Raw genomic sequence first — 255,251 nt, forward strand, 5'->3', positions numbered from 1 at the left:
TTTCCCACAATCTTTTATGTATTTAAATCCCATCCGGCTTCCACAAGGCGCTCAGATTCTTTAGGAGTCTAGCCTATGGCAGGGCTGCTGGAGGATCTGGCCAGTGTAGCTGGTCCCTAATAAACTTTGTCTTTTTCTTTGGCTAAGAAGGCTTGAGTCGAATTCTTTCGGCAGGACCCGGTGCGTCAATATTTTGGGGTGTCGAGCACCTCTCAACCTTTCACCTCTTCAGGAGTACTGGGGTGTTGAAAAGGACGTTGTTCCTGGAGCAAGCTGAAGACCTGAGTGTGAATCCTACTTCAGATATATACTTACTGTGTGACATTAGGCAAGTTACTTAACCTTGGTAAGCCTCAGTTTTTGTTTTTTTTTTATATAATCAAAATAGGGAGGATGACCCTAATAAACACACACACACATACACACCCGCTCCTCGAAGGGCTGTGAAACTCAAATGAGAACATATACAAAAGCACTTTGCGAAACCATGAAGTGCATTTCTTAGATCCATGAGAAATGTTTATACATACATATTCTTGGAGCACGGACAAAATTTAGACGTGAAGAACAGGAACTCACTGAGTAAGAAATTTCTGAGAATGAAGGAGACCAAGTAGTCCTCGCCTTCAGGCAGCTCAGCCACCTTGGGAAGCTATCCAACTAAAACCCCCCAACCTAGCATCCACATTCTGGGAAAGAATCTTTTTCTCCCCTTCTTCCAGTTTTTGTTGCATTGGACAACTCGGGTACGATTTTCAGGTTCAATGCCTTCCTCTTCCACAGCACTGGAAAGTCAAACTGGAAGGATCTTTCCGTGCTTCAGTTAGCCAATAGATCAAGTGTCTTGAATTCTTCTTCTTCTTACTATATTAATAATAAGGATCGTGATGATAATGCAGGAAGATCCTTCTATATACTGTACCAAGGTCTGGTCTGAACCTCTGGGCCTGTGCCTGGCTGAGCTTTCAGGGTTGTGGTGTTTTTGTTCCCGTAGCTAACTTCTGAAAGCTAGTTATATACCGCGCAAGCTTGCTAACAACACAAAACACATACTTCTACATTTGGGAAAAGACAAACATGATTTTTTTTAAAGACCCTGGTTCCTTCAGCAGCTGTCCGGTCCTTTCATGCCTCGCTCCAAGCTCTCAGCAGAATTTGAGGGGAGTTGGGGGAGGGGGGTGCCTAGAGAACTGAGGGCGGGATCTAAATCTCGCTAGTTCCCAGCCTAGGGATCAAGTGCTCCTGGCGCAGGTGGGAGGGGGGGAGCAGGATGGAGCCTGGCGGAAGCCGGGGAGCAGGAGGAGGGTCTTGGGCAAGAAGGAGCCCCGGGCTGTCCATAGGCGCCGCAGCCAGGCAGCTGACATCAGCAGCGCTCCTCCCCTCCGCCTCCCAGTACCCTCAGCTCCCGGCCGGACCCTCCCTCCTTTCCACCACGTGTCCCTCCCTCCCTCTCTCCCGGAGGGGACGTGAGGACGGGTAAGAGGGAGAGGATCGGAAGGACCGACGGAAAGAGAGGAGGATGGTACCCTGACCCAGCCGACTTCGCCCTCACCTCTCCAGACACCCACCCTCACTCACGCCACCCCCTCCCAGTGCCCGCCCCCGCCCCGTGCGTGCTGTCCCGTCCTGCGCCCAGACCCCTGCGCCCTGCGTCCCGCGCCCTGCGTCCTGCGTCTTGCGGTGAGTGTGAGCGGGCTGTGCGCGGCCCCTCGGGCGGCACGGACAGCTCCGGGCAGGGAGGGGCGTACACCGAGGGCTCCTCCTCCTCCTCCCCCCACCCGGGTCTGGCCCCGGCCCCCCTCCCCACCCCTGGCTACTTGGAGGGGAGGGCGGATAGGGGCGGGGGCTGGGCTGGGGGGGAGGGGAGAGGAGAGGAGAGGGAGGGGGAAAGGAGGGGGGGCCACCGATGTTGCAGCTGCTCAGGGCCGCAGCCAAAGCCACCGCCTTTGTTGCGGCCCTGCCTGCCCGCAGCCGCAGCCGCAGCCGCCGCCCCTGGGTCGCAGGTGCATTGAAGGTGGAGGTCGGGGCATGAGCGCAGGGAGGAGGCCGGCGGGGAAGCGGGACCATGGGGGAGCCCAGCCCGGGGCCTCGGCCCGAGGAGTGGGGAGGAAAGGGACAAGATGGCTGGAGAGCTCCGAGCGGGCAGCCGCGGCAGCCGAGGCGCGGTAAGAGAGGTCGGGTGGGCCCCGGGAGCCGGGAGAGGCCCCCTGTGCCTCTCCGACCACTCCCACCATCACCCATCCATCTATCCATCCATCCATCCGTCCATCCATTTATCCATCTATCCAGCCATCCCCTAGCCCTGCTTCACTGGTGGGTTTCCTTCCATTTCTCTTAAACAGTCCCAAGAGTAAGTTGCTTTCTTCTTACCCCCTCCTGAACACCCCCTTTGCCTAGGCAATAATAGCCGCTCACCTTTATGTAGTGCTTTGAGGCTTGCAAAAGCTGTACCTATGTTAATCTTATTTGATCCTCGCCACCACCCTGGTGCTGTTATCCTCATCTTATAGATGAGGAAACTGAGGCCGAGAGAGGTCAAGGGACTTGGCCAGAATGTCTGAGGTAGGATTTGAACTCGGGCCTTCTCCACTTTGAGTCCAATGCTAATTACGGGTCACCTTCCCTAAAGGAATCCAGGAATCCAACCACTTACACTTGGGTTGCAGCTTTTAAGAGTACGTGCCCCTTCCCCTTTAGGTGCAGATACAGGGTGTCTCCAAAGTCTTTGTGCACAATTGCCTTGAGACTTTTCGGGGGCCCCCATGGCTGGCCAGTGAAAGTGGAAAGACATAGAGCATATTCCCACAAAATTGCACTAAGACTTTTGGGATACAACCCTATATGTCCTTCCATTGCACAGTTATGAGGTCTGGCTTAGAGAGAGCAGATTTCCCAGCCCCCTCCAAATAAACCGAGTTAATTGCAGGACAGCCCATGGTATGGTACACAGGGGGCAAGATTTGATGGCAGGGTACCTGGGTTGGAATCCCTTGTTCTGCCCCTTACTAACTTGTGTGACCTTGGGTAAGGTATTTCTGAGCTGCAGAGTCCTCATCTGTAAAATGAGGGTTGGACTAAATGAGATTTAAGGTGATTTCCCACCCGAATCTATGAGCTATACCCCCTCTCCGTTCCCCCCTTGAGTTGAGTATAACACCTGGCATTCAGAATGCCAGCTTCCTGGTATATCCTAAGCTCCTCCCCTTCCAGAGCTTGGTTCCTCTTAAAAGCAGGTGATCTGGAGTCAGAGACATGGGTTTGAATCTCAAACTTAATTGTATAACCAGTGACAAGCCACTGAATTTGTCTGAGCCATCAGTAAAATCATGGGGCTTGGATTAGGATGGTCTCTTAAGGGCCCTTCAGACTCAGTCCCTTGATCTTGTCCCCTCTTGCTTGAGGCTACAGTATGTAGTGTAGAGGAGTTGGTGTACTATTGAATCACCCCTCCTGTCCCAGGCCACAGAGTGGAACTCCCTTTGGTGGACAGCTCACACTGAAATTGAGCACAGCCCTGGATCTTTCTGAAATGAATCTTCTTCCTAGACATGGAGTCCACCACCTTCCCCCTCCCCTTTCCCCTGAAAGAAGAGGAAGAAGAGGAAGAAATTCAGACCAAGGAAATAGAGGATGGACCCATGGATATGCAGAGAGTGAGGATCTGTGCAGAAGGTGGTTGGGTGAGTAATAAGATCATGGGGGCCGTTCACTATGGCGATTAGATTTGGTTTGAAAATCAGGCTTATTTTGACTGTTAACCATATTTAGCGAGTAAACAGTAGTCTGGCATACATATATCTCCTCAACCCACCTCGTCCCCCAAAAATATAATTATTGAGCTTTTCCCATCATATTTGCTTCCCGTGTCATTCTGAAAGCAACAATGTTACAGCTTTTATAGCTCTGTAGTTGTGGAGATCTCTCCTTCAACAAAATGTTTGCTGTGCTTGTGACTGGGACTTCAGCAGTTCTTTGGGATTTCTGTGTGTGGTACAGTATGTATTCTGTTTATATGACATTCAAGCATACTTTGGGAGAGTCTTCTGGATCTGTCCCCATGGCAGTTATATTTTCTTTATGTTGAGCAGGCAACAAACATACATCTGTGACAAAGTAGTTTCCACAGTTCTCTTGACCTTTGTCTGTTTTCCTGTGTTATAGCTGTCACATCACCAGCACATTTGTTGAATGGTAATTTTTGTGAACAGGTCTTTGTGAGTTGACATGAGGTAATCATTCATTCATTCATTTTAAACTCTTCCTATGTCCTAAGCCCTCTCAGTGATATGGAGAAATACCGATAATCCAGTAAAAAATATCAGTGTACCTTAGTCTGTTATAAGCTATGCAAATAGATAGCTAGGTCACCAGGTTATTGTTTTAAATTGGAATGCCCTCCTCCAAAAGTTCATTTCTTCCTCAACTCCCTCTAAGTGGGCCAAAAGGAGACCAAGTGCACAAATACTATAAATAGATAGGACAGGCCTGATGAGTAATAGGTATGAATGAGATGATTTAAAGGGTACCAGCTGGTATCCCCCTCACACCTGCCTGAAGCAATATTTCCTAATGAGTGACTGGAATTATCATTCATTAGTTGGGCAAAAGCACCAAAGGTCTCTGTCAAAATGCAGATAGATGATTTGGAGACCTGACATATTTAAATCATAAAACCCCATTAACATCTTCATACGGGTTCATTTGCTAGTTCCCTGTCAAAGATGGAGGAGGAGGAGGAGGATAGAGAAGATAAAGGTATAGAATGTTTGAGTGGTGTGGAGAGACTTGAGCAGTGGAGCAGAGAAACTGGCCAGCCTCAGTTTCCTCAAGTATAAAATGAGAGGGTTGGATTAGGTGACTTTTGAGCTCCCTTCCTTCACTCAAATCTATGATTCCGTATTACTCTAGGCAGCCAGAGAACAACATGAATGGGCTTGGGCAAAGTGGGGGTGGGGAGAGGCAAACCTGATAGGTGAGAGGAGAATCACCCTTCGTGATTCTCGGTTTATTAAATTTCCCCTTAGTAGACATTAAGGCCCTAATATGTGGTTTCTTTTCTCCGAAGCCCAATATTTGGCTGGGTAAGGAGATGAGAGAGGCATCCCTTCTAGTTCCTATTATTGCTGGCTCTTTGGAACACCTGTTTTCATTGACAAAAGAGCTACATTTCAAATTGACCCAGATTCAGAGACAGACGTAGTGGGGCAGCTCTAGTATGCACCAAACAACTTCTCTGCTATATACCATGTGGCACTGTTCAGTTCTCAGTAAATTTTAAAAATTGTGAGTAGATAACTATTCCATCTGAACAAGAGACTATGAAGACTTAGCCTAGGGTGTTGGAGTCAAATAAAACTTAGAACAAAGTTCATGTTGCATGTCGTGAGTGATTTAATGTCTTCATTATTTTGTGCCTTGAAAATCCAGGCATAAATGGTGAACAGTTCATGTAATTGATATTACTGTTTATATAGTTAAAATTTTTACAGGTTTCTCACATTCCTTGGTATCTAGAATGCCATTTTCCCCCCCTGGTTCCACGTGCATTTCATTTAGCCCACCCACACACACACATACAAACATACACCCACAGGGTGAGTGTACATGCTCACATACTCATGCTCTTTCTGACCCTCTAAAACTTAGATTTAAAAGCAAAAATCCAATATTCATGTCCCCAGCTGTAAATCTTTGCCCTTTCTCTTCCTTCCTGTACCCAACGGTGGTCTGAAGTGTCCTTTACCTGCCTTGATCTTTCTGCCCTAACCTTTCTATCCGTCCTTCTAGTGTAGGGATCCCTAAGCAGGAGATTTATCTATTCCCTGCTTTCAGACCTCCTCTGGGAAAGACTGATCCCAAAAGGCCTGAAAACAGATCTTCTCTGCTTGGTCCTGTGCTGTTCAACATTTTTTTAAATCAATGATTTGAATACAGAGGTAGCTTTCATGCTTAACAGTTTTGCAGGTGACACAAAGCTGAAGGATAGTTAACATGTTGGGTAACAGAGTCAGGGTGCGAAAGGAGAGCTTGACAGTGTAGAGTAAATATTGATCCAAATCTAACAGGAAGAACTCTAATAGAGATAAATTTAAAGTCTTACATGCGAGTTCCAAAAAATCAGCTACAGAAATACAGAGTGTTCCAAAAGTCTTAGTGTGGTTTTAAGCCATTAAAACAAATTATTATTCATTAGTTGGGTAAAAGCACTAAAGGCCCCTGTCAAAATACAAATAGATGCTTTGGAAGGCCTGACACATTTAAATAATAAAACCTCATTAAAGTTTAAAATTGCACTAAGACTTTTGGGATACCCTCTCAAAGAGAAGACTTGACTGTAGGTAGTAGGTCATCTGAAAAAAGATATGGGCATTTTTGGGAACTAAAAGGTTAGTGTGAGTCTAATGTGAGTTAGTAGGAGCACCCAAAAAGCTAAGGTGGAAGGAGTTGGTGATCCTACTGCATGAATCATGTATGCCCTGGTCCAGTCACATCTGCAATATTGTATTAAGTTCAGGGCATCCCATTTAAGAAGGAGCATCAAAAAGGTTGAGAGTGTCCAAAGGAGGATATCCAAGATGGTGCCGCAAGTGAGTTCATGCCATAGGACAACAGCCAAAGGTCCTGGGGAAGTTCAGTCTGGAAGAAGGAAGGCTTAGGGCAGAGAAGGACACTGTCTTCAAGTATCTAAAGGGCTATCATGTAGAAGATTGGTTCAGTTTGACTCAAGAGGACAGAATGGTGGAAGATGCCTCAGGCAGAACCACCTAGCAATAAGAGTTTGCCCTAAATTGATCCACATTAGAGGTCTTTAGAAACAAAGGATGAAAGACTAATTTTGTCAGCTATGTTGTGAAATAGGTTCATTTTTTTCAGGTATAATTGGTTTAAATGGCTGCTGAGTTCCCTTCTAACTAGAAGTCTGTGGTTCTGTAAACTTGGGTTGAATAGGGAAGAGAGAAGAGGTACAAGTGAACAGTGAGAATATACTTTAGGTTTCCAGCATCTGGAAGTCTTGGAATGATGGAAAAGAGACAAGATAGAGGGTCTGGACCCAGAAGGAAAAAGAGGGGAGTCGGTGGAAGGCAACCAGCCAGACAGACCAGCAGCAGACCCTTAGGATGGCCCCAGAGAAGAGATGAGAAGGGACCTGCCTTACCCTTCTTGGCAGAGATGGACTGTGGGTGGACTGTGGGTGTGTAAAAGTGCATATAAGATTTTTCCATTCATCAGTCAGTTTAGCCGAACCATTTTCTTTTCTTATTCTTTGTTATAAGGATTGGGCCTCTGTGTGAGAGATGGAATAGGGAAAGATAGGTTGTCAGGGATATAAAAAGGAAAGATTAATTTTTTTTGAAAATTAGAAACAATTATACAGATTTATGGTATTATTATTAGAGAAAAGGCTTAAAATGCTAAGAGGTAATTCATTGATTTGAAATCAGACGGTTAATTTACAAGTGATTACATAAGTTTTTTGGGAGGGGAGGCCAGGGAGAAAGACCGATACCATCTGTATACTGTATATCTGAAATAAGCCAAAAAAGGAGTGGGGAGGAGACCTAGGAGCTAAAGAAACTAATGTGACTTCAAAATTGGTATGGCACTGGCCCTTTTTTACCTTTAGCTACACAGATAAAGGTCGTTGGAGGTCATGTCTAGCCAGTGGACTTATGCAATTTAAAGGAAATACTGCTTTAGAATTAGTTTCTGAGCTGCTGAACTATCTTCCTTTTGAACATCATGTGAATTGTTTTAAGATCCTCAGATCTGTTGACAAAAGAAAGGGAACAGATGACAGCTGTACCAGCCTCCAGCCTTTATCACATCTTTAGTACATTCAGTTTCATTCAGTCCAGCAATTATTAAGCACCTGCTCCTTGTATAAAATACTGTGCTCTGACACTGTTTGTATGATCTTGGATAAATCAGTTAACTTCTTTGGGTCTCAGCTTCTGAATCTCCATTAGATTGTAAGCTCCTTGAGGGCAGAGACTGTCTTTTGACCCTTTTCATATAAAAATATTTATTAATTGATTGATTTGGGGGATGGAGTGGAGGGTTGCACTGGATAGCTCCTGAGATCCCTCAAAGCTCTGGATCTGTGGTCCCCTGACCCTACACTAGGTCTAGTTTTAAATCTTTCCATCACTATGGGTGTGGTGTAGCTGCTTGCAGCAGCCCATTTACTTAAGACCCTGGGCTAAGGACCACAGATGGGCCAGGTAGCGGCCAGTTAGAACTACCTGTGTGGGGTAGACTCAAGCAATAGGGTGACTCCAGAAGGAAAAGGAGAAAGCACCAAATGGCACTGTATGAAGGGAGTTAGAGAGGAAGAGAAGGGAGGTCTTGTTAATAGAGCCAAATGCCTACCCAGAGAGCAATTTGGTTTTTTTTTTCCACATTGAATTCCATTTATTCTTACTGCTGCCCAGTCACTAAGAGTACTTGGGTATCTCTTAGCTCCCAAGCCACATAGGTTCAGTTTCACCATAGGCAGAAATGTCTATTAGAACTCAATTACAGAAAAGAAAGGAGCTACAGTAAAGAAGACCATTATTAGATATTGATAGGAGAATCCGAGAAGTTAATTAAAGAGAAGTCAGGGAGGCAGAAGAGTTCTTTTGGTGGGGGGGGAGTAGTACCGGTCAGTTTTCACTGGCTAGGTCATTACAGGAGTCATTGAGAGTATTGGTTCAGTCTTTGGGAATATCTATATCTATATAGATATAGATATTTAAGTAATGCAAAAATATTTCTTTAAGTAGAAATGTAATTTAAAAGTAAAGCTTTTATTTCTGAATATCTAGAAATTTAGAGCATTTACATTAAAAAATCACATTTCTTTTTTTTCTTAAAGCATGATTTTAATGAAATTTATAATTTAAAGGCAGTGCAAGTATATAATAGAGAGCCAGCCTCTAAGTCATGGATCTCAGGGTTTAAGTCCTGCCTGTGACACATCCAGTGTGCTTCTCAGTGCCTCAGGCAAGTCTCTAAGATTATAAATTGCTGAGAAAGGTATAAAGCTGAAATTCTCTAGACCATTAAAATCACAAGTTCAGAGAGATAAAATAATAAACATGCAAACAGTAACACAGTAAAAGGGTCACCTTATCTAATCTTTATGTTTGTACTTGAATATTTTTTGGAGGCAGTCAGGATTAAGTGACTTGTCCAGGGTCATACAGACCCTTAGTAATGGGTCTGAGGTCAAATTTGAACTCAGGTCCTTCTGATTCCATGGCTGGTGTTATGTCCACTGAGCCGCCCGATGTACTTAAATATTTTAAGAATCTGTGGTTTCGTTATCATCGGAGGTACACTTTCCAACATAGGATAATAGGTTGAGAGGGAGAGAGAGAGAAGGGATCCATCTTAAAGCAAAATGTAAGTGCCTTACTTCATAGCAAGGATTGTTTTTCATTTTATTTCTGTTTCTCCCCCCAATACCTAGCATAATGCCATCTGGGAACACAGTAGGTTCTTAATAAATGCTTTACTTTTAAATTTTTTTTTCAATTAACAAACATTTATTTTTTTTCTCTCCCACTCCTCCCCCCCCCGCCCCCCCCCACCAAAAGGTGTGGGTAACCATTATAACACGTGTGGATAGACAAGCAAAACAAATTCTCCTATTGGCCATATCCAAAAATGTATGTCTAATTCTTCTGCCAGGAGGTGGGTAGGATTCTTCATAGGCCATCCTCTGGAATCACAGTGGTTCATCACATTGATCAGAGTTCTTGAGTTTTTCAAAGTTGACTATTGTCTTTACCATGTTATTGTAGTATAAATTATTTTCCTGGTTTGGTTCACTTCTCCATTAGTTCATATATGTCTTCCCAGGTTCTCTGAAACTATGCTCTTCTTTGTTTCTTACGTTAATGGGCAGCCAGGTAGCATAGGTGGGCCTTGGATCAGGAAGAGCTGAGTTCAGACTTGGCCTCAGACACTTCTTTTTGCATATGTGACCTTGGGCAAGTCCCTTAACATCTATTTGTTTTGTCTGTAAAATAGGGATGATAATAGCACCTGTGTCCCAGGGTCATTATGAGAATCAGTTGAGATAATATTTATAAAGTATTTAGCATAGTGCCTGGCACATAGCTTTGGAGGTCAGGCCTACTAGCGATATCTCTGGCTTAAAGAGATATCCCCATTTTGTTCCCATTTTCAGTTTAGTAACTTGTGGAGCATAGTTCCAAATTGCTTTACAGAATATATGGGCTAATTCACAGCTCCCCCAACAGCACATCAACATGCCTGTTTTCCCACAGCCCCTCCAATGTTTGTCATTTTGGTGGGTGTGAGGTAGAATGACATAGTTTGTCTAATCTGCATTTGTCTAATTATTTGTGCTTTGGAGCATTTTTTTCCCACATGGCTATAAATAGCTTGAGTTTCTTCCCTAGAAGACTGCTTGTTCATATCCTTTAAATATTTATCAGTTGGGGAATAATAAATGCTTTATTTATTAAGCACCTGCTTACTAGATAGGATTGGATTGAACTGGATGAGTTGCTGTGGAAGGAAAAAGTAATATCTTCAAGTGGTCAGCCACCTGGTAATGAACGTCAGCCCCTAGCTGGGCTGTTTGTCTTAACAACAGACACAATGCTATTCAGGCCTATACTTGAATTCTTTCAAGTTTAGTATCATGCCAGAGCTTGTACTCCACTTGAATAACCCAAGGTCACCTCCACACCATGATGAGGCATCAAAGGAGGACTTGACTGTACCAGCATAACATTTTAAATCACTCTGGCTGGTGTATACATATCATTTGGAGTTTTATTTTGTTTTCATTGTGCATTATTAATTCATATAGGCCTTTCCATATTTTTGCCTGGGCCTCACATTTGCCATTCATAGTGGCTGTGTGGGACAACAGACCACTGGCTCAAAATAAAAAAACAGAGGTGTCTCGGTTTTCCAAAGGTAGAAACAAAACAGAAGCTTTATTTGATCAAGTCTCGAGAGAGTTGGGCATCTCCCACTAGCAGGGTGGAGATGGTAGTGAAGAGAGGCAAGGGGGAGAAGGCAGGCAAGGGGATATATAACCTTGTACAAACAATTCTAAGAAGTCCCACCCCCAGAGGCTGGACCCCTGTCCCTATTTGCTGGGACAGGTGGCCTCACAATCTAACCCAGAATACGTTTACCCAATACTAGCACAGAAATTACAGAATTACCTTATAGGGAAATTTTAATGTTAAGATGACGGTTTGTGAGTAGGCTAGGGGAGGGGGAGAGGGGGAGACCACCTGATTTCCCTGAAATCATATGATTTACAGGAAAACGAAACTTAGGCCTAGTGAGGTCTACATCCTAACTAAATTTGTACTATTTGAGTATTACCTTGTCTGATTTATTCATAGGGAAGCTTTCACAATCTTGTATCTCACACAGTGGCCATATAATATTTTACCACCTTAACTTATGCCTTGGCATGTGATGAGCTTTTCAACATGGCATAGTTAGTATGCATTTGTTAAGCATATAGAGTGTATGTGCCAGGCTCTGTGCTAAGCACTGGGTATACAAAGAAAAGCAGAAGACGGCCCCTGCTCTCAAGGAGCTCACAATCTAATGGGAGAGACAACTTTTAAATGACTGTATATAAATACGGTATATACAGGATAAATTGGAGATAATCAACAGAGGAAAGACAATAGATTTAAAGTCTTCCTGTAAAAGGTGGAATTTTTGGTGAGACTTGAAGCCAGGAGGTAGAGATGATGCTGAGGGAGAGCATTCCATGCATGCGGGAGAGGAGAAAGAGACAGTTAATGAAAAAGCCTGGAGTCAGGATATTAAATGTCTTGTGTAAGAAACAGCCCAGAAGACAATGTCACTGGATCACAGTGTATGTGAGGGGGAGTTAGAAGACTAGGAAGGTGGGAGGGGGCCTTTGAAAGTCAAATAGGATTTTATATTTGATCCTAGAGGTGATAGGGAACCACTGGAGTTTATTAGGGAGGAAGTAGACATGATCAGACTTGTGCTTTAGGAAAATCACTTTAGTAGCTTAACTGGTTGGAGTGGGGAGAGGCTTGAGATAGGCAGACCCACCAGCAGGCTATCACAATAGTCCAGGTGTGAGGTAATGAAAGCTGGCAGCAGTGAGGTGGCAGTCAGAGGAGAAAAGGGGGAGTATTCAAGAGATTTAGCAAAGGTGAAAGTGACAAGAGATAGTGAAAGATTTGAAATTGACAAAAGATGGTAAGGATGTGACATTGACAAGAGATGGTAAAAGGGTGAAATTGATAAAAGATGATGAGGATGTGAAATGTTGACAAGAGCTGGTGAGGATGGGACATTGAAAAGAGCTGCTAGAAAGATGAGGTTGACAACAGATGGCGAAAGTGACAGAGATGGTACAGAGGTCAAATCAAAAGGTCTTGGCAACAGCTTGGATATTGGGGGGGAGGGGCAGTTAGAGCTACTGAGGAGTCCAGGATAATGCCTAGCCTATGAGCCTGAGGGTCTTGGAGGATGGTGGTGCCCTCAACAGCAGTAGGGAAGTTAGGAAGAGGGGTACATTTTGGAAACAAAGATGAGTATAGTAGGAGCACCAGTGATGAAGCCTGAAGACCTAGAATTCAAGGTCTGAATCCACTACCTAACAAATGTTTTTCCTGTTACCGGCTTCTGTTTTGTCAGCTATAAATTGAAGCAATTGGACTAGATAATCAATCAACAAGTGTGTACTATGGACAAAGTAGTGTGCTAATTGCTGGGAATATAAATATAAAAGTTAATTAGTCTCAGCCCTCTAGGAGTTTACATACTGCTTCTGGGTGGGGATGAGGGAAATGTTCACTAATAACAAAAGGATATACAGATACACACACTCTAAATACATAGTGATGGGTGAGGGGCATCAGAAGAAGGCTCCTGAAAGTGGTGACATTTGAGCTAAGTATTGAAGGATGCTAGGGATTCCGAGAGGTTAAAAGTGAGGAGGGAGAGAATTCCAGGCATGAAGAGACAGCCTCTACAAAGACAGCAAAGTCATCACATGGAATGTCACGTATAGGAAGCAGGGAACAGACTCAGTCGTTTTGGCTGGGATGTAGAGAAGTGAGGGGGAGCAGTCTGATGACTCGAGGCTGTGCTTTAAATGCCTAAGGGGAGGAGTTTTATACTTTATCCTAGGGGGCAATGGGGAGTCTTTGAAGCTTCTTGAGCTGGGGAGAGATACGGCCTGTTCTGTGCTTTAGGACATTCAGTTTGGCAGCTATATGGAAATAGGATGGGGGTTGGGGGAGGGGCGGTGATGTTAGTTCAGAGACTGGAAGTTCAATTAAGACACTTTCAGGCTAGAGATGAAGGCTGTTACTAAGGTGATTGTGATATTAGAAAAGAGAAAGGGATAAATCATCTCTGAGTTCTTTAATTGTTCCAACATTCTATGATCCAGTAGGAGCCCAGGAGGAAAAAAAAATCAGTACAAGAAAGTACATATTTTAGCTATGAGGTGATTCATAACCAAGAATGGGGTGGAGTTGTGAGCCAGAACATTGGCTGCTGTGGACTGCTGTTTTAAAAATGACTTTCCATTCTAGTGCCCTGAAAAGGTGGAGAAGTTAAAAAGTGTAGAGAGAAGCCGGAAGACTGCCACCTTTGTCTGTGTTAAAGAGAATTTCCTTGGGGCTTTCTCCCATGCAAATGGAAGGAAGCTAGTTTGCCTCTTTTATATAAATCCACAAATTTGACTTGGGTGTTAAACACATACCTTTCATATGCAAAAACTTCTTCCTCTTTCCCGTCCTCTGATTTTTTGCCCCCCTTGAAAAGTAGAAAAAAACTCTGTTTAAAACTTGGGGGAGGGGAGATTTCAGGGTTCCCACTTATACTTTTCTAGGTTGGCTTTATGGCTTCTGCATTAAAAACAAGTGCTAATGCTGTTGGAAAAAAAGAGAAACTCTGTCCTGAAAAGCACCGGCCTCTCCAGTCCTGAAATGGAGCCAGCCTGTCCTATTTGCAAACCAAATCTGCCCTCAGGGGGAGTGGCTGTCTTCCTTTGAAGTCTGTGGGAAGGAAGGCCCGTGTTGATTTGGGCCATCTTGTCAGAAGTTTTCTCATAAAACCTATCTTCAGTTGCATTTTATGACTTTCCATTTCCAGAGCGGGGGAGGGTGACATGCTGAGGGATTGGCTCCCTAGGAAAGAGCCGGGGCTAGGCATCTGTGGGCCCTAGGCAAGGTTTAAAAATCGAACCCTGAGTGCAATTTGAGCTTTCCCTGTAACACATGACTTGGCTTATCACAAAATAAATACCTAGGAGCCATGGAGAAGGGATTTTTCTGGCATTCATGAACAGCATTAAGAAGTGCCTCTTTGCTTTGCCCATACACAGCTGCCTACTTTGTCTGCTCTTCTTAGTCTCAGCCCTGCCCTAGACCCAGTGTTACCCTTTGTGTTCCACTGATCAGTCAGTCAATTGTGGGGGGCGTGGGGGGAATTGTCTCCACCTCTTCACTCCCCACTTTCCCTTTGACCCCTTAAGATAAGATTCTTCCACCACTCCCTCCATTGAAATGTCTCTCTCAAGTCACTAGTCAACTTTACCAAGTTGCTTAATCTCCCTGGGCCTCAGTTTCTCCATCTATAAAAATGTGGGATTGAATTTAATTCCTCTGGGATCCCTTCCAGGTATAAACCCTATGATCCAAAGACCCTCAAATAAGTTTGGTTTTTTTTTTAACAGTTAACAGCTTCTACTTCCTCACTACCTAATTTCTACTGAAACTGCTCATATCCAAGTCCTTACCTTTCTTGACCTCTCTGCAACATTTCATACCATTGACCACCTACTTCTCTCTTTTCTTGAAGGAGATTCCATGACAGTGCTCAGTTCTAGTATCTTTCCCACCTTTTAGACCTCTCCTGACAGTATCTATACCGATACTTCTATCCCCTAGGTCCAAGTGCTTGAGGTCCTTTTCAATCAAGAAGCATTTACTAGGTGCCTGCTATGTGCCAGGTACTGTGCTAAGTGCTGGGGATACAAAAAGAGTCAAAAGAGAGTTCCTGCCCTCAAGGAGCTTACAGTCTAATGGTGTGTGTGTGTGTGTGTGTGTGTGTGTGTGTGTGTGTGTATGTATGTATGTGTGTGTGTGTGTGTGTGTGTGTGTGTGTGAGAGAGAGAGAGAGAGAGAGGAGGAACAACATGTAAAGAAATATATACAAAGCAAGTTACGTGCAGGATAAATAGGAAATAATTAACCGAGAGAAAGCACAGAAATTATGAGGGGTTGGGGAAGGCTTCCTGTAAAAGGTGGGGTTTTAGTTGGCATTTAAAGGTAGCTAAGGAAGGTACTCTATATTCTCTTCCTTGGTGATACATGTTTTTGTGGGTCCAATTATCACCTCTGTGAAGATGACTGACTTATACATCTGTATTTACTACCTGTGATCTTAGTCAAGTCGTATAACCTCTCAGGCCTTTTTCTCATCTATAAATGAGGAGATTCAACTAGATGGTTTTGTAAGTCCTTTCCAGCTTTTAGCCTGTGATTCTTTTATCCTGTGTATATCTATCCCGGCTCCATCTCTTACCCTTATCTTTTACTGCCTGGTTGACATCTCTACCTGGCTGCTTCCCTAACATGTCAAACTCAATTTATTCAAAAGCAAACTCATCATCTTCCTCCTAAACTTGTCCCTCCGCTCACCTCTCCTATTTCAGTTCATGACCCTCAGTAACCTGACCCCTTTCTACTTTTTATTCTTTTTATTCCTTAATCCCCTCCACATACTCTCAGGGACAGTGGCCACCTCCAAGCTCTGGGCATTTTCACTGGCTGCCCCCCAGGTCTGGAACTCTCTCCTTCCTCATACCCACCTCCTGGCTTCCTTCGCATCTCAGCCAAAGCCCTTTCCCAGCCCTCCTTAATCTTTGTACCTTCCCTCTGAGATTATCTCTAGTTTATTCTCTTCTTTGTATACTGTTGTTTTTCATGTTGTTTCCCCCATTAGACAATGAGCTCTTTGAGGGCAGAGACTGGTTTTCATTTTGTTTTGCCCTTCTGTGTGTCTCCAGCAATTAGCACAGTGCCTGACACATAGTAGGCACTTAATAAATGTTTGTGGACTTGAACTCTCACCTCTGAGTCAGCCAGGTTTGAAACGTTGGACTCTTTCTTCAGCTCTTCCTTCCTTGGCACATGTGACATCTAATCAAAACCAAGTCTTGTTGGTTCTGTCTCCACAGCATCTCTTTTGGCTCCCCTCTGCTAACCCACCCCCCAGGAGACTGAGGGTTCTTGACGTCTCTTTCCCTCCATCCAGTCTCTTCTCTCTCCAGTCTATCCTTCACAAACTGCCCTCATGCATGGGTTTGATAAAACAATGGTAAATGGATTTTGTTACATATATTGTATTTGCTGATACATACATACATACATACATACATACATATATATATACATATATACATATATACATATACATACATACATACATACATACATATATATATATATATATATATATATATATATATGTCGTCTCCCCCAATAGAATGGAAGCTCCTTGAGGGCAGGGGTTATTTCTTTGTCACCCTTGTATTCACTGCACCTAACACAGTTCTTGGCTCAGAGTTGATGCAAAATAAATAACTTAATTGGTTGATCACATCACTCCCTTGCCTTCAAACCTTCAGTAGCTCCCAGTTGCCTGTAGAATAAAATAAAAATACCTTACCTTAGAATTTCAGGTCCTTCACAATCAGATTTCAACCACACTGGACTACTCCCTATTCTTCAATTCAGCCATCTTGTCTCCTGCCTCCAGAAGCCATTTCCCATGCCTGTCTTCTCATTGCAACCTCTTCGTTTCTTTCCCAGTGCTTTTCACACAGAAGATGCTAAATACATGTTTCTATTACATTGTACGGTTGGAAAATGGAGAGTGAGGGGGAGGGGGTTGGACAATAAGGTGTGGTTAATAACAGGACTGGGATGGAGGTGACCTGGGTTTTAGTCCTGGCCCTGCCCCCTGACTAGCTCTATGATTTTGGGTAATTTATCTTGTAAAATCAGGGGTTTGGAGCTTCTAGCTCCAACATTTCATGATTCAGTGACATCTAAGATCCATTCCAATTCAGTGATCTTACTTCATTGTCTTTTAGGTGTTGAGTGAGGGATATTCATTTTTTTCAGGTACCAGCCCTGTTTGATGAGGTGGCCATATATTTCTCTGATGAGGAATGGGAAGTTTTAACTGAGCAACAAAAGGCACTCTACCGGGAGGTCATGAGAATGAATTATGAAACCGTATTGTCTCTGGGTAAAGATTTGCTTTCTTATGTCTCCTAGAATCTCTGTGTCTTGAGGATTGTATCTGTGTCTCAAGATAGCTCTAGCCAAAACTTGGAATCTTTCCCCTCAACACTTCATATTTAATTTCTTGTTTAAAATATCCGTGCTTAGAAAGTGCCACATAACTCTTAGTCTCACCTCAGAACTTTGGTGTTTGAACTCTGGGCATCCTCCTTGCAGAGCAAATAAGAAGTGTGACATTGCATCATTACTTCTGGTCCCATAGTTTATCTCTCAGTGACATCAGCAGTTGGCAATGCATAATGTGTGATGTCAACTTCAAGGCCTGGGTTGTACCCCCGAGTATCCTTGGCTTCCATTATTAATGTCTTTTGGATCTACCATCCATGAATTTATCTGGATTGATTTATAACTTGCCCATTAAACATATCAAATTAAAAATTTACTTTGTTTACTAAAAGCACCCCCCCATGTAACAGGATTGTTGTGAGAATCAAATGAGACAAAGAAGCACTTTATAGACGATAGCTGATGTTACCAGCAGAGGTAAGATATCAGCACACTGTGGAGTAGATAGAGCATAAGAAGAGTCTTCAAGTCCTTCCTCTGACCAGACTACCTCCTGGACCACTCAGTGCCCCCAGTTGTGGAGCTTCATTACTGGTAAAAGGAGTTTTCTCACTTGAATTTCACTATACCAGTAAAGCCCCATATTCAGACCAAAAATGAAATAAACAATCAAAAAAAATTATCTCTTTAAAGAGGCGTCTTAGTGTATTTGGATCTTGTGTCCGAAGATCTGGATTAAGTTCTGATACTTTTTAGTCATGTGACCTTGGGCAAATTATTTATATTCTGAGGCTCAGTTTCCTCTCCGTAATATCTGAATAATGTTCTCTCCACTTACCTCACAAGATTACCATGAGGAAAATTGTTTTTTTTAGACAAACATGGTAAACATGAACTATTATCAGTGGTATTCAGTTGCTGTCTTGCCCTTTCCTAGTAATATCACCAACTCTTGCCCTTGGTGGCAGAGATCCTTCAGTTCCTGACTGGGAAGTCCATACATTTCCCAGTGAACATTTCCTTCAAGGAAACCCTGAACTTTCCTCCCCCTTACTTTGTTAAGCTGTGTGTTTCCCATTTCACTTCTGCATGGGCTAGCAATGAAAGGGAGGAGATTTGTATTGCTGGGATAGTAGACTTTAATTAAATCATAAAAGTTACTTTGACAGTGTTTCATAATTGTGACCCATCTTTCCTGTTTTATTCCCTGTAAACAGAATTCCCATTTCCTAAACCAGATGTGATCTCTCAGTTGGAAGTTGAGGAAAGCCCTTGGGTTCCTTACCCTCAGAACTCTGAGGATTGGAAACTCCAGGGAGGCTCCTTCACAGGTGAGAGAATAAATCAATTCAGAATGACCTTGGAGGAATGTATGCAGCTGCAACCATTGTAGTTCAGACACACAAGGATTGGATTGGTGATGGTAATATGATATTCATCAGTGTATGGTACCAGATCGCAGGGAAAGGTTTGTTTTCTGTTTTGTTTGGAGCAAACCAGGAAGGATGAAAACAAGCCTCCAAGGACTCTGGAACACCGATTTCCTTTTTAGTTACATTCAAACAGTAAACTCAACAGACAGATATACTCCACATTGGTATACACATGTCCAAAACACAATAGGATTATGCACTAAGATTGTCGGGGCAAGGTTATTTGAATAAAATATCATGGCTACTATCATCAAGACAGACAGAATAAAATAGGAAACAGGTCTTAAAATAATGTCTAACCAACTCAGCCATTGTAGCCAGAATTTAGATACAACCAGGTCCTGATTACTGCGAATAATCAATCCCCTGAAGTGGTCATACTATTCACAGCTATAATTCTGTTAAATATGATCATTGGTTCCAGTCCAATGGAAATTTGTAGCGTAAATTTGATTCAAGCAGTTCAGGGGAATTCCAAAGAGACTTGTCTGTAACTGAGTGCAGTGGAATTGGGCAGTACAAGGAATAGAGTACTTGACTTGGAGTCAGGAGGACCTGGGTTCAAATCCCACTTTCGTCACCTATACGCTATGTGACCTGAGGCAAATCACATCTCATCTTTCTGCCTCAGTTTCCTCATCCGTAAAACGGGGACAATAATATTATCATTTTCCAAGGATTGTTGTGAGGATCAAATGAGATAAAGTATGTAAAAAGCTTAGCAAACCTTAAAGTGCTGTGTGAATGTTAACTGTTATGATTGGCATGTTCTACCTGGTTTTTTGGGTTTTTTTTAGTGAATCACTATGATTTAGGGGGATGCTTGAGCTTAGAACCTGTGTCGCCTTCCTGGGGTTTTGCAGCATATTCAGTATTTGGATGGACTGATAACTGGGAAGAAGAAGGGAACAAGCATTTTTAAAATGCCTTCTGTGTGCCAGGCACTCTGCTAAGCACTTTACAAAGATTATCTCATTTTTGAGACTGGAGCCTAAATTTCCTGAATTCCCACCCTAAGCTCCTTCTGTTAGGTCACACTGGTTGCTGTCCCCCGGAATAGAACTTCTGCCCGTTAGAATACATAACTGATAACTCACAGAGTCTTGACATTGCTATGAGAATAGATACGCCGAACCAAATAGACTGCCTTTTGGAGTACTGGAGATCCGAAAAGGGAAAGAAAGAAAGGGAAAGGCTTGAGCAGATTTTTATGGCCACTTCATGCATAATTCTTTCTGTATACCTAATTTTTCATTAAATGTAGGAATTTTGGAATTTTAGAATACTCAGGTATTGTTGAGAAACTGTGCCTTAAGGGTCAGAGGATTTGGCAGGGAGAATGTGGTCTTGTGGAACACATATCTGAGCTCTGTCTAGGGGTAAAATAAGGGGAAAGTTGATACAAAACACTTTTAATAAATGTTATTTCCCCCTTTTCCCTTGTATTTAATGAAGAAATATTTAGAGCAAAAGGCATCAAGTTATTTATGCAGCTTCTCCTTACTTCCTGAGTTTTGAGAGTGATTAATTCATAGCAAGAGACTTAATTCCTGGGACAGAGTAGTGATGATAAGAGATGCCTGCTTGTTGTCCCCAGAGGACCAGATGGGTTGGGCTTGCTGGAATTTTTTAGCTGATAGACCTAAGCAAAAAAAAAAAAAAAACCTAAGCAAAAGACCTAAGCAAAACAAAACCTCATGGCAAAATATGTTTAAATTTTTATTTTTATTTTAAAGGTGGGGAGAAGGAAGGGAGTGAATGGTTGGCAAATCCCTCAAAATGAAAGTGACCCAATAGTTTAGTCATCTGATGAAAACATTGGATCGGGGATTCTGTTGCCCATGGGCTGAGCTACTCCACCTTTCTGAGCCTCAGTTTCTTCATCTGTCTATAGGAAGATGGGTTTAGATGAAAGGCGCCTCAAGGTTTTGTGACTGATTCTGTGACATGATCTAAGCAACAGCAATACCCTAATATGTGTAAAAGCCCATTTTATAAGGAGATTCTACTATTTGTGGAAATATAACTGTAAGATTCCATGTATCTCATTAGAACTATGAGACATTGATGAGATGTATCTCAGTTCACGTTTGCTCTGTGGGTTATGCTCACAAGAATTCCACAGTACTGGTCATTTTTCAGTGTGCTTAAGGGAATATCAAGAAATCAAGCAAAAGATTAGGATATATTTTCTCTTTCATTCAAAGAGAAATTAGTAACAGCTTGACCCATTTGGCACAAAAATTAACATTTCTGACTGAACTTATGATTGTGGCACTTTTTAGAAAACTGGGGTACAAAACAAATTTACAGGTAGACTAATAGTTTTTAATTCCCCTGTCATCTCCTAGGCAATGAAGAATCTGATCTAAAGCATCCAGAGTGGACCCCGCCATTGAGCATCACTCCTCATTTCCCCCAGCCTCAGCATCTTGAAAATTTCGCTTTCCATCTGCCCCAGGACATCCCAGAAATGTCCGAGTGGACTGAAGGGTACCCATTCTTCATGGCCATGGGTTTCCCAGGGTATGATCTGGGAATAGATGACATAGCAAGTAAGTTTCAGCTAAGTAGGGGGATCCGCCGGAGCTATGATGCAGGCTTCAAGTTAATGGTTGTGGATTATGCAGAAAGTACTAACAACTGCCAAGCTGCCAAGCAGTTCGGTGTGTTGGAGAAAAATGTCCGTGACTGGCGGAAAGTGAAGATGCAACTCCAGAACGCTCACGCAATGCGACGTGCTTTTCGAGGCCCTAAGAATGGAAGGTTTGCTCTGGTGGACCAGCGGGTGGCCGAGTACGTGAGGCAGAGGCAGGCCAAAGGAGACCCGATCACGAGAGAGGCAATGCAGCTCAAAGCCTTGGAAATTGCCCAGGAAATGAATATTCCCGAAAAGGGATTCAAAGCAAGCTTGGGATGGTGTCGTAGGATGATGAGGAGGTATGACCTCTCCTTGAGACATAAGGTACCTGTGCCCCAGCATTTGCCTGAGGACCTGACAGAGAAACTCATCACTTATCAGCGTAGCATCCTGGCCCTGCGAAAGACACATGATTACATGGTGGGGCAGATGGGCAACGCTGATGAGACTCCAATTTGTTTGGAGGTACCGTCTCGAGTGACTGTTGACAACCAAGGGGAAAAGCCTGTTTTGGTGAAGACCCCAGGCAGGGAAAAACTGAAAATCACAGCAATGCTTGGTGTCTTGGCTGATGGAAGAAAATTGCCTCCATATATCATTTTAAGGGGAACATATATCCCACCTGGAAAGTTCCCCAGTGGGATGGAAATTCGCTGCCATCGGTATGGATGGATGACGGAAGACTTGATGCAGGACTGGTTGGAGGTGGTGTGGAAACGTAGGACTGGAGCGGTGCCGAGGCAGCGGGGGATGCTGATCCTAAATGGTTATAGAGGCCATGCTACTGATTCTGTTAAAAACTCCATGGAAACTATGGATACAGACATGGTCATCATCCCAGGAGGCTTGACTTCTCAGCTACAAGTGCTAGATGTGGTAGTCTATAAACCTCTGAATGACAGTGTGCGTTCCCAGTATTCAGAGTGGCTCCTCGCTGGCAATCTTGCCCTCAGCCCAACTGGGAATGCCAAGAAGCCTCCCCTTGGCCTGTTTCTAGAGTGGGTCATGGTTGCGTGGAACAGCATCTCCAGTGATTCCATTGTCCAGGGATTCAAAAAGTGCCATGTCTCCAGCAGCATGGATGATGCGGATGTCCTGTGGGAACTAGAGGGTGACTTGTCGGGAGGAGGTGATCCCCCAAGAGAAGGTGAAGCTAACAGCATGACAGAGAGCAACTGAAGCAGAAGTTAAGGTGATACATAAATGAACAGTGCCTTTCTTAGCTGACATGTTCATGTTTTAAAAATTTCCATTCCCCTTGTGATCTGCAGTGGGCTGGTGGTAGGCTAAGGACATTTTCTGCTTTATGGGGGATTGATTGCTTGATACATATTTTATTTCATGACCTAGGAGGACTTTTATAACCAAAATGAGCAATGAGTAAGCCACCAAAACAGAAGTTACATTGAAACAAAATATACTGGCTGAAAACAACAGAGAATGTTAGTTAAAACAAGTCTTAATAATAGAATCTTATGTCTGAAAGCCAATTTTTTTCTCTCCATTATAATAGAACCAGAGAAGCTGTGATAAGTTTTATGTTCTTTGATGTATCTGTTAAAAGTACCACCACCTTTCATTAGCTTGGGCAATATGTTGGCAGATAACCAAAATTCAGTCTGACCTCAATGAACATGAAATCTATGCTTCAGCGACTGAATTGACTCGGGTTTTTTTTTTTTTCACCAATACTAGAGGTCTTTTACCTATGAACTACTGAAGCCCCACTTGGGAATCCAGTGCAGGAATCTAGGATTATGCATTTTCTGTGTACATGGCACTATGCAAGTCCCTCAGGGATACAGAAAATTTAACTAAAACAGGGTCCCTGCTTCTTGAGAGCTTACTGAATAACTGTAATCCACTTGCTGTTCTCCAAGGTGTTTTTAAAAATCATTTTGTTACAATGATGTACATGAGGAGCAGGCAGTGAATGACACGGATCTCCTATGGTTCATAGATATATCTGAACAGCAAGAACAAAACAAGTTATGGGCCAAAGGCTATGTGAAAAAACTTTTTAAAGTTGTTTTTTTTTTTTTAATGTAAGGTATTTTTCTTCTTAACTAGGGCAATTGTGAGTACAGGTTGAAAATACAAGATTGCAGGTCCTCAAGGATTATTTGAATGAGGAAGAGCAGAGCTTCTGATAGACATTGACTAACTTTACAGGAAATGGGAAGCAGGATGCAGTGGAAAGGTGCCCCCTGGAAGGGAAGATGATTCCTTTTACCTCCTGAAATAGGAGCAGAGAATTATACCGACAGAAATATAATCTCATTATATATTATTGTGTACTTGTCGCACCTTAGAAACAATCTGAATAGTTCTCTCTCCTAAAAGCATTTTTTGAAGTCAGGGACAATCCCACTTTTCAGTGGGATGCAACAATATTGATACTTGAAATAATATTGATACTTGTTAAACCTCTTCAAACATTAGGAGTACCTATCCTTGGTACTTCCAAATTAAATACACACCCACCCACCCTTTTTCCCCCCTCACTTTAAACTGTGTGGAACAGTAACCCATTTACCCAAATTAGTTCAGATTTTATTTCAGTGAACCAATAAAACGCTGATTAGAGTTTAGGTTAGGGTAAGTGATCCCTACAGCCTTAATGGTTCCAGGGAAGAAAAATATCTGGCTCATCTTAAACTATTCAAAACTCTGTTCTTATATTGTATGTCTGAGTATGTACCACTGGTCCTCTAACTTCAGTCTGTCTTGCTGTCATCCTTGCCCCCTCTTCCTGGGAGAACACATTCCTAAGATTGTCAGACTCAGAACTTAACAAGCAGGTCTTGTTCCTTCCTTTTCCTTTTTGTCTTCTTTTAGTTGCATTGGTCATAATTAATTTTCCAAGATAGGTACAGAACATGGCTGTGACCATCTTTGCTTGCTAGACTTGGTCTCTGTCTGGCAGATGGATAGGATCCATCCTTTTCCAAGGGTGATATGTAGTTGGACATAGCGGAGAATCAGGGTGCATAGCATCTTTGTCAGGTGTGATTCATTAGTTTTCATCTATCTAGACTTCTGTCACTTCTCGTCACATCTCCCATTCTTTTCTTTTGAGTTTAAGAAAACAGTGGAGGGGGAAGGGGGCAAAAAGAGAGAAGATGTTAAGATGTGGAAGAATTTTACTTTTTCCTACAGCACCATTTTGAAGGTCTGACCATGATTTTTTAAGAAAAAAAATCATGAAGAACTTTGATCAGCAGTTTCTTTTCTTCTAAAACCAAGGACTGATTTATGCTTGGATTCTCTCTTTATTCCAGCAAGTGGAACTGTGAATGGAAACAACTGAGGAAGAAAATCCTCAGGAAGGTTCCAGGGATGCAGATGCACAGGAAACATCAGGAAAATGCCAAGTTGGTCAGAGAAGAAGCCTGGGTAAGATGAGCCACGGGTGCATCCCCTCCCAAGAACGCAGAGCCCTTCCCCCCAGAAGAGACATTTTCATGAGAGATTGGATGTGGAAAAGAAAAACTGAGCTTCTGTTCTGCCCGTGGCACTGTCCTGAAGATTATTCTGTGTGCCCACCAGAAGCAGTCTGTAAATATCATGGGTGACAGAGGCATTTCATGGAGAAAAGCCCATTTGTACATCACCAGAAGCATCACATAGGAGACAAGCCCTACCACTGTCCTTTCTGTGGGGAAAACGTCAATATTATTTGTTTCATTCCGCCTTTGAGAATGTTTCCCAAATGCCATCCCACGTAAGTCAGAAGTGGGGAGGCAGTTCTGTAGCTGCATGTAGTTATCACTTAGGATTTCTTCTTTATATGTTTTCCTCTCTTACTGGAAAAACCAGATACTGTTAATGGCAAAATAAGGAAAGACATCCTGAACAGGTGCCGGCAGATAAAATGCTTCTATAGGCGGTAAACTACATTAGGATGGAAGATATAGGATAAAATAGAGTATTCTGTACTTACTTACCCTCTCAAATTAGCAGGCAGCTAGACTTCTTCTAGTCTCAAACATTGACTCCGGGGTATTTTCCCCATTATATTTAAAGCTAAGGTGGCAATCAATACAAAGGCTATTCAGGCTGCCCACAGTAGTTCCCATAAATTATCTACTGTATATGGTACAAAGTCCATGTACTTCTCTGTTACTCATTTTGCTAGTTTCTTTAATTAGTTTTATCTTCACAAAGGCAGTGAGGGGACTTAGACCTTTGGCCACGCCATTTGGGAACTTTGGTGTCTCCACCTCTGCAAAAGGAGGTGGGATCATTTTGTCTACGATTTGGAGAGATTTTCATTCCCACTTAGTCAAGGAGGGGTAGGAAAGCTTTTGTTTAAAGCTGCCTACACCTCCTAAGTGTAACAGAAGCTCATGGACAAAGCTAAAATTAGAAATGCTCATTTAATACCAAATTGGCGTATCTAAATACCAGTTACCTTTTTCTTGCTGTTTTCTCAGCTCACTTTTCCACTGCTAGTAAACCGCTCTTGCCTTCCTAAAAATCCCTATTTCTGACCAGGGACTCAGGTTCTCTACAGGGACATAACCTTTCGAATGCCTTTTTCGCTTATTTTTCCACCAGGGAAACGGTGGATCCAATTCAGTCTAACTTCTTTCTGCAGGATAAATGACATTTGACTAAATTTCATTATCTTCCTTTGAACTGCATTTTTGCAGAAGGCTTCTCTCCCCTAGGATATTTCTACATTCCCTCTCTTAACTCTGTTACTGGAACTGGATTCCAGTTCCAATCTCTTCCACATGTCCCCTCCAATCTTAGCTAGTCTTGTCCCCTACCCCCTTTATGTTACCCTAAATCATCTGTAACTGAGAGGTTATCTTGTACTGGGAGGTTCAAGAATTTTGTGACCTAAACTTCAGGATCATGGGTTAGAGGTTAGGTAATTTTTTTTTCAACTGGGAAAGCTGGGCAGTGAATTAATCAGCACTTGTTTCATTCTATGAACAATCCCTTCCATTTCTTCATCAGCATCTTTTGGTGGTGGTTGTTCCAAACCCGTGATTTCCCTGGTGCAGGGAACTGCCCCCAGGGCAGCTCCCTCTGCCAGTGCAGATCTCAGAGAGCTGCCTAGAGCACTGAGAAGTGACTTGCCCAGGGTCACACAGCTAGCATCAGCCAGCTCTCTACACCACACTGCCTCTCATCAGCATCTGACAGGGTGCATCATACCATAGAATTCTCCTAGAGTAACAGTTCTAATGTCAGGGTTTTCCGGGGCTCACATGTTCTTCCACTGATTTCATTATGATCTATGCCTCAAAGCCCCAACACTTTTACAGAACTATTACTTATGATGACTGTAGCATCTATTTGTTTTCCTGGACTCAGAATCAGAGATAGCTGAAATAGAAGGTAGGTAGAAATTAACCCCAACAATAAAATTTGATAATAAAAATAAAGACTGTGGTGGTTTTATTTCACTTTTTAAGTTTTGTTGTCCTGTCTTCAAGATACTGCATATCCTATTTCATTTTACATTTTATTCAGTCCTCAGGTTGGTGGTTCTGGTGCAGCCATAAATAACACTGTTCAGTTATTTTCTATGCTAGGAGTGACACTATTACCATCTGGCTTGAATGGGATTTTTAGATGTAAGGAGAAGAAAGAAAATACAAAGGCCTTATGACAATAGCTATGTACCTCAAGTCAAACATGAAACACAGCCCCTTAAAAAGAATATCTCTCAGGATGACAACTGGATCAATTACTAGCAGAATCATGTTTACTATGATGTCAGTAAAGGAAATATCAAAATTTGGTTCTTATAAATGTTGATGGAAAAAACTGAGAAAGTGAACCAGTGTAATGACCTATAAAACCCATCTGTGTATGGTCCTCCCATTGAAAGAACAGAGACCTACAATTAGGCTTCTTCTCATTATCCTTCAAGTGTCCAGCCCTAACACAAGCCATACACTACCCTCAGACTTAATTAGAAGCCTCTTAGACAAGGTTTTTAAGTCTGCTAACCATCAACAGCAGTACCAAAACACTGAAAAAAATTGTTAACTCTGGTTCCCTCTTAGCTATTCAACTACAGTCATTAAAGGAAGAAAAGGTTTGGATAGGTGGATGTTTAAAAAAAAAATTCTAAAGCCCCAGAAATGGAGTGTTCTCCCATCTCAACTAAAAGGGGCTTTTCAAACTTGTACTAAAAAGTTCATTTTGAATACAGATTGTCCTAAAACACAGTATTTGCTTTGAAAATCACAAAACCTTCTCTTATGTGACTTAAAGTTCTGCTGAAAACACATAAAGCAGTGTTTCGTGTAACATTCAGCCCTATGAAAGGCAGTATTTGCCATGTAATTTTTTTTAAAGAATTCATTTTCTTCAAGTCCCAATTTGTAACATCAAAGGATGAAACTACTTCATCATAAGAACATTTATGGGTAATATATGTACACGTATACATACATGTGTATATTTATGCATACAGCTGTATTTTAACTGGTTTGTCTACATCACTTCAGTTGTTAGCAATATCAGTTTCCAGGTGGCATCAAACACAACCAGATGTTATTCTAACTAAAGCCCACAACTTTAATAACTATTAAGTACAGATAATTTTGTGTGTGTGTGACAAAATGGTGGTCCTAAGGACTTGGCAAGAAGACTACCTCTATGGAGAAATGTTAACTATGGAAGTAATTTTGTGTTTATTACTGCATTCCTGAATAGTAGAATTTTTTTGATGCAAAGAACAGGCATGTAGCCATCTGCAGCAATACTAAGTTATGGTTCTATGGGCTGAAAATAACTAGGTTATTAAGAGACCATTTATAACATTGAAGTGGTTTTTTTGATTTCTGAAAAGTGCCTACATTGTCTTTGCTGGAATGTGGATCAACAGTCCTTCACTCAACACCTGGATCTTTCTTCTGATCATAGAAAAGGGAGTACATAAAAGCTCTTCAAAGAATATTACTCACACAAACCAGGCAAAATAGCTGCAAGGCCCAAAGGCTACATTCCAGCTAATCCTTGGTACTAAATTTCTCACAAATGAATCGGCTTTGAATCCCAATAGCAGAAACAGCACCTGCTTTGGGCAAGAGGGTTAAAAGTGGGGGATGGTATCAGAAGAGATGGATCATTAACAAAGGTCAGGTTTATAATATGGCTTCATAGTAGCACATAAATACATTAACACAAGTCATTTCCATAGGAAGTGGTTATGCATTGCACATTTCAGCCTTGAAATGTAGACAAAAAATCCAGTTCTTAGACATCAATTTGGTAAGAGTTCAACACCCTCAGATCTCAACTGCTACATCAGCAGAGCAGCAGCCCCTCCCTAGTGGCCAAACGTTGCCGATGAATTTTGTCCTGTTGAAGCTCTTCATGATTTGGATGCCAGAGTTTCATGATGATCCTTTCAATGTTCAGGGCATATACCGTATGTGTAGGAATCATTTCTCTGTGCACCTAAAATTGAAGTGTAAAATATTCCTAAATATTTGTTGGCATAGTTTTCTCTACATTAAAGATACAATGAGGGACTCATAAATATTATGCAAATTAACAGACTCAAACCAGAACCAGAAATAAATGGGCCATTAGTATTATCATTAGTCATTTTTAAAGTCTGAAAACTTGATGAACATAACTCATTTCTTTAGTTGTATCAAAGAATCTTGGCACTGGCAACAGCTTCTGAGCAGGACTTCTACAACACATCTGACACCTAGTCAATGTGGAAGAGGTTGCTAAAAAGGCTTTTTTCAAGCTTACAAAATTCTTAAATCTATACACAGCTTAGTATTAAGCAGGCACTGATTTACCTGTAAAGCTTCAAAAAGGTCATACATGTTTACAGGAGGCAATGAAGCTGGCAAAGTATCCCCTGAGCAAGCTAACAGGAGAGCTGCCTGCTGCTCAGCATCATCAGGAGGTGGGTGGGAAGCTGGATTCTGACCAGTAGAAGGAACTGAATATGCTGGAGGGCTGAAAGCAAAAACAAAGATTCCTCAACAAAGACACAGTCACTTGAGCAGATAGGATACAAGTTTGCTTTTTAAACATTATTTTTCATTTTACAAGCAGAACCAACCTCCTTCCTATTTAATTTGTGTGAACCCGAATAGGCTCAACTGCTAGATGTTTTTAAGCAACTGCCTGTCAGGCCAGGAAAGCTCTTCAGTGCAGCTGTTTTTAGGTCAATGCAAGAGTGTCTTTTTCTGATCCAAGTGAGTTTTCTCTTTTTCCATCTGTTACCTTGTCAGTAATAACACAAAAATATTTTGTGCAGCTCTATTAAATTCCTGACACCTGACATGTAAGAGCCTTACCTATCATAAAGACTCTATTTAGTACAGTCACTTAAGCAAATGGGATCTGTGTTTGCTTTCCATTATTCTTCATTTTAAAAGCATCTTTAACATTCTCTGGAGAACCAACCTCTCTATTTAATTTGTGTGCACCTGAACAGGCCATAGATAGAAAGACCTAGATATTTATATTTTGAAGCAGCTGCCTGCCAGACTCAGGATCCTCTCCCATGCACTGTTTTTAGGCCACTGCAATAGTTCTTATGCTCCCTCAAACCAGATTTTTCTACCAGGCTCTATGTTCTTTAGCGTGAACACTAACATGTTTTATGCAGCTCTCTATTAGATAACAGATGCGTGAAAAGTATGAACCCTACCTATTCCATTTAACCTCATTAGGTCCAGAACTCTGAATATAACTGTACCTTTAACTTGAACTTCAAATCAGTATTCACTATGTTCCTAGTAAGGACTTAAAAAGCAATATAAAAGTTGGTCCTCACGCCCATCCAGATTAAATAAATGAAACAAAGATGAGTTGAAAATAAGATGTATTGAAGATACAAAAGATGGTTGGCCATATGACTAGAGAAAACAAACACTTCAGGATTTTCTGTGATTAGAAATAAAGGCCAAGAAAAACAGATTTATGATGGTCCTTTGGTACTGTGAAAAAGAGAGACTAAGGGACTATAAGTACTCATTATACTTAACACAGGCACAATTTTGCATCCTGCATATTAGTAGAGATCATTGTAATTATAATCTGAGGAGCAAACAAGAAATATACTTGAGACTGGGAAGTCTGAGTCCCTTTTCAGATGACTGAGTAAATAGGCCAAACTAAGATAGATACCATTTGGTGCCAGAAGAGGATCAAAACAGTAATCTAAGAACTGAGATTCGGAAGAAACTACAATATTTAAAAGAATCTAAATACTTTGCTGTTTCCAAGATGGTGCCTATAAACGGGTACTGGCTGGACACATCCTTTCAACTTTATCATCTCTATCACACTTTCCTGCACTCATCCCTTTCACTACCTTATTCCCTGCTTTGTCTTATTATTTCAGTTCCACTGCCAGCATCACCTGCCAAACCTCCCTATTAGCATCTTGTTCTTTTCATCCACCCCTTTTCTCCTCCCCTTAATTTGAACACTACAGAGAAAAAGATCAGTGCTCAGGTAGAAACCTAGCTTCTTCTAAAACTGATTTAAAAAAAAGAAAATATAAGTTTCTTATTTCAAAAATCTGAGAAAAGTATATCATTTAGGGGGTAGGGGGGTGCAGAGACAGTAGTTGGACTGCCATATAAGCAAGAAACTCTCAATGGGTCCCAGAAAAAAATGTATCTAAAGGAACAGATGCATAAGTACAATTAATTTGATAAAGCAGTTTGATGGCAGTAGACCCAAGCCAGCAAAGGACAGGAAATATGAGGTGAAAAGTGGGGATTTCCCTATCACTCTAGTCCCGGACCAGAAACGAAATCAATCTTACAGGTTCAGATCCTGAAATTTCTGCCAGCTTGGAGGTAACTGCCCTGGACATCCAACAGGGTATGAATTCTAAGAAAGACCCTCCATTCCACTCCAGATACTCTGGAGGGGAAAGAGATAAAGGGGATACACGTAGCCAAACTCCAGAACATCACACCAAATATGAGAATTCTGAATTACGCTACTCGATTCAACATAAGGATGAAAAAGAAAGAAAGAAAAATAGATAGATAGATGAAGTGACAGTTGTCCAAAGCACTCTGGCTGGACATAATTAAAATAATCATTTATCTTTTAAGAGCTAGTCATTTATCTCTTAGTCACTGAATAATGAGAGACCTTAAAAATGAGCAATCATTATTCAAAATTCCACTTACCATTCAATTAAGTTATTGTACGCTACTACACTATTCTTTAAGTAAGGCTGCGGATTCACATTGCTACCAAATGCATATTTAAAATGACCATCTCGTAAACGGTAAGCTTTTCTTCTTGATACCACTGATGTCAGAATATCTTTAAGGTGATTCTATAAAGAAAAAGAATAAATACACATAACTTCTAAGTCTCTTCAAGAGGAAATCATAAAACTTTCGCTGACCTCTTAACTACTATTAGAATTTAATAGGTGGGAAGTATATGACAGACTAATTCATATTGGGAGTGATGTGAAAATTCATGGGACTGGTCACAGAGGCGACAATGAAAGCAGCTGGAGAGTGTAAGGGAAAGGGAAGAATGAAAATCTTTTTTTTCTCCTTCAGCCTTATTCTAAGGTTGGCTTGCTCTACACAAAAATCTGATTTTCAAAGCTAAAATAAAATAGTAACAACCTTAAAAATTCAATTTTATCCTTTCTCTCAAATCTAAGTCCATATGGGGTGAGCCAACCTTATTATAGGGCTAAATACACTAAAAACCCAGAAATGAATCTGGCCTAAAACTTTTCTTCTTATAATTTTTTTTCTTTTCCTGTATAAGTATGGTTAGTTCAAATAACAAGACTTCTTAATCATGACTAAGTAGGCCAATTCTACAGAGTGGAAAGAAAACCTATGTAGCAAAATACCACTGAACTTTATCTATATTTTAACACAAATGAGAAGCAACAGGAAATGAGCAAAAGATAAAGTCCCAATGAAAATTAAGTCCCATTTCCCCACTAGCAATAAGGAAACATTTTCAAAGCAAAACTTTATTCCAGAACCTGGGCAGTCATAACCCTCAAATGGTGATTCAATCATACTATGACACCTATGAAACCAAACACCATCTAAAACCTTAAATGTTTGTTTTTTTTTAACAAATGTGGCCTACTATTGTTGGAAGATGGCAACTAAAAGAGAGATTAATGAAATCCTCAAAGTCTATTTGAGGTTTACAATTATAGCCATGTCCACTATGTAATTTCTATTAAAGAATGAAAGGTCTACCAAAAAGATCTAGAGAGAAACATAGGGAAAAACTAACTAACGAAATTAGGACATTCAATAAATGTGCAGCACATTTACTGTGTGCAAGGCACGCAATAATGCAACCAGGCCAAAAAAGATGGGCTAAGTACCTCTCCTCTTTAGGCCTCAAGATCACCACCTACAGATCTGTACAGTCCTGGAATCACTTGCATTTTCACATAATTCTCGCATTTGATCTCCCACAACCTTGCCAGTCTTCTTATCTCCATATCAAAGGCAAGAAAATGGAGGTTCAGGAAGATTAAGGGGTCCTGCCCAAAGGCAAAAAGCTCAAAAAGTAGAGGAGCTGAGACCAGAATAGGAATTTTCTAATTCCTAATTTTGTATTTTTCCACTGGTGGACATAAATGCTAAGATTCCTGATTCCAAATTAAGAATTAATAAAGAATAGATGCTTCTCTTGCAATCTACCCTTCTAAAAATGTATAGGGTTCTTTTAACATTATCATTAGGAATAAGATAATATGTTCCTTGACCCATGATATGTTAATAACAAAGATTTTAATTCTTAGAAATCAGAGAGGTAGTTTTATGTCTTGTTCTGTAATATCATCTTATCCTACATTCTTCATAGTAAAATATGGGATACATCATCTTATGGCAACCACCTAACCTCCACTGCATATACAACAGCAGTCACCGCCTCCTCAGTGACATTGTCCAGCCCATGCTCATACGCAGTTACTATCATTCTCCCTTCCAGTTGGCCTCGAGTAGGAAGCATCATAGTATGAGAACAAAGTTTCAAATCATCATCATCTTGTGGATCCTTTGCCACAAACTGCTGGGCTCCTGACAGAGGATTCTGAGGCTGGAATCTATGCTGTGGAGTAAGAACAGATGTTATTATTCATAACGGTGGTTATCATAACAGTGATTAGAACAAAACTCAAACAGAAATGACCAACATAAATTCCATGTACGTTTTAAATGGATTCAAGTGTCCCAATGTACCAATTATAGCTTTATATGTCCAAAGAAAAACTAAAAGAGTAACAGGCAGAATCCATCACTTCATAGCAATACTGAAAGCATTAGAAATAAACATAGCACTTTACGAAACATAAATGAAATGTAAGAAAACTAACAGACATGTATTGTAGGAGGTTCTACCTTAATAAGATGGCTATCAATTCAATTTTAATTTGATGCCAATAGCAGGCATCCCTCCACTAGAAAATAATTATAAGTAGCGAGAAGCTAAGAGAAGTACATAGAAGGGTTCTGAACTGAAATGACAAGAATATTTTTCCTACATTAAGCCTATATGTGTGTAACTTAAGTTTCAAGAAGATATATGTATTATCAATGCTTTTATTAAATACCAAAAATGCTTGGATAACCAATGAAACAGACTTGGTCAAATGCTGAAGAAATGGGAAGCCACTATTCAAAACTAGGGTTCTTAATCCTTTACATCTGTCATGATCCCTGTGGCATTATGGTGAAGCTTTCTCAAGATAATGTTTTTAAATGCATAAAAAATGCATACGAATACAAAGGAAATAAATTCTATTTAATTTCAATGTGTATTTCAATATATGCCAATATATTCAAATAAAGTTCAGGAGACCCCCATAACCGCTGATTTAAAAAGAAGAGTAGGTATATAAATATTTGTTGATGATGACAACCTATGAGGCTATCAAGAAACAATCAAATCAATTCAACCAACATTTACTAAGTACATAATAAAAGCAAAGCATTGGGGACACAGATAAAAATCAGAGAGTCCTCAAGTTTACATTCTACTGGAGGGGCACAACACAACATGTATATAAATAAGTAAAGTACAAAGAAAATTTAGGAAGAGAATGCCAACATCCAGGTGGAGGGGAGAGGGCAGATGGAGTAGGAACACTTTAGTTTAGTCCTGATGAGGTTTCTGAAATGTGGACATAAGGGATATTATTCAAGGCATGAAAAATGGCTTGTGTGAAAGCATGAAAATGGAAAGTCAAATTCAGGGAACAAAATTAGTCCAGTGTGGCTGAAACACAAAATACATGAAGAAGGGTAATATTTACATCTAGACAGCTAAGAGATGAAGCCAGATTAGAGGAAACATCAAATAGCAGACTAGGGAGTTTGTGTTTATCCTAGGGGCATGAGAAAATACTTAAGACTGAAATCTATGAAAGAAACAATTAAATAGTTATAGAACACTTTTTACCCTAAATAAGTTAATTACAAGTGCATATTACTCCTAAGATATTCACAATGATCCTTGGGACACAAGACATCCTCAAAACATATGTTAAATAGATACAGAATGTACTTAAGTACTAAAACAAAATACAGACATGAAGACCATTTGAGTGCTAAGATTGACTCTAAAACACTAAAGCAAAGTGCAGGGGAAAGAGCAAAAATTTGAGTCTAGAAATATGGTTCTCATCCCATGTCACTCACTAACGCTGTGCAAGACTTAGCCAAGTGAAGGCTTATTTCCTCGCTGAAAGTAGAGGGACTGTTGGACTAGGTCTTCATGGTCCCTTTGCCTATAATGATGTATGATTTGGCATGTGCAGAAGTTAATGTTTAAGAGGAAGCAGAGAAAATAGGCTTTGCTTTTGTTGACTAAATACTCGCAAACATAATGACTATAATAAACTGGGATGCAAATAATAAGGAAAAAGAATTACAAACACATCAATGTAGGACAACCAAGGATTTATAAAACCAATGACCATTCTGAAGCAAAGCAGCATGTCTTTTTTCCTAAAAGTCAGTATTTTATACATCTCATTTCTTTGGAAAGACACTCCACTATTGAAAAAAAAATTAATTAAATCACAGTGTTAGCAATTATAACCAACCTCATTCAGAAAATAACTTACATCAAATTTCTGTCGAACTGAAGAAAGTTTTTTCTTTCCTTTGGGCTTTCCAGGTTTAGCTGCAGAACCTCCTGTCCAGGGTAAAGATCCAGCACCCTCTAAAAGGCAAGAAAACAACATGGATTCATAAACAACAATAAAGATACTAACAGCAATCAAATACGTTTTTCTTAGAAAATATAAAACATATAAGAAAAAGTATTCTATATGCTTGGATTCTAATTTTCTCTCCAAATCACTTAATTTCCAGGACCTCAGTTTCTGGACCTATAATTTCAATGGTACAAGGAACTAATTCCCTGGTAAGGAAAATGTCCTCTACCAATCCAGACTGGCATCTACTCTAGAAACCTACCTAAACCCAGGGTTGGCAAATTCAAGCCAAGTCTGGCCCATAAAACTGTCTGCCACCTGTTTTTGTCCAATCAAGAAATAAAGAATTATTTTTAACCTTAAAATTTTTTTTTTTACCTTTTTAAATTTTTATTTTAAAATATAAAAACCAATCTTAATTTGGGCTGTACAAAAATAGACAGAAGACTGGATTTGGTCCCCTGGCCTAGAGCACTGAGGGTTAAATGACTTGCCAATGGTCACAGAGTCAGGATGCATTAGAGGTATAACCTGAACTCAAGTATTCCGGGCTTTGAGGACAGTTCTCTATCCAGTACGCTTTATGTAAGATGGTTTTAACAGAAATTAACCACTTGAAAAAAGGTTAAAAAAAAAAAAAACAAATCCAGAAACAAAGCTCTACATAATTTTGGAAGAGCTACTGCCTCAGAACTTTATAGACTGCAAAGACAGAGTTCCAGATAGCTACCTCTATCCTCCTTTTGTGAGGAGGTACAAGGGAAAAAATGGTTAAAAAATGAAAATGTCAATGGAGAAAAGTGGGATGAAACATCAGTCCACAGAGGATGAAGCACTGGGCTTTGATGTTCCAGTTCTCAAATATTTGATTGACTGATAAAAAGACAAAAGGATACAAAAACCTAACAATGTGGACAAAAGAAGAATCTGCCACCTTAATCTAAAGTAATCTGGAACCACTGCTCACTATTTCTCCACCTAGATTTCTTTAGGTTCAAAAGGGAAAATTAACCTGTCATGTCTCTCTCTCCATTGGTTTGTCTCCTGCATGATCTTTTCATCTCCACCAACATCCCATGAACAGTTGTTGACTGTAAGCTCCTTGAGAGGCAGAGGACTGCTTTTTTGTCTTTGTATCTTCAGTGCCAAACAAGGTGCCTAACACATAGCAGTCACTCACTAAGTGTTCCCTGAACGACTCAATGCAGTCTATACCAAACCTGACAGCTCTGAACAACACTCCAGATGAAGACACTTTTATTAAAGGAAGATATCAAGTAAAAACCCAACCTCCTGGAAGGTCTTGGGTTCTCCTAGACCACTAACTACCACTTGATTTTCCACTTTACCTGTGCCTGCCTTGGAGCTGCTCCAAACTTCTCCTTCACTCATTCTTCACCTTTTTGAAACCCTTGCACCTGAGCTTCATGTCACCCCTAGGCTAACTCTCCTTATACTACCTTTACCACTAACTGCTTCACTTTCAAACCATCTAACTAAACAAATTAATGTCCAGGAAATAAACGAGTAAGAAACGAAATAGAAAGAAAAAGGGGGTGGGGGTAACAGGGGAAAGTACTCTAACAGAATTTGAACTTAACATTTTTCTTCTTGGTGTCAAAGGATACAAGGGCATTAAACAAGAAACAGCTAGGTCTATGAAAGGATGACAAGGGAGTAACTTTCCTGGATTGTATGTGCTTAATGACTGCCACTCACCATTCCCCACTTCTCCCTTCAAAAAAAAAAAAGTCCAGCTTACCTGGTGCAGAAACCAAAATCTGACAACGAGTGAGAATAGCCAAGAGGAAATCATTGTGGGAATGTACTGGAAAAGTAAAGTTTGCCACAAATTAAATACAACACTACTACAAACGCAGAAGCATTTATAACAATGTAAGACAAAAACTAGGTAAATCTAGACTGTAAGAAAATTTTGGATTCTCTATGTATTACAATTCTAGTTTCTTTGCTCAATGCACATTTTGAGATGATAGCCTTATATACACTTGAACTAAAATTTTATGCAGTGACATTAAACAAATTGGCCTATTGTACTTCTTTTGTCTGGGGACGGGAACGGGAACAAAAACAACTCCCCAATAATTACGAGACTTTTTTAAATTACCATTTTCCTGTGTGAGGAGCCGATGAGCTTCCAAGTCAAATTCTTCTTTGCTGATCTTCTGCTTGAACCACAATTTCAGGTTAGCCCAATATCTACATGGAGGGGATGGAAACAAGAAGAACCACAGGTTTTGATTCTTGTCAAGATTTAACTTTTTGCCTGCCTTGGAAATATTATCTTATGAACACAAGGAAAAGAACTTAAGAAGACTTAACTCAAAACAACAGGAAGGAGACTTTTATCAAATGTTAGGCCTTGACATATTATAGAAACAAGTGAAAAACAAAAGCAAAAGTGAAGACAGAATTTAGTTCTCAAAAAACCAGAGCCATCATATTACATCTTTCTAATGCTTTATATTCCACATTTAATATTTATATCTAAATGTGATGCTTAAGCTAAATGCAATAAGTCAGACGTTTAGCTGAATAGCTCAAATGCTGGATTTCAATACACCACAAAGGAATCAGTTCTGAATTCCTGAGGAGCTGCAGGTAAAAGTTATTTTAAATATTGAAAAAAGTCAGTTCCTAGAAGTGAAAAGCAGAAGTAAATTTATATAGACTTTTATTCCCTAAGTCATTATTAGAAATAGTAACATGTGTTTAAGTTAGTGACAGGAAATAATTTCTATATTAATGCCCACCTAGCTGTAAATTTAAGTAGTTGTTACTCCTTATGTTCAGGCTAAGATTCATCCAAAAAGCAATTTATGACTAAGCTTAAATGGATCCTTACTCAACTTTTGTTTTTATGTTTTTCTAAGTCAATATATAGTTTATTGGCTCCATTTCTAGCCTTAGAGATCACCATTCTCTAGTATCTCATTGAAAAGACTTTCCCAGGGTCATACAATTAATAAGCAGCATATTCAAAATTTGAATCAAGCTCTTCCGGTTCCAAATCCAGGGTTCTTTCACCCTCTCTGAGAGATGATTACTATTGTTCTTCTTCTTCTTACTGTTATTTTCCACCTTCTCCTGTCTCCAATCATTTTCTTTTTTTTAAATTATTACTTATTTATTTAATATTTTTAGTTTTCAGCATTGATTTTCACAAGAATTTGAATTACAAATTTTCTCCCCATTTCTACCCTCCCCCACTCCAAGATGGCATATATTCTGATTGCCCTGTTTCCCAGTCAGCCCTCCCTTCTGTCACCCCACTCCCCTCCTTCCCCTTTTCCCTTACTTTCTTGTAGGACATGACAGATTTCTATGCCCCACTGCCTGTATATCTTATTTCCTAGTTGCATGCAAAAACTTTTTTTTTTAACATCTGCTTTTAAAACTTTGAGTTCCAAATTCTCTCCCCTCTTTCCTCCCCACTCACCCTCCCTAAGAAGGCAAGCAATTCAACATAAGCCACATATGTATCATTATGTAAAACCCTTCCACAATATTCATGTTATGAAAGGCTAACTATATTTTGCTCCTTCCTATCCTATCCCCCTTTATTTAATTTTCTCCCTTGACCCTGTCCCTTTTTGAAAGTGTTTGCTTTTGATTACCTCCTCCCCCTATCTGCCCTCCCTTCTATCGTCCCCCCTTTTTTATCTCCTTACTCCTTCTTTCCTGTGGGGTAAGATACACAATTGAGTGTGTATGTTTGACCCTCCTCAGGTCAAATCTGATGAGAGCAACATTCACTCATTGCCCCTCTTCCCTTCCTACAGAACTGCTTTTTCTTGCCACTTTTATGCAAGATAATTTACCCCATTCTCTCTCTCTCTTTCTCCCTCTCTCAATATATTCCTCTCTCATCCCTTAATTTGATTTTATTTTTTTAGATATCATCCCTTCATATTCAACTCACCCTGTGCCTTCTGTCTATACACACACACACACACACACACACACACACACACACACACACACACACATTCCCTTCAGCTACCCTAACACTGAGGTCTCATGAATTATACACATCATCTTTCCATTTAGAAATGTAAACAAAACAGTTCAACTTTAGCAACTCCCTTATGATTTCTCTTTCTTGTTTACCTTTTCATGCTTCTCTTGATTCTTGTGTTTGAAAGTCAAATTTTCTATTCAGCTCTGGCCTTTTCACTGAGAAAGCTTGAAAGTCCGTATTTTGCCTTGGAGCATGATACTCAGCTTTGCTGGGCTGGTGATTCTTGGGTTTAATCCTAGCTCCACAGACCTCCAGAATAGCCTATCCAAGCCCTTCGATCCCTTAATGTAGAAGCTGCTAGATCTTCTGTTATCCTGACTGTGTTTCCATAATACTCAAATTGTTTCTTTCTGGCTGCTTGCAGTATATTCTCCTTGATCTGGGAGCCCCGGAATTTGGCAACAATATTCCTAGGAGTTTTCTTTTGGGGATCTTTTTCAGGAGGCAATTGGTGGATTCTTTTAATTTCTATTTTGCCCTCTGGCTCTAGAATATCAGTGCAGTTCTCCTTCATAATTTCTTGAAAGAAATATCTAGGCTCTTTGTTTGATCTTGGCTTTCAGGTAGTCCAATAATTTTTAAATTATCTCTCCTGGATCTATTTTCCAGGTCAGTGGTTTTTCCAATGAGATATTTCACACTGTCTTCCACTTTTTCATTCCTTTGGTTCTGTTTTATAATATCTTGATTTCTCATAAAGTCAGTAGCTTCCACTTGCTCCAATCTAACTTTTAAGGTAGTATTTTCTTCAGTGGTCTTTTGGACCTTCTTTTCCATTTGGCTAATTCTGCCTTTTAAGGCATTCTTCTCCTAATTGGCTTTTTGGAGCTCATTTGCCATTTGAGTTAGTATTTTTTGGGTCTCCTTTAGCAAGTCATTGACTTGTTTTTTATGGTTTTCTCATATCACTCTCATTCCTCTTCCCCAATTTTTCCTCTACTTCTCTAACTTGCTTTTCCAAATCCTTTTTGAGCTCTTCCATGGCCTGAGACCAGTTCATGTTTTTCTTGGAGGCTTTTGATGTAGGCTCTTTGACTTTGTTGACTTCTTCTGGCTGTATGTTTTGGTCTTCTTTGTCACCAAAGAAAGATTCCAAAGTCTGAGACTGAATCTGAGTCCGTTTTCGCTGCCTGGCCATGTTCCCAGCCAACTACTTGACCCTTGAGTTTTTCGTCAGGGTACGACTGCTTGTACAGTAGAGAGTACTTTGTCCTAAGCTTGAGGGGCTATACTGTTGTTTTCAGAGCTATTTCTATACAGCCAGCTCTGCCACACCAGCACTCCTCCTCCCCCCAAAACCGCCAACCCAGACCACAATTCAGATCTAAGCAGGCTCTGCACTCCTGCTCTGATCTGCCACTTAATTCCTCCAACCAGGTGGTCCTGGGGCCCGGAATCAACTGCAGCTGTAGTTCTGTAGCTGCTCCACCCCTCACTGAACCGAGAACTCCTTTCACTCTGTCCCTGCAGTTTTTTCCCACTAACCTTTTCTGTTGTCTTTAGTGTTTGTGGGTTGAGAAGTCTGGTGACTGCCACACCTCACTGATTCAGGGTGCTAAGGCTTGTTCCACCTGGCTCCAGGGTCTGGTTGGTCCAGGCGGGGCCTACGCTGGGCTCTGCTCCCCTCTGCTCCCAGCTCCGTGCGATAGACCTTACCCAGAGACCATCCAGGCTGTCCTGGGCTGCAGCCCTGCTTCCCTCTGCTATTTTATGGGTTCTGTAGTTCTAGAATTTGTTCAGAGCCATTTTTATAGGTGTTAGGAGGGTCCTGGGGGAGAGCTTTAGGCAAGTCCCTGCCTTCCAGATGCCATCTTGGCTCTGCCCTTACTCAACTTTTTCAATATCTATACCAACTCCTGAAAGATCTGTGTGAAAATTTGTAATAAGATGATTTAGTGAACTCAGGATGTCTTGTAGCCTGAGGAAAGAATCACTCAAACTTAGTTTCCAACCAGAATGAACTACCCCACTGCTGTGACCCCAACTGGAATGTGTCTCTTTCTCTTTATTCTTCAACGATCAGTTCCATGAGGCCTTCTCTGATTCCTTCAGTTGTTATTGCTTTTTCTCGTCTCAACTTACACTGTGACTTAGTAGAAAAACACCACATTTGGAAATAGGAGCTAGTCTTGCTAACATTTACTACCTGTGAACTTGGGCAAATTACTCTTTGGACCAAAGTTTCTTAATCTGTAAAATGACAGAGTTAGACTAGATCAAGAATCTTAACTTGAAATCCATGGATAGATTTTGGGGGTCCATGAATTTGGATGGGGAAAAAATATCTTTAGTATAATTTAGTAATCCTAGGTATTTCATTTTATGTACTGAAAAATAACATTCACTAGCTTCACTAGACTGCCGATCTACCTGTAAAAGTATGACTTCTCTACATTAGTGATGTCAAATTCAAATAAAAGTGGGGCCATACATAAAGAGCTCTGTAGGCACATATTGACTTAGAAAACCATAGGTTAACATTTTCTATGTTTTATTGTATTTTAATTTAATTTGTTAAACATTTCCCAATTTCATTTTAATCTGGGTCACTATAAGTGTTTTCAACACCTCTCATCTACATGCTGAACCTCAAATCTACCATCTTACTCTGGATACATACTATGTAAGTTCCTTAAAGGCAGAAATAGCTAAATTTTTTATCTTTCTCTCCAGTGCCTTGAATACAGGGGTACTTTTAATAAATGTGTGTTGATTTGCATTTTAGGACCACTTACCAATTTTTACCTGCTATTCATTAACTGATGGAAATATCAACAATAGAAGCTTATATACATTTTTAAAAGATGGGAAAATTATGAAATAACTGGCTTCATTAAAAAAAGGTATAGTATGACAATTATCCCCATTCCCATTCTTACCAATAACAAAACATTTCAAACAGCCTGAAACGGTAGCTTCAATTTTATAAGAAAGGTGGGGTCATACACCACTGCCATATAGCTCTGACAACAGACTACTTATTCATTTTACCTGTTCATTATTCGTACCTAAAAATTGCCAAACTTGACTAGCTGTTTGGTTGGTTTATTTTGTTTTTGGTTTTCAGCTATGCTGGGTTACAAACTATCCACAATGGATCCAGAACAACATTTTTAGGCACTAGAGATCACACAATTTTAGAGTGAAAAAAGACCATAGAGATGGTCTAGCCCCCACACCCTCTTCATACAGATGAGAAAACCAAGGCTCAGACAAAGTCAGATGAGTTGCTCAAAGCTGCAGGGATAGTGAGTGAATTGGGACTAGTCTCAACTCCCAGTCTAGTGTTCCTTCTGATACAAAACATGGCCACATTTGTAACGAAAATGTGAAAGACTAATGCAATAAGGCTATAGATAATAAGAATAACACAAAGTGGGTAGGACAGATTACACCTCTAATTAGGAGTCATAGTTAATTCTGAGGAAAATAATCAGAAGAACTTTAAAACAGCCTGCCTCAAAAGCTTAGATTAGACAAGGTCAGAATAGGACTAAGCAAGAGGAAAAGAACTCTAGCAAGAGAAATGGGTTCCACCATAAAGGGTCCAGGTATTTTTTCATTCCTCCCAGATCACAGATAACATCAAGAGCCTTAAATATACTGTGATCTAAGATGTTTGAAGGTTTTTAAACCAATAAGAACATCTGGAGAAATTAGGTATAATCTATCATCAATCCCAACCTGGAATATTCCAACTTGGGGAAGGAGGTGGGGAGGGTGGAGAAGGAAACACTAGAAATATTTAACTAATTATAATATCCTACTGAAATCAATCTCTTTATTTTGCTTCTTATGTGCATATGAATGATGATCTCTAGAATTTGTTTTTCATACTGAAGACAGGTTTAGGTAAGATTTTTAAGTGTATATGCATGGAAAACTCTAGAATTTATTTCTTTTAATATGGAATATAGGGTATGAAAATCAAGAGATACAGGGACTAGAAAAGGTTCAGAGCACCTTACTTGTCATTTCAGTTCTTGCTATTAAGAAAAGGAAGGGCTTCTGAATTTAGAACTACTAATAAAGTTATAGGCTTTCTGGAAAACCAAGACCTCTATGGGGTAAAAAAGTCTCAGTTCTTTAACATATGACAACTGCCAAACATTTAATGACTGAACTTTGTACTCTACTAGTCTGCATTACAGGTAAATGCTCCCCCCCTCCACCCAAGCTTTATCATATGCATTACTATAGTTATGCCTTTGATTACGTTAACATGTGTACTTTGAAAATCCATTTTCATTACAAATGTGGCCATGTTTTGTACTTTCACATGTCTATTGTTGTTGTGTCCAAATCTTCATGACCTCATGGACTATATTGTCCACAGGCTTTTCTTGGCAAAGAAACTAGAGTGCCATTTCCTTCTCCAGGGGATTAAGGCAAACAGGTTAGGTGACTTGTCCAGGGTCACACAGCTAGTAAGTGTCTGAGGCCACATTTGAACTCAGGTCTTCGTGACTCCAGGCCCAAAGCTCTATCCACTGAGCCATCTAGCTGCTCCTTGACATGTATATAGATAAGTATAATACAAGGTGAATAGGCACAAAGAAGGCACTGAAAGAATTTTGGAAAAATCTGAGGGGGAAAGAGGAGTATAAGAGAAAAGAGACAGATGACTTGAGAAGGGAGAGAAAGATTTTAAAAAGACCAAGATGAGGAGGGAACATATTCCCTCATGACATGAAGAAATGTTTATGCAAATGCACCATACAAAAGGTCAAGGAGATTTTATCAGCACTCTCCTCAGAGATCTCACTCACACTTTCAAGTAATAACTGTATGTAGATGACTCCTACATCTATATCACTGAATCACAGACTTAGCTGAAAATTGCTTTAGAAGTCACCTCTTTAAACCCCCTCATTTCACAGCTGCCCAGAGAGTGTAAACAATATGCCCAAGATCAAACTGGTAATTAAGTGGCAGAGCTTGCAGAGTGGCAGGACTTAAAGCCAGATCTTCTGACATTTAAAGTCTTTCCATTACACTCTACTGCCTAAAAATCTAGGGACTCATGAGTTACAAACAAATTTCTTATTGTATTTCTGTGTCTACTTGGATCACTCACTGGTGCCTCAAACTCAGTGTCCACAACCAAACCCATCATCTTTGGTGCTCCTGAATTCCCTTTCTTCTGAATTCCCACCATTTTCCCCAGTCACCCATAAAATGCTGACTCCTCTTTCTTTCTCATTCCACCCCCATGTAATCCTGCATATTCTCCTTGGGATCTCTCCCAAATGTGCATGCTCCCTTCCATTCCCCGTGCCACAGTCCTAGTTTCAGGCCTCATCACCTATCGAATGAGCTACTTACTGCAAATGCCTCCTAACTAGTCTTTCCCCACTGAAATCCATTCTCCTCACAGCGGCCAGAATTCTAAAATACACTTATAATCACATCAGTCCTCTGCACAATTCTTCCCCTCTCCTCACAGAATACAAACTACTAAGAGCTTGGTATTCAAGGTTATCTTAACTACTTTCTTGCATGTAATCTATACTCTTCTCCAACTGGATTACACCAGAGATGGCCCTGAGCTAGGGAAATCAAGGCTATCCTGCATTAGTGAGTTTGTTCACCTCATTCCCTACTCTTAGACTGCCCTCTCCCAATCTGTGCTTGCAGAATCCCACATATTTTTCAAGAAACAATCCAAACGCCACCTTCATGAAGCTCTCTCCTTGATCCATCCAACCCTCAGAGAGTGCGCTCAGCTAGAAGTGATCCTTCCCCTTACTCTCAACGGGAATGGGTTAAAGAGAGAACAACATATATATCTAGAAGGGCATAAAAGTCTTCTAAATTCAGAAAGAAATTAAGAGGGCAAGTGGATAGGGTGGGAGGAGAAGGAAGGGACTCTTACAGGGGTGGGTATGTTAAGGAATAGGAGAGCAAGGTAGTCGGTAGAAGTAAAGCAGAGGAGTGAGGAGGAATAAGGTAAATAGGATGAGAAGAACAGTAAGGAAAAATAGGAAGGAGAAAAATACACAAATATTGTAGCTTAGAATGTTAATGGGATGAATTAACCTATAAAACAGAAACAAACAGGAGATTAAAAATCTGAATTCAACAATATGTTGTTTTCAGGAAACATAAAAATGAGAGATATATACAAAGCAAAAATAAAGGGGAGGAGTAGAATTTAGTATGTAAAAAAAAAGAAGGGATAGTAATCATGATCTCAAAGTTAAAGTTAAAATAGATTTAATCAAAAGTGAAAAACAGAAACTATACTATGTATCAGCAATATTATTCAATATTATTTTAGACCATTTAAAATACCTGAGTGCACACCTGCCCAAACAGACACAGGAACTACATGAACAAATAAACTTAGATCTAAATAATTGAAGTAACATTTATTGTTCATGGGTAGGTAAAGCCAAAATAATTTTTTTCCCTTTTTCTTTTTTCTTTTTATTTTTAGTTTGCAACACACGGTTCTACATAATTTTGAGTTCCAGATTTGCTTCCCTCCCTCCCTCCCCAAGATGGCATGGAATCCCATATAACTTCCATGTATAACTTCTCATTGAATTAATTTACATACTAGTCAAGTTGTGGAGAAGAATTATGACCAATGGAATGAATCATAAGAAGAAACAGAACCAAAAAAAAAAAAAAAACCACAACCCAACAACAAATACAAAAGAGAGGAAAAAAAAGGGGGGGAGAAAAAGGTGAGCATGAAGTGTGCCTCTAACTGCATTCATACTTCATAGTTCTTTCTCTGGATGTAGATAGCACTCTCTATCATGAGTCCTTTAGAGCTGTCTCTGCATATTGTGCTGCCGAGAAGAGCACAGTCTGTCAGGGTTGGTCCTCACAGAATCCATATATCTGTGGTTGTGTATAATGTTCTCCTGACTCTGCTCCGCTCACTCAGCATTATGTCATGTAGGTTTTTCCAGGTTGTTATAAAGTCCGTATCATCCCCATTTCTTATAGCACAATAGTATTCCATTACCTTCATATACCACAGCTTGATCAGCCATTCCCCAATTGATGGGCATCCCTTTGATTTCCAATTCTTAGCTACCACAAAAAGAGCCGCTATAAATATTTTTGTACATACGGGTCCTTTTCCCACTTGTGTGATCTCTCTGGGATACCACCCTCGAAGTGGTATTGCTGGGTCAAAGGGTATGAACATTTTTATAGCCCTTTGGGCATAGTTCCAAATTACTCTCCAAAATAAGCCAAAATAATTTTTAATTTTATTCAATGTCATCTCAATTAAATTAGTAAAAAATTATTTTACTTAGTTAGAAAAAATAATAATAAAGTTCATTTGGAAGAACAAAAGGTAAGAACTTCAAAGAAACCAGGGAAAAGATGAAAAGGAAGGAGATTCAGCAGTATGAGACTTTAAACTATATTATACCGGTAGAGCATTGTTGAAGTGTAAAAAGGATAATTTCAATTATTTTAAATTAATATTTTCTTGTATAAATAAAACCTATGTAGCCAAGAATAGAAAGAATGCAGTAAATCGGGAAAAAAAATTTCATAGGCAACCTCTCAAATAGGATGTGACTGGGCTGGAGTAGTTCAAGGAAATAATGAGATGGCTGATTTAGAAAAATGTGGGAAGACTTGAACTTATGAAGGAAGATGCTACCTACCTTTGGAGAAACGGACGACAGGAAGAAATAAGCATATGGTCTTACGTATATGTGTAAGAGTGCATATGTGTATATATGTAGGTTAATAGATATCTATGTAGATGTGTATGTGTGTATATACACATATATACACATACATGTGCATACACACACATATACACATACATGTGCATATACACACATATACACATACTTGTGTATATACACACATACATGTGTATGTGTGTTTATCTCCATGCTTAATTGCAGCCTTCTTTAGGATGCTTGGGGAGGGGAATAGGGAAGGAGAAAAATAAAGTAAAAAGTGCACAGCAGAGAACAAAACAAAACCAATAAAGAAGCAAAGAAAAAGCTGGGCAGCTTTGAAAACAATGTGTAGCATTTATTATATAGGTTTTCTTGAAATGGAAATTTATTATTTTATATCGAATCTCCTCTTATAATCTGCTGTGAACATGGCAATATTTTCTTTTCTCATTTTGTATTTAGGTTTAAAACAAAAAAACTTATGAAAAAAAAGTGATCCCTCCCAATTCTGATTCCAGTCTATCTTTCCAAGAATAATTATGTTATCCCCCTCTACACTCAAACTAAACTACTCTACACTACCCATAAACACATTCCACCTTCTAACTTCATGCCTTTGCACAGGTGATTCTCCTTCTCCTCACCTATGGTCATGAAGCACCTAATCCCATTCAATGTTCAAGTCAAACACCATCTCCTTCAAGAAGCCTTTTTTGATATTCCCAATTGTTAGTATCCCACAACACACCCCCAAATCAATGAGTGCTTATCTTGTACATGTTTCCTATCTATCTGTGTATACACTGCACAGAGCTAGGTGGCAAAGTGGATAGAATGCCAGGTGGAATCAGGAAGACTAATTGACTCATCTTCCTGAGTTCAAATCTTCTCTCAGACACTAGTTGTGTGACCCTGGAAAAGCCATTTATCCCTATTTGCCTCAGTTTCTTCATCTGAAAAATGAGCTGGAGAAGGAAATGACAAACCACTCCTGTATCTTTGCCAAGAAAACCCTAAATGGGGTCATAAAGAGTAGGACACAACTGAAAACAACAAAAATGCACCCATCTTGTTCTACTCTGTATTGTGTTTGTCTATGTTTTAAACTGATATTCCCTACTTGAATGTTATCTCCAAGAGGGCAGAAATCACTATTACTCACGTTTGCACCACTGTCAGCAACTGCACAGGGCTTTGCCAACAATAACTCACAATTATAGGGAACTAAGTTTTATAAGGCACTTTCCTCACTAAAAAGAACAAAAACCCCAGTGAAGCAGATACTTAACTAATTTACAAATGAAGGAAACTTTGGCTCAAAGTTTGAATGAAGAGACCTGCCGATGGACAAAAGTCTTATTACGTGTTAAACACCTAAACTATGTCAGACAGTAGGCCAGGCCCTAGGATATAAAGACAAAAATCAGAAAGTCTCTATCCTCAAGGAGTTTCTTAACATGTTTTTCTTCCACCATGCCACTGCTGCCCATCCTCCAAACCAGACTCCCAGAGACCCTGTTAGGAGACCTTAAACCACTCAGCTCCCAGCCACCTGCATCCTGCTCCCAACTTTCCAATTCCTGCTCAGAGAACTGTAATAAAATAACACTACCACTGCCATTGAAAGAGCCAGTTAACTGACTGGCCTATTGTCTCACTTACCATCTTTGGGACTTCTTAGAACAAAACCACCTTACTTGATCTGCCCCTATTTGAATGTAAGCTCCTCAAAGGCAAGGACTGTCTCACTTTTAGATTTGTATCCTCAGTACAAGGAGTCACTTTGACCTGGATTCTGCTGCAAGAGATCTCGTCTACCTGTTTTGTGTAGTTTTGTCAAATATATATCTTCCTGCTCCCTTAATATTTATTATCAGTTACTTAATATGTTAATTTCTATTACTATATCTTCCAAGGAATTGTGAATGATTTTGATATATGGATGAGAGATATACTGTATTTCCCCTTGTATAAGATGCAGCCTTTTCCAAAAAAATTTGGGGGTCTAAAAACTGGATGCATCTTATACAGTGGTTGTAGATTTTTTTTACTTGCATTTCCCACTTTTTCACACTTGTCTTTGCGCTCATTGTTTCACATTTGTTAGCAGTATATTAGGTTACATTTTGCCACATTCTGCCCAGAAATGGCTCAGAAAAGATTTTCCTACAGTGCTGAATTCAAGCTAAAAGTGATCCAGTTTGCAAAAGTGAATGGAAATCATGCTGCTTAACATAAGTTTGATCCTCCTCCAACTGAGAAAACAATCCAAGACTGGCTACAGGAAGAAGAAACCCTACTGAAAACGCCACGGCAGAAGAAGGCCATGAAAGGCCAAAGTGAAGAAACCAACTATAGGAGAAGTTTGTACCTGGGTAAAAAGATCCTGGGATAACATCAAGATTGAGATCATTGTCAAGTCATTTAAGAAGTGTGGCACTTCAAATGCCATAGATGAAGCTGAGGACGAGGCAATATATGAAGACAGTGATTCGTCATCAAACGTAGATGAGGACAAGCTAATGGATGGGAGTTTTGACAGTGATGAGGAGTTGTAGTATGAATTTTATGATGAATAAAACTTGAGTTCAATAACTTTATGTAATACATTTTTTTTTCAAATTTTGGGCCCCCTAATTAAGGTGCATCTTATACATGGGACTGTCTCATACATGGGGAAATATGGTATGTTTATATAGGCATTCACACACATATATGTATCATGTATTATGTTGGGCTCAAGGGCCCAGGGTTGAAGGGGAGAATGAAAGCAGGCTAGATTGCTTTCAAAAAAAAGGATCTAAGCTTTTCAAACTTTCTGGTGAAAACAAAAGCTCATCTTGTCACTACTGTTTTGCCCAGCAGCATGGCAATCAGCTATGAAACATTACTGCTTCCTCCACCCTTCAAACAGCTAGGTGGCTCAGTGGAGAGAGTGACCAGCCTGGAGGCAGGAAGACTCATCCTGAGTTCAAATCTTGCCTCAAATACTCACTAGCTGTTTGATTCTGGGAAAGTCACTTAACCCTGTTCACTTCAGTTTCCTTGTCTGTAAAATAAACTAGAGAAGGAAATGGGAAATCACTGTAGTATCTTTGCCAAGAAAACCCCAAATGTGGTCACAAGAGCCAGACACAAGTGAAATGAATAAACCACAAAAATCCCATCAGACTAAGAATTCCCCAAGTGCAAGGACTAATTTTTAAAATTGCCTATGTTTGCATCCTCAGCACATTGCTGGGCACACAGTAGGCACTTAATAAACGCTTGTTACTAGACAGCAATGGAGAAAAGTGCACGGTGAGTGTCAGCACACTGCAACACCTAACTCCACTGAAACACCGTGGAAGAAAAGAAGAGAGGACGTGTTGGTCACACAGCTAGGCTGAAGTGAAGGTTAAGAGATGAAGAGCCAGTGTTCCACTAGCATCTTCCTTGCTATGTCTGGAGAATGAAGGAAAGCCTTCAGAACAACTGGGACAGATGCCTTTTGGCAAACTTTGGAAGAATAGGTACAAGAATCACAAACGCCTTCCAAATCTGCATCAAGGAGGGATTTCCTGAATCAATGACGTGACAATTCTATTTGAATATCCTCAGCACTGTGCTTATTTGAACTATAATAAGCACTGAATAAATGCTTTTTAAAAATCCATTCATTTACTCATTCAAATGAACAAAGGAACAACACTTTCAACAAAACAATACTTTACGATTCCTTGTACCATGAGGTCACCATTTAAAAAGTTGTATTTTATTTATTTTTTGGAGAGGGGAAGGCAGGGCAATTGGGATTAAGTGACTTGCCCAAGGTCACACAGCTAGTAAGCCTCTCAAGTGTCTGAGGCCATATTTGAACTCAGGTCCTCCTGACTTCAGGGCTGGTGCTCTACTCACTGCACCACCCAGCTGCCCCTAAAACATTGTGTTTTAAAAGTCTTGATGGGCAGACTGTCTCAAAAGTCTTTAGTGCAGTTATAAAACTTAAACACAGTTTATAAAACTTAAAGTACTAAGACTTTTGGAACCAGCTGTTTAGTCCTAGTCATGGATAGGCATACTGCATTTGGAACAGAAAAGAAGGGCTTGATTCTAAACTCCCAGGGGGGAAGGAAGTGACAGCTCAGATGGAAGGAAGGGTGGTGAAGAAGGGAATAAACATTCATACTGCACCTACTATGTGCCAGGCAATGTACTAAGTGCTGTTACAAATATCATCTCATTTGAAATATATGTGAAAGTGTATTTATAATATATCCAGCTATTATTAAAGCACTCTGTAAACCTTAAAGTGTTATATAAGGGGGAATGAAATAAACATTTACATAATGCCTACTACGTGCCAGGCTCTTTACTAAACGTTCTATACAAATATTATTTCATTCAATATATATAAAAGTCTATTTATAATGTTACCTATTATCAAAGCACTTTGCAAACCTTAAGGAGCTACATAAGGGTGAAGGAAATACGCATTTATGTAGCGCCTACGGTGTGCCAAGCACGGTACTAAACTTTTTTTTTTTTTTACAAATATCTCATTTGACTTTTGTGTAAAAGTGTACTTACATACAAATGCAAGCTATTATTAAATCACTCTGCAAATCTTAAAGCGCCATATAAATGCCAGCTGCTGGTATTGTTATATTTTATACGACAATATGTTAACAATAATTATTAATTCTCTAGTCCCATAACGGTTTCCTCATCGCAGGCCTCACTGTTGCCTAAGTTTCGGGGTCCGGCCCCACCATCTTCTCTAGGGAAGGCTACTTACTGAACACCTCAGGGCCTCCAGCAGGAGGGTGGGGACTGAAGGGAGGGGGATGCATGCCAATCGTTGCCATGGAGACGCTGCCGACCCCCCGCGGGGCACAGGGATCTGGCAGTCAGGCTTCGGCGGGGAGCGGAGACGATGCCCTCCTACCTCCTCTCTTCCCAGCCGCCCAAGTAGCCCCGGGAGGGGTCGGCAGCGCCCGCGGTGGGGGGGGGTGGGGCTGAGAGGGGGGGAAGGGGTCCCTGGCCAGGCCTCCGCGGTCCGAGAGCGGCAGGAATGGCCGTACTCACTGCTTCACGTTGTCGCCCAGCGCCTCGCTCAGGTTCTTCTTGGCCGCCTCCAGCTCGCTCACAAAGGTCGCCATCGCTGCCCTGACTCCCGACCGGCAGAGCAACAGCGCGTGTGCAGCCGCAAAAACCAATCGGAGCAGACTGGGGCTCGGGAGGCAGAAGCCGCTTCCGTCTCCAGTCTGCAGCGGAGCAAGAAAGCCCTCGTTTATTTAGTTCTCGTAGCTTGCTCCCTTTCTCGCGAGAAGCACGAAGGTATACGCGTACGTACGTGCGTAACCACACCCCGCTGAGATTTCCCCGCTCTCCCCGCCCCTCCGCCTCACGTGACCGATTTCACGCTACTAGTCAGTTCTGACACTGCCTCCTCCTCCATCTGCAAACTTGTCTCACGTACTGCAGCGCCACCTGCGGGGCCGGAGCCGCCGATCGTTGCTATTGCGCTCTGCGCTGCCGAATTGGAGCATCTCTTTCCCTGTTCTTTGAGAGTGGCTTCTGCTTAGCTCATTCAGGCCTTCACCCCGGACTTACGATAAGCTCTTAGAGCTTCCAAATGACGCTTTTCGTCGTAAGCTCTTCCAGCGACTTTGGGGACGCCCTGCAGCAGGTCTACACAAAACACGCACAAAAGCGATACAAAGTAACCCCGGGTAACTGTAGATGCCCCGGAGCAGGACCAGCCTAGGCACGAGACGGCGTCCCCGCAGCTGGGGCTGCGAGGACGCCCCAGAGGCGCGAGGCAGAGGGGAGTGAGTGCAGCACCCCAGGAGCTGGCGTCGTGCTCAGAGGGGACCCCAGGCTGGAGGCTGCTGGCATGGGCTGAGCCAGAGGGGATGAAATCTGAGTCTGGTGGGTGGCTGTGGGAGTGGAGAGGAGGGGATGCTGGACAACCAGGCTTTTCCTTTCGATGGTGAGCCCCGCCAGGGTAGGGAGTGCTTTTTTGCCTTTCTTTGGATCCCCAGCGCTTACTTAGCACGGTGCCTGGCACATAGGAGGAAGGAAGGGAATAGGCATTTATTAAGCAAGCACCTACAATGTGCCAGATATTGTGCCAAGAGCTTTACAAATACTTATTTGATCCTCAGAACAACCCTGTGTTGTTGTTGCTGTTAATATCCCCATTTTCCAGTAGAGGAAACCGAGGCAGACAGGCGAAACGACTTGGGGAGCTTGCACAGCTAGGGAATGTCTGAGGCTGGATGGGACTGCATTCTCTCATTCGGGTGGATACATACACCAGGCTTGGAGGAGGAGTGGGCATACTTGTTAACTGCCAGACCCTTTACTCAGTTCACTCCAGTTCACTCTGGATAGACACATCACAGAATCCAGATCTTAGAGGACAGTTATCCGGCAGGCCCTGGGTCATGAAAGTAGTTACCTAGTTCATAGTGAAGAAGTTAGGGGTAGAGATTAGGGGTGCTTGGGCCGGGAGAACGCCAAGGCAGAGTTGCCTGGAATAAATTCAAACACTCAAGCGGTCTTTCAGTCAAGAGAACAGAAGCCTGCAAAGTCCCTTTTGGGAACTTGCACCCTAATGGGGGGGGGGGCAATGAATCTAGAGCTCATACAGAAAAGGGGCATGGGAAAGGAATGCCAGGAATACTAATTAGATAATCTAAGGGTCCAGGTGTTTTGGGGAGTTATGGATGGGAAAGTGTAGGGAGTATATTATTAAGGGAGATGTCAGAGGCATGGACCTTGGGGAATCTGGCAGGAGGAAGGGTCTGCCAGCCACCCAGGGACAAAAATCCCTGGATCAGGTATCCCTCTGTCTGTTCTGATAAGGAAATTACAGAGTCAGGCTTGCAACAAGGAAAAATTTTTTCCACAAGGGGGTGGGAGGCTGGGTTACTTACAGAGACATGGTCTTAGGGTTTTTTGGGGTCCAGTTTCCACCACCCCACAGCATTCCTTTATTCCAACTCCTGTCCCTATAATAGTGGACTTCAGTATACAAGCTGATGTCCTTTCAAACACCCTGGTCCCCCAAATTCCTCAATATTCTTGGCTCCTGTGACCTATTCCTATCAATAAAATTAAGCACCAAATGTGTGCCTGGCACTGGAGGGTACAAAGACAAAAATGGAACAGTTTCTGACATCAAGAAGCTTACATTCTACTAGGGTAAACAACATCTCTGAGAGAGCCACAACTTCCTTGGCTGCTTTGGTGCCAAGTCTAGCTGAATCTCCTTCCACAAAGACTATTATAACCATTCCCTTCTCTGTCCTCACATGCTTATCAGTCCAATCTTCCCGAATTGATTTCATGACTTGGGAGATGCTGGCAAAGGACCACCTAGCATGATGTGCCAGCATCAAAGAAGTCATTGTGCTCTGTGAGCAAAGCAGAATTGAAATAGCTCAAGAGAAACACAAGATGCGCAAAGTTAGAGAATCCACCCTAAATGTTCATATGGACTATTTGTGCCCAATCTGTGATAGAGCGTTCCAAATTTGTATTGGTCTGATCAGCCAGTCAGACATACTGTATCTTCACCCTGACATAATGATGTCATTTTGGTCCTCTTTGAGAATGATGGACAATAACCAACCATCATCCCAGTTCAGGCCCTCGTCCACTTTTACCTGGACTGGCGATAGTCTCCTTGAGGGCAGGGATTATTTTGTAGGCTGCTTATTGATTGGTTAATTTTAAACTCAATTATAATAATGACTTGGGAGGGGGGGTACATTGCTTCAGATTAGCCATATGTCATGTGGATAATTGACAGTGGAGTATTTGTAATATATTTACTGTCAGAGCTTCAATTTGTCAAAACCCTCTAAAACTAAGCTAATACACATAACTGAAATAAGTGAACAATAATAAACACACACACATATTTGTGTGTACGTATATACATATATACACACAAATACAAGTTGCCAGAAAATAATGAGGCAAAGAATTGTGAACTACTCAAAAGCCTCATATCTATCTGTTATACTTTTCCCCCAAAGAAAGTAGGAAAGCATTGAATGGACATAGTAAGCAAGCAAAGAGAGTAGGAGGAAAGAAGGGAAGAGAGGAAGGAAAGAAAGACATGGAGAGAGAGAAAGAAAGGAGGGAGGGGAGGAAGGAATGAAAGGAAGGAAGGAGAAAGAGAAGAAAGAACTATTCTAACAGTTAGTGAATGACTGCTTATTGACATGGCTACCATAGAATTAGCAGTATGTGTAAAGTCAAACCATTGACTAGTTAGAGCAAAGATCAAAACCAACATCAAATTAGAAAAAAAAAAGCTGAAGTTGAGAAGAAATTGTAAACAATTATAACTGCTTCAAAGTGACCTGTCTACATGAGACATCGACAGCCTAAAAACAGAAAGTGAAAAAAAAAGGCAAAGATATTTATTATCATGATTTCCTGCAAAAGTTTGACCAAGGTAAAGTGAGCCACAAGAAAGCCTAACTGACCCCCCCCAACCCCTCACCCCCTCAAAAGCCTCTTATACTGCTTCTAGAGAACAGGAACTACTTGTAATTTTTTTCTTTGCCTCCCTAACATCAGGCATGGTGCCCTGCACCCAGTAGGTACTTAATAAATGCTTATGGAATTGAATTAGCCAGTAACATTTGACCTCCTTGCAAACTGAGGGAGGAAATAGCCAAGGACAACTCACACTCAGAATACAAACTCATTTATAAAACACTACAGAGGGAAAAGGCAGCAGCTCATGAGCAGAATCACCTTATAAAGCAAGAAAATACAGGGGGAGAGAAAACAAGCCTACAGAAAGCTTGGCGTGAGACCCAAGTGAGCTGCATCATCATCCCTGGAACATTTATAGACAAAACTGGCAAAAGTACAATAAATAGACGTAAAATGGAACAAATTTGTCCACGTTTCTATAACAATCTACTTTCATCATAAGAGACAGAAAAATTTCCTCTTTTGGAACCTAACACCTCAGTCTTCAAAGTGCTATTTAAAGATATAGACTGCCATTTGGGAAGATAAAGTTTGTAAGGGAAACAGAACCAGGAAATCCACACAGAAGAAATCCGTGTTGGATGTGAGAGTCTTGGATTATGTTACTTAATAGCTCAAAAGAGGAGGGGCAGGGAAAGGAGATAGCAAAAATAATGGAGAAAAAACTCACATACAATATTAATGGCCCCAAAAGGCAGTTAGGAGATAGTGAACACCTACAAAAGAAAATCATGAATACTATTGTGCCATGAGAAATGATGAGCAAGCACACTTCAGAAAAACCTAGAAAGACTTATGTGAACTGATGCTGAGTGAAGTGAGCAGAACCAGCAGAACATTGTTCACAGTGACAACCACACTGTGCAATGACTGACTTTGATAGACTTAGCTTTTCTCAGCCATGCAAGAACCTAAAACAACTCGAAAAGACTCATGATGGAAAATGCTATTCACATACAGAAAGACAACTGTGGCGTCTAAATGCTGATGGAAGCATTCTATTTACTCTCTTTTTGTTGTTGTTTTGTTTTGTCTATTCTTTCTCGTGGTTCCTCCCATTGGTTCTAATTCTTGTTTCCAACATGACTAATGTGAAAATATATTTAATATGAATGTATATGTAGAGCCTATATCAAATTGTACGTCATCTTGGGGAGGGGGGAGGAGAAGGAGGGGGAGGAAATTTAAATTTCAAAATCTTGTTAAAGTGAATGTTGAAAACTAAAAATTAATTAATTAATTAAAAAAAGAAAAAGAAAGCCATGATCCCCAAGAATGAACATGGCTTTGTTTAGAAAACATCATGCCTGACTAACTTTGTTTCTTTTTTAGTTATGGTTACTAAACCGGTACCTAACAAAGTCCCATTCTAGTCCTCATCATGGCATTGAGGTTGCCCTGAGCTCTCGAAGCTTATGCCCAAAACGCTAATTCTACAGATGGGGAAACTGAGGCCAGTAGAAGTTAAATGAATTGCCAAAGCTCACATAGGTATTAATTGGACAACTGGTATTTGAACTCAGGTCCTCTGACTCCATACCATGGTTCCTCCCTTAGCAATCTTGGTATTCTCACCATAGATAAAATTTTTTTAAAAAAATTGGAAGTCCAAAGGAAGTTGCAGTTAAATGGCATTGATAGGTATATAGAAAATATATGGGGGATGGGGAAGGGAACAAACATGTATTAAGTGCCTACTATGTATCAGGCACTGTGCTTAGTATTTTATAAATATTGTCTCACTTGATCCCCAAAACAACCATGGGAGCTAGGTGATAGTACGATCACCATTTTACAGATGAGGAAACTGAGTCAGAGTGACTTGCCTTACAGTCATACAGCTAGTGAGTGTCTGAGGCCAGATTTGAACTCAGGTCTTCCTGACTTTAGGCCCAGCACTCTGTCCAGTAGAATAGACATACAAAGAGATTTTGAAAGGAGGACACTAGGAGGTGATTTATTGCTGATGCAGGAGTCATTCCTGAATCATCAGCTCATTAAAGCAAAAGTAAAAATGAATACAAAGCTAAAAGAAAGAACAAAAATGAGAAGAAAAAAGACATGTTGTACAATTTAAAATGTCAACCTGACATTTACATGAATTAGTGATACTGAAAAATGGCAAATGGATGGAGGAAAGGACATGAACATTATTTATAAAGATTTCGTGTGAGAGTTTAACCGACATCAATCAAATGCCATAATAAAGAGACCAATGAGGAGACTTTCTCCCTTCTCCCAGAAGGAAGAATGTGTTGATGGGAAACACTAGACTAACTGATGAATCTGTGAGTATGAGCACTGACACCAAAGGAATTATCCTAATCCCTGTGGTTGCCTAGTCCATTCATGACTGATGTATTCATGAATGCCTGTGATCCTCACACCCTAGGGCTACTATTTCCTTTGTTTATCTCAGTATACAAACACATAGACCCTTCCCAGCTCAGACCATTCCAATAAGTCTTCAGTTCTGAGCAGGGTTGACCTGGATTGTGATTATGTAAATGGGGTCATTTCCCAGAGTCAGAACAATACTAGGAACCAAGACTGGAAATGAGACAAAAGCATATGTCTTCTTGTATCCTTTTCTTAAGTGTTCTATCAGTGATTTTTAGTGCCATTCATAAAATTTGTCATTAGATTGAAAGTGGTGAGGTGACATCTCTGTTCCTTGAAATCTCAACCTGGTCTAGCACATGTGGTGATGAGGATGTGATCTCAGAATACCAACTCACTGACCTCATTTATAATGTGGACTTCTTGGCACATCAAACAGAGGTACAAATCCAAGGTTGAAAGAACCCAAAACTATTGTTTTCTGTGGTCTGTTATTATCAAGAAGCTTTTTAAACTGCTGCTTATGATTAGATTGGACATAGAAGAGTATTTCATGGGTGGAAATGAATTTGAAAGGGCTAAAGAGATATTCTGAATATAGAACTGGCACCAGCAAATTTAAGTACACTGAAGAGGGATTCCCTATAGAAGATGAGATCCTCCACAGTCAGGTGAATGTGGACGAGGTTGCATGGATTGCATCCAGCTCAAGAGTCCTGCAGGGTCTCCTCAGTGAAATCGGTAATTATTCAAAAGAACCTGGCATAATTATACACACAGGAAGAACCAAGTCAATAAGAATAATCAATCAACAAACCAACAAATGAGTTAACATTTGTAAAGCACATTGCAAACATTATAATGCTGTATAAATTCTTATTATTGTTATAAACCTACTATGTACCAGGGACCACTGCGCTAGGCTCTAGGAATACAAGTACAAAGAATGCAATAACCCCTACTCAGAAGGAGCCTATAGTCTAATGGAGGAGGCTACAAGTACATGCAAAAATCTGTATAGCATAAATGTAAAGTTAATAAATACAAATGTATACAAAGTAATTAAATACAAGACTTTTCCTCTGTACCATGAAATGACCCAATATCACCAGTTTCCCACTACCTTGATCCAAGAAGAGGAAAAAAGCTGGTACTGGGTCTGGTAATGATGATCACCCTGTGTATTAAACAAGATTCTAGGCCCTCCCCAGAAGCCATTGGGGAAGGAAATATGCTAAAATTATTCCTATGTTGAAGGCAGGAATAGTGATGGACAGTTATACTTGTTCAAAATTCAGAGAGATACAATGACAAAATGGCAAGATGGGATGCAGGTCACAATATTCATAATGCCATGATGCCCACAGTAGGTACACACCCCCAAAGGCTTATAACTAGAAATAAACAGTAGCCCCTGGTACAAAGAGAGATGAAGGACATGATTGAAGTCTCTTGACCAGGGAGATACCCATCTTTGGCCTGGTTCCCATTCATTTTTGCAATCCAGAGTGAGGAAGGCAGGGAAGGGCTGAAATGATTGAATATCCACTGGCCTCCTCCAATGGAGTGGCCTTTTGGATTAACGTATTTTCTCCCTGGGTCACATCTAATCTAGTCAGTTGCTGGGACTTGAAGGGGGCTTCACTGAACTCAGGTCCTCAGACTCCAACGACAATATCTTGCTGCTTCTCCGTTTATATATGAATGTTCCATGGGTGGGTGGTTTGTATGTTACTAATGAACCTTGTGGTTAAATTTGAGATGAGTGTGACTGAATGAGCCATAGCCACTTGTAATTTACCTGTGTATTTTTTCAATTAAGTACCTCCTAAGTTCAGAGTGCTGGAGTTGGAATCAGGAAGACCTACGTTCAAATCCAACTTCTGACACTTCCTTGCTAAATGATCATGGGGAAGCCTCTGAGCTTCAGGCAATTCTATAAGACTTCTCTGTAAGTTATATATTTAGAGTTTGCATGACAACAAAATTATAGGTCCTTGACAAATTGTTGTACATTCAAGGCACTATGCTACTGCGGTAGCATTCTTCCTATTTCAATACTTAACACCAGGCAGCCATCTGGTCATAATTCCAAGTATAGTGTGTGTGTCTCCATAGTTACTCTTCAAGCTGCTGTTGCCATAGTGATAGTTCCATGTCTTTCACAGAATTTAGCATCAAAGGACTTCCATCCAGTCTCAAATAAATGGCAACAAGATTTTCCAAACCCAGTTATCAAGAAATCTGAGTTTAAGAGTCCTTGCGTTTATCTACTCTCAATGAACAGCATACAGAAGAAAAGGAAGAAAGGTGATAAGAGCATTATATTCAATGAGGATCCCTATATGTCCATCTTCTTTCTTTTTTCTCCCTTGTAGAAAAAGTATAAATGTTTTCAGGTTCAGGTTCTAAGGCTTCAGGCAATATCCTCTAATTCCCAGTCCATTACTCTTTCCCCTGTACAGTAATTCCATTCTGTTGATAGGTGTTGAGAGACCTATAAAGACAATTAACATTCAGGCCCTAATCTCATAGAATCAGATCGGGGAAACATAATGAACATATAAATATCTCATAATTATAAAATTATTATACTTATATTAGAATGCATTCAATTCAATAAACATTTATCATACCAGGTACTGTGCAATTTCAGGGGATACAAATAAGAATCACAGTCCCTGACCTCAAGGAGCTTACAATCTACTGGGGGAAGACAACACACAAAGGGGGTGGGGATGGAGAATACATGAGGGGGCATCTTGTTCTGTGGAGTTCAAGACAGAAAGAGCTGCAATTTAATACTCCACTCTCTAGTCAGAGAGGAGAGGAGGCTGAGGAGTTGGTATCCAAGGCAGTTAGCATCGTGGTAATGAGATTAGAAGTGATGAGATTGGAAGCATTCTAAAATAAACAGAATTATTAATATAATAATTATAAAAAGTTATTTCTCCCAAAGCAGCAAAGCATGAGGGAGTTTTTTTAAAAAGAGTTTTAAAAAAAGACAAAAATTAATTAGAGTAATTTAATTAAAATTTAATTTTTATGTAATAGATTGTCTATAAATTCCAAAGCTAATCAAATTCTGTCTAAAAGACTCTTTGTGAAATTCTCATTGCTTATATGCACAAGTAACACAGAATGTTTCTTTAAAATCTTAACATATATAATAATGTTAAAATAACATCTACTTATTTTACTGAACATACTGAGAATCCAGAATGAATGCCCTTAACTAATAATTCTGAGTTCATTTGCTTCAGTTGGAGTAATAGAGATTTCTCCAATTATTGAGCTAGATTAGTCTGCAGGAATAGGATATTTCTTTAAATTGCTTTACCAGGCAGTTAAATATTGCTTCTTCACTCCCTACAAAGCCCTTTGGTATTTTCATGAATACTGTCATCAATACACCTACAAAAGGATTAATTTGCATCCAGTAACAAAAGCATAAAAGCAACTAGATTTCTCAACACAGCTCTCCAAGCCTCATAGCAAACTGACAAAGAAGTTCCAATTATATCTAGCAGCACAAACCACTGAGTGGGGCACAAGAGATATTCTCCACTGCAAAACGACCCTTGCCAACTTGACCAAAGCAACCTCCACCTTTGTTACCATTGGTAGGTACAGAAGAGAGAAACATTTCAGCTCTTTCATTCAGTTCACTGTTGTATGGGATGAAAGACCCTCGCCAATTAATAGTTAATAAGGAGCTATCTCAGGATGGGAACAGAAATAAATTTTGGTCAATTCTCGAGAATTGGGCATCCCCCACTAGAACAAATCCAACAAGGAAGGCACTTTACAAGGGGCAAGGCACCCATAATTATACCTAACACAAGAGAATTCCCACCCACCTCTGACCCTTCTCACCATTGGCTGGGAGGTAGGCTTACAATCTGAGCATGAAAGCTAGACAAAGAACCGGGAAATTGAGGCACAGAAACTCCAATTCCCATTCCCTTAGGTAATGATTACAACTGAGGTGACATCTATAAATCTAAAGAAGCAGAATAGGCTAAGGGGAGGGGGAGACCCTTTCCATTCTTTTACAGTACTTTTACAGTAAAGGAAAGCAGGTCACAGTGACCCTATTCTTACTGAGCAAATCTTTAAACCAGAACCAGAAGGAAGAACAAAAAGTTTCAGGGTGAACTTTCCCAGAGGCTGAGCCATCAGACCCTCAAGGCCTCAGAATCTTCCCCTTCCCTATATCTTGATTTTTAAACACTCCTGTATATACATATGAATAGATATGAATATTATACACATCCTCCCCTGTGAAGTCTTCACATTTCATTTATTTACCTCACACACTATGTTCTTCACAAAATGACAGCATTAGGAGGTATCTTAAGGCCCACTTGATCCAAGGGATAGCAAAAAACTGCACACAAAGTAGATACCCCTTGAATAGGAAAGTAAAATGGAATATTATTTCCTCTAAGAAATGATGAAAATGAAGAACTCGGGGAAGTCTAGAAAAACTTACATGAACTGATGCAAAGTGAAGCAAACAGAACAGAGAAAACAGTATAAGCAATGAAAGCAACAATGTAAATTGCAGGGCAGGGGGGAGGATTGAAATACCAAATGCTGTGTCATTATGATGACCAAGTTTGCTTTGGGAGAGGAGGTAAGAGAATGTATCTCCCTTGTTTGCAGAGGTGTGGAACTATGGATGTGGAACATTTAACATGTTGTCAGACTCATTTGATACATTGTATAGTTTTAGCTGAAATGTCCCCCCCCCTTTTTTTTTTACTCTTTCTTATAAGCAATGGTACTCTAGTGGTAGAAACAGAGGCATATGTTTACTATATAGTTTAATTCACATATTCTATCTCACACTTTCCAGGTTTTACCAGGAGTCATGTGGCATTAATATATCAACCAAATTAGAGGTGTTTAGACCCAGCCAAATACATGCATAGTTTTCAAATAGCCATGATGAGTTTGAATCATATATATGGGATTAGCAAGTGGGCTGTCTCTCATAATTTTGTATAACAAGCAAATGTTTTTGATCAAATAGAAATGGGGACATTAGACTATACATAAGGATCCCTGCAGGCCACACATTGGCTTAGTTTTAAAACATAATATTATCTGCGTTTTATGATATTTTTTTGTTCTGTTAAATATTTCCTAATTACATTTTAATCTGGTTCTGACTGTACTCAGGGGTGTTATGGGCCACATGCTGCCCATTTCACACCTTTGTCTTAGAGAAAGAAAGGAGCAAAGGGACAGTCACCACACCTTTGGTCTTCAAATCTTCAACTGGCATAGAGAATGGAACAGCTTCTAGGACCTTCTATACTGGGCTGGTCACCCTCCAAGAAACAGGAGGGAAAAATCCTTTGTCAAACTAAAATACATATACATGCACATATGTATGTGACAATTTCAAACTGCTCACTGCTTTTATAGACATCTTTTCATAATAAGAGCAAGACAATCCTGATAGGTACATATTTCTAAAAGGGGCTGCTACTGTTGTCTTAGAGGGAGCAAAGCACATGCCACCACCCTTTCCTACACTATCTCAGGTTGGCACAGACTGTGGCTGGGCCCAGGCGCTATGTTCAGATTGGCACACACAAGAAGGCTGGCAAAAACAACTAGGAAAGGGAATGGAAATGCATAGGTTTACTACTTGGCAGCAGTGGCTAAATTCTGTAGTGGTGGTGGCTAGATTATATACAATAATCTCCCCATTTGGTGCTAAGCATACTTACAGTTGTTAAAAATGCCCATAAACAAAATTTTACACAGGAGTGAGAGAAGGAAAGATTTATCGCAATTCTTGAGAAGAGGGCCACCCAGGCTAGAATGCACCAGGGTGGATGATACAGAAGCAGAGCCAGCTTATATAGATTAGTTGATTAAGGTCCTTCCCTTCTAGATAGGGATTGGTCCCAATCCTTCTGGGTTACACTCTTCCTTCCACTCTCACTACATACTACTCCTTATCATATTACCTCACCCACTTCATGGGTCGCATATACATAAAATAGAGGGATAATTTTATGCAGGGTGTGTCACTTAGTATTCACAAGGCGATTAAGCATGCATATTTCAGGTCTAACTTACCCTTTGCCCTACTTTTTTTTTTCTTTCTTTTTTTTTTAAAATTTTTTTAATGCAATTTATTTATTTAACATATTTGGTTTTCAGCATTGATTTTCACAACATTTTGAATTACAAATTTTCTCCCCATTTCTACCCTCCCCCCCACTCCAAGATGGCTTATATTCTGGTTGCCCTGTTCCCCAGTCAGCCCTCCCCTCTATCACCCCCCTCCCCTCTCATCCCCTTTTCCCTTCCTTTCTTGTAGGGCAAGATAAATTTCTATGCCCCATTGCCTGTGTATCTTATTTTTTAGTTGCATACAAAAACTTTTTTTGTTTTTGTGTTGTACCAGAAGCGAGCGAGACACACCACAGAGTATAAGTTTTAAGTGGAGAATTTATTAGCCGGCGGCCATCGGGGTACGGCACCACAAATCAATGGCAAATGTGTTGGGGTGATGGCTTGGCTTATATAGGATATGGGGGTACAGAGTAGGGGGGAAGAGGAACAAAGGTCCTGGCTGATCAAAAGATTCAGTCAGGTTATCGTACTAGTGGGATAATCTCATTTACATTCCTTGGTGGAGTCACAGAGTCCCAGGGATATCTCCCAGGAAGGGTCTATCAAGTTATCTCTCAGTGGGATGGTCCTATCTATTGACATTCCAGGAAGGAACCAAGGAGTCTCAGGGATATCTGCTAGACAGGATCTGCCAGGTTATCTCTCAGTGGGATGGTCCTATCTATTGACATTCCAGGAAGGAGTCACCGGATCCTAGGGGGCTCGTCAGTAGCAAGGGGTTACTCAGGGGTTCCTAATTTTCCTTGTATTACATTTAAACATCTGATTTTAAAACTTTGAGTTCCAAATTCCCTTCCCTCTTCCCTTCCCACCCACCCTCCCTAAGAAGTTGAGCAATTCAACCTAGGCCACACATGTATTATTATGTATAACCCTTCCACAATACTCATGTTGTGAAAGGCTAACTACATTTTGCTCCTTCCCAACCCATCCCGCTTTATTGAATTTTCTCCCTTGACCCTGTCCCCTTTCCAAAGTGTTTGTTTTGATTACCTCCACCCCCATCTGCCCTCCCGTCCACCATACCCCCCTTTTATTTTTTTTTATCTTCCTCCCTCTTCTTTCCTGTGGGGTAAGATACCCAACTGAGTATGTATGGTATTCCCCCTCAGGCCAAATCTGATGAGAGCAAGGTTCACTCGTTCCCCCCTCACCTGCCCTCTCCCCTCCTCCCATAGAACTGCTTCCTCTTGCCACCTTTATGCGAGATAATCCACCCCATTCTATCTCTCCCTATCTCCCTCTCTCAGTATGTTACTCTCTCATCCCTTAATTTCATTTTATTTCTTTTAGCTATCTTCCCTTCATCCTCAACTCACCCTGTGTCTGCTCTCTCTCCTTTACATATATATATATATAAACACATATATACATATACACATACATACACATACATACATATACACATAGATATATACATACATACCCATTCACTTATATATATACATAAACATATATATACATACATATATATATATATATATATATATATATATGCATATTCCCTTCAACTACCCTAATACTGAGGTCTCATGAATCATACTCATCATCTTTCCATGTAGGAATGTAAACAAAACAGTTCAACTTTAGTAAGTCCCTTGCAATTTCCGTTTCTTGATTACCTTTTCATGCTTCTCTTGATTCTTGTGTTTGAAAGTCAAATTTTCTATTCAGTTCTGGTCTTTTCACTGAGAAAGCTTGAAAGTCCTCTATTTTATTGAAACTCCATATTTTGCCTTGGATTTGCCCTACTTTTGATTATAGACCCAGTTGAAATTGGTTTTCCCCCCTTCTGAGAATTGTTTCTTCTTTTCACTGTGCTGCTCCTTTCTAATCAAGTGACTCCTAGACGTTTCTTTCTGTGGAGGACAAACTTTATCTCTTTCTAACATGGTGCAGTACCACAATTGCACTTATATGGCTCCTCTATTCTCAATCTCATCATCCTCATCTCTGCTGCTTGTCATTTGGGAATTGGCTTGGGAATCAATCCCTTACACCAAGGGAGTCACTGTAAACACAATCAGCAACAACCCCTATGAAGACACAACAGAAATTCCACAAACATATTTTTTTTTAAATTTATTTATTTATTTTTAGTTTGCCACACATGGTTCTACATAGTTTTGAGTTCCAGATTTTCTCCCTTCCCTACCCCCTCCCTCCCCAAGACGGCATGGAATCTCATATAACTATTATGTATAGCTTCGCATTGAATTAATTTATGCACTAGTCAAGTTGTGGAGAAGAATTATGACCAATGGAATGAATCATGAGAAAGAAGAAACAGAACCAAAAAAAAAAAAAAACCCAAAAACAAAAACAAAAGAGAAGCAAAAAAGGCAAGCATGTAGTGCGCCTCGATCTGTATTCAAACTTCACAGTTCTTTCTCTGGATGAAGATAGCATTCTCCATCGTGAGTCCCCTGGAGTTGTCCTTGCACCTTAGGTTGCTGAGAAGAACGCAGTATGTCAGGGTTGGTCCTCACGGAATCCATATATCTGTGGCTGTGCACAACGTTCTCCTGGCTCTGCTCCGCTCACTCAGCATTATGTCGTGTAGGTTTTTCCAGGTTGTTACAAAGTCTGCATCATCCCCGTTTCTTATGGCACAATAGTATTCCATCACATTCACATACCACAGCTTGTTCAGCCATTCCCCAATTGATGGGCATCCCTTTGACTTCCAATTCTTGGCTACCACAAAAAGAGCTGCTATAAATATCCTTGTACATATGGGTCCTTTTCCCGCTTGTGTGATTTCTTTGGGATACAACCCTAGAAGCGGTATTGCTGGGTCAAAGGGTATGAACATATCTATAGCCCTTTGCCACAAACATATTTGAGCTGTGAAAGACTTGGTAACCAAGTACTTAGCCATTCCCATAGGGACCAGGGTTTCACCACCTCTTGAAATTCATTCCAGGCATTCAGAACCGATTCCATGTGGTTATGGATGTGGTTGAAGTTATCAGGAACCCAGGTGTAGCACTCCTGACCTACAAGAGTGCATACCCCTCCTCTCTCTGCCAGGAAGAAGTCCGGAGTTAACCTGTTTTGTAAGGCTACAGCCTCAAGTACATGGACTTCAGTATTTAGGTCTTCCACAGTGCCTATGATTTCATTAACAAATACTTACAAAAACTCATTCGTTTTACTTAGGACCGCCAGACGGCATCTGGTCTCACACACGGACAGTATGATAGAAAAGTCATGTTTAATCTCACTCACTGAAGGGTAGCAGAAACTTGGATAGCTGCAAGCTTACTTTGCAAGTGCATACTAGGAGGCAGGGTAGGGGTGGGCTGAGGGCAAGAGGCACCTAACCCAACTCATACCCACTTATCCAATTTGAGGGGAGTCAGTAATATGCTCCCCAGTAATATAATATCTTGTTGCACAGGAAATAAAACCCCTGTGGGGCTATACTAAAAAATCCATTCATGTATGTTTGGCCCCCTGGCTTAAGCACAATTCTCAAGAGGGCCCTTTCCTTCCTGAATAGTCACATTCTGTCTCAGGGATATGGGTCTGAGTTCGTGTCTCATTTTGCTCGTAACACAGAACCGGTGGCCTGACAACATGTTGGAAGGTTAAGGGAGGCAAGAATTGTGAAAGGTTGGTGCTCTTATCCCAATTAAAAGAGAATGAGTAGGTAACAGGTCCATAATGCTGGCCAGGAGTAACATAACAAGCAAATTTATAATAGGGGAATAAAGAAACCCAATACAGCAGTAGCTTTAGGGCTGTCGAGTCTTTCAGCAGGGTCCGTGACCATCAGGGGTTTGGCAAGCACTTCTTGTGCATCACTCAGACAGCTACATATGGATCAGGGAAGACCTGTGGAGGCATTCCCTTGACTATAACCAGGAACCAGGTCACTTGCAGAGATTCTCTAGATAATGCTGCCAAGTCCTGCTGGTGATACAATTTTGCATAATTTAGTAGTCAGACCTTATGGATCTAATCCTATTCTTGAAAAGGATTCACAGGGTCTTGACTTGGAAAATGGACATTTCTATCTCAATATTATTATACAGGTACTTCAAAATAGGGGAGAAAAGACATGAATTTAAGAGTTCTTTACAATTACTAATGCAGTTTTACATATAAAACCCTTAATCCAAATATTTTGAGAGTTTATGTCTAAACAAACTCAAAACCAGTATGTTCCATTTTGAAATGTTTTGAAAGCAGTTGATCCATCTTAGTCCTTAGATTTCTAGTGGCTTAATCTTACTGTTTTCTCTCAAAGTTTACTACTCCAGTACTTTTTAAAAATTTTTACATCTTTATCCTATTCCTCTTTCGAGGACGGGTGTGTGTGTGTGTGTGTGTGTGTGTGTGTGTGTGTAATCCTTATATCATCCTGAAAGAATGAAGTACTTCAAGTATACATGAATAACACAACTATCAGCAAGATGATGGCAAGCCTAAGAATTCATTTACTTAGTTGCTCAGGATATGGAGTTGATCACAAATGCAGATTAAAGTAGTTAAGATCTTTCATAATTGCATCCCATTATAGTAATTCAGACTAAAGAGAGAGTTGGTGAATGAGTTTTTGTTCGCTGAAGATTGTGTATCCAGTGTAGCCTCTGAGACTGAGTTGCAACAAAGAATGGACCAATTGATTCTCTGCTGATTGTGCTAATTTTGGCCTAAGGATTAATACCAAGAAAACAGGTTTTCTACCAACCAGCACAACACCATCCATACATGGAACCATCGGGTACAGCAAATGGAGAAATTTTGAATGCTGTGGATAAGATGACGAAGTGGACACATTCACAGCCAGAGCTAGCTCAGGGATTGGGAGGCTCCAAAGAAAAGTATGGGAGAGAAGAGGTATTCAACTGCCTACCAAACTGAAGGTCTACAGAGCTGTGGTGCTGACCTCATTGATGTATGCCTGCGAAACCTGTACAGCATACCAGCATCATGCCAGGAAATTGAATCGCTTTCATTTGAATTGTCTTAGGAAGATTCTAAAGATTACCTAGCAACATAAGGTACCAGACACTGAGGTCCTTTCTCGAACTGAATTACCAAGCATTCAAACTCTATCACAGAAAATGCAATTTCAATGGGCTGGCCATGTTGTTCAAATGCCAAAAGGATGTTTGCCTAAAAGACTATTTTACAGACAATTCAGACAAGGCAAGTGTTCACTTGGAAGTTGGAAGAAGTGGTACAAGGACACTCTTAAGGTCTCTCTGAAAAACTTTGATTCAATTGTGAGACACTGGAGACACTGGTGCAAGACCACCCAGCATATGGCATGCCCACATCAAAGAAAGTGCTGTGCTCTAAGAGCAAAGCAGAATTGTGGTAGCTTAAAAGAAATATGAGATGCACAAATTTAGAGACATCGCCCTCTCACGTGGTAGTATAGATTATTTGTGATCAAACTGTGGTAGAGCCTTTCAAGCTCATATTGGTCTGATCAGCCACAGCAGGACACACTGTACATTGACTGCAGCATCATGATGTTATTTTAGCCTTCTTCAAGCACAAAGGACAAACAAGAAACTCAATGTTTTGGTATTAATCTGTTAATAGATTTAGTATTGCAACAAGAAAACTTCCATTGTTCACCTGCCTTGGTTGTAGAAATTTGCTATGCAAGGAAAATGGAGGGACATGGTTATGATGATATCAAGATTGTCCTTTCAAGGGCCCAGACTGATCTGATATAAGCCACAACAAAGGAAAACTCACTTAGTTCTATTTGATTCCAGGCACAAGTCATGTTTAACAGCCAATCATGTAGCAAAGTCCCACAGTTATCACAGAGTATCAAAAGCCAGGCTTGGAATTAACCAGGTGAGAAAATTTCCTATTCAGAAAGGAAATGGCACAATGGGAAATTAAGTTGAAAGGGTCTTACCTTTGCCCCACAAAGTCATCCCTCAACATTTCCCAACACACATCCACTTGTAACAGTTCTCAGGTCGCATTCCCTTTAGGCAGCACGTGGCATTTCTCATGAATGGTGGACTGTTGGCTTAAGAGCAATTCAGACAATTATACTTGAACTCAAACTCAGAACAATGTCAAACAACAATCCCTCAAGAGGTTGCTTCAAACGGCAATTACAATAATTGCAGTGTAGGGTCGGGGTATTAGCATTTTTCTCATGTTGTAAGAATGATTAACAGTGAGCACATATCAGGACATCTCATTTACCTTTCATTTATAACACAAGAATAATTACATTTTGGAGTTTCACATATACAGTGAATACACACACTATTTTTGTTGTTTACTCGTTTTCAGTTGTGTCTAACTCTTCATGACCCTATTTCGAGTTTTCTTGGCAAAGATACTGGAGTGATTTGCCTTTCCCTTCTCCAGCTCATTTTACAGGGGTAAGTGACTTGCCCAGGGTCACATAGCTAGTAAGTGTCTGAAGCTGATTTTGAACTGAAGTCTTCCTTAATCCAGGCCTGGAACTCAACCCACTGGGCCACCTGGCTGCCCTTATGTAATAATTGACTCTAAACTCCAGAAAGATATTGACTACAAGCAAGCCTCTAATTTTGAACTCCAGTTAACCCCTGAGGCAAAATGAAGTCTTTGAATCTAAGGTCTATTGTTTAAAAAAAAGTTGGCTTTTTCAGTACTTAGAATTTTATAACAGAAACCACTGTTATAGGGCTAATAAGATCTTATGACCTTTCCCAAGCAGAAAGTCCCAAGGAACTTCACAGATAAATAGCCTTTGCTACTTTTTATCCCAACAGTCAGTTATCAATATTATCCATTTTTAAAGCAAAATATTTCCAGCTAAATACTTAATAGTTTTCAACAATTTGACCACATTTCTTTTAAACAGCTCAATTTATAATCTAACAGCATCTAGGGGAAAAATACTTTTCTAATGGCATTTCTGAGATGACAGCTTCCCAAATTTAAGAATATAAGAAAAAATTTAAAAACACAATAATAACATATACAAAATCATGTATTTAAAACATGAAACAAAACTTATTACCAGTCAGATGACATCAATTCCAATTTCCAAATTGTCTTACGTAGAAAATCACTCATCTTATCACTTCTGGCATTCTGTACTAACCATATCTAAAACCCAGTATAGAGTAACCCAGTATGGAGTAATTACAATCAATCAAAAAAATAGTAATAATAGTTAACATTTATATAGTGCTTACCATGTACCAGGCACTTTTTAAAGCACTTCACAATTATTAGATCATTTGGTCCTCACAATAACCCTGGGAGGTAGGTGCCATTGTGAAGTGATTTGCTAAAGATCATACAGCCAATATATTTCTGAAACCATATTTCAACTCAGGTTTTCTGATACATGTCATTTCTGAGCATGTTTCCTTACCACCAAATATCAAATATATTTTGCTTTAAATTCTAATTCACCACAATTTTCCTAGTACCAGGACACATCTCACTGTAAATGAGGCCACATAATTTAGCTTCACGATAAAACTTCACTCACATCAAATCCAGCTTTACAATATCAAACAGTAATATTCAGAACTTCAATTTTCCTCCAAGGGCTATAAACTTCCTGGACCTCAAATTTTAGAGCCTACAGCTTTTAATCCATAAAAATTATAACTTGATAGGATACTGCCGACCTGAAATTGCTACCAGGAATTTCTTTATGTTTCCTCAAATCTTTCTGACCTTAGTGGAATCAAAACCATTCCTAACCTCTCTCCAAACTCCAAATCCTACCCCCACCCCAAACCTCCAGCCGCACAGTCAGTGAACAAAACCGACTTCAACTTTCTTTAGCTTTCTACTTATTTCTTTTTATCCCTACTTGCTTAAACTTTCTCTCCTCCTTTCTTTTTTAACCCTTCAATGGACTTAGATTAAAACTAACTAATTTACATAAACAATTAATTCTGCTGGACTCTTTCCAATTGGTTTCTACAAACCAGGAGAAAAGAAAGAAAAAAGGGCAAAAAAAGTTCCTTCTTTTTCTTATCTGTCTTTATCTCTGCAGTCTCCAGCCTAGCCACAGTTGTGAATAGGTAGTGAGGTGTACTACTTCAGCCTTCCCTAAAGACACCCCCAGTTCCCACTCACCTCCATCCTCCAATCGTTGTGAATTTTTACCCCCATCAACCACAAAAGGGGCCAGGAGAGGTTGGGGTTGGCAGTTCCATTTGGCTGGGAAACCCCAAATGGGGTCATGAAGAGTCAGACATGACTGAAAAACCACTGAACAGTGGCTAAATTCTCTACAATATTATGTTCATTAATTCATTCAGCATTCATTAACTGCTTAAGTGCTTATTCTATACAAGATAGGACTATTCAGCCAAAAGAGTGGCAAAAAGGAGCACAGGCTAGATGCATGCTTCCTCTCCAAACTGCCTCATGGAAAAGAGGGAAAAAACCCAAAAGACAAAAGTGGTGTGAAGTGTAATTCTTAGCCCAAGATTTAAGCCTTTCCTATTGGGCCCTCCTAACAGTCTAAGTAAGAGCCTGAAGCTTTGGGACACCAACTCTCTCACTTCCATCTTGAGGTTTCAGAATCCAGCATATGATGGCTCCCTGCAAGCCCTACTAATGGACAAATGGGGGCCCTTGTGTTCAAAGAAAATCCCTTTGCCTAGGCCTTGGGGGCATCCCTGGGCTCCCTGCCTTCTCGCATTTTCTCACAGCAAGTGCTTGTGAATAGCAAGACAGTGGTCATTCCAAGTTTCCCCAACGTATGCTCAAATTCGGTGGCCCCAGCATTCCCAGGCAATTACCAAAGCGAAGCTTGGGTTCTCTTGACTTGACTTGACTTGAAAAGGTAGATGACATCACTTGCATGCTATTAAAAAATCTTTGTTGGCATTCAGATTTGAAAGGTTTTGAATTATGGGTTGTGTCATTTTCATATTTGTATTTACATTGAGATACTTGTTCAGGGAGGAAAAAAATAACACATTTTGTTCACATCCTTTCCCTAAGGACCCTTTACAGGAATCCTCAGTAGCATGAAAGAAAGCAAACAGATTGCAGGTATGGTATTGGTAGATTGAGTGGGGAGGGGGAAGGAAGGGGGGGAAAGGGTGGGTTTAGTAGAAAGCACTGGCTTTGGAGTCAGAGAACTTGGGCCCCCTGGGACTCAGTTTCCTCACTTGCAAAATGAAGGGGTTAGTCTATCAATGCTCTAGGCTATGTACTCCCAAGAGAGGGGGAGTATCTAGTGCCTATGGAAATAAATAGGGGGAACCTGAGGGAATGTATTACATGGTGCCAAAGGGGAAAAATAAGTCAAATAATTACTCTGTGATTTGGGCTCAAGTCTGCCAGAAACAATTTTATTGAATTTAACGTTAATCTATTTACAAGTCATTACCAGGTTAGAGAGAGAGGTGTCCAAACTGGCATACTCCTCCATGGCCTCTGACATGACTCTTCACTCCAAGAAGACTTCAGGTGACATTTATAGGAATCTTGAACAAGGAAAATATAATATATCAAACTCCAGTTTGGGCTTAATATTCCAGAACTACTCAGTTCCTTCCCCCTGACCACTCCCCTCAATGATTGAAAAGAGTTCCTTCCTGTGATCAATATCTTAACCTTGAATTTCAAAGAGAAGCTGGGATCTCCAGGTAGGTCTTGGCACCAGTCATTTCATGGGTGAGGAAGCAATGATGTTATCTAGACAGGAGTTAAATTTGGTTACCACCTTCACACCATTTGAAAGGAAGATGTTCTTCCCACTCTCTCAAAGAGAAAAGTCTAGAAAAAGTTTTGAGGCTGGAGAAGTATTATTTTTTAATATCTCTAGAGAAACCAAAAAAGAGGTTGATTGTTTTAATATGCTTACACAATAGGAAAACCCTCATGTAACTTAAAATTCACATTTGATCTGGGAAGCAGACTCTCAATCTTCCCTAGAAGATACCAACAGTTTCATCAAAGCATTCCAAATCAAAACTGAACTACAAGAGGAATCAAAGTTTGAACCCACTCCCAACGCTTCCGGGCTCTTGGCTAGGTGACCATAATCTCTATGAACCTAGGGGTACATGAATAGAGTAATGCCTCTTGTACCTGTCTCACAGGGTTGGGAGGAGAATCAAACAAGATAATAGTAAGTGTAAAGAACTTTGTAACTTTTAGAAGCCCCATAAAAGTGTCAGCAATTAGAATGTATTTTCCTCACCTACCCCTGTCACTACTGAGCTACCAGGCTACTAGGCCTATGCACCCATTTTTGTGTTTGTCACCCAGCATCAAAACATATGTTCACTTAACTTGGCAGCTACATGGCATAGAGTGTGAGGTGTGGAATCAAGACCTGAGTTCAAATCTAGAATCAGATACTACTTACCACCTGTGTGACCCTGGGCAAGTCACTTAACTCTTGTTTGCCTCAATTTCCTCAGCTGTAAAATGAGAGTAATCATGGCTCCTACCTCCCAGGGTTGTTCAGGATCGAATGAGATATTTATAAAGTGCTTAGCTCAGTGTCTGGTACATCGTAGGTGCTATATAAATGCTAACTCTAGTCAATGTTACCCTGCCAGGATCTTTCTGAGAATTCCCCATCTGCCTTCAGTTCTATGTCTGATGGTTACCAAGTTCTCTATTGTGGAAGCAATTTTTTCAAAGGGAAGCCAGCCAAACTAGAGGGGGCAGTCGCACGAATCTGTCCATTGATTCTCCTGATCCAGAGATAAAAGTTTAAAAAGAGCAATTTAAAAAAAAGAAATAAAAACAGTAGCAAAGGGAGATTTTCCCTGGCTACTTTGCTCCATAAATGATAAAATAAGCCAACCTAGGACCAAAATAGGGACAAGCGAAGCCTTCCTTTTGGAGAAAAGGTACGGACACTTTTTTCTCTTATTATTGTTACAATATTCCTCATTGTGGCATAGAGATGATCCTGGGTTCTTGATCTGGCCATTTCTGTCCATTTCTTCCAAGGTTATCTGTAGGGGCCAGAAGAAAAACTTTGTGCAGAAGGATCTATCCCATCTCCCTCACTAAGTTCGGAGGCTTATCAGACAAAGAGTAATTAGCCTTTTATTTTTCCCCCACTTTAACTCTGAAAGACTGTCTACCCAGACATGGAGAAATTGTAAGCTGTTGATAGAAGGAATAGTTGAGCCGATCAAACTATAGATCCCTAAAGTATTGAAATGCTATAATTAGAGGCACCAAGGTGGGTGGATAGAGTCCTAGAGTTAGGAAGACCTGAGTTCAATTCTAACCCAAACACTTACTATCTTTGTGACTTAACCTTTCTCAGCCTCAGTTTCCTTACCTGTAAAATGGCCATAATAATGGCACCTACCTCATAGGTAAAGATCAAATAAAAACACATAATGTGCTTTGCAAACCTTCAAGCGCTGCATATATGAACTCTAGCTATTACTGCTAGTCATAAAAACAATAGCTCTCATTTAAATAGTTCCTTCCAAAAGTGCCTTCTTCACAATGGTCCTGGAAGGTAGAGTTAGAGTGAGTATTTCTATCCCCATTTTTGTAGATTAGGAAACTGAAGTTCAGAGAGGGTTAATGATTTAACCATGAGCAAGGCACTGGATAGGCAGCAACCAACATTCAACTCAGTACAGGGGGATGGACTAGATTAAGCCTCAAGCCATCCCTTAGGACTGCCTGAGGTTTCTGAACAGTCCTCCAAGAGATTATGGTATCCTCTTGCCCAGAAGTATAATATGATGGGATTAATATGTTTCTTGGAAAGAAAGACTTGTGGATAAACTTGAAATTAACTCTTAATTTGAGTTTGAGACCATTGGAGTAAAGAATTCCCCAGGTTACTTCCAGGTATACAACTTGACAGAAATAAAAGACTTTAGAAAGATAGGCTTTTTTTTTTCCTTTTCCTTTTTCTTTTCTTTTCTTTTTTTTCAGTTCCAGAAGGTGACAAACTTGAACATGCTCCAAAGTCTTCTGCAAGATGATCCACCGGAAGTCTCTTCTATTCTAATTCAGCTACCCCTACCCAAGAAATTGAGAAGGCTCCTCTCCATGAAGATCTAGAAAAGAGCCCACCCAGCTGTCAGTAAAAACTGGAGACAAGAGTGCCCTACTTTACCTCAGGCTCCACCAGCATGGGAGATTAGTGGGAGAGGAAGGTATCTCTACCACACAATTAGGAAGCCCTGAGTCATTGTCAATCATCAGAGGATAATGCCATATGCTTGTCTTTACTGTGGAAGGGTTTTAAGGCCACACTCATGATTCTTGACAAGGATGATGTCCCATTTACAGATCTTGGAGAAGAAGCTTAGATACCATGTTCTTCAACACTATTTGAACAGAAACTTCCAGAGCCATTCTGGTGTCAGTAATCAAAGAAGAAGGGGTACTTTGGCTGGAAACCAAGCTCAGATGAAATCCTCCTGTTTGACTAAGCCCCTAGAATGGAGAACAAGTTTAAACAGGCATTACTGGAATACCAGCAATGAGGAACAAAAAGGCTTTACTTTAATGTATGAATCTAATGGCTTAAAGGGCCCTTTCCACTGTCCCTGTTGTTCGGAAACCTACAGTCAGGCAGCAGACTTCGTTGCCCACCTGAAAACACATTACGGTATCAAACTTGTGGTCATGGTTGATGAGCCCACTTTTTATCTGTGCCCTTATTGTAAGTGAACCTTCAATACTTCAGAAGCTATACTGGCATATTGGTGCTCCAGCCAGTGAGCTGTGGAGGGGTGCTGTACCTGTTATTTATAGACTTAATTTCCATGAAACTACCATTTGCTTATAGAGTGGTAGGGGTCTGAGAGAGGAGGCATGTTCTCAGTGTTTAGTTCTGGTCAGAGTAACACAATGATAAAAGGACTTTTGTTTATAATGTAGTAACCTAGATACATAAGGGAGGCTGGGGGTGAGACGTGAAAGGCTAGTAGGAATAAGGAAAGGAGGTGTAACATACAATGGGAAGCATTAGGAGGAAGGACACAAACTTGCTGATGGGAAAAATAGATTCCCGTCTCAGTCCCAGTATCTAGCTTGTCTCTCTAAAACTTAGTAATACATAAAAGTCAGTCGGTTAATCTACACAAGGCAAGCTACATGAAAGACCACCTTTAAGTTGGCTTTTGCCAGCCTAAGAAGGTTCCTAATGTTTGTAAACATCAGTTCACAGAGGTGTAGTTCTCAGGCATGTGAAAGAGAGTGATATTTGGCCTGACCACTCTGTGTAACGGTTAGGATGGATGGATAGAGCTTTCTCTCAGTTATCTGCCGTACAATCTGAAATGTTTTTATCTAAATAAATTACTTTTCTAAAATTATGTTTGAAGACTACCATCCAAATGACTTCTTTCCTGAAAAATAGTGTGTTTACAAATTATTTGAAATAATCATCTATTAATACTGGATGACCTTAACTTGCAACAATATGGCCCCCTTGGACATCAGTGAGGGAAGCTTATGATTTTGTTGTGCTCTTATAAGCCTTTGATTACTGGTGTCAAACACTATCCAAACGAGTGCAAAAGCTTATGGGCTTTGGGGTACTGAAGGGGAGTGGGATGGATATTTCCATAATCCAGGATAGAAAAGCATAACCTATAGTAAGTGATCTTCATAGGACACTTAATTTGTCGCACTGCTTCCCAACAGGACTTTTTGCTATTCCTTGGATCACCTAAGTCCATCTCCCATCTTCATTCAAACCTTCTCATAGGCCATTGCCTATGGAATACCTGTAATATACTCTCTCCTCCTCTCTGCCTCATGGAATCCTTTCTTATTTCTGTCTTAGTTTTCCAGATGAAACTAAGACCCAGAGGTCTTAAATAGCTTAAGTAAATCTGTCTGGTATTAAATAATAGAGCTAGAATTTGATAATTAAGGAGTCAGCCCAGTTGAGCTGCAGATGGATGCGTCCATCACCAACACGCCCTTCATGAAGGGGTTGAACCAGATGACCTTTAAGTTCCCTTCTAGCTCTAAATTTATTATCCTTTGATATCACAGATGATTGTGGTCACCACCTTTGGTGAGCACATTTTCTCCCTGTGTTTTTAATGCCTCATGACAAAACATCCTCAATAATAACAATGATAGCTAACATTTACATAGCTCTTTAAGGTTTGCAAAGTACTTTACAAATATTATTTGTTTCTCACAAAAACCCTGGGAGATAGGTGCTATGATTATCCCCATTTTACAGACGAAGAAACTGGGCCAGAGAGAGGTTATATGACTTGTCTAAGCTCACACAGCCGAGTAAGTGTCTGAGGCTGGATCTGAACATAGATGTTCCTGACTCTAGGTCCAGTGCTCTATCTGCTGTACTACCTAGGGGATCAGAGGATCATTGAACAAAGTTGTCTTTGTTACATCTATCAAAGAATCTTATACAATTTGGTCATAGGATATATTTTACAGGAGGAGAGCCTGTTGGTCTGAGTTTTGCTTTGCTGAGGCAAATGCTTTATTGGAAACAACAAATAGGGTAGGAGTTTGTATTTTTTATGTCATCCAGTTGGGCATAGGATTGTGAAAATGTGGTCTGCTGTAGGTAGCTCAGTAAGTGATCATCCATCCCCTCCATAGCCTTTTTGGGGGGCAGTAGTATCCTTAATGTTCCCCCACCCCCAGTCATTTGTTATTTTTCTATCTTTGAGAGGTCTTAGAAAAAGCAGTCCTTCATTGCTTTAACACTATGCCACCTTCAGCAAGGACTTCATTTAGTCCACGTATTTTTCTTGATGACATCTCCCTGAGTGCCAGCTTCACTTTCTCTGATGCCATATTTGGTACTGAGGTGTTAAATCCCAATTCGTGGGGGTCCGATGTTACTGAAATATTGATGTGGCCCTGGAAAAGTCATTTAGCCTTTTTGTGTCTGTTTCATCATAAGCTAGAGGAAAAGACCTTATAATCCTTAAAGTGTCATATAAATGTGAGCTGTTATCTGTCTCCAGGAGCCCTAGAGAAGTCAGATAGATGTGCTACCAAGCCTGAAGATTAAATAGCTGGATTACATAAGATGAAGTCAGTAAGACAATGAACTTGCATCCAGTGAAGGGACTACTACCGTCAAACCTTTGTCCCTAGCCACTTATCTGCATAAGATCTCCCTAAAAATATAAAAGGTAGAAATTAAACAAATCACCCTAAGGCAGGGACTTTTAACCCAGAGTCCGTAGACCTTCCGGGGATCCATAAACTTGGATGAGAAACAAAAAGATAATTACATCATATGACATTACTGTCATATTTTGAGATTCTGGTAGCTTCAGTACCAGAACACAGACCTAGCACATTTTAGGAAAAACTAAGGCCATAACTGAATAATTAAAGTAGAATCTGTGAGTTGTGATGATGTGTTTGAATGTAGTTAGGGCATTTTATTCCTTGTTCCATTCTCCCATTCCCCTCTCCCCCCTTTTCCACTTACCCTTTCTTTGTGTTCCTATCCCTTGAGAGGAAAAAATTGGGTAGGTAGATTGGGCACGGTGGTTAGTATGGGAAAGTGCTTTGGAAAGTTAGAGATATTACACAGAGGTGAGCTGTTAACATCCTGGCCAGTTTAGAGCTCTGGGACCTCAGACTTCACCTTCATGGTCTTCGTTGCCTTCCTCTCTAAAAGGAGGATTTGAACTAAAGTCCCCTTTAGCTCCGAGATCCTATGATTCTAGAAGATCATACTTTCCCAAATCTATAATTTCATCAGTGTTTATTCCTTTCACTTACACAGATAGCAACCTTTCTGTTACATGAGGTCCCAAGATGGGAAACTGATCAGTTGGCAGCCCACCTTCTTCTGATGACTCTCCACCATCTCAGGTAGGCTGGCAGTCATCAGGTGGCAGATACATCATTCCCCCCGTCCAGAGATCCTATCAGAGCTTCACTGCCATAGCTGTGGAGAACCCTGGGCCTCCACAGACCTCCAAACCATCAATCGACATTTATTAAGTGCTAGGCATGTCCCTTGATTCACTCCTTAAAGAGGCCTATTCACCAAATGGGCCTTACCTTACTCAAAGAGAGAATCTGAAAAGACTTTAGCCTAAAAGGGCCAGGGTCACCCAATGCATCCTGGGCCATCTCCAATTATCCTGGCGAATATCAGGCCACTGGACCCAGATGGCTCTGGAGGAGAAAGTGAGACTGGTGACCTTGCACAGCCCTCCCTCACTCAAATCAAAGTCAATTGCAAGTCACATCATCATTTCCCTGATGTCATGGTCCTCTTCAAGAATGAAGGACAAACACCACAACAACTCTGTTAAGTGCTAGAGACACACAAAGAGGTAAACAAAACATCACACTATCGAATGAAGTGGAGACTTTAGTGGAGGCTTGTTATTAATTTACTTTATTTCCATCCCTTATAGATATAGGATGTTCATATATGTTATCACCTTTGATCCTCACAACAATTCTACAGAGCATGTGGGGAAAGTAGAAAGTAGTATTCTCATTTTACACAGGGGGAAAGAGAGAGAGAGAGAGAGGGAGGGAGGGAGAGAGAGACAGAGACAGAGACAGAGACAGAGAGACAGAGAGACAGACAGAGAAAGAGAGAGACAGAGAGACAGAGAGGGAGAGAGAGAGCCTTGCCAAAATGCACACAAGTCAGTGACAGAGTCAAGGCTAGAACCCAGGTCTCCTGATTCTTTGTTCATAATTCTTTCCCACCACATAATGGTGACTTTACTTTGTGACTATAAAAAAGGCCTATGATTTCAGCAATGGAGGGAGCTTTCAGTGTGAGAACTTCCTTCACTAAGATAGGTCATACAACCCATTTATGACTTAGTAGATAAGAGGTTGCTTAAGGCAATGTAGAGTAAGTGATTTGCCCAGGATGACAAAAGTCATTAAGTGTCAGAGGAAAGATTTCATTCCAGCTCTTCCAAACTCTAAGTGTCTATGATGTTTCTAGTCCAGGGATTCTTTAACCTGGGGTCCACAGACCTTCAAGGGATTCAGGGATAGATTTTTGAGGAGGCAGGGGTGGGGGAGGGGAGTATGTAAATTTCAACAGGTAAAAAAATAACATATTTATATAATACATAATTTATATTATACAATATGTGTACATACATGTATTTATATATTATATACATGTCTACAATATATAATTTATATAATTGGTTTCCTTTGTAATCATATATACTTTATTCTATATGCTTAAAAACATTATTCTGAGAAGCATCGCCTTCACCAGGATGCCCATTAGGTCTTTGACACAGCAAAGGTTAAGGACCTTTAAGAGTCCACGTCTTTGTCAAATAATCCTTTCCATGTGTGAATCCTTTCCTTTGCTTTTTTTTCCTTAAGGGTGGTGTGGAGGCAGGAGAAAATAATTTTTCTTTTATAGGTTCCTTCCTATAGAGAAATGATTTTAAAATCACCCTCTATTTGTGAGTCTAGGCTATGATGGCGTCAGAAACCAAGCATGTTGGTAAAACTAAAATTGCAGGTGAAGAATCTTAGACACTACATATTTAAGAGACACAAAAGAGTGCCACCTTTAAGAGGAAGGAAAAAAAACACTGTCAATATCAGCCCTCAACACATCTGCCCTTTGGGGAGAAGATACTTCTCTGAGATGGTATTTATCTTACTTGACATTCTGTAAATAAGAAAGCTATTCTGAAGCAACTCATTAAGTGGAAAATTCAGGTAGTGTGCAGAGGAATAATGGGCTTTTACTCATCCCTTTATGGAAACTGTGGCCTGCCTGTTGACAAAAGTCCGAGCCATCCGTCTTCTCCCCTAGGGAAGGAGAATTGATACGCATCCTATCCACTTGATGCTCTGGCTCAGAACCATAGAGGGCAAGGAGGACACATGTGCTGCCAGGAAGGCCCGCTTAGGTACACAAGGTTTGAACAGGGCTGCATCTCTGGGCAACCAGCTCTGATTGCTGAGGTTGGAAGGCAGCCAGATGGAACAAAGTAATGCCGTCACTTGCAAATGCCCAATTCTTCTTTCTGTACTCATTCTGGGCACATGCATCTCCCTTTCCCACTAATCATTCCTTTTTTCTTCTGGCATTGATTGCTTGGCCAGAATTCTCAACATCGCCAGTGATAGTGACCGGGTTTGGAAGGAAAGAGAGGTGGGAGTATAGAGCTGACTGAGATTACGGAAAACCTAGAAGAAAGTCTTCTGTTTTAATATAGGAAATGGCCAAAAAAAGGGAGAAAGGAAGGGGCAAGGAAGTGGTGGAAGGGGGCAGGGATAGGGCTGCATGGGGTGTACCTGTAGCCTTCATTATACTGAGAAACAGTATGATATAGGGGAAAAAACACTGGCTTTGAAGTTAGAAGACCTGGATTCATACTGCTACTTACCAGTTTGGGGACTCTGAACAAGCTATCCCATCTTTCTTGGCCTCAGCTTCCCTATCTAGAATTTGGAGGCTGTTAGAGATAATGCTCTATTTTACACCAAGACTACAGGTGGCTGACCTCATCACCACCCAGTTACCTTTGACATAGAACTGAGATGTTCCCACTCTCAGACTTAATGAGAAATGAGTTTTTTATGAGGTATAATAATAATAATAATAGCTAACATTTAAATAGAAGTCTGCAAAGTGCTTTTTGTAAATATTTCATTCTATGCTCACAACAACCTTGGGAGGTAGGTCACCATTTTACAGGTGAGGAAAATGAAGTTGAGAGATCCAGGATCACAGGTGCCCAGGATCACATAGCTAGTTAATTATCTGAGGCAGCATTTGCATTCAGACCTTCCTGACACCAGGCGTAACACTCTCTCCACTGTGCCACCTTAGGTGGCATCTTAGCTGAATGAAAAAATTAAAAGATAGGTAAAGAAAGGTCATGAAATAAAGACAGAGAATATTGATTCAGGACTTTTCATAGGGCTGGCCCTGGTCTTAATCTAATATTAGATTATAAGCTGCTTGAGGGCAGGAACTTTCGGTTTCCTTCTCTTTGTATTCCCTCCCTCCCACCCTAGCACTCACCCTATAAATGTTTAATAAATGCTTCCTGTGTCAATAAGTAAAGTTTGTCGTCAACAACCCCATCTCATAAGACCCTCCTTTCGTTTGCTTTTTTATTCGTCTGTGCCCCACTTTCTTTTTTCTTCTGGCAGTGATTGGCCAGAGTTCTCAACATCACCAGTGATAGGTTTGGAAGGAAAGGGAGGTGGGAGTATAAAGCTGGCTGAGATTACGGAAAACCTAGAAGAAAGCCTTCTGTTTTAATATAGGAAATGGCCAAAAAAAGGGAGAAAGGAAGGGGCAAGGAAGTGGTGGAAGGGGGCAGGGATAGGGCTGCATGGGATCTATTTGTAGCCTTCATTATACTGAGAAACAGTATGATACAGTGGGAAAAACACTGGCTTTGAAGTCAGAAGACCTGGGGGCAGGTGGACTTTTGTCTTCCATCCCCTCACCTCCATCTCTGAGTTCCAATGGCTTCCTTCAAGATCCAACCCAAAGCCCACCTTCTGACAGACGCATTTCCCAGTTCACCCAGCTGTTAATGCCCTCCACTTTCAGACAGCTTTGCAGGCTTCTTGTATGTACCTAGTCATTTCTATGTTGTCAGCCTCATTAGAATGTGAACTCTGAAAGCAGGAACTATTTTTTTGGTCTGTCTTTGTATTCTTAGCATACTACCTGGCAGGAAACTATGCACTTGCCTTAGAGCCTACTCCCTAAATCTGCCTCCTCATCACTGCCACCCACTGACCCTAGTTCTTTCTGTGGCAGTCTTTCAAATACTTGAAGAAGTCATACCGTAGCAATATTTTTGAGTTGCAAAAGGCCTCAGGGGTAATGAAGTCCAATCTCTTCATTTTACAGATGAGTAAACCAAGGCCCAGAGAAGTAAGGAATGTTCTGAAAAAAAAAATGCCAGTAGCAGGTGACACCATTGGCCTTCAAACCAAGATCTTTAAACTCTAAATCCAGGACTTTTCCTGTCTCCCTTACCTCCTGTCTTCTCTTCTCTAGACAAAAAGGTTCCCTGTTCTTTATATAACATTCTTTTCCATCGTCTTGCCTTTGGTCAACCTCTTTTGGACATCCTCTCCTTCCTTATGCCCTTCTTCAAATATGGAGGCTCTAGGACACCAGGATATAAAACATGTGAGTGTACTGAAGGAGGCTGAAAATTGATTCATGTTTAAAAGGGTTCCTCAATAATATGCAAGATCAGTCTATTTTTAAGCATTTCACAGAGTGTCTCCACAGGGTGCCCTTTTCCCTTCTGCAGTAAATTCTAGGCTTTAAATACATACATAGCTGTTCTATCTGTAACCATACTTTGCGCAAACAGCTTACCGCTTTGTGTGGAAAAGGCACAAAACAGAGAGTTTGTAAGTAGTACAAGGGGGGTTGTTGATCATGGGAATCCTTGATCAATCTGATGAGTTCCGCGGTTAACTTTGAGGTGATTATAGTGCGCGGGCCTTTGTCTGGAACCTTTGAGAGGCAACTCCCCTCTTAGTATTGGCACATCCACAGGGTAAAGAGAACATGGTTTCTTTTGTCCAGATAGTTGGCAGGCTAAGAATCAGGAGGATGGATTCTTGTTGGAAGAAACATCTCCTGTCTTCGATCTAGCTGTTGCTCATTTTGATAAGAATACAACGGCTTAGGTTATATCATGAGAGTTCCAAATTAAACACAAAGGAAAGCCTCCTGATCTCCTCTACCTTTGTAGTCTTTAGAAGTAGGTGTGATTCTTGTATAATTGCTGGGTAGTGTAATAGAATGATTATCTCTCAAATCTCCTTGAACACCAGGATTTTGTGAATGGTGTTCAACATGCCTATTGATGAGGTTCACTTTTATATAGGCAAATTTTGACTTGATGTAAGGAAAAACTCTAATAATTAGTTATCTAAAGGCAGAATGAGCTACCTGGCCAGGTAATAGATTCACCCTCACTAGATATCACTAGGTAAAGTTAGTCAATCAACAAGCATTTTTTTAAATGCCTGCTATGTGCCAGGTAGTGTGCTAAGAATACAAAGACAGACCAAAAAATAGTTCCTGCTTTCAGAGTTCACATTCTAAAGAGACTGACGACATAGAAATGACTAGGTACATACAAGAAGCCTACAAAGCTGTCTGAAAGTGGAGGGCATTAACATCTGGGTGAACTGGGAAATGCGTCTGTCAGAAGGTGGGCTTTGGGTTGGATCTTGAAGGAAGCCATTGGAACTCAGAGATGGAGGTGAGGGGACAGAGCTTTCTAGGGATGGAAGACAAAAGATGGAGTAATTCTCTTTGAGGAATGGCAAGTACGTCAGTGTCGTGGAATTGTAGAGTTCGTGGAGTAAAGTGTGAAAAGACTAGAAAGATTGGGAAATTTCTAAAGACCTGTAAATGGCAAACATAAGAATTTCTATTTGATCACAGAATTAATTGATAGCCACTAAACTCATCGAGCAGGAGGTGATATGGTCATGCTGACACTTGAAAAAATCACTTTAGCAGCATTGAGGACTTGAGTTCCGTGAGTGGAAAGAAGGGGACATTTAGGGGAGGTAGTAATGAAGGTAGTAATGATAAGATTTGGTCACAGATTGGATATGAGTATTTTTAGGCTATATTATCAAGAGTATTCCTGTTCAGGCATAGGATGGACTAGAATCTTTATTTTCAAACTGTAAAAACCATTCTTCACTTGTGGGCCTTTCAGAAGCAGACATTTGGCCAGATTTGCCCGGTGTGCTACAGTTGACTAACGCTTATGCTAGATGGCGATGATGCAAATGACTATAATGGCTATTTCTATAGCATGTTTGATGTTTGCAAAGTGCTCTATTATCTCTCTTGAGCCTCACAACAACTCTGTGAGGTAGGAACTACAGTCATTAGTCAGGTGGGGAAACTTCAGGGGCCCTGCAGGGTCTCTGAGATCACTCTCAACTCTAAAATTCTATAAAAAGCAGTTTCTTCACAATGACCTGGCAAAATGAATATTGTTCCTCCTTTCATTCTACAAAGAAAGAAATGGAGACTTAGAGAGGTTAACTTACTTTCCAAAGGTTATAGGTCTTCTGAAGGCTGTCCAACACTCTTCTGTACTACACTGGACTCACTGGTGTTTTAGCAGAATAATACTCCTCATTTAACTTCAGAAAGTTCTTAAAGCATGGCATTATTCAAAATACACACTGGTCTTTTAATAATTTCAAATCAAAGGGCATGTTCAATTCATACCCATACAGAAAATATGAAATTTACCCTATCTGGTACCTTACAGATTTGTCCTAAAAACCTTTTTATGTGAAAATCTGAATTTATAAAACACAAATATTACTGGATACTTCTTTTTATAAATGGGTTTTTTTCCAATTTAAAAATCAGGAGCTCATTTATTACACTTAAAATCTGATGTGATTCACCAAAATAAATGGAATTCATGTACTTTTTAGGCATGCTGTGACTGCACAAAATGAGGAACATCAGCAACTACATTTTTTTTAAACACCAATATTTCTAACCACAAGAGATTTCACAAGGTCCACTAGATGGCACCTCAGGCAAACACATCTTTCCCATGTGGTTCTGGTAGATCTCCATATTCCATGACTTTTCTCAATCTGAAGGAATTCAGACAAGACTTTCTATAAAATTCTCAGTTTGGGAGAAAAAAAAAATAAAGGCACATTTTCTTCTAAACATCGCCCAAATGGTAGTTGAAGCTTTCCACATTATATATTTACAATTGTGTGTTATAGCTATCTGTGTGGGTGTCATTCTTTTATTACACTATAAGCTACTTGAAAGCAGTATCATCTACACTTGGTATTTCCCCCAGCTGTCATCGTTTTACATATAGTAAGCTGAACAATGTTTTTTTGTTTGTTTTGTGGTTTTTTTTATCATTAACTATAGAATTAAGGTCATGGTAAAGAACTATGTTTTCGCTCTTCCTTCTCACCTACATCCAAACAATTGTCAAATGCTAACTGTTGCTGTTATATCTGTTCTGATTGACTCCTCCTTTCTACTGTTACTACCACCACTCTAGTTCATGGTCTCATTATTATAATAGTTTTTTAGCTGGCTGTAGTCAGAGGACTTAGGTTCGAATTCCTACTATAATACTGAGAGAGTGAGCATAATGTACAGCAGTGGTGTCAAATTAAAATAGAAACAGAGCCACTAAGCCCTACATAAGGATCCCTGAGGGTCATTAGATATTAATTAGATAATTAATATTATCTATGTTCTATTGAATTTTTATTGATTTTGTTAAATGTTTCCCAATTACATCTTAATCAGTAATATGGTGGCCCCCAGACAGCATGTTTGACACCTCTGGGATATGTGGTGCTAGACTTGGAGATAGGAAGACCTAGTTTGGAATAATCACTCATTTACTTCAGTGTAATCCTAGTTACACAATCTCTCTGAGTCACATAACCTCTCTGAGCCTCAGTTTTCCTATCTGTAAAATAGGGGTCATAAGAGCACCCATCTCACAAGGTTATTGTGAAGCTCAAATGGGAAGAGATATGTATGATGGTGTGGTTTATCTACTCCAATCAATCAATCATTCAATCAACAAGCAAGATGATGTTTTAAATATATGAGGGCATTTTGAAAATCTCAAATCACTACACAAATGAAATATCTTCTTGTTCCTTCTCCTCCTCTTCCTCCTCTTCCTCCTCCTCCTCTCCCCCCCCCTCCTCCTCCCGTTATTTTGTATTTCTCCTTAGCATTTAATTATATTAAATTTTTGTTATAGCTCTTTGTGTACATCTTAAAGCTACCTGAAAGTAGGGATTGCCATTTTTTTTTCATTTTTCTGTCCTCAATGCCTAGAACGTCTAGTTCCTTTAACAAAATAGCCACTTAATAATGAGAAATAGTATGCTGGAGGAGAAAATATTCTGGAGCTGGATCGTAAGAGTCCTGAGTTTGAATTCCAACTCTGACGCTGACCATGGTCTCTAAGCCTTGGTTCCTTCATTTGTCAAATGGGCATAGTTGAAAATCTTTTAACAGGGAAAAAGACTTTCATTTCACAGTTAAAGGAAAAAAAGCTTAACAACCAAACACCCTGGGAGGTGATCACTGACTTAAACACCTTACCGATGTATTTCATTTCACCTTTTACAAATCTCATTTCTTCACAAGATTGCTGGGAGGAGCAAATTTACATAATTCATAGGAAGTGCTTTGCAAACCTTAAAGGGCGATGTAAAATGTCCATTAATAGCATTGAATTGAACTATTAGAAATATGAGGTACCACAATTGAAAAAGAGAGCTAAAATTCCCATTGGCTGAAGAACCAGAGAGACTTCTCTGGGGCAGGGCTTTTCCCTGGTACTTTCAGTATTTTCTGGCCTTGGTGAAGTGGAAGATTCCATAAGGAGTCCTTACTTGGGGTGCCTAAGGGTGTTTTTTGCCTTCAGTCCTAGCAAACCAGAAAGAGCAGCATCAGCAGGGAAAAGGCAGATTTGGCAGGGAGCCAGAAGGATGTCTGGAACTCTGGAAGAGTCTGGTTTTATGCTTCAGTTTGGTCACTGTTCTCAGAATGAGTATCGTTTCCATCAGAGAGACAAGAGAATAGGCACCCACCCAATAAGGACCAGACTTCCTAGCTCTGTGTGCTGCCATTACAAGGGGATGGTCTTGGGGTCCTCTTCTGCTCTGCTCCAAAATGTATGTCTGTTTGGACCCATCTCGATAAAATAAGGCTGAAAATCTCCGTGTCTGGGCATTTAAAACTGCCCTTTCCGATGTTAATTTTCTGATGAACCCAAGAGCTTCTTTTGACATGCGTGTTTGTTTTCTAACAATCTTCAGGTTTCGTAATCCATCAGAGAGAAGGGTCTACCCCCAATATCTTAGTCTACAACTCCATATATACTGTAGGTCTCGACGGACAAATCTTGGAAACACAGATCATATTTCTTTTTACTCTTTTTCAGATCTCCTTGACATTCGGGCTTGGTCCCTTGTTTATAAAGGATGTTCCCAAAGTCTTAGGGCAGTTTTAAGTATTAATACCTGGCATACAGCCATAACAATAACAATAATAGCCAGCATTCGCATAGCACTTCAAGGTTTGCAAATATTATTTCATTTGATCTTCAGGACAGACCCAGGTGGTTGTAATATTAAGTTGGGACTTTTTTTTTTTACTTTTAGGATGCTAAATTAATTAAGTGTCTTTGATTGAGTCTTACTAGGCGCTAAACCCCAGGTCCACGCCTTTTTACTACTAGGTGCAAAGTCCCAGGCTGGTTAGCAAACTAGTTGGCTAGTTTGAGAGAGGCGGGAAGCCCCCAGGACCCTAAGGGGAATTGCTAAGACCAGAGCCAATAGTAGGTGCCTAAGTTCCGGTCTCTCAGATGACGTTTGATGATGGCTAAAGAATGTATAAAAAGAGAGAACAGAGCTGTTTTGCTTGAGGCTCTCACTCCTGGAGGAGTGCTGGCCAGGGACTCTGGGCAGCTGCTCTAAGAGCCTCCCAGCTTGTCAACCCAGATGTGGATGCTTTTTGGTAACTATGAATTGTGATTTGGTCTGCTTACATTGTGTATGTTTGTAATATGTTTGTATTTGCTCTGAAGTTCAGGTTGCTGGCTTTTCCTCCTGAAATAAGTGAGTTTATATGTATATGTTGGATTAAAGTAAGATTCTTAACCCCTTAACGTTGCTGTGCTGGCAGCTCTTCTTGTTGGGCTTATACTGGTCTTTCAATCCCACAACAGCTGCTAGTCAAATTGTTGCAACAGTGGTAAGTCCTATTATGACCTCCATTTTACAACTGAGGAATCTAAGGCAGACAGGAGTTAAGTGACTTGCCCAGGGTAACACAGCTACTAAGTGTCTGAGGCAGGATCTGAATCAATCAATGTTTTTGATTGAATGTGATACCTCTCAGTTAATGGATACAGATGAAATTATACTTTATTTAGAGATTTTAAGACAATACAACCAAATTCACTGTAAATGTCTCATAACAATTATCACATTGTTTCATGAGCAACATTGATATAACATTTTGGTTTTTTTCTATCAAGGACAGAGCAAAAAGAGCAAGCCAAATGGTTAGGTGCATTATTGGAACAGTCAGGCACCTGAACCTCCCCTCCCCCCAGCTTTGTTCCATTTCCCCCCAGACTCCATTTTCCGTAGAATTCAACCATTTGGAAAATTCCAAAGATCTGGGGTCTGGAACCTTTGTTATTGTTGAAGTCACTTCTTAAAGCTAAGGTGAAGTATCTGGGAAAAAAGCTATTACATTCCCACCAAGAACAGATTCCCCCACATAGAGTTTAGATGCCTAGTCTTTATTCCCAAACTCCCAGAATACATTTTGTTTTTGTTGTTTTTGAGCTAAGATTCTAAAAGCATTTAAGTCTCTTTTCTCTCTCTCCTTTCATTTCCATATCCTTTACCTCCTTCCCAAAATCCTTAAATGTAGCCAGTGAAATGAGGTGCCAGAAATTTCACCCAAGAGCCCTTTCCCAGATTTCCTGACTTGTTGAAATCTGAGGTTTGCACAGAATGTTTTTCAAGATAGAATTCTAAAGTTTGTGGAGTGAGCTGCTTCCGAACCTCTGCCAAATGTGCCCTGGAACAGCTCATGAAAATACATTTTTTCGGGTTAAAATTATTTCTCATTTCTTACACCAGAACATTTCATGAGTGTGTTTGACTTAACGAATGACAAGGTAACAGTCTGGCTCACAGCCACAGAATGGACATAAGAGATAACTTATCTAGTCATTTCAATAACAGTATTAATAATAATGATAGCAGCTAGCATTTATATTGTGCTTTATAAATATCATCTCGTTTGATCCTCACAATAACCCTGGGAGGTAGGTGCTATTATATCCTTATTTTACAGGTGAAGAAACTGAGGCAGGCAGAGGTTAAGTTACTTACCCTGGGTCACACAGCTAGTGTCAGAGGCTGAATTTGAACTCAGATCTGCCTGACTCCAAGCCCAGAGCTCTCTCTATTCACTATCCTACCTGGAACTAAAGTCCTAAGAGGGTTAACCACCTGAAGTACTCTATTTTCATATCTGCTGTGGAAGAGTGGGTGCCAAGATGTATGACTGATCTTGGAACATTGGCAAGGGTTTGGTTCTTGGGAAAGTACACTGAATATTCAGTCTTATTGGCTCCTTCCAGAAGTTGCACCTACCTGTGGCCAATGCATGTGGTAACTTCTTTACTCAGCAAAGTCTGGCCTGTTGTTGGGGATTGCTATACAGCCCCTGCCTAACTAAACTATAATTCATCTAGCTTGAGATGTGGTGCTCGGAAGACTGATGGATCATCAGACTTCAATCGACCTGTGTGAACTAAGGCCTTGACAGCAGAAAAACAAACCCCTGTGTTAGGGGATCATTATCTTTCTCTCAGCCCATACGTGCTCTGAGTGTCAGCTCTTTATGAGTTTGAGTTTTATATTGACTTCCAGAGCTTATTAAAATGTCACCAGCTTCTCAAGATTTCTTGCAATTTTAATTTTTGATAGGGTGTATAATATAAGCTTCTCCTGACCACTTCTACTTTGGGCTTTAAAGAGTTGATTAGGCAATGATTTTCTTGAGTGCTTGGGTGAAGAAAAGTCTTTTTTTGCCAGCCCCTTAGCCCATGGCCCATTCTCTATCTGTCCCTGGTGTGACTAAGTTCTGCCCAGAATAGCATGAAGAGGATGAGAAAATTACCTGTAATTTTTGTTCTTTGATTTGACATAGTCACAACAGATCACTGGTCTGTGAACTGAAGAATATAGGTTCCTGGGGATTGATGCTCACTTGCCCTCCCCTCTTCTTCAGAAAATCCTCCAGCTAAGGATGAGACAGACAGCAGCGTCGTGACCAGATTGTCTTGAAGTTTTCACTGGCAGGTAACCAGAACGTCCCCTCCCCAGATGACAAAGAATCGACCTCTTTGGCATTCAATACCGCTCATTTGGAAACAAAATTCTGAAGCCTGATAAATGCACTATTTTAACTCTTCCTGACACAACCTAGAGGAAGTAACATGTAGAGTGTTTCAGACCCTTTGTCTTCGCCAGAGTTTAGCCAAGTCATCTAGTTTCTTTATTCCATTTATAAAATGACTGTAAGATTACCAATTATTCCTACCTACTTTATATGTTAGCAAAAGGCCAACAAATCAGATTGCTCCAAAATATTTGGAAGGTAACAGAGGTAGTGTGATATGTAACGTCAAGAGCACTGGACTTGAAGGCAGACCTGCATCCAAATCCTGGCCGCCATATTTACTAGTTATGTGAGCCTGGGCGATTCATCACTCTAAGCCTCTGTTTTAGCATCTGCAAAATGTGAGAAATAATATTTGAGCTACCTCCCTCGGGCTTCTTCAGAGGAAAGTTCTTTGTATAGAAAAGTACAATACAAATGCGAGTTATTATTATTAGATAAGAGGAGGACAGAGGTGGTATCATCTATTTTAAACTCTGCCTGAGGTTGTCTTATCTGCTTTGGGCAAGTTGTCCTGCCTTAGCACACCCTCTTCTCCATGTGTGACTAAATAATCTAATGATGGCTAGCATTTATCGAGCACTTTAAGGTTGATAGAGCACTTTATAAATACATAATTTTATCCTCACAAGAATCCTGGGAAAGAAGTGATACTCCTATTCCCATTTTGCAGAGAAGGAAACTGAGGCAGACAAGTTAAGTGACTTCTCGAGGTCACACAGCTAGTCAGTATCTGAGGCTGGATTTCTATCATCTAGCTGGCTCTAATCCAATTTACAGATGAAGAAACTGAGGCAGATAGAGGTTAAGTGACTTACCTGGGGTCACACATCTAGGGTGAGAGGGTATATATTCAGCACAGCTTAACTATGAGCCAGAGGACTGCAGAACCAGAGAACGATCTTCATCCACAATATGCAGATCCCCCTACCAGGTTCAGCCCTAGTCTCAGAAGGCAAAACATCACCCCCAAGGAGTCAAGAATAAATCACGCATTCTCCCACTAGAATGTAAGCTACTTGAGGGTAGGGATTGATTTGCTTGATTAGTTATATCCCCAGCCCATAGTACAGTATCTATCTATCCACCTATGCAGGTATGTATGTATGTATGTATGTATCTATCTATCTATCTCACTTTCTCTGTTAGTGAAGTTTAGCACCTGGCCTATAGGTTGGCTAGAACATCAGAGCAGGACCATTACAGGGCCATTTCAGAGAGGTAGAATTCAGATTTCTACCCTGAGCTGGAACAATACAACTGATTGGTACCACTAAGTCCATGGAAGATGTCCCTGCCTCTCTAAAAAGCCTCTAACATTTGGTCCTGGGATGTGTGGGTACCTCTTGAGGCACAGACCCAGTCCTCCCCCCACCCTTCACTGACTCAGCCATGATTCACTAGAGGACCCAGAGCCTCATGAATCATACACCTGTCTCACTAAGCCTTTGTCTATCCTCTAAACTCTGACAAGCTAAGCCCTCCTTAGGCTATGTAACGATCAAAGTAAGCCTTTTAGGTGAGACAGTCAGTGGCTATTTGGTGACCAACACTTGTCACAATTCCCTACTGACCCAGTCTTACAATGGACCCAAAATTGAACCCTGGACAGTCTGAACCTGACTTACTAAAGGCCTTGGAATAACCTGTAGTATGGCAGCATAGATAGGGACTCAGGGGCCACCCACAAGCAGTATAATATAATTTCAGGGATCCTGGGAAGTCTCTGTTCAACCTTCCCCATTTAAATCTGAAACTCCTTTAACAGAGGAAAAAGTGAGAAAAAAAGACATAAAAATAAAAAATATTGGCAGGTGACCATTGATTTAAATACCTTGCTGTGGTGCAGCTTTTTACCATTTTTAAAGCTCATTCTCTCATTTGATCCTCACAAAAACCCATGAAAAAAGCAGGGCAAGTGTTGTCCTCCATGTTTTATAGATGATGAAGCTAGCCAGCGATTCAGAGAAGTTAGCAGATTACCCAAGGTCATAAGCTAGTTAGTGGCTCTGTGTCCAGCCTTCTTTACCAGACTCAAACTCTCTCAAATTCACACCAGTGCATCAGTGAGTGACTTCAGATACTTTCATGTGGGTTTTGACAGATATGGAAAGAGATGTTTTGGGGGTATGAGAGTTGTAGGGGATAGAGAGAAAGGGGTGGCATTAAGCAGAGAAAAGAAGTTGGAAATTCCACAATTTTCTCCTGGGCCAGTTCTGAAGCCCCTTCCCAATAAAGGCCATGCCTTACTCTGAGCTGATAAGACCCTCAACCTATTTTACACTGGCTTACATGTCAGGTTATGGGCCAAATGGATATAGATCAAATACATTCTGTTAGGGAACATATGGGATGACTCTCTGTAGTCCGTAAAGTCCCTAGCACAAAGAGATAAAAGGTCTAAAGAAATGTCATAAGATTCCCAGACAATGTACCAAGGAAAAGAATGATAACACATCTTGTTCCTGCTGTGTGGGTGTATTTCACTTTGTACGATAGCTGCATTCATAGAACCCTAGAAGGTAAGAAATGGAAAAATTTTAATGATCCCATAATTTAACCTCATCATTTTATGCATGAGGAAATTCAAGCTCAGAGATGTTCAGTGACTTTCACAAGGTCACAGAGTTAGTGGCAAAGACTAAAAGGTGTCTACGTTCTCCCAAGTTAGCGTCCTTTTTACATCATACAAAATAAACCCTATTTGATATGTCATATATCAGAAGGTGGCATCGCATTAAACAAAACTTTAATTTATTCTTTTGTAAAGTGAAAATCCTTATGGGTTATAATCGCCCCCTATTTACCTATTTTCTAAATTCAGATTTTGTTCAACAGATGCTATTGTTTTGTTTTTAAGGAGGACATATCTTGGCAAAGGAAGCACACACCTAAGATGATTAAAAAAAAACTATTTTAGCTTAAAACATTTTAAGTTCTTTGACACCATATAAACTTACTTGGAAACTTTCGTCCATAGCTGATCTTACTTATGTTATTTCATATATCTTAGAATTGAACATTTCATATGTGTGTACCTTGTCAACCCAGCTGGACTGTTAGCTGCTGATGAGCAGAGGCAGACATACTACTTCTTTATGAGACATTGCTAGACAGCCAGAAGGCACTCGATGAAAACCCAATTGATTGACCAGGCCACACTGTAAATACCTAGGTGTTTTTGAGATCATCAGGAACTCTGTACAAAAAAGGCTCCATAACTAATGGATGGAATTTTATAATTAGCAATTAATTTGAGCTATTTATCTTCAAATTATCTTTTTAAGTGGAAAGATTCCTGGACAGGAACATACATTCATTTTCTAATACCTTGGTTGGCTTTCCTCTGAGTTAGGGGAGACCAGGGCTGCATTAGGGCACTGGGTACTTGAAAACGAAGGCATGGGAAGTGGTAGGAAGGATCAAAGGAGTCAGGTGTATTTAATGTTGACTGGCCAACCTTGGCTTTAGTTCATCTCATTATTCAGCAAAACCCTACTCGAGGAAGAACATTTTCTATCATGGTTGCTAGTGGAAAAGTTTAGATGGTTATTGTGCCCCTATAAATAAGGTTCTAGTCTTTCTTCCCCGGGTTATTTCATAAACCTGAGGTTATCTTGTCATTAGAAAGTAATTTTTTTCCCTTAGAGTTAGGATTGTTTCATTCATTGTATTTTTGACTCTAGGAGTAACAAAATACTGGACCCATGCTCAAAAATGCTTGTTTGAGTTAACAGTTTATCTTTTTATTGTCTATACGTAGTTTACAGTCTTTTGAAATAGAGGTTTCCAATTATCATAGTTCTCATCCCCTTGCTCCTTGCCACCTTTATAAGAATCATACATACCATCTTCTAATTAAAAACATTATTTTTTTTTGGTCTCTGTAGCTGGTGCTATGTTTCTCTTGGATTTGTGTGAAGCCTGACATAGTGCTCAGTTTAAAGAGCTAATAGCCACTGCAACTCCCAAACTTCATCTGTATCAGGGCTCAAGCAAGCTAGAATATGAAGCTGTGGTTGTCTAGGAATAGTAAACTACAGAGAAGACAACAGAGAAATGGTATTTCATCTTTTTCATCTAAATAGGGGTCAAAGGTCAATGATGAGAACAAGTCAGACTACGAGGAAGAGGAGTAGGCGAGCACCAGCATTATGATTTGATCTTGTTATTGAAGAAGTCCATTCAGGAATGGCAGTAACCAGAGCTGTTGCAAACACCCCGCCCTGTTCAACTGTGAGGGTCAGAGCTACTCTGTGGTCCTTTGGGAAGCCAACCCTGCTAATGGACACAGTCCAAATCTGGGTGAAATAAATCCTCATTTCACCAATAGTATGTGGCATGCAGGGTGTATTTTCCCATCTCTCCAAAATGGACCTGGTTGTGTTTCAATGCCTGCAACACCCAATTTTGAGAACTGTTATGAAATACATTGGAAACCAATGGAACATTATCCTCAGTCTTTCTTGTACATGGCCTTGGGGCAGATGCCCAAGGAGATTCTGAAGAAGGGACCCAGCAGAAGCAGGACCCATAGCTCCTGAGATTAGAAATGAGATTCCTTCTGGGAATAGAGGGATTTCAAGGTCAAGTATGATTGTCCCTTCCAAGACATTCCAACCCAAACATGGGCCAACCTGCCAATGTGGCAGGATTGACAGGTGATCTGAACAATCATTCAAATACTGTTTGACTGACTGGTGGTTATATGATGCCCGATGCTAAAATGAGGCATGAGGTGTATGGTTATAGGGCTAAGCAACCAGACAAGATAATCTCCTGCATGGAAAAGGAAATTTTAGGAGTTAGCTGCCTTCCCATGCCTCAAATGAAAATCCCTCTCAAAAATCACATGGTTCAGGTGGGGCCATATAGAGGCCAGCCCATCCTATACGACTGAAGGATGGAGAAGTGAGCATGAAGGTGGCCGGTAGAACCTCAAACCGATATGCTAGGATCAGTTTCCATAGTGAGCAACCAATAGCCTTTACCATTGCCACCCTACTGTAAACTCCACAGGTAGGATCCTGGTCAGAGAAATAAGAAAAGAACTCTTGTATCTGAAGATATACAAGATTGAGACTTATGCAAACTTGATCGTTCAGGCACAGGAGGAAGAGATCCTCTCTTGCTAGGAAAGCAGTATTCATTCATTTATTCAATATTTACTGAGTGCCTACTAATCTCAGAACACTAAAAGTTTCTTATTCAGAGTAGTAGCTTGCTTAGCCCACAAGGGACTATTCTTCACCATCCCATACTGACTTAGAGTTAGCAGAAATGGGATGGCAAAAAAATTCATGGCCAAGAAGGTACAAAAATCATCAATGATTCTGTTATTTTCGTGGGGAAATGGTAAGCATGCTGAACTGTCACCTGTTTTCCCCGTTTCTTTATCATTCTCTCTTTTACATTATTTTCTCTCTCTCTCTCTCTCTCTCTCTCTCTCTCTCTCTCTCTCTCTCTCTCTCCCCCCCCCTCCCTCCCCCCCACCCTCACCCCCTCTTCTTTCATTTATGTATTTCAAAAAGTTATCTCAGGGGTTCCAAGGACACCGAAATCCTCTCACTGCTACAGGCACAGTTCTCTTAGGTCATGCCACCCACCTAAGGGAAGTGGGGGTGAAAGCCCTTTATTAGTCCAAGTCAGGCCGACTTGCACGTTCAAGTGAGCAGCATAAAGAAAAAAAACACAGTTTGTGTTGTTAAATGTTACATGGGTCCCAAAGGGATAGATCCTGGACCTGTTATTTCACTGGTACGGGGGTAAAGAAACTCCCCCTACCAATGCAGGCCATCCTCATCTCTGTAACATAGGCTTAGAGAGCTGCCTGGAATGCTGAGAAGCTAGGGGACTTGCCCAGAGTTACAAAGTCAGTATGCATAGGAGGCAGGGCTTGAACCCGGGTCTTCTTGGCTTTTGAAGCCAGCCCTTTGACCACTACACCATACTGCCTGCCCCATGTCTCATAAATTCATATAGCTTTTCAGGAAGGTGTGTTACCCTCATATTTTTTGCTCAAGTCACTAAAGAATCATCCCTCAGAACAGCAAACCAAAGTCCCATTGCCCAGTATGGCACCATTAACTAAGACTTGTAGCAAATACATCAAGTGACCCCCAACGGCCTTCAGATTTTGTCATCACATTAGATGGATAGTACAGACCTGAGATGGTCACGAGAGCGGGGGTATTTTTTTTTGCTTTAGGGCTATGTTCAAATGCTAGCAGAAGACCTCCCCTTAGAGTTAGGAAAGAATCACCTTTTTTTTTGTCCTTGTCCAAATGAGTCCAAAGGAATTCTAAGGAGGGTGTCAGAGATGTGGAAAGTGTACCACAGACAGAGGCAATATCAGGTGATTAGAGGACAAGAGCTAGCTTTGTTTCATAGTAAAAAATGGTGTTCTGGTTTTGGTTCTGGTTCTGCAAAGCAGAGCAACAAGGCTGATGAAACACTTAAGGTGAAAACCATTGGAACAATCCCAATTCTAGCTGTTTTTCTGATCAGTTTCTTGAAGAGCTAATTCAGTGGACACTATGGTTGGGGATGAGTTTCCTAAAGACAAAGTTGGTAAGTGGCAAGTCTTCCATATCTGATGGCCTGCTGGGTCATGGGTCAGATTCTTGTCTCTGTAGTCACCTCCTGGTTTCTAGTCATCCAAAGAGATGCCTTGAAAACAAGTATCAGACCACAAGGGACATCCTGGTTGGAAAGTCATTCTAGGGAGAGAAGGAAGAGAGGGCAAAGTTAAGATCACAGATGGATTAAAGAAGTTAATGAATCCTTAAATAAAACTTTCAAAACAGGTTATCTGGGCAAGGCCTGTTCTTCAAACAAGACACTCCATCTCTGCACTCTAGGTATTTTCTCTGGCTGCCCCTCATGCCTGGAATACTCTATCTCCTCATCTCCACCTTCTGGTTTCCCTGGGTTCCTTCAAGTCTCAGCTAAAATCCCACGTTCTACAAGGTGCTTTTCCAATTCTCCCTAATTTTAGTCTCTTCCTTCTATTAATTCTTTCAATTTATTATGCTGCATATAGTTTGTTTGTACATAGTTGTTTACATGTTGTCACCCCCATTACAGCATGAGCATCTTGAGAACAGAGACTGTTTTTGACTTAGTAGTCCCAGCTCTTAGCACATAGTAGGTGCTTAATAAATGTTTAAGGCAGCTAGGTGGAGCAGTGGATAGAGTGCTGGGCCTGAAGTCAGGAGGACTCATCTCCCTGAATTCAAATCTGGCCTCAGACAAGTCACTTAACCCTGTTTGCCTAAGTTCCCTCATCTGTAAAATGAACCGGAGAAGAAAATGGCAAACCACTCCAATATCTTTTCCAAGAAAACCCCAAATGGAGTCATGAAGTATTGGACATGACTGAAATGCCTGAACAACAACATAGTATTTACTGACTGACTTATCCAAGAACTAGGGTTTTTTTTTCCTATATGCTAAAAGCGCCCAGAACACAGCTAACAATGCAGTTCTTCTTCATAAGAAGACTGTTAATCATATCCTAGGACAGTTAGCTCAGTTGCTGGATACAGGGCCATTCTTCTTAGAGAAGCCTCTTAGTTTCCTAAAGAGAACAGCTTTGTTCCTTGGCTACAGACTAACCTATGCAGCTCCTGCCTCCATTTCTGCCCTATCTTGCCACTGGTTATTAGAAGTACCAGGTAAAAAAGAGAGTGTGGATGGCTCACCACAAACCAATTCCTACTACTGGAAAATTAACCCAAAGCACCTACAGTAGTTGAAGAGGAACATAATTCCTTTAGAGAAGGATTTTTTAATTTGAGATCCATAAACTTTAAAAAATATTTTTAGTTGACTATATTTTAATATAATCATTTTCCTTTGTAATCTTGTGTGTTTTATTTTGTGCCTTTAAAGATATTATTCTGGGAAGTTCATAACTTTCACCAGACTCTCAAAAGGCTCCAGGATACAACAAAGATTAAGAACTCTGCTCTAGATGAAAAAACCAGAAACATAACCACTACATTTTTTATTTGTTGATGATGGTAGCAGCTTTTCCATTTATCTGCTCATTGCCTACACTAATCTCGTTGGGAAGGTTGCAAAGAAGCAATGGCCCCTAAATCCAGGGGTCATTTTCACTATCAAATCCTGGAATGCCACATCCTGTGATATTCATTACCATTTTTCTAGGGTATCTGATGAAGTAGTGTTTTATTCTTCCTAATTTGCAATTTCAAAATTTGCTTTTGAATTCACTTATACCCTCTATCATAACCACCCAAATTTGCTTCTCATCACCCTCTGCTTTCCTTTAACTTTTCTACCCATCACCAAGAACCCCAATTCATACTTTATCCTATCCTTGCATGATATCCCTCCACCAATTCCCCCAAACTCAGATGACTTGTACCCTTTAATCCTGGAATCCACCCCCTAAAAAGCTCTTCCCATTCCCCTATGAGCTTTGTGCCAGGCCTCTGCTCTTCAGACATAATGTCCCCTGCCTGATGGTTCCCTTCTCATCCCACTTGGATCAGGACCACCAGACACGGCCTCACAGTTTTCTTGGGTAGCTCCTTTTTCCTCTTCTTTTCTGAGTTGCTGTGGTACAAGGACTCCCGGCCCCTGTAGGAGGGGCCCCGGGTCAGCTCCAGTTCACTGTAGGGTGGTAAGGTATCTTCCATCTCATCCTCTTCGTCTGGCTGGGATGATGGTTGCTGTCCACTCCCGGCTTTGTAGGTTGTTGGTGGTGACCATGCATAATAGCTCCCACTCCGTTGGAGTGGCTGGGAACTCAGCTTTGATGGGGTCTCCAGGCTCCCACCACCACTGCTGCCCTCACCCCGGGACTTCCTCTCTAGTACACTGCTCAAATAGGTATGGTCATACTTCTGTCCAACACCTGGGGTCCGGCTCACCAGCCGAGGCAGGTGTTTATCTTCATTAGCCCGTCTTCGGGGTGGGCTATAGGACCAGCCCCGATCTGAGTCTGTCAGAGGCTCCCGGCTCCGGCTTCTTTTGCTATAATATTCCTCTAGGGAACTATCATTATAAAGCCCGCCATGTGCCCGTGACTCTGATCTCTCAAAGCGGCTCCCCCCACGAGGCTCTTGGCTGTTGCCCTCGCCTCGGTGGGATCGCTGATTGTAGGAGTCTGCAAAGGCTGCCAACTCATCCATGGAGACAGCTGGCATCCCCATGGCAAAATTCTTCCGTGACAACATCTCTGACTTTGACCGCTGCTGGCTGCAAGCAAAAAAGCCATCAGTCAAACTTAACCAATGAAGAAACATTTACTGAGCACCTACTATGTACTATGTATTATAGCTGGCCTGGAAGATGAGCAAGGCCTGATACTTAACTAGTTTTTCCCCTCCAATCCCATGATCTACACTCTTGGCTGGGATATATGATAGAGAGCAACACCTTGAATCAGTAATGACAGCAGTAACAATACTAGATTAGATTCATATGGAGTTTTGAGGTTCCTGTTTAATCATATACCTAGCTACTGCTCCAGCAGGCACTGCATAATATTTCTTCCCTTTCTTCCCCAGGGTATGGAGAAAAGGGGGGCTTTGGAAACAGTGGGCTGAACAGTTTCTTTGCAAAGTCTAATTAGCCAAGGATGGAGATATATACTGCTCTTCTTACACAGTAAGAAGGCAGGTATGGAGAAAGTGTTACTAGGCAGTATGGTTGGGACCCTTTTAGAGGCTATGTGATAAAACAAATGAGACAGATGAGAAAATGTGTGCCTGGAAGTTCATAAGGACTTGGTACAGTTCACAGAAAAAAGGGAACTGATTAATGTTTTGATTACCGTCTAACAAAGTCATTCTTGCATATGGCATTTAAAAAATGTTTCCTTGCTTAAAATTATCTATGGAATGGAGAAGCCCAAGTATTATTTGTTATATTCATCAAAGAAGGACAGAATACCAAGAATTCAACAAGTATTTATTCAATTCTGACTGCGTACGTGACACTAAGCTAGGTGCTGAGGCTAGAAAGATGAAAATAAAACAAAGTGTTTGTCCTCAAGGAGGTTATAACGGAGTGGGAGATGAGGCACACACATAAATAACTATACCCAAAGAAAATAATGAGGGCAGTTGGGGAGATCAGAGGAGCTTGAGAAGTCCAAAGGTGGAGGAATCATTTCTCTATGAGATCTTGAAGTGTCATGGGTTTCAAGACAGAAATTTGCCCACATTTATAGACAGAATGTAGGAGACCCGAACTCTGTTCTCCTGACTTTCCATTATGCCAATGGAAATTGAATGGTTTATCAAGACACTGATGCAAAAAAGATAACGGGGGTTGGGCGGGGGGGGGGGACGGCAGCAGCAGGGAAGCTCAGCCATACTAAAATAGCCTGGGAAACCCATGAAGGGCAGCCATCAGGTCCACCTTTCCTTACATTTTGCACTATGCCTATTCATCCCTTTCCTTTACCTAAACTCCATTTTCCTTTTGAACAAAATATTTTCTATACCTGTGCCTGAAGCTGTCTCGATCCTCTTTGTTATAATTGGAGGATGAGGGCCCATGTCCTGACCCACCACTGTTTCCCATTACACCTGTCCAATAGTCTGTATCACTCTCCACGTTCCCCAAAGAAGGGAGAGGCTTCCTCCGCATCTGGCGGTAAGACTGACAGAAATTTCCATTCTCTTCATGCAAGGAGCTGAGTTCAGAAATGGTGTTATTATCTGCAAGGAAAAAAAAATAACCAACAAAACATCATTGCATGATCTCTCAAAGCCAAAGGCATTGGGCGAACAACTAAGCTGAGGGCCCTGACCATTCTCTAATCCAGGCTGGGTTACTGACCAAAGCTACTTCTGGTTATGCTGCCATAGCAGGAGTTGGGTGCAGCTTAAGACAGACCAGCTCACAGAAAACAATGCTTGCTCTCTGTGCCTTGCTTGGATGGGAGAATACTCAGTATTTTTCAACATTGATGAACAAAACTAACAAAAAACAAAGGATTCTGTGTAAGAGGCAGGCATACAGGGAAAAAGAAGCCAAGGGCCCTGACATCTATCTTGTTTCTTATCCAGTGTCAGTAACTGGAGGTTAGAACTACTCTGTCTCATGAGACATGTCCATGAGAGATAGTGTGGCCTAGTGGATAGAAAGCTGGCTTCCCAGTCACCTGAACCAGGTGGACGCAAGTCCTGCTTCTGACATAAAGTGACTGTGTGACCCTGGGTAAGTTAATTATCCTCTCAGTGCTCTAAGTAACTCTCTAAGACTATAAATTGCAGAGAAGGTGCTAGTCTGCATTAGGAGAAGGAATTTCTTCACTTGGGAGATCTCCTTTAGTACTAAAATGACAGCTTCCCCAGTGTAGACCTAGCAACACTTCTCCCTATAGGATGTGAAAGACCAAAACTGCCTGATGAATCTGGCAGCCAGAGGCCCACATCATCCTAAGCAGCCAAGTACTAAGGGATTCAGGCCCTTTCCCTCCAGTCCTAAAGCAGACCAAGGGGCTGCCTGTAGAAGGACCTCTGAGCAGGTCTGCACCTGGAGACTAGAATGAGTCATCTTAGTTTGCTTAAACCTGAACTTCACTCAACCAAACCTGAACATTCATTTAAAAATATTCATTCTGATATAAGCCATCTGCTAGACCTGCAAAAACTAGAACTAATCCTAAATATTTCCAATTTCTGATAAGAATCAGGATGGATATTGAGAGCCTTTGGCTTCTCTCTCTCCTCCCTTTTTTGTCCACCTCTCATCCAGCATCCTTTGGTTCATCAGTGTCAAACATGGAAAAGGAAAACATTTTTAAAAAGGATGATGATATATGAGGAGGGTGGGCCTAGAGCACCCTGGGAAGGCAGCCCTAAGTTGTAAAATATCTAGCTCTTTGTTGCTGGTGTGCCATTCATCCTTCATTCTTCCAGACGACTAACAGCATCGTAAGCATGATGTCTTGACTTGTGTGTGAGTTGGGTTTGAGTGAAGCAGAGCTGTACAAAGTAGTCAGCCTCACTCTCTCCTCCAGGGTCATTGCAAGCTCTTTACTTACTTAAAGGAACCATCATTTTCTTGGTGTAGCTATACTACCCAGGACGACTGTAAAAATAAATAACTGTAAATATAATATAAATACAATAAATTTATATGTTACATATAAATATATAATACAATATGAACAATTGTAAAAAAATAATAATCTGCTGGTGACTCTGGTCCTCTGGTAACAAATCTCTTCAGATTTATCCAGAGTCCATTTCTGAGTCTGTGCCCCTAGCACTCCCCATAGTGCCTAGAACAAAGGCACTTAATAAACAAATTAATAAATTTCTGTTGACTGACTAAAAGCATTTTGTCAGCATCTGAAATTCTTTCTTCTTCAGCAGTACCTGTGCTATATCACCTGTCTCCTTTCCCAGCCCTCCTCCTTCACCCAGGCCTTTCTGTGTGCCCTAATGCAGACCCATCATCACAGCATATACATTAAGCCCATCAGATGCAGTGACATCTGCATTTCTGACATTACAATCTGGAGATGGTCTTTTTATAGTAGGTGCGGTGGGAGGATACAGCAGTGAGTGCTCCTCAGACAGGATAGTTTTAGAATGGAGAGCTATGTGCAATGTGTTGGCTCCTCCTAATCTGAACAGAACCCCCTAATTATGACAGATTCCCCACCAAGCCTGCTATCAATGTGGGGAAGGGAGAAGGAGGAATAAGAGCATCATAGCCAAACTCTAACAGGCCTTCGGTTACTAGCCCTCACACGTCAGACCTGCTACATGCAGGCACTAATGATATATGGTTACTAAGGACCCATCCCAAAGAATCATCACTGTCAGCTAGACAGGCTACAGGTCTGTGAATGAGCTCAGAGCTGGGGCCCTGACACCAAGAGACTCTTTAATTAAAAAGTCCTTCCAACAAGAGTGGCAGCCCTCTGTCTTTCTCCCTGCCCCTCCCTCAGTCCCTTGAACCTCCCAGTACTTGGCTGCTTAGGATGACGTAGGCCTGTGGCTGCCAGATTCATCAGGTACTTTTGGTGTTCCTCTCAATTACCTCCTATAGGGAGAGCAGCTGTTTGGTCTACAGAGTTGAAGGTCAAGGTCTTTTGAGTCAGTGAATGGCAGGATTCAGTCTCTATATCTCTATATCTTCAAGTATCCTTTTAAAAACATTTTAAAGGGTGGGGTGTTTTTGACAAATTATCTTTTTTTTCTGTCTTTCAAGTGTTTTGATAGCCCCAGTGAGTCTCAGGATCCTGATACACAGATGTGGCATCACGCAGTAACAAAAGATTCCTTTACCCACCAAATCAGAAGCCTCCTGCTCCTGCTCTCTCCCTGTGCCTACTCAAGGTGAAGTTTTTTCCAAGGCTGTGGCACCAGCTGCTGCCACCCCAGACAGTTCTTACCTTGGCAAAGCCTTGTGCAGCCAGGAGCTAGTAGGCTACCTCTCAGCGCTCCCAGCATAGAACAAATCACAGAAGACTTATTACTCACATCTTTCTCTCATCCTTCTGGCCGGATCAAACTGAGCCAGTTCCTTCTCAACATAATAAAGGACTTTCATGGAGTCTCGTTCTTTGTCAGCTTGGATCCGGTAACCTTTGCGAACTGCCAAGAGAAGAACAGGAAGGAATAGTACGATTGGATTCCACTTAACAAGTATTATTAAGCACCTACTCTGCTTCAAGACACAGTGCTGCCTGCTGGCAGTACAAAGATAGAAATGAAGAACAGTCCCTGTCCTCAAGGAGCTTATATTCTATTTCAAGGGGAGAGAGGAAGGGGGATACACCAAATACAACTAAATAAATAGGAAGCAGCCTCAGAGGCCATCCATTCCAAACAGTAGTACCTTGACTAAGACTCTCTTCTACCAATCAAGCAATCAATAAACATTTATTAAGCACCTGCTACATACTAGGCCATATGCTAAGCAACAAGGACACGAGGAAAGGTAAAAGCCAGTTCCTGCTCTCAAGGACCTTACAGTCTAATGGATGAGACAACATACAAACAACTATAATTAAAGCAAGCAATAAACGGGAAATAATTTACAGAGAGAAGGCACCAGAATTAAGAGGGACACAACCTCCCTGTCCAAGTGGTCACCTAGCCTCTGCTTAAAAATCTCCAGGTAAGAGTCCACTACCTCTCTATGGTCTTGAACAGATGATCTTATGATTCCCCTTTTACGAAAAGAAGCAAGAAAGATTAAGTAACTTACCCAGGTCAGAAAGAGTGTCAGGGATCAAGAAGTCAGGACTAATCTTTCTCTGCTCGTTAGAGGACCCACTAGCATAGAGGGCAATCACCTCTGGTCACTAGTGGGGCTAAGCAATGCTCCCCAGAAAGCCTGAAGCATAAGCAATGGGCAAAAGGAGAGGCAAAGTAGGGGAGGCAAAGAATGTAAAAAGAGTGAGGGTGAGAAAAAGAGAAAAAAGAGAGAAAGTCAAGAATTCTTCATAGTTGGCAGTGACTGAACACTGACAAGGCCAGTGCCATGGGTTGTCTACTGGAGCATGTTACAGAATCCAGGATTTAACACTGAAAAGGGACCCTTGAGGCGATTTAGAACAGCCCATCCCTGAAACAGAATCCCCGTTACAACACAGGTGACCGGTGAATGTCCAGCCTTTACTCAAAGACCTCCAGGGATGACAAATTATCCATTTCTCAAGACAGCCTATGCCACTTCTGGAGGCCTCGTTGTGAGGGAAGGTTTTCCCTACCTCAAACCTAAATCTTCCTTTTGGCAACCTCCATCCATATTGCGCCACGGCCCCCTGGGCCAAACAGGATAAGCCTACCCGTCTTGCACACAGATGCCCTTCAAATACTTAAAGACGGCGCTGATATTCATGGGATCAAAGGCTCAGTGCACCAGTCTCACAGTCCCCCTAATCCATTCTCTGTCTCCCCTCCATTTGATGAACAAACTAAGGCCCAGGGAGGTAAAATTATATGCCAAAGGCAAAGCAGGTGGAAAACATCAGAGGAGAGATCTGAACTGTGAATGGAGAGGTAGTACAGTGGATAGAGCGTTGGCTCTGGAGTCAGGAAGACCTGAGTTCAAATCTGGCCTCAGATACTTACTAGCTCTGGGCAAGTTACTCAACCATAGTTTGCCTCAGTTTCCTCAACTGTTACAGGAGGATAACGATGGCACCTATTTCTCAGGGTTGTTGTAAGGATCAAATGAGATAATAATCATAAAGCGATTAGCACAGTGCTTGGCACATAGTGAGTACTATAGAAATGTTATCAAAGTCCTTTCCACTGCCTGGGTGAAGGTTGCCACCCCATCCTTTTAAGACTGGAGGGGAAGTTAAGATCTGACTCTTAATGGAACTGATTCACAAATAATAATGAAGGGCACCGTACGTGCTTCTAGAGAAAAGCCTACTTTCTATTTTCTGGTATAATTTTCTAAAATCCATGAGGAGGCAGGTCACAGTGCCCTGAATGTGGGCAACTCCCCCTCTCCACACACACACACACGCGCGCACACACACACACACACACACACAAGCTCTATTTACATCCCAGATGAGAACTTTACATTTTGCGGTACTCTAATCACAGAACAGGCACCAAAGACAGTGAAAGACACCCACACACACATTTGCAGGTGCACTGATTATATGAGAACATGCTGGGCATCTCTTGCACATTTATTTCAAATTGTAGGATTGATTTAAAAAAAAATTAATGATTCTCGGCACACATTTTTTAGCGATACCTTCTTTTGGAGGTTAACTCTAAAATCCTTACATGGAGCAAATTATTAGCAATAATGATTTTATTTATCAAGCACTCACTCTCCCATCTCTGCAGAGGCGTTAGCAGAGTAGTACAGACAGTTCAATTAAAATGCAATTATCCTACGAAAATGCTGTGTCTCTTCTGAGGCAGCTTGGTCTACTGGATAAAGCATAGGGCTGGGTGGGGATCAGGAGAACAGTCATCCATTTTCCATTCTACCAATGAGTCATTGGGTGACTGTGGGAAGATAATGACTTCTCTGAACCCCAATTTCTAAATCTACAAAATGGGAAGAATTCTACCCTATCTTTAATGTGGCTTATGTAAATGCTGAGAAGAGGATTGAGACCATCAGATTTCAGTTCTTTGTAACCCAAAATGTGCAAGAAATAACTAATATATATATTAGGGTGAGTTCCCGTGCTACCTCTTCTATGAAGACCTTTTCTGATTCCTCCAGCTGGCAACAATTTTCCTCCCCTGTGAATTCCAGTGGAACGTTGTTCATACTTATTTTATGGAACTTAATCACGTTCTATTTTGCATTACAGTTTGTATGGCTTACTCTCTCTCCCTCCTAAATTGTCAATCCCTGAGGACTGAGAATGTGCTAAAATCATCTCTGTTATAACACAATGCCCTGAACATAGCAGATGCTCAACAAATGTTTAGTGAATGAATTAATATTATCCTAATAATGGCTATTGGCTAAAGCGGTTAGTTTTTATAAGATCTTATAGAAGAAGTGAAAATGGACCCCCAGATATCATGTAATCCAGGAGGAATCCTTTTTTCAAGATCTCTGACGTATAGTTTTCCAATCTTTACTTGGAAACCTCCAGCGAAGACCCCACTCCCTTCTACAGTTGGCCATTCCAGTTTGGGTAACCTCTTATTGTTTACAGAATCACAAAATCTCCAGAGCCGGAACTTCGGAGGCCATCACTATAACCAACACCTGACACCCCTAACAGGTGCTCACACAGTCTCTGCTTGGAGACCTCCAGTGAGGGTGGAATTCAATAACTCTCCAAGTAGCTCATTCTCCTTTTAGATCGAGCTAATTGTTGGGAATAATACTACTAATAAGTAGCACTTACACGGTGCCAGGCACTGTGCCGAGAGCTTTATAAATATTATCTCATCTGATCCTCATAACAATCTTGGGAGGCAGGTGCTCTTATTATCCCCATTTTTACAGTTGAGGAAACTGAGGCAAACAGAGGTTAAGTGACTTGATGTCCAGGGTTGCACGGCTAGTAAGAGTCTGAGGCTGAATTTGAACTCAGGTCTTCCTGACTCCGGGCCCAGCGCTCCACCCGCTGTGAAATCTGCCTCTTTCCTGTTTTAACCTCTTGTCCTTAGTTCTGCCCTCTGGACCCAAACAGAACGAGACTAATGATGGCTCCGTGTCTACTTGAAGATAGCTATCATGTTCACCCCTCAGGCTTCTCATCTATGAAATGAGGCGGTTAGACTTGACTTCTGCTAACCTTTCTTGACCTCCTTTAATGCTGCCTGGATTGATTATCTACAATTTACCCTTGTAAATTATCTTCTTTGTACACAGCTGTTTGCATGTTCTATTGGACTGTGAGCTCCTTGAGAGCAAGGACTCTCTTTCTCCTTTTTTTTTCAGTATCCCCAGCATATAGTACAGTGCCTAGCATGTAGTGGGGCAGCAGAGGGGGGGGGGCACTATGGTGCACAGAGTGCCAGGTCTGGAGTCAGAAGACTCATCTTCCTGAGCTCATATCTGGCCTCAGACACTTACTAGCTGTGTGACCCTGGGCGAGTCACTTCACCCTTTTTTGCCTGTTTTCCCATCTGTAAAATGAGCTGGAGAAAGAAGTGGCAAACCACTCTAATATCTTTGCCAAGAAAACCCCAAATGGGGTCACGAAGAGTTGGGTATGACTGAAAACAGCAACATAATATGTACTAAACACTAAATAAACATTTATTGACACTCTGACTAGACAGCCTCTGAAGTTCTTACAGCTCCGGGTCTATGATCCTCTGATTCTTTTCGCTAGTCCTTTTGTAATGTAATGTAATACCATATTCTAGACATGCTCCAGTTTGTCAGTATCTTTCCTTAAATGTGGGGCCCTAAACCGTCCGCAGTATTTCAGTTGTGGCCTGCCCGAGGTGAATCCAGGAGGATTATCAATCTCTCTTGTTCTGGACACTATTTCTCTCTTAATACAGTCTAAAATTGCTTTATAAGTGAGGTCCCAACCAGATGGAGCTTCCAGTCTGGTAAGGGAGATAAAATATAATGAAATGAAATGAAAGTATAATGAAAGATAGGCTGCAAGACGGCCACAGGAGAGATACAGAGCGCTGTGGGAGTCCAGAGAAAGGCCTGTTTTCTGCTGGGAAGAGAGCAGAAGATGTTATGGAAGAGATGGCATTTTAGGTGGGTCCTAAAAGATGGGTAGGAAATGAGCTTGTGGGGAGGGTCATTCTAGGTAGAGGGAACCATGTAAGCAAAGCTAAATAATAGCAGTGGCTGATATCTTTATACATTAATATAGATAAGTGGACATATCTATTATCTATATGGCACTTTAAGATTTATAAAGGGTTCAGAGAAACCTGAGAAAACTTGTATCAACTAAGGCAGAGTTCAATAAGCAGAACCAAGGGAACAGTCTATACAGTAACAACCACCTTGTAAAGACAAACAACTTTGACAGACTCAAGGAGTTAGATGAATTCAATGACCAGCCATATTTGAGAGGTGATGGATTCAAGATGTAGAATTAAAATATATATTTTTGGTCACGGGTAATGAAGGGATGTGTTTTGCTTAACTATGCAAGGGTTTCATTTGTCTTTTTTTTCTATAGGAGGGGAGAAGGGGAGAGAGGGAGGAGGGGAGGGAGGGGGAGGGAGAGGGGGAGGGAGAGAGAGAGAGAATGAGAAGGAATTCTTATTGATTAAAAATAAAACAAAAAGATCTATAAAGTGTTCTACACCTATTATTTCATTTGATCCACATCTGACATTTACTCCCTATGTCATCTTGGGCTTGTCACTTAACTTGGGTCTCAGTTTCCTTACCTGTAAAATGAGGACACTGAACTAGATGGCCTCTGAGATCCCTTCCAGCTCTCGGTTTGTGCCCTATACTCCTAAGGTATGCATATTCAGAGAAGGAAAGTAACTTGATCAAGGTCAAAGAGGTGGTGATCAGTAGAGCTGTGTCATATCCAAGTGCAGTCCTCCTGCTACTGATGTTTATATCATGGTTTCTGTCCAAACAAAATCTGGCCTGCCTTTCTTTTGGCAAGCAGGTCAATGTCATCAGTCAGAATGCAGAGTAATCAAAATCTGGGCTTAGGACAGCCAGATGGCAACAGGCTAAGTAAGGATCCTCTGGCCAGGACACAAAGTGGTCCAGTCCTCTCCCTATGCTTCTCTTTTGATTCCAGGGTTGCTGAATGTCCTACCCTTTTCTCCTTGCCTTTATCTTACTGTTCCTGATATTCTAGTGTAACAGATCTTTAAGAATAGTAAGAGCAGGGTAGAAGGAGGAAGCAGCGGTATGAGGGCCATGACTTCCTACCAGTAAGGCAGTGAAACTAGAATCAGGGAATCTTAGAGTTTCAAGGGACTTGGGAAGTCCTTTAAGCCCCCTTTCACCCTACAATAGCTGATATCTTTATACATTAAAATGGATATGTAGACGTATCTATATCTATATGGCACTTTAAGATTTATAAAGGGTTCAGAGAAACTTTCTATGACAACTGTGACAAACGTTCAATCGGCATTCCCTTTAGCCATCTCTAGTGATGAGGCAGGCACAAGACAGTCTATTCCATTTTTCAGACAGCCTTAATTGTTAAGGAAGCTAATGATAACAAGCTGAAATTTGTTTTCCTGTATTTTCCATCTCCTAGGCCTTGCTGTCCTTCAGGAACTAACCCAAACCAAGCCAATTCCTCTTTCCTTCTTTTTTTTTTCCCTGCTCTTTAGATATAAGTCTAGACATCCTGAATTCCTTAAACTTATCCCAGTTTGACTTACTTATAATCTGGACCACATACACAGTTTAGATATGTCTCTCTTATTCCCACAAAATTCATGACTGTACATATTATATCATATAGGTCAAGTCACATGCTCTGAAGTCTAATGACAATCTGTGCACTTCATGGCCTACAAGGAGGGCATTAGACCTGTCCCCCAGCATTACATGATATCCTGGGTCCACTGTTCTTCAAAACAACTCCAAAGTTGATTTCCTTGTCACAGCAGCTGGGACTTAAGGGATTTCTACTGCTTTTCAAATGAACCTTGGTAGCCATTGAGGGTAGATGGTGCCTAGCTCTCTTTATGCCTGAGGGATGTTGTGAGTTTGGGTTTCAGCAGCTAAAAAGCTTGGCTTTTATACCTCCTTAAGATGTCTGAAGTTACAAATTCTGTTATTGGTCAGCCACATTGACTTGGTTATTTTTACTACAGACTTAACAGTTTTACTGTTGACTACATTAGAATTTTACAAGTTTTAGTGGTTTAGACAGTTCTGTTTTTAAAGTAACTCACAAAAACATCCAGATGTTTGCACATGATACATTCCAAGAGAGGCCTGCTTATGGAGAGAGAGGAAGGTTGTCACTGGGATGCTAAGTCTTTATCTGATTGAGAAGGTAGAGTTTTGCTTTGATCCAAAAATAATAATTCGTTGGTCTTTTGCACACTCTTTCTCACGTAATTCACATGAATGTACAGAGATAACACATTTCGGAATTTTATTCCTTTCAAAATTCACAAGATCAAAATTCAAATTCAGCACATTAGCAGATCTAAAATGTGTTATCTGCACCTCACCTCCGAACTTTCCTCCTCTTCCCTGCTTTTGCTCTAGGAACAGTAATCAAATCAGCACTATCTGTGCTTTTGAAAAGGCTGTCCCAATCAACTCTCCTATCACTCCATTCACCTAGGCGACCCTTAGACCAAAACCTTCTCAGCCAGACTTTCCCTGGCCCAAATAAGGAGTCTTCTCTCTCTTTTAAATGTAAATTCCTTGAAGGCAAAGAAGTTCCTTATTTTCTTTATTCTTGTCCTCAGTAATTAGCACAGTACTTGGCACATAGTAAGCACTTAAATACTATCCATCCATCCATCCATTCATTTATTCATTCCTATCAGGTAATTTCACTGATCAGGCTCATTAATGATGAAATAGTTATTTCATCCCAGTCTGATCTGTGTCATGGTTCACTGACACTGCAAAAGCCAAAAGTAGCTGGAGTACTTTTACGTTATTATGTTTGTTTGCATAAGAGAGAATGATCCAAAGTCTAGGGAATTCTAAGATGGTAGTGATATTTTTAATGAGAAATATGCAACACTCCTGGGTAGAGTCATCTTTGGAGAATATTTTTTTAAAAATATGTTTCAGTTTAGGGTCAATGAATGATTTATGTAATTTTTCTCCATAGTCCAGGCAACAACTATAATAAAAAATCAGCTCTTTATGGTTTCGTAAAGTGCTTTACAAATATTATCAGGGTATATTCACATCTCAGGCTCTCCAGTTCCTGAGCTTAGCCAGTTTTTATTTTAGGGGAAATGAGACACCAGCAAATTCAATTCGATGCCATACTTTAGTTTCATGTAGTGTATTTTTAAAGAGATTTCATCTTAATCTTTCACCTTAATTAAAATTCATGTTATTTACATAGCGACTAACTCTCTATAACCAAATTTCAACTTATAGAATTGCTATCTTGCTAAAGAAGAGCCCAGGACACCTCAAAGGGAATAAAGCTTAGCCCTTTGTATTCTGTCCTAACATGCTGAGCAATGTTCTTTATGGGTGGTGGAATAGGTGCCATGTTCCATCCTCAAGGGAACATCAGCTCAGGAGGGGGTAGAGTGATGCTTTCATTTTGCATGTTCTATGTGTATGTCTACTACAATTAAGTACATTATGTATATTCAGACACATACACACATTATCAGTCTTGTAAACACGATTTCAGAAACCTACCCATAGCTACATTAGCCCACTCATCTCTCCCAGAAGAAAGGCAAGCAGGGGCCATGTTGAAAGGAGTGAGGAACAGTCAATCTAGTGAACGATCAGTCAGTCAAGAAATAAACATTTATTACAAGCCCACTATGTGCCGAGTATCGTAACAACAAGGAGGCCAGTGACACTAGGCCACAAAGTACATGGAGGAGAAGACTGGGAAGAAAGGGAGGAGGGGGCCAGGTTATGAAATGCTTTAAAAGCCAAACAGAGGATTAGTACTAATAGAGAGACGTACACACATCTGGGGACCGCAGGGGAATCAGAGCAATGCCAAAGTGCTTCTATTTCCCATGCCAAGCTCTCAATGTTGCAATAATCAACGAGATAGGCAGGCAGGTGTCCTTAGGCTACAGAAGCCATTCATCGTTGGGGACTTCAACACAAGCTCGTTCAACTTGGATGAGGAGGCTGGTTTTGTTTTCTTTGATCTCATAAGGCTGGTATGTTCTTTTAAGTGCTTCTGGAGCCTTTTGGTTTTAAGGCTCTAAACAAACAAACATCAACAGAGGCTGCGATTGTCTCAAAATTATTGCAGAGATGCCTGGAATTCTTAATAAAAGTCCAGGAAATTTCTAGGCTTCTGGGCAGCCTAAGAAGCTAAGGAAGAGAGAGGCTCTACTTTCTGGTGAAGCGCCCTGAGCACTTGTCTTATTCAGAAACTGGGGCCTGGAAAGTCCTTGCTTTGGACAGCAAGCTACATGTGCTCCCACAAGCTGGCACTGGTCTTAATGTGCTTCAGGAAGAAGCTGGGTTAAAGATGTGAATGTGAATGATAATAATAATAGTTACCATTTATATAGCATTTGCAAAGTACAACAACCCTATACATAGGTAGGTACTATTACTACCCCTAATTTACAGGTGAGGAAACTGAGGTAGACAGGTAAAGTGACCTGCCTAGGGTCACAGAGCTAGTATCTGAGGCCACACTTGAACTCAAGTCTTCCTGACTCCAAGTCTAAAATTCTATCTTTTGGACCAACTACTTGTCTCTCTTAAAGGTTTATTTATAGTCCAGATTCTAACTCTCAGCCCTCTCAAATTCCAATTTCACTCAAGTATTTGTAGTCCCCTATCCATGGCTATTTAAGGTCTAAAAATTATTTTCCTTAGTTCCAACAAGATATAGCTCTTTCTTTGTCAATAGCAAAAGCAATCCTTTATTCAGCCTGCCTGACTCCAGAGAGCATTTTTATCTAGGCAGGTGGAATATAAATCCTAACCAGCATGCCCAAAGGATCCTCTCTGCTTCCTTCTTCAAGAGCAGGCTGCTTAACCACTTGAAACTGTACCCATGCTGAAGCAATCCAATGTGCCAACTTACACAGCGTGTATCTCTCACTCCTTGCTAGAGTCAGTTGGGGATTTTTGAATATCTGGACCATGTCTGGATTTTTTTCTGTGGTGTAGTTAAAGTTTCTGCAGAATTCTCTCTGGCTTAATCAGAGGTGCCATTCACAATCTAGTGGCTGGAATGACACTACAGACTTACGTAAGTAGCGTCGTTCTTGGCAAAATCTCCAACGATTCTGCAAAAATTAGGCCTTTCATCTCCTCAATGGTAAATGACAAGGATTATCTTTTGTGCTGTTACAGAAGGATAGGATATGAGGCACAGAGGAGAAGGATTAAGCGGATACTAGTTTCAGGGTCCCAGATAAAGTGTTAGCACAGGAAGTGCCTATTGATTGGGGAGTGACTACACAAACTGCGTATGTACATGGATGTGATGGAATATTTTTAGTTGTTTTGCTGATTAGTCATGTCCAGTTCTTTGTGACTCTTTTTGAGGTTTTCTTGGCAAAGATACTGGAGTGGTTTGTGATTTCCTTCTCCAGATCATTTTGTAGATGAGGAAACTGAAGTGAACAGGGTTAAGTGACTTGCCCAGGGTCACACAGCTAGTGTTTAAGGCCAGATTTGAATTCAGGGACTACTGACTCCAGGGGCAATGCTATATTCACTATGCTACCTAGATGCCCCTGAGAGTATATTACCATACCTTAAAAAAAGGAAAAATATGAAGAATTACATGAACTGGTCCATAGTGAAAAGTAAACAGCGCCAGGAAAACAATATGTAACAATGACTGTGACAATGCAAATGAAAGGAACAAAAAACTGAAAATGAATGTTGTGTAATTATGACTAAACTTGGACCACGAGAAGAATTAAGAAAATATACTTCCTTCCCTTCTTCACTCTAGAGGAGAGGTCTAGGCATGTGGAATATTTTGCTGAATCTCTTATTCTTTCTCTTTTGAAATTTTTGTTACAAGGTATAGCTCCCTAGGTTGGGAAGAAGGGAGGACTATATTCAGAAATGCATATGATAGGGCATTAATAAAAATAAGATTAAAAAACATACAAACTATTTTGCTAATATTTGCATTCAAATACCCAAGTCAGGTTTGTTTAAAGATGCTAAAGTTAGGGAATCAGCTGCTTGACTAGGTATGACTGTAAATATGTCATATCATCTACATATGGATTTCATAGGTTTTTCAGGTAAGAAATCGAATACCTAGCCATTCTACAGATGAGGAAAATGGAGCCCAGGGAGGTTTAGGGTCTTGCCCAGGGTTATACAAGTGGTAAGTGCTGGGTCATGACTTAAAGCCAGATCTTCTGGCCACAGAAATCTGGTATCCTTTCTACTATCCAATCCAGACTCCAGCTATACCACCTACATGAGTTTAATAGATAGTTTGGGATGATGACAATCTTCCTAACATTAGAACAGCATAAAAATTATAAAACAAGCTGAATTTTCATTTTTTAAAAGTTCACTTCTCTGCAAGAAAAAAAATCCCTTGATGAATATTTCACCTAAGCCAACTTTTCTGAGCTAGCAGTAGCCAAAGAACACCTACAAGATGGCACAAACACCACCACTGACAGGATGTGGGGTTTGAAGGGACCACTTTGTTGTAGAGGTGAGGACATGAGACCCAGAAAGTTTGAGAGATCTGCTCAAGGTAACATTGGTAGCAAATATCTCACCCACTGCTAGTGGCCTCCCTCCCAAACTACATTGTCTTTAACCATTTTGCATCTATTTGCATTCACTGTCTTTATGTTTATTCTATATGTGCATATATGTATGTACATACACACATATGTACATATATGTACACACATATACAGTCTCCCCATTAGAATGGAAGATCTTTATTTTTATATCCCCAGCAACTATAGCACAGTGTCTGTAGGTATGTAATAAACGCTTATTGATCAGCTGACCAAAGTAGCAGAGCTGGGTATTGAGCCCAACCCAATGCTCTTTCCACTACGCCACATGGCTCACCCCCTTAGGTTGCCTCCACTTAATACCATTAATGTTAAGAAGTCACTAGGAATTCAGTGGGGAGCTCCATCATGAACAGTCAATAAGGTTAACAGTGTCCAAATGCCTAAGCAAGGTTCAACAAAATGGCAGGCTGTACTCAACACAACTGGGCTGAAAGAAACATGAAAGAAGAGGAGTTCTCACCAATAAAAGAAAATCAGAATAGTAGGCTACATCCAGAAGCAGTGGGGGGAGGGGGGGAGAGGGAAGTGATACAGAGATGGAAGAATGGAGAAAAGACTCGTGGAAGATCAGAGAATTTCCATCAGTGGCTTTTATCTACTCCATCTTTCAGGAGACTAGAACCTGGTATTACTCCCCTTTACTCACTCTGTGATCTAGCTACACTGGCCTCCTTGCTATTCCTCACATTTCATCTCTTGCCTCCATGTTTCTTCATTGGATGCCCCCCCCCCAGGCCTGAAATGTTCTCCCTCCTCACTTCTGTCTGTTGGCTGTTGGCTTCCCTGGTTTCCTTCAAGACTCAACTTAGATCCCACGTTCTGCAGGAAACCTAAAGTTTTTTGCATGATTGTCTCCCAAATTAGAATATGAGCCCCTTGAGGGCAGGGACTACATTTTTGCCTTTCTTCATATCCCCAGCACTTGGCACCATGCCTAGTTAGTACGTATTAAGTGTTTAATAAATGCTTGTTGATTAACCATGTAGTGGTCACTCTATTTCGTTCTCAGGAATGGGAATTTCTACTAATAGTTACAAAAATAGTCAAGCTCTCTCTCATAGGCTACTTTCATCTCACCTAAACTAATGCAGTAGATGCCTAACTGGCCTCTCTGCCACACACAAGTCTCTTCCTTCTCCGGGTCATCTGCCAAAATGATCCTTCTAAAATGATGGTCTGACCATGCCACTCTCTTATTCAATAAATTCTGATAGTTCCCTGTTGCCTCTAGGATAAAAGGCAAACCAAACATTTTGGCTTTTCTTCTCTCACAAAAAACTCATGATAAAACAACCCAAATGAAGCCTTCTGCTCGGTTGCATCACAAACCCTTCACAACCTGGTGCCAAACCCCTTTAACAGATAAACTAGAAAAAGCTATTTATGCCCATTCCTTCCACGTACATCCTCTCCTCTCACTCACTTCTCAAGCCTTTGCAATCTCTCAATCCTTTGCTGGTTCATCATCAATATCATACCTCCTAACTATGATGTTTCCCCAGGCTCTGTCCCAGGTCCTCTTCCCTTCTCTTCCTATCGTCTCTCATTTGGTGGTTTAATCAGTCCCCTGGGTTTAATTCTATTCTCTGTGCAGCTGACTCTCAAATGTATATATTCAGTCTTAACGTAGCTCCTCACCTCCACTCACGAATCTCCAACTGCCTATTAGGTATTTTAGATCCAATATTCTATAGGTTCAAACTCAACATGTCCAAAGGAGAACTTACAATCTTCTCCCCAAAACCCACCCTCTTCTGCACTTTCCTATTACTGTTGAGGGCACCACGGTCCTTCCGTTCACAATAGAGGTGCACGGCCTCTGCTCGATCACTGACTCTGATTCGCCCCTCATATCTAGTCATCAAATCTTGTCATTTCTACCACCGACATCTCTCCTTTCTGTCACTTTCACTCACATAGCCACCATCTTGCTTCAATACCTCAATGCCTCTTGCCTGGATTATTGCAGAACCCTTAACTACTCCCTACCTCAAGTCCCTCCTTTCTCCCAGCCATCAGCTGCCAAAATGATTTTCCTAAAGCATAGGTCTAACCATGTCACTCCCTTACTCAATAAACTCTGCTGGCTCCCTGTTGTTCTGAGGATCAAACATAAATTCCTGTTGGGTTTTTAAAGCCCATTGTAATCTGAACGTAACCTATCTAACTTACACGTTATTCCCCTTCCCATATCTTACGGTCCAGCCAAACAGGACTGTTTGCTGTTCCTTGAATGTGACATTCAGTCTTCGGTCTCTTCATTTTTGCACTGGCTGTCATCCATGCCTGGAATGTACCTTACCTCTGCCTTCCGCAATCCTTTGTAGCCTTCGAAACTCTGTTCGGGTACTACCTTCTACATGAAGCCTTTCCTGCTCCCCCGGCTCCTGGTGGTGCCTTCTACTGCCAAAAAATATTGTGTTGTATTTATTCCATATTTATGTTGTATATACTTATGGATGTGCATGCTATCTCCTTGGATAGATTGTAAGCTCCTCGAGGGCAGGGGAAAATTTCATTTTGTCTTTGTATCTCCAGCCTCTAGCAAAGTCTGGCACGTAGTTGGTGCCTAATAAGTGCTTATTGACTGGTTGATATTTGAGACCTGAAAATAATAATTGTCCCCAGTAAGACCCACTTTATCCAACATAAAATACTTAGCTATAGAGGGTATATATTGTTAATTCAAAGGCAGGGTTAATGAAGCAGAAAAAACCAGGCTTTTATCCCTTGTGCAGGTTTCATATACTCCTCAAGTTTTAACTGTCTTCTCTGGGCATGTGAATTTGCAGGTGACCTCTCCAGCCCTGACCTCTCTCATTCCAGACCCACTTTTGCAAATGCCTACAGGAAACTGTGACTTGTTATTGTAGTTCAAAATGAAAAGGGGACTCAGAGATTGTCTGCCACCGTGATTCTCAAGAGGGAAAAAAAGAGACTACTTCAAAGAGTCTGCTCTGTTAATCTATTTTCATAATGCTAAAATATTTGGATTTCTACTATGGTAAATATCAATAGGTGTAACCTACTTAAAAGCTTTTTGCAGAACAGTCACTGATAATTTTTAAGAATTTAAACCCCTTTGTGTTACAAATGGAGAAACAGAAGCTCAGAGAAGGTCACAGAACTAATTAATGGCAGTTAGTTTTTCACTGTACCACACTGGGGTATCAAACTCAACTTAGACCAAACTGACAGCTTCAGACTAGCTCATGTTTCCCTCCTTGTCCTCCAGAAGTTGCTGATGGGTGCAGATCCGGAGGCTGAGGGATTCTACCTGGGGAGTCTATAGTCTGTGGAAGGCTTATAATTAGTGCCAGCTCCATACCAATTTCACCTGTGAAATTCCTTAGCCTGTATCCAAAGACTCTATAATCTAGTTCTAACCTACCCTTGCTGACTCAGTATTTCACAAGAGTCTCCCTTCATGCACACCATGTTCCAACCAAATTAGACAACCACCTGTTCTTCCATTCCTGAATATCAGTGTACACTGCACCCCCCACCCCTGCCATACACACTCCATGCCTGAAACAGACTCTTTCCCCATCCCCAATTTTTATGCGCTAGAAAAGGATTCCTCCCTTCCTAAATCTCTCATCCTTCTCTGTCCGACCTCTCCCATGCACTCGCCACATTCTGACTTGGGTTATACTTATCTTGTTCCCTCTCTGTCAGATTGTTAGCTCCTCAAGGCAGGATTTGGTGCCATTCACATCTTTTTTGCTCATGCAGTACCCTGTATATAGTAGGCACTTAGTAAATCTTTGTTTCACTGCACTGAAGAATGTCTCTGATTCACCTTAACCTCTCTACTTCCATTTCCAGCATTATGGCTCAGGCCTCGCCACCTCACACTTGGCTCAATGGAACACAATAGTATACTGGACCTTGTTAATTCCAGGTTTTATTCCTTCCAATCCATCTTGCACACTGCTTCAGTACTAGTCTTCCTAAAATACCACTTTTTTTAAAAAAGAATTGTTTGTTTTTAATTTTTGGAATAAAGCAAGAATTTCCATAACATAGTATAACAAAAAATGATAATAATTGCACTCGAAACTGCAAATCTATCATGTCAATTCCCTACGCAATACTCTACAATGACTCCTCTACATGGTTTTCAAAACCCTCCACAGTCTGGTACCACCTAAGCTGTCAACTTATTTATCAAGCCTCAGGAAGGCCTCCCCTTCCAGTCCTCTCTCTGTGTCTTTCCCTGTTAGTGCCTCTTACATGGAATGCTCTCTTTCTTGTCCTCTGCTGTCTTAATCCTCTTCAACATTCAAGACTTACCTCTTCCATGAAGCCTTTCCAGCCTACCCTAACCCACAGTAAGATCTCCTTTTTCTGAATTCCTACTGAACAAGAGTCCTATACAATTTAGCACCAGATTAAATACTTTTTGAGGATGGGGCCTAAATATTGTATTTTAAAAAGTGATGCCTAGCACAGTCCTGGGATGATAATCAGTTAACTGACTGACTAGAGGTCTGAGATGTAGCTTGAATATTTTCTATTATTTTACTGTTGTAGAGGGGCCTGGAGGAAGAGAAAAACAATGTCCTCTTGCTCTTGGAAATTTTGGTACCATGGATGAGCATTGGGTTGGAATTGTTTTCTAAAGTACTCTAGGCCTGACTCAATTCATGGAATTAATAGCCCCAGTGAGCTGGCCATGCCACGAAAGGAACAGAAATGGGATCCCATATGAAGAATGGGGTAGGGTAGGGAAAATATATGTTGCTGTTACCACTCTGGCTTCCTCCAATGGAGTCACTTGATGCCAGGGGAGGTGGATGTGGCTTATCCATCAGCATGGCAGAAGAAGAGACTCCTCCAACAGGAACAGAGGGAATGTAGTAAGGACCAGGAACACTGGAGACAGAGGGAGGATAGCCAGCCTTTGCAGCTTTCCCTGCTTCATATACTGCGGAGATAAGAAAAGTAAAGATTATATCCCCAACTAACTCCCCCTACCCTCACTTCACACACACACACACACACACACACACACACACACACACACACACATTCACCCTTAGAATTTTTAGCCAACAGAACCACCTAAGGAAATTCCTGGTTTCAAAATTATTTTCATTTCCCACTCCTGAACTGACTCATCAGGCTTACTCTCCCCACCCTCTTACATTCCTCCAGCTACATTGAAAGACAGTGATATGAGGAATTATAGTGTTTAGTACCTGACAAAACTGGATAATTAAATGGTGCTAGGTACCATCTTAGCAGCCCCTGGAACTTAAGAAAGCATCCTCCATAAAAACAACCTGGAAGCCCAGTCTAAACCATACTACCAGAATTTTGCCTTAGCCCTTACAGGGGAGACCTACAACTCGGAATGCCCTGAATCAGATCTTATTCCACTACCAGAAGTGAAGAACAAATAACACTGATTTCTCTTAGGAATTGCTTTAATTTGGAACATGAAAGATAGAATTTCCTTTAATGGCCTCCAGGATTTGAGAAGTCTGTAGGAATAAGTGGCATTTTTCTAATAGTCTCTGTGTTGGTGTAAGTGGGAGGAAAAAGGAGGGAGATGGTCTTCTACAGCCTTGAGGTTATTGGTGAAAGGGTCGAGGGGCCTGAATGAGCTTTCCTTCTCCAACATTTTCACCCTTAACATTCTAAATCTACCTTCTTACCTTCAAATCTGTCCTTTGTTGGAATCAATGAAGATTCCATATGAAGGAGAAATATATATGGGTTAAAAGGCTGGGGCAGGGAGATTGGGGTGGGATTGTTGGTGAGGCCAAGACAGGCAATGATGCTGTGGTTCCTCAGGATTCTCTGACAGGGATGAAGTTCTGGAAGGATCAGCCCATTGGGTGAGAAGAAAGTTTTGGGCAAGGGGAAGCGAGGTAGGGCACAATTCTGAATGTCAACTCAAAATATTCACTTTCACTCACATGCCCGAGGACAGCAACAGGAGTCTGGGCAACATGGGCATCTGACGTAGCAACAACAGCTATGTGGACAGCACTGGCACCAACAGATTCCAACCAGGAGGAAGAACAGGAAGACTCCTAGGACCACCAGGCCAACAAACACCCACTCTGGAAACAGAAGAGAAAATCTATACTAAAGGAAATTCTACTTCAGGAAAAGGGTCTCCTGGGTTCATGATCACACTGTGAAACAACAGCTAGGACCTGAGGAAGGGAATATCTCCTAACAGGGGAGAGAGCCTCTAAACCCAAAGAAAACTCTGGAAATGAAGGGTACTGAGCCATCCCAGTGTGGAGACAAGGAAAGTGTGATAGAACTTGTACTGGGAACAACAGGATGACCAACAAACATGAAATTATATGGTAATACAGGTGAATTTCACGGTTATCTCTGGGAAAATGCTCCTCAGATTGAAGGTGGTATGAGAATGATTATCAGCAACAGCAAAAAAACACTTGGGCTGGCTTTTGGATTTTACAGCCATGAGGTATGGGGGTTCTGGGATCTGTGTGTCTTCCCAGAGCACATCACAGTTTGATCTTTATCTATTACATGTGTATCATGTGTTCCTGTTTATAAATCTGCTTTCCCCTGGTCATTGTTAACATGGTCCCATACGATCTTTTCAGACTAATCAAAAGAATATGAGCCTCCTGAAGGCAGGGAAGTTTTTGTCTTTGAAACCCCAGTGCCTAGCACAGTGCCCTAGTATACAGCAAGTGCTTAATAAGTGCTTGTTGAATGAATTTTTCAACATTACCCAATCAACATTATTTAACAAGTACCTACTGTGTGCCAGGTACACTGCTAGCAGACAGAAAGACAAAGATTGTAAACATTTCCTATTTTCAGGGAGCATTAATGCCAATTAGGGTCACTAAAACTAAGGTCCTTCACCTAGGCCTTCCTTTATGACAAAATAGGGCTGGAGAAGTCTACGATCATTCTCCAGGGAAGGATACTGAGGCTTGGAGGAGTTAAGTGACTTGATTGAGGACACAAAGCAAATGAAAGCAGAATTGGGATTTGAATCCAGGTCTCTTGATCTCTTGTCTTAAGAGTATGGATTGGATGCTACCACCATGTATGTGATGCAAGCATATCACAATATGGCATCCAGTATAGCGGAGGGATGGAAGTGATTAAAACCGAGTGATGGGACATCTGATGTAAGTATACTTATGTCCAGAGTATACTGAGCTTTGATCATCAATAGGATACGAATCCCCACTCCAGGAAGAACTGGGACAAATGGGTGGACATTACAAAGAGGTAATCTGGTTTGCCATAAGGGGGAAAACCCATTTCATAACAGTGGGGGCTCTCTCAATGTAGAATGGGCTGCCTTTAGAGGTAATACGTTTATCTTTATTGAAAGTTTTGGAAGAAAGCCTGTATGACCATTTGTCAGGTATGTTGTAGAGGAAGCTATTTGTTTGTTTTTCCCTTGGGTTGGACCAGATGGTCACTATGGTCTTTTCTCAGCTCTGAAGTGATAATGATTCTGTGATTCTGATTGTTTTTAGTGACAGAATGCATGATCAGAGTGCCATGAGTCATAACAGCATTGTACCGCAGAACAGTGATGTAAACAATGTAAATGAGGCTTTTTATGTCCACTGGTATCACATACACACACCAAAAAAATTTATCGCTTAACAAGAACAGAAGCATGGAATTGTAGAGATAAGAAAGTCAAGATGTTACCAAGGCTTGAAGGGCTGCATCACTCAAATGTTTTTGTTTTGTCCTTCAGTCTCAAAGTAACATCACTCAAATAACCAAGGACAGAAAGATGGGAACTTGCTCAGATAAACCAAACAATACTATCAGGAGGAAGGAGGGCTTGGGCCCACAGGGCAAGATAAGCAAAATATAGCGATGCCTGGTTGGGAATAGTGGAGGTAACATCTCTTTGGAACAATGTATGCAAAACTTTCATCTGTGATGTAATAGTCCCTGGTCACTTGAAGGAACTCCGTGTGAAGACTGTCCTGAAAGGACATTCATTTGGCTTTAATTAGGGGGAATTCCACATTGAGATTGTCCAGCTAACGGGAAAAGGGCTCTCAGAACTTACCACAGTAAGGAACAGTTACTTAGTAGTACAGGATGTTTTAAAACTTAACACTAAATTCTCCTTTTAGATTTTTTTCTTTTTGTCTTGCTTTTATGGGGCAAGAAGGTTCTAAAAGCCTTGACCAACTTGAAAACAGCAGTTAAGAATGAGGTGACTCCAAGAACTACCTCTATACTGGAAGCGAGTTAGGTCTGAGGGCTCATGCCTAGTCTTCCCAGCCACAGTCTGTCTCCTCTCTCTCCCGCCCTTCATCCTGCTGTACCACCTGCTGTAATTTTTGGAGTGCAATGTTCTGATCACATCACTTCCCTACTTTTGAAATACTTCATTGGTTCCCTTTTGCCCACTGAATAAAGCATAAATTCCTTATTCTGGCATTCAAAGCCCTCTGAAATCTGGCTTTAACTTATTTTTTCAAACTAATCTCATACTAGTCTTCTTTATATATTCCACCCAAATTGAACCTGACACGGTATCCATTCTGATCTTTTCTTGTCCCACTTTCATACCTTTGTTCATAGTGCCCCACCTGCCTGGAATAGACTCCAATGACCCCAGCCACCTGTGGAAGTGCACACCTTTTTTTCAGGGGCCATCTTTTCCATGAGACCTTCCTTTACTATTCTTCCAAATGAAAGACCTCTCCATCTTAAAATTTCTCAAATGAGATAATGTATGTAAAGTGCAAATGTCAAAGCCCATAAAAATGTCAGCCATTGCTGTTCCCTGTCTATTCATGTGGATACCATATTTTCCCCAATTTGACGGTAAGATTCTTTAGGGTCTGACAGGATCTTTTCAACTGCACTTTTGTGCTCAAGCATCAAGAATACTGCCTTGCTCATAAGTAGGTACTCAATAAATGTTCGTTGAATTTATTTTTAATGTTGGAGGCTCCCAGCTCAAATCCAATCAGAACCAATGACTAGGAGGGCCCCTTTGTGGTGATTCTTGTCACTTCATTTTATGGCTGCTCTTGGACTATTTGAAGATCTCCTCAAAATTTGGCCCATAGAAATCCTTCCTGAATGGATGCAAAGTGAAATGCACAGAACGAGGAGAACACTCTACACAGCAACAGCAATATCATGCAACGGACAACTATGAATGACTTAGCTAATCTCAGCAATGCAACGATCCAAAACAATTCTGAAGGACTTATGAAAAATGCTAGCCACCTCCAGAAAAAGAACTGATGCAGTCTCAATGCAGATTGAAGCATACTTTTTTTTTACTTTATTTTTTGGTTTGCATTTTCTTTTGCATCATGTGTAATATGGAAATATTTTGCAAGACTTTGCATGTATAATCTATATTAAATTGCTTTCCTTCTCAAGGAGGGAGGGGGGAGAGAAGGAGGGAGAGAACTGGGAACCCAAAATTTAAATGAATGTTAAAAATTTTGTGTTTACATGGGAAAAAATGAAATAAAATGAAACAAAAATTAAATATATAATGTAAATATATATATATAATATATAATATACAAATGTAAAAAAGGAAAGCTGGCCTGTAAGCTCCAGTCTTTCCTAGTCATTTATCTAGGAGATGTGCATATTCAATAATTCATAGCTGCCTTCATCCACTACATACAGACTATATGATATCAATAAGAATAGCTCGCATTTGTGTAGGCTTTAAAGTTTGCAAAGTGATTTGCAAATATTATCTCATTTGATCCTCACAACAACCCTGGGCGGGGTTCTATTATTTATCTCCATTTATACAGATGAGAAAACTGAGGCAGAGAGCACTTAAGTGACTTGCCCAGGGTCATATAGCTAATAAGTGTCTGATTCAGGACTTGAACTTGGGTCTTCCTGACACTCTATCCACTGTACTATTCTATCTACTACAGATGTATGTGTTTGTAGGAAAAGGGAAAACATTCTGAATGCACCAAATGAGACTTAAAAATATGTGGGCAAAGTGGCACAGAGAATTCAAAAGGCAGTAGTTGTGTAGTAGAGAAAATAAACAGTGTGGTGATAGGTTTCACTAAAAGCTGCACTGGAACATAAGCTGTTGTTTGACAGGCTTCCATCAGAATATAATTTAACTGAGACACTGGGATGAATCCACAGACTTTGTTTCAGGGTCTGCATTCCTAATACTGAAGATGTCCCCATCTCAACTGTTTTTCTGTTTTACTGCCCAGACCTAGCGATGGAGTAGGCCAATAGGCTCTTCTCAACAGAAACAGTCCATCCTGAAAAAGATCATAAGCAAATATACACAAATTGCGCAAAAATAAAAGGTGAAATTAGTATACAATGCAGAAGCTGGACAGACAGACTAATAGAATAACAAGTAAATAAGGAGTTAAATGACTGAATACCTGACATAATCTTCACAGCAAAACTTGGCAAGAGAGCAGCAAGCCACCCTGTCCTGCCTAGAAGAGGCAGAAGGAAAAGAAGGAAAGAGGTTATTCCCGGGGAAAATGCTGCCAAAAGCCTGGCCCCTTCCAGTCATGCACCCCCAGGCCACGATACTGACCCACAAACATTGTTATGAATCACTGGCACTTGGTCTTCTTTGCCCTCATCTAAACTGGGTAATGATCTCCATCTGATTCCATATTGGGGGCAAGGGGTGGGGGTGGGGAGAGATAGAAATGGAGCTTTTCTCTCTAATCCATTTCTAGTAGGAGAGAAACTTTGCTTTAATATGGTTAGAGACAACTGCCTGAACAGACATACCATCTTTACTCACACACACAACACAGATCGTCCCCACCAATACATACACTCTTCCCCGTAAATCACAAAATCTAATTCATTCACACTCAAACGTCCAATCTATATTTTCATGCCTTTGCCCATTCATACAGACATGCACACACTCATAATTCCATGTCCACATAAAAGCAGATGCATTTACACATTTGTTTTAATCTTGGACTTATCATATCACTAGACGATGCTATTTATGCTGTAAAGACTGGATTCAGTGATTAAAATATTCAAATGCAGAAGGAGGTGAGAAGTAGTTGAGTTGTAGACTTTTCCACCCTCCTTCTGCCTTCAGAAATATCTGTTACACACATGTATAGGGGACTGCTTTTCCATATGGCATGCCCAACTGAGGCCATATGAACAGAAGAGCTTTTGGTACAGTATAGCATGGTGGATGAAAAAATACAGTAAGCTATGGCAGCCCTATCCCCCAGGTGTTTTGTGATACACTTGTATAGTAAGCAAAGCAAATACCATGGCAAAAAGATTTTGCCATTTCACGTCTGGTAATGAAGACCAGAAACTGCCTTCTAAATCTTTACTAGGTAACTGTAAACATGAACTTATTATTTACTAACTGTATTATCCCGTCGTACATAGGTCAAAGGTCACTATCATACAAACACATGTCCTACCCAGACCCAAAAAGGATTCTGCCTCATCTCTGTACTTAAAGTATCCCCACATTTTCGTACACAGGCTGTGGAATGTTGCTAATGGGCTGTGTTCATTCAGAAGGCCAGTAGCCATAGAATGTTCAGGTATGCCTTTTTTTAATAAAAGTTATTGCAATCGTGGCTTTACATGTGAGTATACATTTTGGGATGACTGTACATCACTAGCCGATAATTAGTCAACAACTAGGAAATCGCTTAACTATAATAAAAGTAATACACATTTGTAAAGTGCTTTAAGGTTCGCGAAATATTTTCTTAATAACTCCACGAAGCTGGTAACGCAAACACGTACCCCTATTTTATAGATTAGAAAACGAAGCCTCATAAAAGTTCAGTGACTTACCCATGTTCAACCAGCTATTAAGTTGTCAGAGTTGGGCCATATCCAGTAATCTTTTCACTATACCACCACTGCCTACAAACAACCTAAGGATGGCTTCTGTTGTCATTAGAGGATCTTGGTATATCAAAGCAGGTGTTTATTGTTTGTGTGAAAGAAATAAGTTGTGCTCGTGCTTACTTTTTAGTGGTCAAGACAAAGTATTATTAATTATCGTACTTCACACTTATGCCCTTTTGATGCATTGACACTCCAAGGAGAAAGATCATATAAACAAGTCAATGTATTTAGAAAAGAGAATATCAAATGTAATCTATTAATTTTGTTAACTTGGCAAGTATTAGCTGGTTTTCAAACACTAACTTAATACAGAATGCAAACTCCTTGAGGGCAGAGACTCTCTTTTGCTTATATCTGTATACCCAGTGCTTAGCACACAGAACTTGGCACATAGTAAGCCCTTAATACTTGTTTCCTTGCTTCTTTCTTCTGGTGTGTGTCTACATGTGGGTTCCTTTTACACATATGTTGAATGTTTGCGTGCATGGGTGTCTCTATAATGGATAAGAAGCATCATGGTAAAGAAAGGAAGGAAACAAACATTTATGTATCACCTACTGTGTGCCAAGCACTGTCCCAAGCACTGTACAAATATTCTTTCATTTGATTCTTGCAGCAATCCTGGGAGGTGGATGCAATTAGGATTCCCATTTTATAGTTGAGGAGACTAAGGCAAACAGAGGTTAAATGACTTGCCCAGGGCCACATAGCTAGTGTCTGGGGCTGGATTTGAACTTAGGCCTACCTGACTCCAGGTTGCCCAGTGCTCTGTCTGCTGTACCACCTAGCTACCCCCCCCCCCCCCGCCATGGAGAGAATTCTAGAGGGAGATTCAAGAATCCTGACTTTTATCTAGTCCAAGCTCTGACATCAACAAGGAGTGTGACCTCAAACAAATCAATGAACTTTTCTAAGCTCGTCCTCATCGTAAAAGGAAGGTGGGGGAGGAGTCAAACAAAACAGGAAGTTCTCCTTCAATTCTCTTGTTCTGCAGTCTATGCACGTACACGGGTGTAGACAGATTCACCTCATGTCTATAGGACAACTCAGTACATAAATATTTGCCCACGGGATGAACCCATGTTCATCCTGGTGATGCAGCGTCTTTGTGCTGCTAGACACAGAATGATGCCAGAGAGATGCTGTAGGCGCGAGTTCAAATTAAAATTTGAAAGCTAAAACATCAGAGATTTTGCGTATATATATATATATATATATATATATATATATATATATATATATAATATTTATAGACACATGTGTATATATACACACATGCAACACCTGTATATCATATATATATATATTATTTGTGCATTAATTCTATGTGTAATCATAGACACAAATATACACATGACTCCTGTATACGTGTTATATATGGACATATTGTGTATGTATATGTGTGTGTGTATATAGTATCTATACACATGCAGCACCTATATGTATACGTATACGCGTAGTGATTCTGTGTGTAATCATATACACACATACACACAACTCCTATATATGTGTATATATTATACAAGTACATATTGTGTGTGTGTGTATACACACATACATATACACACAACTTCAAATATACTCCCCCCAGACAGATAGCTCTCCCTATGGGGAGCAGAGGAGGGGACTGCAGAGGGAGGAAGCCAGCCTGGGGCTTGCGGGGCCAGGCAGGTGATGGGGATACGGAGCCTTCAACCCCGCTCCGGCCACAGCCAAAGAGGCTTCAGAAGGAAGTAAGAAATTTCCCATCATGCTCCAGAGGAAGGGCGGGGGTGGGGGGAGGGGTGCCAGGCTCTGCAGGAAGCAGGAGGGGGACTGAGTGGCTTCAGAGTCCTGAACTGCCCAGGACCTTGGGGAAAAGCAGGCAGGTAATGCCCACCCGCCCTGCCCCGCCCCGCCTGTCTACATAAACTAGAGAGGAGGACCTAGAAAGATGAAAAGATCCCTCTCTGTCTTGCTCTAACTTTATCCATCTAGATAGAGATACAGATACAAATATACATACCAGTACCCCGTGTGTGTGCGTGTTACCAGCATATTTGTCTCATGTGGACTTTTACGTGGTAATTTATTAGAATGAGGAAAATATAACATATAATACATCATATGTTATAGCTCTATGATGCATAATGTACAATATATATACTTTATTTATATGCATAATGCATCACTGATGTAGTAATAATAGCTAACATTTACATAGCCCCTACTCCGTGCCAGGCACTTTACAGATGTCCCTCCTGTGGTCCTCTGGGCAATCCCGGGAGGGAGGTACTATTCTTATCCCCATTTTGCAGATGGGGAAGCCGAGGCAAACCGGGGTTAAGTGTGAGGATGCATTTTAACCCGGGTCTTCCTAACTGCAGGCCTGGCTGTCTCCCCACTGCGCCACCTAGCTGCCTAATACATGATAATAACCCCCTAGTATTAATTGAGCACTTAAAGGTTTGTAAATCACTTTACAGATATTATCTCATTTTGTCCTCACCACAACCCTGGGAGGTAGGTGCAATTATCATCACCCCCATTTTACAGATGAGAAAACTGAGGCAGTCATTAAGTGACTTGCCCAGGGTCACACATTATAATATATATGGTATATTCTAACATACCATAATTGTATAATCATAACATTATATAATATACTATAATTGTATGATCATAGATTATATATTACAATACACTATATTATATAATAACATTATATAATATTCTAGTACATACCATATACTATAATATAATTATATATGATACAGTGCATTATATCATAACACTGTAATTATAACATTATATAATATAGTATAGTATAATACTGAATACCTAATATCTTATTCTTTTAAGAAATTATTACATAAAATAATTCATGACAAAAGTGTCCCCAGCATATGCATATATACATACAAGAGCTCCTGGGCACTTTATAGAAGGGGTAATGGAAACCCAGGGAAGTTAAGTGATTTACCCAAGGTCACGCAAGTATTGAGGAGCAGAGCTATTATTAGATTTGAATCCAAGTCCTTTGACTCTAAACCCAGTTCTCTTCCTACAACACTCTGTTCTCCTCCCTCGTACCGGAAGCACACATGTTGGTACATTCTTAGTTGCACAGTCACTATAGAAACATACTTTGCATATAGAAGAAGCACAAAGTTTATATATTCCCTACAATTCCGTGTTTAGCTTTCTATCTTAGTTACTTCCTGCTCATTTACATGCTGGTTTGGAGTTGCACAAAGTTTCCCCAAATTTGACTGCTTTTGTACATAACATGAGGATCAGAACATCCAGGAACCTTCTCTAATTCATCATCTCCTTCTCTACTCCATGTCTACAGGACTACGCTCACTGACATCAGCAAAGACTTTGCAAATCTCAAATACGTTTCCCCATTCTGATCTTCCTCATTCCCATTTCTGACACCAGGTACCACTCTATTTCCTACATATTAACACACAGAGGAAGACGCGCATTATCTGCAATCTACGTCCAACCTAATTGCCTACATATTAGGACCATGGATTTGCAAAGCAAAGATATATTTTGTTGTTCGGTTGTTCCAATTGTGTTCAACTCTCCGTGACCCCATTTGGGGTTTCATTGGCAGAGACACTGGAGCCGTTTTGACTTCTCAAGCTCATTTTACAGATGAGGAAACTGAGGCAAATGGGGTTAAGAGATTTGCCCAGGGTCACAAACTAGTAAGTGTCTGAGGCTGGATTCGAATTCAGGTCTTCCTGACTGCAGGCCTGGCTCTCTATCCGCTGCACCAAGTATATATTTTTTATATATAACTAAAACTGCTCGCTCCAAAGTTATCAATGTTTGCCTAATGGCCTTTCTCAAGCCTCACCCTTCCTGAGCGCTCTGTAGTATCTGACATTGTTCATCACACCCCGCCCTGGATACGCCCTCCTCATCGGGGGATCGATGGATCCACAAGTATCCAAAGGTTCTACTTCTCTCTCTTGGTTCTAACTCCTCCTTCCTGCTTTCTTTTGCTGCATCATCATCCACAGCATGCCTACTCAACACAGGGGTCCCCTCGGGGCTCTGCCTTCAGGCCTCTTCCCTCCTTGCCGCTCGCTCCTCATGGGGTGACTCCTCGGCTCCTGTGGGTTCAGGTATCCTCTCCATGAGGATGACTCCCACATCTGTATACCCAGTCCAAACTCCTGTCTTGCATCACCAGCGGTCTCTTGGACACTTCATACTGGATGTCCTACAGGCGCCTCAAACTCAGTATGGACATAATAGAACTCGTTATCTTTCCCTTCAAACCCACCTCTCTCCTCAGTTTGTCTCTTTCTGGAGAAGATGCTACTCTCCTTCCAGTCATCTAGGTTCGTAACCTAGGTGTCATCCTTTATTCTTTATTCTCACTCACCCAACATACCAGTTGCTCTCCAACTCTCTGGTTGATTCTAACATCACGACCTCTTCTGTTTGGCCCCACCCTGGTGTAGGCCCTCATTATCTTTTTCCTGGACCATTGTAATAGCCTCCTTATTTCAAGCCTCTCCTCTTTTCTACTCATTTTCTATGTAGTCTACAGAGTACTTTTCTTAAAGCGTGGATCTGACCCCGTCACTCCTCTATAAACCCCAGTGGCTCCTTTTTATCTCTAGGGCACAGGGTGTCCCAAAAGTCTGGGTACAATTTTAAGCTTCAGTAGCCCAAAGTTCCACTAAGACTTTTGGGACGTTGTATATGAGCCACTTTTTTGTCACATAGAATTCTCTACGGTCTGGCCCCATCAGACTCTTCTAGCCTGCTTACACATTGCTCCCTTCCACACATGCTACGGTCTGGCGGTGCTGGCCTCTTTGCTGTGCCTCACACGTGACACTCCATCTCCCGGCTCCATTCTTGGCATTCGCTCTCCCCCCATTTCTGGAACGGCGTCCCTCCCTTGTCACTTCCACCGTTTGGAATCCCTGGCTTTCTTGGAGATTCAGTTTTACCACCCCTTCTGCATGAAGCGTTTCCGAGTTCCCCCAGCGGCTAGTGCCTTCCCTTTCAAGGATAACCCAGTGTCTGGCTTTGTGCAGGTTTTGCACATGCCTATATATGTACGTTATTTTTCCCAGTTAAAATGTAAGCATCTTGAGGGTGGGGGCTGTTTGACTTTTGTCTCTGTATCCTCAGGACCAAGCTCCATGCCTGATACATAATAGGTGCTTTAAAAATGCTGGCTAGCTTGCTTAGTTAGTTGTACTTAATGATAATTTATGGTTTTTGATGAGTCACCACTGCCACTCACATAGAATCATACAACATTGTAGCTGGAAAGGATCATTTAAGCCAAACCACAGAATCATAGATTTAAAGGGACCTCGGGGGTCCTCTTGTCCAAACCCCTCATTCCAAATAGGGAAATGTGGCTTCAGAGAGCTTACCCGATTTGCCTGAAGTCACAGGGGCAGAATATTGAAGAGCTGAATTGAGCCCCGGCCCCGACTCCCATAGGGGGGACTCTCTCCACTGCTGTGCTGCTTCTCTACTCCCCTCCCCATTTTACAGACGAGAAGACTAAGACCCAGGCCCAAGACACCACAGCGAGAGCAAGAACCGAGCTCTCCTAACTCCCAATCCAGGATTCTTTATACCATCCTAGTACAGGGGTTCTTAACCTGGGGTCTCTGAACTTAAGAAAAATATATCATATATAATACATATTTATATAATATATGCATAGCTGTATTTCAGTATGACAATAGACTTCCTTTGTAATCCTGTGTATTTTATTTTATACATTAAAAAACATTCTAAGAAGGGATCTGTAGACTTAAGCTATCCCAAAGGGGTCCATCTCTCTCTCTCTCTCTCTCTCTCATCCACACACACAGACACACACCCGTGCACAGTTCTGTACCCTTGCACCTTTCTTTCTTATGCTATCGTGCCTGGCCTTCTTTTAGTAATGTAAAGTGACTGAATTTTATTCTCTAAGTGTGTGCCCCAAAAGCTATTTTTGCACTTATTTATGTTTGCAGTATCATTACCGCACGTAGTGTAATTAAAGTATGATTTCTGAATGTAGGAAACATTTTAAATCATTGAAACCTTTTAAAAACCCAGCATCTTGTAATGTTCCAACCTGCTAAAGATTATCCAATCTATCATAGCCCAGCATGATCTCATTAAAAGGCATTCAATGTATCTCTATAAGTTAATAAACAATAAAAATTATTGCAAAGCACTTTAGCTGCAAAGTATTAAGAGAAATTCCCCCCTCAAGATACAAATATATGCAAACATTATTAGCAAGCTAGACCATTTGCCTCAGTTGGCACTATGAGAGGAGGTAACACAGAAGTGGGAGGTTTAGCTCTAAAATTATGTGGAGAATGGTGGGGTTCACTGCAAGAAGGAAACTGAATTTCTGGTGCCCATTGGGATGATTTCCTGAGCTAGGTCTGCTTGGCTGATGGGGCACCTTGTCTTGTAGACTGGCTTCTTCCCATAAGCAGAAAAGCTGGGGAAGGCCGTTCTTGGAAGAATCCCACGATCATGGGAGGATATGGCTTTGTCAAAAAATCCTTGCCTCGTTCTTCTCCCCCAACCCCCAATTTAAGTAAAGGGTTCATTCTAGGGAGACCTTCCCAGAGCCCTCCCTTTCATGAGAAGTCAGTTCAGCAAAATGCAGGGCACAGGTCACGTCGAAGCCCAAACCTGCTCACTTGAATAGCAGCAGCTGGCTTTGTGGGGGTGAGGGGGACAGGCGGGGAACTCGATGATTGTCCCCTGTCTAGCTTTCAAGAATTTCCATTCTTTCTTTCCAGGGACTGAGCCGATTTACGGTTAACCCCCAGCCCTGCTCCAGTCCCCCACTCTGCCTCTTCTTTGCAGACCCAGGGCCCACTCACCCCCCAGCCCTTCTCATTCTTAATACCCCGTGAAAGTCGGCTACAATGAAATGCTGGGGCTGACCCAGCTGCTCTTGTTCATACCAGTGGTAACCACGGCAACGGCGGGGAGGGGGAGGCTGTGCAAGCCTGTCATGAATGCTCACTAATTGAAGGCCAAGCTTCCTCCCACGGAGCTGATCTACAAGTGCAGCAAAAAATAGGGAGCGCAAGGAAGGGGGGTGGGGGCTGAGCAGAGGGAGAAAGGGAGGTTTGGTCAGGGAGGCCGTTTGTCCGTTTGTTCTCTCAGCAGAAGGCATTGTGCTTCACGGGCAGCCCCTGGGAAAGAGGGCTTATTCTATGGAGACCTTCCCAGAACCTTCCCTGGCCACTGCCACTGCCCATCTACGTAGTGGACATCCTTGCTGGAGGAAGAGGTCTGATCCAGAAGCCGCAATGTATGAAGGCTCTGTGACTTTTTTCTCACCAGTAAGTTATCAGACTCATCCACAAGCAAACACAGATCAAGGGACTTTCCCAGGGTCACACTGTTACTAAGTGCTGGAGGTTGTATTTGAACTCAGGTCCTGATGACTCCAAGACCACTTCAAAAGGCTGCCTCTGTGAAGGGAACCTACATAGCTAATAATGCTTAACATTCATACAGCATGCTGTAGATATGTTAATTCATATTCACAATAGCCCTGTGAGGTTGGTGCTATTAGGATCCCTCTATTACAGATGAGGAAACTGAGGCCAACTGAGGTTAAGTGAGTTGTCCAGGGTCATATAGCTAATAAGTATCTAAAGCTAGATTTGAACTTAGGGGCTAACTCTAAGACCAATAGTCCATTCACTGCACCGCATAGCTGCCGATGATGACGATGATGATGTTAGCACTACCTCATGGGCTTCTTGTAAAAGAGCTTGAAAACCTTAAAATATTATTTAAATGTGAGTTGTTGCTGTTCCTGTCACTGTTGTTGTTGAGGCAAGGAAAACTTCTGGTTATGGATTTTTTTAAAATCCATCCTCTAGGATTCTAGGGTGAGTCCTAGGCACTTGGGCTCCCTTCTGGATGATTCTCCCTTAGGCTATAATAAGAAACAAGAGATTTTAGTGAAGTTAGCAGTGATAGACCGAAATGTGAGCATTAACAAAGGGCTTCAATGTTTACTGTTACTGTCAGTCCCTTACCAGCTCTAAATTCACAGGCAGAAAAGAAAGCTCAGGCCATGTGGTATAAAGAACAGAGCCCTGGGCTTAAAGTCAAAGGACTTGGGTTCAAATTCTGCCTTGGTCATTTTCTACTGCTATGACCTGGGGCAAGTCTTTTACGATTTATTCATTTGCCTGATGAGATAGGTCGGCTTAGATGTCCTCAAAAGTCCAGTCTAGCTCTACAGGTCCTAAGTATAGAGATGCACGATGTCATTGATGATGATCTTCTATTCTGATGTACTCATTGGCACGGACTGACTCTGATCAAGGATAAGTTTCAACACCTCTGTGATCAGTCTGGTTTTCCAGATCCATAAAACATGGATAATACCTGCACCACGTAGACCTCAAGGTTACAAACCTTATAAAAATACTTTGTAAACCTTAAGGTGTTTTATAAATAAGTGACATAGATATACATTATATTATATATATTTGTGTGTATGTGTGTATACACATATATATACTGACATGCTTTATAAATCAGTGGCATGATATGCATTATATATGTATTTATGTGTATATATTTATACATACACATACTGACATGCTTTATGAATGAGTGGCATAGATATACATTATATATGTATTTATGTGTGTACAAATATACTTACATATATAGTGACATGCTTTATAAATGAGTGGCATGATATGCATTATATATGTATTTATGTGTGTACATATACATATATACCAACATGCTTTATAAATGAGTGGCATAGATATACACTGTATGTGTATATTTGTGTGTATATGTATATACACACATACTAACATGCTTTATGAATGGCAAAGATATACATCATATTATATATACGTATGTGCACACACACACATACATATATACTGACAAATCTTACTTTTTAACTTCAACAGATTCACTGGTGAATCCCTCCCACCCCCTGACAAAGTCAGATCATAACCTTTCTATACCTTAGCAGATGGTATCATGGGCTATCAGAGCCAAAATCAATCGTTACCTGGTGGCCAGCCCTGTGGTGATAAGCCTGTCCACATGATAAGCCCCATGTATCACGTGAGATTAGTCTTCAGACAAGAAAGGCATATCATCCATTGCAAAGCTTTTTTTTTGGCTTGGCATAGTTTATAATGATCCCATGGTTACCTCATGAGATATTAGAGTGGAAATTCACTGGAGTGTGTGTGTGTGTGTGTACACACCTATTCACACACATACATACATATACATACATACACACAATACACACAAAGTTAATTATATACATACCCAAATGTAGAGAAATATAGAATTTTTAAAAAATGAAGAACTTATAAAGGATAAAAATCAGGCCATAAGCAAGTTGAGGATCCTACATATAGACTATGGGTTCATCTGCCATCAGTTAATTCATTTGCTTAGCATCTGTAAAGACTTCTATATATCAAGCTGAAAGACTAACTTCCCCAAAGCATACTGAAAGGCTTTTTGATGAACTGTATCACATATTATTTTATCAGCAATAACATGGAGTTACCATCTACATTTTTCATCTGGGCCCTTTACCCTTCGGTCTCTCATGGCACATCTCTTAAGTAGTTATCAGCTGCTATTTTCTATCATATATTATATGTGTTACAACCCCCTACTAGATGGTTGCCCATGAGGACAAAGACAGAGTCTGACCTAAATGTATCTCCTCCAGAACCAAATTCAGTGCTTCGCCCACAGCGGGTATATATTTAATCATTGTTTGTTCAATTGAGTTGTCTTTCATCCAGGAATAGCATGAATTTTATCGTTTTATTCTTTAAAGGTTTCATTTATGGAAAGACAGGACAAGAGTCACCACAGGATGAGAAGGTATAGAGGAGCTGTAATCTGTACATGTGGGAAGACCTCAACAAGACCATGGATCGAGCAAAATACTGAAGAGGTGAGTCTCATCTCTCACAAAAATTGTGATATAATTCAAGTGACAGACCATATCATAGTCTTATTTCGCATCATCATTGTGCTCAAAAGTAGGTATTCAATATTGTCAATAATTATTGACTTTAATTGTATTTTAAGACAAAATTTCCCAAACTAATTTGCTAAAAGAATAGTTTTTAGATGTGAAATGTTTTGGTCACACCATGAATGTTCATCTGAGGATAAAGTTGAGTTGGGGAAATATTGGACTAAAACAGATGATATGAAAGATTGTTGTGATGAAAGAAGGTGGTGCACATTAGTAGCAGGCGCTGGATGATAGGAGATGGCAAAAAATGCTCATGCCAAATATTGGGCATTTGAGGGCATGGGGATGGCAGCGTATAGGTTAGACACTGGATATGAGGGGAGCTGATGGTGTGTATCAGACAAAGGGCATAAAGGGGTGGGGATAGGAACTGTTAGACCCATATGAATGGGAAGACTGTGGGTACATATTAAACACAGAGTGTGAGGGGAATCCATGCTCTGTATGGGGGTTTGTATGGATATGACCAAGATATGAACAAGGGGGAGTGGGGAAGGGAGAGACAAAGGGAGAAAGTGAGGGGGGTGGAGAGAGAGAGAGCGAGAGAGCGAAAGAGAGCGAAAGAGAGAGAGAGAGAGAGAGAGAGAGAGAGAGAGAGAGAGAGGAGGAGGAGGAGGGAGAGAGAGAGAGAGAGAGAGAGAGGAGGGAGAGAGAGACAGAGAGAGAAACGGGATGATGGTATGACTGAGGATGATGATGGGATTATGGGACTGTGAGGGCACAGGACCATACATTGGTGTGCAAAGGCAGCATGCTCTCGTCTCCAGAAGCAAGATGAGGAAAACTCAAGGGCCATGGCATTAGCCAAGGCAGATTTGTTTTGGTTCCTAGGTAACCACTCTCTACTTCAGCATCAAAAATTTCTCATGAAATCCCCTAGTCTCATGGATAGATCAGGGCTCATTAAATACAATTTGGTTATTAATGTCTCGAGCACACTATGCCATACATGAAGCCAGGAAGAAGACTTTTTTATGACACAAAGTTATTGCCTTAAGAATACCTGAAACCACAGGCTGTTGCAAAAGACAAAATGGCTGATTGGCTGCCAGTGACCCCTGGACCTGGTGGTTGGCAGGAAGTGTAGAGATGGGAGAACCACATGGGGTACCCACAACAGTATAAGGCCTGCCATTGATGAGGATGTTCTGACTTGACTGAGGCCTGGTTATAGCTTCTAAATCCCCGCAACTTCCAGTTCTTCCATTTAGTATAACAACGCATGGTAGCTTGAGAACAATAGAGGCAGTGTGAGCCAGGCTGAGAGGGCACAGGCCACTCCTTACTGTCTTCTATCTTTCTCTTGAGGGCTCATGAGATTATTTCACCAGCCCTGGAAAATCTGAGGGAAGAGGTGGCCACTTCAGACACACAAGTGAAGGTGGAAGGTGGGAAGGAAGGGCATTTCCTTGTTTCCATCTACTGTTATCTGATCAGTATGTCTGTATTGGAGTCAGAGGGACAAGGCCCTTCTGGAGCTCAGGACTCCAGATCCCAAATCCGATGTTCAGAAAGAGTAATAAGACTTATTTGGAGAGTGTAGCCCTGTAATCAATTCCTTCTCTCTCCTCTGCCAGCAGTAAACTTTCACTTTCTTCTCCCCCAGTCTCTTCCCCCTCCTCCACTCGGTTTGTCAATCTGAGGGAGAACCAGCATCAGCCACTCTCCAAGATCAAAGTTTGAGCAGGCAACAAAGACCTCTGAGGAGGCTGTTGCCATGGGAACTCTCCTAGCCGAGGCCTTTTAAATCTGCAAATCTCCTTTGTTTGCATCAGTGGGGCTGGGGCTGGCAAATAAAAAGAGAAGGGGGGCACCTTGGCAACAAGTCGCCTTTCTAAACAGCAGGAAATAGAGTAACGGGGGTGGGAGGTGGGGACGGGGATCCATGGGGAAGTAGCAGCAGCCCATGGGTGGTGGGGAAGAAGTATCTGGCAGAACTTGGCAGAGCTACAGCAAAGAAGCTCTCCGATGGGAGTCACGGGGCCAAGCAGGACTGCGCGGAGTCTTACCCTTGCCAAATGCTCTTCATTGATTGCTTATGGTGTCCTTGATGGCTTTTAATAATAATGGGCGGAAAGCTTTACTTTAGCCCAGAAAAGCACTTCCTAAAATTACAAACAGCTCAAATTTGGAGGAAAGAAAAAAAGAAAAGGAGTGGGCAAGACCAACATGATTCACCAGACCTCTCCAACAGTCCTTATCCAGGTTATCCCCCCGCCCCAGGTTTCACCTGAGTTGCAATGGAAGGAGAAGGGGGTGGAGGGGACAAAGGAGGGGGAGAGGGAAGGAAGAGAGAGGGAAGAAGAAAGGGAAGGAGGAAGAGAGAGATGGAAAGGTAGAGGGACAGGGAGGGGGAGGGAGGACAGAGGGACAAGGAGAGGAAGAGGGAAGGAAGCCACAATACAAACACAGAAATGTCCCTGCAATACTGTATTTATGTGGTACAGTCTGTTCTAGGCTAGTTTCTGTTTATAAGGATTTAAATTGTTCATGCTTAATCCAGTTTATGGGATAGGATTGAACTGACCTATATAGACACTGTATTCTAAGTCAGTCAGTCAAATTTATTAAATGCCTACTATGTGCCAAGTTCCATGCTAAGTGCCAGGGATACAACACAAGGCCAAAGACCAGTGCCTGACCTCAAGGAGCTTATAATCTAATGGGGGAAGACAACATATGAAAATAAACTGAAAAGTGGAGGTTGAGGGCTAGCCACAGGGGGCATGAGTTCAGTGGGGTGTAAAATGAAGTGATAGCTGGCCTGGACACCCTCCTTATATGAAGGATCTAGAAGTAGTTCTCTATCCTCTCTAATCAGAGGGAGGGAGGGAAGGGCCCCAGAGGTAAGGGCTACTGAAAAGGTATGAGTTTTGAGGGCTGATGTGATCTTGAAGGATGTTAAGTTTTTGGAAGGTGTGATAAAATCCAAAGGATTGTACCAGGTGGGAAACCATGAATAAGAACCACATTGGCCCAATGGGAACCGTATTTTCCTTCTGTATGGATTCGTTTTTGTGATCTGGGGGATTTTTTTCATAGGAGGCATAGAATCGCTGGCTTGAAAGAGTTACTGTCTGAAATGGAATGAGTGGTGGGCTCCCCTTCACTGGAAGTGTCCAAGTAGAGGCTCAACAACCACTTCTTGGAAATGGGATTCATCCTTTGAGTAAGAACGTAAGCTCCTCCAGGGCAGGGGCTGCCCTTTCAGCAGGCCTAGTGCTTAGCATAACATCTAGCACGTTGCAGGTGATTAATCAATGTTTGTTGATTGACTGAAGCCTCTTCTACCTCTGGAATTCCATGATTCTGGGTCATCTAGTCCATCCTCCATACTTTCCTGTTTTTTGTTGAAAGCACTGCTATCCTCCCAATAACCCAGACTTAGGACCTTGGAACATTCCTTGACTCTTCCTCTCTCTCATTTCCCATATTCAGTAAGTTGCCAAGTATTGTTAATTCTACTTTCAGCACTTAGCAGAGTGCCTGGCACATAGCTAGCACTTCATAAATGTTTCCTGAATCAAACTGAATAATGTCTCTGGCATCAGTTTCTTCTGGACACTCTACACTCATGCAGCCGCCATACTAATTCAGACCTTCATTCCATGCCTCTCTCCGGAATACTACAACAGCTTTCACATTGGCCTCCCTGCTTCCAGTCTCTTCCTCCTCCAAACCATCTTCCAGATAGCTGCTGAAATAATCTTCCTAAGATACAGGTCTAATTGCATCATTCCCATGATCAAAAACCTTCAGTGACTAAAGTTAAAGCACATTTCTCAGCCTGGTATGGGGACCACCATCTGGTTCCCACCAAGCTCCAGCCTGAACTCACATCGCCCCCTTCCTGTGTTCTCGCTTCACATTCCAGCTGAACTCTTCTCTGAACCTGGCATTGCATATTGTATTGGGTCTGTGTGCATCTGCTCAAGTCACATCCTCTGCCTGCGGGGCACTCCCTCCTTTTCTCCACCCTGCAGAATCCTCGTCTTCTCTTAAGACTCGGCTTCTGTTCCATCTCCCCCACGAAGCTTTCTCTGATCTCCCAGTCTGACTTGTTGGTGACCTCTCTCCTTGAATTACCTTGTGTTTACACCTGTTCCCTCCTTAGTGTAACCTGAGCTCATAGAAGGGCAAGAACTATCTTGCCTTCATCCGTACATATGGTAGAGGCTTCATCACTACCATCCCCAATGATAACGTGTGTTAAAAAGTGCCATTATTCTTGCTTCTTCATGGATTTTATAAAGGACATGGTCATTGCTGAAGACTCGTGGTCAATAACCTTTCCCTAATGTTTGATGAGTTTAACTGAATCTTGGACAGCAGATAATCTGCCAGCTGATCAATTAACAAGCAATTTATTAAGCACCTACTATGTTGCCAGGCCCTTCAAAAGAGGCAACTTCATTCTTTGTCTTAATCACCACTCCAATAACTCTGCTAGAAAGTTCTTCATCATTTTAATGTGAATTTCTCTTGCCCATTTTGTCTTTCTCTGTCTTCAACCCAAGAAACCATGTTGATAGAAAGGGCATTATCCTTCTGACTGAACTTCAACAGCCCCTTGGCAGGACTGATAACCTCCTCCTGGATATTCTCTCCCACCCGGATTTTCATGACACTATTCTCTCTTGGTTCTTCTCCTCTCTTTCAAACTACTCCTCAGTCTCCTGGACTGGCTCATCATCCCTATCCTGCCCCCATTATGAGTGTACCCTAAAATTCTGTTTGGGCCCTCTTCTCTCTCAGTGACTTCCTAAGTTCCCATGGGTTTAACAACCATTTCCATGAAGACGACTCCAACATCTACATACCCAACCCAAGTTTCTAGTCCCATATTACCTCTTGGACAATTCTAACTGGAGGCATCTCAAAATATGCCACATCCAAAACAAAGCTCATTATCTTTCCCTTTCTAAAATGCCCTGTTTCTGTTAAGGGTACCACCGTCTTTTTCATCACCCAGGTTTGCAAATTTGAACATCCTCCACTCTTCACTTTCCCTTATGCCACCTATTCAGTCAGTTGTCAATCTGAGTGGTTTTTATCTCTACAACATCTCCATCTGTCCTCTTCTAGCTTATTACAGAGCCATTATCCTAGTAGATATTTATCACTTCTCACTGGAATATTGCATCAGCCTCCTAATTGCTTTTGCTCAAGTTTTTCCCCTTTGGGGTCTATCCTGGGCAAAGTGATTTCCCTGAGGCACAGGTCTGATCACACCCCTCCCCTGCTCAGTAAGCTCCAGTGGCTCCCTATTACCTTTAGGATCAACCAAAAACTCTTCGGTATTTCCAGCTCTTTACAGCCTGGCTTCCAACCTGACTTTCCAGTCTTATTATATATTGCTCTCCATCACATGCATTATGTCTAGCCAGATTACCCTTTTTGCTGTTCCATTTCCCATTTCTGTGCTATCGTCCTGGCTGTAATACACTTCCTCCTCCCCTCCACCTCTTAGGAACCCTAATTTTCTTCAACGTGGGGCTCAAACATCACTTCCTACCTGAGGTCTTTTCTGATTCCCCAGCTGCTAGTGCCTCCCCTCAAAAAATTACCTACATTTATTTTGTATATATTTATTTACGTAGATGTGGTTTTCCCACATAGAATGTAAACTCCCTGAAGGTAAGCACTCTTCATTTTTGTCTTTAGCTCCCCAGTGCCTGGCACATAGGAAGCATTTAACAAATGTTCTTCCGTTAACTGACAATCCTTTTATTCAATATCCACCTTCTCTAACGTCAGCTTGGTTTGAGAGTCCCTTAAAAAATCCAACCCCATGGGGTAATCAAAGAGAGAAGGTGAGGTTCATTGAATGCAGTGAAAAAAAATATATATATATGTCTAAAGGATTTCTCTGAAGTTTAAAAATAAATATTACAGCTTGAGCCTAAAATGGTGAAGTCCTTTGTCGTGCCAGCTGGAGCCATCCCAGAGAACTTTTATTTCTAACCAAACAGTGGCACAATTCCAGGATATAAAGGCCAGTCCCTGCCCCCTGATTCCCAGCTTCCATGTGTAATCCCAGAAAATCAGACCTCTATTGGCATGACCCTATGATCTCAAATGCCTCTCTAAATATTACCAAGGCACCTTTCATTTCAAAGCACTCTCAATATTGTGCAGTTCCCACCAAAGAGGACTGTCTCTCTTATTTATTCCTTTGTTAATTTGTTTCTGGCTCCTGCCCCCCACCCAAAACAACATTCATAACAATTTGGGGTGAGATAGGGACTTAAGTTTGGAGTTTATTAATGAGGTAGTGAGAATCGGGAGGAACATAACAAGAACAATTTTAGAACAAATTTATTTTATTGCCTTTGCAGTAAGTGCTGAAACCAATAGCTACAGGTAGTTTGTTAAGAAAGGAAATAAAACCTACAAGCTACCCAGAAGTCAAGACTATTGATCACAAGTCTTCAGCAGTGACCCTATCCTTGATAAGTTCTACAAAGAAGCAAGAAACCTGGGGATCTTTAATACATGTTGTTGTTGATGAAGCTGATGAAAGATTACAGAGTGTCAAAGTTGGGACACATCTCAGCAGTCATCCATTCCAATCTATATCTGAACAAGAATCCCCTCTTGTAAATGTGTTGAAAAGAACACTAACTTTGCAGTCAGAGACCCAACTCCAAAATCCAGCCCGTCACCTGTGTAATCATGAGCCCATCACTTAACGTCACTGTGCCTCAGTTTCTTCATCTATATAATGAGGGTGTTGAATTCAGTGAACTCTGGGTTCCCTTGCGATTCTATATTGACGATCTCTATTACATAATCATGGAGTCTCTGAAGACCTCCAGTGATGAGAAACTCACGGTCTTCCAAGGAAACCATTTTGGGACAGTTCTCATCCTTAGGAAAGAGATCCTTGTATAAAGTCAAACTTCACCCCTCTACAGATTCTCCCCAGGGCTTGTAGCTCTGCTTTGTGGGAATAAGAAAAACAAATCTAATCCCTCCTCTATGTGATAGCTGCCTCACATGCAGTTATTTCCCTCTCAAGTCTTCTCCTCACCAGGCCAAATATGCCCACTCCCTGCAGTTGATCTTTCCATGGTATAATCTCTAGGCTCTTAACAGTTTTGGTCACACTCCTGCTGAAATCTTTTCAGAGGCTGATTCTGGAATCAAATATATTAGTGATTCCTCCCAGCTTTGTATCAACTATAATTTTTTTAATAATGCATTTTGGTTTTATGTCATATTTATTTCCTAATGTATCTACCTTCCTCTCTTACCCAGGTAGCCATCCCTCACAATAAAGATTTTTAAAAAAGAAGTGGGGGGAAAAGCAGTTTAGTAAATCCAACGACATATCAACCATATCTAGCAATACATGCAATAGTACACATGCATATCCACACCCTCCCAGGTCTGCAGTAAAGGGAGCATCTCCATTTTATCCTTTATTGGAGGTGGGAAAAGGTGTCTGAAGTACAGAAGGTTGGCTGAAATGCACAAAACCGCTGGGTCTATTTTCTCAACTCTTGAGCATTAAAAATAAGGTTCAGTTTCATTTTGTCATTCTTCCCATTTATAGTGTTGTGCTCATTGTTTATACTATTTACTGCCACGCTTTATTATTTCATAAAAGTCTTGTCATGCTTCCCTGAATTCTTCAGATTCATTCTTTCTTGCAACGCAATAGTACTCCATTATATTCAGGTACCACGGGTTGTTTAACCATTTCCCAATCCAGAAGAATGCACTGTGTCTCCAGTTCTTTGCTATCACAGAGCAGAACTATGAATATTTTGGTATATTTGTGGGGGAAGGGAACAAGCATTTTTCTTAAGTGCCTACTATATGCCAGGCATTGTGCTAAGCACTTTACAAAAATTATCTCATCTAATCATCATAAGCTTGGGAGGCAGGTGCTAGTATGATCGCCATTTTACAGGTAAAGAAACTGAGGCAGACTGGAGTTAAAACCACACAGCTAGTAAGTTTTTGAGGTTGGATTTGAACTCAGGTCTTCCAGACTGAGTGATTCATCCATTATGCCACCTAGACTGCTCTTTCTGTTTTTTGACCTTGTTGTGCTATGTGCCTAGCAGTGGGATCTGTGGGTCAAAGTATATAAACATTTCGCTCACATCTTCAGCACAATTTCAGATTGCTTTCCAGAATGATTAGACCAATACACAACTCTACCAACACTGTATTAGTGTGTCTGTCTTGCCATAGGCCCTCCAAAATTGACTATTTCTATATTTTTTCCTCCTTGCCAGTTTGCTGGATTTAAGGTGAAATTTTAGTTGTTTTAATTTGAATTTTTCTTATCATGAGTGATTTGGAACAATCTTTCACATACAATCAGAAAATAGAATGAGCACACCGTATCTTTCTTCCTCTAAGTCATTAAATAAATATATCCAAAGACTGATCCCTATGACACTCCAATGACACAGTATGTTGACATTAATACACCAATTTGGGGGTGTGGTCATCCAACCAATTCTTGTAGTATTATTGAGTCCACATTCTTCCATCTTGTCCACAAGATACCTTAATGAAGTCCAGTTATAGTGTGTTTACAATATTCTCCCAATTTATTACTCTAGTAATTCTCTCAAAAAAGGTTAGTCTGATCAGTGATGGCAGTTCTTATCGATAACTATCTAACTGTGCAATACTCTAAGTTTTTTAAAAGTAGAAAAAGTAAGATGGTGTTATTTCATATACGTATTTCAACTCTGGACCTAGCTCTTTGCTGAACTGTAGGGTCAATCCAACACGTATTTCCCTGTGAGCTAACAACTCTGGGATGACAATTCAACTGCCTATCATAGTATAGTTGATGAATTGGCACTCTTCATCTACTCAGTATTTTTTTCCATGTGGATTTTTAGGCCAACCTCTTGGGTTCTTGTGGTTATAAATCATTTTAAAATAAAGTTTCATTAAATTCAATAACTTAAATCCAGGACTATTTTAGGTTTGCAGTTTCAAAGTTAGAAGAGATATTAGAACTCACCTAGTCCAATGATTTTTTTAAGGGCACCTTGGTGGCTCAGTGAATAAGAGTACTGGGCCTGGAGTCAGGAAGACTTGAGTTCAAATCTCACCTGAGACACTTACTAGCTGGGTGACCATGGGCAAGTTTAACCCTGTTTGCCTCAGTTCCTCATATGTAAAAATTACTGGAGAAGGAAATGGTGAACTGGTCTAATATCTTTGCCAAGAAAACCCCAAATGGGGTCATGAAGAGTCGGATACAACTGAAACGACTGAACAACACACGACAACAATAGTCCAGTAACCTAGTTCTCCAAGTGAGGAAAGAAGCTCAGAGACTATAATTTGCCTTATTCGTCCTAATTAGCAAGAGAAAGAACTAGGATTCAAACAGAGGAAACTGATAAAGGAAAGATAGATTTGGAAACAGCATATTGACTGTATCATAAGTGGACCACCTTGAGAAAAGTAGTTATACACAAGTTTTAAAATTGTTGAATAATCTAGTAACATAGCCTTGAATATGCTGAGTCCACAGAATCATGTACATCTATGGTAAGCAGCTCAGAAAAGGTGGATCACACTGTGGTGGGCCTGGGAAAGCTTGTGCCAGCAGGCAGAAGACCCATGAGCTGTGTCCCCCTCACAACTGTAATGAGTCAGGCCAATCTCACCTGAACTTGGCTTCTGTTTTAACCCTCTATCTCAATCCACTTCACCCACTCACTATATGCATCTCAACCAGTCCCTTCTATTCACCTACTTTTTCCTTACCTACCATAAAAATAAAGAGAATATTAAACTAATTCAAGCCACTGGAGCATCTTCTCAGTCAGCAACCTCTCTATATAGTCTGGTGAGAGACCTAAGGGTTACTCTCTCTGTCACTGAAACCTTGTAAAAGCCCACTGTTTGTTTCTGCATGATTCCCTTGTGAGTGTGAATGGTTACAACGTGGCTCCAGGTAGTCAGGTGATCCATTTGCTGAAGTGCCCATGCCCCACTTTATTCTCAGCATAGAGGTCAAATCCCTTTCCCAACTGGCAAAGCCTTCAGGTGCCCTGAATGGGAAATAAGAATTGTTCTAGGATTGTCTACTTTTTGATTCTAGTTTTCCATGGAAATGCAATATTTCAGATTTATCTGTTAGGTATAAGCATTCATAAAAAGGACATTTTTAAGGTACCCTCCATGCTTACTATATGCAAGGCGTTATATACCCTGTCTACCCTTACTCCAAATGCTGGTCTGACCATGGCTGTGACGCACATCCTCCTCTCATGTGGCTGCTGAGATGCTGAATATGTTATGTGCTGTCTTTTGATTTGTGCTTAGAATCACAGACCAGCAGCACCTTTAGTAGGGCCTTTGGAAGTCACCCAGTCACAGCGCTTCATATATAAGTTCAGACCATGCAACTAACAAGCATGGCCACACTGTGCTTGGACTGCGTTCTCCTGCTGAGAATTCAGTGCTCTTTTTACTCTCTACTTAGTGTGTTCCTTTACAGCTGAATCAAGACTGATACTGTTTCAGCTGCATCTCTTTTCTCCCATCACTGCATCCAAGCTTTCCTTTCTCCCACCTCTCAGATGCTGACACCATTTCCCTCCCGTTTGTTGGAGTCATACTGAGAATAGTATCTTCCCACAAGTTGCTTTTTATATGTTTTGATCCAGAGAAGTGTCCTTCATCCACTTCAGCACATCCTCAGATGACATGGCTTCTCATGCTATGCATTTATTTCTCAAGAGTTTGCAGGGCAACCGGGTCCAAATTATTTAAAGTGGCCTCCACCTTACCTCTTTTTCCTGTGTAGGCAATTACTTTTCTGCAAATAACTGGACTGGGCAAATAACTGTGTCCACAATTAGCTAATTGCCAGCTCGATGAGGCACTTATCCTTTCAAACTTGGCTTTCATAGTTGTATGATTAAGCAGAAATTCATCTTCTTTTTCCTCTTCTGGTTTAGAGATTCATAGCCATTTCCCACTCTCATTTCCCTGGGGTGTCTTACAGTACCAGAACAGGACTTCCACTTCTGTCTTTCCCTTTAAATATGTTGTATTTTTATTCATGCAGACAGTGGCAACTAGAGTTTGCAATTCTTGAGAACCTTTCATTCTCCTATGCTTAAGTATATCATACATGAAAACTAATTCAACCTTCGAGGAAAATCAACCACTATCACCATTATTCCACTTGGCAAATGGAAAAGCGTAAGGAAAAAGGGATCAGAAGCCCAGAACAAGTCATGGAACACTGAACAGCAGCAGTGGCCTCTTCCTCCAGCTATGTCTGTTTCTTTTTTTATTCAACAAACATTTACTAAAGGGTCTGGCATGCACCAGGCATTTTGTGGAAAACTGGGAAGGAAAAGACAGCACTGAAACAGTTCCTGCTCACAAGGGACTTACAGTCTATGAAGGAAACAAACATATGGATATGGCTATATATGTAAAAAATAGATATCAGGTAAATTGGAGGAGGGGAGGCATTAGAATGTGAGGGCTCAAGAAAGGCCTTAGGGGTAGAGAAGGTACAGCTTTGGTCAAGTCTTGAAGGAAAGTCAGGATTATACAAAGGAGAAGTAGGGAAGCAGTCTCTAACATGGAGGAGAGAAGTACAAAAATGCCCAAAGACAGGAAATGGAGTAAGAATGAGAGTGTTGGCTGGATATTAGGAACAGCAGCAGTGCCTTTTTCTAGCAGTGAATATCAGCTTCCCAAACACATCTACTTTCAAAAGTATATGCCCTTCGGAAATTTACTATCACCTGATTTTTCCTTTTAATTTTTCTTAAATAACTAAAGTCAACTAAAATGTGGATTTTCTTGTACAATCCCTCCTCCAGTCCATGTACTGGCTATTGCTTTTGTTTCCAAAATTGAAGCAATTTGCTTTTAAAAAAAAAACTTTTAAAAATTTTCCTCATTTGTAATTTCAGAGGAAGATAAACACCCAACCTGTGTATTAAGGGACAAAAAAGGTAAAGTAGTACATTTATATTCATGAAGATAATTCAGTGTGTTTGTTCTGAAGGGAAGTCAAGCCCTCCTAGGCAGCGTCAATCAGTTTCACATCTCACCTTTTTTCCTTGAGCAATTGGAAAGTTGAATACCAAGCACCCAAAAAACAACCAACTAATTATTAGTTGCCCTGATATCCACGCACTGCAACCTTTTCCCCTTTGTGATTCTCTTAGGTGGAAATGAACTAGATGGGGGAAGCATCTCTCATATCTCAGGAGAGACTGAAATACCAATTTTGTTTTCATTCCCTTGGCCTGTCTCTTCCCTCCTTCAAAGGCCTTTCTCTCCTGTTTTCTTAACACATTAGCATAGAAAAAAGACACATATAGAACAAGAGAAGAGGGGGTTAAAGAGGAAGAGAAAAGGGAAAATTAAGCTAGAAATCAGGAGAAATGCGTGTATTAACAGTGAAAGAAGGCGACAGCCTCGGAGCAACGAGGGTATCTAGCACATGAAGCATGTGTATATCCTCAGGTGGGTCTGTCTGGACAGAGAGTAAATAATACACACAGATCTAAACTCATATGTCTGTGAAGAAAGAGGAGACCCAGAAGCAGCCTGGCCAAGCAAGGCCAGAAGGGGAGAAGTGGTTTCCACTCACCCAGCACAAGGAGTTCCACCGAGTCCTCATTTTTGCCCTCCACATCATCAGGGGTGGTGACTATACAGTAGTAGAGGCCACTGTCTCCCCACATGACTTTCCCAATCTTGAGCTCTGCACCTGTCACACAAAAACAAGAAGAGTCATAGGATCAGAGAGGTCCTTCAAGAGCGAGGAGAGCCCCTTCATGTTGCAGGTGATGAGATGGAGGCCCAGAAAGATGATGTCTTGGCAAGGCAGAGATTCCTGACTTGTTGGCCCTGTGTTCTCACCACTATACCCTGTGATCCGAGGCCTAAAAACTGTTGGGGCAAACCACAAGACAAGAAAGAGAACTTGGAAAGGCCTAGAAATTGGTCATCCTACCACCCCATTATTCCCTACCTCTCCCCTAAGTATTATCTTAGCTTCCCCATAATTAAAAAAATGGTCTGTGGAAAATTGGGATAGTATACCTCCAGTAGAAGTGTGATGCTGTGAGACACAATTACCTCCCATCTCTTTCTCTTCCTCAAACTGATGTCTCTCCCTACCCCCATTCTCATTCCATTCTTTCCTCTCCCCATTGGAAACACAGCATTATTTATCGCATGTTAGTAAGCCCCTAGGCTAAGTGGGTTGCCACCTCATAGTACAATCCTACAGAATAGAGATAACAGTAGATTTGGGGTTAATTCTAGTCTAGTTCCAGAGGTGGGTGTCTTCTTTGGAGAATGCTGATGCCTGAGATAGTCTCTGAGATCCCAGAAAAATCTCCCCAGAATCAACAAGATTCACAAGGATTTTTCCAACCCAAGAATAATCCTAGGTCAGCTCTGATTTTCCAGACTTAGCCTTGTATAAGAAATTAAGGTCAAGGAGAAGGAGGAGAGAAGGCTATTAGATCTTGGATTTAGGGCTGAAAGGGGCCTTAGGGATATTTAGGACCATAGAGAACTTTAAATAAACTGCACCCTCCCTCATTTACAGAAGAAGAATCTGAGGTTCAGAGAAGTTGTAATTTGAAGAAAGTCACACATTAGTGCTTTGAACCTCTCTTCTCCCTGAGTCAGAAATAATAGAGCAAAGTCTGCCATGTGAAATAAGGAACACCAGGGTACATTAGTACACAGTTTGATGTCTAGCAAAAGAGGTAAGTCAAGTCTGCATCCAGGACCTGTTATCAACATCACTTTGAAACAACGTCTGATCAGGACTCAGCTTTGTCTCTTCTCTGAACAATTCTTTCTGGTCTAACATCAGAGAGGGACAGAGCACTGGGCTTGTGATCTAAATGCTAGGCTCAAATCTTAGCTCTATCCCCAACTAGCTGTGTGACCCTAGACATGTCTCTGAGCTTCAGCTTTCTCATTTGTAAAATAAAGATAAGATAGCATAGGGAAAGCATTACCCAAACCCTGAGGTGTCACATAAAAGTTACTATTCCATCTAAGTAGCTATTAAATTTCTTGGTATGCCTTTGTCCCACAAGATCAAATATTTATAGAGTTAGAAGGGCCATCAACAGCTCTCTCTCTCTCCCCTCAAGGTTAGGATTGTGTTACTACAACAACTACAGACACCCTCAGGATCTAATTACCTTCACCAAAGGAGATGTCTCTTCCCCGGTAGAACTCTCCGAGGGTGACAACAGCACCTTGCTTTGAGGCCACAACTCGCACTGTCCTCCTGCTGTCTACACAATCCAGATAAGGGTCCCACTCGAGGTTCCTTTTGCTGAGGGGCTGGTTCCCCGCAGTGGCCATGCCTAAGGCTTCCTTCATTCGATCCTGGCAGTAGGACTTGAATTTCCACTGGATGACAGCCGGCTGCTGGGAGGATGTGCTGAAGCGGCAGCTTAGCACAACTGGCTGGAACAGCATGGCTTTCTTCGACCTTTCAGGTACTATGACCTGCAAGCCTTGGGCTATCGCTGTGAAAGCAAAAACCACAAACCCAATGTCATATCCACATAAGAAGGGAGGATCTCATCCCTCAGGACTTAAAATGGGAGAATGACTTGGTGCTAGGAAAGTTGAGTCTCATTTCTGGGACTTGTTTAATAGGTCCAGTACGAAGTGGAATTGGAGTCAGGAAGACCTGAATTCAAATCTGGCCTTAAACACTTCAGAGCAGTGTGAATCCAGGCAAATCATATATCCTCTCTCAGATTCAGTTTCTTCATCTGTAAAATGGGAATATAATTATACCTACCTCACAGAGTTGTTTTGAAGCTTCAGTGAAACAAAATATATAAATCACTGTGCAAACCTTAAGAGGGTAGCTACTGTTATCATCATCATCATCTCAAGGTAACACTGGGCTCAAGCCTAGACATTTGCATAAGACTCTCATAATTAGTGGATAGTATGATTACTTGCAGGCAGCTAGGTGGTATAGTGGATTGAGTGCCAGGCCTGGAGTCAGGAAGACTCAACTTCCTGAGTTCAAATCTGGCCTCAGATAGTTACTAGCTGCGTGACCCGGGGCAAGTCACTTCATCCTATCTGCCTCAGTTTCCTCATCTATAAAATGAGCTGGAGAAGGAAATGGCAAACCCCTCCAGTGTCTTTGCCAAGAAAACCCATATAGGGTCACAAAGAGTCAGACATGACTGAAATGAATGAACAACCACACTAAATGATTACGTGATGCTCCGTGACTCTGTGAGGAGTGTACTTAGTGAGAGCCTATGAAAATAAAGTTGGTCTTTTGGTAAAATTCCAGCTTTGAGAGAGGTCACATACAGTGTCAGTGTCAGGTTCTCTTTAGAGAGAGCTCCTTGAAGGGAAACAAAGGCTCTGGGAAGAAGCTGGCATACTGAGGAGTTGACTTGGTTCCCCCATTAGAGCTTTTGTGGAATTTCCCCTTAGCTGAGATTGAGTATTCTCTTGATGGAGCTCGTCCTCTTGACCTGCCCATAGCTTTTGGTACTGTTGATCACCCTCTCTTCCCTCTCTAGAGAGCTCTCCCCTCTAGGTTTTCATGACATTACTCTTTCCTGTTTCTCCTCTTACCTGTCTGAACTCTTCTTCTCTACCTCCTTTGCTTGATCTTCCTCTGGGCTTCACCTACTAACTATGGGTGTTCCCCAAGGCTCTGTTTTGGGTCCTCCTCTCTTCTTCCTCTATACTACTTTACTTGATCAATTATCATCTCTTAAGTGGATGATTCTCAAAACTATTTGTCCAGCCCTAACTTCTCTCATGACTTCCAATCTCCTATCTCCAACTACCTACTGGACATCTTGAGTGAATTGAATGTCTCATAGACATCTTAAACTCAACATGTCCAAAACTATCTTTTCCTCCACCCAAACCCCCCCCTCTTCTTAACTTCCCTATTATTACTGAGGGTACCACCATCCTCCCAGTCACCCAGGCTCCCAACCTAGGTATCATCTTTAACTCCTCCCTCTTTCTCTCTCACCCCACATAGCCAATCTGTTACCCTGTTATTTCTATCTTCATAACATTTTTCATATACTCCTCCATTGCTCCACTGAGACTACCACCACCCTATTGCAGAGTCTTGCCATCTTTCATCTCCCTGCCACAAGTCTCTCCTCACTCCAATGCATCTTCCAGTCACCTGCCAAATTGATCTTCCTTAAGTGCAACTGTGACCACCACCACCATCCCTCCCTTATTGTGATTCCCTACTGCCTCCAGAATCTAATATAAAATCCTCTGTCAGATTTTTAAAGTCCTTTATAACCTAGACTCATCCTGCCTTTATACTCTACTCCCACCAATATACTCTGTGATCCAGTGACACTCCATTTCTTGGTGTATCTCCTACAAGCCCCTTCATCTCCCCACACTAAGTCTTTTCCCTGGCTGTCCCCCATGCTTTGAATTCTCTCCCTTTTCATTTCTACTTCCTGGTTCCCTTGGCTTCCTTTAAGTTCCAATTAAAGGTCAACCTTCTACAAGAAGCCTTTCCCAGTACCCCCTAAATCTTGGTGCTTTCCATCTGAGATTATCTGTATATGTTTATCCTGTATATGTATAGTCGTTTACATGTTGTCTCTTTTGACTGTCAGCTCCTTGAGAGCAGGGACTATCTTTTGCCTTTATTTGTATGCCTAAGGCTTAGCCCAGAGCCTGGCACATAATAAGTGCTTGTTGGTTTGATTTGATTTAGAGCTCAAATATCTTGCTCCAGTAGAAGAACTCATTCACTCTCATCCAAGGGAAAATTCTGCGACAAGATGGAACTAGGGAATGCTCAAGGTGTCAACTTCTCTACCTGTCAGCTTCCTCTTTAGAAAAGCTTCTAATACAGCTCTAGCAACAGACCAGTCTGTTTTCTGAGGATCAATCCAGCTAATTATGGAGAGGCTCAATGCCAGGAGGATGGCCACCTAATGATGAATTTTTTTGGTCATATCAAGTCATGAAGCAAAGAAAAATAGAAAATGTCCCTCATTCCTGTGTACTTCCCTTCTACTTCTGCAGTGGTGTGGCATAGGGCAGAAAAGGAAAGAAGGAATGCTAAGAATCACTCAATTTTTTGACAATCTGGAAACATTAATTTGACTTAGTAACCTAAATATGAGATGTCCAATGACAGAATATACTACCAGAGGAGATGAATCATATCAACTTTAACATTCTTGTTATAAATGAAATCAGAAGAAAGAAGGAAGCTACAACTAAATATAAAGATGGCTCACAGATATTACATAGAGAGGCAAAGAAAAGAGTTGGCAGCAACAAGAAACATTATTTCATGGGATTTAGGACATTTCATATTGCAGTGTTGATAAGCATTTGCGAAAATATGAAAATAATGGTACCACCATCAAAATAATGGCAGCTCATATACCACCATTGGTTGCTAAGGATGAAGTTGTGGAGAAATTCTATGAGGAACTCATTAAGACCCTCTAAATTTAATCAATCTATACTCAATAATATCAATATAAAACTGAGAAAGATAAGGATGGTAAAACGTATATAAGAACGTTAGCTCAGGAATAAGAGAACCCAAAGACCTATAAGACTTCATGGAAGCCTGACATCTTTACATAGTGAATATATTCTTCAAGAAAAGAACTGGTAGGTGTGAGACATGGCAAGCACCACAGATAACATTGCCACAAAATGAAATAAACTCTATTCTAGAGCTAGGAAAATGATTGGCATTATATGTGGCAATTATCCTTGTATCAGTTGTTTTTGTAAAGTTAAACCACTGACTTGCTGGGGCAAAGATCAGAATTAGTAAAAAAGTAAGAAGAAGAAGAATGAGAAAAAAGATATGGCATACAATGAAAACAATTCAATCCTAAATTACTTAAACAAATAATTAGCAATGACAAATGGAACATGTACATAAGAAATGTCCCTCAAACAGATTACAATAGTTTTGTAAAATGTCTTAACCACTACAAATCTTCTGCCACAAAAAGACCAAAAGAACTCAGGAGCATATTAGTCAGCAAACATTTAACCTACTTGCCAAATGGAGGGAAATGGACGCTTAAGGCAACTTCAATTTAGATTGTAAACTCCTTTGAGAAGTCTTATAAAGAAAGATAGAGGAAGATTATGAGCAGTATCACGAAATAGAGAGAAGTAGTAGAGAGGAAAATTAGTTTTAAAAAAACCTTGGCAAGAGATACGATTAAGCAAAGTTATCCCAAGAGCATTTAAGGATAAAAATGGAAGAACAACAAATGAAAAGTGAAAAAAGATCTACAGAAAGCCTATACCAGACTTTTTCCACCATCAGGGGCAGAAGAACCACCAACTTGGAACCTGGTACCCAATTCCTACTTGTGCTCATAGATGAAGTAGAAACGGGCACTAGAGAAAACAAAGCAGAGAAAAACAAGGGGGTTGGATCAAGGACACACAGAGCAGATCTATGCTGGAGGATATATGATTGTGAAAGCACTATACCAAAGGTATAGATCACATAACAGACCTCCAAGAGGTTGGCCAAGGAAACATCAACAACTTGTGATGTCTTTGCCTACTATCTCTACAAAATCTTCATGAGTCAATGATACGCAAATTGAGAACATCCTTAGTGAGAGAACAAGTGGGTTTTCACAATTGATATTCAACAACGGTACCACATCTTTATCATTTCACAATTAATTGAAAAGTGCAAAGAATACGTGACCCTATTTTACGTGCTGATTATGGAAAAGCATTTGACTCTATAGAGCAAAATTCCACCTTACTAGTTCTTTTCCAAAAGTCACTCCAACCCATAGATCAAAATCATTCAATATTCCTTTAAAATATAATAGAAATAATCTTAAACCAATGACTCTCTGATCATAAACATCAGATGGGGCATTAAAACAGGGAGATGCATGCTCACCAAAGGTGCTGGTCATTGTGTTAGCAGAGATGCAGCACAAAGTCCAAGATGAAGAGGTTTTCTTCTATGAATGGTGAGGGCCTCCCAACAGAATCAGATGATATAAGTGCTTTGCAAACCTCAAAGTCCTTTACAAATGCTAGCTATGATGATGATGATGATGGTTTGTCAATGCTACCATTGGTTTGGAACACTACGGAGCCTTCTGGAATAGACTGCATCAATTCTAAAGAATTTGCCCTGACCACCACACAGCAAAGACCAAGCAGACAAGAATGTCTATTGCGTAGGATAGAAAATTTATTAGTATATATACATACGGACAGTATAGATGAACATGAATTAGACTTCAAATTGAACAGGAGGAAGAATGTGGGCTGGGATACTTTCAGGAAATTCCATAGCTCCTTCAATTCTACCTTTCCTATGAAAACAAAGATCCATCTTTATAAGACCAACATTCTATCAGTGTTGCAATAAGGCAACAAAACATGGAATACAACAATCGCCAAAGAATTTTAAATGACAGTAATGGAAAGGCATCAAGTGAGTATAAGCAGGCCACGACATATAACCATTGAGGAACTCTGAAGTAAAATAGAAATAAAAGATGTCATCTAGGAAATGCATGATGGGAGGAGAAAATTAACTGGTCACATGGCGAGGGTGGATAATAATGTTTCACAGGTATCGTCACAATGTCACATACAGTTAAAATGATGTTAATTAATAAGATCATTTAGAAATAACCTATTAGAATTTGCTTAAGTTGGATTTAAATATTAGAATGATAATGCAAAGCCATTTGAAATACTAGAAACAGCTTCAAGTACTTTATATATATACTTACATGTCTGTATATACATGCATATCTCTGTGTGTATATATAGATACACACACACACCTATTCCTCTGTGAGAGCTTTGGTTCTAAGACTAATCACCCACTTTGCAACACCTCTACCATGCCAGGAATTTTAGAAGAGTCTACATCTTCTGGAAATGTACAAAAATGAAACACACAAAGTCTTATTTTTCTCTTTACAACTCTTAGTCAATACTTTATATTTTCTCGTTCTTCAATAGTATCTTATGAAATATCACCAATATTTCTATTTCTTAGGTCAAATGGTATTCCTTTAACTAAGAATCCTGTGTTAAACTCTATCTGCCTTGTTAAGCACTACCTTGTTAAGCACCAGGCATGTTACATCTGGATTACTCATATCCACCTTATTTATAGATATAATAAATTAATCATCAGTAATACTTAAATATTCAAATAATCAAAATTATGTCACAGAAAGTTACAAAAAAGGACTTAAAAAAGGAAAAATACTGTGGATAACTATTTTTTTTAAAAACCCAGTAATTTATTATTTTTTCCCTAGTGGCTTCCTTTAACAATAGGGAATCTGCTAAATTCTGGATGGAGAATCTCTCCAGTGGGTCCCTGCAAATGTCACCACAATAAATCCTGCATTAGCCCCTTCTATGTGAGGCTTGTGTTGTGTGGCCTCCTACGCTTCATCCGAAACAGCTACATTGAAGACCAGCTACTCTGAACTGGCTCACTCACCCCAACCTGCCCTTATGCTGGCAAGTCTGGTTTGTTAGAGAAGGACCACCATCACATAGCTGTAACTCAAACTTTCTCAGGGCTCTGGTGGGGTAACCCTGTTGTGAGGGAGATATACTTTCCCTAATTTTACTTAAGTACTTGAACCCCCACTGGCACCCTTTTCATCTACACAAAACCAATCAGTCACAATGATGACACCATTAATTCTTAAACTTAAAACATTGACTTAATGATAAGGTAACATCAGTAATAATCAATACATTACAGTTACTCTATATAAAGCCAATATAGGAATAATTGATACACCACATTCCATACTATTCCACCAATGCTTATAGTGAGAGAGTGTGGCACGTGCTTACAGAAACTTAGCAAGGACGACATAAGGGAGGACAGTTCATGTAATCAGGGCACCTTACAATTCCAGACTGTAGGACTTGATGTCCTTGTTCCCTTTATAATCTGTACCATATGAATCTTGTCCTTCTACTCCTCATAGCTCTTTTCCCAAGCAAATCTACCCTCCTCCTAACCTTCAGAATGATGAAGCAATGGCAAACCTTTTAAACTCAGTCATTAAAAGGGCACTGAAGTAGTGTTACTTCATCATAATGACAAGCAGTTCCCATAAGCTAGAAAACTACCATGCTCCTCAGATTGGCTCTCTAGAAAATGCAGAAGAGACCTAGGCAAATTCTCACTCAACAGGATACTGTGTTGTCAAATCAGCTTCAACCTATGATTATAGCAAAGCAGCTGTAAAACCTGTTTTCCCTCTCAAACTAGAAAGAAGAAGCAAAGAGCAACAAGCACTTCTAAGAGGCTTCGCCTCCTTTAAATTGCAGATGCTACCAAAAAGCAATAGGCATGCAACTGTCTTCCAACGGGTCTTTGTTCCTGCCAGTCCGCAGTCTCCATAGTCCAGCAGATGAAATTTTCCTTAAAGATGACTGTGCCCAGTAGTTCCTCCTGCCTTCTTAACTGCTTCTGCTAGGTGATTCAATACTCAAACTGGCCTAAATCAGAGCTTCCTGGTATTTAGGAACTCATCTTTCTCTTACAAGGTAAGACTCACAAACTCCATCTTTCTATTAGTTATGAAACCAACAGTCCTATTTAATCATCCCATAGTCTCCAAAAAGTTATCTGATTTGCCATTTTGTGTTACCCCCTCAAACTCTAAAAACAGTCACATGCAAATGAGCCAAAGGACCACACTATCTTGCAGCTTCAGTCTTTTTCTGTCCTTAAACAGGTCATTTAGTTTATTTATTTTATTAGATATTTCCCAATTACATTTTAATCTGGTTTGAGTTGTACTCAGGAGTGTTGTGGAAAGCACGCAGCCTATTCCTGTTTGAAACCTCTGTCTTACTATTTATTTATATTTTATCGCATTAAATTATTTCAACATCATAATTCATCCTCAAATCGTTGTGATTTCATTAGAGAATAAATGAACATTGACAGGTGAAGTAATATGTTCCCTGTTATCTAGAACGCCTGTAAAATAGCTAGAGCTGGCTGACTCATTATGAATATTGTTACCCCGCACCATACTGTCCACTTGACCATACCACCTTTCTGTTATGCTGCCTGTTCAGATATTGTACTCAGGAAATCTTAGCAGAGAAGGTAGGAGCTATGCTGAAACATTGAGTTGTTTGGGTTTTTTTTTTTGGAGAGTGAAAGCACTGGGCTTTGTCAGCTAGGTGATTACTGAGAATAACCTACCTCCCAGCTCTGTTCTCTGTTACTAAGATTAGCCACTTGTATATGGCATTGGATTCTTTTAACCAATTATTAACAGACGTTTACTCAATTCTCGGGTCCCAGTACTACATACATTTGCTTGTTCAGGCCAAATCAGCCTATGTATAACCCATATACTAATTTTCATACAGCTAGTTCTAAATGATTATGTGACCTCCAATTGGCCTAGATATTTTATTGGTTTAGGTGAGGTTAGGAACCTAGGTATATAGGTCCAAAGGACATAATAAGAGTAATAATTTTCAATTACATAGCATATAAATGATTAGAATTGTTCTAAGTCATTAAATGACTAATGACTTAGAAAGCCCTTTTCTCACAAAAACTCAATGACCCAGGGCACTTAGATATATGGGGGGTTCAGGGAGGACTCCATCTCCAGTGTGAGGGCTTGCTGAGTCCTTTTCAGGACTGCTTGTCCATCACTGGTGTCTACCTCTCACCCAACTCTCACCTGTGGCTCCAAGAAGCTATGGCATGCACAGTAGCCACACCTGGGTAAAAAAAGTCTCAACAGATGGGCTCAACCAAGTTGAGGGTAACTGATAGGCCTTAAACATGGGAATTAGGGGGATGTCTACCCAAGGCATGTTAAGACTTCCCCTGGAAGAATGAGTAGATGAGAACAATTTCTTCCAATAGTCATGAAGACAGATGAAGCAGGCTCTGTGGGGCTCTTAGAACTTGGTCAGACATCAAAGATGCCAAAGTCACCCACTGCATCTCGGGCCATCACCAGTCATCCTGACTTTTGTCTTACCACTGGACTTTGGTGATGTTGGAAGAGAGAGTGAGGCAGAAAACTTTGTGCAATTCTGCCTCACTTAAATACAATTTGCCCAAGTCAAGACATTACCCCATGATGTCATTGGCCCTCTTTGAAAATGAAGTATAGACAACATATGAAAAAACTTGAATCTGACAACAATTAAGTAACTTGACAACTACGACTTGTTAGTAAGAGGACTGGAAAGCAGCCTTCTGATTACTTTAGAGCCCAAAATCAACAACTGCCTACAGGGAGGGGAGAGATGGAACGCATTTGGGAAGAGTTTTTCAGGTGAAAGTAGGGAAGGAGGGTGAAAGGGGAGCAGTAAAAAGCAAGGCTTCAGAGTTCTTCACACACACACATACATATATGTGTACGTGCAAATACACACATATACATACATAAACACACACACACACACACACACACCCCAGACTCAGCAGGTTATGGAGGGATGAAAAGCATACCATACAGAAAGTGGGTGATAAGTTACAATTCTAGCTCTTTTGCTTATATGTTGTGTGAGTTTCTGAGTCCCTCTGTCCCCGTCTGTTAAATGGAAACCCTACCCTTCCACTAGCCAGCAACATGCTTGGTGAGTATTAAAACGTTACAGAAATATGCGTTGTTCCCTCCTTTTCAGACAGTTTTTATTGGCTGATGTTGTTAAGTTCTACTGTCTAGAAAAGCAATATACTGATTATTTAACTCGCTCTTCAAAACACCCAGCACAGTGATGGTGTAAAAACCTCTCAATGAGTGTTTTTTTGAGGATGACAACATTCAAAACCTCAAGCCTTGATGTACTAGTTTTATTCCTCTCTCTCTTTTTTATTGAGACTATACTTGTATCTCTCATGTTACTAAAATCAGAGTTAATTCCCTTTAGAAAGAAAAAAGTTACTAAAACTGAGAAATGTGGAAGTGAGAAATTAACATAGCTGCATGATATAAACTATTATTCAAAGGATTCACTAACTAATAGATTCCTCTATGTGTGGCTTGGGGTAGACCAGTCATCCTTAACCTTTTTGTATCAGGGATCCCTTCAGTAGTCTGATAAAGGCTATTGATCCCTGCTTGGGATGTTTCTAAGTGCAAATATTAAAATATGTAGCATTATAAAGGAAACAAATTATACTGAATAGTTACCAAAATACTAAAACATGAAGATCATAAATCCTAGGCTAGATTCAGTATGACCTAGACCAAAGCACTCCAAAATTAGGAGTTACTCAATTCCAAAGTTATAAACCAGTTACCTGGACAAGTATCATTTTATAACTATGATAATGAATCAAACTATGATTATTGAGTTAGAAGGTAATATTGACATAGAGCCAACCTCAGGTAAAATGGTGGTCAAGTTGGTCTTTGGAGATGTCTTCCTATCTTCTGCTATTTTTTTAAAAGCCTCTTTTATTCATTTTTTGTTGGTACTGCACTAGACCCGGATATGTCTTCCCTGTCACTGCTCCCTACCTTTATTTTAAAAGAGGAAAATATTTTAAGAAGGCTTCACTAATGGTCTAGGTCTGGGATCAAACATAAACTACTCTACTTGGCCCATCATAGACCCACCCCTGGGCCTCTCCGGACACATTATACAATACTCTCCTCCATTCTCTATAAGTTCCATCTAAACTGGGCTTGCTATTTCTCATGCATGACACCTCACCTCCCATCTTTGTCCCTTATGCCTGATATGCTCTCTCTCCTCACCTCCACCTCTGAGTGCCCTCTTATTTTCAAAACACAACTGAAGAGCTACCTTCTGCCTGAAGTCTTTCTTGAGTCCCTTCAGCTGCTAACCTTCCCCCTCAAAACTACCTCATATTTGTTTTATTTTGTATAGACTATATACAGGGTGTTCCTACAGTCTGGACACATAGGCAAAAATGCATATTTTCAAGAAATGAAATGAATGAAATTTTCAACATTTTATTTAACTGGAACATTAACAAATAACATCTTCAACATGATTTCCATCATTTGTGGTGCAAAGGTTGATGCACTTTGCAAGACCGATGTGAACTCAAAGCAACAACGCCACATTGCTGTCAATTTTAGCACATTCACTCTTTATGCGTTCAATCAAGTGTGTTGCATCTGTGATTTTCATTGAGTACACCTTCTCCTTTAGCATACCCCAGAAAAAGAAGTCAAGGGGGCTAAGGTCTGTTAATATTCCAAATATTTCAAAATATGCATTTTTGCTTATGTGTCCAGACTTTAGGGACACCCTGTATACTATAGATATATGTATATATTACATATACTACACAAGTGTATAGTATATATACACTGTATGTATACAGCACATTGTATATCTACTATGTATATACACAGAGATAGATAGATGCATAGATAGATACATACATACATATGTAAGAAATGGGAGGAGGAGTTTTGTTTCCACAGAACTAAAGGTGTGCTTCCCTGCCCTCCCCCACCCCAGCTTTAGCAGAGACCAGGCCTCAAGGTCGGTCAGGTGAGAGGTCAGAGGCTTGTACGCATGTGCATACTTTTTGAGAAGGCAGTCTGGGGAATTAGGGAGGCCAAACCTACTTGAACCTGTTCAAGCTTATCTAGGGTCTGGTCTTGGTCAAGAATCCAGGCCTACTGATTTGCATCATTTGCATATGTTAAAGAGGGAAAGTAGGGGAAGTAAAAGAATATAGTTTAATCCTAAACTAGGACAAGGAAAATCTAGTTAACTTCACTTTTGCTTCTGTATCCTTATTATCCTATTTATATAAACTGTATAACCTAGGAAAACTATGTAAAAAAAACAAAGATTGTAAACTAACCATGACTCTAGCAAGCTTCTCCTGCAGCTGTATCAGTGAGTATTCCCTTGAGCACTACACCTGCTCTCCCGGGGAGCGTAATAAAATGCCTTCCTCTGCCCACTCTGGTCCTGAGTTCTTTGGGTGTGAATGGGCAAATCACATGGTTTTTCCTAAGGTCAAGTGAAGGGAAGCAACAGGCAGCAGAAGCTCGCCAGGCTTACTCCTGGATCTTGTCTTGGGGTGTCCTGTGATCCCCGCTGCAGTGTTAAGAGGGCTACCACTCTGGATTCCCTTGGGGAACCCTGTGGTCTGCACGGCCTTCTTAAGGGGACATCACATGGACTTCCGGCCCTGTCTCGGGAGCCTTGTGATCTTACTGTCATCCTAAGGGGCCATCACTTGGGTCTTCCTTAGGGTCTGACTCCTAGGAGGCCCTGTGATCCCCACAGATTAAGGGATGGCTACCACTTGGTCTTCCTCTGGGAGTCCTGTGGTCTGTACAGCCTTCCCTAGGGATTATCACAGGGTTCTTCTTCAGGCCTTTGGCCCTGCCTAGGAAGTCCAGTGATCCCCAAAACCATGTTTCTCACACATAGATACATAGATAGATAGATAGATAGATACATAGATAGATAGCCCAGAACAGAGTTGGTGCTTAACAAATGCTAGTATACTGATTGCTCTGTTGGATTTCAAGTTTCTGGGAACAAGATATCTAGGTAGTAGACTCAAAGAGGCAAACCTCAAGGAAGGAGGAGGTAGCTTGGACCATATGATGTTAAAAATAATACTTGAGACATATATCAAGCATTTATTTTGTACCTACTATGTGCCTGCACTGAGGATACAAAGACAAATTTGAAAGAGTCCCTTCTTTCAAGGAGCTTTTATACTCTAAGTGAGAAATAACAAATAAAAATCAATCAATAAACATTTATTAAAGACCTACTCTGTGCCAGACACTAAGCTAAAAGCTGGGGATGCAAAAAAGAGACAAAGACCAGTCCCTGCCCAGTATATACAAAATAATTTTACATTAGCAGTTGGGAGGTCAGAAAAGTCTTCCTGCTTGGGAAGGGGAGAAATGTTTTTGCATCTTGCTCTCTCTCCCATTCTCCTGGCCTGGCCTGCCTCGGGGAAAGGGAGAGAAACATCTGGCTTCCCCCACTTGTCCACTCACTTAGGTTGTCTAATACCCAGACCAAACACCTCAGGATGCTGACAACAGGATTCAATGCCATGATGAACAGACTACAATGTGGTCATACCCTCCCCATCAGTCATTATTCAAACACCATTCTCTGCCTCACATTGTCCGCTCCTTATTCCCATCTTCCTCAATCCAACTTCCTGAATGTCCCAATCTAAGGTTGCCCACTTGTGTTCTCTGTCATATTTGTACCATATGTAACAAACTTGCTTTCATATTAATTTTTTTTTTCCTTTTCTGCTCCCATCTTCTGGTTCTCACTGGGACTTGGCTTTCTCCTGATGACAGAGCCTCATTGGCCTCCCTTTCCTGCACTGGCTACATTTTCAGTCATTCTTCCTGATCTCCTGGTTGAGATGGGTGAGTTGTAATATTTCTTGCTTCCATTTGCTACTTCCAAACTCTTTCTCTACCATCACTCAGCAAGCTCTCCTCCTTTGAGGTTCACTCAATCCATATTCAAACTCCTGGTAGCTGGATACACCCCTTCTTTTCTCAATGAATTCAGTGCCTGGCTCAGTCTTTCTCTTCTCCCAAATCCTGTCCTCCCACAAGGTGACTTCAACGTATATAGTGATACTCCTCAAACAACCTAACCTCCCAGTCCCTCAACTAACTCATTTCCCATAACCTACTCCTGATGCCTCAACCCATCTCAGCTATACACAAATACAGAAATATTCTTGATGTTGCCATCCCCTCATGAGCCCCTCATGTTACATAATCTCAAACGGGCCCTCACTATGGCAAGGCAATCCTTTCATACCTTCTTAACTGACTCAGTATACCACTCACCACAGCAGTTTTTCTTTCAAATTTAAAAAAAAGTATTTTCTTTTTTCCCCCAATTATACATAAAAACAGTTTTAACATTTTTTTAAAATTTTGAGTTCCAAGTTCTCTCTCCCTCCCTCCTTCCCCTGCTCCCCCTCATCAAGAAGGCAAGCAATTTGATATAGATTATATATGTGCAGTCATGCAAAACATATTTCTCCCTTCATTCCCCCTTTTCTTTCTCTCCTCCCTTCCTTCTCGCTTTCTTTTCTTCCTTCCTTTCTTTGTTCCTTTCCATTTCCTCTGTCCACACAGGGTATCAAGCCCTTACCTGCTGGTACTCTGCCCAGAGGAATGTAAATTTTGGTCCCTGAAACCTTTTTTTCTCTTTGTAAGGATCATGCCTTAAAGCCAAATCTCTCTGGCTCTCATTGATTGGCCAACAATAGGTTCTAGGCCAAGCTACACTCGGTCACTGTTTGGGCCCTGATTGGCTCAGAGTGAATGTAAATAGCAATTATTTCTGTTTTGGCCAGAAACCCTGAGTGTCTTTCCCTCCAAGATTGAGTTTTTGTTTTTGACTAGGTAAAGAGGCTATTCACTGCCTCATTTGCCTTAATCACTGAATAGGTGTTGTCTCAGTCAAACTGAGACATGTTAAAGATCTTAACTTAAAAAGGCCAAGGTCTCTCACCCCATCCATCTCCAGTCATCCTGATCTATATCTTGCCACTGGACCCAGATGGTTCTAGAGGAGAAAGTGAGGATGGTGACTTTGCACAGCCCTCCCTCACTTAAATCCAATTCACTTGCATGTCATGACATCACCTCCCTGATGTCATGGTCCTCTGAGAATGAAGGACAAACAACAATTTCCATGTTAGTCATGTCATTGAAAGAAAACAGACCAAAAAAAGGATGCTTTGCTCTGCATTGAGACTCCATCAGTTCTTTCTCCACAGCACTTTTTCCAAACCTCTTCATTCTTCTTCACACTTCCCATAACTTTCCTTTCCCCTACCCCCTCAGCTGAGAATCCTGTCTCATTTTTCACTGAAAAATTGATACCACTTGCAGAGTTCCCCCTTCCCTGTTCTTCACCTCATATCATGCAGACACATTCTGCCACTATCTCCTCCTTCACCCCATCTTACTTGAAGAGGGGGCCCTTCTCCTTGGCAAGGCAAATGCCTCTCCATATCCACAAGTGATCCCGTTCCATCCCATCTTCTCCACAGAGTGACCATCCTGCCATCCTCTCTCACATCCTCAGTCTCTCTCTAGAAACTGGTTGCTACTGCCTAAAAACATGCCTATGTCTTCCCCATCCTCAAATAACCCTCACTTGATCCATCTATCCCCAGTATTTATGATCCCATCTCTCTCTTTCCTTTTGTGGCTAAATTCCTTGAGAAGGCCATCTAGAATAGGTGCCTCCACTTCCTTTCCCCTCACTGGCTACAGTCTGGCTTCCAAATTCATGATTCAACTGAAACTGCTCTTTCAAAAGTTACCAATAAATCTGGAATTGTCAAATCTAATGGCCTTTTCTCAGTTCTATTCTTAATTTCTTTACAGCTGCTGACACTATCATCCTCTTTTCCTTGATACTCTTGTCCCTCTGGGTTGTTGTGACACTTTTCTCCCATCTCTCCTTTGACACTGCCACCCTCCTAGTATAGACCCTCATTACCTCATGCCTAGACTATTGCAATAACCTGCTCTTCCTGGCTCAAGTCTCTGCCCTCTCTGGTCTATCCTCCACTTTTGAGATGTCAAAAGTGATCTTCCTAAAGCACAAGTCTGACCATGTTCCCCTCTCCCCACTCAATAAACTTCAGTGGCTCCCCATCACCTCTAGGATCAAATTTAAAATTTTCTCTCTGTCATTCAAAGCCCTTCATAACCTGGCTCCCTCCTATCTTTCCAGCCATTTTGGAGCTTACTTACCCCAACTGTTCCTCTAACAAGTACTCCATCTTCCAACTACAGGCATTTTCACTGGCTATTCCTAGTGCCAGGAATTCTTTCCCTCTTCGTCGTCACCTCTTGGCTCCCTTTGAGTCCCAGCTAAAATCCCACCTTTTACAAGAAGCCTTTTCCCAATCCCCCGTTAGTGTCCTCTCCAATGATTATCTCCAATTTATCATACGTAGTTATCTGCATATGTTCTCCTCCATCAAATCATGATCTCCTTGAGAGCCTTTTTTGCCTTTCTTTGTGTCCTTAGCACTTAGCACAATGTCCGACACATAGTAGGTGCTAAATAAATACTTGTTGACTGGCACTTGAGCTGAGCTGTGAAGGAAGCTAGGGATTCTATGAGGTAGAAATGAGGAAGTGCATGCCACTAGGGGTGCAAGCCAACCTATACAAAGGCACAAGGATGGGAAGTGGATGTCATGTGTAAGGAAAGAGCCAGCAGGCCAGTTTGGTTGGGTTATAGAGCCCAGGAAGAATCATATTCAATCATCCCATAAAGATGGAGCTAGATTGTTACAGGCTAAAAAGCCAAACCAAGGAATAGCTTTATTCCTGCTTTATTCCTACTTTATCCTGGTGTCAAGAAACAGCTTGTTAGCAGGACACTTGTCGGGTCAAACCTGTAGTTTAGGAACATCAGTTTGGTAGCTGTGTAGACTATGTATCTGTGAAGGGAAAGACTGAAGGCAATGAGACTGATTAGGAGGCAGAGGGCCTGGCCACCAACCCTGACTAGCACTTGGACTTCAAGCCATCGCTCCTCATAATACTTATTTATGTCCCCTGTAAAATGAGGATAATACTTGTACTACTAACCGACCCCTCTTTTAGAGAAAACACTTTGTATACCACCAATCACTATGCCAATGTGAATTCTTATTAAATACTGACTGATAGGCATTAAAACACAGACTTAGGTTGGGTTACTCCCTCGAGTTCTAGCTTTGTCTAGACCTCAAGGCATTTTAGTGATATAGCAGCAAATACAGCAGATGTGCTAAGAATTAGAAACACAGGACACACCCTGCTGATTTCCCTTCCTGAAGGAAGGAGTCCCAGTGGAGTATAAGAATACGCACAAGGGAAAACGTCCCCGAGGACTCCAAACCAACACAGCCACACTGCCTCATTACGTCAAAAATTGTACCTAATTCCTTCCTTCTTCACCCAGTATTTCTTTGTACCTACAGAAGTGTTTCTCTCACACACCAGCAATAACTATGTTCCTTTTGCTACTTAAATATTTTGGCTATAAACTGTCCCCAGCATTGTGTTTTGTGTAGGTACACAAACACATGGTGTGTTTATATGTGTGTATGTATATACACACATGTGTACATGTACGTGCATATATTATATATATTGTGTACATGTACATTTATGTGTATATATAATACATACGTACATACATATATACATACATATATACACACACACACATATATATATATTACATACATCTCCTTGAATTTGTCAATGGCAATGGATACACCTGCTTTCCTTCCATATTTGTACTTTGGTCCTGCTGCCTTTCTTGCTGTGCTAACATAACCATACAAACAAGTCCTTTATCTATTTAACATAAACTTAGGCTTCCTGCATTGCTCTGTTATGACTCCTGCTCCATTTCAAACCTGCCTTAATGTTCATTCTAACCTGATTTCATTTTTATAAAAGTATGATCTATCCCAGACAGTAATCTCCAAGAAATAGCCCTAAGCTCATCATCACTGGGTCTTATGAACTGAAGAGAAAGTCAGGTCAAACCTGACCTGCAGTGCCCTAAGACACGGAATATTCCTTTTCCTAATACTCTTTTTAGTGACAGAAATGAGAAAAAGTAAAAATTTTAAGCTCTTCACTTGCTTACTCAATTCAATTATTCTGCTGCCCCAAAGTGCTTCCTCTTTACTCCCCCTCAACAACCAAGAACATAGTGAAAGAAAAGCAGGAAAATAACGAAGTTGTAAAGTTGATGGTTTGTTTCCATATTTGTCCTGTCTCTGTTACAGCGCAAGGTGCTATAGGATAGTGGTTATTTCTAGCTTTCTTCTTTGTGCTGAAATGCTTATTTCACTGGAATGAAAGGATGAAGGAAGAGAATATACTTTCAATTTTAACAGTTTCCTTCACTGAATAAACTTTTTCAGTGTTAAGATATTTAAAAGATAATTTTCAAGAGGCTAGCTTCATTATATTTTAAATATCACATCCCAATCCTTTTAGAACAGCCATGGCAGGAGTATACCAGAACTAGCTCTAAGCTAGCAATACCTTGGAAATCAGCAAACACTACAAATCCAGGCTTGATTTATTGTTTTGTTGATCATCTAGACTTAAGAAAATGATGGAGAAAAAATGAATAATGCATATTAAACTTTAAAAAGTGTCATATATGTACATATTCACAAACATATATGCATATGTGTGTGTATTTCTTCCAGAGAGCTAGTTGTTAAACATTTAATAGCTCACCCCTGGCAGTATGTCTCTTTTCTCTTAACTGAAGAGGAAAGGAGGTGGGGGGAGAGAATAAATCAATTAATTGACAAATGTCTGACTACCTATTATGTACAAGGTATTGTGCTAAGCACTTCAAGGGTTATGAAGAAGTCTATATGGCTGGATCCAGCTATCTAGTTAGGATACAATATGAAATAAACACATGAATAGCTATATAGCAATACAACAGAAATGGGCAGCTAGGTAGTGTAGTGGACAGAGTGCAGGCCTAGAGTCAGGAAGAGTCATCTTCCTGAGTTCAAAGCCAGCCTCTGACACTTACTAGCTGTAGGACCCTGGGCAAGTCACTTAATACTGTTTGCCTCAGTTTCTTCATCTGTAGAATGAGCTGGAGAATGGCCAACTCTATCAGTATCTTTGCCAAGAAAACCCAAAATAGGATCATAAAGAGTTGGATATGACTGAATACTACAGAACAACAGAAATAGTTTGGTACAATGATAAGAGGCTATAGATAATGAGTAGTCAGAGAGTTCAGAGGAGCCAGAAATCATGGGAAGCTGAAATGTTTTAGGCCTTTAAAAAGAGGTAGGATTTAGACAGGGGGAGAGTCAAGGGGCAGCATCGCAAGTAGGTGAAGGGCATAACCAAAAGCATGAGGAAGGAGGCAAGTAAATGAGTTTGGTAAGATTGGAAGATCTGAGAATGTGAATGGGGCCCAGATTCTAAATTTTGATTTTGTAGTCAGTGCTGAAGAGTAGAAGCTAACGATAATAACGGTAACAGCTAACTTTGTGCAGCACTTACCACATGCCAGGCCCTGTGCTAAACACTTTGAGATCCTAGGGAGAGAAGGAAAGCTAGTGATAGCATAGCTTCTGCTTTATGTCCCTGAGGCCTCGTCATGCACCATAGGCCACAAGTAAGCCTGTCTCACCACCCTCTTCCCCTCTCTGACCTGTGGCTTCTCATCTCCTCTCTTCTGGCACTTACTGGTTCTGTATCCTATTAGAAATCAGAGCACTAAAAATTAAGTGTGTAACAGGAATTCTGAGTGAGCCCTGGGTCCGGGAAACTGTCCTTGAGCATCAAGAAAAGCAGAGATATGAAGACAGTCCACGTATCATCCTATCGAATAAATCAGGTGTCCCAGCAAGATGGGCAAATGACAGTGGAGGGAGAGGGCTAAAAAGAGAGTATGGGAAGGAGATGTTAAGAATTGGCATGTCAGAGTGAGTGAGATGCTAGACTTGAGATCAGGAGACCTGGGTTAAAAGCCTGCCTCAGATACTTACTCAGTAACAAGTCTCAATGCTTTGTAATCTCAGCATCTTTGTCTGCAAAACAGGGATGATGATCATCATGCTACCCACCTCACAAGTTGGCTGTGAGGAAAGTGCTTTGCAAGCCTAAAAGCACTCTACAAATGAGAGTAGTTTGAAATTAATTCGGGCTGTTCACTGGACGGTCAAATACTGAAGCTGAAGCTTAAATACTTTGTCCACAAAATGAGAAGACAGGACTCATTGGAAAAGACCCCGATGTTGGGAAAGATTGAAGGCAAAAAGAAAAGGGGCCAGCAGAGGAAGAGATGGATTGATAGCATCATGGAAACAATGAATATGTGCTTGGAGAGACTTTGAGAGATAGTGGAGGACAGAAGGGCCTGGCATACTATGGTCCACGGGGGTCATGAAGAGTCAGACATGACCGAATGACCAAATGACAAAAGTTATAAAAATTTTAAAAAGAACTTTTCTTATTAATTATAATGATATAATTGTTGTTAATTGTAATATAATTACTGTTGTTAATTGTAATTTCGTTACTCATAATGGTATAATTATACTGTGTGGGACCCATTAGAGTGTAGCATAAATTACTAAAATGTCCCTTATAGAAATTCTTGATTTACAAAAATAGTGGATCAGAAATGAAGGGTTTGCTCATTAGCTTTGCAGCAGAGCGAGACAGTACACAGAACGTGGAGAGTTAAGGGCCCTTAAAGATCCTCTGTCTAGTTCTTTGTTTCCTCACCTAAAAGTATGCTGAAGACAGGTAATATCTAAAATCTCTACCTCCAACCACTCCACTTTTCCCAATCTTAGAAAATAGCACCCCCCCAAAAAAAGGGGGGCAGCTAGGTGGTACAGTGAGTAGAGCACCGGCTCTACTCACTGTAGAGTCAGGAGGAGTCAGGAGGACCTGAGTTCAAATCCAACCTCAGACACTTGACACATGTACTAGCTATGTGACCTGGGCAAGTCGCTTAACCCTGATTGCCCTGCAAGAAAGAAAGACAGAAAAGAAAAGAAAATAGCTCCCAATGGTTTAGAGATTGGATATAGTGGGGGAGAAGGAGAGAGCCAGGAGGCAGAGCCATGATTAGGGTAGAGCAATAAGAACTTTCTCCAAGGGTACTAACATTTAGAGGGAAGCTCTTCTACTCCTTTAGCAAGTAGAAACAACCGAATTTAGCTCTAAGTTAGCAAGAATAATTAATTCTGGTAGCCGCTTCCCAGATTTTGGAGTTGTCTACCACTCACTCAGCTTCTGTCCTGCTCTTTCCCTTCAGATCTGTGTCCTAGGGTCTCTGTCTCTCTTGCCATAGAAGACAATGTCCATTCAGGGCTTTGTGTCCAGGGGCCAAGGTCTCTACTCATGGACTTCCTCAAGCCCCAGTGCTAAATATAATTGTCTTTGTCTCAAAGATGCACTCCAGTCATCTTTGATCAAATAAAATAATATTTGCCAAGTACTTAGCATGGTGCCTGGCACATAGTAGGTACTTAATAAATGCTTGCTCCCTCTTCCGCTTCCCTTCATCTTCCATCCCTCTATCTGCCTTGTCACTGTCCTGGGGCCACTCCATCTCTGCCCAAGACCTCCATAGTCTCATGGGGCTATACTTGCCAGCAGTTCATATTGAGCTGGACCCAGACCTAAAAAAAATGCCTTACTGCTGAACTGCTCTTCCTCTCACATATATACTTTCTATCAAAATATGGTAAAGTGAAGGTTGAGAGCAGCCCCCCAAATTGAAGCTTTTCAGTAAACTAGTCACCAGGCAGGTTAGGGCTTGGACAGCAAGGTCAGGTCTAGCAAAGAAAGACACTGCATTATTACCATGGAAAGGAAAACTATTCTAGATGTGAGGCACCCTGCCCTTGGGAGAAAAAAAAATAAAGGCTGTATCTATAGAAATGCTGTTCTTATTTTTAGCACTTTCATATTTTGAAAGTGAGTTTCTTTTTTTTATCAGGCACTAGTTATTCCTCACATCACTAAGAGGAAGATCTGTAAGCAGAGTCCCATTTTAGAGAAACACAGAGATTGCCTCACTAAAGGTCACAGCCCAATCTCGCAAGACCTTGGAGTTAGTACTGCCCTGCTTTAATCATTTAAGTCCCAAAGGTAAGAATAGTTGTCAAAGCAGCCAATTCCCAGGTCTGTCCTTAAAACAGGACTTTTCTTCCAGTCAACATGTCTTTAATAACTTCTTTTCTGCCAAATATCTCCCATTTTAAGAAAGCCATCCTTTTGCTTTGGTTTTCTGACACTTTATCCAAGTTTTCTTAGAAGTCTTTTAGAAACAAATGACTCTTGGTCTTTTTCTAAATGTAGGTATAGGAATAGTCCAACTTTTCTTCTATGATTGGTCGGTAAGTCTATGCTAAACAAACTCAAAAACCCACCGCCTTTTCTGTTACCTAATAGGACTTTCAGGGTAGGAGCAAAGCTTTCTGGGAACTGTTCTACAGAATTACAGCAAAATATTTTTAAAAGAGCTGAAACTTGGCTTGAATTCCTTCAGGTTCAGGAAATATTATTCTGCCTGCTGTTCCCTTAGAAATGAGTGAAGAGGAGCCATTCAGTGCTTAATAGAATCCTTTTTAATTCAAGCATCCCCCAATTTTTTCTTTTGAGCCTCCTCAGAGTTAGGATAGCTAGTTGTTACCATTTTAATAAAGTGTTCTGTTCTATAGCACTATTGGTTGTTGTCTGAAAGATTTCAGATAAATGTAGTGATATGTCCACTTATAAATCTAGTTATCTCATTCATACTTCATTGACCCAAATGACCTTGTTCATTGTCTGGCAAGGGAAAGAGATGGAAATAGGGACTGGACTTGTGATTTCTTTGGGATAGATAACTACCAAGAGAGGAAATTCCCTCTATCAAAGCAGGTCAGAACCTCCTCTACAACTTAAAGTCTCAGAGAGTTTGTCTAGAGCCCTGAGGTATGAAGTGCCCAAGATTCCACAGCTAGTTTGTCAGAGGGGCTCTCCAACCCAGGTCTTCCTGGCTTTGAGGTTAGCTCTCCATCTACCACCAGAGGTATCAAACATGTGACCACAGTCCCAAGTGGGCCCAAACCAGATTAAAATGCAATTGAGAAATATTTGACTAAATAAAAATACAATAAAGCATAGATATCTATATATAAAAATCCCTCAATGTAATGTTATGTGTCCTTTATTGAACTATACCATGTTCCCTCTTGGTCAATTCTCCTACCACTTTTGTTATAAAAATCTTAATCTGCCCTCTGGGGTTTTTTTGCCAACAAGTATATGGACAACTTAAAAATTTCTTAAGCATGCTTGGTATCATTCCCAACTATACCATGCATAATGCCATCCTAACCCTATACCATTATTGTACAGATGATATGCCTGTACTGCTGCATAACTAAAATTAGCTCAACCTGAAATCCAACTGGCTCAGTCCCAATTCCAATAGGAACAAGATGGTGCCAGCAGAGTCCAACCTGCGGTCAAGGGATCAGTTTGGAAGAAATCTCAAAACAAGTAGTCACACTTCTGCTAGGGAGATGTGAGGGTTGGTTCAATGATCCAGACAGGGAAAATACCTACAAGCAATAGCTTTTTATCAATCCATAGGAACCTCTGCCTGTGCTTCCTAGGGAACCAAAGGCATGAGGGAGTAACCAAGAGGGATGTTAACTAGAGAGACATAGTCCATTCTACAGCAACACATGCCACTTCGTACAAGGAATTCAGAAAGTGAAGGATACAAAAAGGATTCAGAGTGTTTTGATTAATACATCATTGTTCCTTGGCTCAGAGTCACCCAAAGTGCCTTCTTTCACTTCCAAAGGGATGAGACTAAAATCCAAGGGTAGATAACATTTGTTGCAATCATGCTGGACTCCAACACAATTCCTGGGGCTTAAAACTCCCCCAGTGTCACATCATTTACTTTTCTTCCCTGAATCACATGCTCTTCATTTAGTGTTTTGCATCTGCGCCACTCACATGATGTTTCCACATATCTCAAGACTTAGAGGCACTAATGTACTTCCCTACCTTTTTATAGTATACTTAGAGAGGAATAGAGAGGAATAAGGTGAGTGTGAGCAGGCTAAAACACAGAACAAAAGGAAGCTCAAAGAAGAACCCACAGGTTCATCACATAATTGTGTAACATAGAAGATGGGCTGGTCATGAATAACCAATAAACAAAGGCGGCTCTGTCCACTGGTATGATGATGTCAAGGGACAGTAAAGCACACTGCCAGAACACTGGGTAGATATGCTATAGCAAATTTATGGGAGGATGAGATTAAAAGTCCCATAGAATTGGCAGACAAGGATAGGATGATATCTGTATCACTGGAGGGAAAATCCACAGTGATGATATAACAAGACTGTTTGAGTATTTCAATGGTCTGCGCTTTTAAAAAAATCGATCTCCCTGAATTTTATGCTGTTTCCCCCATGTCCAACTAGGGTACTTCAAGCCTTTGACAGAATGCCATGAATATAAATTTAAAATAAGGAGTTCTTGTGTGATCCAGCCTTGCCAAAGAACATGTTACCTTCTCTTTAGATCCAGGCACTTAAAACAGCTTACTCCTTATACCAACTAAATCCCAGGCCCAGAACACTACATCCCTGGTATGCCCCAAATAATGCCTGCCCTGCCTAACTCACAAGGATCTTGTGGGGACAAACTAAATAATTTATATGAAAGAACTTTGACAAAAGTAACATACTATAATTGGGTTTTTTTGTTAAAATATGGTTTCTTCATAGTCCTGACTAGGGAGGGAGAGGAACTAAAAGAGAAAGGGAGATAATGGAAGGAGTAAAAGACAAAAACAGAGAGGCCTTGGGGCAAGGAGAAAGGAAGTTAAGATTGGCAAGAGTCCCAGATAACTGGTGGTCATACAAGATATGTCATTTTTTTCTTCCCTTAGGGCATAAACTTTGTTTCCAATGTCCTTGTCACACCTCACAACTCTCCAACAGCATCCAATTTAATCCTTCAGAATTGATGCTACTTTCCGCACCAGATTATCAGACTGTTATTCCATTTGTCGTCTAACAAGAAAGTTCACTCCCCTGCTTGTGATGTTTGATTTTCACATTGACTAGGCTGGAAGAGACTGGAAGGCCTGGTGCTACCTGATAGCTATTCACTGTGGACTTTTTATCAAATAAACCTAGGACAGCTGCTTTCAGGCTCGAATATCTAGGTCACCAATTACCATCACAATTAATCACCAGCATTGACATTACTCATAATAACCAAAGTTAACATAACTAACCATCTAGTAGAGGTATCTTAGCTATATGACCCTGGGTAAGTCACTTAACTCTTTGCCTCAGTTTCCTCATCTGTAAAATGAACTAGAGAGGGAAATGGCAAACCACCACAGTATATTTGCCAAGAGAACCCCAAATGGGGTCATGAAGAGTCGGACGGGACTGAAAAACCACTGACCAACAAGAGCAGAGATATCTTGGTCAAGAGTGAAGAGGACGCTGCAAATAGCCCATACCTTTGGCTCCACTGTAATAGATCCCTATCAGAGGCAAGTATGGGAAGAAGGAAGGCTGCTACAAGCACCCCTTTGGGAAAAAACAGATCAGGAGAGACAGAAATGAAATGAGCAAGAAGAGGGAAGAGATTAGCAGCAAAATTCCAAGAAAGTGTGTTATTCCCTGGGACCAATGACAATACTCACAGCCCAGAGTGAATCTACAAGAAATGTTGGAAATGCTAACATAGAATCAAGCAAATGCCCAAGAGAATTTAAAGGGCCACATAACAATGACGACACATCTGCCTGCTCCCAGTGTTTCAGCACTGCTCTAGGATCTCTAACATCCTCTACCTTCAGGAAAGGCTGAAATGCCACCACATTAGGGAACAAAGACATTGAAACTTCCCTCCCACTATTATTGCCTGATTAACACCTGTTGCTGTAATAGCAGCTGGTGATCATTTTGTTTTGTTTTGTTTTAAAAAAAGATGCAACACAGGAAGCATCACAATTACAATGATAAATCATGAGACCAAACACACATCAGAAATGATGATTTTCACAATTACAGAAAGAGGAATTAGCTGCTGAAGCCTGAGGAAAAAACTGGAGTACTGATTTGAAATTTCTCAGCTTACCTCAAAGGGGGAGGTGAGGAGAGAGGGAGAGGGAGGAAAGAGGGAGGGAGGGAGAGAGAAAGAGAAAAAATATTTCGGGCACTGTGTCTCATTTTAAAAATCTATCCTTTCCTCTTTCCTTCCCATTCTACCACCCCCTCAAGAGAATGCATTGATTTGACTGTACTAAAATTCCTCACCTTTCCTCTCTTGGTTTCTAAATGAGAAGAATTAGAGTCTGAATCAATATCATACTCTACCCACTCTTTCTCTCCTCCTCCCAAACCCTATTCTAGTCATCTCTGCTTTCCTTAGCTTATGAGACAGCTCATGGACTTCATGCACAGATACCCAGTGACAGTGGAGTGATAGGATGAGGTGATGCGGTAGAATGGAGAAAATGAAGGCAGATGATAAATTGGCTTGTGATTAGTAACCAAAGATACCTCCAGACACATCTGTCAGCTGACGACAGGCCTGCTAACCTGTTGCTCGCTTCATGTGAAAATTACCTATTTTCTAACTGCTGAACCAATAACACCCCCCTCTCCCAACACACACGCATGCACACATGCAAGCACGCGCGCGCACGCACACACGCACACACACACACACACACACACACACACACACACCCCAGAGGTAGTAGAATGCAATAGAAATAACATTGGCCTGGTAGTCATACCTGGATTATAGTCCAGGTTCTGCTATTCATTAGCATTCACAAGATTTTATGTAAGCCTCAACCTCGTGGATGTCTCTAAAATCTTTCCCAACTCTGAAGTTGTATTTGGTGAATTTCTATTCTATGGAAACCTACTGAATACTCACAAGCTCTACAAATACTCCTACTTCTGACCTACTGTAGTCCTTTTTCTACTCACAGATAGGAATATTCCACTTTATGGGGCTGTTCCCCTCAAGTGATTCATAGACCCCTGTGCCACTAGGCTGAGATCTTTCCTCAGAGGTCTTAAGTAACACTGTTGCTACCTGCTGTGAAAGTCTGAGAGGAGGAAAAGTGACAGATTTAGCCTGGGGGTGGACCAGAGGAGGTAAAGGCTGTAGGTGGTGGGGACTGGGTGGGAGGGAGGAGAGGAGTGCTCTTAATCAGCAAGACCCTGATTAGACGCCGAGTGTAGGCAACCCCTAGAATTGTAGATGACTCATTTTTAAATGGTGTGGGAGGAAGGGCAAAGAGGAAAAGCCAAAAGAAGAGGCAAACTCTGCTAATGAGGCTGGCGTATCCCGGGGCGTCCAAAAGGAACAAGTGGAGGGACTCACTCAATTGAAAAAAAAGTTTTAGAGAGCTGCTTTCTGAAGTTAAAAGGGCACATTTTCTTTCTTTCTTCTCCTACTGTTTCCCTCTTTTTACTTAACTTTGAATTTAACTTGTACTTAAAATGAATTTCTATTTGCCTAATCTTGACTCTGGCATACCCCCAAGGTCTTTGGAGAAAGTAGCTCCTGCATTTGACCAGAAAACTCCCAGTCCTCTCCTCAAATAAGATGGAATCTACTGAGTTTTTCCTGCTGTTTTCTTTCTTGGCCTTTCCTTGTGCCTCTCTTGGCTTCCTGTACATATATCAACTTCCTCAACTTTGCTTCTAATGACTCCCTCACTTAACTGGTGCCTCAGCCTACCTCTTCTTGCCATCCTTCTGAGTTTGGCTGCACAAACCTTACTTAACAGCCCTCCTCCGACAGTGCCCTGATCTAAGTAGACAACCTTTATGGTATGACTAGACTTAATCTCAGCAAGAAGTGCCAAACTTTCGACCCCTCCCTTTTTTATGAACTCATCCCCCTTTTGCTAGCAGGCTAGGATGAAGAGGAAAATGTATTCATCATGTGTAACAGCTTGTTAGGGAAAGATCTCTTCCTCACCTGAGCAGAAAGTTTGGGGGCAACCCACTGGCCCAAGAAGCTGAAACAGAGAATTTATCTTAACCCAATGCCCCAGTGAAAAGAAAGGAACGAGTCTTTGCCAACCAACTTCATCTTCATCCTCCTCCTCCTCCTCATCATCAATCATCACCACCACCAATTTAGAGCTGGTGAGAGTCCTTAGAGATCAACTTCTCTAACCTCTGTCCATTTTATGGATAAGGAATTTGGGCTCAGTGCTGAATTTCCTTGCCCAGTGCTTTTCCATATATAATTATAGGTCTTATTCTGAATCCCTCTGTATAATCTTTTTTGAGGAGAGGTGAAGGGAGGAAGACAGGAAAGAATGAAAATGGGGGGCTTGAACATGAAGGATGATGTGCATTATCTGGGGCCCTTTCTTCTATGATCTGTGGTCCCTCCCTCACCTGAACCAAGAATAAGAGAAAAACAGTGCTAAACTCCATTCCTATTCCCCCTTTACATTCCTTACTTCCCCCAGTCAGAAATAATAAGGAAAATACCCTGAGTCTCAATATTTCTTTAGGGAAAGAATTAAAGATTGCTTTTTCTTTAAGAATTCAGTTCCCCTAATTTCTATCTCTTCTGAGTCCTCCTTTTCCAGCTGAGTTCATACCAGGACTCAAGGCATTATAAACTCACATTAAGACAGAACTGCTATGAGGAGGAAGGAGAGAAACGAGGGAATATACATCCTGAAGAAGAATGCATCATCCATGAGACAAACACCTTCAGATTTCATTTGGCATCTCCCTCTGTCTCACTCATAACACAGCTTCTTACCTCCCCCTTCTTCCCCTCCTCCATTTAATAACCGAGTGTCTAATACATTCAAACATAGGAAATTAGAACAGAAAAATCAGGAAGGAAGGGGGTTGGTTATACAAGGTACCACTAGTGGAATCATTTTAAAAAGTTAAACATTATCGTGGAATACATTTCTTACCTGTTACCCAGAAGAGAACTATCCACCCCAGCAATATTCTGTCCATTCTGCCTGACTTCCCATCCAGGTGAAGGACAGAAAAAAAGTGGAGAATGGGGTAGGGAGATGCACCAGATCAAAAACAGGAAAACAAGGAGCTGGTCCTCTCAATCACCTGGCACCAAGCAGTCCCCTTCTCCTGCTCTCCGCTTGGCTCAGTAGTCACCCAGTGTATGAATCAGCCAGACTTCTGAATGGAAGCTACCACTCTGCTCCCTAAGAAAGGAATAATACTTTTACCCTGCCTTCAGTCTTTCTCAATTTCAGCCCCTTCACAGCCTCCAGATTAACCTAAACTCAGATTTAATGCATCTGCTGGGGGAGCTACATCTCAGCAGCCGAGCAGCCAAGGAAAAGTAAAGCTGAGGATTTCGTCTAGCTGGCTCCACTCCTCCCCTTCCTCCCCCTCTCCCAATCTCCTGTGGTAACCGAAGTTTCTAAATCACATGTCTGTCCATTGAAGCTGCCCATGAGCCTGAGAGAGTTCATCGTTAAGTAACCAAGTCCACGAGAGTAATGGGGGACTGAGGGGCAGTGAGGACACTGAATAACCGTGGACAATCAGGAGGCAGGCAGCAAATCAGAGGGCTGTCTGCAGAGGTACTATCGGCACTCACCCCAAGGGAGATTAATGAGGGTGTGTGTGTGTGTGTGTGTGTGTGTGTTTGTGTGTGTGTGTGTGTGTGTGTGTGTGTCTAAAGACACAGTGTGCAGGCAACTAGCTTGAACCGAGTGGCTTCAAAACAGAGGGAAATGGGCTGAGATGACCTAACTGGACTTTGTCTCTAGAGCTTGGTTCTTCATGCTCCCTGCTCAAGGGTGGTTAAGAGTTCCTTGTGGCAGGAGCATTTTCATCTGAAAGCCTTGTGAAGGAGCATTTGTGCATAAAACTTGTTTGCTAGGAGTCTATGAAACGAAGACTTGTTTAGCTTCGTGTGTGAGAAATCAAAATTTGGGTCTGGAGGGAGAGAGTGAGAGAGAGCGAGCTCCTGGGCAGGGTGGGGAGTTTTCTGTTGCCAGAGATTCTCAAGTGCAGCCTGCATGACCACTTGTTGGGAATAATGCAGAAGAAGCTCACATATTGGTTACCAAGTAGACAGTCTTACATTCCCTTTCAGCTCTCAAAGTGGTTCTGTGAGAGGGCAAGGTCATCTGTGAGTGAAACTGATGAAACTGACAGCCTACACACCATTTCTGTGCAAATGCATGAGAAACAATGTGACAGTAGATTGATAGACAGCCTCAGCTGGGAACACCAGGCTTCAAGGGTTGCTTCTCATAGGTACATTGCCCTATAGCCCCCAGTAGGTCACTTAAATTCTCCAGTGGGTGCCCCAAGCAACTCTACAACTACAGATACAACAACACCACTTTAAGATAGCAAAGCTATTTACAAATATTATCTTAGTAGGTCCCAACAGGGTTACAATAATCCTGGGAAGTAGGTACTATTATTATCCCCATTTTACAGAGGAGGAAACTGAGATAAACAGAGGTTAAGTGACTTATCCAGGATCACACACCTAATAAGTGTCTGAGACAGGATCTGAACACAGGTCTTTCTGACTCCAAGTCCCAAATTCTACCACCTGTGCAATCAAGCCACCTTTAAGACCCCAATTTGTGGAACAGTTGCTAGGCTCCAGTGGTAAGAGTGAATTTCCTCACTTGCGGTCCTCTGTAATAATAAAATCTCAAATCTAGACTCTTTCTCAAACTGTTTCCTCCCCTCTCCCCCCGCCCCACCTCCACCAAAAAAATGATGTATGTACCTGAGAAGCTGCTCACGTGAGTGTATGTGTTTGTGTAAAAGGTGAAGAATCTATGATTAGAACTTAATGTGTGAGTGAGAATCACTGAATCACACAGTTGGAATGGACCTCCATTCTAACCTGCACCTGATCCCTGCTGCAAACTTTAGTTGGAGACCTCTAAGGAAAGGGAACCCACTACCTGCCCACCAGCCCACTCCACTTTCAGATTTGTTGGATAATTTTCCAGGACAGGCAGCCTATACTTGCTCTCTGACACTTCCGCAAATTCCTTCTTACTCTGCCCTCTGTGGAAGCAAGTCTAGTATCATCTCCCCATGAGGACCCTTAAAAAAACTTGATGACAACTACCATGTAACCCCCACCACACCAGGTTTTCTCTTTTCCATGCTAAATAACCCCAGTTCCTTCAAACAATCCTCATGTGACTTTGACTGTCACCATCCTGGCTACCCTCCTTCAAATGCCCTTTGGTTTATCAATGTCCTTCCTAATATGTGGTGCCCAGAACTGACAATATTCCAGAAGTTGTCTTACCAAGGCAAAATACAGTAGGACTGTCACTGCCCTGGGCCTGGACATGGTGCCTTTCTAATTGCAGCCCAAGGTGGCCACTATTTCACATTGTGGACTTATCTTAGATTTGCATTACACACACACACACACACACTCCAAATCATTTTCAAACTATCAAGCCACACTTTCCCATCTTATACTGAAGATATTGATTTTTTTTAACCCTAATGTAAGGCTTTACATCTATTCCTGTTAAATTTCATCTTAGGATCATAGATTTAGAGCTAGAAGGAAACTTTGAGGTCATATGGTGTCATCTCATTAGATCTGGCTCAGTGTAATAGTCAAGATCTTTTTGTGTGAACTCTCCCCTGTAGCTTTGTGTGTGTTAGTTTCTAGTTTTATGTCATCTGAAAATATGATAGGCTTTTCATCTATGACTATCCAAGTCATTGATCAAAATGGTAAATAGCATTGGGCCAGTTGCAATGGGGCACTCCACTAGAAACTACCTTCCAACTTGACATAAATCACTAACTCCTTGGATCTGGCTGCTCAACAAGTTCCAAATTTAACAGTCTATTAGCCCAGTCAAAAAAGATAGTAAGGTTACTTTGGTATGATCTGTTTTATTAAATTGTGGTTGTTTGTTATCACTTTGGTATGATCTGATTTATGAAATCATGGCTATTTGTTATCACTGACTACTTTTCTAGGTATTCAGTAAAACTTGATGACCTTTATGGTTTACATATTCTACTCTACTCTTTTGAAAACAGCAGATTGGGCCTTCTTTTTTTTCCTCCCCTACGGCACCTATCCTGTTGGACACAATCATTCAAAGACCATCAACAGTGGCTTGGTAATGTAACAAAAGAGAGAATTTGAAATATAGCAAATAAACAAATGAATTAATAGTCAAAACAACCATAAAGGGCTTGAGAGTGATAGAGATAGAGACCTTTTGTGAAGCCAGGCAGGAACAGAAAGAGGAGCAAATGAATACATGGACAGGACACCAAGAAGAGTAGAGATTAAAATAATGGAGATGAGTGATGCGGTGAAATTGAGTGAAGAAATGGGCTAATACATGACTACCTGGAACCTAGTAATTTGTATCTGGGTACTCATAAGGATGGTACTTAGTATATAACCTGTAGAAATGAGGCACTCTGTCTGAGGGAGACTATGAGTGAGAAACAGAAGCCCTACACAGGCTTAGAAAAGCCAGACTTCAAATATGAGTATGACTGTATCTGTATTTGGTTGAACTTAGAAGTGAAAGTCAAGACATGAAAATAGAAGAGAGGTAATTCATCTATGTTGATCATAGAATCAAGAATGTCTTATTTGTCCTGGGAATTTGGCTGCCTCCCATATGTTAGGAGTATCATAATTTACTTTACATCTACAGGGTCAAACTAGGAGGAGGCTGAGTCTAAATACAGTGTGAGTGAGCACCCCAATTCCTCCTATTCCACCCCAAAATAGCTCAGTTTAAAATATTACAAAGTATACTACATATTGAATAAACAGGAGAAGCCATGGGGAAAAGAGGTATCAAAGAAACAAAGTAGGAGTTGGGGACATTCATACCCACCTCCTTGGTGATAGTGGTACTGACTGTGGCCTTATTCTCTGTATTCAAGACTGTGTTTGTTTGTAGTTTCAGTCAGTAAGAAAGACCTTTTTCCTCAGCCTCCCTTGGTCATTGCCCATTATGATTGATTTAAGGGAGAAGGGCTCTTGGATCTATACAGAATATCATCTTCAGGCTGAGCCCAGAGAACATGTAAATGTGGCTGAATGGGATCTAATCTTGTTCCAGCAAGATTCCCAGTAGGCCCCATGGTGGGAGATGGGGTGGGGGGAGAGGAGGAGTTGAGACAGTGAGGGGCTAGGGGATAAAGGGTGAGTTAACAAGAATACTGAGTTAAAGGTGAACATTAAGAGAGAATTAGGACACAGAGATGGAGGGGCTGAACAATCCATGCAGAGATTTGCTGGTAGCTGTTAGCAACAACACTGTTACAAAAATAATATAGCTGAGTCCTCTTAAAATCATGATTTCATTACATACACACAGACATGCATGTACATGAATATGGTAACACTTACTGAGTCTTTTTTTTTTAAGATAACTTTATCCTTAGTCTAGCCCTCCAACATTTTGTTCTAGCAGGAATATGGGACAGTCAGGGGAAGGGATTTGAAAATAGGTTTTGTTCACTTGCTTTCCCTTGTACTTTTAACCCTGTTATCCTTTCTATTCCTTGTATCAAAATGTTAGTTAAAATACATATAAATTAATTTCACTTCATACCAGGGAGAGAACAGAAAAAGGTGCTTTTAGAAGCTTGGGCCTAGAAACTGAAGCATGCTCATAGCCTGAAGTCTTTTCCCCTTTGGACAATAAATTGCTTTATTAAGAAAGGGTTTAAAAAAGAAAAATGCAAATGTGAGGTAACCCCCCCCCAACAAAAAGAAAATTCAAGCTGCAGAGAACAATGGCTGATATATAAGGAAAAAAGATTAATTCGACGTGCTGAAAATTGCAAGGAGCTGATTTAACCCTAGAGCCTGCTGTCTCAGAGTTTTAATACAAACTGATTTGTTATGTTCTGAATTGGATACTGCCGTCTGCTTATCACTCGCCATGCCAGACCTGACTTGTGAGCAAGACACTCTGTATATCTAAATTAGGCACTCCAGCAGTTCCTCTAACCCACAAAGATCCACCCAAACAATAATTCACTCAGTAGTTCCCAGGATTTTGACAAGGAAGGAAAGAAAAAGGAAGGAAAAATGAAACAGGTGTCTTTTTATGCCTGTTTTTTAAGCCAGACATATTTCTTCCTTTTACACACCTGTTCTCTTTCTGTTTGTATAAACAGGTTAGGTTCCAGTAACTATGGGACATAATGTCAAAATCTTCTCACTGCCTAGTCTTACAACTGTTTTCCACATAGGCTATAGACATACATGTATATAGACACAGGGTCACAAAGAAAGGCTGGTTCTGTTCTATTTCTGAGTTTTAGCTGTTTCTGAACACTAGTATTAATGGTACACATTGTATCCAATGACCAAGTCACTTCATTCAACCCAATAAAATAGAAAAAGACTACTGGCTGCCTATACCAGACCCAGGCCTTGGGCATCTGGGTTTTTGGGAATCACACTACAAGTTTGCTTGACATAGCCCTAAGCATGCTCCTAGCTTCCTTCAGAGCTAGCATGGATCAAAACAAAAAGCCCAAGGTAGGAGAATCAGCCAGAAAACAAAATGCTTCTCATTCTATGACCTCATACCCAGAGAATGAATAAGGGAGAGGAGCAAGAATGAGAAAATGAGGAAACTGAATGGCATGGAAGGAAGCTGGCTAATTGGAGATGTCATTGGTAGGTTCTTGATGTCCAGAGTGAGGGGACAAAGCAGAGGATATATCCAACTATCACAAAATCTGAGATAACAGAAACACAGGCCTTTTTAAAGGGCAGTTGGGCAGCACTGGGTTTCAACAACTCTATTTCCTATATTCAAGAAATACGAAATTCAGCACATGATAGAATATGGTAGATGCCATAGGAGAGGCACAAAGCTGGGAGAGGGGAGAGCCAGAAGGAAGGGATGAGAGTCTACTTGGAACAATCAAGGAAGGATTCTTAAAGGAAGTGGAGTTTGCACTGGGTCTTCAAAGACATGAGTAGGATTTCAGCACATGAGAATGGCAAAGGGCAGGACAGGGTCAGCACAGCATTTCAATTACCAAGTAGAAAGAGCACCATAATTAGTGATATGGAAGCTAGAAAGCCTTGTACATGTTCAGGGAGTGCTAAGTAATCCAATTTAGCTACAGCATAGCATAAAGTATACGTTGGAGAGTAATGGGCTGGTACCAAAAGATGGAGCATGTTAAATATCGGCCTAAGGAATTTGAACTTTATCCTAAAGGCCAAATTCAAAGCCACTGAAAATTTCTCAGCAAAGGATTTTTGAGCAATGTGATGTCACTAAATGTCCCTTGGTTCATTTCCTCATCTGTAAAATAGGGATAATAAAAATACCTGCTTCACAAGGTTGTTGTGAAGATCAAATGAGTTTAACAAATATACAAAGCATTTTGCAAACCTTAAAGTACCATATAAAGGTTAGGTATTTCAGAAGGAATAGTCATCCCAATGAAATAATGACTCTTTTGAAACAATGAAATGATAGTTAATCTGACAGCAGTACATAAGGATAGATTAGAAGTGAGTCAGAAGAGCATTACAATAGGATGGGTAAGGGAATGAGGACCTGAATAACAGCTAGCAATTATACAGCACTTACTATGTGCCAGGCACTGAGCTATGCCCTTTTCAAATATCTCATTTAATTTTTGAATGTGTATGTGGTGGTGAGAAAGGATAAAAGGGTTCAAATCTTAGCTTTGCTACTTAACAACCAGTGGGATTCCCCACCCTGCAATCACTTACTCTGTGTCCATTTGTTAATCTGCAAAATAAGGGAGGTGAAGATCTCTAAGGAACCTTCCAGTTCTACATCCTGTTTTACTGTTGATAAGACTTTGCAGAGGTAGCCTTAATAGGATTTCCCAAAGGCTAGACCTGGGGAAGTAGGAGTCACCCCTATAAGGAGGTCTGGAGTCTAGGCCACTGAGAAAATGGTGTAACAATAGGAGAAACAGGCAACTGTTTCAAAAAAAGAAACTGACTGGGAAGGAAATTGAGGAACTTGATTTTAAGAGTTGCAAAAGTCAGTAAACATTAAGCTCAGTACTAGGTGCCTGGGATACAAAGAAAGGCAAAAGACAGTCCTTGGGGAACTCAATATCTAATGATTATTAACTATTATTCCTTTTTTAAAAAAATATTTATTTATTTAATATTTTTAGTTTTCAGCATTGATTTTCACAAGAGTTTGAATTACAAATTTTCTCCCCATTTCTATCCTCCCCGCACTCCAAGATGGCACGTATTCTAATTGCCCTGTTCCCCAGTCAGCCCTTCCTTCTGTCACCCCACTCCCCACCATCCCCTTTTCCCTTACTTTCTTGTAGGGCAAGATAGATTTCTATGCCCCACTGCCTATATATCTTATTTCCTAGTTGCATGCAAAAACTTCTTTTTTTGAACATCTGCTTCTAAACTGTGAGTCCCAAAATCTCTCCCCTCTTCCCTCCCCACCCACCCTCCCTAAGACGGCAAGCAATTCAACATAGGCCACATGTGTATCATTACACAAAACCTTTTCACAATACTCATGTTGTGAAAGGCTAACTATATTTTGCTCCTTCCTATCCTATCCCGTTATTCAATTTTCTCCCTTGACCCAGTCCCTTTCCAAAGGCGTTTGCTTTCGATTACCTCCTCCCCCTATCTGCCCTCCCTTCTATCGTCCTGACTTTTTTTTTAATCTCCTTCCTCTTTCTTTCCTGTGGGGTAAGATACATCTCCTTCCTCTTTCTTTCCTGTGGGGTAAGTTACCCAATTGAATGTGTATGTTATTTCCTCCTCAGGTCAAATCTGATGAGAGCAAGATTCACTCATTCCCCCTCACCTGCCCCCTCTTCTCTTCCTACAGAACTGCTTTTTCTTGCCACTTTTATGCAAGATAATTTACCCCATTCTATCTTTCCCTTTCTCCCTCTCTCATCCCTTGATTTTTTTAAAATATCATCCCTTCATATTCAACTCACTCTGTGCCCTCTGACTACACACACACACGTATATAGAGACTCAGATCTAAGCAGGCTCTGCACTCCTGCTCGGATCCGCCATTTAATTCCTCCCACCAGGTGGGTCTGGAGCCAAAAGCAACTTCAGCTGTAGTTCTGTCCTCAGAGCTGCACCATCTCCGCTGCCCCCAGGGCGGTGGCCGAACACCCGGAACTCCTTTCGCTCTGTCCCAGCAGCTTTTCCCACTAACCTTCTCTGTTGTCTTTGGTGCTTGTGGGTTGAGAAGACTGGTAACTGCCACAGCTCACTGATTCAGGGCGCTAGGGCCTGTTCCTCCGGACTCCCAGTCTGGTTGGTTCCCGTGCAGGCTCTGCTCTGCTCCCAACTCCATGGAAAAGACCTTACCCAGCAACCATCCAAGCTGTCCTGGGCTGGAGCCCTGTTTCCCTCTGCTATTTTGTGGGTTCTGCAGTTCTAGAATTTGTTCAGAGCCATTTTTATAGATGTGTGGAGGGTCCTGGGGCAGAGCTTTAGGCAAGTCCCAGCTTTCCAGCCATCATCTTGGCTCTGCCCCCTCTCATTATTCCTAATAACTTATTGACTATGTGATACCAGCAGGACAGCCAGTTCACATCTAAAGACCTTTGGAATTATGGGCTCCTGGTTATTTTGCAAAAAAGACCTTGCAAACCCACTTTACTTCCAAAGATCCTTGATGGAAGAGGTATCCTAATTCTGACACAGATCCTACCTACTCCATCAGCCAACAGATTGCTTGGCCCCCATAACTCCTCACCTGGAGACAAGAGTGTGCAGGAGCCAGCTGATGGTTAAATTTTTTAGGGTGAGAATTTACAACTGTAAATTGGCAGGTCTTCTCATGTTCTGTTGATTGTCCAGACAAAGTGATGGACAAATTGTTAATATGATGGATGTTCTGGGTACTTTTTTCTTCCCCTCCAAGAGCCAGTTATTAAACCTTCGCCAGCCCCACTGACTGGATGCGTTGTCCGAGGGAGCAGGCAAGTTCTTAGACTAAAAGCGCTGGAGCGCTGCGGGGCCTTGCCACCTGAGCCAGGAGCTCGAGTGCTCCGCTGGGCCACAGCTGAAGGAGCACTCAGGAACCCCTGAACTCACCATCAGGGCCCAAGCTGTCACTTAATTAGGCGAAGGCCCTTGTTCCGGGATGGACAGCATCCGCCCTAGGGTTCTGTGGAGCAGAAGCGCTGGGCAGGTGCCAGTGGACAGGAGGCCATCCCAAGCTTCTTGGATAAGGCTGCTCATCAGGAAGCCTCCCTACAAACGTCCGAGACCAGCCGTGGGCGCGCCTTCCTAGCCTCCACGCAGGAACATTCACCTAAATTAACACGCCCTCAGGGCCACGTGCAGCCCTGCCTGCCGGGAGACCGCTTTCATCCCTCAGGCCCCGCCCCCGCCTCCCTCGTAGCCAATTAGAACGCCACCTTCGGACCGCGGGCCCGCGTGCGCGCAGCTTCCGCGGCGCACACGGTGCCCTTCTGGGCGGGCTGCGCGCCGCCACCTTCCCATTGGTGGAGAGGGGCGGCCCGGCCCGGCGTTCTGCTGTTGCTAAGGGCGGGAGCCCGGGAGTGGCGCCTGGCGGCCCGTGGTGTCGCTGGCTCGAGGCTGCGCTGGTCCGCCGCCTCCCTGCCCTGCTCGGCCGCCCGCCTCACCGCCCGCCTGCCCTCCTGCCATGCCGAACCGCAAGGCCAGCCGGAACGCCTACTACTTCTTCGTGCTGGAGAAGATGCCGGAGCTGCGGCGCCGAGGCCTGCCCGTCACCCGCGTGGCGGACGCCATCCCCTTCTGCTCCTCCGACTGGGGGGTGAGGGGGCGGCCCAGGGCGGGGGCGGTCCGCGGCCCGGGAGCGGGAGTTGGGGGCTCCGGGCGGGGCGCGCAGGGGCTGGTCGGCCGCGCCCCTCCACCCCAAGCCGGCCCGGGGGGAGGGGGAGGCCGTCGCGCTTGTTCGCTGATTTGGGGTAATTGTCCGTTTTCTTGCCTTTTTCCCTTCCCGCCCCCTCCCCGCTCTCTCCTGTCGGTTCCCCCACCCCCACCCCAAGCTCCTGCGGGAAGAAGAGAAAGAGAAATATGCAGAAATGGCTCGAGAGTGGAAAGCAACTCAGGGGAAGGTCCCTTCGCCACCTGGGAAGCAGGTAAAAGTGGGAGTGAAGGAGCAGCCCCCTGTTGGGACGGAGGCAGGGAGCTTCGCCTCGAGGAAAGCACGGCCGTTTCATGGGCGGGCTCCTGATTTCTGGTTTTAAAAATCAACAAGCCCGTCCTCACTGCGCGTGTCTGTCTAGTGATAGTCATTGACCCGAGGTTATTTTTACGATGACCCTGCAGTTAAGAAATTCTCCCTGGTCAGTAAGGGAAAGAGCTTGGCCGGACTACGGATGGTTTCTGGGGTCCTTAAGGTCAAACTGGACTCTGAGGCATGGGCCCTTTATTTCTAAAACTGGGATGTAGTTGTTTTTTTCTTTAATTATGCAAATATGACTAGTTGCAAGAGGTAATAGCAAATAAATAAGCCTAGGAGACTTTAATGTATGGTTTGTAAGTGGGTAAACCTGGAAGTTGGAGGCATTTTATGATACTAAGTAAAATTTGTGCTCCAGTTTTACGTCAAGGACTGTGGAAATTTTTGGATTTTTATTTCTGTTTTCTTTCTATCCTTAAGTAGTAACATTTCTACCTGTGTCTTTTAACGACTTCCAATTTTTAGGTTTTGCTATGCTCTGACTCTGGGCACAGCAGATCAAATTATTTCTTTGTTAATGCATCCAATGTTGTTTCATAGCTGTAGATACAGAATAAGTTTTAGTAATGCTTTGGCTTGGCTTTTGACATTATAACTACATCTAGCACGGGGCTTGTTGCATAGAAAATTGTGCAGATTGTGTGAATATATATTAATTTAATTTTATTGTCTCTTCTTACCTAGAAACCTGTTCCCACAACATTCCTTGAATCAGTGAACCAGCTTCCCCCTGTAGAGACTCAGAATGTTTCACTTCCAGATGTCTCAAGCCTGTCTTTGAAGAGTGATCAGGGTACAGTCATGCTAATATATTTTGGGTACTTCCAAAGAAGATATCTAGACTGGTGGATAAATTAGTAAAAATATTCTGAAAGTACTTTGAAGAACGATGTTGAGCAAATATAGACTGGTTATGCATTGACTGAACTCTGTAGTTCTTTCTAGCTAAAAGTGATGATGAACAAGAATAATGGGGCCTTCTTCCTAACTGTTACCTTAGGTGACATAAACTGTTTATGTTGTTGTTCAGTCATGTCCCACTCATCGTGACCCTATGGACCATAGCATGCCAATGCTATCCATAGGGTTTTCTTGGCAAAGATACTGGAGTGGTTTGCCACTTCCTTCTCCTGTGGATTAAGGCAGACAGAGGTTAAGTGACTTGCCCAGGTCACACAGCTAGTAAGTGTCTGAGGTCGGATTTGAACTCAGGTCTTCCTGTTTCAGTTATACTTTAAATACCTATATACAAACTGTAAAGGTTGAGATGGGTTCTTGCAATAGCATAGCAAGTATTATCGCTGCATTTTCTTTATTAAGATCATAGAGCTAGAAGAGACCTTAGAGATTAGCTAGTTCAACACCTTCATTTTGCAGATGAGGAAACTGAGGCTCAGAGAGATTAAGCGACTTATCCCAAGTCACATAGGTATTAGAGTAGCACAGCCTGGATTTGTACTCTCGTCTTCTGACACCCAGGTGTGTCCCTCTTTTCACTGCCCATCTCTGTCCAGAGCACAATCAGGGTCCAGGCTTTGGCTTTCAGGAATTGTTGTACTTGAATAGGAGTGTGACTAACGTGGTAAATTAAGGTATAGCCTTTGCCACCTGTAGATTTGCAGATAAATGGGGAGGGCGAGGGTAAGGAACCAAGCGGGAAAGTGGGTGTAAAGTTGAGAATCAAAATGGTAGGAGACTTGTTTCCAGCACTTAACCACCTGTGTGTTTCTAAACAAGCTACTTTAACTTCAGTTTCCTCATTTGTAAAACGAGAATAATGGTTACATTACTTGGACCTCATAAAGTGGTCATGCGGCCCAAGCGAGACTCTGCATCCAGTGCTTTGTAAGCCTGAAAGCTCTATATAAAATGTCAGCTGGCTTTAATAGCTTTGCTGGGTCTAGCCTGATTAGGCCTCATTACCATAACGAACCTCTTCTCTTTCACTGAAGGTAGATTATAACCTGGCACAAGTTTTAGACTGCTGAGAAACAGTTACATCTTCCAAAAGCAAGATTCAGACATTTTATGAGTTCAGCTTATGTAAATTTGAACCCCTGTTCTGCGTCTAACTGACTTTCCAGTTGTTGAATTACTGTTATCTCCAGTGGCAAGGCTAATCATCTTGGGAATCTTTGAATCTGATCAAACATTTAACTATGTTAAATAGATCGTTCCTGTGGTGGTGATAAGCTGGGATTTAGAGGCCTGGGGTTTCAGTTAGGTGTTAGAAGTAAAGGAAAAAGACAAGTGAGGTGTTCAACACTTGAGTCAAGACCTAGAGTGCTAGCTTTGGAGAAAGGGCATACTTGAGGGACTTAGCGACTGATTTAAACTTTTTGACTCATATTATTCTTTCAGCTGTGCTTGGAAGATTTTTTTACTTTTTGAACATTTTTAGCCATGGAGAGTTACCTCCTCACTGTGAACAGCGCTTCCTCCCTTGTGAAATTGGCTGTATCAAATATTCACTTCAGGAAGGAATTGTGGCGGAATTCCACCGATTTATAGACCCAGGTGAGTAACTATGGAATAGGTAGGAGAGAGGAGGTAGGCCGTCTTAAGTGTATTTGTTTAGGTTCAGGTGACAATCCTCTGAAATGTAGCACAACCTGGGGTGGGGGATGAAGGTAGGGTGTGTGTGTGTGTGTGTGTGTGTGTGTGTATGTATGTATGTATGTACGTATGTATGTATCTGTCTGTATCTGTCTTAGCCTGATTGTGATAATTATGAAATGTGCCTTTCTCTTTGCAGAGGTCAACCTGTGTATTTGTACTCTTGATTTCAGACCTTGTCCCTTTCATTATCCCTTCTCATCTTCTGTGCCCCTGTATGTAACTGGCCCTTTGTTGCTGCCTACAGACATTCTCAGGTCTCTCCCATTCTTTAAAAAAAAAAACTTTTCACTTGACCCTGAAATCCCCACAAACTGTTGTCCTATGTAATGTTTTCCTTTCCTGTCAAAAGTGAGGAGAAATTACCTCATACTTCACCTCATACTCAGTTCTCAAATCCTCGAACTTGACTTCTGACTCCATCAGTGAGTTGAAATTGTTTTTTTCCAAGCTGACACTGATGTCTTTGTTACTAAATCCAAGGGCCAGAAAGGTCTGCGGGTTGTAAGACCGCTTCCCTCCTTTTTGTTCATGACCTTTTAGACTAGTTATCCTCCTCCATATTTGACCTTTTTTGTTAGCTCATCTTCCATGTCTGTCCCTCCACTAAATGTGGATCCCTTGGCTTATGTCCTGCGCCCTCTTCATGGTCTCCTCAGTTCTAAGAGTTTTGACTTGCAGGAAGCTGTTCTTCTAATTCCATATCAAGTGCCTGCTCATCATCTTTCCCAGAATGCCCCATAGGCATCTCAAACTCACCACGTCCTGATTTATCTTCTTCACATCCCCACTAAGTCTGTCCCACCTCTAAACTTCTAGATTTCTCCTAGAACCCCTATCCTTATGATAATTCAGCTTCACAGCCTCTGAGTTACCCAGAATTCTTCCCTTGGTTGCCAGGTCTGTCCGATATTTTTGGGTGTCCATCCTCTTTCCACTTATGTGGCGACCACCATCATTCTAGTTTTTATCTCTTCTTTCCTGGACTATTACAATAGTCTCCTGATTAGTTTCTATACTTTCTGTCTCTCTCTCCATACCCTTCTCCACATGGCTACCAAAATTATCTGATCTGTGCCTTGCTGCTGGACCCAGATGGCTCCAGAGGAGAGATTGAAGCTGGTGTCTTTGCACAGCCCTCCCTCACTTAAATCCAATTCACTTGCAAGTCATGGCATCACCTCCCTGATTTCATGGTCCTCTTCAAGGATGAAGGACAAACAGCAACAACCAAAATTATCTAAAGCATACATCTGCCTGACCATGTCTGACCATTGCCCTGTTCAAGAATTTTAAGTGGTTTCCTATTGTCTTAAAACCTGGCCGTTCTGGGTATTTTGTAGAGTGGTTTCTAATTCATGTATTGGCTTAAATAAATGTGTTAGCTGGGTGACCTTGGAGGTCTCTTCCAACCCTGAGATTCTACCTCCAAGAAGAAATAACATTTTCCAACTTGGTATTTAAGGCCATTTAAAACTTGGCCCTTTCCAGACTTATTTCACATTATTTCTCTTCATGGACTCAACATTCCAGCTAAATCAGGCTGCTTAGTTCCCACATTTCTTTCTCTTGTTAGCAGGCCTTTGCACAAACTGTCTCCCACACATAGAATGGACTCTCCCCTTGCCTCTTGGAATGTTGAGGTTTTCAAGCCTTGATTCAGGCACTGACTTCAGAGGAAGGGTTTTCCAATCGCCTTAGTAATTAGTGCTTTCTCTCTTTTTTTCTTTACTTGCCTGTTTATATATTACAGCCCCCAGCAGAATGAGAGTCAGGCTTATTTTTCATCAAGGCCCAGTGCCTTGTGTAGGGTAGATGCTTGATAAATTCTTGTGGAATTGAGTGATGGCATTCTTTCTTGAATGAAAGGTAGGGTTGACAAGTCTATACATTTTCATTGACTTAAAAACTATGAGAATTTTTTTGTTAAAGTTTGATAGCAGTTGAAAAAGAAAATGGTTAGGAGTTTGAAGTTAGGTGGTGACACTTGGATCTTGGAGTACTAGACCCCCTAAGAGGTCAGCTAGCCCAGTGGGCAGCATCTTAGCTTCAGATTTGGGCTTTACAGTGGACCGTGACAAAGCCAGAGGAAGCAGCAAGTGCCATGCAATGTTGCTGTGATGCCCATGCCTTCCTTGGGGCCTTACATGTAAGGGTTTTCTGTGATCTCAAGCCTTCCTTTCCTTGCAGCTGCTGCCAGCTGCTTAGCTACATATACTGAGAGACAGGTGAATGAGGCAGAACAGAGAGAAACCTCTAAGGGTATGGGGTTTTGGGAAGGACTAGGGTGACATAAATAAAGCCAAAGGAGAAAAATATAGGGTAGAAATGTGCATGTGCACAGGCAATAGCCTGAAGATACCAGTTTTCCCCTTGAGTCACAATGGCAGCTCTCTTCAAGGCTTCAAAGGGGCCAACATGTGAAAGAAAGATGACTTGTGCTTCTTAGTCCCGAAGAGCAGAGGGTGGAAGTGGCCTTTGAAGTAAGCTTAGTAGGCTTGATGTGAGGAAACGAATTCCTGACAATTAGGGGTGTGTAAAATGAGCTGTCTTGGGACATGGCAAGTCTCTTATTCACTAGAGGTCTGCAAGCAGAGGCTAGGCAGCCTGTTGGGATGTCCTAGAGGTGTTTGGGGTTTACATATTGGTCAGAGTACATGGCCTCTGTGATGCCTTCAACTCTTAAAATTTGTGTGATCTCTTGCTAAGAGAGCCACAAAAAATGCTTAAGGCTAGCCTTAAATTTCAGAAAGCTCTCTAAGTATACCATGTGTGCCGTGTGCAGTCATAGGGTGATTCTCCCAAAAAAGTCCCTGCCCTCAGGGAGCTTACAGGGTATGGAATGGGGAAGCAATATGTGAGCATAAGTAAATATGTAATTTGGGGTGCTGGTAAAAAGAGTAGTAAGTGGGAAGATCTGGAGCAGTTCTTGAAGGACCATAGGGGTCTCAAAAGGCAGAGGTCAGGAGGTAACATTTTAGGCAGAGGGAAAATTTGTGAGGGAGTGGAGAGGGAAATTGACCATTACATAGAACAAGAAGTTGTCCAGTTTTCTTGGAATGGAGATTACGGGGGAGACTAACGTGCTCTCAGTCTAAGTTGGAACCAAACTTAGAGTCTGTACTAGGAGTTTGTCTCTTTATCTAGAGGCAATAAGAAGCCATGGAAGCCTTTTGAGCATGTGAGTAACATGGCCAGACCACTGCTTTAGGAATATTAACTTAGAAGCTCTGTGGAGAGTATTTGGAAGGAGGAAGAGATTAGAGTAGGGAGACCCATTAGGAGGCTCTTGCAGAAGTGATCAGGGCCTGAACTTGGGGAAGGAAGGGCCTGTAGGTGGAAAGAAGGGATCTAATGGAAGAGATACTGTAGAAGTGGCATCTACAGAACTTAGCGATTGATCTGGCTACGGGATGAGCAAGGGTGAAGAGTTGGGATGACTGTAACATTTTGTGAGCCAAGATGGTGGTACCCTGATTGTTTGTCTTTCATTCTCAAAGAGGACCAGTGACATCAGGAAGGTGATGTCTTGATTTGCAAGTGAATTGGATTTAAGTGAGGCAGGGCTGTGCAAAGTCACCAACTTTACTCTCTCCTCTGGAGCCATCTGGATCCAGTCACCTGAACAGAAATAGGCATGGTAGAGTGGAAAAAGGAGGGAGAAAGAGAATTTAACATGACTTTGGGATGCTTAGGTAGAGAAGTCTAGCAGGTAGTAATAATAGAGGGTTAAAATTCAGGGGGAAGATTAAGAATGGTATCTAGAGTGGAGAGTAGAAGGCCTGGGACAGAGCCCTGGAGAAAAGCCCTATGTAATGGGTGGGAAGAAGATGATGATGATTCAGCAAAGGGAAACAGAAGTGGGCAGGTAGGTGGGAAGAGGAATTAGGGTCCAAGAGTGCATTAGAAGGATGAGGATGGTTGGGTGTCAGCTTTGTCTTAGAACATGGAGGAATTGAGGGCTGTTCTCAGGCTTAATTGAGCATGTTGGTTAAGCACGAGTGGGTAACTTGCTTGGTGGCCTATCCTCTTTTCCCCTGTCAAGGTTCTCCTGTGGCTATTTTCTTAAAAATATAAAAAAATAGAACACTAGACTGCATGTTAAAGTGAAAGGCTTTTATAGCCTATATAACTGAATCTTGTTAGACTACAAAACGAGAGTTTTTAATAGACATAATAGTGAAGATTACCCAGTTTTAATAACACATTATAAGTTAGCTATTTGCAGCATCCCCACAGTGTGTCCATTTCTGTTAATTGAATTCTGTTTCTTTCATTTGTTGTAGGTGAGGTGCCACGAGGCTTCCGGTTTCACTGTCAGGCTGCAAGTAAGTATAACAGACTGGGAAGGAGTGTGGGAACTGACCGTTGGAATTCTTCTGATGAAGAATATGTTAGGTCTAGAAGATTTGAGTTTGAGTGAATCTGGTTTTTCATTATTTGAAACTACACTGAACTTTGAGTTGAAGGAGAGCTGGGGTGTATTGTTGTAGTTACGTTGTCTGCTTAGGGGGAATGTTGAAGTAAAATATGCTGTGTAATTAATGGAGGACTGCATCATCTCTGTAGTCATCCTTTAGTCATAACAGGACCAACTGTTCTCTTTGTGGTGAAGCTTTTAAGTGAGATGTCGAAAGAGTCTTTAGCTTTCAGACCCAGGGCAGTGAGCAGGGTTTTCTGTGGAAAGAAGCAAGACTATTGCTTAAGTGCAGGGAGATGCTAGTATTTTTTTAATCCACATTTATAGTTTAAAAAGCAGAGTCTTTAAAGAATCTTTGCCAGGAATGGGGGGAAAGTTGTTGGAATTGAAATTACTATGTAATTATTTTTTTAAGAGTAAAATGAAGGGTGGAAATAGTGCCTGGTAGCATAGGTAATTGTGTGGTTTATCAGACTAGGATGGGTGTTTTTGTTTGAGAAAAAGAATGCTAGTAGAATTTGGACATTTTCTTACCCTGCTGTTAGGTTTAAAAAAAATCAGTTACATTAAACTCCTTTATTTCTTTTATAATCTATTTTCAGATTAACTAGGTTTTATACTCAGAGTTTAAAATTGCCTTGAAAGAGGAGAAACTTGAAAATTCTGTTTTTGAAAAGCTAAACTCTGTAACTACACTATCATTAAATATCTTATTCAGGAGGAGCAATTTCTAATATTCTGGAGACAATATTTGACATTTTGAGGGTGTGCTGTTAAATTGTCAACAGTTTAGAATATATTAGATGGACAGCCTTGTTAACTTAGTATCTGGCTCACCTCTGAGATCTGTTTCACTGGTTATCACAAATTCATATAGGTAAATTTACCATGTTGATAGGCTACAAAAATAAAGTTTGACACAGACTCCTGTGACTATACTATTATATTTTAACAACTTATATGTAGACCTGCCACCCGCTGAAGTCCCAATTGGCCTCTCTGCACATTTAAAATTCACATGAATTAGCTTTGTGATGTCTGCATGCTTTTATGGAAATCCCTATATAATACATTCAATGACTGTAGAATTGTCTATTAGGATAGTTTCTTATACTGTCCTAAATTTATTTTATTTGCTTTTATGCAGACCTTGTATTTAGTTTTCAAGCTAAATAACTACACATTTATGTCCTTGAACAGAAAATCACATTATTTAGTAGTACCCGTAGACTGCATGTAGTAGTGGATAGGTGTAAATGCACCCACATTTTCTGTGTTTAAGGGCCAACTCTAAAGAGCTGTTTCTAAACTATAACATTTAATATAGTTTGTACTTGTCGTGTTCTGTTGTCTCTTAATTAAGCAAGGAATTTTTTGGCACAAATAGATGTAGATAAAGAGAGTCAATCTAATGTATTTGAAATATGCCAGTTTAACTTAGCAATTTTAGCAATATAAGTCTGCCCAGAGATCCACTTAATAGATTTTTTTACTTGAATTCTCCTGAAATTTAAATTGTTAATTGGATGATGAAATGAAATGAAAATTGTTATAACAAAGTATATTCTTGAGTATGAAAATGTTCAATTTAATCACTTTGCTTTTTAAAAACAGAATATCTTATGAAATCTAGATATCTTATGGAACTAATTGATGGTCTTACTTAGCATTAATTACATCCAAATATTGGCTGACTTACTAAATTTTTGTCCTTCTAACCAATTGATTGGACTTAGTCATTTAATTATAAAGCAGTCCATATAAAAATATGAGATTTTCTATTGATGGATTTTTAAATTGGCAGGCTTGTATATAATAATGCCCTATGTATCTAGCATTCACATTCATACGGAACACAGGTTCCACTTGTAAATCAGATTAGAAATGGGCAAAGTAGTTGTCACAAGGCCCCATACACTATAGTCTGAAGGAGAAGATTGAACTTGAGCACAAACTTGGCTTGGGATTATATGTCAACTAAGGTCTGATCTAACAACCAAGGACAGGGAAGAGAGCTGGGACTTTGGAGTCGGACCCCAGCTTTTCTGCTTCTTGGCTCTGAGACCCGGCGAGAGTGGCTTCACTAATGTAAATGAAAGGCTTAATGGCCTCCGAGGTCCCTTCTGATTCCAAACCTTGCTTCGGTCCAACTTAATAAATATTGAGTGCCACATAGTGTAAGACCCCTGTTCCAGGGTCTTTAAACCCAAAATTCAGCTATCTTGTGCTTAAATCTTATTTTTTAATAAGTTAAAAATTGATTTGTTTCAATCATTTGTTGTATGATATGCCCGCTAAACATCTTTTGGCCCATTGGGCTTGAGGTCAACTGAAACAGCAGGCAGTTTTCATGTGGTCACTTAAGAGGTTTTGCCCCGCCCCTCAGCCCAAGTCTCCCTTCCCTGCTTAGATTCAGGGGAAAGGGATTTGGCCGTTAGCATTCCAGATGTTGGGGGAGGAATATAGCTACACATTTTTGATTTACCTCTTCCTTGAGTAAGGGGAAGAGAGAGGAGGTTGGTAAAGAGGAATTATGAGGCATAGAATAGGGTAGAAAAGGTAGCTTATGACATGGCCCCTATAGTCTCAGTAAACTAGTAATTAATAGAATGTAATATCCATTTTCAGGGTTTTTTTTCCATCATTCTTTTCGTATTTTTATCTGGTAATAAATCTTAAATACTGATGATATACTCCCTTCATCAATGCTTTTTATAATCTTCTCAGTATCCTCTCCCCACTTCCTTCCATTTGAATGTTAGTAAGTATAGCTTCATCTAATAATATGAATTAGTCCATCTTTATTTTGATCCTGCATTAAATCTATAAATGAGTTTGAATAGTAGTAATGATTTTTATTTCCTTTTTTCAACCTACCTTGTGTAGGGGACATTTGGCTATTTGGTTCTTCCTTAATTTCTGTCACAGTCACTTTGAGCTTGTCTTGCATTTCTTACTAAGTCTAAAAATTATAAATTAGACTCCCTTTCATTTTTCCCAATGCAGATTTTTCTCCTCTATTACTTTGGTCCGATAACTTATCACATCACTTATTTTTGCTTGAATTTCTATTGTCAGTCATTGCAATTGCGTAGGAGATTCTTGCCATAGAGCTAGAGGTTGTGAGACAAAAGTAGTTGCCTGTCCTCCGAGGAATGATGATTTGACTTGACTGAGAAAGGCAAGGGAAAAACTGTCCATGTGTAGGTATCTACAAAGCTCGAACCTTAGATGGTAACTGTAATTAGGAAGAGTGACAGCAAAAAAGACCAGAGGCAGGAGACAAAATCCAAGAAAGAAATTAGGGATAAAATCCATGAGCTCAACTTTGTACATACTTTGTGCATTTGTGTGTGTATATATAACAAGCAAAATGAACATAAACTAAGGATCCTTATGATGCTGAAGAGGTAGATTTGTCTCCCATTAATGGTGGGGGGACATGAAGAACTCAAACTACAGTATGGCTCTGGGAAGAAGGAGGCACTAAATTCAGAAGAAACAGGGTAAGTAAAGGAGAGCTAATTGGATAGTATACTCATGTGAGGAAGTCCAGAAACAGGAATCTGGGGAAGGTTGGTGAAGGTTAATTGAGATAGAAGCAATAATATTACAGTAGACAGCAAACCACCTGAACAGAAGAGAAAATTGAGAAGACATTGAGTAAACTCTTTGTGAGCTTGGCTGTGTAATAGGAATGGAGGACTTTAATTGACCAGCTAGCTGCTGGAACGCGCTCTCTCTCTCTCTGCCAGAAAAATGGAGCAGCTGAGACTTTACTGGTTTGCTTTATTTTCGTCTTTTCAAAGGTGGAGCAACTGATCTAATCTGATCACCTGGGTTTTTCCCAGATTCTCAGAAGCTGAGCAAAAAATTAAAATCAAAATCACTCACTTAAAATGTTGTTTATTATATGCCAGCTATTGTGCCAAATACAGGGGATACAAAGAATGGCAAAAACACTGTTCCTGCCCCCATGAATCCCTTAGATTATGGAAGAGAAATCACATAAATGAATAGTTATATAAAAGATGTATACAGAGTACATGGCAGGGAATCTTGGAGGGAAGGCCTTAGCAATGGGGGTAGAGAGAAGATAGGAGTGGTCTGGAAAAGGGTTCCAGTCTAGGAAAAGTAAAAGTTGGAGGTGAGAAGGCAGGGCCTTCAAGACATGGGAAACAGCCAGTGAAGAGGCATGAGAAGGAGAAACTCTTTGGTGGAGTAGAAATGATGAGAAATTTGAGGGAGAAGTGGCCATTCCATCTTAGAGCTTATGTTTGAGGAGAGTAAAACTAGACATAGTTTGATAAGCATCTGTATGTTTTTGGAGAAAATCACACGGGGAAAGGTAGCCCCAGGTGGTCTGGGAATCTCTTAAGAATGAGATCCAGGAGGCATAGAGGGAGTTGTGAGTTGTCTAAAGACAATTGTGGATGCACCAGAATCTCGCTAACCAGCTTGTATTTTTAGAAAACTTATGCAGACGGTGGGAACAAGTAAATGACTATGAATGTAAAAGCATGGCATGGTGCTGTAAGAACAACGTCAGAAGAAATGTTAATGCTCAGAATGAACTGAGGTTGGCAAAGAGGCCTGGGCATGGTGAAGAAGGTTTTGATTCTTCTGTGCTCAAAGAAAGGAATCAGAGAAAAGGACCAGAACTGCCCAGAGTGGATGGATGAGAGCAGAAGAAGTTGGCTCTTAGTTTGATTTTTTTTTCCTGTAAGGTAGATTAATCATAGACCATGGAAAATAGAACAAAAATCAATTGAGTTAAAACCCAAGACAAGTGGGGAAACCAAATGAACAGTAGTTGTCCTTGAGTTTAAGTACCAACCCCAGATGAAGTACACTCTAGGATGGGTGGGGAACCTTTTCATGTTGGAAGGCCACATTAATATGTAGCTGTAATCAAATCTGCGTTCAAGAAACTTCATTTAGATGTAATGTAAAATGTACATTGTTTTGTAAAAATATAACTACTACATATTTAATAATTTCAAAAAATGAAAACTATTTGTTAATTTTAAAGTTAATTATCCTTTTAATGCCTTTGTTGCGTCTGCTTTTTGTTGGAAAACGTTTGAACATTAGTTGACAGCATGGAGGTCTGTAGTTTCAGTTGATCCTCTAGAGTATCAGTCATTTGTGACCTTAAGGGCGTCTTGATTTGGGTCAGGTAGGAGAATGTAGATTCACAGCAATAAGTGTTTAAAAAGCAAGAAAGCATCTTTTGGGCATGTTGCTGAAGGCATGGGTATTCTACTGCGTTTTTCCATATTTCAGTTGGGTCTTTCTTAGCATCAAGCAGTAGCTTTAAAATGTCATCTACTGAGAGCTCAATCAATTTCATCTGTAGTTCTTTAGGTGCCTTGGCGTGATATCAACCAGGTGAGGCTGAAATGTTACTTTGAGTGTGGTGTCATGATTCTCAAAGTCAGTGAACCTTTAATTGTATTCTCCAGCTAATAGGTCTATAACAGCTGCATATTCTTCGATGATTCACATATATCATCATCCTGCTTATCAATGACCTTTGCTTACTGGGGAAAACATTCATCTGAAAATTCCTTTTCAAGAAGGGGTTTGAAAAGAGAGAGCTTTTTTTGAAATGCTTGGATTTTTTGCCACATATCATTAGTTTTACCTTGCAAAGAAATATTCAAGTTGTTTGGATTTGACCTGATACCACACAGAAATGCAACATTCCTATAGAAATCTTTTTTCAATAATTCATATTGTTGATTCTGTTCTTCATAAAATTTAATGATCTGTTCACACAGAGGAAAAAGTTTGGCTATTACCTGTTCCTGTCCGTGTGATAGCCAATGCACTTTAGAATGATATGGCAAATCCACACTAGATACTCATCATTCAACTTTAGCATGAAACTGACTGCCATGTTGCATTTGCAGGAATATAGTCAACAATACTTATAACTTGTTGCAAAGTGTCATTTAAAATAGTAACTTTAGCCCGGATATTTTGCTGATGCAAGATACAATGAAAAGAGAGCATCTGGAGCTGTTAATACTTTTTTTATCTGTGCAATAAACTCTTCTCACTAAATTTACCAAATTCAGTCTGACTTCATGACATTTATCTTGAAAGTTGTTGAAGATATTTATTCCCTGTGTTCTGTTTGTAACTTTTTGTAGCAAAGAAAATCTATTGTGGCCTGAAAGAAGTATAAAACTTGTGCCAAGTCAGTAGTATCAGTTAATTCATCTAAAGCAATTGAATAATATATTTTCCTTTTAAAGTTTTGCATGAAGTTCTGTTAAGTTGAAGGCTAATTCATGCTGCCAGTCAGTTATGGTTCTCCTTGAAAGAGGCAGCTATTTGTACTTTAAAATGTTATCGGGGTCCAAGCATCCTACAACTTCATGACAGTGCATTCTTTCACAATTTCTCCATCACGGAGTGGCTTCCCTTTTTCCCCTGCATGTATAAGCTACTTTATAAGTTGCTTCAGTGGCGTTATTTACTGGTCTTATTGCTGCTTGAAAGAATTGCCTTTGCTTTTCGTCTTTTAATTTTTGCAGTACAGCCTTTCCCCCTCACCCACTGATTTAAAATATTTGTGGGCCGTATGAGTGTTATAATGCTGATAAGCATTGAATTTCTTTAATGTTGAAATTGCAGTATCGCAAAGCAAGCAAATCATCTTACCTTTTTTTTTTTTTGGAGAGGAGAAGGCAGGGCAGTTGGGGTTAAGTGACTTGCCCAAGGTCATACAGTTAGTAAGTGTGTCAGATGTCTGAGGCTGAATTTGAACTCAGGTCCTCCTGACTCCAAGGCCAGTGCTCTATTCACTGCGCCACCTAGCTGCCCCAAATCATCTTATCTTTAGCAGAAACAAGGTAATATTGCAATTCCCAATCCTCATTAAAAAAAATCTGTTTTCTTCCTTCTCTTGGTCTTCTTTGACATGATGGGCTGTTAAGCAGACAGGATTTAAAAATACTATCGAGCTATACAACTAATCACAAATTCCACTTGAGACAGAAACCTAGTGCACCATTGTCAAAAGCTGATAACAAACTGCTGTATTCAACCCCTGTAAACTCTTTTTTTTTTCATTTTTTTTCCCCATAAACTCTTTCCAACCAGCCTCATGTGGTAGTGGTACCAGTCAGGTGGGGAAAGTTAGAACTAATAATGAGTGTAGCAGCAGTCAATTTAGCCCTTATGGCTTACTAATGCTCTGGTTGTGCCAGTCAATCCAGCAGGATTAGTTCGTTGAAATTTATGCTTTGGTATTTTAAATACGCTCATTTTAAAAATAAAATAAAAATATGAAAGACAGACAAAAGCATATTAATTAAAAGGATTGTTGAACCACTCACAAATGGAGAGGGAGAGGCTGGAGAAGGGCAAATGTTGTCTCCCTTTTCTTAGAGAGGAATTGATCAGAGTCTTCAAACTAAATGCACTTTTTGTGTCCTAGAAGTCTAGAATATTATTGAACGGATGGTTAGTGAGCCTCTAGAAAGGTAAACATCATGACAAAAAGCCTTTGTGGCTGTCAAGAAAAAGTCATGCCAGACTAACCTTTCTTCTTCGTACTTGGCCAAGGGTGATATGCTGGTAGATCAAATGATATAGGCATAATTTACCTAGATTTTAGCAAAGCATTCTCCAAATGTCTTCATGCTATTCTTATGTCAAATGACCAGACTGCCTGTTCCCCATCCCCAAGAGTTTTAATGGTTCAGTGTCTCCTTGGTAGGAGGTGTCAAATAGAGTGCCCCAGGGATCTGTGTGCTGATCAGTGTTTTTATGTCACAAGGGTAAAGACATGTTGATGGCTCAGCAAAGAGGTAGACAGCAAGTAACACATTGGATAGCAGATGAGGATCCAGAAAAGATTTCAACAGGTTAGAGACTATCAGGACAAATCTAATAAGATGAAATTTAACAGCATAAATGTAGCCTTTCACTTAGACATTTACAGCTGTGCAAGCTTATCAGCCAAAATTATCTTCCTAAGGCATAGGACCAGCCGTTCAAATTGTTCTTCAGTCATTTTTCAGGCATGTCCGACTCTTCATGACCCCATTTGGGGTTTTCTTGGCAAAGATACTGCAATGGTTTGCCATTTCCTTCTCCAGCTCATTTTACAAATGAGGAAACTGAGGCAAATAGGGTTAAGTTACTTGCCCAGGATCACATAGTCGGGGTGTGAGGTTGGATTTGAACCCAGGTCTTCCTGACTTCAGGCCCAGCACTCTCTCCACTGTGCCACCTCTTTGCACAGAATTTAAATATTCTGCACAAAAGCCTTCAGTGACTTCTTTTGCTAGAATAAACTGGGGAGGCCTTCACAGTCCAGCTCCAGTCTGCCTTTCTAGCCTTATCTTACCTTTCTTCCCTTTTTGCATGGACTCTCAACTGACTTATTTTCTGTTCCCTAACTTGACATTCCATCCATTGCCTCTGAGCTTTCACCAGGAGTCATCGACTAGAATGAACTCTCTCCTCTTCACTTCCTCCCTGAACTCTTCTGAGGATTAGCTCAGATGTGACCATCTCTATAAAACCTCCTCTGATCTGCTCAGTTAGTGCACTCTTCTACCTCATTTACATTGTATTCATTGGTCTCTGTGTGTGTTATATATTGCTCCTATAGGATGTAAGTTCTTTGAGGGTGGGGACTTTTTATTATTCTGATTTTTTAGTAATACCTAACCTAGTGCTTTGAGCATAACATGTCCCAAGTAAATACTCTATTTAATTGTTTTTAATTTTGTTTCATTTCTGAGAGTCTGGGCGGGGGGGGGGGGACCTAAGATGTTTAAAATTTAGTACCTCATAGCTGTAGCTGATTAAAGAACATTTCAAACTAAACTCAAGAAGTACTTTTGCCCCTGGTTGAGACAAACCTTTGCTGTCTCAAACAGTTAATGAGGAAAACAGTTTTAAGTAAAGCATATATGTTACCAAATTAAATGACTTTAGTTCTCTAAAGCAGTGGTGCCAGATTCAAATAGAAACCAGAATCATTTCGGCCTCTTATTGAAGTAGAAAACCACAAATTAATGTTATGTTGTATTTCTGTTTATTTTGTTAAATATTACATTTTAACCTGGGAGGTTTTGCTGGGGGGGGGGGGACCTCCAGTTTGACCCCTCTGTTCTAAAGGACACTAAAGAAAAGAAGATTAAATATTAGGTCTCCCTCATTTCTGTCCCGTCTTTTGTGTGGAAAGGGTTTCCTGTGGCTTAAAACATCAAGAAATCCTATCTTGAGGAAGTTCTCCTTGGAGAGTATTATTTTACAAAGTACAAGATATCTTGGCACTGGACGTTCTTAAGCAGGGGTGGGGAACCTGTAGCCTGAGGCTACACATGGCCTTCTAGGTCCTTGGGTGAAGCCCTTTCAGTCCAAGTCTTAATAAAAGGATTTGTCCTCTTAACTATGGATTCAGTGGAAGGGCCACATTTGAGGACCCAGAGGGCCACGTGTAGCCTTGACGCCACAGGTTCCCCACCCATATAAAAATATAGGATAATAAAATGGTAGTATATTTAATTGCTTTTGCTGTTTTCAGTTTCCGATCTTGATACTAGGTTCCAGAAAACTATAGAAAGGTTTCTAGTAAATGACATTTTAAATTCCTCTCTGCTGATTAAGTATTGACATTTTAAAGTTGTAAAATTGTATAGTATGTTGCACAGAAATAAATAGTATTATTAGGTAAAATAATCAAGGATATAGAAGGGCTGAACTGTGAGAAGAGGAATGCTAAGAGAATAATGGTATCCACTCCTGTAGCAGTAGAAATAGGGAGTGTGCACCTCAAAGCTTGAAACAGATCTGAGTGAGAACCAAATGTTGAAATGGATAGCACATTTACTTGTTGGCTCTAAGAGGATACAGTTAGGTTAAAGGAGCATTTACATTTGTGGATGACTGATTGAGCCATAACGAAGGAAAAGCAGGGACAGAAATCTCAAACTTTTTGAGGTTGACATGGAAGATAATAGATTCTTCCCATGGTGAATCTTGGTACCACTGTTGGAGAGGAAAATAATTGGCCAGAGAATTATGGATCTTACCAAAGGTGGGGATTTTTATTTAGGAGCACTTGATTCCTTTGAAGTGCATTTGGTTTTTGTAGCCTGCTACCTTTAGTAGATCCTTTATCAGTAAATTAAATATTTATTCAGTGATTATTATTTACCTAGCCCTGTATAGATTGTTTGGGAACAGCAAGAGAAGTATGGTATGGTTTCTGCTACCAATGATAGTATAGTCTAGGGGGAGAATCCTGGCATAAATGAAACAAAGAAAAATTAAATGCTGAGCTCTGATCCTTAATATAATTCTGTTCAGTAGGAGTTTAGAGAAAGGAAAGCTCCAAGTGGGCTGGAACAGTCCACATATTGTCTGAGAGAGTGAGGATTTCTCAGAGGGCTTAAGTCATTAATCCAACTTTAGCACATATGGGGGTGGCTGCCATAATTGTTCCAAGATTGAAAGTGGGTAGGTATCCAGCTTTAGCAGTGATTGTTTTTATAAATTGGCAAACAAGAGATCATGGCAGAGAGTATGTTTTCACTCCAGATTCTGGAGAACCTTTTTAATTATAATTACCTCCTTGTCCATATGACCCTTTAAAAGGAGCCCTGGTGATCATTAGCATCTCCAGCCTTACTGATGACACTTTTAGTACTTCTATAATACTTTCATCATTTAATTCTGACATATTTTTCTTCCTTCTTTACCTCTTCTATCTTTTTCTACCAGGTGATGCCAGTCACAAGATCCCTATTTCTAACTTTCACTCAGGAGACGACTATGCAACTGTGTTACAAAACCTTTATCGATTTATTTCTCCAAACCAAAGCATCTGGCCACCTGTGTACTGCAAGGTAACAGTTAGGAGCAGGTCTCTTAGCACCTGTAAGACAGTTTGACTGTGTACTGTTGGTGTTTGTTAAATTGTATTCATTCCAAATTGTTTTCAGTAAAGCGAGGCATAAAGCCCTTCCTTTGAAATTTCTGTAGTCTTTGGAGAAAGTCTTAGAGCTGTTTTCTTTATCTTTACCTTCTTAGAGTTGTTGCTTTTCTAGTTTTCCAAAAGGTTATTCAGTTCTGATTGATTTTTGTAACATAATGATTAGGTGCCTTTTAGAGTTGGTTATATTGTCATACTTCATAACATGATTGAGAAGGAATTTTATAGTCTAGACCAGGGGTGGGGAACCTGTGGCCTCGAGGCCACATGGACCCTCTGTAAAAGGATGTGAAGTTTGGATTTAGTCAGAGCATCTCACCTCAGGACCTAGAGTGCCACTTGTGGCCCTGAGGGCAAAGATTCCTCACCTCTGGTCTAGACCTCAGCCTCCAAGTAAAACTATATTTCCATTGTACAAATCTCAGAAGAAAAAGATATTATACCATTGTCTTTATAGCTATTCCCTCATATTCGTACCTTGCTTTACTCAGGTTTTTTATGTTGTCTTTCATCTAAGCTAAATCTCTCCTGTTGTAACATAAGCTGCTTCTCGTCCAGATAATTATTTAGGTTGAAAAGAACCCTTCAAAGTCATTTTGTATTTGAGGAGAATGTGTTTGTTTAAAAAAAACATAGTTGGGGGGTAGGGACAGGCAGGATAGAAAGTAAAATTTTTTTTTCTTCAGTCTGATGATAGGTACAGAGTTAACTGGTGCTTGAAGCATATGGCAAAGAAATTGGGTGAGGAAAAATAAAATTCTTATCAGCACACTTTTATGTTTCTGTTCTCTCGTGTATATTTTTGAAATACCTAAAAATGACTCTCTTCTTGCTTTTCCTGGTGAAAGAAATCAGGCAAGAGCTAGAAATCCTCACCGTAGAGGACCTTGTGGTGGGAATCTACCAACAGAAACTTCATAAGGAGCCATCAAAGACCTGGGTGCGGAGCCTCCTGGATGTGTCCATGTGGGATTACTCTAGCAACACAAGGTATTGCCAGTACAGTCTTCTGCTGCTTGACTAGTTGAAACCACTGGATAGAGCTATTCATGTGTATCTTATGTAGTATTTTAGGAGGAAGTGTCAACATATTCAGTTGTCCCAGCTATAGCAAAAAATGAGCAGAGCCAGGAGAAAGCCATTTGTGATGAATTTACCCTTTCTTTGTGAGGTCTGAAAAGTAAATTATCTGCATTTAAAAATTGCCCCAGGCTCCCTTCCCATCTCCAGTCTTACTGCCTGCCAGCGTTTTGGGTCTTTACTTAAAACGTACTACTTTACATATAGCTATGTGCCATGGAGAGCAAACATCCCACGATAAGGATATGTCTTTATTAAATACTTTCAAAAGTCCAATTTGGGGCACTCTCTCCCCTGGCTGTGTGTCCCAGCCAGTGCATACCCTTGCCTTTGGCTATTCCTGGCTCTGAAATGGAGGGATAGAGCTGCCTTTGTGCTGGAGCATTCCTTAGGGATCAAAGGAGTGATGCTTCAGTTCCTTTTTATTTTTATTTTTTGGAGGGGGAAGGCAGGGCAATTGGGGTTAAGTGACTTACCCAGGGTCACACGCTAGTAAGTGTGTCAGGCGTCTGAGGCCAGATTTGAACTCAGGTCCTCCTGACACCAGGGCCAGTGCTCTCTACTCACTGCTCCACCAAGCTGACCCTCAGTCCCTTTTTAGAAGGGGAACTGTGGCATCCAGGCACTCTGGTCATGAGCTTGGACATGAAAGACTTGAATGAGGAATGGATGTTTTAGGACCAAGTCTTCTGGCTCTTAGAAGATGTAGTTCATTTAGGAAGTACAACTATATAGGACTTATAGTATCAACAAATTTTAGACAGTGCTCTTAGACTTGATAGATTCTGAGCTGGCATACCAATATTAGCTGTGTTTGCTCAAATGTTTGATGCTTTTTATCTCTGGAAAAAGTAAGTAGAGTTGTTAATTAAAGTTGAGTTAGTTGTGGCCAGAAACATCGACTTACCTATTTAGGTGACGTTGTGGCAAATAGCAATCAAGATATTTTTAAAACAAAACATTAATTTTTTAACCGATCTGTCAAGGTTGCCTTTGGTCTAGGTTCCTTTATTGAAAATTAGGCTTTTGACTGAGTGCCTGGAGTCTCTAGGATGAGCCCAGACTTTGGTTCTGTATGAATTTCTCAGTAGAGGTTCCCTTATGTTTTTCTGTCAGGGTAGCTAACAATGGTATGAGAGAATAAACTAGAGATGATGTGTAGAAATTGAGGGGTAGGGAAGCAGGTGCAGAGCCTGACTTCTCTCCTTTATAATCACCGAATCGGAATTAGATGAGATCTCAGAACACAATCTGTATCAGAATAAGAATCCTCTCTACCACATGCCTAGCAAGTGGCCAATCCAGCCTTTGCTCTAGACCCTTCAGTCAGGGGTCAGCTCATTCCACTTTGGGGATGGCTATAATCTTAGGGAGGGTTTATTCTGTTGCTTCTAGTTCTGCTTTTTTGGAGGCAGTAAATCGAGTATTTATTAAGCGCTTCGTGCATGCCCAGCCACTGTGCTAGATGATGGGGGTACAGACAAAAAGGCTGTATGAAAATCCCTATTCTCAAGAAGCTTCCGTTCTAACAGGCAGAACAAGGCTGATTCCTTCCATGTGACAGTCTCTTAAATACTTGAGAAAACCTCTTTTATCATCTGAGTTTTCCAATCTTTAACACTCAGTTATAGAGCAAAGCTTTACACCTTGATATGCAAACCTGACCCTGGATTTTAGCCTGCCTGTCTCCTAAGATCTCCCCCCCACCTGCATTGACTCTCTTTCTGGTATTTGACAGTGTCTTCAGATGAATGATAAAAGGTAGGAAATAAATCATTGAGCTTTATAGCTTCTTTACAAGAAAAGATAATATGCCCATGCCCCCATTGTGTTACCTTAGGGTGCTTGTGGGCACCTAGAATGACTCCTGCAAAACCATAGTAGAGAGGGAATTATTTAATGTTAATATACTTGAGTTATGGTATTAACTATGAAGCTAGATTCTGTGTACAAAAGTTGTACTGCAATATGATAATTAGCTGTAGATTTTCATACATTCAACGAGAAACATTTATTAAGTGATTGTTGTGTACCAAGGAGCATGCTCTGGGGAATTACACATTTCAGATAAGATGCAGTCCCCAGCCTTCCAAGGATTTAGAGTGTAGGTTTTGAGACACCAGCATAAATTAGAGAAGTGGTTTTGTTTTGTTTTTTAAACCAGTGTTAATGTGAGATCTGAGGGAGAAGGTCACTCCCAGAGTTTTGAGAGGCTGCCTTGAGTTGAGTTGAACTGGAAGGAATGGGAAGGCATGAGACACTAGATGGAGAGGGTGGGAGTGTATAGAGCACAGCTTGCCCCCAAAGGTGTGGAGATAGGAGAACCATGAGTGGCTTTGGTCAGTGTTATCTAGTTTGACTGGACCATGAAGAGCAGCAAAATGAGATAAGACAAGAAAGATAGTACCACTAGGTTGTAGAGCCTTGAATTCCAAGCAAAGGGATTTACAAAGTGGGAAGCAGTAGAAAGCCACTTGAAAGATTACTCAGTCCTGAAGTAGTGCTATTACTAGAAGCAGAAGAGATTTTTCTGACAGTGGAAGGAAGAAAGTATTAGAAAGCAAAGAGAATAGGTAGAAAAATCTGTTAGGCTATTTTGAAATAATCTAGGCAGGTCACAGCAGTGGGCCTAGAGAGTTGAGTGGACACAAGAGATATTGCAGGGACAGAATTTGTAGGATGCAGTAAATGGGGGTAAGAGGTAAGAGAGAAACAAAGATAACCCTAAGGTTACAAACATGAGAGCTCAATAAGGGAGAAATTGTGAAATCAGAGGGAATGGATTTAGAGGAAACCATGAACCACTGAGTTTGAGATCTTGGTGGGACAAACAAGTGAGGCAATTGGACACAAGAGTCTGGATCTCAGAGGTGAGGACTAGAGATAATTAGGAGTCATTTGCAGAAAGATGGTAGACAAAGCTGTTGGAGCAAAGGAGATTGATAAGGAGGAAGAAGGGGAGGGTAGAGAGAAAAGAGAAGAGGACCAAGGACAGATTCTTAGGAAACACCTTCATGTTAAGAGGTCAAGAGGAGACAGGAGTCCTTAGAAGAATACCAGGAGACTGGTGTTCCAAAGCCAAGTTAGAAATAAATATCTGGTAGCATGAGGTGGTCAACAGTGTTGAAAGATGCAGAGAGGTTAAATGGATGAACTCCGAGAAAGGGCTTTTGGACTTAGCTAATTAAAGGCCATTCTGGTGACCTGAGAATGGTGGTGGTGAAAGCACAGTGGCAGGAGGTTGAGAGAAGCAGTGAGGGTACACACCTTTTTCACAGAGTTACAAAATATTTTGAACAGATGGGGTGATAAATAGATAAGACTTGAAAGATTAAAGAGAGATTTTTGGGGGCTTGTGAAGACCTGAGTGTTGTTAGACTGGGGAAGAGCTAATGAAAGTGAGGGGATGGCAGTTAGCCAGAGTATTAGAGATCTCCCTTGTCCTGTAACTTGAAGGAAAGGCGAAAGTGAGACTTGAGAAACTGGGGGTTTGGGGCTGAGAGGCTTGGAGGCTTGGAGTAAAGGTTTTAGTCTTCTCTCCCAAGTAGAAGGAGGGCAGCGTCATCTGATGTAAGTGGGTGGCCTGAATTGTGACCAGGTACCTTCCTGTAGATTTACAGGCTGCAAATGAAGGTCTAATAAGGGGTAAGAGACACACATCTGGCCAGTTTTCCTTTGACACCTCTCGTTCTTTCTTTGGCTTTCTACTTGGGTTTTTGGTTAGAGAGGTCTCCATCAGGTGGAGGTGGGACTAGATTGCTGATGAGCCTCCCACACTGGCCTTTGACTTGTCATAGAATATCCAAGTCTTAACCTTTTGCTTCATCCTCAAGTTTTTGGTTTTGGGAAGGTGGTAATCCCTCTTCATCATTCACTCCTTTTCCCGTGTCTAATCAGTTGCCCAGTCCTACCAGTTCTACCTCTGCAGGCGGTCTGTCATCAAGTCCTACCAGCCTCTGGGCATCTCCCCGAGTCTGGTTTCAACTCCCTAATCTGTCCCATTCCCAGCTGCCAGGATATTCTTCCTCATGCATATTCCTGATCATGTTGCTCTTCTACTCAAACTTCAGTGACTCCCCATTGCCTGTTTAGAAAACACCACATTGCCTAGCTTCCAGCACTCCTCATAGTTGGGCTCTGATCTGCTTTTCCAGCCTTCTCACACATACAAACTACAGTCTTTCCAAACTGGGCTACTCATTAGTATCTGCACACGTACTCCGTTTGCCTGACTCTTCAGACAGTATACTTTATCTCCTCTCTGCCTGTTGAAATCATATAGATCCTCTAAAGTCCAGCTTCAAGTGCCTTCCTCTGAAGCTTTCACTGATTGCTCCTGCCAGAAGTAAGCTGTCCATCAGACCTCAGCTCCTATGCATGTAACACAATAGGCTGCAAATTGTGTTGATTTCTGTACATGTTTGTTGGTGTCCTTAAGCAAAGAATTCATCCCCAGATGGTCATTAGTCTCCAAGCTTGGGTTGCGCCTCAAAAGCAGATCAAGACTGTTGCCAGGCCTGTACAAGCCTTTCCTTACAGTTGGACTTGGCCAGAGATCACAGTTAGCATGCACAGGCTCTAGGTCACCTCCACGCTGTGATAATACAGAGGACATGAAATAGAGGAGGATACACAGCAAAGACAAAGGGGAAGCAGCCCTTGGTCTGCACTGCCCCTCCCTGCTTCTGTGGGAGTAGTGTCAAAGCAACAGGTGGGGTGCTGAGAATTGCCTAGATTTCAGACTACGAACATTAGCAGCTGTTGACACTGAGTGTGAGAGCCTTGTCCACTGTTAGTGGGCAGGGATGCTATTGGAAGAACCAGATCCTGCCACCCTGACCTCTTTGTATAACTCAAAAGACAGAAGCTGAACGGAAGAGTGGTTCACTGGCTCTCTGGGGAGACCTAGGACTTTGTGAAGCTGCTTTTATCACATGCCCACAAGCAACAAGAGGTGATGTTTCTAGGGACTCTGGGCCCTCTCGAGTTGTAGTATTCATGTTAAATGTTTGCTGTGAAGATAATTCTAGCTTACTTGCCTATATCATTTGCATATCATGAAGAGGTAGGAAAATCTTAGGTGAATTTGATTAGAAACTCCACATTAAATTAGAATGTACTTTTATTCTTCATGACTTCAGTGCAACATAGCATAGTAAAAACATGTTGGAAAACGGGATATTCTATTTTTGGCCATGGTTGATACAGGGATTTGTTTTCATGACTATACATATTTTATATTCTTGCCTCCTCAATGGGTGTACAATAGGGAGAGGAGGAGAATAAAATAAAATAGAATTATTGAAGAAAAAAAAAATAGCCTACACACCTGGGAAAATCTCAGTAGATGAAAAATGCCAAATACTTAGTGATATTTAGTTGAGTGGTCAGTCCAGAGTGTCCATTAGTGTGTGTATCTTGGACAGGCGCTGCTTACTGGACAGTAATCTGGGTCCAGGATTTAAGCATGAGGAAAGCAAGGCTAGTTTGCTTTCAGAAAATTGCGTTGTGCTTTTAATGAGCCCAAGATTCTCCTTAAGACAACGGCCCAGACATCAGTGTTCTTGAGAGACCGTGTGGCTACAGATTCTAGAATCTCACAATCTCTGAAGAAGTAGAGTATCAGGTCACACGAAAGGTAGTGGAGTGCATGGTAAGTGTGAGTAGGTTACAGCATGTCTTCAATAAGGAATTACACAGGAGAATTGGTGTAATGATATCATCAGCAAGATCAGTGAGTGATTAGAAGAAGCGATCTAGTCACCTAGTGAGAATGCTGGATGGCCATTGCAATCCCTGTATATACTCCATTGCTATTCCCTGTCTTGAAGGCCTCCCGAATCTGTGGACCCCCATGGGTATTTACAAAGTGACATTCACAACAGTTACATAGGATGAAAAGGCACGCAATGGGACGTGAACCCACGTTGATGACCACACAGATCCATTGAAGCAAGCTCATAGGAAGTGCATGGCCTTCATCTGTCCTCTTGAACCAGAGGAAAGGCCTGCGTTTGGAGGGTCTTTTTCATCTTTGCCTTCTCCTAACATAATGCCGTGCACACAATGGCAATTAATAAATATTTAGTTTAAATTCAGGCCAATTTTTAATTTTGGAATTTATAGTTGATATTATAAACTGATTTTCATTGTAAGTCTGTTTTCTAAAAGTGTTTTTAATTGCCTTATATTGTGAAATTTCATGTTCCAAGTAAGAAATGAGAACTAGTTAGAGACAGACAGCAGGGAGGCTGTGAATGACTTTTTGACCCCTCCCCAACATCTTAAAACTAAGATTTGATTTTTAACATAAGGATTCATTTCAGGATAAAAAGGTAAGGGGGAAATCTGTTTGGGATGCTTACCATTGTTTTCATAAAGTCTATATTTATCTAGGATTCAGTACAACAAACATTTAAGTGCTTACTGTGTGTGCAAAAATGTCAGGGTTTGCCTTCAAAGAGCTTATTGTCTAATGGTGGCAATAAAGCTTATACATAAATAACAAATGCAAGTTACAAGATGCTAAGTCCATAAGAAGTTAAGCAGTGTCAGGAAAATGGAGAGGTCATGGGCAGATTTCTTGAAGAGATGATACTTGAGTCAATTCTTGAGGAGGAGGAGGAGGATCTTTGGGAAGATCCTTTTGGGCAGAGGCAGCCTGTTCCTTTCTACAGAACCCCCTGGAGGAGGGCAGAGAGGCAGGGGAGACAGGAAAAATCAAGGAAGAGCTTGGAGTCCAGTTTGCCTGGAGTGGAGAAGGTCTATGAAATCAAGCTGGATATGGACATTACTGCCAGGCTGGAGAGGGCCTCAGCATCTGAATTTTAAAAATTCTTATCGCTCAATATTCTCTTACTCCAGCATTATTCATTTTTGAGTTTACTTTCGTAAGTCTCCTTTGGGATAGCACCTTGTTGAGTACACAGAAGAGGTGGGCTTTATGCCAGATCAGCTCAGCATCTATGGAAAGATTTACAAATCAGTATTTGTTTGGCTTCTGAAAATGGGACATTTCATACTTTAGTGAGGTTTGTGTGGAGTTATTGATGTATTTTTGATTGGCATTTTTCAGTCACATCCATTTCTTTGTGACCCCATTTGGAACTTTCTTGGCAAAGATCTGGAGTAGTTTGCCATTTCCTTCTCCAGTTCATTTTACAGATGAGGAAACTGAGGGAAACAGGGCTAAGTGACTTGCCCAGGGTCACACAACTAATAAGTTGTGGCCGAATTTGAACTTGAGTATTCCTTACTCGAGGCCCAGCACTCTGTGTGCTGTGGTGCCACCTAGCTACCCCTGTCAATGTATATCTTTGTATAAAATGAACTTGAAGAAGCGTCATGTAGTGAAAGTGCCAAGTGAGTTAGGCCAAGGCTTTTGCAACTATTCAGTAACTATAAAGGTTAGTAATGGTGTGTTTATTTTTATAGCTATGGGTTTCTTAATGCTTTTCTATCTTGACCACTTGTATCTCTGTGTTTTCCTACCATTATGTCTCTTCTAATTCTTTGTGGGACCATCATCCATGTCACTCCTACTAACCAGGAGGGTCCTGCCATACTGTCCTGGGTGATCTCATCAGATCCCGTGGATTTAATTATCCTTATGCTGCCGAGTCTCAAATCTACTTGTCCAGCCCTAATGCAACGTCTGCTGACTTCTAGTCTTACATCCAGCTGCCTATAGACATCTCAGATCGGAGATTCCATAGACATTGTAAACTCAGTGTGTCTAAAATGGAAGTCATTATTTTTCTTCCAAACTCTCCCCTATTCCCAATTTTCCTAATTTCCTGGTGGGTGTACCAGCACCTTCCCAGTCCTCCAGTCTAGCCACCTAGCTGTCCTCCTTGACCCCTCAATCTCTTTCACTCCCTGGATCCAATCTGTTGTTGACGCTGCCTGTAGATTTTACCTTCATAACGTCTCTCACATATGTTCCCTTTTCTCACACTGATACTGTTACTGGTTGGTCTGCCTTCCACAAGGCTCTCTTCATTCTAGTCCACTGTCCTCTCAGCACTTCCTAAAGCACTGGGGATACAAAGAAAAAAAGAAGACAGTTCTGGTTCTCAGGGAGCTCCGTCAATGGGGAACACAACATGTAGACAACTATGTACAAACATGCTACACACTGGCTGCATTGGGAATAACCAACAGAGAGAAGGCATTAAAATTAAGCAGCTCATTCAGAGGCTTCGTGTAGAAGTAGGATTTTAGCCAGGACCTGAAGGAAGCCAGAGAAACCGGGAGGCAGACAGGCCATGTTGCTCCTCTGTCGTATAAACTACTGGGGCTTCCTGATTGCCTCTAGGACCAAATATAACCTCTAATGTTTAAAGCCATTCATAACCTGGCCCTCCTCTCCCCACCTTTCTGGTCTTCTACCACACTCACACATTCACTCCATCACTCCATCTCTGCACTCTGCCTTTTCATTGCCCTTCTCCCACACCTGGAATGCTCTCCCTCCTTGTCTCTGGCTCCTGGCTTCTCTGGTTTCCTTCAAGTCCTGGCTATAAGCTTGCTTCTAGCCTTTGCCAGCTGCTTAATTTTAGTCCCTTCTCTTTGTTGGTTATTTCCAATGTAGCCAGCATGTAGCTTGTTTGTAGATGGGTGTTTGCAGGTTAGTTATATCCTTCATTGACTGTGAGCTCCTTAAGAGTAGGGACGGTCTTCTGCCTTTCATTGTATCCCCTATGCTTAATTAAACACAGTGTGTTGTATAGTAAGTGCTGAATAAATGTTTATTGACTGACTGGTCCTGGAGAAGTCACTTTCTTCTACAGGACTCAGTTTGTTGATCTATAAAATGGAGGGACTGGTGTAAGTGGATTTTAAGGCTTGTCTTTAATATGATGTGATTAAGTTATCCTATTCCAGACAGGGTGTGATGCTTTATTTTATAGTGTATATAGTATTCTCATAGCAACACAGACTTGTGCATGTGCAGAAGGGGAGATAGTTTGGGTTAAGAAATGTCATGTTTTGTTAAAAATGGAAAGCCTCAATATTTTTATGCAGGTAACATAAAAACATTTCTTTTTCAGCTAGATCGATATGCATTGCTCATAGGTTGTGCATAAAAGAAATGCCTATGTCAGACAAGTGGACTTGAAACTTTTTTTTTTTCTCATACAGGTGCAAGTGGCATGAAAAAAACGATATTCTCTTTTGTGCTTTGGCTGTCTGCAAGAAGATTGCGTAAGTGCACGGTTGAGAGGGGCTGCCCTTGTGTCCAAGTTTTAGGGTTATTTCTTGGGCTGCCTCTTGCTAACCTTCTAGGTGAGTTCTTCCAGCCTTCTCTTAACACTTTGCTAATCGCCAGGGTTGCTTTTTGGTTCTGCTGCTCGTTAGCTACTCTCACCTGCTTTTCTTCTCATCTTTCCCTTGCCTGCCCCAGGCCCTGGCCTCCCTGCCAAATATATGGGAAAGCCTGCAGTTTGTTAAAGCTTGTTCACTCTGGAGGGGGAGGGAGGGAACAAGATCTTGCATGCTAGAAGATTCTCTCTTCGAAAGCTGTTTTAGGGATTTTTGAATTTTCAAGGAAGAATGTCGTTTCCTCTGAAATTTCGTCATAAATTCATCCTCAAATTCTTTGCTGATTTTACATGCACAGGTCCCTTAGCATCTAAAGTCATATGGTGCTTCAGCTTTAAGGGTCAGCTTGGAGAAGGGAAAGCATCTTTTAGCTATTGGAGGGAGCTAGCAGGCCATGGGAATCAGTGGGGTGTGGTAGCCCTCATGAGCACGAGCACATCCCCTTCCTTTTTGCTGAGCAGTTGATGGTGCGTCTTGTGTGGGCAGTGTCCACCGTTTTTGCCTTGCCCTGCCTTGTCTGCTGCACTGTTACTGAAACATTGACTCAATAAATCTTCGTGTATTTTGCTTCAAATCCTAAGGAAGAAGTCTCTTTAATGTTACAGTGATACACTAACTTTTCAGTCCTGGAAAAAACTTTTTTAAGTTACCTGACAAATAGTTTGAACCCTGGCCTTATACATTACACTTTGAAATAGCTTTTCAGACCTCATTTGTATACCAAGTCACTCAGGGTAGAAGCTAACCCCTTGCCACTGATGCAGATCTTTGTATGATGCAGGGGTGTCCAAGACCCAGGTGGTCATTTGTGCATTGCCGTATACATTAAAACACCAACATTACAGAAGATTGACATCTTCTTAGAGTTTTCTGTAGCTCAATTGTACATGGATCTGTTGTTAATAGTTTTTGTGGTGTATTTTCCACAGTAAACAATTCATATCAATATGTAGGAATATAACAGCATTTTAATATTCAAACGTCTTAATAAGATCCCTGCCTTCCGAAGTTGTTTTTTGGTACTGGAAAGTTAATGGATGTTTACCCTTAGTAAGAATATGCAGCTGGGCATGATGGTACATGCCTGCCATTCTGCTGACAGTAAGGTTGAGGCTGGTGGAGTTCTGAGCTACAGGAAGCAAAAGCCAGTTACTGTCCACACTTGAGGCTGGTACTACTGGGATGAGCCCCCAGATCCTGGGAGCAATAGGCTGACTAAAGAAGACCAAAAGAGCCCAGGGTGAAAACAACTCAAGTGGAAGCTTTTGTGCCAATTGGTGGTGGATTGGGCCCCTGAATGGCCTCTGTGCTTTTAACCTAAGAGAGGCTGGGAGAGCCGTGCCTCCCCCAAAATGGGCAGCCTGTCACATCATCTTCTTTAATTGAGTCCAACATAACACTGACATTTCTTTATGATGAAGTAAAAAGATAATTAAACATTTGAGTTGGAAAATCATCTCAGAGGGACCTAGTCCAACTCCTACCCGAGAAGACGCTCCTCTGTGTCATCCTAACAAATGTTGGTCCAGTCTTTTCTTGGAAGCTCTCAGTGATGAGCCCCTGAAGGCAGCCTTAGTCTATCAGGAATTTGTTATCTACATATTGAGCTGAAATCCTCCTCTCTGATTTTAACCCACTGTTCCTGCTTCTTGTTCTCTGAGACTAGGAAAAATTAGCCTAATTCCTTTTCAAGTTAATGACCTTTCCATATTTGAAGGCTGCTCTCCTTTCCCTCCTCAACCTTCCATTGCTTCTCCTTGCCTCACTCTGCGAAGAAGAGCTCTGCTTGTACTTCGCTGAAATGAGGCATCTTCTCCCTTCCTCCTGTCACGTACTTCAGGTAGCTTTCCTGCTTTCACCCCATCTCTCGCTAAGAAGTGGCCCTTCTCCTTGCCAGGCAGACCCCTCTGTGTGCACTCTTGGTCTCATCTCCCCGTCTCCTCCAGAAGATTGCCCCTTTTATCATTCCTCCTTTCTCCAGTGTTCAGTTTCTGCCAGTCTATTGGTTCCTTCCCTGCTGCCTACAGACACAGCCCTGCTAGCTGTCATTCTTGGTTAAACTTCTTGAGAAAACCGTGTGATAAGGTGCTTCTGCTCCCATTCTTCTGACGTCTAACTTCCAACCTCATTCAACTGAAATTATCCTCTTTCAAGGCAAGGTAGCAGTGCTCTCATAATTGCCAGATCTCACAGCCTTCTCTTACTCGTCCTCCCTCACCTCTCTTCAGGCTTTTACGCTCTCAGTCACTTTCTCCTGGATAATCTTCCCTCTAAGATTTTATGACACAGGTCTCCTGCATTTCTTTTCTACCTATGGGACTCCTCCTTTTCAGTCTTTTTCTAGGATCTTCTAGGTCACAGCCCCTAATGTGGGTGGACACCAAGGCCCTGTCCTGGGCCCTCCTCCTCTGTACCATCTCTCTTGGAAATCTTATCACCTCCCATGGAGTTAGATGGCATCAATGCACAGGAGATTCCCAGATTTACACGGCCTGCTCTAAGCTCTCTCTTAGCTCTAGAGTCACGTGACCAGTTACCTTTTGGACAACTTGAATTAGATGACCTGGAAGCATCTCAGATGCAATATGTCTGAAGCAGAATTCATCCCACTCTCCCCAAATCCTCCTCTCACCCAAACTTTGCTGACCGTGAATGGTATTGCCATCCTCCCAGTCACCAGGCCTTACAGCCTTAGTGTCATCCTCACCTCCTCACATTCCATGTATCTAATCCATTGTGCCTTCTTGTTCCCATCTTCACACTGTCTCCCACCCATGCCCCCTTCCCTCTAATCGTAGCTGCCACTCTAGTGTGGGCCCCACCACCTGCACTATTGCAGGAGCCTTCTGCTTATTCTTCCTCTGCTCAGCTGCTAAAGGGTTTTCCCGAAGCACAGGTCTGACCACGTCATACTCATGCTCAATAAACTCCTTTGGCTCCCTTTTGCCTCCCGGATCAAATATAAAATGTCCTCTGACGTATAAAGCCTTTCATTGCCTGCCTTCTTCACCTTTCTAGTCTTCCTGTACTTTACAGCCTGTATTCTGCAGTCAAGCCATGCTGCCCTATGTGATGGGCCTTACCCATGACATTGCCTGACTCTGTGGCATTTCATTGACTGACCCTTATCCCTGAAATATTCCAAAATTGCATTCCTCCAGCTCTCTGTATAGCTTATGTGTACAGTTACTTGAATCTTGTCTTCCCCATTCAACTGAGCTCCTTGGGGTCAAGAATATAATAAGCTCTTAATAAATGTTTATTGATTCTCTGCCATGTCTTTCATGAGTCTTTTTTTGGTAGGGTTAGTTCCCTACTTCTTTCAGGCAGTCTTTAGTCAGTGTCACTATCCTGCTCTTCTTTAGACATATTCCAACTTGTCATTCTTTCCTAATGAATATTGTGAGAGATTTTGCTATTATGTTTATTGCATTCCTCTGGTATACCAGCTTAGTAACCTCAAAAAATGAAACCAGGTTGGTCTGGCATGACCAGAACCCCCTTGAAGAAGCCCTTAGCTTCATTAGGAAAGTGGTGTTTATGAAATAGATCATGGGGTCATGGCAGCCAAGGCCAGCTAGTCCAATCTCCTCTCCTGACAGATGAGGAAACTAAGGCCCATGGAGGCTAAAGAGCCATAATTAACATGCAAATGGACTGTGCCTACACCCATTCTTTCAAATACCCCATTTTAGTATATATGTTCTCTCAGATTTCCGGGAATTTAAGTTAACCTGATTATTTTATAGTTTGGGAGAATCCATCCTCTTTTTTTTTTTTTAAATCAGGGCCATTCTGTAACACCTCTTCTGTTTTGTAGACATTTCCAAAATTATGGGTGGTGGTTTATCAAGTACATCTACCAGTTTTGTTTTTTTCCTCAGCATCCTGGGTTTCAGTAGGTTCGGTGACTTGGACTCATCAGTGACAGCCAAGTGCTTTCTTAGCTTATCTTGGGTTTCAATTCCCTATTGACCATTTTTGAGCTATTCTTTACAATTAGAAGATTTTCCTTGTTGAAGGGGGAGGGGGAGAGAGGGTCTTTTTCAGTCTCCTATCCACTCTGAGTAGTGATCCTGTTTCTTCTTGAACTCTGCATCTGCAAAGCTTCAGCTGGTTCTGAGCTTTAGTGTTCTTACAATATATTCTTTTTGCATTTAGCCTGTTACCTTTCCTCCTATCTTCTCTGCAGCATCTTTTAAAAGTCTGAGTTGGTGAGTTCTCAGTACCTCCAGTGTGGTCTCTTTAGACCCTCTTTTTCTTCATCATCAGAATCCTTTGTATTTTTGTTGTCACAACATTGTGATGATTGTATTCCACCCATCTTGGGGAATTTTCCTTTAGTGATTATAGGCCACAGAATAACCCTAGTCTTTTTTCTGAATTTCTTGAAGTGTCTTTTCCCATAAATCTAGGGTCTATGTGCCCAGTTTTTTTCTGTTTCTCTCTCAAATACTTTTAAAGAGAAAAAATTTTGAAAGAGAATTGTTCTAAGTGATGATTTTCTAATATTGAACTTTTTTTTCTTTTAAAGATATTGCATCAGTAATTCCCTAGGTACCCTTTTTGGAATTCCACTCACAGAAGCTCATGTACCACTGCAGGATTATGAAGCCAGTAACAGTGTAAATCCCAAAATGGTGGTGCTGGATGCAGGGCGTTTCCAGGTACGTGTGTTATGAAGCTAATAGAGAAGAATCAAAACAGCTCTGAAAATCAGCTAGCTTTATAGAACGGACTTGTCTTATCTAAGGTTCTGGCTATAATCTGCCAATTAAACTTGACTAGCTCCCTTCTCTTCAATGTTTTTCTAGATGTAGGCACAGAACTTGAATTTACAGTCAATGTGTCTCCCGCCCTCACTTCTTCTTTTAATCTAGTTTTTGAAGTCAAAATATTCATTCAATTAGGTTTTCCTTTTCTGGAAAAGACTAGAGGTATAGGCAGTCTACAAATGATTAGGCTTCAAATGAGTATTTTATTTTGTCTAAGTATGGGTCTTCACAATGTCCTGGAAATTCACCTAAAATAATGCCACACTGATAAAACCTGAGAGCACTGGGGATGAGCTCCAGTGGAAAGAATCCAACTTGTCAAAATTTTCCTTCCATGCTTACAACCCATTTCATGCTACTAACAGGTACTTGAAACTATTGCAAAGTATTAGCCTAGAAGTGTTCTCTGCTGGGATAGAATCTGAATCGAATTTGAAGTCAATAAATGGAAGTCATTTGAAATCTAAAATGTTTGGCATTTACATTTAGCACAACCCAGATTTGCTAATGAGCTGCTTGTAGGTAAAAGTTACATACTGATAAAGAGATGTGGGATATTGAAGAATTTTGGAGATTTTATCTAGTACACTGTTATCATGAGCAGACAGAATGCCATTCAGCAATTAATAAAAGAATGCAGCCTGATTGCCTATCTCCTCCCCTCACCAAGAACAAATGAGTAATCCCATTCTTCTGTCTTGTAGAAGCTAAGAGTTGATAGTCCTTTTTCAAACTCTTCTCATCAGGAACAAAGATCCAACACATCTACCTGTAAGTAGTCTACATTTTGGAGGGGAGCAGGGAAGGGGCGTTGGTGATGAGGTTACGTGTTTGCTTCTGGTTTGGTTAGATCTCGGTCTATCTAAATGGGCCGGTCCCAGGATGTAGAACGTGCCCTATACTTTGGAAGGGGATTTTATAAACTGGAGAACTATGTTAATATTGTTTTCTCCCTTTTCAAAAATATCTAATTTTGTGTTGTTTTGTAGAACACTGGGTACTTTGTACATAAGATCTCTATATCCAGACCTACTCTCTGCTGAGTTCCAGTCCCACAACACAAATTGGCTACGGGACATTTCCAACTGCATGTCTCATAGGCATCTCACATGCAGCATGTCTCAAACAGAACTCATCTTGCTTTCCCTTTTCCTCACAAAGCTCTATCCTTGGTCCTACCTTCCCTGTTTCTGTTGAGACCACCACTGTCCTCCCAGGCTCTTACAGGTATACAGTTTGAATCATCCTCAACTCTCCACTCTCCCTCTCCCTACAAATCCAGTTAATTGATGAGTATTATTGGCCACATCTCTTACTTGTCCTCTCATCTCCCCTTACATGGCCACCATCCAGTTCGTTGCCTTATTACTTCTAGTCTGGATAAATGAGATGCCTCTTACTTGGTCTCCCTGCCTCGGGTCTCTCTTGACAAACCATTCTCCCTATGAGAATGATATTACTAATGCCCAGGGCCAACCGTATATTCCTCCTTGATCCAGGGGCTCCTCATTACTTTGAGTGTAGGAATATACACTACTCTCTTTAATATTTAAAGCTGTTCATGATTGGGCTCCAAACTACATTTCTAGAATTATTATATTTCCCTGCCCTTTTGAACCATGTAACCCAGCCAAACTGGACTCTCTCCTGTCTTCCTATTCTTTTGCATCACCTTCCCATTCACGGAATTAACTCTCCTTGCCTGTCTCTTAGAATTTTTAGCTTTCTCCAGAATTCAGCTCCAGGTAGCTCAGTGCTACCTTCTCCTTGAAGCCTTTCCTGATCCACCCTTATTACTGGGAATAGTAAATTCTTGCTGGTACCATTTTTACAAGTGACTGGCCAGACAGTTGATTGAGAGCCCTTAACTCCTTTGACAGCTACAATTTTGATGTAATAATGATATGTCATATTTCAGAAACTGTCTAAAATCTTTTCCCCACTAGAACCTAGAGACACCAAGGCATTACAAAGCAACTGTTTAATTTCAGACAACACTAAAAAACCTGGCAAAATAAGATTCTTGACCACCTTTTTATCCCAAGATTGGAATTACTGTTTAACTCCAGAAGACTATGAGACTCAAAATTGGGAATCTCCTTCTCTTATGTTCTTCATTTTGTGGCCAGCTCCAGAGTCCCCTCAGTTCACCCTCACCATTTCTAGTTGTTACAGTAGGAGAAACTAGTCAGATGAGAAATCCTTTTCTAGTAAAAGAATAGAGGTGTTTAATTTCTTCTCCTTATGTTTTCATCATCTTAGGTGACTATCCATCTGGGGTGAAAACAACTGGCAAGACAAGCAGCGTTCGGGGGAGAGGCATCACCCGTCTGCTGGAGAGCATATCCAGCTCCTCTGGCAACTTCCAGAAACTCCCAAATTGTGAGACTCCACTTTCTCCTTATGTGTCCCAAAAGGATGAGTGCAAATCTTTCTCCTCCTTATCCTAAGAATGGGACCTTTTTCAGTTTCTGCAAAAAAGCAACAGGCCCTGAGCCCCTTCCATAATCAGTACACTTGGGCAAACAAATCTTCACATTGATTTTTCCTCCCACTGGAGAAACTTTAATTTGGAAAGAAATCCTGTTCATAAATTAAAACTTGTTTGTAATTTGGGAAGGAATTGGCAGCTTTGTTTTATTATTATTATTAGAGCATTTTATTTTCTGAATGTATGGTGGGAATAGTATTAAAGTTTGAAGTGGCCTATTAAAAAAAACAAACACAAGCCAGGTCTGTTGTTTTAAGAAGAAAGGAGTTGGGTTTGGGGGCAACTTCATAAACATGCTTTTACCTGTGCCATTAAAATAAACAGAAGGCTATCTGTTATCATGGAAGCAAAAACAGTGGTACTGTTCTCCTTTTCCCCTTTACAACATGTGAAGCCTTACCTCTCAGTAGGCTCTTGGACATTCCCTTCCACTTGTAAAATATCCAGGATGGGTCCCTAGCAGAGGAAATGCGGCGCTCTGAACACACAGCATTTGAGTCTTTAAGATGCGAACTTTGGCAGTGCAGAGAGAGTTTATTATTAGAATGGAACATTTTGTTCATAGACAAACTAAGATTTTTCTGCCTTTTGAAGTCTTTTTCTGAAAATAGTGTCCTTTTTGCATATATTCACACCTTGTTTTTCTGGAGCCCATGGCCCAGCAGTGGGGGTCTCTGTACCTCAGCTTGTGGTGCTGGCAATGAGCACAGTTAGTGCAGACTAGAGCCAGGGATGGGCCTTGGATTTCTGCAGTGTTAACTCCAGTCAGGTTTCACAGTGTGGGCCGTAGGTCAGAGAGAATCACTTGAGACAAAATTCTTAAGGACCCCATAATTCAGATTCACCCCTGAATATCAAAATGTCGTGAAGCAGAGGAAATTATCTTCCTCCCATTTTTATAGTCAGTGCCTTGGAAAAGGGTTACAGATGGCACTTCTTACAACTGTTTTCTAACTTACAAACCTGCTGCTCTGCGATCTTCAGGGTACAAGAGGCTGAGAAGTCCGATGGTCTAGACAGAATTTGCTCCTTATTGCTCACTGTTCTAAAAAGGACCGGCAGTCAAGTATGATGGATGAGTGAATGAAAAAAACATTTTTTAAATGCTTATTGTATGCAAAGTGCTGTGGGAATAAGTTAAGTGATAGAGATACAAATAGGAAAAGACAGACCTTGCTTTTGAAAGGCTTGGAGGAAAATAACACCCATAGGAGGTTTTGACTGCAAGTCAGATGGAAAGGCCAAGTGGTCCTTAGAGTGCTACAGCAAAGAGGATGATCATTCGTCTTTAGTGTTATTTCCATTGACAAAACCATATCTACTTCTGATACATAACCATGTAAGACATTTAACACCTGAAGCTGAGGGAAAGCGTCTTTTCTCTCAACCAATTCCTAGCATTTCCACATAGTGAAATATAGAGTTTCTGTGGGAAGACACTATTCTTAAAGTATCAAGAAAATGCATTTTTAAGAATGTAGGTTAAATTAAAATTGTAGGTTAAATATTCTAAAATCAACTTTATCTGAAAGTTAATATCAGTATTATTTGAGATGGAGTTTCTGGCACAAACAAAGGTGTAAAACAGGGATTCCCACACAACTTACTCTTAATCAAAATAACTTTAGAAAGGACTAGAACAAAATTAAGAATACGAATATTGGCAAAGGGAAGACAAAATTATCCTTATGTGCAAGTGGACATTACGGTCTACTTAGAAACCAGTAGCTTCTGTAAAATAGCGAGATAGAAGAGCCACAAAAATCACCAGCATCTCTATTATATAGTGCTAACCGTTAATGTTAAGGAACAGAAGCCTCCAGGTTATTAAAGTGAATGTCAAAGAGATCCTGTGCTTTACTCAGGGAGTGCTCCCTCGTATACAGTTCAGACCAGATGGGCTCTCCAATTTCTTTGCCAGTAAGCAGCTAATAGACCCCTGCCTTGACCTTTTTTACACCTCTCTCCAACCTCCCTTTCAGTGGTAGGCACACTGACACCATCAAAGAGGGACAAGCCCCTCCATAGCTTTGGAGGGAATTCTATTATATGCAGCACAGTACAATAATTAATGGTTATAATGAACCAAATGCATCTGAATAGGGCAAATTATGTTGTTTCACCCTGCTTAAAAGGGCAGGGCAGTATGTACTTTCCATCAAAAATAAAACTAGTTTTGGTACCTAAAATTATTTTATGTGTAATACTTTATTTCCTTGATGGTTAAATATTAAGTAAACTATGAAAGCTCTTATGCCAAAATGAAAGTGAGCACTGTGGACTTTATTTGTTTTTTTAAAATCGGTCATCATTTTGTGAATTAAGGTTGGAATTACATTGTGGTGTCTCAATCGCTCGTTATTTAGAGAAATTTATTAAGCTGGACCATTGTATAGAATAAAAGTAATTCTAGCTTATACTATATGCGTATCTATATGTGTACACGCACACACAGATTTCTGGTTTACCCGTGATTTTATAGTAAATGTTGAAGCAGCATTGTGTAGTAGGGAAAATGCTGGGCTTGGACTGGAAAACATCTGGGTTTTAATCTTACTTGCTATCTGACCATCAGCAAGTCACTCACCATTTGGATGTTTCCGGAGACTTCCCAGGATCTATCTCTGCCTTCCCCAGGCTGGTCACAGTGATCGTGTTAACTGACATTTCTATGGCACTCATCAGCATTGGGAAGGAAGTTCTCACACCAACAAAATTATAGATTTGAGGCATGTCGGCACTTCACGTGTATAGCACTGACAGCTTGCATTTGTACTGCACTTTAAGGTTTTGTGTGTTATGTCACTTGAGCCTCTTAGACTCACCAAGTACCTGCTGTTCTTCCCGTTTTACAGATGAGGGAACTGGGGATAAACCGTTTAAGTGACTTGTGGCAGTCACAAAGTAAGTTACAAAGTTGGCCTCCTGACTCCAAAACCAGCTTTCTGTCAACTGCGTTTGACCTCGCCCCTTACGATAACTGATGTCTGCTGAGCATTTCATAAAACAAAGCACATACGTTTTCATTTGACCTTTATGAGGTAGGTAACACTTGTTCCCAGTTTACAGATGAGGACACTGCTGCTTAGATCACATATCTTAAAAGTGGTGAGTCTAAAACAATCAGGTCGCCATCTGGCTCCACATCCAGGACTCCTTCCACTAGACTGCAGCTTGTATTTATACGTAGATGAATCCATTGTGAGGCAGTGTGTCCTAGTGGAAGAAGCCCTACGTTTGTCAATGGAAGATCTGGTTTCAAAGACTAGATCTGCTCTAGGACAAGTGACATCCCTTCTCTGAGCCTGTTGGATCATCTGTTGAATGAGGGGTTGGATTCAATGACCAAGTCCTCCTCAGCTGGAATACCTGTGCGCTCTTTGATCTTATATACATATGTCTGACCGGTGTTCCTCAGTCTCCCTTGCTGGCTCATTATCCATATCCATATCCATTCCCATGGACTGGATTTTCCCCAGCTTGCTTTCCTGTATCCCCTGATCTTCTCCCTCTATACTCTTTCTCTTGGTAACCTCGTTGGTCCCCTTGTATTCTAACTATTGTCACTATGCAAATGGCAGCCAGATCTGTATATTCAGTTCCTGCTGGGCTTCAATCTTGCATCACCAATTACCTTTTCAACACTTTATACATGGATGTCCCAGAGATATATGTTAAACTCAAAATATCCAAGACAATTTCTTTTTTTTTCATTTATTTTCAATGAACAAAAAACTATTTTTTCATCTATCTTCCCCCTCTATTGGAAGAAAAAAGAAAAACAAAATTCTTTCAGCTAATATGCTGAAAAAATAACACTAATTCCTGTGTTGGCGGTATCCAAAAATTTATATTTGAATCTCCACTCTGAGTCCATCACCTCTTTCAGGTGATGTGGGTATTATGCTTAATTATGGGTAGTCTGGAATCATGGTTGGTCATTATACTGACCTGAGTTTTTAAATCTTTCAGTTTTTTCCCTGATCCTGTTATTTTAACTGTGTAAATTTGTGGTTCTGCTCCATTCATTCTGTCAGCTCGTACAAGGTTTCCCAGATTTCTCTGAAATTATCACCATCATCGTGTTTTATAGCATTATATTCCATTCCATTTTTGTCAACAATTCTACATTATACTCTTACTCTGCTAAACATATATTTTTACATGTATATACACACATATATGTGGACACAGGGGTTGTGTATATTTCTAGTATTATGGCCCCTCTTTTTCTTTCTTTAATCTCTTTGTGGTATAGACCCAGTAGTGGTATCTCTGGGTCAAAGAGTTGACACAGTTGACTCTGGGGGCTGTAGTTCTTAATTGCTTTCCAGAATGACCACACTGACCCACAGGTCACCGACAGTGCATTAATTTACCTCTTTCCCACAGCCCCTCTAACTGTCTTCATTTTCTTTTTCTTTCTTTTTTTTTTTTTTTTTTTGGTCAACCAGCTGGATAGGAGGTGAAATATCAGAGTTGCTTTAATTTGCATATCTCTAATTGTTAATAGTTTGGAGCATTTTTTTATGTGGCTATCGACGTTGAATTTCTTCTTTGAAAACTGCTTGTTCATATCCTTAGTTCTTATTCTTATGCATTTGAATCAGTTCCCTATTTATCATGGAAATGAGATCCTTATCAGAGAAACTTGCTACAAAGTTTTCCCCCACCACCACACTCCTTTATCTGCTTTCCTTCTAAGTTTAGCTTAGTTTTTTTTTTTTTAAGTTATGCAGTAAAATTGGCCATTTTATCTTCTGTGACCCTCCCTCCCTTGTTTGGACATGAACTCTTCCGTATCTATAAATCTGAACTATAACTTTTCCCTTATTCTTCTAATTTGTTTATGATGTCACAGCTCGTGTCTAAAATTTGGACTTTGGAGAGACATTTGAAGCTTATCTTGGTAGGTGGTGTGAGATGTTGGTCTATACCATACGTGTGTGTATGTGTGTGTGTATACATATACATACACACACAGAGGTGTATATATATATGTAGATGTCTATATGTGGACATCTATATGAATAGACATACGTATACACACATATATATGAAATATGTATAATATGTAAAATTATTTTGCCAAGCTGCTTTACAGTTTTCCCAGCATTTTTTGTCATTGAGTTCTTGTCCCAGTAGCCTGCAGTCTTGGGTTTACCAACCTTTAAGATTTACTGTGCCTGTGTGTTAAGGTATATGTTATATACCTAATCTGTTCTACTTATTGGCTCCTATTTCTTAAACAGGACCAAGTCATGAATAATTACTGCTTTGTCTTATAGATTTGAGATCTGGTATTGCTAGGTTCAGTTCCTTCAAACCTTTTTTCATTATTTCTCTTGAAATTCTTAACCTTTTGTTTATTTAGATTAATTTTATTATTATTTTTCCCACTCTATAAAGTAATTCTTTGGTAGTTTGCTTGCTATGACACTGAAGAAGTAAATTTAATTTTTTAAAAAAATTTGTTGACTCAACCTACACATGAGCAATTAATATTTCTCCAATCATCTAGGTTTGTAATTCCATAAAGAGCATTTTGTAGTCATTCATCTAGTTCCTACGTATTTCTCAGAAAGTAGGCTGTCCAGTAATTTATATGTTTTGATGTTATTTTCAGTGGAATTTTTCTATTTTTTGCTGGGTTTTGTTGGCAATATGTAGAAATATTAATAATTTATATATGGATTTATTTTGTGTTCTGCAAGTTTGCTGATGCTGTCGCAATTAATTTTTAGTTGAATCTCTAAAGTTCTCTAAGTAAACCATCATGTTATCAGCAAAAAATAAAAAAGAATTTTGTTTTTTTCTTTGCCTATGCTTATCCCCTCAACTTTTTTTTTGTCCTATCCCTATGGCTAACATTTTGAATTATTCTGTCAAATGCGCATCATTGCTTTGGTCCTGAACTTCTTGGAAAGGTCTCTAGTTTACCCCCATTACATATAATTCTGGACCTTGGTTTTAAATAGATACTGTTTATCATGTTAAGGAAATATCTGATTATTCCTATATTTTCTAGTGTTTTAAAAATAGGAGTGGGTGTTGTATCTTACTAAAAGTTTTTCTACAGCTATTGGTAAAATCCTGTGATTTTCATTGTTATTAAAATATAGTCAGTTTTATTGACCTTCTAATATTTAATCAGCCCCTGTATTCCTGGTATAAATATGCCAACCAATGTTAAACAAGGTGCTAAGAGGCTTCCAAGAAAGGAGAAAATCACTTTGGGCTATGTGAATTGGGGAACTTCATGGAGGACCCAAAATTTGAGCTGTATAGGTTTTCTTGTGGTAAGGATTGGGAGGGCACCACTGACTTGTCTCAGCGGTCAGTCAGTGGTATTGTGTTTGGATTTAGATGTAGACCTGCCGTGAGGCTGGAACCCAAAGGATGCCTTGAGCTCTCTTCCTGGTTTATGTTCCCTTGATTTCAGGAGTGATTTTTTGATCAAGGCCCTTTTAGAAGAGGATTTTTTGGTCTTGATCTCAGGCTTGACGGTTCAAATGGGGAATGGACCAGAAGTGTCTTTAGTGTTTAAACAGTGCTGGTTAATGATCAGATGTGTAAGGACCAGAGGAGAAATGCTTTACCTCCACTGTGATACATTTGACCTGGTCATTTTTGTGGTCTCTTCGCTGATACTTTAAATGTTCATTAGGGATGTTGGTCGATAGTTTTCTTTATCTCATCTTACTCTCCCTAACTTAGGTACTGAGATCATATTTCTATCACAGAAGTAATTTGGTAGGACCCCTTATTTTCCTATTTTTTCAAACCACTTACATAATACTGGAATTAAGAGTTCTTTGAATATTTGATGAAATTCATTTATAAACCCATCTTGTCTCATGGATTTTTTTTCCTTTGGAAGCTCAATTATGGCTTTCCAGTTTTGTTTTGTTTTGTTTTTCATGAGATTGGGTTATTTAAGTCCTCTATTTCTTGTTTTGTTTAGTCTGGGCATTCTATATTTTTGTAACTATTCATCCATTTAATTTAGGTTGTCAGTTTTATTGGTATTTAATTGGGTAATTAGTTCCTAATCATTTCCTTTATTCTTTAATTGTTATAAATATACCTTTTTTGATTCTGGTAATTTGGTAATGGTTCATCTAATTTACTGGGGATTTTTTCCCTTAAAAAACCTAGCTTCCAATTTTACTTACTAATTTAATAGAGTTTTTTGTTCATCCCCTCAATTTAAAAAAAAAAAGTCTACTTTGGACTGAGTTTTAAATTTGTTGGTTTTCTAGCTGTTTGAATTTTTCTTAAGCGGCATGCTCAACTGGTTGATCTGTTCTTTCTCTTTTGTTGATGAACTCATGTTTTCCCCTACACACTCTCTCCTTCTTCCAAATTGCCCTATTTCTGTCAAAGATACCACCATTTTTCTAGTGTCACAATTCATGATGTTGGCATTATCAAGGACTTTTTACTCTCCTTCTCCCTCACCCCACATATTTAATCAGTTTTCAGATCTTGCCATTTTTACCATTTCTTGCATCCAACCCCTTCCCAGCACTCTCAGGCCCTTATCACCTCTTGCTTAGATTATCGCAATAGCCTATTGATGAGGCAGACAGGTGGTATAGATAGAGATTGAGGCTTGGAGCCCGGATGACCTGACTTCAGACACTTGCTAGCTGTATGACGTTAGGCAAGTCACTTAACCTCTCTTTGCCTCAATTTTCTCAGCTGTAAAATGGAGATAACAGCACCTACCTACCTCACACGATAGTTTTGAGAATCAAATGAGATAATATTACAAAAGTGCTTAGCACAGCACCTGACACATAGTAGGTGCTCTATAAATGCATGTTCCCTTCCTAATTGGTCTCCCTGGCTCAGTTCTTCCTCACTGCAGTCCATCCTGCGCACTGCTGCCACAGTACTTCTCTTTCAGTCTAATTCTAGCCGGGTGATCCTCCTACTCCACAAATTACGATGGCTTCCTATTGCCACTGACACACAGTGTGACCTCCCCTTTTTAGCTTTTAAAGCCCTGCACAACCTGTTGCCATCCTAGAATCACAACCTCACTGGACCTGGCTCTGTTTGTCACACACGCCACTCTGCTTCATAATCTTCTTCCATTAAGAAGCAGTTCACATGCCATATCCTTTATGAAACTTATCCTTGATGCCCCTAACTGCTAGTGTCCTCCCTCCCAAACTACCTGGTATTTAGTTACTTTTTATATGTCTGTGTTCTACTACATTTTTACTTCGCTTGGATTTTCATTCTTGTACTTGTCTGCCCAATTAGACTGTAAGCCCATTTGGAATAGGGATCATTTCACTCTTTGTACTTGTATTCCAGCTCCCAGCATAGTGTCTGGCACATAGTAGGTGCTTAATAAACATTTGTTGATTGATAAAAGTCATACTTTATTCTGCTGTGAGGTCATGGATGGAAGCTTGGATTCCAAGGTTTATACAAAAGCAATACAAGCCCTCTGGCAAATTTTTCTAAGATGGAAAGATTTCTTGCCACCAGGTTACAATTATTTTGGGCTCCAACAACTCATGAAGATAAACCTGATTCAGATATAGTTCTTGCCTTCCCAAAGATGATCCCCTTAGTGTAGCAGAGCCATGGATACCAATAACCTAGACAGAATGTGACAAACACTCTTAACAGAGGAATAAATAAAAGCATTCCGGAAGATCAGGAGACATCACATTGTGTAAGATATGACCCTTAACTTGAGATCACAGAGCTAGAGGTGGAAAGGGGTTATAATTTGTATTAGTGGGAAGAATCCACCAGATAAAATTCTAGATTCCCGAAGTGTTGAACCACAATATATAATTATGGTAAGATTGTGGTTAAGTCAGGGAAAGTCAATAAATATTAGAATCTACCTTTAAGAGGAAGACAGATGGTAAAGGTGATTTTAAAATACTGACTAAAGTCAGACTACTCAAAATTAGAGTTCAGAACGACTTTTAATCTTCCCTCAAGTGCATCATCATCATCACTATGTTGCAAGCATATCCCCTTTTTCTCTCCTTAATTACCAGCATTCTCTTATTTTTTTCTAGGATCTGAATCAATAAGAATTAACTGAATAAGACACCTTATCACCTTACCCCTCTCCCTACTCAAACTCCAGTGTCCCCCATTGCCTCCAGGATAAAATAAAAAAAAGCTGGTTTCGCATGCAAATCCTACCTTTCTAGTCTTCTTATACCTTTCTCCTCCATATACTCTTCGATCCCGTGACCTTGGCCTGATGACTGTTCCATGGACTAGACACTCCCATCTCTCTCTCAGCCTGAGGCCATTCTCTCTGGCTGTCCACCATGCATGGAAGGTTCTCTCTTCCACTCTGACCACTGACCTCCCTGGCTTCCTTTAAGGGCCAACTAGAATCCCACCTTATAAGGAAACCTTCTCCAACTCCTTTTAATTCCAATGCCTTCCCTCTGTTAAATATTTCCTATTTATCCTGTACATAGCTTGCTTTGTTTATATTTGTGTTGTTGCTCACATTAGATTGTAAGCTCCTTGAAAGCAGGGACTATCTTTTGCTTTATTTTATATGTGCAGCAATTAGCACAGTGCTGGCACATAAAGTGTACTTTAATCAATGTTTATTAATTGATTAATATAAAACTGGGAAACTGCTTATATTTTACTTGGAAACAGATAGTTATACATTTGTGTTTGGACACCTTTACCTTTCAAGGGCTTTGACTAATAGCAAGCTGTGTGGTTTTAAAGCCCTTTGTAACCAGCCACCCCCCTACCTTTCTTTACTTTACTCCCCTCACATAGGCTGTAAGCCAGTGGCACACCAGCCTCCTGGCTGTTCTCATCTAAGACGCCATCTCCCAACTCTTCATTTTCACTGACAGTCCCTTATATCTGGGACTCCGTCTCCCTCCTCACCTCTGCCTTCTGGCTTCTTTCAAGCCCTTTCTTAAAGTCTCACTTTATGCAAAAGTTCACATCAGCTAGATCCTAAAACTGTGACCAGCTGAATTATGTTACTACAGTGAAGGAGAAAAGAGGCCTGGGTGACTTAAAAAGGTTGTAGCTTCATATGAACTTATTTTCTTCTTTAATAGCCAAGTGATTTCCCCCTTTACTCAACCCTTAATAGTTCTTAGAACATGGAATAATTTTATATTTTCCAAAGTTTTGTACATGGTTTTGTGTTTTCCACTTGAAAAATTATGACAAAATCATAGTCCTCAGGGTCACTTTTTCTCCTTTAGGAACTGGAAGAAAAGAGTTTTTTTGGACAGTGAAGCCTGGGCCTTTTGTAATATAAGGTACAGTATTTCTTTGATCCAGAAGCTGTCTCATCTGAATTCAGTGTTATGATAATCACATGGATTGTTTTTCTTTATCTCAGAGACATGCTAAGTCTCTCTCACTGTACTCTCTGCCAAGCCCACTGGCATATAATGCAGTAGGCCCCAGAAGTTTATTTGAGAGCCTAAAATGAGATGCTCTTTCAAAGATGACCAAAATTCTCTTAAATCCCCTTACCTTCACTATTGGAGAAGTTCAAGCCAGGTCCCTAAGGATCTTTGCTTTCTTTTGGGTATTGTCTGTGAAACCAGAGCAATCGGCTTCCCTTCTTCTTCTGTGGTAATTTGTGCAAGCAGAATTTCCTAATTGCACCAGGAAATGGTGTAGAATCACAGTGACTAGAGTGGAAATATTATCCTCCTCATTTTAAAGATGAGAATACTGAGATCCAGATAGAAAGCGTCATGGTTCGTCAGAAAGTGCTTAATAAGAAGAGAACTGCAATACCATATGATCTGCCCGTTTGGCCGAAGGTTTCTTCATCTAGAAGATGAGGTGGTTGTTGTAAAAGATGACCTCAGAAGTCTTCCACCTCTAACTCTGTGATCTCAAGGGTTATATCTTACACAATATGATGTCTCCTGATCTTCTGGAATGCTTTTATTTATTCCTCTGTTAAGAGTGTTTGTTGCATTCTGTCTAGGTTATTGGTATCCGTGGCCCTGCTACACTAAGGGAAGGCAAGAACTATGTCTGAATCAGGTTTATCTTCCCCCACAGACCTAAGACATTGGCTGATACACAACGATAGATGCTCAAATATTTGTTAAATGAGTCATTCCCAGTGTGGGCAATGGAAAAGGAGTTAACAGAATTTTCTTCACCATGAGTCTAGAAGACAAATCAAGGATGAGATGATTCCAAAAGAATTGAACACTTGACAAAAGTTATTGCTCAGTAACCAGGTTATACATGAACCTGTCAAAGCCAATTTGTAAAGGAACTAGCTGGAAGAAAACTGAGAAATATAAGGGTTACTCTATAATTTGGTACCTACGACATGTTCATATATAACCAAGTTACTGAATAGCAAATTATAGAAAACATTCATTTCTTTTGAAATCACCTGGTAGTATTAGTTCTATTTTATTGACGAGAAAACAAAGGCTTAGAAAGTTTCAGCAACTTGCCTGGGGTCATCCAGCCAATGCCTGTCTATTCTTGGGTTGCAGCTTTAGCTGTCCTAAGGCCAAGGTATCACGCTGTTCCTAAAGACACCCTCTTATTGAGCATTTCCATTGAAAAAGAGGTACATCCTTTCCACATTTTCCACCACCCCCATGTCCCTTAACATGAAATAAACCTTCAATATAATATTTTTGAATATTGAACTCAAGTTTTAAAAAGGTTGAATCAATATAATCATTTTGTAATTTGTTATTTCAGCATTTAACACATGAGGCTGTTCAAAGCATTGTGTTAGATGGCAAGAGGGAACTCCTTGCCCTCAATGAATTTATGGTCTAGTAGAAGAGACAGGACACAGATGAATAACCAGAATATAGGTCCAATGTAAAGAGGTACAAAATACCATGAGACTGCATTTAGGAGCAGGTCATTTCTGGTTGAGCCTGTTAGGGAAGAGGAGCCCATTTGACCTGAGCTTTACAGGATAGAGGTAGGCAGAAATGGAAGTGGAGTAGATTGGCTTGTTCTAGGGTCAAAGATGTGTTCAGGGTAAAGCAAGTAGTTCAGTTTGACTGGAACATGGGGCAGGTAGGTGAAAGGAAGAATTTAGGCATTATGTTTTTAATGGTAATGACTTTTGGGCAGCCACTCATTGAATTTCCACTAACGAAACAAATCCCAGTCCTTTTCATATCCCCAGCCACAGCGCTCTTAAACAGAATCTTCCGTGGCTCAGAGGCTTGAATTGGCAGATAATTTGCTGGGTCCACTTAACCAGCTCTCCTCTTGAGCTCTGATTGTCTGTTAACCACAGTTGTGCTTTCCCATTAAATGCTAATTCCTCAATAGAGAAAACAAGAAGCAAGGATGAATACTTTTCATTTCATTTTTTTCCATCTAGATCAACATTGACCCAATTCCTCCATGAACGGTGGCCGCTCCCTTCCTTCCTTGTACCTCTCCTAGCTCCCAAACACAACTTTAAACACCCTCTTGTCTCCTTTCATATCTTTTTCATGAATCATCCTGTGCCTTTAGCTTTCTTGACTATTCTTGTACCTTTCAATTCACTCTCATTTCTCTTATGTGTTTTTGGCCTTTATGTTTTATGTGTTTTTGGCCCTTACATTTTATACGTATGTCTTTTTATTTTTAAATTAAAACTTGTTGAAGAGTCCCTTGTGCAGCACAGATCTCTACATGCCTCCTTCTTTGTTCCTTAGGTTGAACCTCCCATCTGCCTTAAGTCATCTTCCCTTTTAAAGTCTGTGGTAATGGGATCTTCATGATTTTTTTTATTTGTCCTATCAGCAAATGCATTTGCTGTCTTTATAATATTGTTTCTATTTGATTTACCAGAGATGAGGATGAAATGTATTAAATGTTGGGTTAATGATTGGCAGCTAGCTAGACACCAGTAGGTAGCAAAGGGATTGGGAGGGGAAAGGATCTCAGTTAGAGTAGCTGGCCTATTTTCTGGGCCCCATAGGTCAGACCTGAGAGCAGGGTCTGAAATCATGCCACAGAGATACACTCAGCCCAAAAAAGGTGCATCAAAGCATATAATTCCTTTAATCTTTTCATCATAAGTTTGTCTTGTGTTTCCTAGGCTCTCAGCTGGACTAGCTATTGTAAAAGGTCCCATTCCCTTCCCCTTTCCCATTATTTTGGGGGTAGTTTTAACTCGTGATCTCCTGAAGCTAAAACCTAGATTATACTCCCTGCTTCAGGATGGAAAATTTTCTCTGTTGATTATGAGTAGGTAAAATGATGAGTGATCCGCTGAAATAGGAAAGGTGTGCCCTGACTCATAGCATGCCTCCAGTGGAAGGCCACCTTGAGGATTGATTCTCTTGCCAAATCCTCATAGCTGAGGAGTTCTAAAAATTCCCATGTCCCCTTTTTTGATGATAAGGGAAGTGGAATAGCTTTTGACTTCCCAGGGGGCAGTGAGAACTTGTCAACACAGACAGAGCATTTACCAATCACACCAACTTACCCTAAAAATGCTTCACAAATTCTTATCTCCCACTGACACCAAATGGTGTTAAGTATAGCTGCTTTACCGTCAGAACACGATATAAATAAGAACAATAAAAGTTTTAAAAGCCTTTTAACCATAACTCAGTTGTTTAGAGTTAATCGCTGCCCATCTTCTCCCTGATGTAATTTTCTTTATCAGGATATCCAAGTGCTTTGTAGACGGTTTCAAAATTGACATTTTTATCGCCAAGTTTCCTGGACCCATTAAAGGACATGTTCTTAGCACACCCATTAATGCAAACGTGCCCAGCCTCCCTCCCAAGTCAACGTATTGGTGTGATTTGCAGCTTAGAATGATTACAGTTCCTGAGGCCACATTTTAGGAAGGACATTGACAAACTGGAGAGCATCCGGAGGAGCATAACCGAAATGGTAAAAAGGCCCCTCGTGAGGATACGCCGAAGAAACTAGGAGTGCCTAACCTACCTACAGATATTTTCTCATTGTTTAAAAAAAGCCCTCACAAGTCGAGTCACCAAGCATTTATTAAGTGCCAGGAACTGTGCTAAGTGCTTGGGACTGGGTTTGCACTCAGGTCTTCCTGACTTGAGGTCTAGTAAGTGCCCCAACCACTGCACCACCTTGCTGTTCCCAACAGTCCCTACTCTCAAGGAGCTCACAGTCTAATTAGGAAGATAATACACAAACAACTATTTTAAATATATACATATGTATGTATATATGTGTATGTATGTACACATATATCTGTGTGTGTCTGTATATGTGTATGTGTGGACATATGTATGTGTGTGTATGAAAAATAAATTGGGGCTAACAGAAGGAAGGCAGTAGCTTTTGAGGGCTTCTTTCGTAAGGTGAGATTTTAGCTGAGACTCAAAGGAAGCCAGGGAAACCTATTATGCCCACCAGCTATCATCTTACATTCTTTCCTCAGCTAAACTTCTGGAAATAGCCATCTATCTACATGGGATACCTCCACTCCTTCTCTTCTCACTGTCTTCTAAATCCTCTACAATCTATCTCCTAACCTCCATCCTCAACTGAAACCTCTCTCCACCAACGTTACCACCCATCTTCCAAGTGCTAAATCTAACAGTCTTTTCTTAGTCTTCAACCTTTATGACATTGGCAACATTTGGAATCATTGACCACCCTCCTGGATGTCCTCTCCTCCCTGGCTCCTCTCTCTCTTTTCCTTATCTGACCCCTCTTCAGTTTCCTTTGCTGTTATCTTCAAGTCACCCCCATCAACTGTAGGTATGCCTTAAGGCTCTGTCCTGGATCTAATTCTTTCTATGCTGTCACTTGATAGTCCCATCAGCTGTCAGAGTAATCCCAAATTTATATCTGACCCTATTGTCTTAACCCCAATATACCAACTACTGTCAGATATTTCAAAATGAGTATCCCATAGGCATCTCAAACTCATCATATTCAAAGCTGAACTTGTTCTCTTTTCCCCAAAACTCACTTCTGTTGTCAATTTCTCCATTTTTCTCAAGGTCACCACCATTCTTATAGTCATCCAGGTTCACAACAATTGGTGTCATCCTTGACTGAAGTCAATTAACAAGCATTTATTAAGTGCCTCCTGTTTGCCAGGCACATTGGTAAGAACTGGAGATACAAAGAAAGGCAAAAAAAGAGAAGAAATGGAACACAGTTCTTGCTCTCAAGAATCTCATAGTCTATTAGACACAACATAAAAACAAGATATACAGGATGAAATGGAGATGATCAACAAGTCAAGGAGCATTGAGGGGCACCAGAAAAGGCTTCTTGTAGAAGGTGGGACTGTGTCTCAGATTTGAAGAAAGCCAGGGAGGCAGCCAGGAAGTCATGATGAGAATGCACAGGATTTTAGGCTTGGAGGACAATCAGTGAAAATACTCTGAGTGTGAAGATGGAGTGTCTTACGCAAAGAACAGGAAGAAAGCCAGTGTCAGAGGGTGTGTATCAAGGAGTAAGGTGTAAGAAGACTAGAAATATAGGAGAGGACCAGATTATAAAGAGGCTTGAATGCCAAACATAATGCCCATATATCTATTCAGTTGCTCAACTTTGTCAGGAAGATTTATTAAGTCAATATTTATTAAGTACCTGATATGTGCCAGGCGCTGTGCTAAGTACTTGGGGTATAAGTATGAGAAGATTAAGAGAGTGCCTGCCTTCAAGGGACTTACATTCTAATGAGAGAATATGACATATAAATGGAGCTGAAAAGTTCAGGGTGAGGACATGGGGGAGATGAATAGCAGTGGGAGGCATGGTAGAGGAAATCTGGAGAGTCAAGAGCAGAGGGAGAGAAGAATGGAGATATGACTGACTTTGGTGCTTGAAATGGAGTTTGCTGGAAGAACTAGCCAGTCAGGCTGATTGACCCCTCTGACTTAGTTGCTCTCCATTCCAATGCATCTTTACTTAGCCCTCCAAATGATTTTTTAAAATAGATTTTATTGATGTCTTTTGTTCTTACGTTGTCTAGGTTTTCCCCTGTATCCCTCCCTCAGATCCATACCTTAACAACAATTTTTAAAAGGAAGAAAAGAGGAAGAAGAGAAAAATCAGTTAATACATTGAAACCAATTAATATGTTGAAAAATTCTGATATTATCTAATTTTTTATACCTGTGGACCCAACCTCTGCAAAAGACGGGAACGGAGTGGGGAGAGCTATTTTCTCAGATATCTTCTTGGGGGCCAGCCTTGTTCTTGATAATAATTTTGCAACATTGAGTTTTCATTTCTTTGCATGGTTCTTTCCATTTACGTTGTAGTAGTCATTGTGTATCTTGTTTTCCTGATTCTACTGACCTCACTTTTTATCAGTTCATGTAAGTCTTTCCATGCTTCTCTGCATTCATCATTTCTTACAGAACAGTAATATTCCATTATATTCACGTACCACAATTGTTTAGTCAGTCCCCAGTCAGGGAGCTTCCATTTTGTTTCCCATTCTTTGCTACAAAAAAAAGAGCTTCTATGAATATTTTTGTACATTTGTGGACTTTTATTCTATCTTTGATTTTTAATCTATCTTTATGAACATTTATCTATCTTCTATGTTTGATTTTCTTCTACCTTTATGGTTTAAGTCTAGTAGATATAACAGTGGGTCAGAGAATATACACAATATAGTGACTTTAGGGGTGTAGTTCCAAATTGCTTTCTAGATTGGCTGGAACAATTCATAGCCCCACCAATAGTGTGCCTGTCTTCCCATAGTCCTTATAATTGTCAGTCTCATTTTTTGTCATCTTTGCCAATCTGATGGGTCTAAGGTGAAACCTCAGAATTGTTCTAATTTTGATTTCTCTTTATTAGTGATTTGAAGCATTTTTCATACGGTTGTCAATAGCTTGAATTTCTTCCTTTGAGAAATGGTGTTTTCATATTTTTGACCATTTATCTAATAAGGCATGACTGTCATTCTTATCTATTTGGATCAGTTCCTTATATATCTTGGCTCTTAGCCCTTTATGAGAGGAACTTGCTGCAAAGCTTTTTCCCCCCAGTTAACTATTTTCCTTCTAATTATAACGGCATCATTGATTTTGTGAAACAACATGTAAAGAAAACATTTTGCAAACCTTAAAGTGCTGTATATATTATTATTTGTTACATAAAACTTTTAAAGCATAATATAATCAAAATTGCCCATTTTGGATGCCTTTTATCCCTCATCTGATCGGGAATGCTTTCCCCTATTTATAGTTGCAAAAAGCATTTTCTTCTTTGTTCCTCTAATTTGTTTATAATGTAAACTTTTATATATAGGTCATGAATCTTAGAGCTTCTTGTGGTTTATGGCGTGAGACTTAGTCTAAATCTAGTTACCCAGACTGCTTTCCAGGTTTCCTGGCTCCTTTTTGTCAACTAGTGATTCGTACTAGTTGGTGCCTTAGGGTTTTGTTCAACACTATTACTATGTTTGTTTGCTTTTTGTGGTGTATCTAATCTGTTCTACTGACTGATTGTTTTTCTTTTTTTTTAGCCAGGACCAAATACTTTTGATGATTGCCACTTTGTGATATACTTTGATTCCTAGTATTGTTAGGCCCCCTTTCTTCCCACTTTTTTTCTCAGTATTTCCCTTGAAAATCTTACCCTTTTACCTTCCAGATGAATTGTTATTTTTTTTCTAGTTCTTGAAAAAGATCCTTTTTGTAATTTGGCATGACACTGAAAAGGCAAATTAATTTAGGGGAATTATTGTCATTTCTTTTGGAGGGTGGAAGGCAAGGCAATTGGGGTTAAGTGACTTGCCCAAGGTCACACAGCTCGTAAGTGTGTCAAGTGTCTGAGGCCAGATTTGAACTAAGGTTCTCCTGACTCCATGGCCGGTGCTCCACTCACTGCACCATCTAGCTGCCCCATATTGTCATTTTTATTATAATGGCTGTTGGCATGTCCCAGTCATGGGCAATGAGTCCCTCTCCAGTCTTTTTGCACATTACTTCCTTCCATACACTCTAAGGTCCAACCACAACAATCCACCTCCCTTCTCTGTCTGCCATGCCTGGAATTCTCTACTCCCTCCTCACATCCACCATTTGGATTCTCCAGCTTCAAGATTCAGCTCAATCTCCATCTTCTGTAGAAGGCCTTCCTTCTTTAACTCCTCTCCCTAGCTCAGAGGTTCTTAACCCAGATTCTGTAAACTATTTTTAACTATTTTTTTAAAACCTCAATACAATTGGTTGCCTTTATAGTCCCATGTATTGTATTTGATGCATTTAAAGCATTATTCTGAGGAAAGGTCCATGACATAAAAAAATCTCTTCTAGCTACTAGGGCCTTCCCCTCTAAGGTTATCTGGTATCTAATTTATGCCTGGGGAGGTTCTGGACTCTAAGGTCCTTTTCAGCTCTAAATCTATAATGCACTATATGTGTGTGTGTGTGTGTGTGTGTGTGTGTGTGTGTGTGTGTGTGTGTGTGTATAAAATCATAGTCTATGTGTGCAAACACATGTGTCTGACCTATTTGAATATAGGGTCCTTTAAGACTGAGACAGTTCTGTTTCTGCCTTTGGATCCCTAGTACTTTATCACAGTGCCTGTCACATAGTAGACATTTAACAAATGCTTGTTGATTGATAGGAGAAGACAGGGCACATGGTAGCTATCTTCAAGTATTTGAAAAGCTGTCATTTGGGAGAGAGCTTCAACTTAGTTTTTTTGGCCCCAGAAGACAGAACAAGGAGGAATGAATGGATATTGAAGAAGAATTAGATTTAGGCTTGAAGTAAGGAGGAAAAAATTCTTAACAATTGGAACTATCCACAAGTAGAATGATCCACCCCAGAAGGTGGTGAGCTCACCATCACTAGCAGTGATACCAGGGGGTACAGTCGAGTGCCAGCCCTGGAGTCAGGAGGACCTGAGTTAAAATCTGGCCTCAGACACTTACTAGCTGTGTGACCGTGGGCAAGTCACTTAACTCTGCCTAAGTTCCTCATCTTTAAAATGAGCTGCAAAAGGAAAGGGCAAACCACTCTACTATCCCAAGAAAGCCCCAAATGGAATCATGGAGAGCCACACGTGATTGACAAATGACTGAACAAGAACAAAAGTAGTTTTCCAGCCAAGGATGAAGGGTCACTCCTCAATTATGTTGTAGAAGAGAGTCTTGTTCAGGTATTGATTGGATTAGAAGTCCTCTGAATTCACTTATAATTAAGATATTACAGCTTAAAACTACTTTCTTAATCTTTCTGCTACCTTCCCTGTTTCTCTGGAGAGCAATATCTTCCTCCCAGGCCCTCAGACTCAAAACCTAGGAGTCATCCTGAATTCCTCGATATCTTTCATTGGCCTGTTGATTTCACCTTTATAGCAACTCTCTAATATGCCCCCTTCTCTCCTCTGACACAGCCACCATTCTAGAATGCATAGGCCCTCATCATCTCATGCCTGGACCACCACAATAGCTGCTGATGTGTCTGCCTGTTTCGAGTTTCGCCCCATTCCAGTCTCCATGGGAATTCTCCATTCAGCCACTAAAGTAGTTTTCCCAAAACATAGGTCTGATCATGTCATTTTCCTACTCAATAAATTCCAGTGACTCCCTGTCACCTACAAGAGCAAATATGGAATGCTCTGCTCGGCCTTCAAAGCTTTTCATAACCTAGCCCTCTCTTACCTTTCCAGTCTTCTTATACTCTACTTCCCAACACTTTGACCCAGCAACACTGGCCTCCTGGCTGTTCAATGGACAAGACACTCCCATCTTCTGGCTTGGGGTGTTCTCCCTGGCTGTCCCCCATGCCTGGAACTCTCTCTCCTCTACTCTGACTACTAACTTCCCTGATTTCCTTAAAATACCAACTAAAATCCCACCTTTTACAGGAAGCCTTCTCCAACGCTTCTTAATTCCAGTACTTTCCTTCTGTTAAATATTTCCTCTTTATCCTGTATATAGCTTGCCTTGTTTTGTTTACATGTTGTCTCCTCCATTAGATTGTGAGCTTCTTGAGGGCTGGGACTAACTTTTGACTCTTTTTGTATTAGGTGCTTAATAAATTTTTATTGATTGATCTAATTGGGAAGAACTTAGAGAAAGGTCAGATGGGAAATACCTTCAACCCATAGAGCAAGGCCTGTTTTAGCAGACACTGAATGCATGGAGAAAAAATAAACATTTTTATTGTCATTTGGGTACTTCCAGACATAAAATAACTTTGTTTTTCAAATTTATTGTGATTCTGAGCTTCCACAATCTAAATTTTGTGACAAGTTAGGGACTTAACGTGTCATCTAGTATGACATGTGCCTGCCTGGCACATGAATTTCTTCTATAATCTCCCCTCAAAGGGGTTATCCAACCTATAAATATTTCTAGGGACAGAGAAGTCATATTCCCTTTATTTTGAGGTACTCCTAAGTGTTAGGAAGTTGTTGAACCAAATCTTTAGACACACGAAGGTAATTTTATCCTCTTTCCCTGGCCATTTCAAGAATACACATCCTCAGTTCCTTCAAAAGATCCTCATACAACCTGGTTTCCTATCCCCTGATCTTTTTGTCAGTCAGGCCACTAGCATTTATTAGGTACCTTCTCTGTGCTAGGCACTATGCTAGTCACTGGTGATCCACACAAAGGCAAAAGACAGTCCCTACTCTCAAGAAGTTCACAGTCTAATGAGAGAGGCAGCATGGAAGCCCAACTATGGACAACAATATGTAGATATACAGGATAAGTTGGGAATAGTCTCAGAAAGAAGATGGAGAGCCCAGAACTAAGCATGCTGTAGCAGATGTGACCTTTCTACCTGACCAAGAGCATGGTTCACTCTGAAAACAGGAGACACTTAAAAAGAACCTTAATCAGCCTTTGGTTAGCTTCTGCTCACTGTTAGCCCCAGAATGAGTGAGTACGGCAGGCAGGTCAGTATAAAACCATCATGACTGGGAAAATTGACTTAAAGGTGCCCACCCTACTGGTTAGAGTTCTCAAATCTGTATAAATGACAAACTTCCCTAGAAGAGGGAGTAGATTCTGTATAAAGTCTCCAATTGTATAGAACTTTGAAGAACATTTCTTATTTATGGTGTTTTGCCATGATATCAACCAAATTGGTTTTGTTGATGAGAGAATAAAATGTTACACTTGGAGTCAGGAAGGCCTGTGTTTGAATCTGGCATCTGTCACTGGCTATGTGACCATGGGCAAGTCACTTAATTTCCCTTGTGCCCCAGATTCCTCATTGGTAAAACTGGGATAACATATATATCACCTGCCTTAGTGCCAGACAATACACATTGATAAAGTACTTGCTATGAGCCAGGTTATGAAGTCTTTGAATGCCAGAGGATCTTATATTTGATCTTGAAGGTGATAGGGAACCACTGGAGTTTGTTGTGGGGAGGAGGAGGAAGAGAATTGGGGAAATGATAGAGTCAGACCTGCTTTTCCCTTTGGCAGCTAGGTGGAAGATAGGCTGGAATGAGGAGAGACTTGAGGCAGGAGACTAGCCAGAAGGCTATTGCAGTAGTCCAGAAATGAGTTAATGATGGCATGTGCCACGGGAGAGGAAGCGGCATATTCAAGAGATGTTGCAAAGGTGAAATCAACAGGCCTTGGCATCAGATTGGATGTAGGGAGGGAAGAGGCTGAGAGATAATGAGGAGGTTGTAAGCCTGGGGAACTGGGAAAATGGTGGTGCTCTCAACAGTAGTAGGGATATTAGGAAGAAGGGAGGGTTTGGGGGAAAAGAAAATGAGTTCAGTTTTGGACATGCCGAGTTTAAGAAATCTGCGGGCTATCCAGTTTAAAGTGTCTGTAGGCAGTTGGAGACACATATCTATCTCACTGGAGGTCAACAGAGTCTTGGTTAGGGCTGGATAAGAAGATTTGAGAATCATCAGCATAGAGATGATAATTAAATCCATGGGAGCTAATCAGTTCACCAAGCGAAGTAGTATAGAGGGAGAAAAGAAGAGGGCTCAGGAGAGACCCCTTTACCCACGATTAGCTAGCATGACCTGGATGAACATGCAGCAAAGGAAGACTGAGGTGTGATCAGATAAATGAGAAAACCTGAGGAGAGTAGTCTCATGAAAACCCAAAAAGAAGGGCATAATCAACAAGGTCAAAGGCTGTGGGGAGGTCAAGAAGAAAGAGGATTGAGAAAAGACCATTAGATCCGGCAATTAAGAGATGATTGGTAACTTTGGGAAGAGCAGTGAGAGTAGAATGATGAGATCTGAAGCCAGATTGTAGAGAATTAAGGAAAGAGTGAAAAGAAGGTAGGGGTGTCTCCTGTACATGGTCTTCTCAGGGAGGAAGGATAGAGGACAATGGCTGTCAGAGATGTATGGATAAAGTGAAGACTTTTTGAGGAAAGGGAAGACATCGGCATGTCTGTAGACAGCAGAGAAGCGGCCAGTAGAGAGATCGAAACTGAAAGTGTAGGGATGATAGAGGGGGTTGGAGAGGATGGGATAGAATGGCATCACTTGTGCATAGAGGGGGTTAGCCTTGGAAAGGAGAAAAGCCAGTTCAGTATGTGAGGCAGGGGTCAAGGCAGAGATAATGGCAAAAGGTATCTGAGAGATGAAAGATGAGGAGGGGAGAAGAGAGAGATCTCTGTGAATGGCCTCAGTTTTTTTCCGTGAAATATGAGGGAAAGTTCCCAGCTGAGAATATGGGTAGGGTGTGAAGCTATGGAAGGTTTGAGGACAAATATTTTGGAAAAGCCTCTTCAGGGAGAGATGTAGCAGATGAATTAGGGAAAGAATTGCCTTGCTGTTTTGAGGGCCAGCATGTGAGATAGGAGGGAAGCGAGCTGATGGTGGGAGTAATCAGAGCTAAGGCTTTGCAGGGCAATATTGGGATGAGATAAGGGGACGGGGATTCAAAAGGCTAGGACAGTGTAGAGTTGAACTGGTTCACTAAAGGGTCAAGATAGGGAAGGGAAGAGAATGTAGTCAGTGTAGGCATAATGGCCTGGGAAAGAGCTGAGGAGTCGAAGGCTTGGAATTCACAGTGAAGACAAAAACCAGGGTTTGGGGTTGTAAGGTGGGATAATGAGAGAGTGTGGTTAGATAGAGGAATTTTGGAATTCATAAAGATGGAAATTTACGAACCCTGTTTCTTGGCAAAGATCAAATAAAATTTGTAGAGAGTTTTACAGCTTTTGTAGTATGATAAAAAAATGTCAGATTATTTTTACTGTAATGACCTTAACTAGACAGCAGAGATAAAAATCAGACTCACAGCTGGGAATGACTCAGTTTCTAAATGATGGCTTTCTCAAAGGAACAACATTAAGACAGATATACACCCCTTGTCCCCCTCCTTCCTCTTCAACATGCATACACTCTACACTTGGTAGAATGAGCTTGGAGGAGGGACTTGACCTGGGAGTGCCAGTGGAGGAAATGGGTGGTGGTACCGTTTATACTTGAGCATCAGAATCCTGCTGGGCCGTGGAAAGAGTTCAAAGAAATTGCAGGATGTTTGGCTAAGAACTGAGTGGTATTTTTAATTTTTGCCGTGGACACAATGAAGGCCAGTTAAGAGAAGAATGGGGTGGGAAGAAAGAAGCAACATGCCCAGGGAGAAGGAAGGCCTGTGTTAAAATGATAAACTGGAGGGATTGTCCATAAATAGTCTATACCAGAGGATGTGGGGAGTTGGGGAGAAAGAGAAGCCTTTAAATGATGCTATGCTGAAAATGTGGTTAAGATCTGCGTTAAAGGCATGTGAGAGATATGTAGCCAGGGGTGCGTGTTGTAGAGACCGTTCGAAAAGGACCTTCGTTGTGACCCACAGAAGCTTTGGTTTGGGGGCGGGGGTGGGGGGGGGCGGGTTGGTTTGTAGACAGTAACCAGAGAAGTATTACACAGCAGCAGCTGTGGGCTAACTTCCTGAAGCCAGGGGGAGATGAGACAAACTGAGTGTACCTCACAGAGCTCGCTCTCCCAAACAGCTGCAACCATCATGATTTCTAAAGCAATATGAAATAACCACCCATTGGCACAGTGCGTGCCGATCTCCTCTTTGGGGAACACAAAAGAAATCTAAAAAGCATCTCCGGTCTTGATTGCCAAGTGAGAGAGGAAGTGAAAGTAGCCTAAATAATGCGGCCCAGGTGTCTCCCCGTGCAGGGAGCTGCTTACGCCCAGCCCTTGGCTGTTGGAAGCAAGGAATGTTTACATCACCTCTGTGGAGCACGCTTACTGGATGCTGGGCTCCAGCTATCTTTGAGTTGGGTGCATGTTCAGGATTTTTTTAAAAAGCCTCAGATTCTTGCAACTGCTGCTGTCTTAATGAGCAGCAACACATCAGGCCCATGCTTTTATCCCATGGGCTTCTACTTGACCTGGAAGGGGTCTGGGTTAGAACCAGAGATGCATATTTGGTTACCAGTCCTATGAGCCCTGGTCTTCCTTGTGGATGGAGCATAGAGGTGAGCTTAACTAAAGCCATCTCTCTATAGGCTTAGGAAGGCAGATCTAGGATCATCACCTACTGCTGAGAGTCTCACTCTGAAGAGAGTTTTAGAGCCAGAGAGGTTGATGGTCAAGTCTCTGGAGTGATACCCTGGGGAAGAGGGAGCAGGAATAATTGTCAGGAAAGTTATCCTTCTAAAATGGCTACTGTTGATGGAGTGAATGAGATAACACTTATAAAGCCTTAGTACAGTGCCTGGCACATAGTAGGTGCTTAATCAATGTTTGTTCTCTTCTTTCTCATTCTCCTGTAAACGTGATGCTCTCCTCCTTGCTGAAAGTTGACATGGGGAGGTGAAGGTTAAATGGTTCAAATACGTTTGATCTGATCTCACTTTCTATAAGGCAGCTAGGTGGTGCAGTGGATAGAGCGCTGGGCTTGGAGTCAGGAAGACCTGAGTTCAAACCCAGCCTCAGACACTCACTATCTGTGTGACCCTGGGAAAGTCATTTAACCCTGTTTGCCTCAATTTCCTTAGAGCTAGAGAAGGAAGTGGCAAACCACTCCAGTATCTTTGTCAAGAAAACCCCATCGGTGGTATGGTCCATGAGGTCACGAAGAGTCAGACATGACCGAACACTTTCTTTTACTTTTTTTTAATGGTTTCTCATTTTACTTTGCATCTTTTCTCACCCCAACAAACAGCCTGCCCTGCCTGGAGGGAGATTTGAAAGGATAGAGGGAAAACCTGAATTGTTCTACAGAGGTTTTGAGTGAAGAAAAGATGGCAGACAGGCAAGAAGACTGAGATTTGGGACCAGAGGTGAAAAAAACAATTGCAGGTTGAGAAGGGAGGACCCGGAGGTCTCTGAGAACATGGACATTCTGGGGGTCTCTCTTTTTTCCTTCCCAAATTCTCAGCTTGATTGCTTTATTCCAAGAAGCAAAAGGAAATCCCTTGAACAATAAAATAATGACAGACTGTCAAAGGGTCCAGAATAACTATGTTTAGAGTGCCTGGGGCTGGAATTCCTGCCACGGCCACTGGCATTTCCCCACCCTGCTCAGTTCCATCCCTCCTGGGGCAAACACTCAGGCTCAGCCTCCTTTGACATAGAAGAGAGAGACCCAGAGTCACCAGACCATCGCCCCAGTGCTGTCTGGCATCTCAGACACTGTTTTTTGCTCAGTAGTAAAGGGTGGAGGCAGGGGATGGGGAGGGAAGCAGTTTGTTCTGTTTCTCGGGCATTGGCATACTTTATGCATTTTTGTAGATATGGCACTTAGAAGACAATTTATTTTCGAGATGACCAAGGCTAGGGCTTAATTGATTGATATTTGAATGAAAGGAAATGAATGAAAAGCAGTTGTGAAATGCTTACTATGTGCCAAGCACTGTGTGAAGTTCTGGGGATACAAACAGAACGTGAAATCAGTCCCTATTCTCAAGGAGCTTACACCAGGAACTCAACACATGTAGGAGAGTTCAGCCCTAGGGCAGGTGGAAAACTCCAGGCTCCTGAGGATACGGGTGTAGGAGCAGCCCATGACTTTTGCGAAGTGGGGTGGAGTGGCCTACAGGTCAGAGGGGATGCTGGATTCCCTCCAGGAGGAGTGGAGGAATGGGGCTCGGTATCCTGTCAAGGGAAATGGGCATGGTCGGAGGATTGGGTGGGCTCTGGGTCATGAAAAGGGGCAATCGGGTCCTGCTGGCTGGCGTCTCCAGACGGGCTCTAGGACAGCCTGTGAATTGGGGGAGGGGAAGGCTAATTAAAGGGGCAATCTCTCATTACCGAGGGACTTGAAGGAAACTGAGGGACAGGGATAGTAGCAGCCTGGACTATGAATGCTGTATTCATCTGATTGAAATGGTTTCCCACCACGCAAAACAGTAAACAAATGCAGGACACTAATCATGCTTTGCTCGTGTTGTAACAAGGTACACCTGCTATATGGTCCCTTTCCCTGAGGGGCTTAAATAGGTACATTTGTGTACCTAAAATATGCATGTACATGCATATGTATTTATATATTTCTATGTAAATATATGTATGTATAAAGATATATATTTATATAGAGAAGTATATTTATATTTATGTACATATATTTTTATGTGTATATAAATTTATAAATATATATTATATATTATAATTATATAAATAAATTCTATAAATAATTTATGCGTATATAAAGTGGCATATGTGAATTGCTACGTCAATGGCATCACTAATAAACTCAGGAATTTGGAGGAGGGAATGTGGAAGGAAATAAGATCAGTGAGATCAGGAGTGGCTACAGAGGTTTCATGGAGGAGGTGCAAGAGCCGGGTCTTGAAGGAAATACAGAACTACGGGCAGAACAAAGACTTCCCATGAATTTGGAGAGGACAGCAAATACGGAGGCAACATTGAACTTTGATTTTAGAGGCCATGAGTTCAGAGCCTGGTTTTGCCGCTAAAGGCAAGGCACTAAACCTCTAAACCACTAAGTCACTAAAGCCTCAGCTGCTTCACCTGTAAATGACAAGATTGATTAAATAATGTCTAAGGTCTCTTCCAGCTTTAGATTTGTCATTTAAAAAAAATAAAATAGAGGCATCCGTCAGGCCTTGTTTACTCAGGAGGATAGTGGAGAGTTTGGAGAGGTAGCTAAGGACTAGGTTGCGGAGGACGTTGAATGCTAGGCTAAAGATTTGGGACTTTATTCTCTTGGTGCTTGGGAGCCAGTGAAGGTTTTTGAGCAGAGAAGGACATGCATTTACCCATTTCAGCGAGCTAAGCTCTCCCTGAGTACTAGGCACTGGGGTGAATAAAGAGATACAGTCAGCCGGAGAAGACCTCCATTAAAGTCTTACTCCAAAAGTCTCATCGTTCCACAGAGGTGACTGCAGGTTTTTAAAGGTTATGCCAACTTAAGAGTGCAAGCCAGAAAGGCCTTGAGTAATCCATGCGGCTAAATTCAGGAACAGTGCATCTCTAGAACGTTGACCATCGGATGGTGAGTATTTCTGGCCATAGTGATTTATGAAGACAGTCGACTACAGCCGGGAGGGAGTTTGTGGTATGTGCTGATGGAAGGAGTGGAGTACCCACACTGGTGAAGTCACAGATCTTTTGAAAAACTGAAGTGACAGGATGAAAGAAGTATTTGAAGTAGATGAGTCCAGCTTTATGCTGGGATTAGAAGAGTAATAGTCTGGGGATGGGGAAGTTAGACAACTTCTGTAGTCATCCAGACCAGATTTCCTTTTCCCTCCCTCCCTTCCACCCTATCTGTTCCATTTCTTCCAACCTTCCAACATGAGAAGGTAGGGGAGGAAAAAGTCCAAGATCAAGGAGTGTTGCATGTGGCTCATGCAGGTGGTTCCAGGTTTCTCAGGACTAACATTAATTATTCTAATGACACTGTTATTA

The 255,251-nt window shown here is 41.0% G+C and overlaps 4 protein-coding genes across 6 annotated transcripts; 2 read left to right on the plus strand and 2 right to left on the minus strand.

The window, feature by feature from the left end:
* Window positions 1-1,390: 1,390 nt before the first annotated feature.
* POGK (pogo transposable element derived with KRAB domain) lies at window positions 1,391-26,830 on the plus strand. Of its 2 annotated transcripts, none has more exons than XM_036754068.1 (6): window positions 1,391-1,680; window positions 3,547-3,680; window positions 17,169-17,295; window positions 18,575-18,688; window positions 21,142-22,623; window positions 24,713-26,830. In XM_036754068.1, the coding sequence occupies exons 2-5, from the start codon at window positions 3,549-3,551 to the stop codon at window positions 22,608-22,610; spliced, it is 1,842 nt and encodes a 613-aa protein (XP_036609963.1). In that variant the 5' UTR covers window positions 1,391-1,680; window positions 3,547-3,548; the 3' UTR covers window positions 22,611-22,623; window positions 24,713-26,830. The 2 variants fall into 2 exon arrangements, with proteins under 2 accessions (XP_036609963.1, XP_036609962.1); XM_036754067.1 differs by lacking the exon at window positions 1,391-1,680 and adding an exon at window positions 1,854-2,165.
* Window positions 26,831-28,520: 1,690 nt separating this feature from the next.
* TADA1 (transcriptional adaptor 1) lies at window positions 28,521-52,620 on the minus strand. The gene is made up of 8 exons (XM_036754069.1): window positions 52,384-52,620; window positions 37,739-37,830; window positions 37,373-37,438; window positions 35,518-35,615; window positions 33,291-33,500; window positions 31,580-31,731; window positions 29,216-29,378; window positions 28,521-28,859 (listed from the first exon to the last, which is right to left on the minus strand). The coding sequence occupies exons 1-8, from the start codon at window positions 52,455-52,457 to the stop codon at window positions 28,707-28,709; spliced, it is 1,008 nt and encodes a 335-aa protein (XP_036609964.1). The 5' UTR covers window positions 52,458-52,620; the 3' UTR covers window positions 28,521-28,706.
* Window positions 52,621-98,174: 45,554 nt separating this feature from the next.
* ILDR2 (immunoglobulin like domain containing receptor 2) lies at window positions 98,175-191,080 on the minus strand. The gene is made up of 11 exons (XM_036755483.1): window positions 190,996-191,080; window positions 190,512-190,637; window positions 153,175-153,561; window positions 151,596-151,715; window positions 127,461-127,517; window positions 123,003-123,149; window positions 121,829-122,005; window positions 105,721-105,834; window positions 102,723-102,939; window positions 100,783-101,470; window positions 98,175-98,961 (listed from the first exon to the last, which is right to left on the minus strand). Exons 1-11 carry the CDS (start codon window positions 191,078-191,080, stop codon window positions 98,926-98,928), a joined length of 2,154 nt encoding a protein of 717 aa, XP_036611378.1. The 3' UTR covers window positions 98,175-98,925.
* A 163-nt stretch (window positions 191,081-191,243) lies between these two features.
* On the plus strand, window positions 191,244-227,435 carry MAEL (maelstrom spermatogenic transposon silencer). 2 transcript variants are annotated; one of them, XM_036755988.1, is made up of 12 exons: window positions 191,244-191,375; window positions 191,611-191,703; window positions 192,492-192,600; window positions 194,169-194,324; window positions 198,710-198,751; window positions 209,596-209,720; window positions 210,493-210,547; window positions 210,655-210,796; window positions 220,031-220,093; window positions 224,745-224,877; window positions 225,690-225,756; window positions 227,248-227,435. In XM_036755988.1, exons 1-12 carry the CDS (start codon window positions 191,244-191,246, stop codon window positions 227,433-227,435), a joined length of 1,305 nt encoding a protein of 434 aa, XP_036611883.1. The 2 variants fall into 2 exon arrangements, with proteins under 2 accessions (XP_036611883.1, XP_036611885.1); XM_036755990.1 differs by lacking the exon at window positions 191,611-191,703.
* Window positions 227,436-255,251: the final 27,816 nt, after the last annotated feature.

This window comes from Trichosurus vulpecula, chromosome 4, assembly GCF_011100635.1.
Source record: "Trichosurus vulpecula isolate mTriVul1 chromosome 4, mTriVul1.pri, whole genome shotgun sequence".
Classification (NCBI taxonomy): domain Eukaryota; kingdom Metazoa; phylum Chordata; class Mammalia; order Diprotodontia; family Phalangeridae; genus Trichosurus; species Trichosurus vulpecula.

What these genes read in the sequence shown, in the direction of transcription:
- POGK (XM_036754067.1), top strand. Translation starts at nt 2,066, where the DNA reads ATGGGGGAGCCCAGCCCGGGGCCTCGGCCCGAGGAGTGGGGAGGAAAG. An exon ending in GCCGCGGCAGCCGAGGCGCG is followed by an intron (nt 2,166 to 3,546) that starts GTAAGAGAGGTC and finishes TCTTCTTCCTAG; the next exon opens with ACATGGAGTCCACCACCTTC. An exon ending in CCAGGGAGGCTCCTTCACAG is followed by an intron (nt 18,689 to 21,141) that starts GTGAGAGAATAA and finishes GTCATCTCCTAG; the next exon opens with GCAATGAAGAATCTGATCTA.
- TADA1 (XM_036754069.1), bottom strand. Translation starts at nt 52,457, where the DNA reads ATGGCGACCTTTGTGAGCGAGCTGGAGGCGGCCAAGAAGAACCTGAGC. An exon ending in CTGGGCGACAACGTGAAGCA is followed by an intron (nt 37,831 to 52,383) that starts GTGAGTACGGCC and finishes CCCTCCATGTAG; the next exon opens with ATATTGGGCTAACCTGAAAT. An exon ending in GATTTTGGTTTCTGCACCAG is followed by an intron (nt 35,616 to 37,372) that starts GTAAGCTGGACT and finishes CTTGCCTTTTAG; the next exon opens with AGGGTGCTGGATCTTTACCC.
- ILDR2 (XM_036755483.1), bottom strand. Translation starts at nt 191,080, where the DNA reads ATGGGAAGGTGGCGGCGCGCAGCCCGCCCAGAAGGGCACCGTGTGCGC. An exon ending in CGCGGGCCCGCGGTCCGAAG is followed by an intron (nt 190,638 to 190,995) that starts GTGGCGTTCTAA and finishes GTGCTCCTTCAG; the next exon opens with CTGTGGCCCAGCGGAGCACT. An exon ending in CTGTTGCTGTCCTCGGGCAT is followed by an intron (nt 122,006 to 123,002) that starts GTGAGTGAAAGT and finishes TTATCTCCGCAG; the next exon opens with TATATGAAGCAGGGAAAGCT.
- MAEL (XM_036755988.1), top strand. Translation starts at nt 191,244, where the DNA reads ATGCCGAACCGCAAGGCCAGCCGGAACGCCTACTACTTCTTCGTGCTG. An exon ending in TCTGCTCCTCCGACTGGGGG is followed by an intron (nt 191,376 to 191,610) that starts GTGAGGGGGCGG and finishes CCCCACCCCAAG; the next exon opens with CTCCTGCGGGAAGAAGAGAA. An exon ending in TGGATGCAGGGCGTTTCCAG is followed by an intron (nt 224,878 to 225,689) that starts GTACGTGTGTTA and finishes TCTGTCTTGTAG; the next exon opens with AAGCTAAGAGTTGATAGTCC.